At 33.2% G+C, this 288,358-nt stretch overlaps 9 protein-coding genes and 5 long non-coding RNA genes across 16 annotated transcripts; 9 read left to right on the top strand and 5 right to left on the bottom strand.

Annotated features, from left to right (window-relative positions):
- The first annotated feature begins 62,406 nt into the window (after positions 1–62,406).
- LOC117682278 (E3 ubiquitin-protein ligase TRIM45-like) lies at positions 62,407–240,780 on the top strand. 3 transcript variants are annotated; one of them, XM_066082645.1, is made up of 2 exons: positions 62,407–62,465; positions 239,155–240,780. In XM_066082645.1, exon 2 carries the CDS (start codon positions 239,157–239,159, stop codon positions 240,060–240,062), a length of 906 nt encoding a protein of 301 aa, XP_065938717.1. In that variant the 5' UTR covers positions 62,407–62,465; positions 239,155–239,156; the 3' UTR covers positions 240,063–240,780. The 3 variants fall into 3 exon arrangements, with proteins under 3 accessions (XP_065938717.1, XP_065938715.1, XP_065938716.1); XM_066082643.1 differs by lacking the exon at positions 62,407–62,465 and adding an exon at positions 224,763–224,797; XM_066082644.1 differs by lacking the exon at positions 62,407–62,465 and adding an exon at positions 238,700–238,767.
- Positions 89,452–94,459, top strand: LOC105330772 (uncharacterized). Its single transcript, XM_066082642.1, has 9 exons — positions 89,452–90,136; positions 90,261–90,441; positions 90,570–90,656; positions 90,758–90,814; positions 90,899–91,080; positions 91,165–91,368; positions 92,438–92,630; positions 92,718–92,858; positions 92,969–94,459. The coding sequence occupies exons 1-7, from the start codon at positions 89,665–89,667 to the stop codon at positions 92,476–92,478; spliced, it is 1,224 nt and encodes a 407-aa protein (XP_065938714.1). The 5' UTR covers positions 89,452–89,664; the 3' UTR covers positions 92,479–92,630; positions 92,718–92,858; positions 92,969–94,459.
- On the top strand, positions 105,612–107,063 carry LOC136275096 (uncharacterized). Its single transcript, XM_066083403.1, has 2 exons — positions 105,612–105,847; positions 106,406–107,063. Exons 1-2 carry the CDS (start codon positions 105,612–105,614, stop codon positions 107,061–107,063), a joined length of 894 nt encoding a protein of 297 aa, XP_065939475.1.
- LOC136274354 (uncharacterized) lies at positions 112,919–115,142 on the bottom strand. Its single transcript, XR_010712646.1, has 6 exons — positions 114,889–115,142; positions 114,458–114,511; positions 114,185–114,232; positions 113,770–113,823; positions 113,496–113,543; positions 112,919–113,126 (listed from the first exon to the last, which is right to left on the bottom strand). It is a non-coding gene; the product is annotated as an uncharacterized lncRNA (long non-coding RNA).
- LOC136274873 (uncharacterized) lies at positions 122,610–123,619 on the bottom strand. The gene is made up of 3 exons (XR_010713303.1): positions 123,413–123,619; positions 123,113–123,238; positions 122,610–122,708 (listed from the first exon to the last, which is right to left on the bottom strand). It is a non-coding gene; the product is annotated as an uncharacterized lncRNA (long non-coding RNA).
- Positions 132,286–133,342, top strand: LOC136274872 (uncharacterized). The gene is made up of 3 exons (XR_010713302.1): positions 132,286–132,536; positions 132,710–132,835; positions 133,244–133,342. It is a non-coding gene; the product is annotated as an uncharacterized lncRNA (long non-coding RNA).
- Positions 159,267–160,199, bottom strand: LOC136274871 (uncharacterized). The gene is made up of 2 exons (XR_010713301.1): positions 159,961–160,199; positions 159,267–159,832 (listed from the first exon to the last, which is right to left on the bottom strand). It is a non-coding gene; the product is annotated as an uncharacterized lncRNA (long non-coding RNA).
- Positions 167,907–170,123, top strand: LOC136275095 (uncharacterized; the record flags this gene model as incomplete). The annotated part of the gene is made up of 1 exon (XM_066083402.1): positions 167,907–170,123. A coding segment is annotated over one exon (933 nt), but the record flags the coding sequence as incomplete, so codon positions are not given.
- LOC136275094 (merozoite surface protein 9-like) lies at positions 186,223–186,627 on the bottom strand. The gene has a single exon (XM_066083400.1). It carries the CDS (start codon positions 186,625–186,627, stop codon positions 186,223–186,225), a length of 405 nt encoding a protein of 134 aa, XP_065939472.1.
- LOC136274870 (uncharacterized) lies at positions 206,319–209,455 on the bottom strand. Its single transcript, XR_010713300.1, has 2 exons — positions 208,856–209,455; positions 206,319–206,615 (listed from the first exon to the last, which is right to left on the bottom strand). It is a non-coding gene; the product is annotated as an uncharacterized lncRNA (long non-coding RNA).
- A 9,331-nt stretch (positions 240,781–250,111) lies between the features above and the next one.
- Positions 250,112–252,942, top strand: LOC136274869 (E3 ubiquitin-protein ligase TRIM71-like). The gene is made up of 2 exons (XM_066082640.1): positions 250,112–250,163; positions 250,588–252,942. Exon 2 carries the CDS (start codon positions 250,590–250,592, stop codon positions 252,270–252,272), a length of 1,683 nt encoding a protein of 560 aa, XP_065938712.1. The 5' UTR covers positions 250,112–250,163; positions 250,588–250,589; the 3' UTR covers positions 252,273–252,942.
- A 4,795-nt stretch (positions 252,943–257,737) lies between these two features.
- LOC136274347 (E3 ubiquitin-protein ligase TRIM45-like) lies at positions 257,738–259,845 on the top strand. Its single transcript, XM_066080901.1, has 2 exons — positions 257,738–257,869; positions 258,247–259,845. The coding sequence occupies exon 2, from the start codon at positions 258,249–258,251 to the stop codon at positions 259,527–259,529; it is 1,281 nt and encodes a 426-aa protein (XP_065936973.1). The 5' UTR covers positions 257,738–257,869; positions 258,247–258,248; the 3' UTR covers positions 259,530–259,845.
- A 14,441-nt stretch (positions 259,846–274,286) lies between these two features.
- LOC117682277 (E3 ubiquitin-protein ligase TRIM71-like) lies at positions 274,287–276,577 on the top strand. The gene is made up of 2 exons (XM_066080900.1): positions 274,287–274,359; positions 274,778–276,577. Exon 2 carries the CDS (start codon positions 274,780–274,782, stop codon positions 276,457–276,459), a length of 1,680 nt encoding a protein of 559 aa, XP_065936972.1. The 5' UTR covers positions 274,287–274,359; positions 274,778–274,779; the 3' UTR covers positions 276,460–276,577.
- A 3,518-nt stretch (positions 276,578–280,095) lies between these two features.
- On the top strand, positions 280,096–283,694 carry LOC136275093 (conserved oligomeric Golgi complex subunit 5-like). The gene is made up of 4 exons (XM_066083399.1): positions 280,096–280,265; positions 280,504–280,630; positions 280,866–280,945; positions 283,667–283,694. Exons 1-4 carry the CDS (start codon positions 280,096–280,098, stop codon positions 283,692–283,694), a joined length of 405 nt encoding a protein of 134 aa, XP_065939471.1.
- Positions 283,695–288,358: the final 4,664 nt, after the last annotated feature.

Raw genomic sequence — 288,358 nt, 5'->3', positions numbered from 1 at the left:
ATTTTTCCATTTGACTAGCATCAGATAAGAACACACAGCTCAATTAAGTGTGCTGAAAATCCCAGCTGCAGCAGATCTCCGAGTTTTGCCGATCTTTAATGAGATAAGAAACCCCTGTGCGTTATTCGTCAAAGATGACATAGTCAGCTATCGGCTACATAGTAAACAGAGCAATGGACGAGGATTTATTTACACGTACAGGATAGTGTATTTGTGTTGCAAATGATGATTTTGAAATAAAGCACTATCAGATTAAAGTGAATTTATTAAAAGCATATTTTATTGAAAAGTTTAGTGTATGAACCCTCTCCTAAAAACAAAGCAATAAGATTATAGAATGTACAAGATTACATGTACATAAGATAGTGGTAATAGGAATTGAAAAAAAGTAATTAAATTAGAATGAATCTGAAGATTCTGTGATTGATAATCATTTATTGCAGATTATCTTCCTGTCAGCCAGACAGGCAACCACTTGTTCAGATTGTCAGTATTCAGTAAAGTTTGAAATATATTGTTTGAATAATATGCATATTAATCCAATCTTGCAGATCCAACACATTGATTTGAATAAGTTGATATTAGTCTTAATATTTTTTTTTCTAAAAAAAAACTCAACTGGGAGCACGATGAGTTAGATTTTTATTATATCACATATAAACCCTTTTTTGTGTACTATTTGTAACAATTGGTGTTGCTGTAAAAAAAAAATAATCCATTGTCACTCTGAATCTAATGTCAGTATATAAGAAGTAATCAGTGTGCATAACAGCTCGTTTCTGGGCTTTTTTTTCTTAGGTTTGATCAATAGAGAATAAATTATACACAACTCAGAAGTACTACCAAAAAATGATCTTCATAAACTATTAAAAGAAAGATCAAATTTCATTTGGATAAAATTCAAGGAGTCTGAGATTAATACGATTTTAAAACCTGAATACTATGTTAAGAAACTACTGTTTCAGTATTTACTGATTATGAAAATTGGTATATATATAGTTCTTTTCATTAAATTTCAATAAACAAACATGATCAAATATCATACTAAAAAATGAAAATAAAAGATGTTTCAGCTATTAGTATTGAGATTAAGGTAGACCCCTGATTTTGTGGAACTAAAGAAATTTAGAAATATATTTGCTTACAGGTACCAGGTATTCTGGTAATACTTCTTAAATCAAAATATCCTTTATTGAGTCCAATTAACTTAATTAGGGTTTATTTACGGTTTAAGATCCAGTGAAATTCCTGGTTACGAAAAGTCTCTATACATTATCACTCACTCAGATGTTGACAAAACAAAATCCTTTCTTCAGAAACAATGATTCCATGGTTTTGATGATTTTTATCTTTTACAAATCCAACATCTGACATATTTTATCCAGCATGAAGTATATAGATCAATGAAAAGTTAACAGTACAGCTAGTCACAATTTTTACTCTTATTCATAATTGCTGAGGAAACAGAAATGGGGTTTCTAAGCTTAGAATAACTCTGTTTATGTATTGGGTTCTCAAACTTTTAATAGCAATGAGCAAAAGTTAATGACTTCAGATTTTAGATAAGAGCAATTCAGAAATCCCTATGGTTCAAAGATACAGCGAATGGGCAGTGTGTCGGCTATTACGTCGCACCGAAGGTTTCCGATCTCAGAGGCTTCAGATATGCATATTGAGGTCACGCGTCTTATCAGCTCAGTAATTCAGCAATAGCTGTGAAACTGATGGGAGTAGTAAGGAAAATTTTGCAGAAATTGTATCCCACTCACAAATCAACTTGTTGGTCAATGTTTTTGTGATTGTGTCACCTGTCCTTTAAGTAGAAGTATCGGTTCTGATATCTGATACAATTATTGCGACACCCACTTATGCTTGATGTGATGAGAGCACACCACGCAGATAGACAACTTCATGATTATATAATATATATTAATTTCTCTTTGGTCACAAGAATTATGATTTGTAGTTTTCATTATATCGTCAGGTAATTTGTAAAAAAAAATTGTTTATTAAGTTACAGTATGATGATTCTTTCAAGATCGACTTTTTTAATTTCCAGAAACATTTTCCGCGCTTGTTACCGGAAATTTCACATTTAAATATAAGAGCAAGGTGATCAGTTATTCTGACTTTGGAAACGTTTGGGGGTTTGCGTACAAATATTTTTACAGGATTATAGCAAAAGTTGTCCGTGAAAAATACACAGTCAATTCTACTTTTAGCTATATTCTGACCAGAGAACGATAAAAGAAAATTTAGTAATTATATCTTGCATTAATTTTGAACTCTCATCCTTCTTGCTAGCCGTATCGCAATTTAAATCAAACATTTTCGTCAATCGAACTATATTGAAATATCCATTTAGAAACTTTTTTAAAGAAGTCAGACCTTAGTTTTTCGGCGTTTGGTGCATATATATTAGTAAGTGTTATAATTTTGTTGTCATGTATAATATTCAATAAAAGTATACGGCCGTCATCAGATCTGTGTTGGTTAAGGATCTTAAAAGAGAATTCTTTTCTAAACAATATTGTGACCCCTCTGGAATAGGGATAGTGAAAAAAACAATGATATGACGAACCTAACCATCTAGCGTTATAGTTCGCCTCCTTGTCTGATACAAAATGTGTTTCTTGCAAAAAGGCAATGTCGCAGTTTGTGTCTTTCAGCCAATCATACAATATTAATCTTTTGTTGGAATCGTTTAACCCTCTACTGTTAAGCGATAGACATTTTATACTAGACATTGTAGACAGATAAGAAATGAACAATTATCAAGTGAAAAATGAAGATAAAAAAAAACAAAAACAAAAAAAAAGCATGTTGGACAGGATAGTCAATAAATTAGATAACATTTACCCTCAGTAGCTGTCAATCTCATTCTGACGTGTCTTGCGCTGATGCCTGGGTTGTGACCACGCGCGCGGTCTAGCTCTGCAGTTTTCAGCACATTGCTTGATAATCTTTCCAAGGACATTTCTGCCAGGCCAGGCATCAGGATTGGTATGTAGAGTTTTATCCGCGTCCAATCTGGAGCCCCAGTACCGGTCATAAACGGAGTGCGCAAAGATGACCCTGGGTTTGGATGCTGAAAGTAGCTTCTTCATTTTCAAAAGGTGGTTTACTTTTGCATCGATGATCTCCTTTATCACAGATTCGGCCTCAAGACGTCACTGTGGAGACTCGGAGACGGTCTTGCCGATCATTTTGCAATCCAGAGCTGTTTTCGCCTCCCGTATTTTTTCAGCTGCGATCAGATTTCCGGTGCGAATGACCTTGGTGAGTTGACAGGCTTGTTCCGCAGAGCTAAAGGATTGACCAAATACATTAATTTGGCAGGGATACAAATTATTTATAAAGGATGCTTTTATCACCGTTGAAAACTTCAGCATTTTTTTGCATTGCCAGAAACGTACTGTGGTCGACAGCACTGCGCGCCCGGCTCATGCCCGGAGTTTTTGCACGCGGCAAATTTTGGTTGGTTAGTGCAGTTGCGGGAGAGGTGACCAACTTCCCAGCAATTTGAACACGTTAACGTTTGCTTTTCGAAATCTTGACCACGATGGAAAATTTTGCATTTCAAACCCGCACAGTAGCTGAAACGCGGAAGAGGCCCCCTTGAGGGCGGATCGATGTTAAGATGAAACAATTGCCGTTTAAGACTTTGGTCATTTTTTATATCGGTGGGATTTCGGATTTTTTCATATTTCAAATCACTTTTTGGGGAAACATCTAGTTTCGATAGCATTTCGTATATTGCAGAATCGTCCACAGACAGGGGGACGCCACAGATGGTTACTTTGATTGCTTGATCTTTCGGACTCTCTAAGCCCGCAGAATACGGATTCGAATCATAGGGCGTAATGTGCTGGTTTTTGAAATCAAAACCTTTCAATAAGATTTTGCTTCTGATAGAGGCGTTGTTGATTAAATCCGCCACAGATATCGATCTAATTGAATACATTTTACTGCATCTTCGACACAATGAGACAGCTTGAAGCAGATCAAAGTTGGATTTACGCTCGTTATTCTCTGATGGAAGCTCAATGTTTTTTTTAGATATACTGGTTTTAACATTTGTTCCATTTTAAAAACTTTTTATAACTGTCTAATGAGAAAGAAAATCGTATGCTATATACACAGACACACAATGAAAGCCGTTCGGGTGTCAACAAGAAGAGTGAGCAGGTATTCACCAGGTAGTATAAGCCTCTTTGTTGTCAAAATCGTATTTACAAGTGTATCAAAATATATATTCACTCACTATATACACTATAAAGCCTTCCTAGACATAAAGGTTGCTCCAGTAAGAACTAACACTAGGTCCAGGACTGTAATATTCGCTTTTTAACGGCGAAAAAGTGTCATATCAACAGAGGACAGTGAAAACACGTCTGCTGCCCACCGCGCCGTGACGTAGGGCTGGTTACAAGAATTATTATAGAATTTTAAACAAAATGTCTTTTGAACTATGTAGTGATTAATATAATTTAATTATAAAAGGTATTTAATGTTTGTACAAAAACATTTTCTTAAAAGAATTCATTAACCCAACAAATTATTCGATGGAATTCAGAATTCAAATTCGAATAAAATTTGATCAAAGAACTTGTTGTTTTTTTTAAAGGGACATGGTCACAATTTTGGTCAAAAATTATTTTCCCAATTTTAATGTTTATAATGCTTCAGGAAGGCATTTTCAATATGCAACCAAAATTTAAGTGTCATTCGTTGAGTTATAAGCGAATTACAGAGATTGCAATTCTTTGCTATGTAAACAAAGCTTTTGTTTACATTTTGAACGTGGAGGTGAAAAACTCCAGTCTTAGACCAAAAAATAAAATGTGGTAAACGTTAAGATCTGTCTATTTATGCTTAAAATGAAAAAGAAGATGAAAAAAATCAGCTTAAAAAAGAACTTTTACCGGTATATTGAACAAATGTAAACAAAAACAGGACACGAGCCTTGTTTACACGTAAAAGAATTGTGAGCACTGTATCTTGTTAATAACTTCACTACTGACTCTCAAATTTCATTTAGTCAAAAAAGAAAATGTTGCCTCTTATGTACGATTGAGTTGAATGAATAGTAAAGTATCTCTATTAATGGTAAGTGAAGACCAACAAATGAGACATACATTATTCACGTTAAAACAGTAGAAATATGTTAACTCTTAAAAAAACACCAATATACATAATCTTAGCGCTTAACATTTTGGGACAACCAATTTTTTCTTCATAAAAGGCTTAAGATAAAAAATCTAACATTATATAAATAGTGCCTGTTTGGGAGGGCAACTGTTGAAATTGACACCCCGAGAATACCATTGTCAACCGACGCGAAGCGAAACGTCAGTTACCCTCCCAAACAGGCACTATTTACGAGGGTTGTTCGGAAAATATTGAGACAACTCGAATATTTTCTTTTCTAATTGACGAATTTTGGTGAAAATTGACATAGACACCGAAGAAACGCCAACAAATAATAAAACAAAGTAATATTTAAAGAATATTTAATATTTTGTTTACGACGGTAGATAAACAAATCGGTGGTCGGGGTACCCGGCGCAGCCATGAACTCGGAGATTTAACAACTTAAACATCTACTTTATAAGTGTCTGTAGAATTACAGTTAATGATAAAAGAAATCAAAATAAATATGTTCATTTTGCTATTCTTTGCGACTAACTTTTGATTAAGTTTCACTGATGTTCGAGTTGAAATACGGATATGGTACACATATATTTACCAAACTATAGAAATCTGACAACGACTTTACATTGAATTTTGACGTCAAGGCGGCGCATTTAAAACCGTCAAACCAGTGGAAATCTCATCAGAAAACCTTTTAAGGCCAATCAATTGCTTAAAAAAACTATACGATGACAAGACAAGGTATAAAGCTTCAGTTCATCATATTTTTCACCTATTGTTAACTAGAATTAGGCCAAAGGGATTAATTATCAAGTACTTTTGACACACGAACTGTTGTAAACAGTTCTCAAATATATATTTAAAATAAATGACAGAAGGAGACATTCCCATTAATAAGACTTTCGGGAAAAATAATTCGATTCATCCCCTAAAAATAACAAGGATGAGAGGAAATGTAAAAGAAAACATGATGAAATGAAAACAAAAGATGAGAAATAAAGAATAATTCTTATTTCCGTTCGTTTGTAAGGTGTTTAAAACACAGGAGCAATAAGAAGCGTTAAAATGACGTTGCAAAAAGTTTGCGGTTGCGCCGGGTCACTGGACCCAGGCACGTTGGCAGCTTACCAGGAATGATCTATTCATGCAATGGACAAGAAACTTTTCACATTGATAATCTCTATCCTGATTAACGTTATGGTGACATTTCAAGGGTTTATCTTTTTTACTAAAAGAATAAGAGAAAATGTCTCAACAATTTCCGAACAACCCTCGTAGTTTATTATACTGAATGTCTAATTTTTAAAGAAAATTTTACTGCTTTTATATAGAAATGAAGTGAATTCTACGGCAAACCGTACTCGCATAATTTACGCGCATGTAACAATTCTTTGTGTTACCCGTTGCCAAGTGTGTTGCTAACGCTAAGGGTAATAGAACGGATTATCAACTGCGTCTTAACCAATCAGATTTCGGTATTCAAGATGGAAGTATAATAAAAACAATTGTTAGGTGTAATGTGGTTTCAAACCACGGTCACTAATTTTCCTTAATCGTTTCAAATGTTTTCATAATTTTGATGATTGGAATAAAATTGACTAAAATAAACAAAACTAATCAAATAGAAATTTACAAAATGATGTTACTTTTTATTGATTTGAAATATAATTTTCCTCAATATATACTTATGTCTCAGCCCTATGTCCGAAACCCGTTTTAAACCTATTCAGAACTTTTTATTCTAAGTCCCTGCTCCAGAACTGTTAATGTATCAAATGGTCCGCCCGCAGTATTTTGGGGTCCTGCAAATGCAACATAAATCGTACCTGTTGTTTTCGCTATATTATTCTCCTTGCGATCTGCACTCTATTGCGTTTACCAACATACTATCCATGATGCGCAGGCACGCTTCCTTTTTATACCTTTCATAAAATCTGCTGATTCGTCTCAGAGTCATCAAAACGTTTGAGACAGTTCACCAAAACACTGATTATCTTATGATTAAATATATTTGATTGCCTTATTAACATAATAATTTCATATGAAAATGACTAACCTAAACTAAAATTATCCAAAATGAAGCGGTAAGTCTGCTTTATCATTCAAAATTGAAATACAGACACAAATTGTCAACTACAAAACATGACTCACGCCTCCAAAATATATGCGACCCTGCATCTATACTACTATATAAAAATAAAAGACTCGAAATTTTGGGCTTTAATACCGTGAAATCGGAAGACTACTGTCTTTTGTTTTATATATTTTAAACATCATTGGTACTTGAAGATTACCAATTTGTTTTTATTTTTTCTCAATTAAGATTCGCTAATTAATAATCAACAAAAATCCTTTTAAAAATCCGAAAATCGTCTTGATTTTCTGGAATTTACAATCTTGCACATGCGCATTACATTCATGTTAAATCAAAGGAGGCCTTTTAGTTTTTGTTTTCACAACATCACATTTGCATGCATAAACTCAGAAACGAAAAAACAAATACGTGTAATTTTTTTTAAATTTGTCTTATATATTCTGTTCATCAAAGGAAATACGGGAGATAACTCTAACTCAGTGCATTTAATATGAAGGTCCATAGAGTTTCGAATGTCGACATGGTGATTAAATTCGAAGCGAGTTAAAAACGTTGGTGGAAAAAGTGGAAAATTCTTCATTAATATGAATTCAGATGAAATGTATTTACAGCCTCAAAATGGTTTGTTATGAATAATATGACCGTTATTTTCAATGCAGCTTCATGTATTTGATCCAAAATCGTTTCGGAGCGATTCTGCAATTATTCGCTACAATAGGGTATAATGGGAGGCATTTTATCTGTGGTGAGGGCCTGTCCCGACACACAGATTATGATTGTAACTAAACAGAAAGTAGTGAAATTAATAACATTATAGTAGGCTTAAAGCTTGGTTATATTAATGTCAATAATACGGTATGTCGATGAATCTGTCTCGCCGGTAAATGTCCGATATCATATGCAATGTCAACCCGTGAACGCACGGGTCAAAGTCTAGTAGGAAATGAACACACGAACTGTTTTATTATAAAAATTTTATTGTCACTTTCAACAAAACACGATGTTTCGTTGCAAAGGGTTTCTGTCCGTCCACAACAACTATCATTCATTTATTCCATGTGTTTGAACTCTTCCTTTTCCTCAATTTTTACCGTGCTTCTCATTCTTGATATAGGTTGATACCACTCAGTTTCTTCATAACTTCCTTTAGTCTATCACTAGACTGATTCTCCGTCGGTATGCTGGATGATCTGTCTACCCAAAACTGAACGTCTGTAAGAAGATGTGTATACCTCGCTGCTTTGGGTTGAACCACTGGTATTGATCTCTTTGGCGAACACACTGGAGCTGGTTCTGTATGCTTTCGCACATCTTTCCCCTTTTCCAAAATACTACGGTCATTTGGTTTCATATTGTGCTTTTTGCTCTCGTGCACCCTTATTTCCATTTGACGCTGCTTGAAACTGCTCTTTGATCTCCCTTGAATTTTTTCTCAAGACTTGTCTTCCTCGTCACTGAAACTTTAGTCTATACGGGATACACGTTCAAGGAAATTCTCTGGGTTCTGTGCCACTCTCCATCGCTTTCAACACCATTGTCATTTTGATTGAAGGCAACGTTTTTTTAACTTTCTCATGAAACTTCTCCTCATGTCTGACTTTTTTTCTTTTCCACTCGTCTTCCGAAGACATTTTTCTCCCATGCAACTCATTAAATGTTCAGGCAAATGCTTATCCTTGGTTTTAAATTCTGCAAAAAATGTTTTCGTTATAATTCCTGTGTTTGATCATCTGTGTCCGTACACCTTTTTGTGAACGGACTTTTCCGTTTTTCCAGATTACGACAGAGAGCACGAGGCGGGTGTGACGGTCAGATGCTCACTTCTCCATGGCACCTGATCCTACCTTTATTTTTGTAAGAGGCCTGTGTTCGCTCTGCTCCTGTTTTGTAACTTTTCTTTGGACTTTTAAATTTGAAGACTGTTTGTTATCACATGTCATGGTATGGACACTGCTTCTAACACTGCAACCTTAAAACATCCAATTTCACCCCTAAATTCTAGCGAGTGAGATTTATCTCCTAAGGGAAGTGTTTTATCGTGCAAAACTGCAAATCTATTATCCTTTGTTAGCCTTTGAACAATCAAGGGCAATATAGCCTTGACAGTCACGTCTACAACCAGTGCTGTCTGATATATTTTGTTGCCAACCAAGGTTTTACAACTGCTTTTCCACAAATCAAACATTCTAAATGCTGTTGGAATACCTCGATTCGTTTCAGCCAATTCAATTTTGCACTTTTTATTCATCTCTTCAATTTTTTTCCGAGAAGCTGGGGTAACTGCAGTCCCTAATTTAACTAACGTCATGGCAGGAATATCATTTATGTTTCCTCTAACATACATTTCTGGTTCATTAGCATTTCTTTGAACGGCAATACTTCCGTGATACGAGTTGTTTTTCTTATTCTATGCGATGCCTTTTTGAAATATCCAGAGCTGCCGGTTTTTCTTTCACTAGGCTTGCCAACCATGGTACATTGTATTGTTCAGATGTGAAAAATTCTGATCATTTTTTCTGTTTGACTGACGGAGTCTGCGATCTCTTTCTATATGGCCAGAGTTACCAAAATTGTAAAACCTCTTAGGAATCACTGGCACATTGTCGGATTCATGAGACTCCTTTTCTTTTTTTAAATCAATTATTTTTTTTACTGCAAATTAACTAATATCTCATTCATTGGACCGATAGTTTCTTACAAAACCTTTGCGCTGTAGTTTAGGCTTAGTTTTAACTTCTCGAAATCCAGTGTCTTCATACTTTTTCGCTCTGCTCCAACAAATGCATCAAGCTTAATTGCGTGTCTAATAGCATCGTTGAGATCCTGTGGCCTGGGTTATTTCATCCTCAGACGTATGTCTACGCTTGCTGACTAATGGTTATCAAGCACAAACATGGAAATGTGATTTTAAATCTAAACATGACGTTAAATTATCGTATGTTGCTGGCTTCCGCGTTCCACTTTTGATCATCCTTTGTGCGGCCTTGCAGCACCTCCCTGTTTCTATGTGTTGTTATATTCCTTGGCATATTGTATGGCGCAGCTTAATACATCGGCGTTGTTTTTTAACCCTGTCTTTTCTAAGGTAAAGTTCAAACGAATCTTCTCTCTGGGCATATATCTCAGGTTTAGGACTTGCACCTTTGACCTCATTGTTTTCTTCCGTAGTATGTTCTACAACACGCCCAAACGCTCCAATGCCTGAATCCTGTGTCATGTTATCTTGACACGTCGTGCTCTTTGATTTTCTCCTCCAATAAGCTTTGTCGTCTGTCATTCATGATTTATAAATTTAACCCTAGTTGAATAATCTCTAAAGCACAAAGTTTCGACACTTAAGTAAATATAAGCAAACAAAATTCAATCTCAAAGTTAATAAAAATGCAGAAAAAATTGTTTGATTCTAATTATTTCACCGTTACCACCACACATTTTGTGACGTGTAATTTGTGAGTTCAAACTACGGATATTAATTTTCCTTAACGTTTCCTACGTTTTTGATGATGATTATTTCTAACTGATTTGAAATAACATTTTTCTCAAGTTATCCTTGTTTCAATCCGAACCCCGTTCTTCAGACATGTGTTTAATCCTAGTCCGAACTTTTTATTCGAAGTCCATGCTCCCAGACTATGTGCTATTGTTTAATGTATCAAATGGTCACACACAGGCACACTTCCTTTTTACACCTTTTATCAATTCTGCTGACTCATCTCAGAGTCATCAGAACGTATACTACAATTTAATAATAGCTTATGATTAAAGATACTTGATTACATAATAAAAAGGAGTTTTCATATTAAAGATGACTACCTTAAACAAATTAAAAAAAACCCAAATGTATTGAGTGGTTGGTCTGCTTTTTTACAGAAATACAGTTCCAAATTATAAGCCACGTTGATTTATTCCCTCTAATTTTGTTTGTATTCCTTATCAGCTTTTTATTTGCTTGTATCAATTTATTGTAATTGATTATGTAGCATCTGAAAAGGTACTGGTTGACAGAACTTGATTGTTTACATTTAAACAAGTTGTTGGGTTTTTTGAGTGTGGAACACAAGTTTTGTTGTTAGAAAGGTTATTGAAAATTGGACGAAAGCTTCTTTTATCACCATTGATTAAAATAAAAAAGTTGTAACTTTCAGAGAAAGCTGGACGGTTATGCATTTCCTGTGTATACAACAAATTTCTGTCCGAGAAATGAAAAAGACTGGAACAAGAGATCCTCTAGTCTAAGCTGTAACGAGAGTAATGGATACACGTGTTTACCAAATGAAAACTTCACACAGCTGTTAGAGTTCTGTTACAGAGATCGATGGATACTGATTGAAGAAGGTGTATAAACATTGGTGGAAAGGAATTATGCATTTATTTTTTCATAATCCTTTTTTGAAAAAGTTTATTATTACTTTATACAATTATTATCATTTTACTCCGTTTTTTTCCTATTATACTAAGTGTCATCTATTTTCATTTTTGTTTATATAAAAGATCCATTATTTCCATTATTTTCAGGTTTTTGTTTATATTTGATCAAAAACAATTCACTCGTTCATTCACACAACTGCAGTCAATTTCAAAATGGATGCCCCCATTCTTCCTATCTAAGCAGTAAAATTTTTGAATGTAAGTAATTTTTTCAATAGTTCATTAACTTTTCATAAGTTTTTACATTAAACGCACGCCACATGCGCTCAGATAAGCACTAATGTTTTTTTCATAAACACCACATGTTACAAATCAGAGACATGTCCAACTTTTATTTTAACTATTTGTAAAGAAATATTTTAAGATATCATAAACTGTAATACGTAACGATCAGATGAGTATTTCGATATGACCCTTGTGACAAAAAAGCAATGTTTTAAAAAAAAATATATTTTTAAAGATCCGAGTTGTATACATATTGAAAATGGATGTTTCATTGCCGATCCAGTGTGTAAAAGGTAGGTGTTTAATGTTATAACAATATCATATTTTTATATACAGAAAAAAATGCTGTTTTTGATTTTTATTGTTATGAATATAAAATTATGATCGTGTAACATAGATATTAAAGCAAAATATATTAAATGAAATCATCAGAAATGTAGCCAAATAAAATGTTAAATCATAACTTGACTTTATATACCGCAATATTTACCAATTGTAGCATTAAAGTGGCCATTACAATTTTAGTATGAACGAACTTGAGTGGAATATCCAAATGCTATAGACTAATCTCTATATTTTTTATAGATTTAAAGTTTATCTCAGGTAGCAATAAAAAGACTATTATAATACAATACAAGTCAAGGCATATAATTTCAAAAGATAATGTTTAAAATGATGTCCAAGCGAAGTTTTTCAATTATTATATATTTTATTATTTTTATTTTAAATATTTTTAAATCAAAGTTTCCTTCTACTCCGCTTTTGGGGGACAATTTTATTCAAGATTAAATGCCAATAAACTTAGCACATTATGGTGGCTATATTTTAAGGCAATCATACATGACATTTAAAAAATATTCCACTTAATAAAAAAACCTACTTAAAATCTATTATCATATCTATTTTTGCACCCATGGACGTGGTCTCAGGTCATCATTTTATCGTGTTAATTGATTTGAAAAATAGCAATAGGTTGTTTTATAAACACTCCATTTTACTCTATCATGTACTTGCTTAGCTGTGTAATATGAATGACTACTTGGATTTTGAACATGCAATATTTTTTGTTAAATTTTGCATTCCAAAAATGTTATTTGAACGAATTAAAAGTCTACTGTAATATTGTTTTCCTTATGACACAAATGCAAGGATTCAAAACGACGTTGTGTTTGACTTTACAGTACAACTTCCAATCCTCCAAAAGATACGAAACACACCGAGATAGACAATAAAATTGGAACTTCGTTGGGAATCCTAATGTTTTTTATCTGCATCTGCACGATGATTGTACTGATCCTTTACATTAAGAGAAGAAGTAAGATTTATTGTTTCAACAACAATTTTTTTGGGTGTTTTATAATGATATAAGAGATACTAGTATTGAAGAAAAAAATGAATGTATAATCTACCACTAAAAGATATGAAATACATTGCTTATATGTTTTACGAGTGCTACCGTTGTGGCAAGCGCAGCAGGGATTGCATATACCTTGCATCATTGTCAACTAAATATATTTTTGACAGTTATCAACTAACATCAAAGATTTTTGAGAGAGAGAGAGAGAGAGAGAGAGAGAGAGAGAGAGAGAAAACATCATATAATTTTCTAAGTTCTCTCACAAAATACATAGATTTGCTTCCCCCTAAAACCGTTCCTTACTTTTGGAGAGAATGGATCAGTCTGTAAAATGTAATAATTTGTGTTAGATTTTTTGTGTTCAATTTAGTGTTTTGTGTTTAATTTAGTCAAAGGTATTAACCATAAATACAATATAATTGTTTTGTACTGTGTTGTTATCTGACTTTCATTTCTTTTCTGGTTCATAATTTTTTTTTAAAAATTCATTTAGTTTCTAACTACAAACGTTGAATCCGTTCCCCAGATCTCTGGTGGCTTGTGTGTAATTTCCTATTTTCCATTTTAATGGATTGACAATATGCAATACCTCCATATATTTTTAAAAGTGTTTTTTCTTTATTCTTTTTTATTTAGTTCAAAATTACCTATTTAAAAAAAAATTCCCCCTCCTTATACATACTGTATATGCATGCAACATAAGCTTAAAAAGTATGGCTCTTGCTTGTATATATTATGACTTTCTATCAAAACCATTAAAAAATGATAATAATAACAAATCATCTGAGGCAGGTATCGCAATTTATAATTAAATAGCTATTACATGCAGTACAGATGTATGATCCACATCTAAATTTATCGCGGGAAATATAGCGCGGGATCACTGTGATGTTATACGTTAAAAGCTACACTCATTTGTTTACGTATCTTATCATAGTACGAAGAAATTGAAGCATGTACAATACCTCTTTGGTCTCACACAAGCTTAAGTTGTACTCAAAACGTGTCTTCAAACCTCAAGGCACCCTAAAATACGAGTTAATCGTTAACCATTTTTGGCAAAACACCATGGGAGAAAAAATTAGAGAGTATTATGGGATACTAGCCAACAAATTATTGATGAATCTGTAGATTTAGCTCGTTCTTTATCCCGCACACACAGGTTCTTATAGTTCGCTTCGCTCGCCGGAGCTCACTATGATAAAAACAGACGTTAATTTTGTAAAAAACAAAAAACAAAAAACAAAACAAAAAAAAAAAAACCCGCACGTCAAAAAATTAAAAAATTATATACAATTTTAAGTCTTTTTGTTTATGAATAAGAGTACATGATTACATACTTCTTCTTCTTATTTATTTCTTTTAGACGCCAACTTTGATCCTTAATATCTCGCTCGTGTGTTCACCTATTCTTTTGAAATTTTCTGATCACATGATGAGCGATGTTGTCGTTTCATATTTTACTTAATAAAAAATCCCAATCAGGATTTGAATTATTCCCCTTTTAGAAAACTTTAACGATAGATTTGTCAGATGGGTTTAGCTTTAACGATGACTGACAGAGTCTTAAAGATTGGCTGGCGTGGAAGCAGATACATAGAAAAGGTGTAAGACACATTTCATTTGTTATTTAAATGTAAATTAAGAAGTGGTGTACGTATTAATTTAAGGTTTGAAAAAATGGCAAAAATTTTCACCTATCTTCCTTTTAAGTCTTCTACCTAGTAATAATTTTTTGTAAGATGTGTTTTTAAAAGTTGTTGGTCTTACCGAGAGCTTTCATTCGGTATGAAGAAAAAGGGCTGGCCCCTATTATTTTGGAGTTAGAGGCTTAAAAAGTTTTTTGGCAGCAACTTGTAAAGGAATAAACGTTTCTAATGCGTTATTGAAAAAAAAGGTTTTTAAGAAATTAATTCTGATTCCATTTGTAGTATTCGTGGGGTGAGGAGGGGGGGGGGGGTATGCAGGTTTAATAAATTATGAAATGGTTTTTTGTTATACACTATCTGATACAGCGCGTAAAGATGATTCAAAATAAAATTTCCAAATGCTTGTAATGATATGCATATTTTTTTATCATAAAAATGAACCTCTTTCATTTTATTTTATTTGTTTTTGTGATCGGCTTCGGCAGATCACTGTTGTGTCCATATGAGGCATCCGGCAAATGCTTCCACGTGCGCACACATTGCGCTTGCATAAGTAGTTCTTATCAAAACTCGAAGTTTGGTTTAGTATTTATATAACATTTTACTCAGTTTTATTTCAATTCATTTACCTTAAGAGATGCAAACATACATAAAATACAGTTCGACCTGTTATTTCAAGAATGCACATTTTGTCGATGAACTGACCTCAAATCATAAGAAGATGCTCCATGAACTGACCTCGATCTATTGATGTTGCATAATAGTAGCTAGGAAGACGGCTTGATTTATAAACAAGGTTACGTTATAATACGACCTCAATAGCAAGTTATTATGACATTCAATGTATTTCAGTCGCATTAAATTATTTTAATACAACTCTTTCTTTGTATAAGTGTTAATGCTCTTTGAAGAGTCCTACTCAGTATTCTGAAGACAAAGAAGAAGAAGATACATAATTACGTTAAAAATATAAACCTAAACAAGGAGTTTACGAACTGCTTTCCCCAAATATATTTCAAAATTAAATTTGTTGACGGTTTACAATGATGAAATATGGTATACAGATTCAAAATATTCTATATTTTGAAAAAATACAGTACTTTTTTAATTATTTTACATCAAACTGATCATGTTGATTGCTTCTAGCTATCAATATATCATCATTGCGGATCATTCCTTTAAAAGGAATACTTGTTTTAAACTGTCCCCATCTCTATATTTAGATGCATTCCGAGACTCAGGTAACCGATCGATAGCAGAGTCGCTAGCTGGATATAGGCCGTCGCCAAGACAACGGTGCATTTAAATGCCCAACTGTTTCACCCACACCTCACAGTTTTATTAGCATAATCGGGACCTTCTGATTTTTATGTTAACAAAAAGCTAAAACGCCCGAGAATGACTAAACTACGTCATTAACGAGATTTTAGCGAGACCAGTTCGAGACACGAGACACGAGTTTGGATCGAAAAAGTAAGTAAAAGTTTATGTTTCTTCTTTCGACACGCTTCTTAAATTATGCAAAGTTATTTTATTTTTAATTTACCTTTAAAAATGTTTGCTTATCATATTGAAAGAACATATAGTTGCCCCACACCCCTCCCCCCTTTGGGATATGGAGCATGTAATAAATAAATGGAAATGAAAATAAAGAAACCATTGAACTGCTAAAAAGCTGAAGGATTAGAATTTTCATTTTTTTATATTTTGATTTTTTGGATGAGGATGCCATCCACACACCCACCCCCTTTAAAAGAAGGCGACGATACGTGTACGTTCCAGGAAATTATCGTAATTATGGTGAATAAAATAAATGTCAGCTTTTATCCAAATGAGTACAAGTAACAACTGTTTCTTGTATCTGAAGAAATGTCCTTATTCTTTAGCGTTGCAAGATTTTGAGAGGATTTTGGTAATTTCAGCAGATTTACAATAAATTCAGTTAGAGTAATTTCCCCTTATTGTGACGTCAAAGTTCACCTTGGTTAAGTGTCATCTGACTCTTTAAAACACCCCAGCGAAATAAAAGTACGCGAAGTATACTGTTTTATTTACTTAAAAAGCGAGATGTTCTTAAAATTACACATCTTATATGCTTCTTAAAAGTTTTAATTACTTTGATTCTTGCGAGAACGTGAGGTTGAAAACCATTGGTACTATGAATTATGGGTCAAAATTTACAGACGCCGAAAAAATCTATCGGATCAATGTGTAAACGTTTGTGACGTCACTCGATTATTTTTGATTGAGAGGGTACTGAGGTGAACTTTAGAGGTAGCACTGACTGTATGTCATATACATCGTTATTGTTTTTACTGTCTTGCTGATTCTCGTGAGAGTGTGAAGTGATAAAAATTGCCATGATTATAGGGAACTACTATGATGATTAAAACAATACATTACTGGTCCGATTTACTGACGCCAAAAAATCCGTTGAATGAATGTGCAACTAGTCCGAATTTTCTATTTACACACACCTTGCCAAAAAGTTCGCTTCGCTCCGGGCTGCGCTCGTTATTAATGTGAATTCGAAATCTGGGGGTCATTAGCCCTCTCTCGTTAAAAGTTGTTTAACATGAAACTCTCTGAACAGCAGTTTTCAATTCTATCAACAATCTAAAACGTGCTAGGGGGTACCCATGTGTCGGTAAGAACATACATACTTAGGCGTGAAATATCTTTATACATTCAAACACATGTGTCAAATATCAACGTTTCTCTCGATCCGCAGACAATCTCTCTATCTGCGCACGAGCAAATTCGCCCCCGAACTAACAATAGGGGCTAAAATCACCATACTTGCAATGCATAAATTTTTTATACCCGTGTTACCAAAATGTTAATGATTAACGGTCGTTGTAAAATGTGATTTGACAAACATGTTTTGGTATAAAATGTGAGTGCATGTGTATTATAGTCAGTTTCTACACATATTGGTAACTGACCTATGTTAAAAAATATTGTTTATTTTTCCTATAACATGTTAACAGTTTTTTGTGTTTGTGTTCTTCATGTCTTTGGCCATACAGAATTTCCTCGACACGTTTATGTAGTTTTGATACATATATCTCTTTCAAAGCTGTATTTTCTTATCTATTTACGATGAGAGTGTGTATGATTGTTTATGAATCAAGGGTCTGCATTTGTTATATAAATATAACATTATAAAATGGAGAGAGAGAGAGAGAGAGAGAAAGATTTAAAACAAAAAACAAACATAGTGTTTTTATTATTAAGGTGGCTCTATACACCACTTTTAGATGACGCCAAAAAGTAAATCATGAAGCATGTTCCGGTACTGGCTGGTTTCAACTGAGGCAAATTTTATTGGGACCGCTTTTTGGAAAAATTTGTTAAATGAATATATTTAATTTGATGATTGGAAAATTCATTATTTACAAGTAAGGTGGTATGGGACACCTTCAAGTTGCATGTTTTGTCGTATTAATTATAAAAACAATAAAATCACGTATAATTTTTTAAATAATTTCTTTCCTTTCACTGTCATCTTACAGCGGACCTGTAAATGATAAGTTCCAATCCCAGTGGGGATTTTAAATCTTTTAACTTTTTAAAATTTTCGTCAACGTCCTTTTTGGTTAAATATTGTGAAAAAAGATTTAAACTGGTGAAAGTATTTCAATTATAATGCAACTCAATCCACATTTATATCGACAGATTTTCCTTACTACCATAAGGGAATGGGAGGGTGTCATTTAATTTCTCTCAAGTTGAGATATATAAATCCTGTTAGTTTATTTTCTCCTTAATTTATTTGGATAAAGTTTGCATTAAAGCGAATATATTTACTTATATAGGAATATTATTACTTATTAGGTTAGTTACTGACTCACTACGGAAATATATTTGGTTGATCAATCTCATAGATGGCGAGGCGAAGCCGAGCCTTCTATGAGATTGATCAACCCAATATATTTCCGTAGTGAGTCAGTAACTAACCTAATAAGTGTTTTGTTTTCTCGAGGACTATCAAGCGACAAATTTATTCACAAATAGCGATGATCTACGCAAAGCCATGTACAAGATGCCTTACATCTCGTCCAATTTAACTCTTCAAAATTTTCATCTCACCTTTCAAATACTCTTTCAAAATCTTTGCTTTACCCATGTTTACTTACAATGTTTTGTTGCTATTCAATTTCAAATGTTTTCTCCCTTTCCTCTGCAGAGATTTGAGCAAATTTCGTCGCTGCCATTTTGTTCTGCTCCAGACAAAACAATGTGACGTCAATATTCTAGGGGCAACTACTCTAATTTTAAAGAATTTCAAAGGGCAACAACTCCAAATACTTTAAGAACTTACAGCATGCAGTTTATGTATTAAATACTATGAAATGTCGAAATGAGTAAGCGAAGCGTCGACCAATGACGGCCATATTGCCTAATATTATTTCTCACAGAACAAATATAGAGATATATGAGGCAATCACGTGCTATGTTTAAACCAATGAAAATGTGACATTTCAGTCCAAGGGAAAACAAAATGAAATATGTATGTATTGTTTATTTAAACAAAATATTTTGAAAATTTTCTTCAACTCAGAAATTGAAAAGTCCCAAAGTCTTATTTTAATTTTTTTATGGACACTTATTAAAATACATTTTCTTACAACATCAAGCAGCTTTTTTGATGATTTGTAAAAAGATATGAACAAGCTGTGAAAAGCTGTCAATGTGACAGCAAACCTGGGTTTTCTTTTATGTGAACTGTATCCATAATCAATGTCAACCCTGAATTGATAATCACTACCTACCATATCCAGTGAAATGGAGTATTTTTTTTTGTAAAGCTGGTATTATTGATAAATTATCATAAATCAAAACCCTAGCAATATGCCCAATTCTGATATATATATATACAATTGATCTGCAAAAGAACAATTTTCTATCTTGAAAACTGATGGAGGAGTTATCCGTACAATAAGGGTACCGTACTTGCAATATTTTTCCAAAATATGACCAAATTCAAAAGCTGGTATTTTTTCATAATTTTCAGAAATCAAAATCTTAGCAATATGCACACCTCTAATATTTGCACAATTGATCTGCAACCCCCCCCCCCCCCCCGGATTTTTCTGTTGGAAAACCCGTTTATAAGTTATGTTTATGGGAAATATTTATAAAATTTTTGAATGTTATGAAGTGTTATCATTTTATGTGTCTGAAGGAAATATCCATCGTATGACAAAAAATTCTTTTAATGTTAATATTTTTGTAAATCATTTTACAAAAATAAGAAACAACATTAAAAAGTCTTTAAATACACTTATAGCATCACTATCATCATTTTGAAATTTGATAAGTCTATGTTTTGTGCTCTTCTGTTAAAAATTGAAATAAAGTGATGGTGTATAGAGCCACTTAAATTGACTTACTTTTATGAATTCTATTTATATACTTTTTGTTCACTACTGCCACAGTACATCAGTCATATTGCTGAAAAAATGTGGAGAGACTCTACAGATAGAGAGATAATAAAAGCTATTACAATTTTTATAGTTATATATGTCATATCCCACCAATATGTTCAGATATTGCATATACACATAAAAAAGAGTAATCCGGGACGCATCCTTTTGTTTTGATGTAATGAAAGCATTTAGGTTTGTAATTATAGTGTATCTTTTTTCTTCAAATCTAAAGGGTTTTCCTGCTGCCTCCAGATGATCTAAAGATCAGGAAAAATGTTGTCAATTTGATATTGCGAATAAGCCAGTCAAGTCCTTCAAGGTACTTCTTTGTCATGTGATATGAAACTTCCAACTGGTCCTCAATACAGTACAGGCAACGCGGATCCCGTATTGGCCCGCGTTACCGTCACGGTATTTTTATCGTTCCCGCGATACACCATCGCGGTTTTTGATCGCGGTATGGATTGCGACCGTGATGACACCGCGACGGTGTGATTTACCGTTATTCCTGCTGCTGCTTGTTGTTGTTGCTTTACCATTACAGGCAATGCAGGTCGCGTAAATCCACGTCAAATATGCGACTTCAGATTTAAGCATAACAGCTGCATTGTAAATTAATTGTGGTCCATATTATTATAAAATTAATAAATTATATTTATGAAATAGAATTTCATGACATCGGAAACTACATTCGAATTACAACATAAAATGATTATTATGCTGTTTAATTTTGTGATGTGTAAATAAGAACACATATCTTTGTATTTGATGTGCTTCTTTCAGTTATTATTTCTATTAGTTGATAATCCTGTTTTTATAACAATCTTAAAATTAAATATTTTCATAAGATATGAACTCGTATCAATGCAGAGCAATTTCATCTTCTCATTTTATAAGTTTACACGCATAGCGCCGTAAACTGTCAATACATGACTTGTGTATGTTTTAAATTAAGAAATGAACAAATGTTGGGAATCAACTAAGAGATCTATTTTTCCATTCAATAATAAAATTATCATTCATATATAAAGTTGGTGCTGCGTTAAAGCACATTGAATCATAACGTGTATCAGTATGCGTTTCCTGTGTATACATATAAAGTTTAAGTCACGATAATTTTCTGTGTATACATGTAGTGATTAACAAACTCAGGGTAGAAAACGACATGCCCTTGAGGGTTTTCACACCTATTCACGACAAAAGAAAAAGTCTATATCGCGTACGGCTTCGTCTAATCGCACAACACCTTACAAGAGAGAGAGAGAGAGAGCGAGAGAGAGAGAGACGTTTAGGCGTAATTTAACGTACACTTATGTGAAATATACTAATATCCAATACTAAATATTCATAAAATTAGTATTCATAAAAGAATATGGTACACTGTGATTGAATCCATCATGCAATTTCAGATTTGAGTCCACGTGCTGCACCTGTCAATCAAATCAACCCGCTAGCTCTACCACGTGTTTGCTCCATGATAAAGTTTCGTTCTATTAGTTTTATTTTTAATAAAGAAAAAAAAAAGAAGTATGTTTAACAGTTAAGTTTTTTTTACAATGTTCGTGATGCATGATATACTGTGTTTGGAAAGTTTAATTCGTTGTGTTTTTTCTCTATCTCTCGTTTAATTTATAATGGAGGTTTTTTGCGGGAAGGAACATCTTCAACACGTTTAGCGGTTAAAGAACGCAGTAAAATAAATCAATTAATTGATATAACTATTAGTAAAATTGTTTGATATGCATGTAGAATTCTTCTTGGTCAATCGTTACACAGATTATCTACCTGCCTCATTCCTGTGTATTCTGTGCGTTCAAGCGTAGAGTGATTTCCTGTCAGTGCGACGGTTTCACACCTTTGTGTAAAACAATTGGGACTGAAGTCAAATAATGTTAACTTCGACAGTCTTAAAGCTGTTGGGGGGGGGGGGGAGGATAAGGTTACGATAACGGGATACGGGTTTACATATTTGTAGTAGCTTTATATTCAATAAGATTACATGTTCATGCCCACATAAAATGACATCAATACATTTACTGAAATGTTTAAATGTTTTTTTATCGGCATGAAATGCAAAACTTTCAAAACATGTTCTTAATTTCTTTGAAATGTGTAAGAACATAAGAACAGTTTAACAACATTTCCTTCTCAAAATTTTTTATCTAGTTATTCTGTTAAGAGAGAGGGGGGGCTCGGTCGCGAGCGAACGCTAACCTCCGTCACGGCGGGTAGCTGGTACACCATCACGACACCATGACATGGGATACCCACAATATCTTTCGATTACATAATTTTATGCAACTCTGGGTATCTCTAAGGCTCCTTACTCTCTCAGTCAGACTGACTCTATAAGAACACACGGCTTCGCACTTAAAGATTGTTGTCGCAAACGTAACGCACTTGAAAGTGGGAATCCTCGCGCAGTGACAAACGACGGGCCATACATGTGCCTAAAGTAACGCAACACTAATTCAATAAAACGTGAATTCACAAAAAATGTTCTTTACACGTAAATCACGTTAATCACTTGCTCATCATTAGTTGACACGCATGGACTTCAAAACAAACAATACAAATGTAGGCGGACCAATTAATTGTTAAGAAAACACAATCACACTGCGTACACATTTATAATTTTATTGGCAATTAAAATCATTTCATGATAATTTTTAATTTAACGACCTTCTTAAAATATGATAATGGATTCGAAAATATTTTATTTGCAATTGCTGCACAAGTATTAAATTAAATACTTTTATAATTTATTTAAAAGCTATGAAATAAAAAAAATAGTAAAAAAGACTCCAAGTATTTCGATTATAATCTCTGTCAAAATCGGGTTAAATATCGTCATTAAATATAAAGAAACATTCAATTTATTTGTCATTCGGGGAGATAACTCCCGCTTGTATACGATACTTTTTCATCGATAATTTTACCGTGGCGGGGACAGGTAGATGATGAGTTTACCGTGATGGGAACGCGGTATACCTGTCTCACCTGGCCGATCACCTCGATGTGTTTATACCGTGACGGGGCGCGGGAAACACGGGATCCGCGTTGCCTGTACTGTATGTAGATACATTTGGTTTAAGCTGATTGAAAGCCAAGCAAGGTCATCTAAATAGCCACAATGTCTTGTCCAAAAGTTGTATATGGGAAAGGTTTGATTTGTATTTGTTTTGTTACAACACTGAAGTAACCTTCGAAAGGATTGCCAGGAGTATGACTTTATTATAAACATAACGAAATGACTTAAACCCAATCTAATTAAAATGAGATGGATCGAGGATCAGATTGACTTTAACCCTCTCTAAGAATGTTTTATGCTGAAATAGGTTTTTCAAATTGTTTGTTATTATTAACTCAATCTTATTATGGTGTACATAGAATTTTGATAGTTACAAGTCATGCAGATAATCATTTGTTACATATGTATTTCTGACTTTGATCTTTGTTCAATATATTTGATATCTTTCTGTCCAGTGGAAAACTTACTGTCTCTGAAGTAGCATCAGTTGGTAACAAAGGCAGTTAGTTTCTGGTGATTCTGTTCGAAATATTTTAATTCGTTACTTTTTTCACATGTGAGTAGATTTGATTGACCCTGGTTTCCTGATTTTGTTGTATAAGTTATATTGCTTTAAAAAGAATATCACATATGACCTACCAGTACAAAAGTACACGTTTGATTTATAATATCATTTTACAAATTCGCAGTGTTTTATATGACTAAAATGCATTTTTTTGGCTTTTAAAAAACTGAAAATACATGCAACTGTTATTTGACATTGTATATCTGTTATAATAAAAAAGAATAAAATGTGAGTTGGTTTTTAAATTAGCATTACTATTAGAAAAGATTATATTTTTTCAGTATCACTTTAAAGCACATTCATAAAAAAATGCATTGAACGCATGTTTAATGAGTGCATAATTGTTGCAAAAAAGATTTTACTAACACTATGTTTATTCTTTTCTATTTTCCAGACCATGACGTTAATGAATATCCTTGAATGAAATGCACGAGTATTAGGGTGGGATCTTACCATACCCTTTTAGCCAACTCACACCATCTTTTGAAGATTTATGTACCCAACCACAGAAGAATTTGTTATAATCACATCATTCATAACATTCAAATTTATGGTACATTAAAAAGATTTGGGCTATTTAAATGTTATTGGATGAATTGTTTGAACAGTAAGGGTTTACATTATGAATACCATCATATATTTTATCGAGTGCACTTGTTTTGTACTTTTCTTATCCAACTAACATATGATTTTATATAACATATTCATATAACTTTTTTGGAAACAGATATCTTAAAAACTGTAGAAGGCGTTATCCGTAGAATAAGGGTACCCTATATGCAATATTTTGCCAAAAAATGACTAAGCTAAAAAATGGCATTTTATTTATTAATCATCAGAAATCAAAATTCTAGCAATATGCACACCTCTGATATGTGTTCAGTTAATCCGCAAAAGAACAACTCCGTATCTTGAAAACTGTAGGAGGGGTTATCCGAACAATGAGGGTACCCTTTTGGCAGCCTCCCGTTCGTCCGCCCCCCGTCCGCCATTTTCAACATTTCAATAACCGGATTTTTCTGTTGGAAAACCCGGTTAAAAATGCTATGTTGACTACAATGATAAATATATATAATTATATATATATATATATATATATATATATATATATATATATATATATATATATATATATATATATATATATATATATATATATATAGTGTTTTGTTTTGATATAATTTTACAATTAAAAAGAAATATGTATTTTTCATGCCTTATACTCATTATCATATGTATTACGTAGTATATATTACTGGTTGCTTGTTCTACAAATAGCGAATGTAAGACGATGTATACTGGCGTGCAACCAGTTCTCGCCGAGTACCCTTAATTTTTTTTCGTCAGTGTATTATTACGTCATTTTATCAACACATAAAATAATATACGAAAATGGCGCAAATGACGTAACAATGCACTGGCGAGAAATGGTACCTGGCGAGAACTGGTCACACGCCAGTAGGGATGTTATTTTTTTAAGCAAGTAAAAAAAATGTAATTATAGCTTTCCTAAAAGCTTGCATGACTTAACAAAATTATTTCATTAGAAGCATGTACTATACATGTAGTTACCTTAGCTGCATACATGTAGCTTTCGGTCTGAAAAAAACTTAAGATTGACTACTATCCGAATTTTTCCAGACCGGGGACTACAAACTTGCAGCTAAAATTCCCGTAAAAATAAATTTCAAAATTTGCTGCTGTTCTTAAAATTATTATAAAGACGTGCAAATTCAAATAGTATTGAATGATTTAACATAGGATTTACAGCGACTATTTATATTGTTTTCAATAAAATTACTTCATTATTTCATGCTTGTCAGTGAAATGTTAAACAGTTTAACATGTTATATGAAATAAAGATAACAATATTTAAAGGGGGCATGGTAACGATTTTCGTCAAATTCTATTTTTCTATTTTTATTATTTACAATGCTTTAGAAATTCATTTCTAATGATCAAATGAAATTTGAGAGTCAGTCTTTAAGTTTTAAGCAAGATACAGAGCTCACAAATCTGTGTCATGTAAATAGGGCTCGTGCCCTGTTTTTGTTTACATATGTTCAATTTACCAATTAAAATCCTTTTTCAAGCTGATTTTTCTATCTTCTCATTCATTTTAAGCATTGATAAACAGTTCCTACGTTTAACACATTCATATTAGGTTTAAATTTGAAATTTTACTTCAACATTCAAAATGTAAACAAAAGCTTTGTTTAAATGCCAGAGAATGTAAACTCCGTAACTCACTTAAAACTCAACAAATGACACTCAAATTTTTTTTTGCGTAATACGAATGCCTCACTGAAGCATTGTAATTATTCAAATCGGAAAAATGATTTTGACAAAAATCGTGATCATGCCCCTTTAAGGCCTTTTATCATTTTCAAGCAATTAAATAACTCTCAAAACAAGAAAATAAATGGAAAGTAAACTGCGTGCGGGGTACATGTATGCTCCAGAGTATTCACTTCCATGTCTCTCAAAAACTCCTGTTTTTCACTCGTCCACTATAACGTTGCATAAAGATTAGTGAATGAAACTTTTTGGCGCGAAGTCCTGTTTAATGAAGTTTCCATTGGTTAGAATGGATTTTCCCACGGGGGTGGGGGCATTTATACCAATTTAATCGTTCAAAGTTTTATATTTGTTAACAACAATATATAAGATCGAATGTTTTATGGACGATTTATAATTCTAACAGTCATTTTTTTCATCGGCTGAAGTGTAAGCGTGTTCTTTGAGTAAGACACACATCCTTAACCCTTTTTAAGGGTGGTTTGCGGCCATTTTGTACATTTGGGGATAAGAATGTAAACATTTCTTGAACTGACTTGTTTCTGTCCAAAACTAATACCAAAATGTTGCCAAACGATATAAAAGCGATAAATATGAAGTCTTGTGAGTCATTTAGTTTAACATATATGTATACAAGAACACGACAATGCCTTTTTAATCACCCAGAACAGCTGTATAACTGCTCATGTACATGCTTATTTTGAAGATTTAAAAATCTGAAATAAATTGAATCGGGTTTATCGGTGTCCTCTCTACAACCATATGTTGAGAAAAAAATGTCTAAGCTTGCTTATTTAAGTTGTAACTTTGTCTCAAACTAAGGTAACCGATTCTTAAAATGGGCCTCAAAAACCCCAAGATATATTTGCCGTGTCTATGGAGGTACATTGCGATTATTTGTTCATTGAAACATGATGTATAACAATCACTTTTTGAAACCCCTATCTCACTTTAAAAAGTAATACACTTTATTTTATACTTATAGAACTAAAAAATCCTTATAAATTCATTGGACAGGTTTAGAGATGTATTTAAATTCAAAACTTATTTAACATTTATTTTTTTCTATGAAAATATAATGTCAATGTGTCTCCATAGACACAGGGTTTTAAGAATAGATCGGATTTCTCTTGTTCTAAAAATAGATGCGATGCCGACTGAAAAAATAGGTAACCCTATTTTGATGCAAAGTAACAACCTTAATGAGTTTAATTCAAACTTTTCCTCAACATATGGTTGTAGAGAGGACACCAATGAACCCTATTTATATTTTAGGTTTTTAAATCTTCAAAGTTTGTCTGTTCCTGCGCAGGTCTTTTTAAACAAAATGACATGTAGGACTTAATAACACATTTATATCATAGTCTTGATTACTATTACCGTAAACTATGCAAGTCTTTAGTACCTTAATTGTGTATTTGAATTGTTTGTTAGATAAAATGCATGTTTATCTGCGAGAATTGGTTATTTACTTCTACGCAGCAGTGAAAATTGCAACAAAATTGTGTATTTGATATTATTTGTTAGATTTCTTGCATTTCAAAATAGTTTGCAAATATGATATACAACTTCTTTCTTTCCAAATGTGTTACAATGGTGATTACATAGTTATATTCATAGAGTAATTCATCTCCATCTACGATTAAAAAAAATAAATTTAATAGTAGTTGAACTTTAATGGTATCTGTAAAGTAGTTCTGATCATGAAATACATCCCCAACCTCTATTAAAATCATTACTTCAATAGTGGTTGCATTTCAATAGTCGCTGCAAAGTGATATTTCTTATGAAATACGTCCCCAACCACTATTGAAATAATACATTTTAATAGTGGTTTTATTTCAATAGGGGTTGCAAGGTGATTTTTCTAATGAAATACATTTCCAACCACTATTGAAATAATTTATTTCAATAGTGGTTTTATTTCAATAGTGGTTGCAACACCGTACACCCCCTTAGGACGAATGAAATCGTCCAGCAGATGGAGAAAACTCAGCATCTGAAACTGATCTTCCAGGCAGTTTAGCTCTCCCACGAGGTCGCATGCTGACTGACGTGTTTTATACTAATTGTTAGACCATAATTAGTCACCTAATTGTGTACAGACTGTAGGATAAAATGTATTATGAATATTTGTATTTTCCTTAGTCATGTGTTTTATATTGTGTATGTACAATTTTTATATTCATGATACTGTCTCTTTTTGGTTGTTTTATTTTTCATTGTGACAGGTGTAACGTACAGTTTGATAGCGGACAATACCGCTACATTTACATTGGCATTTGTAATTAAATGCTCTTTTCAATTCAACATGTTGTTTATATTGTTTTTCAAATTGGCAAAAAACAGAGCAGTGTAGACTCTGGTTGAAAAAATTAATATAGGTTATAGGATAGAAACATGGACGATGGTATAACTAATGATGTATGAAACATTCTATGTACGATCTAATGATAGTGTGTTGTGAAGTCACGGGAATAAACAGCATTGTTCGCACATTTTGCGTTTCTTGTTATTTGAACGAACCCAGAACATATCACGGACTTTTCCCTTTTTTCACAGGTCGATACTACCATATATGGATAGCATTATTAACCAAGTGACAATATTTACAAACAAATTCTCCCATCCAGTGAGTAAGTCGCAAAGCATGGCGGTCTACAACGTGTTTACGATTCAAAAACACCCGTGGTTTTTATCTGTTCTATACACAATATTTACATGTAATTGCTTGCCGGAAAATTTGTACCTCTTGATTTTTCATTTAGAAGGTAAAAAGGAAAGGTTGCACACCAATAACTTTGTTTCATGCTCATATTGAAAAAAAAAATGTTTTTTTTTTGTTGATCTAATTGTTGCATCAAAAATCAATAAGTATCAAACAACAGGCAAACATACGCATATGAGTAAAGACAGATTTTGATTTTAAAAAACTGCATATTTGTTTAATGGTGACTTTAGCTGCAGGTCTGTAGCTCCCGGTCTGAAAAAATTCGGATGGACGACCTGGGAGCAACAGTGCCTCCAATAGTAAAAAAAACTGCAATTTACGGCGCACAAAACATTTCGCTAGCTTTAGACTGATTAATTTCATTTCCGAACACATTCTGTACAAATGTTTGATTTCAAAATATTCCTCGGACATTTTACTACAGATATCGAAACTTCACTTGCCTTTAATATTTTTTTAAACACCATCACCAGCCCCGTAAACTGAAGAGGTGCAGTTTGTTTACATGTAAAAATGGCGACTTTCGATCTCTACTTCATTTTCCAAGGTCGGATAGCATGTTTAAGAAATAGTCTGAGGCAAGTAAAGTGGCGATGTCAGTAGTAAATTGCCTGAAAAGTGTATTGCTACTTACTGTTTTCCCAGAATTTGTGTGAGAATTAGGTTAATCAGTCCAAAACTAGCGCAATTTTTGTGCGCCGTAAATTGCAGTTTTTTTTTACTATGGGAGGCACTGTAGCTCCAAGGTCGTCCATCCTAATTTTTTCAGACCGGTAGCTACAGACCTGCAGCTATGGTGACTTTATCATTGTCCACTAGAAATAAATAGGTAACTGTACAACTTTAACATATGTAAAAGCAACGATAATAGAAATGTACAAATATACAAATGCAGAAGCACAGCTATGCAGCATAAAGTATTTTGTACTTTAAGCATTTTGAAAAGTGTCCCTGAAAAAAATATTAATGCGCATTCTAGTAATGTTGTCTTAAACCTGGTGTATCACATGAAAAACGGTACTCACTGCTTCTAATTCAATAGAACGTACCTCTCTTTTGAACATTGACAATGGGGTATTTAAATAGGTAGATATAAAGCCTCATACACAATGTGTTTTGAATATAAAAATAGAATTGAGGATCAGACATCATTCTCCATATTTATTTCATAAATTCTGAAAAGTCATTCAAATTGAGCATCCAAAGGACAATTCAAAATGGTATATATTTTCAATACAATTTGTATACACTGAAACTTGTAGTAGCCCACAATGCCTTGCAACTCACTCACCTGATTGGTTTGTCGATAAAAGTAAACAGATGACTAATATAGTATGCAAATTTAGGCTGACGTCACAAAATCTAGAGGTTTCGACTTGACTGATTTCGACAGATTACGATAACGAGCACACGACGGGTGTGACCGGTCAGCAAAGGAAAGGACGCGCACTCCTCCATGGCACCTGTTCTGTAATTTTCCATTGGACTTTTGAATTTAAACACTATTCGTTATCACCACATGTCATTTTTCCTTCCTGTTATTTTTCCAAACTGTATATCAAATCAATCTAAATTTATGATTTTGTTTATTCACAATAATTCAACATCAATTATTAACTAGTAATGTATATTATACCAATGTACACAATTTTGTTGCAATATCACCGCCCCCGCCCCCCCCCCCCCACCCGCCATGATGTCTATCTTTAAGCAGAAGACAAGCTGGAACTCAATGTCAATTATCAGTTACCGTTCTCTTGGTAAATATATTTCTCCTTTAATAAGTAGTTACTGATAATTGCGAAAACCATATAGGACTGCGTGATTTGCGCATAAGAACTGGTTGATACAATATATTTTATTTCGAACATGCTTTTGGCCTATGATAATAAGAGCTTATGGTGGACTTTAGGGTGTTATTTACTCAGGGTTTGAGTTCTCAATTTCGGATTGTTATAAAGTTCAATATAATGGGTAAAATTTGTTATAAACACAAAAAGTATTAATGACATGAATAATTTTTGACATAGCATTCGATATTTCATCTTTATTATGGAATCGGACTCACACAAAAATAGACGTTTAGCCAAGCAGAAAAAATCCGCACTAAATTTTGCAGATTTTGTTTTCCGCTAAAACATTTTTGGCAGTACTCTATTATTAAAAGTTAAGATTTTATATTTTAGTTTATTGAGATTTATACATTTTCTGTTGGTTTTACCTCATTTATTCATTAACATAATAGTATGACACGAATTGCAAAAATATTGAAAAATGCTTAAAAACAATAAAAGACACCATATCTCAACATTTTGATCATATAAATTTTATGCCAAAAGAATAAGGGCAATATAAGTAGTTCACTACTACAAATGTTTTTGTATTTACCTCATTCACTTTTTGGTAAAATTGGGTCAAAAATGGGTTGGGATTTAAAAACTGATTTGGAAATTCAGAGTGGAATATTTTTTAAACTGTTGCTAAAATCTTAATGCTTTGTATTCTTTTAGTGCCACTACGATTTATAAACTGTATTTCATTTTATAAAGTGTTGTATTATTTGTAATATTTTTACAATTAAGAAAATCTCAATTGGTGTTTAAAAGGACAAGAGCGTACAAGGCCTGACAAATCCCCCTTACCCAAGATTTTTAAATGGCATATGAACATATAAAAAAAAACTATATTTGAAACTGTGCATCGGTACATGTTCATGTATAATATAGAACCTCATTCTCTTACAAATACATAATATACAATAACACATGCCCTTGCTACTTATCTCCTTTGTTTTATTTAATGCTTTCTAAGCATTACAGCCTGACCTCATATCAATGCTAGCGCTATTTGAATCCGACATTATGTGTACAGATTATGAACATTACGTAATTGTTTTCATTATATAAATGATATTAGATATTTTTTTCATAATAATCCAATAAAAAAGCAAAGGAATTAAAAATAAAACGCCGTCTATAAGATTCGAACACCTTCCCCATGGAGAAGAATTGACTATGAGCCTCCGCTTATCACAGTGAGCTACGTTGACACATTAGAGTACGTGGAAATAAATTTAACTCTTTGACAATTATTTATATAGTAAAACGTGTCTGGTAAAAATAAAAAATTTGACCCTTTATGGGTCTAGACTCCATTTTCATAAATCAATAATAGAAATCAATATAACTAATTCTTTAAATAAAAGTACTTTTAGAATGGAGTCAGGACCCATTCATACCTATTTTGGCATTGATAACAGTAAATGGTCCAAGATATAGGCAAAAAGCGATGTGCAGCTTAATTTGGAAACCTATACCTGTCTTGTTATTAGAATAAAATCACAATATTGACTTCCATCGTGAAATTTATAATGAAAACAATGCATACAAGTCAACAATTATTATTCTAACTTGAATTGAAATTCTTTCGTCTTTATTGCTCCGAGTGGGTGATATACAACGCCTTGTACGCCCCTACTCTTTAATGTGATTTGTCTTGATTTTTCAAAATATACTCAATGCTCATTAACTCCAAAAGTAGGTCATTAACCTACTTTTTTGAAAGTGAAAAATAACAATAAAATCATAGATCTATAACATAAAATAGATGGTTTTTTCATTATCATCAGTGGACTTTTTTTCATTCTGAGTGAACTTCATACTTAATATAAAAATTACACATTTTCTGTATCCTCCTTTTCAACAACAAATAAATTGATCCCGATTTATATTATCAAAAATAAACCTTCAAAACAAACTACACTCATTCATCCTACATCAGCAATATATTGCCTTTTCGTTGTAGAATCATAATATTACTTTTATCATGATAAGAATATCTTAACCGTATTTGGTTATATGTTCTCAATTATTGCTTAAACTTCAATACCTGTATGAATACGCCAGCCTTATGCTCATTTAGTCTTGCCTGGCGACTTGTCGTTTGAGCATTTTTAATTCAAAGAGAGAGAGAGAGAGAGAGAGAGAGAGAGAGAGAGAGAGAGAGAGATCAAAGTTTTCATTCACGCATATAAAGAAAAACATCTTTAGCTTGAAACTTTATACAAAGGACTATATATGATAAGGGCCTAAAATGGCCCCCTAGAATGAACATCATCATTTTACTATCAATCTTTGTTTTCTTAGTACAAATATGTATGTGATGTGTTTACATAATATTCATTTTGGTTCAAGTGCCCACAATTTAGAAATATGACATTGTAAAGACAACCTTTCCCCGCCATTTTTGCATTTTTAGCGTAAAGCAGCTTGTTTTCAAGCAGTTTTTCCCTCCGAAAACATAGAGCGCATTCTTGAACAAATAAAATATTTTTATCAGAGATGTATCTAGCCAAGACAAGTGACAAAAAATTTTTCCTTGTTCAAGCATGCGCTCTGTATTTCCCATTCGGAAATAGATAAGAAAAATGTCAATTTTTGCCTGATTTTAATTGAATTACAGAAATGGCGTCACTTCTGACGTCATATACTGCCAGTGAGTGCAAATAAATCAAATAGATAGATGAAAAATATATTTTATATCAACTCTTCTAAAAAATAAGTTAACATTTTATTGTACCCGAAACACTTAAAAAATGGCGAATTATGGGGGCCAAATTTAACTCTTATCATATATAGTTCTTTGATTAGACCCTTAAAGTATGTCCGATTTCTTGCTTATTTAGCGAGTTGTTGAGTTGAGTTGAGCGTTTTTTTGCATTTTCATGACTTCCAACATTGCTTAGATTTTAGACTTTTTTGATGATGGTGTTTGCGATGTTCTATTTTGTATTTCTCTTTCGTAATTTTGATTAAGAACACTGTTATCGCCACAATTCATTACCTGAAGCAGGTAAAATGCTAAAACAGTACTTACAACAGCATCGTTTCCTAGTACTGTTAACTATGGATATATGCGAAGAAAAAAATATGGATTGCTCATTTATTATTTTTTTGGAGTAGCCATAGACCTTTTAACTAAAACTATTCTGACAAGATATAAAAAGTAATACAAGTTAGCAAAAATCCCCATGGAAAATATAAAAACAATCAACAAAATTTGCGCCTTTCCAAAAAATTCCCTTAAGTTTAATAGTTGAAATTGGAAACGTTTTAAAAAACTCCAGAAATGAGGATGGAGAAAAAATGATTGTTTAATTTTTAAGTGATATAGAATAAAAAACTTCATGCTAGAAATTTTAGCAAAGTATCTAAGATAGAAATAATTAGACACGCCCTTATTAGCAAATTTATGATTATAAAAAAATCAAATGAAGTAAGTAGAAAAAAGGTTTTTTTTGTTCTAGAAGTTTTGATATGCAGAAGTGAAGGAGGCGCAGAAGTTCAAGACATTGAAGAATTTGATTCATTTGTTCGAACGACAGAACCCGAAAAGGTTGATCCATGTAATGGTAAACATTTGACAACTCTTTCAAAATTTTGTTTATTTGATATCAACAGAGACTTGAAAAATAATATCAAGTAAAAAAAACCATTATGAACTTTTCCATTGATAAATGTTTTATCAGCTTGTTAACAATTGCACATTGTATATAACACTTCACAAGTTTCTAAGCATGTGCTCATATTTTTTTCCGTAAATTAAGGGAGTTGATAATGAGTTGATAATGACCATCTTTTTGCTATATTAATCTCCTTTAGAAGAACTCTGTATAATGATATAGGGATTATATTAAACTTTTAGGCTGAAGTATTTGGATTAATATTTATGCCCTCCTTCTTCGAAGAGAGAGCTTATTACTTTGCTTCTGATTGTCGCTCCGTCGGTCGGTCGGTCCACCTACAGTTTCCGTTTTGAAATGAATACAGGTGTATCATTATAACGTCTAGATGAATGTCAATTTTGGGTACGATCGAGCAATTTTCGACAGAGTTTTGCCCCTTGCACATAGGAAAAAAGTCCAATTATTTGCTGTTTCCGTTCATTTCTTCGCAGAGAATGCACTTATTGAAATGAAATTTGGTATGGAGGTTTATCATAATAATATCTTGGTCAAGTTTGATTTTGGTTGCGATCAAGCAATTTTGACTGAGTACTACACCTTGGACGTAGAAAGAATTCCAATTATTTGCAGTTTCCGTTCATTTTCTTCGTAGAGGATGCACATATTGAAATGAAGTTTAATATACAGGTTCATCATTTTTATGTCTAGGTCAAGTTAAATTCTGGGAACGATCGAGCAATTTTTGTCAGAGCTATGCCCCTTGGACAAAGAAAAATTCCAATTATTTGCAGTTTCCGTTCATTTTCTTTGCAGATGTTTACAAGGGAGGGGACATAAGTGTTTCACAAACGTCTCTTGTTTACTAAGTATTGGTAACTATGGCCAAAAATATAATAGTTTAAGATGATATAGCGAATAATTTGATCACCATCTAGCCTCGTTAAATCAGCGTAAAACCATAACGAATCCGTATTCTATATTCCAGCTTTTCTCGAAGTAGCCATGCTTGAAATTTATCATTAAAAAGCTCCAATGTCAAAAAGGCACATATTGACCAATTCTTAATTTAGTATCTTGCAGTTAAGAAATCAAGACAAATAAATCAAACGTCCATTAAAATAAACATTGTTATCATCCTTGTAAGCACGCCATTATGTAGTATTTGAAACATGATTAAACTATTGGTAAGGATGATTACGCTTGAAATCAATAAATGTATTTTGAATGAATTGATTTTGAAGTTTAAAGATTTGTTTCGCTGCAGAATTTCCCACTAGCAAAAGAAATAATGTAAAACGCCATGAAAAACTTTCACAATCATACGAGAATCAACAAAATGAAATGGAACATTCTATAGGTAAGAGTTTATTTCTAATCAAACTTGTTATTACGTTATAATAAAAGGTTATAAATTTTGGTAACGTAACGTTTACTATGACTAAACTTTTTTAAATGGCCCGAAAAATTGAGCAGTTAACATGGGTTTTTTTTACTTTTCAACTTAGTAATTATTTTTTAATTTTATCATTTTTATCATGAATTAAACAACATAAATTGTAATGAAAATGAACAAAAATTGAGCAACTGATTATAATATTTTGAGAAAGCCAATTTGTGTATAATCAAGTGTCATATACCACCCTATTTGTCCGTTGTGTTAGGATTTTATTAGATATAATAAAATGATAAAACAACCAGATCAAAAACATTGAAAACAATTAAGATTTTCTGGTTTACACATAATCAATACATTGCTCATATAATTTCGATAACCTTTTAAGGACTGTCGATCGTAATTTATATGCTTAATAAAATTTTTTGATACAATTAACCGGTTGTGGTTATCAGATGACAATTCTGCAAACGATTGATATCAGATCTCTGATGTGTATTTATTATTTGAATGAAAATATTTATAATTTGATATGGAATCTTCATAATCTTTAATGTATAATTTTCACTCTGTTTTTTATTTAGATGAAGTGGAAATCTTAAAAACACAAATAGGAAACTTTAAAAAAACAGCAAAAGATCGCTATTGTGCTTTGATGCTTTTATGTTTTTTCAAAGATGACCTTTGCTTTGAAAATATACCAGGAGACGACTTTTCTATAAAAAGATTTAAACGTGCTTTGAAATTGTGTGAGATGAATACAAATACAGAACATCGGACAATTGAAGTCAGTCTCGATTTGCTGAATGGGATCCTTGTAAGGAAAATAGAACAAACATATAAGTTTTTTGACGACAATGTGAAGGCTATTGCCAATTATGTAATTGGGACAGATTGTCCAAAGGATATGATCAAATACGCTGAGATTGGTTTCCTCAGAAAAAGAGTAAAGATAGATACCTGTTGTGAAAGGAAAGATGCTTTAACTATATATTTGAAAGAGAGTCATATCGAACGTCTTGGGGAAAGACTTTTTAATGATATTTTTGGAAGTCATATAATAGATGTAGTTATCAACCCTTGTTTGAAAAATGAAAAAGTTATTGAAACATTTAAGAGAAGCATAAAAGATCAACCAGAAAAGGATATGCAAACGTTACTAACAAGATTTATAAACATCAGTGGGACCAAACAACTTCCTCAGTCATCCCTTTGCTCTAAACTTCATTTTTTGACGCAGGAAGGGAAAATATCACCCCTGTTTGCTCTTATCGCATTTTGTCACACTGATTTGTCACTTTTCTGTTTGAAATACCTACAGCATACGGAAATCGATTTAAAACACAGTTTTCTGTTTTCTGCAGTGTGTTTCAGTGGATCAATGGAAATATTTAAAATGCTCTCTAAAGCCCTTGTCAGGGTGTCTTTAAAAGAGAAATGGGGCTTTCTGTATCCAATTCATACTGTGTCCTTGTTCCACAATTATGAAATATTGGGCGAGTTGGTTCAGATTGGTGTCGATGTAAATTTGAAGACTGATGATGAAAAAAATGCATGGACGCCATTAACGTTAGCAGCTCGGTTAAATTCAGAAGAAGAAAGAGATAGTTTTCAAAGTGAATCAAGTAACTTAAGGCGAGATAAAACTGTTCACCTTTTACTTGACAGTAATGCAGATATAAAATTACCAAACTCATTTAAGGAAAGTATTCTACATTTAGCTTGCGAAAACGGACTTAGTAGCATTGTCAAACTTTTGCTGGACAAAGACGCAGACATAAATTCACGCAGCAAAGACGGAAAAAGTCCTCTTCATAAAGCTTGTGAAAAGGGTCATAAAACTACTGTAGAGCTATTGCTTAACAAGGGCGCACAAGCTAATTTATTTTGCAAAAGAGAAAAAAGTCCTCTTCATGAAGCTTGTAAAAACGCACATTTAAGCATAGTGGACATTTTATTGGAAAATAACGCAGATATTAACATATTAAGCAGACAAGAAGGGAGTCCTCTCCATCAAGCTTGTAAGTACGGACATGATTCCACAGTACATCATTTATTGGACAAAGGCGCAAATATAGACTTACGTAGTGAAGACAAAAAAAGTCCTCTGTATGAGGCATGTGAAAAAGGACATGAAAGCACAGTAAAATGTCTACTGAGCAAAGGTGCAGACATTAACTTATGCGATGAGCAAGAAGTAAGTCCTCTTTCTGTAGCATGTGAGAATGGGCATAAGAGTATTGTAGACCTTCTGCTGGCAAATGGTGCAAAAATAAACTGCTGTTGCGAAGAAGGAACAAGTCCTCTGTATAATGCTTGTAAAAATGGACACAAAAGCATAGTGCAAATTTTACTACGAAAAGGCGCTAAGGTTGATTTAGTTAGTGAGTATTTGGGAAGTCCTCTTCATGTAGCTTGTGCACAAGGCCATGAAAGCATTGTAAAGATTTTACTCAAATGGCAAGCGGACATCAACTTGCTAAACAGCATAGGAGGAAAAAGCCCTCTTTATGTAGCTTGTGAAAATGAACATGAACCTATAATGGATGTTCTACTGCGAAATGGTGCAGACATAAATTTAGCTGATAAATGCGGCGAAAGTCCTTTTTATGAAGCGTGCAGAAAAGGATGTATTAGCACTATTAAACTTTTACTAAACAATCGGGCAAAGATAAATTTGTGTAGAGACGACGATGAAAGCCCGCTTCATGAAGTTTGTAAAAAAGGACATAATGCGGCGGTTGAAATTTTACTGAAACAAGGCGCAATTATTAACTCAGCTAACACATTTGGAGAAACTGCTCTCCACAAAGCTTGTAGAAAAGGTCATGCTAGCACTGTAAAAGTTTTACTACAAAATGGCGCTGAAATTAATTCGTTGACTAAATCTTCGGCTACTCCCCTTTATGAAGCTTGCAAAATCGGACATACAAACATTGCACAACTTTTACTGAGCAAAGGTGCAGATATTAGACTTTGTAACAACTACGGAGAGAGTCCTCTTCATGTAGCTTCAAGTAAAGGCCATGATTGCACTGTAGAAATGTTACTAAATAACGATGCTCATATAGACTTAGTTAGCAAGCAGTTAGAAACTCCCTTACATGAAGCGTGCAAAAATGGAAATGATAGCACAGTACGCCTTTTGATAAAAAAGGGCGCAGATATCAGTATGTGTAACAGCAACAACGAAAGTCCTCTCGATGTAGCTGCATATAATGACAACGATAGCACTGTGCGAATTTTAAAGACCTACGTTGCTGTTTGTCTCTATGAAGAAACATTTGAAAATTTTGTATAAAAACGTGAAGAATATTTCATTTCATAACGGGATTTGTAAGAGTTCTTTATGGATCACATGAAAATCAGACATTATTTATATCATAGCCTAAATATTTATATTCTGAATAACTTAAGGGGTGATAATATTAAGGTTTTAGCGAACTTTAAATGAACATTCCTTTTGCAACTTTAAGAATGATTTACTTCCTAATATTTTACTTTTCCGAAATATTTGAACATATTCACGTCTTCAACGTATAACTTAATTTTTGACATTAGAACAAAACTAAAAAATCTATGTCAATATTTATTGGAATTGAAAACAAACTTATTTTAAAAATGGCAAAAACTGACAGAAGATTCAATATTAAGTAATTGGTTAATGCATTTCAGAGGATGAAGATGAGTTATAAGTGAATCAAGCAATCGAGTTAACTTAACCAGTTGGATCTTTTTTGATTTTTTGTTTATGTGGCGCATTGTGTACTTTTTCTTAAAATGTATCAAGGTTAATACCGCTCTACACACTACCAGAGTTCAACAAAGACGGATAACGGATATATAACATACTGTAAACGTACCACCTTTGGCTGTGTATTCTTTTTAGCGCTTTTGGTGGAATGCGGCAACCGCTAAATCAAGTACATTGCCAAATGTCATGCATATATGTATAAGAATAGTCACATTCGGGTATACGCTAATTCAAATTCACGCCAATTTGTTTAAAAATTTATTTCAAAAAAATATCGTACACGCCAAATATGATACGTTTAAAGTAGTTTAATGATCAAAGAACGAAACCCTGATGAGAGGATGTGATAAAAAATCTTGAATTGTCATAAATTGCCCTATACACTATAAATGATTGCTAATAGAGATGAAAAGAATGCCTCAAATCTCGTGGCTATCAAGAATTCTCAAGCATTATGCCTTGAATGATTGGAATAAATGCATTTTGTTTGACTACTGTATTTTGAAAGTTTTGCTATTTTTTGAAAAATTGTGTTGGACATTTCCTTTAAAATAAAAGTACCATGACACGTACGAAATCTAGGCAGGTCCTTGAAGCCGTAAAAAATTGGAAAAAAACCTAATTAATAGGGGCATAAAGACTTTGATCGCATAAGGTATATAGAAAATATATATATATATATATATATATATATATATATATATATATATATATATATATATTCTATATACCTTATGCGATCAAATATATAATTAAAGTGCAAGTTGTCCGTCTAAACTAAGGGGAAAATGAAGGAGATTTGCAGAATTTCCTAATTCTCAACTAAGGAAATTAATAATCGTGTGTTTGATTAAATTGATTGTCCAACGACTCAGCAAAGCAATCTGATTGCATGGAAAAAATAACAATCACAAACCGTAAACCATCTCAAAAATCCATAAAACGAAATACAAATTCAAATCAGAGCAACACAGACCTCCAAATAGATAGAGGTAGGACCGGGTGCCTAGGAGGAGTGAGCATCCTCTGCTGACCGGTCACACCTGCCGTGTGAACTTTGTCACAATTGAGCATGTCATAGTCGAGGTAAATGTCAAAATCGTGAAAATGTCATAATAGGGAAAAAACGACAACTCGATGATTTGGTTTGTTTGTAATGGTCAAAAAACAAACCTTGAGCCAACATGGACCTCCATTAGATTGAAGGTATGATAAGGTGCCTAGAAGGAGTGAACATCCTCTGCTGACCGGCCACGTCCACCGTGTGCTCTTTGTCGTAATCGGGTGGGGGTGGGGGTGGGGGAATCGGAAAAGTCCGTAGACAGATAGGTAATTAATTATGGTCTAACAATAAGGATTTCTCTTTTTATAAGAAACATGCATATAGAACAAAACGAGCCACCGTATAGAAAGAGTATTTAAATCAGGGAATTTCACTAAAACCGACAAAATGACTCGTGTGTTAGCTAAAACTTTGAGTAAAATTAAGTATTCAAATGAGAATTATTGCGTATTGATAATGATGTATTGTTTGAGAATTTTGAACAATGGTACTCAATATTTGTCTATCATGGAACCTGCGCCCAGTTTTTAAATGGCTAATTTATGATTCCAGGGACGCGTTGAAAAGAAAAACTGAGAATTCTGATTATTAGACCGATGTTGCTTTATTATGATCACGACTATGTACTATAGTATGATGTGTGTGACGATAAGAAACATCCGTCTTGGAAAAAACATTATATCTTTCCTATATTCGGAAGTCACCCAGAATACCTCGCACAATTTTCAACGTAATCATCTTGGTACTTGCATCATATATTTCGCAATGCAAAACCCCCGTAGAATATTTTTTGCCGTGTATTGGATCCTTTTATGGTAGTTTAATAGATGAAATAATGGATTTATTTCGTACTTTTGAATGAATATCGTTCGAACCCTGAGATGTTTGTAAGTATCGAGTAACTAAGCAAAATTTGAATCGAGGATTTCTTGGGACACAGTATTAATAGAGGAAATATTTTTATAATGAGTAGAATATATAACGCCAAGTGCCTATGATCGCAAGAAGGAGAAACAATTGATGAAGTTAATGAGTTAGGATGTAGAAGTCAGTCTGAAGATGGAAAAGGAGGACAATTATTTAAAGCTATGAAGGAAATGGACTGAACTATGATTAAATTTAGAGTATTCTAAATTCGAAATTAAAAACAGTCAAACCGGTCATTGTACACAGTGACGCATCAAATTGTGCCAAGGCGAAAAGAAACACCCCACCGAAATCAACAATATGCAAACAACGAGACAGCAAAATTTACGTGTGGAAAATTCCAGCAGGCATGTTCACGAAGCTATCTTAGGACTATGGTGCGTCCTAATTACGTTTTGGGATACGTGTGGAAAATTCCAGCAGGCATGTTCACGAAGCTATCTTAGGACTATGGTGCGTCCTAATTACGTTTTGGGATACGTCGGTCTCTCGAGTCTTTTTTAACTTGAAGAATTATTATAACTTTTTCTTGACCTACGGGCATCACTAACAGTACCGATCAGACCCAACCTAACAGAAAGTAAACCCCAACTAAACCCTGGGTTTACTTTCTAGGTTTACTCTGGGTTTTCTCCGGGTTTACAGAGTAAACCCAAAGTAAACCCAGAATGGACACATAGAGTAAATCCCATCAGAAGTATAACCCTGAAAGAAGATGCTACATGTGCATTCGGAATATACAAGGGACAAGGATTACAGGCAGTTAGATGGTAAGACTAAATACAGGTCGGCTTCACACCTCAGTGCGTTCAGTTAACCCCAAAATCAATTTTCGAGTAAACCCAAAGTAAACCCAGAGTAAATCCAAAGTAAACCCAGAGTGGACCAAAATTTTCAAAAAGGAAACCCAAAGTAAACCCAGAAAGTAAACCCGGGGTTTAGTTGGGGTTTACTCTGGTGTTAGGATGTGTCTGATCGGTACTGTACCTTGTCCTAAGACCATACTAAGGTTGCAAAATCACGTTTTTTGGATATTGAGAATGATGTGAAGACTTTTCTTAAGACCGGTAGAATAAAGCTGTTTTTTCTGTAAATCCGACAAACCTCAAATTTCTAAATCAGGAGGGGGCATAATCATTTATTCTATCATGTACGTTTATTTTGACATAACTATGTGGAGATAAACCCCAATCTCCCCACTCCCCTTTGTCCGTTGATACATGTCTGCCTGAGAGCTGACAAATTAAATAATTTTTTTTTTCACAGATAGGTACATGTAAACCATAGTTTGAAGTTGTGAACTATTATTTCATTTAACGCCAGTGGCGCAATTTCTTGAAGCTCGTCTAGGTACGAAAATTGAGTACGAATTTTCATTCAAAATTTTCATACGTTTTGATCTGTATCTTTTTATTAGTTGATATTTTGTTAGAATTAAAAGTTCTTTCCAACAAAATCAAGAAAAAGGGGGCTAGCCCCTTTTTGAGGGGCCAAGGCACTCGTAAACTATATAACAGATACTTAAAAACAATCCAAATTTTGTAATGCATTATGGAAGCAAATTTTTTGATCGTAACAATATCTATCAGGTTAAATTATTGCCACGCCCATTTATGACGTAATTAGGGATTTTTAGGGGCCAAAGTACTTAAACTTTGACGTAATATATCTAGAGAAGGAGACGTACTTTGTTAAGCATTGTGAAAGAGAAAATGTCTTTATTGATGATTCTAATCGATTCCATCAATCAAAACAAAAATGGTTGTCCCCATTAAGGATCTTAAGGACTGGCCCCTAAAATATTCAATTATTTGTATCTAAAAAATGATCAACAATTTTATACCGGTGTAAGAACAAAAAATGTTTATATTTGTGATACCTTTAGATTGAATTCAAGAAAAAGGGGCTGGCCCCTTAAATTAGGGGTTAAGACACTTGTAAACTCCATTACAGATAACTTAAAAACGACAAAGATTTTGTAATGCATTATAGAAGCAAAATTGTTGATCGTAACAATATTTATCAGGTAAAATCATTGCCAAACTTATTACATGATTAGGGATTTTTGGGGCAAACGTACTTAAGGAGAAGGAGACATATTTTGTTAAGCATTGTAGAAGACAATATGTATGTATTGATGATTGTAATCGATTCCGCTAATCAAAACACCAAAGTATGTCCCCATTAAGGATATCGAGGACTGGCCCTTAAAATATTCAATCATTTGTATCTAAAAGATGAACAAGAATACCAACACTTATAATATTTTCGCTGGCATAACTTTCATGATTTATCTATCCCTATCTGTATGAATTAATGTGAAAAAATAAGAACGATTTTAGTAGGTTAGGATATCCTATCTTAACGTCTTACTAAGTAACCGTCGAGCTACATATTAAGTCATGTCCTAAGTTGATCTTAGGATGTTCCTAACTTTTTCCATAAAAGTGGAGTGGAGTGACAATACCATCAAAAATTTTATTTTAATGTACCACCCTACTTTACAGCTAATTTGTACTTTTTTTGGAAGATGTAATATAAACTTATAATTTTCACCCATTCAAAATTTAAAATAATTAAAGGTTAAAGATAAATGGATGAAATATTATTAAAAATTTACAAACCTAAATAATTGGTAAAAATTCGCTATCTATTTATCAATTTTAAATATTTTAAAAAGTTTTTTGTTTTTGTGAAATGATATTGATATGAAACAAAATTATGTTATACACAGTGTGTCGCATAATATCTGTTACCAAAACTCTTTCAATATCTTTTGATACCAAAGGTATTTTCAAAACTCATATAATGTAAATTTTCACTCAACAAATTTCACAAACATTCATAACTTTTAGACAAATTGGGCATTGTTTTTAAAATTACAACAAAAAAGAGAGAGCGTCAAAATGAGGTCCTTTTTTATCAATGACAACGTCCATGGTACATGTATGAGTAAAATTACTCTGTACCAATCCCATCTTCTTAAATCTTCTCACTATTTAAAAAAAAAACTGTTGCCTGCTGAGTTGTTTTTACACAGAGTAATCTTATTCAATAATTCATATACCAATATCTGGAGTCTGTAGTTGAAAATACAGTTTTAAAACGGAAGATACCTGATCTCTTGTCCAACTCATTTAAAAAAAAATCGATTCAACTTGAGAAATATGATGCAATTTTGTGATATCATAATTCAATGAGAAGCACATTTTTATCCTTAACTCTTTTATGGGGAAAAATTAAACTATTTTGTTTTAGCTAAGTTTTAGCAAAGCAATAATTAATTTACATGCAATTTAAAAAGGATCGGATATTCTGAGACACAATGTATAATGTCTTTGTGTGTGTATGTATAATCAAACGTTTTACTTCAAATAAATAATATGCTATTGTTTTTAATGTTTTTTCTTTATTATGAAAAAAAAAAACCACAAATAAAATATAAATGACTGTATTAGTATATTCTCACAATATAATTCTATATAAACGAATAGACAATAGTTGTAATATTAGCTCGTCGAAAAAAGCTCGTCGAAAGAAATATTGACCGGTCAATATGTTTAAGGAATGGTATCTACAGAATATTTCCTCTAATTCAACTTATTACCTCTGATTTGTCGATTCGTAAACGGTGATATACAGAGGATATTTATATTGTGTGTTTTTATATTTGTTTTATAATACAAACACTAGCCTAATAATTCGAAGTTGAAAATATTGAATAAGGATGCTTACTGGTGGTGGAATAAAAGTTTAAAGAAACACTTTTCCGGTAAATTCTTGTACATAAACACAAGCAAAGCGTTCTGTTATCGCGTCATCAGAATGAAGTCCTCGATAGCTAATGTGATGTGATAGTAATGCAATTTGCAGTTTTAAAAACTAAATAGTTGTAAGCAAATTGAAAGTTGGGGGTGGGGTAGGCTAAACTTATCAAAAATCTTGACAACCAATACGAAAGGTCTTTTGTAACGGTTTTGTATAACTTTGCAAAAAAGTGGGAGGGAGCTAAGCCCCCCCCCCCAACCGATTCCGACGCCTAATTACTACGTTTACACAGTTATGTGATTTCCTTCATATTTGTAATTTAAATATTTGACAAAATCCATTTTATATCAATTTTTGGTAGTAGATTTGTTATGTTGAAAGTACTTCCAAATCTTCGAAAATAGGTCACTGAAGTGATCGGAAGTACTTGATAAAGCATCACCCGTTTAATAAAGAAAAGGTTTACCACATGGGTAGTATACACCACATGTATGAGATAAATAATTAAATCTCCGCGACTCGAAAACAAAATTACGGCATAGTAGGCAATCAGTTAATGCAAGTCAACGGACGCGCAATATTGTCAACAATTAAACAAAAGAGACAACATGCACTACGAGGGTTGTTCAGAATTTATTTAGACAACTCAAATATTTCCCTTTTTTAAGTGACGAATTTTAGTGAAAATTGGCATAAACATGACGAAACCCCAACAAATTATTAAAGAAAGTATTATCAAAAGAATGTTTAATATTTTGTTTACGACGGTAGATAAAAAGTCGATGATCGCGGTACCCGGCGCAGGCATGAACTTGGAGATTAGAAAACTTAAACATCTACTTTCTAAGTGTCCGTAGGATTTCAGTTAACTATCAAGAAATAAAATTAAATATGTTGATTTTGCTATTTTTTGGGACTAACTTTTCCTCAAGTTTCACTAATGTTCGAAAAAAAATACGGATATGGTACAAAATATTTACCAAGCAATAAGAATCTGACAACGACTTTACATCGAATTTTGACGTCATGATGGCGCAGCGAATATACATTAAATTGGTGGAAATCTCAGAAGAAGACCTTTTAAGGCCACGCATTTGCTGAAACAAAGACTATACAACGACAGGGGATATAGAGCTTCAGTTCATTATATTATTTTACTGATTGTTTACTTTAATAAGGACAAAGGGACTAAATATCAAGTCCTTTTTACACACTAACCGATGTCAACAGTTCAAAAATATGTACAAAATGACTACAGGAGACATTCAAACTAATCTGACTTTCGGGTAAAAATAACTGGAATTTTTTCCACAAAAAAATTATGAATGAGAGAAAATGTAGATGAAAACATCTTGAAATGAAAACACGAGATGAGAAATAAAGAATAAACCTTATTTCCGTTCGTTTGTAAGGTGTTTAAAACACAGGAGCAATGAAAAGCGTTAAAATGACGTTGCGAAAAGGTTACGGTTGCGCCGGTGTAACGAATAATATTGACCCGGGTTGAAGATTGACCCGCGGGTCATTTTTCAACGTTGAAAATTGAGACCAAAATCGTGAAATTTATATCCCGGAGTCATTTTTCAGCGGTGTGAATTTTTTTTCCTAAACTTTGAAGACTTCGGCACGTTGTAAATTGATCCTGTTGCGAATTGACCCCAACTTCAGAGTCTTGATCTGAACTGGAACATACTTTACACGGTTTAAATGTACAATCATGCACATATTTGAAAGTTTCAGGTTTAAAGTTTTCATACTGTCCGATACATATGCGGAGTTGGCTGATTTATTATTGGTTGATATGTCCGATTAATTTTTTAATTCTAAGACTGAAATTATGATATCAATTCATTATTACAATACTATGTAAATAAAATTAAGAAGATAACCGTGTTCATCGGAAAGGAACGGACTAGTCGGAATATAATAGTTTTTGACATAGAATTGATTATCATTCCCTCATGTGACAGAATTTAATGTTAAAACTTGTCATATTCTCTGACAAATATTATCTAATAAATATTGACCATTATCGTTACAATTCAGTAGATTCAACACAGCTTTATTCGACAGGCACATGACGTTGTATATTTTTCTAATAATCAAAATAATTAAACCTCTATACTAGACTTCGGCACGTTGTAAATTGATCCTGTTGCGAATTGACCCCAACTTCAGAGTCTTGATCTGAACTGGAACATACTTTACACGGTTTAAATGTACAATCATGCACATATTGTCATATTCTCTGACAAATATTATCTAATAAATATTGACCATTATCGTTACAATTCAGTAGATTCAACACAGCTTTATTCGACAGGCACATGACGTTGTATATTTTTCTAATAATCAAAATAATTAAACCTCTATACTGTTTTATTACGTAAAAGGTAATATATTTATTTGTATCAAGACAGAAAAATATAACATCAGGCACCTGTGCTTAATTTGAAGGAGTCAGAATACTTCCTTGACGAAATAATATATGAATGGTTGTCATATTTTTATCCAACAAGTTGCAACAGTCTTTATTTATTTTATACGACTTAACAATTTTTTATTAACTTGCCAGATAAACTATTTTACCCTCTACAGAAAAAATAAAAACAACGTAATTTAAAAAAGTAAGCTTGCATGTACATGTACAAGAGGAGGATGGTTGATCTAAACATTGCAATGTTATATATGAAAAGGCATTCAAAAAAGTTGAATAGATTAAGATTTCTCAAGTATACAATTAATTAAGAAACACTTAATAAAGTTCGGCTTTTAAAAGACTCTGATTGGGATGTGATGATGTCGTGTGGGGCAACTGTATCATGGAGAACTCTGAATTGCTTAAACACCATTTTATATAGTGAACTTGGTTTGGAAACCTTACGATCTCGAATGGATAAATAAACTAATTATATTCTAGAAGATTTTGAATGGTTTAGCACCAAAATACATGTTAGATTTAATTCAATCATATTATCAAACTGAACATGCATATAATCTTAGGTCGAATGACCTTTTTCCTGTCTACCACTATATCCGATTACTTATTATAATAGCTTTGTTCCGTCTTCATGTAAATAATGGAATAATTTTCATTTACAAACAAAAATTTCATAAACTGTATCCATCTTTAAGTCAAAACTTCAAAACAACAAAATTTAACAATAGCTTACAAACAACTTCCGTTTGGGGAATAGGAAATAAAATATTATTTTAGGTAAACTACGGAATAAAGCTAGTAATCTAACTCAAAAAACTTACTTATTTAAGGATTTGTTAATTGATGAAAGTCGATGTTTATACTGTGGGTCTGAATCTGAAGGAAACATGAATGTCCAAAATACACTCAACAAAGAGACGAACTTCCTATAAACTATTATTTATATACATTATGGTAGTTCTGATTTTTCATATAAATAAAGTTGTAAAATTGTTTCCCATGTATATAGTTATATTAGAGCTCCCAAGCGTTTTTGATTCTCTTAAGTTACACTGCTTAAACATATTTAAGTTGTATACATATAAATATTTACTTATTACATGTGTATATAGTTCCCTTTTATTTACTGTTCGTCTCAAATTGGCTGGATCATGAAAATCTCATTCTTATTCTCATTCTTATGTTTGTATCTCAGCAAGTATAAATGAAGGTGATATTTTTTTTTTAAATGTAGGTGTGAATAAACATGTCTACCAACAATATTTCTTTCAATCATATATAGTAAATATTCAGGTAATTATTTAATATCCAAGTATCCCTTGTCTTATAAACAAAATATCAATAATATTCTGTAAACTAGTAATAATATATACTTATGATCATATGTTATTTAATAACACCACGTGTAGGCTTTGTTGTTATCCAATCCATTTGAATTATGATAAAGAACGTTTAAATTAAATTAATAATGTAGGTGCCTGTTATAGGAAGGGCAACCATCTATTCTAACGCTGTTGTATGATCTTCTACTACATACATGTATTTTTTAGATAGATATATATATATAAAAATGCAATTTACCAATTTATATTTAGGAAAACATTTAGTGTTAGGTTTACATGAAAGTTTTGAAATCAAAGTAATTAAGAAACTATTAATGCATTTTTTTTTCGTCATTCTGTACAAAAAATTGGGTTGTTAACTTGCTACCGATTCTATTAAGCAGAATTGTTTATGGATAGAGAAAATTATCATTTTGATTATACATGTATTTAGTTACATCCGAAGTTATCATAACGGAACAAAAAAAAACTAAATAAAATAACGGCTATCAAGATATATAGTAACCATCTCAACAAAACACATTGCATTAATCAACCATTACGCAAAAGATCATACACAACTACCAATAGAATGAATGTATTTTAGTACTTTGTATTTTAGTACTTTGTTAATACATTAGATTTTGCATATTTGCGCAGGTAAACAGTAAACTGTCTGATTTACCAAAGTTTATGTTTGATTTGATACGTAATAATTACAAAATACAGGCGATAGATCCCCAGGTTACAAAGCATAAATAATATAAAAATGAACGATTATCAAAACAAGCTAACATAACACAACCGTCAAATGTGAAAACTGTCAATATTTAACACCAATTTACTTCACAAAATCGGCACCAATGTATCTTGCATGTTTGAAATATTTCCTTTGGACGCGAACTGTTGCACAACTTTTGTGAGGTCGACCCGTTTATCATTCAACATGGCTGTTTTACACAAAGAACCTACTTTAACACTGTCCCGTTTTAGAAGTATGGAATACCGAACCCGAAGTTATAATCTGATCAAAACAGGCATTTCTTTTACTATTATTTTCGTAATAACTCAGATTTAAGTAAGAATTAGCCCATGATTTTTGCAATTTATATTTGCCTTTCCATAACATTTTTTTTATGCTAAATTACGTTGAAAATGATTCAGTTCTTGAGAAGTCTTTTAAAAATGTACCCCCATTTTCTACAGTTTTGAGGTTTTCTCTGTTTGAATAATGATCAGTCTTTCATATCTGCAATTTATATTTGCCTTCCCATAAGAATACTTGTGCCAAATTTGGTTGAAATTAGCCACGCGGTTTCAGAGAAGTTCAAAATGTAAAAAGTTAACGGACGGACGGACAGACGGACGACGGACAAAATGTGACCAGAATATCTCAATTGAGGCGTCATAATAGAGGGTTAGAATATGTGAATCAGATGAAGTCTGATAGGCCCTAGATTTATCCAATCATGTTGGATAAAATGGTTATATTTTAGTGTTTTCGGTTTAATTTGATCATACATGTATTTGTAAAGAGCTGTCATGCACTGTGTCATTTATTTTTTCTCCTAGTTATATTCAAAAGCATTAAATCTATAGTCAAAAATTATAGCGAGTGCAGCTCGCCGGCGCGCAGCGCCGGCTAGCGAAGCGAGCTCTAAGAACCAGTGTGCGCGGGAAAAAGAACGAGCAAAACCTACAGTTCATCAAACAAATTTTTTTATCTACGTCCCATAATGCTCTCTAATTTTTTCACCCGTGGTGCTATGCCAAAAATGGCCGACTTTTAACTCGTAATTTACGGTGTCTTAAGGTTTGAAGACGCGTTTTGAGTACCGCGTATGCTTTGGCGAATCTCAAGAGATTTGTTACATGCTCCCATACCTTCGTATTGAGTCGAGATACGTAAACAAAGACTTACAAAGTCATGGATGACGTCACAGTGCTCTCGCACTATATTTCCCGCGATAAATTTAGAGGTGGATCAAACATCTGTAATGCGTGTACTAGCTATAGCAGTATAGACTGCGATATATGCCTCATTAATATGATTTGTTCGTATATTTTTTAAATTTAGAAATTATATAAATATAATCTAGCGATAGCCATACTTTACTGTCATATCGATCCATTTTTAAGCTAATTGTGCATGCATGTACAGTAGGCAGGTAAATATATGAGTAGAGAGGAAATAAACAATAGGACATTTTGAACTAAATAAAAAGAGATAAAGAGAAAAAATAAACAGTTAAAACATTTATGTAGACATTGGATACAGTCAAACCATTAAATTCAAAAGTGGGAAATTACACACCTACAAACAGGGAGAGGTGACACCCCTCTCTCTCTCTCTCTCTCTCTCTCTCTCTCTCTCTCTCTCTCTCCGGGGAGAGGGTAGAGGGTTGCGCTGTATGTATCATAACCATTAAAATTAGTACATATGGCATACTTATTGAAGAGCAATACTCTCTCAAAAATTCTTTGACGTTCGTTGATACCTGAATAACACTAGGTTGACAATGATGCAAGGTATGTGCACAGGGGCCAAACCCATTTTAACATTATTTTCAATGTAACCATAAATATGGGCCAAGTCCGTTTTAACATTAATACAAAAACTCTGATAAAACTCCATAACTACTCTCCATACTGAACTTTTATTCTGCATCCACATAGACTTCTGACAGGGCCAGCCATTTTGACGTCTTTTAGAAAGACTCTGATTGGACCATCAGGAATCTTAACCAATGAAATTGAGTTTAACATTAGCTATCACAATGGCCGGTCTGGTCAGAAGTTGATGTGGCTGCAGAATAAAAAATCAGTTTGGAGAGTATTCAAGGAATTTATCGGAATTTAAGGATGTTAGTAACGTGCGTTTGATGTAAGATTTTAAAAGATTAAGGCGAATGTTTCTACACTTGTTGCAATACTGCTGTTGTCATAGGCAAAATCCCATCGTGTGCCCTGGACCGGTAAATGTCCTAGTAAAAATAAACTGGCGACTTCGAGAGAATAATGACGTATATCTCCGCTATTTTAAGACCCATCAACTTGAAACTTGGCATGAGTATATCTCAGACATCACTTATCTTAAAACTTTATGCATATTGCGAATGTTTTAGATATTTATTGATTTATTAGGCTGTTGAAGCGAGCTGCTAGTTTTTTTTATCTGGGTCAGAGTTCGACCCCTTTCTTTATTTATGGTTTCATTGAAAATAATGTTGAAACGGGCTTGGCCCCTGTCTTTATTCATGGTTACATTGAAAATAATGTTAAAACGGGCTTGGCCCCTGTGGGTATGTGTAATTCTTGCTGCGCTCGCCAGAACGGTAGCACCGTAAAACATATAACAATTTAAAAAAAATTAAATAGTCATTATACCTTTACGAGAATGAAATTTTATCTATATTAATGTCTCAAGGTGCCAAATACCACCTGAATAAATAGAGATAAAAAATTACTAATTTGTATGTGAGCTAAACAGTCCTTGATATATTTCATTGTAAATTTCATGGTTAATTTTATTTATACGCTTTATGAAATTTTACAACATCTGTAACTCACACTGTTTAAATGTTTATTTCTTATATGAATGAATCGCTTTTTATTCAATGTACAATTAAGAAATGTCAACTTTTTTAATAATTTGAGATTTTATGCACGGAATCAAAGATCGCATTTAAAACTTATACAAGTTCTACTAATGAAAATGACTAAGGAGAGACCCCCCCCCCCCCGAAATGTAAAAGAACTTATAGGAATGTTCAATTTAGTTATCTCTCCATTACGTATAGATCTGTCAATTTGATGGTTTTCACTGGCATAGCTGCAAATTTTCAAGTGGTTCTACGGGAAAATTTGGGTAATAGCGTTAGCTCTGCAGCAATCAATAGTAGAATGCATTCATTATGCATAAAATTGATGGGAGTTAAGCAGTAGATTAAACATTGATAAATAATAAATTTAAAAAATAACTGAAACATGCATATATATAGAAAATTATTATTACTGTATTATTGTAAATGATGAATTTAAAAAAAAAATAAACATGCATAGATATAGCAGTATGATTCATTGCGGGGGTTTGGGTCCTAGAGCGGGTCTAATATGGTCATATATTGAAATCTTAGAAAAATCTTCATCTTAACTCCTATTATATTTCTGAAGAACTAAATTGATAATTTTGATGTCCATGAAGCGCTGTAACTAAATTGTGAAATCCATAGCACCGTGGTTAGGGGTCCAGGTCCCTGGTAACTCCAATATAGCCTATTATATATTTTTATTTCGTAATTTCAGTCGTAGGGGATCAACTAAATGAATGGTTAATACGTCCATAATGTCGTCTTCGAAAATTTGGGCAGGGGTTCATGTTTTTTATTTGGAAAGGATGGGGTGACAAGAATGGCCTGAATTTTTTTTAGGTCACTTGGGTCGCTTGCATAACCTATGAATATATTCACTTGGGTAAACTATTAATATATTCACTTAGGTAAACTACTAATATATTCACTTGGGTAAACTATTAATATATTCACTTGGGTAAACTATTAATATATTCACTTAGTTAACCGATTATTATACCTGTATAGTGCTGTTTGATGTTTGTGGTATGTTAAAAATTTACAATTTTTAGCCCCATCTTGTAAACTTAAATATCCCGTTCATTGTATGCTTGTAGCATTTAACTTCATCTGTGTTGTGTGCATAATAATGAACTTAAACATTTTAAAAGATTGACAATAAAAAGTGGCAGATCTCTTTTTTTTACATAATGATTACAGCGTTTGCCCTTGAAGCTCTTGTAAAGAGATAATCCGAGATTACTCTGATCCCTTTTGTTTTAATGATTTGATGTTTGCAAACATCAAACAATAATTGAAGGATAAGAGTAGGAGGAGTCTCGGATTACGGTTAAGACTCCAAAATGAAGTTTAAGGAGGATGGATGGTAAACATATATCAGCAAAGTAACCATAAATCTACCTAATATTTTAACATACAATTTGTTTAGCTAAACTCTATCTTTTAGTAAAGAAAAATCCACATATTTATAGTTTAAAATCTAGGTATTTTTCTACATTTTTTATATAGAACTCTTCTTTTTAAGGAGACCAATACAGTTTTAAAATGACCAAAACCACCGAGCCCTTTTAAAATGCATGAGACTCTTCTGACAGGTCCATCTAAGGGCGTACTTGGATGACTGTCAAGGTTTGTGGACCTCTTGTTTTATATTTTTTTTGGACAATGTATGACATATAAATATTTTATTCTATTTTATAAATGTACTTGGTGCTTTTTAATCAACGCCTAATTCCTAGATCTGCCACTGTCAGGTGTTGCTAATCAGGTGATACAGGTAACCAAACAAGGAAGATAAATAACGCCAACAATTTCTGGAATTGCCATGTTGGGAGATGTATGTTTTTTTTACAAAAACAAATTTAATCAAGTATTATGAATGCAAGCTATAGCTTTGAATGAATTTTTCCCGATATAACAAGTGAAAAGTTTTTAACATTTAATTGTTTTTTCTCAATACTATTATAAATGTGATATGTAGGTCAGATGGTAGATAGGTAAAAATGTACTTTAGTTTTGATCTGTCGAATATAGGCCTACTTATTTGTATCATATCTAGTTCATAGATCATATCGCTAATACACACAGGTATACTTGTTCCTGCATTTAACATTAACATGGACCAAGCAATTGATTTTAATGTGAAGGTAAATTAAATCATTCTTATTGAAATCTATATTTTGTGTTCTTTCTCCAGGAATGTTTACAGTTAATGTGACCATGGACCAGAGTTGGGTCCAGGATGTGTTTCGGTGTCGTCTCTGTGACACCCCAGGCCCCTCTATGTGCTGTGAAATTTGCCACATACATCTGTGTAAAGCCTGTGTGGGGGAACATCTCTCTGGTCCATCCAAAGAACACAAAGTGGTGCTATTTGAAAAGAAGGGGTCTACTCCAAAATGCTCAGTACACCCTACAAAAACTACATTGTGAACAATGTAACATTTCGATATGTACACTCTGTGTTTCGACTGGAGAACATTTAGGACACAAGATAGTTGATTTTACTGTGAAAAGTCTAGAAACTAAAAAAGAAATTTAGCAGAAAGATTTAAAGGAGCTAGAAAAAATCCATTCATTCTAAATACAAAGAGATTGTATGTGACTTCCCAGTACAGAAAACCGAACTGAAGAAAAACAGACTGAAACTATCAACAGCTATCGACAAACATGGCGAAAACTTTCATAGAAAAATCGACACCATTATTGAGAAACTGAAATTCGATCTAAATGAAATAGACTCCAGACACCTGGCGGTCTTAAAAAAGCAGGAAAATAAAATCACATGCACCAATTCTGAAAACACACAGGCAATTGCTGAACTGAAAAAGTTACTGAACTGCGATGGTGTCAGCCTTGTCTCTGCCTACAGTTCCAGAAATGCCGAATTCAGAAGATTGCCTTCTAAATTCACAGCTTCTTTACCAAGTTTTACCCCTCAAGATATCAACAAAGAACAACTTTATCAACAGTTTGGTTCTCTGTCAGAGTTCTCTATCAATACAGAAGAACATGGTTACTCCATGGAATCTCCCGTTGCTGAGTCCTCTCCCCCGAATAGACCGTTCATTGATGTACCACGGATCATCACATATATATAGACCGAGTGTAAAAGAGTACGTGGTGTGTCCTGCCTGAACGATGAAGAGATATGGACGTGTTGTGGGGACAAAATCATGAGACTGTACAATCTGCAGGGGGAACTAGTGAAGTCAGTCCAAACGATGTCGGGTACGATCCATTCGGCATAGCTGTAACAAAGAGTGGGGATCTAGTTTATACTAATAAAGAAAATAAAACTATGGACATAGTAAAGAATAACAAGATTCAGACAGTTATCACACTACTAGGTTGGATACCTGTCAATTTCTGCAGTACCTCCTCTAGTGATCTCCTGGTTCTTATGGTGAAAGTTAATGTCAATAAAGCAAAAGTATTCAGTTTGATGACAAAGGACAACCTCTCTATTCATCTGGTCTCCTGAAATACGTCACTGAGAACAGGAACCTAGATATCTGTATGTCAGACTGGGAAGCCGGTGCAGTTGTAGTGGTCAATCAGGCCGGGAAACGTCGATTTACATATACCGGCCATCCCTCCTCTACCAATGAAACATTTAAAACAGTCGGCATCACTACAGACAGCCAGAGTCGAATTCTGACAGCAGCCAATAGCTGTATCCACGTCCTCGATCAGGACGGACAGTTCCTCCGCTACATTGACAACTGTCATTTACAGAATCCATACGGTTTATGTGTGGACACCAGAGACAACCTCTTAGCGGCCGAGTACAACACAGGTAGAGTGAAGAAAATCCATTACTACATGTAAACAATCTGCGTGACAGTATAGACCTATGAATATAAACATGTAAATGTGTGGGTAACATGTAACAAGTTTTAATTTATTTAGTTGTTATAAACTGTGTACATAGTAAAATTAAAAACTGTTTGTACATGTATAAATTTTATACAGTGTTTCTATATGATATGTAAACAAGTATTTTTATATTGCATATAAAATGACTGATCAGATACCTTTGTCTTTTTCAACAAATTGATTTTTTATCAGTTGCAGGTAAAACATTGATTGTTGATATCATCGACTTAAGAATTCTTCATAGTTAACCATTACTTATTGTACAAAATGATATAATGCTTAAAAAGCAAACAATATCTTATACATTTTTTCGATTCAAAGTTATTATTTGTTGGAACTTTGAGCTGTTTATTACCAAATTTAAACCTCCTTATAAAAGTCTTGGATCCTGGATATTTTGTTATTTGAAATGAAGTCTATAAATACGTAAACAAATTTTGAAATCCGACCTGAAAATTTTTGCCCACATTGCCTCAAACCTACCATTTGAATCTCCATTCAGTGGAGTGTAAAATGAAATAGTCATTATTAGAATTTGCAATGTGAATAAGTTACCTTTTTAAAATATTACAAATGTTTGTACTGATTTTGTACAGAAGACAGTTTTGTTACTTATAGACACTGAAATAAATTCTAACTGGTAACTTAAGGTAATTTCTGATGTATTATATGTAAAAATATAATATGGGTATTATTTATATTATCTTTAAAAATAATGGATTAAAATAAACTCTTGCATAATATCAATAAGCCATTATTTTCTGTTTTGAGAAAAGTTTGAAATAATTAATTTCAAGGGTGTTTCGCATAATCTAAATCAGGGTTGGCAGAGAAATACCGGTGCCCAGACTTAGCAGTGGTAAATACAGGTATTTCCCGTCACGGTATATACTACTGATTTCACTAAACTGGGAAATACAAACTTAAAATCTTTATTTGTTTAATGTAAAATACGTGTCTAGGAAATTAGATATTAAGAGTGAGCATAAAACCACGATTCAGCATGCTTTGCCATTTCACTGTCAGTATTATGAATCTTAAATTTACCAGATCATCAATTTCCAAGGATTCTATAGCTGCAGCTGGAGTATACGTTTCAGTCAAGCATTTTGAACCCCAAGTTTTGTGTTTTACAGATTAATAATCAATCAAAGCCTAAAGTAAACTTAAATATTGTTATATTTACTGTAGGTGTTTCAAGCAACAATCAAATAATCACATATGTTGTTTTAATAAATAATTGACCCTTGAAAAATGCGTGTGCTCCTATTTTGGGGCGATTTATACCATAAGAGGGGCTAATTGGCTTCTCAAGTGTGTTGCATATTGAGGTAGTGACACAGTTACTCTTTATTTTCACAATGTTCATGCCTCATTTTTCACACATATCAAATAACCAGAAACTGGAATTATCGATTTCATATTTAGATGCACCTAAAACTGACTTAAGTCTTTAAAACAAATAACAATGGTGTAAGAACAAACCATGTTTGGAATATGTATAAGTATTACTGGCTTGTTAAACTTGTTAAAACAAAAGACAATGATAAAAAAATTTATTCTAAACTGTAAAAATTGGACATAATACAAATATAAGTAATAAGGAACTATTCTTTGAATATTAAGTGGTGATAATTTGGGTCGCAGCGTGGTCAAATCTCTCATAAAGCCCTGCTGGATTTATTGGATTTGAACACGCCCCCGACCGAAATTATCACATCATAATACTCGAAGAATGATTCCTAATTTCTGAAACATAGAACAGGAAATGATACTGAAAAGCTTAAATTTATAGGGGTCCAAATTTCTACAGCGGTTACTTTTGTTTATGTAGAATGTGTTTATTTTAATGAAAATGACACTTATTCTTTTGGCTAAAGGGTCATTTTTATGACGTAAAATGACCCCGATCATTATTCTAAATAGGAAAACCAATTTACGGGGGTCATAATACTGCTTTACACCGTAGTTATTATTACACCGGAGTTATTATTGATCATCGGTTTTTAAACATGCATTGCTGTATACATGTACTTTGAATCTATTGGAATGTCGCCTTAGATGAATTTTATTGCATTTATAGGTCAACCGATTCACTCAGTCACATTTTCAACTTAATTTTAAAATCTACAAGGCCTATTGCTACTATTTTTGGTTTTCAAACAACTCTAAGTAAATGCACGAACGGAGTAATCTAAATCATTGTAATATTTATGACCTTATCATCCCCTGTGGCTTCCTTAGTGCGACAAAATATGCAAAGAGGCCAACATTTAAATACCTTTATCTCTACTCCCGCACATGTGGGAAACAACTAAATGCATGGTTATAAAGTCCATGAAGCCCTCCACCAAAATTGTGAAATTCATGGCCTATGGTTCAGAGATTTAGGCCAAAGAGCGGGGCCAATATAGCCATATAATGAAAATGGTTTAAATCTTAGAAATTTTTTCTTCTTAACCCCTATTACATTTGTGAAAAAGTATATGCATGGTTATTATGTCCATAAAGCCTTGCACATAAATGTGCAATTCATGTCCTTGGGGTCAGGAATTCAGGCCTTTAGGTAATTTAAATCCAACATGGCCACATAGTGAAAATGTATAGCATTTTTTTCTTCCATAATTCCACAGTCATGAATTTGGAAGGGGATGGTGAGACAAGTATCGCCATTTAGTGAACAAGTATTTTTAGGTCACTTGAGTCACTTTGGTACATGTAACCTAATATATACAATATTTACATGCATTTTCAGCTCCTTACTTTCCTTTCCGCTGCTGTGTGAAAAAGGGAAGATAAATATTAAGTGCTTAAATACCTAATCCCGTGCGATCGGATAATAAAATCCCGGCTTTATTATCTACAGAGGTAGATATAATATTTAGATGATTATTGCGGGGGATAGCTTTCACACCGGCGCATATTATAATTAATAATAATTATAATATAGCGCTTTTAAAATTGGCGAACCATTTCTCAAAGCGCTTTACAATTATTACCCCAGCAGACCTTAAAGCATTCCAGAGCCTTCTCAGTGCGGCAGCCGTTAAGGCGCTCAAACACTCACATTCCGACAATATCTTTCACTGTCTATAGCCAGGTACCCATTTTACACGTGGGTGGAGTGAGGAAATACATGTAAAGTGTCTTTCCCAAGGACACAACGTCTACTTGCCGCGGCTAGGATTCGAACCCACAACCTTTCATGAGTCCTGCACCTTAACCACTCGGCTACCGACGCCACGAGACAAGCTCAAATATGCGCAAATATTTAAATGTATATTGCTGTTGGATGTGTGTGGTCTGTAAAAAATACATTTTCACCTCATCTAAAGTCTGTCCCAAGATATGTATGCTGCACATTTGGACGATTTTACGGAGATTTATAATGGGGAATGTTTACATCTTTTCTCCATTCGGAATACACTCGGAATACATCGCGCAATATTTCAACGTTATCATCCGGGCTTGCTGCAATGCAAAATCTCCGTAGACATCACATTTTTTAGCATTGTATTGAAACCTGATAAGCTAACAGGGGCGTTTTGACTGAGAAATCTTGGAAATTTTTCATACTTTTGAATGAACATCGTTTGAATCCTGAGGTATTTATAAATATCAAACAATTAAGCCAAACGTGAATCCAAAATATCTTGGGACAGAGTATAGAAAGCTTTAATATCCCGTGTATAGTATGCTTGTAGCATTTAACTGTATATATATACAGTTAAATGCTACAAGCATACTATACACGGGATATTAAAGCTTCGATTTTTCAGATTCAAAAAGAACCGCTCTCTCAATATCTAATGTAAACAAAACAAGCACATTCCGATCCCGGATGTAGTAAATGAGAGAACCAAATGAGGAGAAAATATTTCCGAAATACTTATTGTTTAAAATTTGCGATTTTTCTCATTCCTTTCTTTATATTCTATTGTACTGAAAATCGCCATTGTGATAAAAATATGGCCGCTATGCAAATTAGTAAAATGTACACCATTTCATATGAAAAGTTTACAATTTTTGGTCCCTGAAGGTCTTGTGATTATTCTGACTCTTCTCTCTCCCCTAATTTTTGTTTTAATGATTTGATGTCTGCATACATCAACCAATAAAAGTAGGGATAACAGTCGGAGGAGTCTTGGATTACGGTTAAGATTCCAAAACGAAGCTTAAGAAGGCTGCCCGGTCAACAAAATAACCATCAAATCTACCTTAATTTTTTACCTATGATTTGTTTAGCTATACACTTTTATTAAGTAAAGAAAAATTCCATATAATTTAGGTTTGAAATTTGGATATTTTTCTATATTTTTATATAGCGCTCTTCTTCTCAAGGACATCAATGCAGTCTAAAAATAGCTGCAATCATCGATCTTGTACATGGGACTCCTTGACAAATCCATCTAAGGGTTATGGAACTCAGTTGACCATCAATGCCTGTGTACCTCTTGCTTTTTTTTATTTTGAATTCTAACTAACAGATAAATATTTTGCTTTATTTTAAAAAATTACTAGGTTGTACACCGCGCAAGCGCGGGAACTAATAAAAATACACAATGATATGATATAATTCTTAAAATAATTGACGCTGTTGTTTTTTTTTTGGGGGGGGGGGGTCATCTTTTCCATACTTTGTCCAATTTTTTTTCTTAATTGCCTTCTTAGTCTATTCTTTAAAACTAAAATAAAAACGCAACTGCATGGCTAAATAGTATGCAGCTAACCGGAAAAAAGAATGAATTTTTTTTATCTTATTTTAAACACGTGAGTGGGTATATAGTGCGTCGTATCGTTTAATTTTGATCTTAAAGTCAAAATTCGCTATTATTTTTACCACTGTCCCAAAACATAATTTCAGATCTAAAAAACTACATTTTTTAATAAAAACAACTGGGGAGAAGTCATCCCCTTACAATTTAACTTTTTCGCTTTATGCATACATCACTTATTCACATAGAATGTTCTTGATTTATGAATTAATGTATACGGTTTACTACTCTACCAATATTTCGTGCCATATAAATATACGAAATTAAATTCATTTCGATATCTTAAACAAAAGTTGTCAGATCCAAAGTATCTGTCCGATTGTGAACTCGCCCTACACTTTTTGTGTTAATTAAACAACCCACGTTCCTGGGCACCCCGTTCTGGAAGTGCTTTCAATCAAAATTTAAGCCATTATATTTATTATCTCTTTTGTATGAGTCAAAGTTACATGTATCTGCCAGTAATGTTTGATGAATAGTCCTGTAGTAAGTATTCGCCATGACGTTAGTTAGTCGACCCGCATTCTTGGTTATCCCTTTCTGAAAAGTTCTATTCCATTTTCTCACCAGAGGTCGTGCTTTGCAAGCGTTTCTTCGCACAACCAAGAAACGAATTGCCTTAGTTTTGTTTATTCAATATTTGTCAAATGAAATCTTAACTTCTATGGATACTTTAAGTAAGTTCCCAGTAAAGATATTCATTCTTTCCGTAATCATTTAATTGTAAGCATTTATTTTGATGCAAATTTCCACTGACTTGGAAATGCCAAAGCGTGTGTACCAGCCTATTCTCACCTTTGCTATTTCGTGGGCTTGTTTATCGAAAATGAAAGTAGTTGTTGAGTTAATCCTACAACTACCACTTATCAGGTAAAATTCAATTACATGTACAGCTTAAGGACATCATATGTCTTGTGTTAAAATACCAAAGGTGTAAACGGTTACTCTGGTGAAGGCATGTTTGAGTTTATTGGCACAATATCTTCATTTATAAGATTAGGCCCGTTCTGATTAGCGCCTAATTCCTAAATCCGCCACTATCAGGTGTTGTCAATCACGTGATACAGGTAAACAGACTAGGAAGAAATAAACCAACAATTTCTGGATTCGCAATGTTGGATTAGGGTTGATAGATTTATGCAAAACAGAAAGAAATTTTTGCAAGCATAAAAACTGCATGCTATGAAAGAATTTCTCTCGATGTAACAAGTGAAAAGTTCTATTTTTTATTTTCAATTTCATTTTGTAATACCTTTGCAAATGTTAAATGCAGGTCAGATGGTAGATGTTGCAAAAATAAGTAATTTTGTTTTGTTCTTACGAGTATAGGCATACCAAATGTAGTTATCTGTATCATATTTGTAGTTCATAGATCATTTAACAACTATGCCATAAACTCCTGTGTTGATGCAATATGAATACACACGTATAGACGTTTTAAAAAATGCATTGAACAATAATGTAAACCAAGCATTTTTAGTGTCAGTAAATCAAATTATTCTGAATGGAAATTTATATTTTGTGTTCTTTTTTAGGAATGTCTACAGCTATTGTGAACATGGACCAGAGTTGGGCCCAGGATGTGTTACGGTGTCGTCTTTGTAAAACCCCGGGCCCCCCTATGTTCTGTGAAATTTGTCACATACATCTGTGTAAAGTCTGTGTTGGGGAGCATCTCCTAGATTCATCGAAAGAAGACAATGTGGTGTCATTTGAAAAGAGGGGGTCTACTCCAAAATGCTCAGAACATTCTACAAAGCTATGCGAACTACATTGTGAACAATGTAACATTCCAATATGTACACTCTGTGTTTCGACTGGTGAACATTTGGGACACAAACTAGTTGATTTTACTCTGAAAAGTCTGGAAACCAAGAGAGAAATTCTACAGAAATATTTACAAGAACTAGAGAAATCGATTTATCTTAAATACATAGAGATTGCATGTAGCATTACAGTACAGAAAGCTGATCTAAATAAAAATTCCAAGAAAGTGACAACAGCTATTGGCAAACATGGGGAAGACCATCTGCATAGAGAAATTGACACCGTTATCAAGAAACTGAAATCAGATCTGAATAAAATGGACTCCAAACACCTGGCAGTCTAAACAAAGCAGGAAGAAGGAATGAAACGCACCACTTCTGAAATCACAAAGAGCATTGATGAACTGAAGACGTTACTGGACTCCAATGATGTTAGCCGTGTCTCTGCATACAAATCCAGGAATGATGAATTCAGAAGATTGCTTCTAACCTCACAGCTTCGTTACCAAGTTTTACCCCTCTAGAGATCAATAAAGAACAGCTTTTTCAACAGTTTGGTTCTCTGTCAGCATTATATATCAATACAGAAGAACATGGCTACACCATGGTATCTCCAGGTTCCGAGTCCTCTTTCCCGGACAGACCGCTCATTGATGTACCAGGGATCATCACAGATATAAAGATCGAGTGTAAAAGATTATGCTACGTGTCTTGTCTGAGTGATGAAGATATATGGACTTGTGGTGATGAAAACAACATGAGACTATACAACCTCCGCGGGGAACTAGTAAAGTCAATCAAAACCAAATCAGGGAACTATCCACGGGACATAACAGTGACGAGAAGTGGGGATCTAGTTTATACTGATATAGATGACAGAACTGTGAACATAGTGAAGAATACACAGATACAGACAGTGATTAGATTTAAAAAATGGAAACGTCTATACATTTGTACTTCTTCAACTGGTGACATTTTGGTCATAATGAACAGTGATAGTGATAAAGCAACAAAAGTTATGCGTTACTCTGGCTCCAAAGAAAAACAAAGGTATCAGAATAATGACAAAGGACAACCTCTCTATTGATCAGGTGGCTTGAAATATATCAGTGAGAACAGGAACCTAGATATATGTGTGTCAGATTATGGAGACCGTGCAGTAGTGGTGGTCAATCAGGCCGGGAAACTCCGGTTTACCTACACTGGTCCTCCCCCTTCCTACCAAGGGATCATTCTATCCACGAGTCATCACAACAAACAGACGAGGTTGGATCCTGACAGTAGACAGTACCAGCACACGAATCCACATGCTGAATCATGACGGACAGTTACATTGATAACTGCCATTTAAAAACTCCATGGGGTTTATGTGTGGACACCAGAGACAACCTCTTTGTGACAGAAAGCACAACAGAAAAATTAAAAAAAATCCATTATTACACATAACTGAACTGTGTATATATTTATAAAAAGAATATAACAGTTCCAATGTCATTGCTTTTTAAATGCATGAGCTGGTATTATATAAAAACTATTTGTACATGAACTGTTGTAGTTTTTGATTTTTAGCGTAATTGTCGTAAAAATTGCAGACTTATTTGTGGCCTAATGAGAGTATATAACGAAGATTTTGTTTTTTTTTGTTTCATTTCAGGGCATCTTTGTGTCTATGATATACAGAGAGAGAGAGAGAGAGAGAGAGAGAGAGAGAGAGAGAGAGAGAGAGAGAGCACTCTATAGTGAGTTAAACAGGGGTCCAAATTTCCCAGTCTGTATTGAACTTATCCATTTCACTTCTTTCTTTTGCACAGAATTGGAATACTTTATATACCTGTTTTAAATCATTCATAAGGGCATTTACTGTTAATTGGTTTTTCTGGCATCTACTTCTGTATATGTTTTTTTTTTATCAAGATGAGTACAATATTGAACACTTTTGACTTCACATCATCTAAGACACCAAAAATAAAAGTTTTATTATCAAGGACTATTCTAATTCCTTTAGAGTTGCAAACTCTAACAAATTCTGCTAATAAATGTTGTACCCTTGGACATTCTCATAATAAGTGATATATTGTTTCCTCAGCATCTTCACAAAAGGTACATAGATTAGTATCCACGTTACCAATTCTATACATAAAACTGTTTGTAGTTAATATATAATAGTTTATTCTGTACTGCAACCATTGAAATTTAGAGTCTGAGGTAATAATAAAAGGTAAATGAAATATTGAAACCCATTGTTTTTCTGTAAAAACAAAATGTCTACTCCATTTTTCTTTTACCACTGGTGTTACATTTGTCTGATTTAATATATCATACATTGGCTTTGAACCTTTTTTGTTAATACAAAGGTTTTAATATTAAATGGTATAAAAGGTTTGAAAACTTCATTTCTAATGAAGTTGTATTTCCTTAGATCTGAAAGTACAGCTTGTCTTACTCCCATATATGTTAAATAATTCATTTGAATATTGAATTTTCTTTTCAACATTTCAAAATCTAAAAGGTTTTCATTTTCATCAAACAAGTCAATTACACATCTTACTCCTTTAGCATACCATGATTTATAAAAAAGGACTGATTTCCTATCTTAAATTTATTATTGTTCCACAATGGCTGGCAACAATAATCCTGCCATGATTTTACATTTAAGTTATCTTGGATTTCTTTAAAAGCTATGGTAACTTCCTTCCAAAAATCATTTTTAACGATTCTTGCATTTGCATAATATAATCTGAACCTGTATTTAATAGCTTTTTCTAAATTAATAGAATTCTCCAGCAGTGTTTTTAAAAACTAACATAACTATATCCAATTTAGATTATTACAAATACAAAACGACCCCCCAAAAAAAGAAGAAGAAAAAAGCAGCTCTTTTATTAATCCGATGATTAGAAATGTTGGTTATCCATAAGAAAAAAATAACTCGACCCTAACATTAAAACTATTTGAAACAAGAAAAACAACCTGAAAGCTTAAGGAGAAAATACATACATATATAAAATATTTCGACCGTGTTACAGGTCTTCATCAGTCGGTGTTTATTGTCTATAGCAACACAACGTAGAACATATACTATGACGTCACAATGATAATACAGTCTGGCAAGTGACGTCATACAACAATATTGCACCAAAAACATATGAAATATAGGTGAGAGTCTATAGAAAGCACATTGATAGCCGTAATTAGTACATAAACAAGTAAAATATGAAAAATGTATAGATAACGGGACATAAAATAAAGGAAATGTCAATACAAACTAGTAATAACGTAGTCTAAAGACAATAATGTTCGCTTTTGTTGATACCAAAAGGCATATAAGTATTTAATTTTTTCTTCCACAAATTTTCTCTGAATTTTCTGTAAGTTTCATCTTTGTACAATTTTTCGATACCTATTACAGAATAATCCTCAACTGTATGTTCGTCCGTATAAAAATGCATTGCTACAGGGTCGTTAGTTTCTCTCCTGATCAGTGACAAATTTAAAACATGTCTTTGATATAAAGTCACCCCCGTTTCCCCAACATATACAATTTTGTTACACTTTTTACAAAACACCCCATAAACAACATTACTTGACTTGCAATCGATATGATTTTTAACTTGATACGTTTTGCCCTTAGACTCTTGAAATTGGCCAGAACAAATAATATATTTACACATAACACATTTTTTTGCACCACACGGCTCGCATAAGTGTTGTTTTTTTAAAAAAGAGGTTATTATGTTTCTTATGGACCAATATGTCTTTCAAGTTTTTGTCTCTCCTGAATGCCAATATAGGTGTGTTATGAAACGCAAGTTTTAGGCGGTCGGAATTTTTGAGAATTTTTTGACGTTTCTTTAATATTTGATGAATATTTGGTAGTCCTCTGGAATAGTTTAACACAAACGGAACACGGTTACACTTTTTGTTATTTTTTCTGTAGTTCAATAAATCCGAGCGATTGAATTTATCCACCTTCGCCAACTGATCCTCGACCTCCTTGTTGGAATATCCACATTTGTGTAAATTAGTTTTAATTTTCTCCCGTTGTTTGAATTATCCCTCATCTGTTGAGCAGATTCGGCGCGCACGGATACCTAGTCCAAATGGTATAGATTTTTTTGTAGATTCAGGATGGCTGGATTTTTTATTTAGGTACATGTGTTTGTCAGTGGGTTTACTGTACAGGTCGGTAGTAAGAAATCCTTTTTCAATAGAAATATTTACATCTAGGAACTCTATGCTAGATTTAGAAAAGCGTAGATCAAGCTGAATATTTGGGTGTATACCATTTGCCATTTTATGGAAATGTAGGAGATCGGCTTCTGTTCCTGACCAGATTCCAAATATGTCACCGATATATCTAACATAAAAAAGAGGTTGTACGTTACACTGTTCCAAAAGAATACGTTCCCAATCCCCCATATATATACATGCATAGTTTCTGCCAAGTTTGGATCCAATAGCAGTTCCTTCTGTTTGAATATATTGTTTGTTGTTAAAACTAAAATTGTTATTTTCCAGGACAGTATCCATCATCTGTAAAATGGTATTTGTGTCATTATTATATTATATATATTATATATATTATATTATATTAAGACTTCATTCATTTTTTTATCACGTTCTAAAAGTTGAAGGTTGCTTTTTATAATTTGATAAAACTCTTGATTTTTCGGGTTGTGTGTTGAGACGTATGGAATAACACATTTTTCTGATTTATCTTTTATCTGTAGTAGCTCATTTCTATCATGGCATGTGGCTTTTTTGATTCCATGTTCCAATAGTGATTTGGGGTAGTTCCTTTGTTGTAGCAGGTAGCGTAGTTCACTTAGTCTGGAATTTAGAAGATTTTTGTTCGATATTATAGTACAAATGCGCCTGGCTAAATTATAAGGTATGTTGTTCTTAATGTGTTTTGGATGGCACGAATCATAAACAAGGTATTGTTTGGTGTCCGTAGGTTTATAATATATATCAGTAATAATTTTGTCCTCTCTTTTTATGATCATAACATCAAGAAATCGGAGTTTTTGTTCGCTACAGTCCATTGTAAATTTCAAATGGTTGTGTAACGCTCGGAACGCTTGCCTTGTGTTGAGAACAAAACTATGTAAAGTTTATAATTTATTCAACCATAAATAACATGACACAAATACATGTAACAACGCCGTTCAAAAAGAAAATCAGACAAGTCTCAACCCTTGGGACGATGGCAAAATCGGCACAATTACTGACACAAAATTATATCCTATACGTAAAATCCCCCGACCAAAATAAAACTTAAAGGCTCTCGATAAAATACGAATTAATATCTCCGCTACTAGTTACAACTACTAGTATACAGCGAAAATATTCCCTAACTCTCTATAAATCGAAATAACTAGTACTGAACTATTAAATATGAATTAAACTAGCGCTATAACTAGTAATAATAATTAATCAAACCCTATTACTATAAATGTACTTCAGTCACTTAGATACTGAAACAGTACGCACCTTATATTATGCTGCAAAAATATGTGTGTACTTTCCCGACACACAACAAAAAGGAGAGAGCACCCGTTTCTCAATGTCCCGGGTATTTATAGAGTGCTAAAAGCAGACGACAAATTACAACCAATAAGATAAGTTAATCCCATCCCGTTAAAAAGATTATCCAATCACAGTTAATCCCCATCCCGTAAGAGAATCTGGGTCTCGTATCAATTAACGTAAAAATATTACAGTATAGTAAATAAGTAAAACAATTTAAAGTTAATTATTAAACACAAAAATAATAACTTACAAGTATTTTATAATCGATATAAACATGTAAATTAAATTTATCCGCCAAAAGGTACTTCGTTACAAAAATAGAATACGGAACTATGGGTAATTCCGAAAAAGATGACTAAGAAAAATGGCGGCAACGTAAACAACCAAGGCATGTGTGAGAAAAACAAAGAACTACAGGAAGTGCACCGCCTGTCGTAAACAACTACTTAAAGCTGGAGATGACTCCCGACGGGCAAAGGTACTAATAAGAAAGATTATTAATTTATATGAAAATATTTAGGCCCTAAATAACAAATGCATAATACAAAGGTCAAGTGCTACGTCACACTCGTCACCGGAATCATACCGATACACAGGCAAAACACTAAGACATCGAAAGCATTCACACAGAATAAAAATAAACGGAATCAGGGCACCATAATGTTACAGTTGTTTAAATTGTTTAAAATATTGTAAAACTTATTTAATTCATCCTTGGTTTTAGTCCAAATTATAAATCAGTCGTCCAAAAATCTTTTCCATGATTGTTGTATGAAAGTTTTAAATTCAACAATAAATTGGTCCTCCATGTTTTTATATAGCTTTTCCTCCAGAAATCCTAGTACAAGTGTAGCATAGGTTGGGGCAACTTTAGTTCCCATAGCTGTTCCAAGTTTTTGTTTATATTTTATCCCATCAAAATTCATGAAATTGTGTTCCAGAATGAATTTTAAACTTTGTAAAATGAAAGGCTTAGTGAAACGGTCATGGAGTAGGTCTAGAAATTTGATGATCCAGTGTTCAATAGCTTCTAGTCCGAGTTCATGTGGGATGTTAGAATAGAGGTTGGTCACATCAAATGATACTAAAATGGCATCTGGTTGAACGTTCTCAGGAATGGAATTTAAAAAATCAACGGTATCTCTAATATAGCTTTTAACTTTGGACACGTACGGTTTTAATGATAAATCCAATAAATTGATTTTAGTATCATTTGATGTGACCAACCTCTATTCTAACATCCCACATGAACTCGGACTAGAAGCTATTGAACACTGGATCGACAAATTTCCAGACCTACTCCATGACCGTTTCACCAAGCCTTTCATTTTACAAAGTTTAAAATTCATTCTGGAACACAATTTCATGAATTTTGATGGGATAACATATAAACAAAAACTTGGAACAGCTATAGGAACTAAAGTTGCCCCAACCTATGCTACACTTGTACTAGGATTTCTGGAGGAAAAGCTATATAAAAACATGGAGGACCAATTTATTGTTGAATTTAAAACTTTCATACAACAATCATGGAAAAGATTTTTGGACGACTGTTTTATAATTTGGACTAAAACCAAGGATGAATTAAATAAGTTTTACAATATTTTAAACAATTTAAATAACCATTTGAAATTTACAATGGACTGTAGCGAACAAAAACTCCGATTTCTTGATTTTATGATCATAAAAAGAGAGGTCAAAATTATTACTGAAATATATATTATAAACCTACGGACACCAAACAATACCTTGTTTATGATTCGTGCCATCCAAAACACATTAAGAACAACATACCTTATAATTTAGCCAGGCGCATTTGTACTATAATATCGAACAAAAATAAATAAATTCCAGACTAAGTGAACTACGCTACCTGCTACAACAAAGGAACTACCCCAAATCACTATTGGAACATGGAATCAAAAAAGCCACATGCCATGATAGAAATGAGCTACTACAGATAAAAGATAAATCAGAAAAATGTGTTATTCCATACGTCTCAACACACAACCCGAAAAATCAAGAGTTTTATCAAATTATAAAAAGCAACCTTCAACTTTTAGAACGTGATAAAAAAATGAATGAAGTCTTAAACAAATTTCAGATCATTAAAAGTAAACGACAAAGTCCGTCTCTGAAAAATATTTTAACCCGTGCCAAATTTGAAAATATCGAAGAAAAACCAGATGTCCGTAAATGCCAGAAGTCAAGATGTGCCACCTGCCCTTACTTACAAGAAGGCCACCAGTTCGAGTTCAAAAACGGCAGAAATTTTAATATACATTCCTCTATTACATGTGAAAGTTCTAATCTAATCTACGTTATAACATGTGCATGATGTGGAGAAAACTATATTGGTCAAACCGGAGATACCCTCAGACATCGAATGACCGTCCACCGACAACAAATTCGTGAAACAAAATACCGGTGCGCGGCTGTTAGCGGACATCTCAGAAACTGTGCCAAGAACATTTTTCCGAACTTTACAGTGTGTCCTATCTATAAATTTTATAAAATAACAACCGAAAAAGAGCGTGAAACAAAAGAAAAACATTTCATTTCATTATATAAACCAAAACTGAATGCATTATAATTATGAATGTTTGAATATATTTTATGATTTTCTTGTATAAATATAGAATATTTGAATATATTATGTTTTTCCCGTACTATTACAAAACGCTTATACCATGACGTCATAATGAACTCTGAAAAGCGCAACATATACTTGATGTTATATGACGTCACAATGATCATTTGAAATGTGTGTACTTATGTATCTATGGTGATTGTTCAAAACTCCTGAAGATTATAATGAAACAGGTAGAATTTTGAATCGGCTTTCTGTTATTTTTTATTATTTAATACTTGTGTGGATTAACTTTACTCATTTTGGATTATATATATATATATATATATATATATATATATATATATATATATATATATATATATATATATATATATATATATAATAATAAAAGAAAAAAAGCAACACTAACTGCAAAACATAAGCGCTTTCATTGTTAAAAATCTTCAGACGTTTTACAGTCGTTAAAACTATGACGTAATTACGTTACCTAGTGATAACGTCAACAATAATACTATGACGTCATAATGCTTATTGAAGGAAACAATCATAGAATAAAGTTATATAGCGTTATATACAGTAAAACAAAATCAGAGACGATGAAACAGTCTATATCAAACTATTTAACGAAGGTTTTAGTGACTTTATAAAATGTTTTTCTTTTTCCCTTCGTTCAATTGCATTGTCAGTATAAAGTTTATAAAACGGAAAAACTGAAAATTGTCCGTGGCCACAAATATCAAGATGTTCACTAAGTTTAATTTTTCTGTACTCGGGTTGATTGACGTGTTGTTTGTGTATACGAATACGGGTGCGTAGGGTTGTTTCAGTTTCTCCTATATAGAATTCGTTGCATCCGCTACACGTAATGTTGTATATAACATTTTTAGAGGCACAAGACATGTTTGCATTAACAATAAAGTCCTTGTCCCCGAACTTGAACGATTTCCCGACTTTAATGTATTGGCAAGTTCCACAGCGGGGATCGTTACACTTGCTGACAGAATAAGATTGACGTTGAAAAGAAGACTTGCAAAGTATCCTTCGGAGATTCCTGGGTTGTCTTTTACTGTTGATGAAGTTATATTTTTTCAGCACTTCGGACATTTTTTCATCAGTTTGTAGAATGTTGTTAAGATGACGTACGACTGGAATAATATTAATATCATTCGGATTATGCGTAGTTACGAGTGGTAATATCTTTAAATCAGAGGTGTTATTTTCAGGAGGATTAATAAGATTTTCCCTGTTCAGTGCTAATGCCTTTTTGGTACCATCGTCTATGATTCCTACTGGATAACATTGTTTTATCAGGCTTGCTTTCAATTCATGTAAACGTTCATTTCTTTTTTCGTTGTCGCTAACTATGGTACATACTCGCCTTGCTAAGTTGTAAGGAATTGCGCGTTTAGTATGGCCTGGATGGCAAGAACTGAAATGAAGGTACTGATGGGTATCTGTTGGTTTGTAATACATGTCGGTGGTTATATTTTCTCCGCATTTAGAAATGAGCACATCCAAAAATGGAATACAGATCGCACTTTCATCTAGCGTAAAGTTGATGTTTGGATCCAGATTATTTACAATGTTTAAAAAGACTGTTAAATTGGCGTCGCTCTCGTTCCAGATGATAAAACAGTCATCAAGATATCTTTTCCATCCATTTTTATATTTTGTGCGGTTTGATGGTTAAATTGCCGTCTAGCTTTTTCATACATTTTCTCTTTTAAGTATCCTAATGTGAGGGTGGCATAAGTAGGGGCCATTTTAGTCCCCATAGCCGTTCCTTTAAGCTGCAAATAATGTTTGCCGTTGAAAGAGAATGTGTTGTTTTTAAGGACTAAACTGCTTGCCTCTAGGATAAACTCTCTGCTGAAACGGCTGTTGATATTTTGTGGATATTTATTGATCCAGTATTTGAGGGCATTGATACCGAGATCTGTGGTTATGTTTGTATACAAATTTGTTACATCCATGATACCGACTTTGCATCTTGGTTAACTTTATCTGGTAAATATCTCAGGAAATCTAGATCATCTCGAACATAACTTTTTACTTCTGAGCATAAGGGTTTAAGTAATATATCCATAAGATGACTCAGTCGTTGTGTTGGAGCGTTAGGTCCTCCCACTATAGGTCTAAATTTGAGATCGTCCGGTTTGATACAAGTAATATATGCACTATTTTGCATTTTGATGGCATTAGTAATTGTTTTAGACTTATGTATCTTAGGAAATCCATAAAAGACACTTTCCCGGAAATCAAAATCCGTTAAAAAATCCGCTTCTTTGGTTGTTATATCGGAGGAAGTCTGGTGGTCTTTAAGTAATCGTTTCACTTTTTGAATGGTTTTTTTATCATTGTTCTCAGCTATTTCGCAATAAAACTCGTTGTTGTTAAGCATCTCCAGTATTTTATTTTTGTAGTACTCTGCGTCCATAACTACTACTGCTCCTCCTTTGTCCGCCTCTTTGATTACGATAGAATCATCATTGAGCAACGATTTGATAGCATTTTCTTCTGATTTTAATAAATTATGTTGTCTTTTATTTTTAGGGGTGTTATCTTCAGTTGATAGACTTTCAAGAGTATCATAAACTGTATCTAGGAGAGCATTTCTTCCCTTTTTAGGATTAAAGTTAGATTTGTTTTTGACAAGACTTGTTTCAGTTATATTTTCTTCGTCGTCGTCACTATGGAAATATTCGGCTAGTCTTAATTTTCTAGTATATTCCTTAATGTCTGTAGTTAAATCCTGAGGATTACTTTCATTTGGCGTTGGTGTAAATTTTAATCCTTTTGAAAGTAAGTTTATTTCAGCTTCGTTCAATGATCTATTTGACAGGTTAATAACTTTGGGGTCTACTATTTCCGCCCTGTCCTCTGTCCTTGTAGATATCGGTTGTTCGGATACCTTTGGCCTTGGCTTGGTTTGCCTCCTCCTAAAAAATAATGATTAGCCTTTCTGCCGATGTAGGTCGTTCCATTCCTCCTTAATAAATTCCCGGATAAATGATAAGAATTCCCATTGTTTTGGCCATTATATCTGTTGTGCGGAAATGGTATTTTTCCTACTGGTTTTCTTATCAGTGGTTGATAAAATGTGTTTCTGTTGGCATTCGAATTCCTTTCAAACGGAGATTTTCGCCCATGGTGTTGGTTATTTTTTGTATTCCTCCGGTTATTAGGATCGGCAATTTGCGGTGGAAACAAGCTAGTTTGCGCATTATTTTCCAACACTTCAGGAGCATCTTGAGATTTAGACGTGATTTCAGCATAGCTTAGTTTGCTGGGTTTTGATTGATATGTTGGTTTTGGTTTATTTGTGTTTTCATTTCTCTTGACTTGTTTCGGCGCGTTTTTTTTATGCAACTATTGCCATATTTCCTTACGTAATCTAATAACCAAATTTCTTTGTACCGCCAACGGTCCACTGACTTCTTTTCTTCTTTCTCACAGTCTAATATCCACATACTCAGAAGAATTTCTAAGACCCTGCCTGTTGCTTTTGTCTTTAAATCTACTATCATTTGCTCGTCAATGTTTGCGACCTTTTGTTCAGAAATACCTGACCTCATACGCAGTAAATCTTTTTCCCCTTTGACTCTCTCTACAGCAACATTGACTCTAATTTGTGTTTGTTCTTCAGGTTCTCTGCGAATGCTTGTAATTCTATATTTCCGCGGAAGAGTTGCATTTTCCTGATTTAGCCATTTTTCATACTGTTCAGCATCATTAGAATTGTTAATTTGTTTCCAATATAATTGTTTTCTTGAATTCAACTTTTTACACCATTCTGCCCTCATTTTCTGTTTAATTTTGGTAGCTTCTTTTTGCAAGGATAGCTCATTTACTTCTCGTTGAATGATTTCAGTTGGAGATTGATACAATATTTGTTCCTCGTCAAGGCTAGATGTCATAACGGATTTTACATGCGTTTCATCACTTGCAAAAGGGCAGGAGCTTTTGTCACATACCTTGATTAATTCCTTCATCAGTACATTTGATTCCTCCATCTTTTCCTCAATGAAATTAATCCTTTTCAAAATTTCACACAAAAAGTCATTTGTTTCCTTCTTGTTTACGTTTCTTTTTCTTTTCGTGTCGCCATCTCGGTCACTGGTAAGTATATATCCAAATCACAAAAGTATTTTCTCAGTGTCCGGTAAAAATATAATAAAAGAAAAAAAGCAACACTAACTGCAAAACATAAGCGCTTTCATTGTTAAAAATCTTCAGACGTTTTACAGTCGTTAAAACTATGACGTAATTACGTTACCTAGTGATAACGTTATATACAGTGATAGCGTTATATAAAGTTTATAAAACGGAAAAACTGAAAATTGTCCGTGGCCACAAATATCAAGATGTTCACTAAGTTTAATTTTTCTGTACTCGGGTTGATTGACGTGTTGTTTGTGTATACGAATACGGGTGCGTAGGGTTGTTCCAGTTTCTCCTATATAGAATTCGTTGCATTTATACTGACAATGCAATTGAACGAAGGGAAAAAGAAAAACATTTTATAAAGTCACTAAAACCTTCGTTAAATAGTTTGATATAGACTGTTTCATCGTCTCTGATTTTGTTTTACTGTATATAACGCTATATAACTTTATTCTATGATTGTTTCCTTCAAAAAGCATTATGACGTCATAGTATTATTGTTGACGTTATCACTAGGTAACGTAATTACGTCATAGTTTTAACGACTGTAAAACGTCTGAAGATTTTTAACAATGAAAGCGCTTATGTTTTGCAGTTAGTGTTGCTTTTTTCCTTTTATTATATTTTTACCGGACACTGAGAAAATACTTTTGTGATTTGGATATATATATATATATATATATATATATATATATATATATATATATATAGGATCTCTCATGATTTGCGATGGTTTATGATTTTTATCCAACGAGTTGTGTGTTTTCTATCCCCGAGCCTTGGCGAGGGGATAGAAAACACACAACGAGTTGGATAAAAATCATATACCATTGCAAATCATGAGAGATTCTTTTTATCACATGTTTTACCAAGTATTTTGTTAATCCAAATTTTTTCTGTAAAAATTGTGATTGTGAGCCGCACAACACATTATTTACAACACGTCAACAACGTTACGCATTGAAAACAAGTTCCTTGAAGTTTAACAAACAGACATTCATTTTCGAACATTTTTTTTATGAATTCCTGACAAATAACTAAAACAGCATTAAATGTTTCAAATTTATATCTCAACACCCCTCAACTGAATTAATTATTTACTTTTTCATTCTACGTCAATCAACCATCTAAACCTTCGTAATGATTAACTATGACGTCACGTGGCGTAAGAACACACAGTGGAATATCAAAAATTTATCCCATGAGTGATATCCACCGTATATTGGGATAAACATGTGATAAATATATATATATATATATATATATATATATATATATATATATATATATATATATATATATATATATATATATAAATATATACATACATACATATATATATATATATATATATATATATATATATATATATATATATATATATATATATATATATATATATATATATATAAAATCAAAAAAGAAAAAGAAAATGAACAGTTCCAAAGTTTGGAACTGTTCATTTTCTTTTTCTTTTTTGATTATTTATACTGTGTGATTTCACCTTTCACTCATTTTGGATTATATATATATATATATTGAAACACAATAAAATCCACAGTGGTCGGCGAGTTATAGATAAAAATTAAATAAGAAAACACAAAAAACGTTAAATATAGCTTAAGCGCTTTCATTTTAAAATCTTCTGAAGCTATATAATGGTAACATAGTAACGTGACGTCAAAAAACTTGAACGTTGAACGGCAATGTCTATTTTGACGTCATAGCTAGATTTAGCGGAAAAAATATAATTTGCAACATAGTAGATAACATACAATTCAATACATTATTATTACAAACAGTTCAATTTGGATTTAAAAATACGGATGAAATGTTTTTCTTTTTCTCTTCTTTGCACATTACTGTCACTCAACAGTTTGTAAAATGGAAATATTTTAAACTGTTTTTTGCCGCAAGTGTCCAAATGCTCACTTAACGGTATCTGTCGATATCCCGGGGTGTTTATGTGTTGTTTATTTACACGCACACGGGCCCGAAGTGGATTGCTTGTTTCCCCAATACAGTACTCGTCGCAGCCTGGACATGTTATAACATATAATACATTCTTAGTGTCACATGACATGTCCGTCTTTACGATGAATTCTTTTCCGCTGAAGTCGTACTTAGATCCCTCTGTAATATGGTCACAGGTCCCGCATCGTGGGTTTCTACACTTAGTAGCTGTGTGTTTAGTATCAAAATGGGAAGTGCAAAATAATCGTTTTAGATTTTTAGGCTGACGTCTGCTGTGAATGAAGTTCACATCTTTGTAAATTTCTTTCGTGGATTGGTCGTTGATGAGGATATTATCAAACTGATGAATTATTGGCGTAATGTTCATATTTCTTGGATTAAAAGTATGTACAAATGGAATAATATCAATGGTTTTTTCCGGATGTTTACTGGCTAATGAGACCTTCGGGATAACGTTGGTTAGTGAGGTAATGTTTGAGTTCCCTGAGGCGTATGTCTTGGGTGTTGTACAAATACGTCGAGCTTAATCATATGGAATAGCAGTTTTTGTATGATGAGGGTGACACGAATTAAAATGAAGATATTAATGTGTGTCAGTTGTTTTGAAGTATATATCAGTAAAAAGTTTTGAATTCTTCTTTATAACCAGAACGTCCAAAAATGGTAATTTGGTGTCACTACTTTCTAAAGTAAATTTGATGTTGGGATCAAGGTTGTTCACAAGTTGATGAAATATCTTTAAATTTTCGTCACTATTATTCCATAAGATAAAGCAATATATATATATATATATATATATATATATATATATATATATATATATATATATATATATATATATATATATATATATATATATATATATATATATCAATATCAAAAAAGAAGAAGAAAATGAACAGTTCCAAAGTTTCTATTCACTAGCGCTTTCTGGATTTACATCCTTCTTCAGGTGAATGTACATAAGTTTTGAAATTGTTTTCCTTAGAAACGTTTTCTATGACGTCATGATGTAACGAGAGTCTTTTCAGGGAAGGAATAAATCCATGACGTCACAATCGATATAAAACGTTAAAGTTCGGGAAAACTGAATTAGACACAATATGATCATAACGACATCAATAAATTTACAAATACAAAGACTGGCTTGAATAAAGATGATTATATATACAGATATTAAATGTTTGTTGAGTTTTGGGGAAAATATTTTAATAAAATAGTTCTCTTTCACAAGTCTCATGGCGGTTGAATCGGTTTTAAGTTTTTAAAATGGGAATACTTCATAATCTCCCTAAGCACATCTGTCAAAATGTTCACTGCATGGGGTGTTTCTGGTACTGGGATCGTTGATCTGTTGGCGATGGACGCGCATGCGGGCGGTAAGTTGTGTTCCGGTTTGGCCGATGTAATCTTCGCCACAGTGGTTACATGTAATACAGTAAAGTAGATTATTGGATTTACACGACCTATTTCCATTAACATAAAAAGTCTTGGCACATTTAAAAGAAATATAATCTCCTGTCTTTAGATAAGGACACGTGCCGCATCTGGAATCTCCGCATTTGGAAACAACATATTTTTCTGGTGTTGAATGAAATTTTGCTCTTGTTTATATTTTCTCCAGATTTGGTGGTTGTCTTTGGCTATGGAGTAGGTCAGATTTTTTAATTAGTTGTTGAAGTTCTTGATCCCGTTCAATGATAGAAAAATTCTTTTTTGCTTCTTGAAATATATTAAAATGTTTGGGATTGTAGGTTGTAACAAAAAGAATTAAAAATGGATCTTTTTCCCTTTTTCTGGTTGTTCTGAGTATATTCTGTGGTATTTTCTTTGCTTCTTCTATGGCCAAATCTATTAGTTTTTCGGGATAATTTTTAGCACTTAGATACATTTTCAATTCCATCAATCTTTGATCTTTGGATTGTTCCTCACTTACAATAGTGAAAATTCTTCTTGATAAATTGTACGGGATGTTTCTTTTGGTGTGCGTAGGGTGACAGGATTTAAAATTTAGATACTGATGAGTGTCCGTGGTTTTGTAATAAACATCCTCTGACGGAATTGAAAATGTATCTAAGTGCTCAAAATTATCCCAAAAAACTAATAGATTCGGCCATAGAAAAAGCAAAGAAATGGTAATCCAAAAGTTACGCCCTTAAAGAGGAATCGTTCAGTATCCTTTCCACAAACTGGCGGAGCCTTTCCCCTGGAACACCCCTTTTAACATCACTGAAAAGAAAGAATATCAAGTAGTTAAGCATTTATAATTTAAGGCTATTTTTTTTTAATATTTTTCCTTCACCAGATTTGGTAGTGGACCTTATATACTTCATGTAAAATTATCTGATTAGTTTATCATAAATTAAAAACATGTATCAGCTATAGTATCCTGACTTTTTTCCCCTATATATATAAGCATTAAATATTGGCCACATTCAAGCATATTTCTTAAAAGAGGGCAGCCTAGAAAATCCTGTTGATGTCATTGTATTCAATGAGGAAATAGTAAGTAATTTTGTAACAGTAAACTACAAATTGTTATGCACAATATTATTTAGGCATACAATAAAAGCACTTTAAGCACTTCTTCTCTTTTTAAAATGTTTATGCTCGTAGTTGAATATATTGATTAAAATAATTGCTGGTATTGCTCACTGAATGAGGAACACACCACTGTATTACCAACATCTTGGGCCAGGGTCAGCAAAACAAAGAAAGGAGAAGAATTAATGTATCAAAACAAAGCTACACTGGTGGTTGTCCTCTTCAGTCTTATTCGAGTTATTTATAACATGTAAAAAAATAAATTATTTAAGTAATTTCTAACCTGAAACTATTTTAAAGTTAAATATTTTAACAGGAGCAAATACATTAAAGGTACCTACACCCAGCCATTTCTCTGCATCACGTCCAGCAAAACAGGTATTAAAGGTTTCCCAGCACTTATTCGTAAGAAAATCGCCTGTCTTCGCCTGTCATCCCTAGGTTTTCACTGTCATCCACTGTACATCCCCTTTGTACAGAACCCCTGTATACCCTGTCATCTCATGTGCGCCATTGTACACAACTCCTGTGTGCCACTGTAAGTCCCTGTCACCCCCTGTACGCCCCTGTAATCCCGTGTAAGCCACTGTACTTCCCTGTGTATGTCCCTGACATCCCAATTACGGCTTTTGACTGTTTTGTTTTAAATATTATTGAATATTTTCTTTGTTCAACTATTTAAATCACATGTGTTATATTTTGAGCTAGAAGTCAGTTTGCACTCAACAGCGCCAAATCACAAGACACACTGTTATCGTAATTTTAGAAATCATATGTTTTAGTTAATAATTTATTGATACTTAAATAATCATGCTAACAACTAAAGATTTGAGGGAGAGAGAGTTTGCATTGATTTCAAATTAAAAGTTACTAATAGTTTACTCGGGAATTAAATTCCTAATAAGTAAACATGCAATCCTAATTTATTTTAATAACCAATTCTCTATAAATATTTAGATTAACTTAGAGCTGTCAAATTGATTTTTAATTCATCAATGTTGTATTCTACACCAGATCAACTGATCAAAGAACTTGAAAACACATGATTAACAACTAGTAGATTGCATCTACAGTTTTTAAAGGGGAGGATGTTGACATTTTTTTCACTGGGTCAGTGGTTATATAATAGCTACTGTAAACAGCCCTTCTTGACTATTTGCAGTGCACGGTAGCGAGGTAGGTAAAAGAGATGATAGACACACGTGAACATTGTATATACAGTACTACTCGGTTATAGCGAAGTCCTTGTGACCGATGGAATTACTTCGTTATATCCGTAATCCGTTATATCCGTATAACGAATTCGTAATAATATCTATATCGAATTCACTATATACATTTTTCTTTCACCATACTATGTTTTTTGCCAATTGAGGCTGAAAATAAAAATCCATTACTTTGATACCTTTAAAAATTGGACTGTGAATTGAAAAAATTATATGAAAATAAATTCATTCAAACTATTTTGTTAAATGGTAGTGCTAACTTTTTAAAGTGTAAATAAATTCGCTATAAAGATGATAATTTTCGTTATTATTCACCTCTACGTGACTCAAAATCAGTTCGCTATATCCGTAAATTCGTTACATCCGAATTCGTTATAACCGTAAAATTTGGCAAAGATTTATAAGAATTTATCGGAAACTCAAAAAAACTTCGCTATATCCAATAATTCGCTATAACCGTGTTCGTACTAAATGAGTTGTACTGTATACACACACTTCTTAAGATCTAAATGGTCGGTCAGTGATTATATAATACCTACTGTTCACAGTCCTTTTTAACAATTTGCAGTGCACGGTAGCGAGATTGGGAACAATGAGGTGACAGACAGACGTGTACTTGAATATACACACACGTCTTCAGGTCTGGATGCTCGATAATGCTACACAAAAATGCAATATGTTGTTAAACACCCTTTATGACTTTTTTCCAGTCAGCAAGTAAAGAAACGAGAATTTGAAAATTTCGATTTTTTAGTACTGAGAATTTTAAACATGAAAAAAGCTTTAAATTCAGAACATCATTTGGCACAGTGATATGAAATAAAACTGTATTTTGCTCTCTTATATTTTTCATTTTTCAAATCTAATCAAATTTGAAAAGAAATATATGATTTCTAATCCAAATCCCAGAACATTTTTAAGATCATGCATGTGTGTAATTTGTTCCCCTTTTACCGGTATTTCTATACATGTGTAATGATTTTACTTCCGGATTGAAATGTATCCTGTGTTTAACCAATCATTTGCCTCCATTTTTGACCAATCAGTGATAATCAGTATACCCAATAGAAATGATGCATGATTAGACCAATCAGTGAGAACTTGCAGGGTATATATACAGCCACCCTATCATTCTTAGTCAGTCTTCTGCCGGTGAACGACTCGAACGGTCTTCTGGTGAATCTCTTCGGTTAGAGTTCTACAGAACAGGGATTTGAGCTGTGTCGGAAAGCAACAGAATTGTTAGCTAGACCACTCAGTTCTTAACCTTGTTTCTGTAGCTTGTGTCTTGGTGACTTCATAGTGTCTTTGTGACTTAATAAGTGTCTTGGTGACTTTCAGCTGACCGGGTATTATATTTCTATAGTGATTTGATAGGTGGCTGTCGTTGACTGTGGTAGCAAACAGAATTGTTTGTTTAAATCCATAGTCTACAGCTAGTTGGTTATAGAGTGATTTTGTATCTTGATTCTTTGATTGTATTTCTAATCATATAGCCCAAATAGGCCCGAGGAAAATATTATACAAGTATACAATCCGGATTGATTTTAGGTAACCGGATTTGGTTTGGTTTTCTAGCATACATTGTTTATGTTCCGTAGCATCGTCTGCTGACGAGAAATCGACAACGTAAGTGTTGCTTTTAATTCTTACTTGATTCTTAGGAAGGAAACCTAAGCGAACTCACGAATTATAAACTGATTATTTTATTTGTAACTTGAAAAACCGTTACAAATTTGGTGGCAGCGGTGTTTGTATATCAAGTAAAATCTCTTGTTTTATTTCAAACGTAGTGATCGCCGTGAAATAGATATGAAGTAAATTTCAGTTTATTCGATGTTTTCATGCTAGCGTAGTTAAGAGTTTTAAAATTTGTTGAATAAAGTCCATGTAATTGTTTCACTTTTATCGACGATTGTTTATGACATTTTATTGTGGCATTATCTAAAACATAGCTATGACTAACATAGACGACATAGACAAAGAGATATCTTTTATTGAACAAAAACTTCAAGAGTTAAAAGATGAAAGTTTCAATATTCATAACGCTAGTGCTATAGATAAAGTTAACTCTGACACTCATGAGCCACAAACGAATAAAAAAACCACGAGATTCGGGATTTGTGTCGGATTCTTCAGTTTTAGACTATCACGGCGATGTAAAGCCTAAAACACGCCATACTGCAAAAGTATCGTGGCAAGATGAGTTGATGCCGGGTGCAAGGTCGCCTTATGACAAATACGACCAAGATCATTTTGCGTCAACCCCATTATCACAAAACGAACCAGAAAGTAACATTACACATCGCAGAAAATCTGGTCGGTTTAATGCAGTTGATGAAAATAAGAATACGAGAGACTTAGGAGATAAAAAGTCTCAGTCACATATCAAACCTGCAACATTTGATGGCACAGGATCCTGGTTGGATTATCGTTCACATTTTGATGCATGTGCCATGCTTAATAATTGGAATGAGCGAGAAAAGGGACTCTATTTAGCAGTTTCCTTGAGAGGTCAGGCGCAGGGTGTTTTAGGAAATTTGCCTTACGCTCAGAAACACGATTATGCACTTTTAATGATTGCCCTTGAAGAAAGATTCTCACCCTCAAATCAAAACGATCTCTATAGAACCCAATTGAGGGAGCGCAAACAGAGAGCAGCAGAAACTTTGCCAGAGCTCGGACAGTCAATTAGAAGGCTAACTAACCTAGCTTATCCTACAGCTCCAGGAGATGTTAGAGAAACTTTGGCAAAGGAGCAATTCATAGATGCTCTTATAGACTCCGATATGAGGTTACGGGTAAAACAAGCAAGGCCATTAAACCTAAATGATGCGATTCGGCATGCTGTAGAATTAGAAGCATTTGTAAAATCAGATCGTAAAATGCTAGAAGCTGAGTCTCATTTAAGACCATTGCAAACAAATAAGTCTGAAAGTGTTCCAGTGACATCTGCAGATTGTCCTTCAAATAAGCTTTTTGAAGAACTTAAGAACGAAATAGTAAACCTCCGAAAAGAAGTTAATGCAATGAAGTCAAACATATCCCAAACGTCCACAAATATCAAAAAACCCAATCCTATTGGCAACAGAAACTGTTATGTATGTGGATCAAAGTATCATTTACAGGCAGAGTGTCCACAGGGAAATGTTAACATTGCTAGATATGATAGAAGTTCTCGATCACAATCGTCTCAGAGACGGAACAATACCTATGGTAAAAGACGTCCTGTACAGAACTCATTTAAGAGCATCAGGTCTAGGTGTGCTCAAGTTGGGATTCATCAAAATGATCCCGAAGCTGGCATGTATGTAAAAGCACTCGTACATAGTGTTAACACAAATTTGTTGGTTGACACAGGGGCTACACTGTCTGTGTTATCAAGTAGAGTATATGAAACCATCAAATCAAAACCTGTATTGTTTCACACTGATCAAGTAGTTTCATCAGCAAGTGGAACAAACCTTACAGTTTTAGGGAAAACATTGATAAACATCAATATGGGCGATACAACTTACACCCAGGAAGTTATTGTTACGGACTTATCTGTTGATGGGGTCATAGGATTGGATTTCATGAAAAAATACAAATGCACTGTTGATGTACCAAATGGGTATTTCAATGTGCAGGACAAGTGCTACAAAGTTGAATTTGTTGGCAAGATAGGCTGTTTTAGAATAGCAGCCAAAGAAACAGTAGCGATACCTCCAAGAAGCGAAGTCGTTACTTGTTGTTGTGTTACGGGGTTCCCTGAGAGCTATCAGAACAAAGAAATATTGGGCTTAGTGGAACCAGCTGAAAAATTTGTTAAATCTGGAAAAGCTTTAGTAGCAAGGTCAGTTGGCTACTTGAAAAATGGTGAGATCCCCGTGAGAATGATGAACCTTTCTGAAGACAACCAGATAATCTACCCTGGTACATTTATTGCCAATTTAAGTAATGTTGAATCAGTGATTGATTCCTCTCAACCTAAAGAAAAGGTCTGTGACGATTTACCATCACATTTGCAGGACCTCTTTGCAAGGTCAACGGTGCATCTAAAAACAAAGGAAGTATATGCTTTAAAGAAATTTTTAATCAAATACGCTGAGGTATTTGCGAAATCAGACACAGATCTTGGACGCACATCAATAGTAAAACACACTATCGACACGCAAGATGCTAGACCTTTGAAGGAACCCCCTAGACGTGTTCCCTATCACTTGGAGAGTGAAATAAACAAGCAAATAGATGAAATGCTGAATAAAAACATAATAGAAAAGTCAGCAAGTCCCTGGGCTTCAGGAGTGGTTCTGGCAAAGAAAAAAGATGGATCATTGCGTTTCTGTGTGGACTACAGGCGATTAAATGCCACCACTGTCAAAGATGCCTATCCACTGCCTAGAATTGATGACTCTTTAGACAGTCTTTCAGGTTCAAAGTGGTTTTCAACCCTTGATTTGTGTTCAGGTTACTGGCAGGTTAAAATGGATGACTCTGACAAACTGAAAACTGCCTTTGCAACAAAGAGGGGTTTATTTCACTTTAACGTAATGCCATTTGGTCTTTGCAACGCCCCAGCAACCTTTGAAAGGCTGATGGAGACAGTATTGAGCGGTTTGCAATGGCAGATATGTTTAGTTTACCTTGATGACATTATTGTTATTGGGAAAACATTTGAAAACATGTTAGACAACCTCAAACAAGTATTTGATAGGTTATTGTCATCAAATTTAAAACTAAAGGCGAAGAAATGTCATCTGTTTCACAAAACTGTACAGTTCCTTGGTCATGTAGTTTCTGAAAACGGGATCAGTACAGACCCATCTAAGATTTCAGCGGTAGAAGATTGGTCAATCCCCGTAAACCTTACTGAGGTAAAAAGTTTTTTAGGGCTGTGTAGCTATTACAGACGTTTCATACCAAACTTTGCTACAATAGCAAAACCCCTGAATAGACTGACGGAAAAGGGAACAAAATTTGTGTGGACCAAACCATGTCAAGATTCGTTTGATTCATTACGACGAGCACTCATCTCAGCACCAGTTCTTGCGCATACTGATTTTTCAAAACCATTTATACTGGACACAGATGCGAGTGATGTGGCAATTGGAGCAGTTCTTTCCCAGGTACACAATGGTATGGAGAGGGTAATTGCATACGCTAGTCGAACATTGTCAAAAGCAGAACGCAAGTACTGCGTCACAAGGAAGGAACTTTTAGCTGTCGTCTACTTTACCAAATATTACAAACACTATCTGTATGGTAAAGAATTTCTAGTGAGAACAGATCACAGCTCTCTAAAATGGCTATTGAACTGCAAAAATCCGGAGGGTCAACTTGCCAGATGGTTTGAAAGTCTGAGTAATTTTCAAATTATCATTGAACATAGAGCGGGTACCAAGCATAAAAATGCAGACGCACTTAGCAGAATACCCTGTAGAAAAACGTGTTGCGCTGAAGAAAAGAGTATGGTGAGTTCTATTTCATGCCCACCATCTAAAGATGGTGTTGATGGTGATGATTCGTTGAAGGACAAACAAGCAGTTGACACTGATATAGCTCAGGTGTCAAAGTGGGTTGCTTCGGGCATAAAACCAAACTCTGAAGAGCTATCTAGCTATAGTCAATTTGTTAAAGGCATTTGCGCACATTGGGATGCTCTTGAGATTAGAGATGATGTTTTGTTTAGAAAGAAAACTTGCAAAAATGGGAAAGTTTTGTATCAGGCTGTGTTGCCATACAGTGAGCGCCGAACTGTGCTTAGTCAATTTCATGACGAACGAACTTCTGCTCATTTAGGTTTTAGAAAAACTTTAGAAAAGGTGAAATTAAAATTTTACTGGCCTGGATTGCAGAAAGACGTGAAACAGTACATTGCTGGTTGTGAGAAATGCCAACGACGCAAGGCACCAACAACGAATAAGAAGGCGCCAATGCAAGTTGTCACTTGCGGTACCCCCTTAGAACGTATCGCTACAGATATATTGGGTGAACTTCCAATGTCAAACAAAGGTAACCGATATATACTAGTTGTATCGGATTACTTTACAAAATGGACGGAAAGTTTTCCAATGGCGAATATGGAGGCAGCAACTGTTGCTCAAATAATTGTGGAAGAAGTCATTACAAGATATGGGACACCCAGTGTGATCCATTCTGATCAGGGCGTTCAATTCGAAAGCCAATTGTTTTCAGAAATGTGCAGATTATTTAACATCAAGAAAACTCATACAACCCCTTACCACCCTCAATCGGATGGTATGGTTGAGAGATTTAATAAAACTCTTGCCAATATGTTATCTGCATATGTTGATGAACATCACAGTGACTGGGACGATCACCTTCCATACGTAATAATGGCCTACAGATCAGCTGTCCACGAAACTACATGCACGACACCAAACATGATGATGTTAGGTCGAGAAGTTGCTACACCTCTTGATATTGTTTATGAGATGCCATCATCCATGAAAAGAATTCCTCAAAACAGATGGGTTTGGGAACTGCAGGAAAAACTAGAAGAGGCCCATACCATCGTGAGAAAATTGATGAACGACAATATACAAAGGCAGAAATGGTACCACGACAGGAAACTCAATTGGCAATCATTTAATAAAGGCGATAAAGTTTATGTGTATTTTCCAAGGCGAAAAGCAGGAACATTGCCTAAGTTCTTTTCTTACTGGCAGGGTCCCTTTGAGGTGATTGAAAAATGTTCAAACGTAACATACAAAGTCAATTGTGGTGCCAGAGGAACACATCAGGTCATACATACTGATCGAATCCGACCAGTTGTGAAACAAATTTTGAGAGGTGAGCAAGATAAAGAAGTTACCTCTAATAAGCAGGAAGCAGCCGTTTCCAATCAGATTGACGACAAGAAACGTGACAGTGACATGACAACAAATAAAAGACGTACGAAACGACCAGCCTATCTTGATGACTACTGTTCATTTTAGTTCTATTTTTTGTAGATCATGCCTAAAGTTAAGCTAACTCTCAGGGAAGAGTCTACAATGAAATGACCATTGTACTTCTGTTCAGACAGATTTCCCCAGGCACACCAAAGTGACTAAAACAGTTTTGACTATTAATAAAGATCACGAATGTTTAGTAGGAGGCACAATCACTGTTATCATATCAGTATTTAATAAATGTTTTCAATGACACTTATGTTTTATTTTGGAATGCGAGGACGCATATTTTTTTCGAAGGCGTGGGTAATGTAATGATTTTACTTCCGGATTGAAATGTATCCTGTGTTTAACCAATCATTTGCCTCCATTTTTGACCAATCAGTGATAATCAGTATACCCAATAGAAATGATGCATGATTAGACCAATCAGTGAGAACTTGCAGGGTATATATACAGCCACCCTATCATTCTTAGTCAGTCTTCTGCCGGTGAACGACTCGAACGGTCTTCTGGTGAATCTCTTCGGTTAGAGTTCTACAGAACAGGGATTTGAGCTGTGTCGGAAAGCAACAGAATTGTTAGCTAGACCACTCAGTTCTTAACCTTGTTTCTGTAGCTTGTGTCTTGGTGACTTCATAGTGTCTTTGTGACTTAATAAGTGTCTTGGTGACTTTCAGCTGACCGGGTATTATATTTCTATAGTGATTTGATAGGTGGCTGTCGTTGACTGTGGTAGCAAACAGAATTGTTTGTTTAAATCCATAGTCTACAGCTAGTTGGTTATAGAGTGATTTTGTATCTTGATTCTTTGATTGTATTTCTAATCATATAGCCCAAATAGGCCCGAGGAAAATATTATACAAGTATACAATCCGGATTGATTTTAGGTAACCGGATTTGGTTTGGTTTTCTAGCATACATTGTTTATGTTCCGTAGCATCGTCTGCTGACGAGAAATCGACAACGTAAGTGTTGCTTTTAATTCTTACTTGATTCTTAGGAAGGAAACCTAAGCGAACTCACGAATTATAAACTGATTATTTTATTTGTAACTTGAAAAACCGTTACACATGCATTAAATCCTTCATTAACTGTATCATTGCTCTAAATGCATGAGGAGAATTCTATTCAATAATGCATATACAGCCTACTCCGGATATATTGAAATTCAGGGGACCATGCAAATTATTTCAATATATCTGTATTTCAATATAAGCGAAATTGACTGGTGTGAAGCCGCCATTTTTGAAAGTACAATCCCGATGTAAGCATAGAAAACCAAACCCAAACAAATTATTTCGTCATCATTTATCTATTAAAGTGAACAGATAACATAAAATATTAGTCCTTCAAAGTTTGATTAAAATTATATCCTTAACTTTTGTAAGTTTCAATTTGTTACTATCTTAAGGTATCCGATACATAATTCGATCGGCTAACTTCGGCTTATGTCGTACAAGATCGTAAAACTAAACATAACATGTAAATCTTCTCAAATTTACAAAAACACATTATATAAATTATATTCAATAAATATTAAAAGAAATGAATTGAATATTAAATAAACAAAATTTAAAAAAATAAAGGTAACGCGTACGAGAATTCTCGAGATTGTCAACTTCCGTAATGGCGCCTGTAAACAGAAGACGGAACAAACTCGGGCAGTTCAAAAGTCAGCTGAGAATCAAGGCAAGGGATAGCGAAAAAGCGAGCAACAATGTGATCGAGGAACACAATTATACATCTGCACATATGTGTTTAGGTTTTAACGGGTGTAATGTGTGTTGTCCCGGGCTAAATAAGTTGAATGCGGCGAGGAAAATCAGTACGAATGATCTGATATTGAAAGGTCGACGTATTGTAGAATTTAGGGTTCTCATTGAAGGTCTTTCGAACTGTGCGAAATGTTTGTGTGGTCCTTTATATCTATCTCTACAAACTGTGAAAGCAGAAATGAAAGTGGGGCTTGCGGGATATTTATATGTACAGTGTACATACTGCGGTAATGTGAACAGAGTACCTTATGGGAAAAAACAGAAGAAGGTGACAGGCCAGCGAGGAATGCCCAGCTTCTGTGTAAATACAAAGCTCGGTGCAGGTAGTTATTGTTACTCATTCCTATAAAGAATAATCAAGTCTCTTTTGAATTTTTCCTTTGCAACTGTATATAACACTATCTTATGCAAGCATGTATTATCTGATAAATTTATGTTTTTTTAAAGCAATGATTGATTCAGTTGGTGGTCCACAGAGAATGAACAATTTTCTTGCAACACTCAATCTACCAACAGTTAATAATAAAAATCTGAAAGTTATGGAACGCAGAGCTGGTGAGATGATTGAGAAATTTGCAGATGAGAATATGGCAAATGAAAGTCAAAAAGCATTCAGAGATGAAATGAGGTGTGTGTATTTGTAAACATGTTGTTATTACCAAAGAAACATACTTTAAAAAAGTGTTTTGTGTTCCTAAAATTATTTTTCTTTCATTTTTTTTTATTGTAATCTATAACATGTTTGTCAAATTTCAGAGAAGTTGCAGCACAGGAGATGGATTCAAATGCAGATTCTTTTGATAAAGAACTTGGTGTGGCAATAATTGAAGATGAATTTAAAGGGTAAATATTTGAAGTTTAAGCATATAATGCTTGATTATAAAAGTTAATATTCTCTAAAAATCAAATTTAATTTTCAAAACTGATATCTTGTTTGTTTGTAGAGATCCATCACTAATTGAAAAATGTAATTCAGGAGCATTTGATCTACTGACTGAGAGGTAAATAAATCAATGAACTGTTTAAACTGATTTTCTATAATCAAGAAATAGATGAACCTATATGAGTTGTAAACATGCTTTCAGTAATAGCTCATCCCCTCAACCTCCTGCCAAAACCATGCCAGTAGAGAAACATGTTGGTGTTTTAAACAGACCGGCATCCACCAAAATAAAAAAGAAAATTATATTCCCCTCAAAGGCCCGATCAGGAATGACTGTAGCAGCTGATCATGCCTGGCAAAAGAGAGGTTATGACAGCTTAACAGGTATTTTTTTCAAACTATTCCAACATTTTTATGATGCTAATGTAGATCTAGTCTGTAACAATAACATGTATGTATTTGCAATAGGACACACCTTCCTGATAAGTAAAAGGAACAAAGTATTAAAGACAGTCATCAAGCATCGCTCCTGTGCAACCTGTAAATGGTGGAAAAGAAATAGGCCAGGTCAGAGAATAAGGTCTCATAGATGTGTTTGGAACCACAACGGAAGTGCTAGAATGATGGAGAGTGAGGCTGGACTGCTTGCATTGAAAGAAATGTCAAGTCAAGGTACGCCAGTTGAGATTATTGAAGGGGATGGGGATAACACTCTGATTGCCCGTCTAAAGAGTCAGTGTGGTCTGTCAGTTGTGAAAAGACTGGACAAAAATCATTGTGTCAAAAATATTATAAAAACTTTGTACGATCTTCGAAATTCTAAAGTAGTGAAAATATCCAATCAGATAATACAGCATTTGTCAAAGTGCATTAAATACATATTTTCAAAGAATCAAGGTGATAAAGAAGGAATGCGAGAAAATTTGGTAGCTTTGGTTCCACATCAGTTTGGTGATCACAGCAAATGTCACGGGAGATTTTGTGGGTATAAACGCAAACCTAACGAAACTTATGTTCATAGGAGTTTGCCATATAAGGTACCATTGCAGGATCCATTATTACGCCAGAGCCTCGATGACATTTTTGCTCCAATCATTGCCAAAAGTGCCTCATATATAGAATTAGGGTCAAGCCAGGCATGTGAGCATGCCAATAGAGAAACATGTCTGAGAGTTCCAAAACATCTCCATTATGGGGAAAGTGAGAGCTTAGACTTCAGAGTTAAAGCGACTGCAGCGTTTATTAATGAGGGTAGAAAGTATTTGTCAGAGGTAAAATGAATGTTCAATTCTTTCTGCTCTGTTTGTTGATATTTCCTGTGGTACAAGTTGGAATTTTGGCAGGTCTGTTCTGTTCTGCTGTTGATATTTCTTTTGGCATTAGTTGAAATTTTGACATTGTTTAATTTGCTTTGTTTTGCCTTTCTGTGTTCACTTGTTCAGACCCTGCAGATTTAGTATGTTGAGGCATTGATATTATAGACTCTCTTTATTACATCAACATGTTTACAATGATATACAGTGAATATTAATTCTCAAGTAATAAATTTTTGATTTGACATTGTGATGATGTTACAATTGTTTGCATTATTGTTAAAATGACACTATGACTCAAAGACAGAAAACTCAGAATATGTTGGAAAATAAAATAATTATATTTAATTCTTTAGAGATCCTAAATGTTTAAAATTTAATTCCATGAAATGTTGTGAACTCATGCATTTTCTTATTGTAACTTTCAGACATTTGTCAGCAATGGCCTATCTCCTGGACACTTCTGTGATTCGTATGCAGAAAAGATGGATGCTGACAGAATGAAGAGAAAGGATCGGGCCAGATTACCAGAGAGCAAAAGAAGAAGACTATTTTTGAAGGAAGAGAGGTCTACCTCGAAGGGAGGAAATGAAGCAATTGAAGGATTGTCTTATCAATCTGGTTTGTCATTTGACAGTTACAGACATTTTTTCACAATTATTTCAGTATGGACAAGTTTGTATATTATTTATACCATATCTGTTTTAGAAATTGGACTTTCTGTGAAAGAAGAGGATATAGAAAAAATTCCAGATCCTGTGCCAAAGCCCAGCTTTTCCTCCTCTTCAAATTTGAAAAACTGCTCAGCACCCAGTGTTGTTATTTTAGATCTGGAAACCACTGGCCTGAGTAAATATTTTTTTCTCAAATATTTAAAAAAAAAGAAAAGAAAAAAAAGCAAAGCTATACAACCAAATACAAATAGACTATTATCAGTATTTGCATCTATATATTTTCAGTTCAGCATGGCATTATGCCCCACATCACTCAGATAGCTGCTGTGAACAGCAATACCAAGGAGCAGTTCTCAAGATATGTGGCTCCAGACCTGCCTATTACACCAATGGCTGAAAAAGTCACCAACATTACCTGGAGTGGTGGAGTTCTTTGTTACCGTGGTGAGCCCGTTGATTTTGTGAGAATAAAGACTGCACTTGTGGATTTCTTGGAGTGGTTGGAGAAATTTTCCACCGTAGTGATTGTAGCACACAATGGCCGAACATTTGATTTTCGAGTATTATGCAACGCATTTCGTAGCTGTGGTTTGCAAGATAGATTTTGCTCTAAAGTCTCAGCATTTTGTGATTCACTTACTCTCTTCAGACAGAAATTCCCAAAACTTGAAAAGTATAAGCAAGAATTTCTAGCACAGCATTTCTGTGGTCATACTTACAATGCACATAATGCTCTTGATGATGTCATCATGCTAGATGAAATCATGCAAGCTGCACTTCTCTCTGTTTCAGACTTTAAAAAACATTCTTATAATACAGAATGCCAATTTCTTCAGGAAGAATTCAATTCTTGTAAGTCTAAAAACATCACTTCCCTTCGCCCTCTTATCGGAGAAAAAATCATGAAATCCTGCACAACAGAAAATATTGCTGGATCTGGACTAAATTTGGGACACCTAAGACTTATATTCAAGAGAAGTGGTGAAGATGGACTAATAGATGTGTTTTCTATGAAAAATAGTTTAGGGAAACCAAGAGTTACATCAGACAAAAAAGTGTTAGGAGAATGTATTCCAAAACTGTGTGCATATTTTAGCAAATGAATTTTATTAATCGGTGTTTTTAATCCAAGTTTGAAATTTGTGTGTCTGTTTACAAGTACATGAACTGTGGAGACAAATATTTCTATTATTTATCAGCAAGAAAAAAAAAATAAGTGAAATACATTCATTGTATTGACAATATCTTGACCAAACTTTCGAAAAAACTTTTTTTGTCAAAAAGTTGCCCATGGGTTATCTCTCTTTGTGAGTTGTCGTCCATGATGACCTATTTATTCTTAACTACTATAGCAGCCTTGTTGATTAAACACAAAAAATATTATAGCTTCCAGATATGTAACAGAAATAAAAATTATTCAAAACGACCAAAAATGTTATTTTTTCGTATGTCCTAAATTATGGCTTTTTTGCATAATTTTACTTGCTGAAATTTTAAATGTGGGAAAAAAATTGTATTTTTGAAGTATTTACATGTATTTGATAAAATACACAAGATAATTAATTTTAGTTCTTATGTTTTTTATTATTTTTTGTTATAAAATTAATTAAAAGTAGCCGATTTTGAATTTTCGAAAAAGTTCAGAGTTATCTCCCCTTATGAGTTATCACCCTTGTTGACCTACTTTTTGTATACCCCACAGGGTGGTCATCAATATCCAATAAAAAATTCATATGCTTTCCAGGCATCAAATTTTATTGAATTATGGATCGGATACCTTAAACCTCATCATAATCTCCGATCGCATTAAAACTTTTACGTTTTAGAGAAAAATCACCAGACTCAAACGCTTAAAATACTACTGAACGCTGCTTGTATATCATCGTAAGTGTACTCGCGATAATCTCAAACCTCTTGGCTATTCGAATTTAGGATTTGTCCTTTTATCAATAGCCATAACTAGTTCGTATTTTGTGTCCGAAGATAAGGTTTTCTTTTCCGTGAGCTTTCCATATTACATCTAGCCTCAATACACCCGTATACTTAAAAACAAACAATTCAACAGTGAATGAATTTTACTTTTTAAAAGAGGAATAAAAACACACATGATGAGAACTTAACAATTCACACTTGTGTATATCAACCGGTCAGTCTGGCATAATTACTGTCACCAACCGTGAGGACAGCCGTCAGGGAGTACTTCAACATGTTCAATATAACCGTTATAAAAACAACTAATTATCACCTATGTACGAAAGCCGAGAAGGATCATTCGAGATTCGAGATTCAAAATACGAGATTCGAAATACGAGATTCGAGATTCGAAATTCGAGATTCAATATCTAAATTAACCAATCAAATCATGGATCTGAAACCTGTATCCTAGCAACATCAAACTGTTCTAAATAAAGATCATTCGTACATGCTCTTTCCTACAAATAAATGTCTTTTTAGCTCTTAATAAATGCTATGTTCACTTCTCCCTACCTAACTAAATAATTATGTGTATTTACTTTTACACAGAATATCTAAGTAGACTAGTAATAATGCAGTGTGCTTCGCGGATCAAAGTGATTTTGTTTGCCCTGGTGCATTTCCACCTGATGCGTTTGAACCCTAGGGTATTTTACCACCAGTAATAGTTTAAAACCCGGGTTTATTCACCCCTTTTGTGTAAAAATGCGGTTATGGTAGAGAACTTCATAAGCGTAGCTAATTTTTTCTGTAGGGGGTCCTAGGCCAATTTTAAAAAATTTTACTATGTAAATTTAATAAGCTCCAATTTTCCCGAGGAGGGGGTCAAGATCCCCTGACCCCCTCCTTTCTAGATCCCCGCATGAAGATTAGTACATGTATCTAAATAATCTAAATATAAATAACCTGTCCCGTTTCACTCATAAATATAAGCATTACTTATCGTTTTAATGTATGCATACAGTGATACACTAGTACTATGATTATAAACAAATCATTGAGATATTATCACATTATACGGAATTATTAATAAATACAATTTTTTTTCCTTTTCCTCAGTAAACAACTTATTATGAGTCTTACTTTTGGAATTGTTTTCAATATAGAAGGATACCTACTCTTAAAGGTAGGGATGATAGGGTGCCAATTTGTTCACATTACCGATTTCTTGTGCAGAGAACAGTAATATTTTTAAAAATTTGATTGTGCATGAATATTTCAAAATTAATTGTTGTACATGTATTTTGTTATAATTCATTCATTGATATATCAATAAGAAAGATTAAAAGCATATGTTTCACAGCCAAGTTAAGTTTCTCTGTAGTTTCCTACCCCCCCCCCCCCCCCCCCCCCCCCGCACCAAAATTGACAATAATAACATATGAGTCATACAAATGTTTACTTTTTTTGTAAGTAAATCTCTAAGGATGTAAATAAGCACTGCAAACAAAGATATGTGTATTTAATATACTACTACATTACACTTAGCCAGATCAAATGTAATCAGGATGAAGCTACAAGGGGTGAGTGGTGCAAATTTACCAATTTGTCGCCATACATACAGAACACCAAATAAAGAAACTGTGAGTGGTGTGTGGAATGCATAAAAGATGGCGGCAAATTATCTCAAATAATCAGTGCAAAAACCAACAAATAGACTGTTATTTGTTACATATCCTGCAAAAACATTGATAAAAAATGTTATCGTCCCATAACATAGCCGATTATGTTAATGTGTACATATGGTCAACGTACATGTTATTCTAATATACAAGAAGGCGGACGTATCAGGCGGGGATCCAGAAAATTAAATTTCAAAAATGATCGGTTGAATTACATTTATTTTAAATGCTTTGAAAATTGTTTTAAACTATCGCACGGGTCAAAATGCGTGATAGAAGCTATGTACAGTGTAATTTGAAACTTTCATTTTATATCAATATGTAGTATTACCTATTATAACAAATGAGAGTAAAGCACAACTGCCACAAGCAATACATGTCCTTTACCGGCACCACCTCCCTCCCCATAAAAAAATGAAACAATTGTCGTTTTATTTGCTAAAATGTGTGTGGTTCAAGATTTTTCTAAAGGACATACCCGATTAGAATTGAAAAAGAGTCGTACGTTTAAAACTAATTTTTTTTAGATTCATTTGGTTATATTTTGGTCCATTTGGGTAAATAGATGCACCAGCGCAGCTCTTATTTATATATAATCAGGCCATAAATTCAAAATATTTTCAAAAATTAATAGCTTTAAATCCAGTGGATGAAAAAAAGGAAAGCAAGTCGAACTCGATGAGTGCTAATACCTGTGTTGAATGAATGGTACAGTAGGATATGCGCAAAAAAGTCCCGTCTACTCTTTCCTACCCTATATTTATTGGAATATTAAATCCGATTATAAGAGTCAAATTAAAAATCAAGTACGGATATGTACCTGTTTATCAAAAGTAAAACTACTCATAATTTATCTACAGTGCATCGTTATGGAGCTACACAAAAAGTTTTATATTAATTTGCCGAGCCAAATAAAAAAACCCTGGAAAACGAAGAGAAAACAAAGTGGGGACAGAATAATTGGCAAACTAATTAGGACTTTATAGCCCCCCCCCCCCCCTCTTGAAATGTATATACTGAAAACAGATTATTGGAGTACAACATCCGCACACAATTTAAAGAAAATTTCATGGTTTTTTTTTATCATTTTCGCTAGCTAATGTAAGACATCACAAATACCCCCAAACCCCCTCACGGAAAAGGAAATGCTAGGTGATGAGAGAGAGAGAGAGAGAGAGAGAGAGAGAGAGAGAGAGAGAGTCGATGTAAATCACAGGTGCGCTAACACCTTGCTTGTTGGTCTGCCCTATCCTAGCTACCTCCTCTCTTTTCTCCTTTTAGAGGCTTAATTATTGTCTATATATGCTTGTAACAAATCAAATCAATTTCAAATTCTAAATCAAAACTGAATTTGACACTACAAAACTCTCTCTGTGTCTGTCTGTCTGTCTGTCTGTCTCTCTCTCTCTCATCACCTAGCATTTCCTTTTCCGTGAGGGGGTTTGGGGTATTTGTGATGTCTTACATTAGCTAGCGAAAATGATAAAAAAAAAAACCCTCTCTCTCTCTCTCTCTCTCTCTCTCTCTCTCTCTCTCTCTCTCTCTCTCTCTCTCTCTCTCTCTCTCTCATATATCGACAATGGCATTGCCATACCCTACAATACACTATTCTTATCTGGATTTTTGTCTTTGAGGTTGTAAATCATTATATCTTCTATGGTTTAAAACTTTATCATAACCTATATTTTGACATGTCGATTATTTAATTGAGTTTCGTTTCATAGCTAAAACATTTAGATTAAACAGATCTTTCTTCGCGAGCCGATTTTTACACAGTTGGGGCGAATACACTTCGGGTTAAAATTGTTCGGGGGGAAATACATACAGGGCAAACAAAACCACTTAGATTCGCAAAGCCAACAGTGTTATTTCTAATTTAATTGTTTATACTGTGTGGGGTTAATTCATCAATGTTAATTTAACCATGTTATAACAACTATATAAGAGCTATTAAGACATTTATTTGTAGGAAAGAGCATGTACGAATGATCTTTATTTAGAACAGTTTGATGTTGCTAGGATACAGGTTTCAGATCCATGATTTGATTGGTTAATTTAGATATTGAATCTCGAATTTCGAATCTCGAATCTCGTATTTCGAATCTCGTATTTTGAATCTCGAATCTCGAATGATCCTTCTCGGCTTTCGTACCTATGGGAACCGATCAGTGGCTTCAATATAAGCGATATTTCAAAATAGCCGATTTCATTATATCCGTTAAATCAATGCAAAGAATATGAGAGGCAAACACTGGGGATTAATTTTTATTTCAAAATAAGCAGAATTTCAAAATAAGCGATTTCAATATAAGTGGAGTAAGCTGTACATGTAAATATCTAAACTTGAAATGCACACAGAAGTTAAAAGTGTCAATTGACTGGTCTTATCCCCCTCTGAAAAAATGAACTCTCTCTCTCTCTCTCTCTCGCTCTCTCGTGATTTATCAGGAAAAACAAACAATGGCTAACAACAAATATTTGCGATTACATGAGCTTCATAAGACTATTTCATTCTATGCATCATTACAGGACAAAACAGTCAAAATATAGGTGATCATTTCGATCGGTATGTGGTTATCTGCAAGTGCTGATCATGTTGTCTCTTTAGCTCAGGCACAGTATATTACAGATTTCCCCCACTCCTCAACTCTTTTTTTTTTTACAAATTACAAAACACGTCATTATTTTAAATACATGTAATAAAATAAGCAGTTTATGGGTATACAAGTATATCTTTATTTGTGTCAATGTTGGGTCAGGACTATTCTCGTTTGTAATAATATTGCTCTCTATGAAATGCAAAAAGAAACAAGCACATTCTAAAACATGAATGCTAAATATAATTTAAAAAAAAAAAGCCGAATATTTATTCACTTTAGCGAGCAGTTAAAAACCGTACAGGGGATGTCAGGGGCATGCACAGGGAAGTACAGTCACTGTTGCTTACAGCGGATGACAAGGGCGTACAGAGGGTAACAGAGGCTTACAGTGGCACACAAGGGATGTGTACAGGGGCTGACAGGGGATCTCAGGGTATACAGGCGCTCTGTACAGGGGCTGACAGGGGTGAACAGGGGATGACAGTGAAAACACAGGGGGTGACAGTGGAAGATAGGGGATTTTCACAGGGACAGCGGTTTTCAGAGCCAGTAGTGTAAGTCAGCGTTCTATGAAAAGCTACTCCTTCAATCATCACCAAAAAATATATATCTAGTGGTACTTCACTGTTGAAAAGGTAAGGGATGTTAAGAACAAACCTATTCGGATATAGATGTAATAACCTGGTTTGGAACTGTGCATTTAAGGCAGCATACACACGTAGACCTTGTGTTGATTTATCACGTTTATGTCTTTCTGGTGAAGCACAACAAGCTGGATATAAGAAAGGTCTAATTGTAATTGAAGTAGACACCAGGAATCAAATGGTCCGGTCTTGTAATATAGCGATTTATTATTTAAAAATTGCCCATCAAAAACGGTGATTTGAAACAAGTGTTTTGTTTTCTTTAAAATTAGAATAAAGCTCTGTTTCAGAAGTTGAAGTTATGTTACATACAGTATCCTGTTGATCATAAAAGACAAATGTACAAGGACGTTGGATGTAGTAGTACATATGTAACTTCATTTTATGCATAGGATGTTCAAAGCAAGCAATGACTCCAAATTCCAATATGTTCAATTCCTTCAATAATTCTTATTTTTACATGTATATTCAGTAGTATATTCTCACTATATACATGTAACTCTATACAGGTGAATAATCAATAATTATAATATTAGCTCGTTCGAGAAATATTGACCGGTCAATATTTTTTTTAAATATTGACCGGTTAGGAATAATACCTAGAGAATATTCCCTCTATTTCAATTAATCGCTTCTGATTTGTTGATTCGTAAACGATAGATCATTAGTCGTCCAATGCCTGCATTGACTCTAGATTATCAGTTGTCCTATGCCTGTATTGGCTATGTAGATCAGAAGTCGTTCATTGCCTGCATTGACTCGAAAGATCATCAGTCGTCCAATGGCTGCATTGACTTCAATGGTGTGCGATTTTATTAATATGCTATGAGATTCTAATATTATGAGTTCCCCCTTTTCCATAAACCAGTTAAGGTGCCTCACTACACCTTGAAATAGTTTCTCAAATCAGCAGAAAATTACTTTATTATGATAGAAAGCATGATGGATAAGAAGTATGTATATAAAATAGGCGAAAAAATGTGCGATTTTAGATAAAACATGGTTACATATTTTCTATTTCATTCAGTAAAAATAAACAAATTAAAGCTCCAGGTGGATTCGAACTCATGACATGCGATTTACAAGCCTGATACTTTAACCACTGAGCTATGATGATATACATCTGAATCGATTGATACAACCAGTTTAACAAAACATTTCAATCGCCATCTTGTGACGTTGTACGTATCTTAAAAAGTGTAAGTTTCAGTGTAGTGAAGTACCTTAAATTTTTGGGACAGAAGCTATTTGGTATATCAACTAAAATAATGTTTAAAAGAGTAAGGTTGATTTTACAATTGTTTTCTTCAAGGTCAACTTAATTGCTATAGAGCTAAAAGTGTAGCAAGTTTTCCGTCAACATATTTTTTAGTTTAACAAATCATTTCTAAGACGTAATTCTTTAGAAAAAATACCATAAATTTAGGTTCCAGTGCATAAAAATAGTTAAAATTACCAAAATTGAGACCTACATCTAATTTAACAATTTTGTATTCTATTCTAATATGGCAGGCTAACAGAGCTTTTAATTTACACAAAATAATAATGTAATGTGGCTTTAACAAATGTTTTAACTTTACTGGCGTGCGAACTGTTCCCAATGATTACTATTTCTTGCCAGTACATTGTGAGAACTGGTGGCACGCCAGTATATTATTAATTATTTAAAAAAAAGAAAGACTTTTTGCAAAATTTATCGTTAAGTTTTTGCAAGGCAGTGCACATTTCAGAGAGCTAAATACCAAAAAAAAAAAAAACCACACACATAAACGTGTAAAAATATTTTTTTTCTTTTGTTATCAATATAATTCTTATTTATTATTTAAAATCTGTTTAATTTCCATGACTGATCCCATGAACAGGTGGAATAACACATCATCACAGAATGGCTTATTATATGTAATCATCTTCTCATCATTATACATATCAATCGTATCCGAATATAAATGCTTTTATTGAACCATAAAAATTACTACAACCTATAACAAAAGTTAAAGTATCGATCATATAACATTTTACTGGTAATAAACAAGTGCAAAATATGAACCGCGACTAGATGTAAAAAAAAACCCACCAACAACAACAACAAACAAACTATTTCTATAAAAAAACTGCACATTTTGAGTTTGAGAAAAAATTAAAGTTGCCGGCCTTATCAAGTATTAATTAAGGCAGTTAAATTAAGCAACAAGAACAACAAAACCTTTTATTTGCTATTTAATATTTACATGTTTTATTCTTTCGTTTTCTTATTTCCACTCTTAAATATTATTTTGAATTTTGCGTGAAGAAAGGGGAAGAATCGTGCGTGAAGGTTTTTTATCGTTATCGTTCGGGTATAGTGAAAGTGCGGTACGTTAGTGATCGTGCGTGTATCGTGCGGAATAGTTCGAGTATCGTGCGTGATCGTGCGTGTATCAGGATCGTGCGTGTATTTTGTCAACAATAACGTTGTTACCACTGTATGAGATTACAATGCTATGCTATTAGATTTGAATGATTTGCTATGCTATGGTGTATGTTGTAAAAGATATGCTTAAAATGAACGTAGTCGTCCAATGCCTGCTTGAATTTATAGATCATCACTCGTCCAGTGCTTGTATTAACTCACGACCATCAGTCGTCTAATGCTTCCATTGACTCTACAGATCATCAGTCGTCTTATACCCGCATATACTCTATAAACAATCAGTCATCTAATAGAGTCAATAAAGGCATTGGACAACTGATGATCTATAGAGTCAATGCGGGCATTGAACAGTTGATTATCTATAGAATCAATGCGGGCATTATACAATTGATTGTTTATAGAGTCTATGCAGGCATAATACGACTGATAATCTGTAGAGTCAATGCAAGCATTGGACGACTGATGGTCGAAAATCAATGCATGCATTGGACGACTGATGATCTATAGAGTGAATGCACTCTATAGATCATTAGTCTCTAATGCCTGCATTGACTCCATAGATTATATGTCATCTAATGCCTGCATTGGCTATATAGATCATTTGTCGTTGTAACGTTAACACGATTAGATACAACAAATTGTTATTATTATTGTCCTTGTTTATTTTTCACTTATCTATTTTACAATTTTCTGCATGGACATTAATTGACACCTGCACGGAGAAACGCTTTTGCCCCCCGGCTCTTAGAGGGATATGGTAGCTGACATTACTTTCTACGCAGGAGTAATGGACAGATGTGCCAGCTGGAGCAATGGATGAATGAACCAATACCTGATGACAACCAAGGACATTTTTAACCACGCTATGGAGATCATAAATGATCATTTGGTGCTATATACATCATTGGGTTTGACACTTTTGAGGAACACTATGACGGGACCATTAGGGTGATGATTGAGTACTCTGTCAGCTTGGGACGTTAGCCTCTGATTATAAATAGTCGGGCTTGGTCAGAAGAAATCAGTCCTCAACCCCCATCAGTGAGGAAGGTTTCCATGTGCAGAGACTCCCTGCTAACCCCATGATTAGCAACGTTTGGACAGTGACTTTATTCTTTTTGTTTGGTAATTAAATGAATATGTCCAAGTACAAATTGTCTAGTTCGCGCTAAACCCTTTGTAGTATGACTTGTCTATTAGTTTGTTGTGATTTTGCCGCCATTCTGAATAAACGTGTTCTGCGTGAACCTGGTGTATTTTATTGACTTTGCCATCTAAACATGGTGTCAGAAGTGAAAACAAATTTACAATGCCGAAGTTTAATCCACCAGAAAACTTTTCGTTCACTAGGCCGACCGAATGGCCAGAATGGAAACAGAGATTCACTCGATTCCAGATAGCAACGAAGCTCACGGGGGAGGACGAGGAAACCCAGATAAGTTCCTTAATTTACGCCATGGGACCACAAGCAGAAGGGATGTTCAAATCATTTGCATTCTCTAATGGTGATGAGAGGAAATATAAGAAAGTTATGGAGAAATTTGATAAGTATTTTGTACCAAAGAAGAATGTGATACACGAGCGCGCCAAATTTCATATCCGGTGCCAGAGGCCGGGGGAATCTGTGGAGGAATTTGTCCGAAATTTGCATAAGTTGGCGGCACATTGTGAGTTCCTAGACAAGGATGACCAGATACGTAACCGATTAGTAGTAGGCATTCTCGACAATGACCTAAGCGAAAAACTTCAGCTAGAGTCAGAGCTTACACTAGTGAAAGCAGTGGATATGGCTCGGAATTCTGAACTCGTGAAGAACCAAATCAAAGACTTGCAATCCAAGAACTTGGATGCCGTAAAAGTGAGACAATATGGACTTGGTGGTAAGCAACACGGTCATAGAAAACTGCCACAGGCAAAACCTAAGGACACTACATATGATGAGTGTGGGAGTTGTAAACTGAGACACCGCTCCGGAAACTGTCCAGCAGTAGGTGGGATATGTCTAAAGTGTGGACTTGATGAAGTTCAAGATGATGAAGATGAAGTTGAAACAGATGATTCATTTTACATGGGTTCGATCGATTTGAGCAACTCGGATAATACTGATGCTTGGACTGTGAAACTGAAAGTGTGTCGTAAGCTCATAACATTCAAGATTGACACAGGCGCCGATACATCAGTGATTACTGAAGCAACATACAACTCCCTACCAGTGAAACCAAAACTTCAGGAACCGAAAAATAAACTGTACAGCCCAGGAGGAACAGTGCAGTGCAAAGGAATGTTCGTGGCTAGAACTTTGCATAAAAACCACGAGTATCATTTTCGGGTGTATGTTCTCAAGAATTCCAATAGCGGTTCTAATTTGTTAAGTCGAAGCGTGGCACACAGCATGGGACTTGTGATGAAAGTAGAGGAAATTCGGGACATATTCGGCACACATGGATGCGTGAAAGGCCCACCAGTCAAGATAACACTGAAACCCGAAGCAGTTCCCTACTGCGTAACAACAGCACGGAGAATTTCATTTCCATTGATGCCAAAGGTCGAATCAGAGCTCAAGCGCATGGAAGACGCAGGGATCATAACCAAAGTGACTGAGCCTACAGACTGGTGTGCACCAATTGTAACAGCATTCAAGAAAAAATGGAGATGTACGCTTGTGTGTAGACCTGAAGAAACTCAATCAAGCTGTCAAACGTGAACATTATATGCTGCCTAATTTAGATGACATTGCTCCAAAGTTAAGTAAGGCGACAGTTTTCAAAACTCGATGCAAGTAGCGGTTTTCATCAGTACCACTAGATAGAGAGAGTTGTCATTTGACCACATTTATCACACCTTTTGGAAGGTACTGTTTTCAGCGAGTACCTTTTGGAATCACCTCGGCTCCTGAGATATTCCAGCGGAGGATGTCTGAAATCCTCGCAGACATTGATGGAGCGGACGCCATAATGGATGACATTATTGTGTACGGTCATTCCACCGAGGAACACGACCAGCGTCTAGACCGGGTGTTAGACAGGATCCAGGAAGTTGGGTTAAAACTCAACGAAAGCAAGTGTGAGTTCAGAAAGCCGAGCATTGAATATTTTGGACACTGGATAAGTTCAAATGGGATCAGCCCTTGCCAAGAACGTGTAAAGGCAATCCGCGATATGCCCCCCCCCCCCGTCAAACATAACAGAACTGAGAAGATTCATGGGTATGGTTAATTACTTAGGTCGTTTCATACCTAACTTATCAACAATTATGCACCCTCTTTCAGACCTTCTGAAAGGTGATGTCAGCTGGATATGGAGCCATCCGCAGGAAGAAGCCTTCAAGAAAGTGAAAGCTATGTTGACAGAGACTCCTGCATTAGCTTTTTATGATGCCAGAAAACCTGTAGTAATAAGCGCTGACGCCAGCAGTTATGGGATTGGAGCTGCCTTATTTCAGCAGTTTGGAGAGGAGGTGAAACCGATCGCTTTCGCCTCAAGGACCCTCACTGCAGCGGAGACCAGATACGCACAGATAGAGAAGGAGTGTCTGACATCTGTCTGGGCGTGTGAGAAGTTCGAGATATACGTCATTGGACTTGAGTTCTTTAAGCTCTTAACAGACCACAAGCCATAAGTACCTCTTATCAACACAAGTCCACTAGACCGAACAACAGTGCGTTGCCAAAGATTGTTGATGCGCCTGCGCAGGTTTAACCCCATTGCGCAGCATGTTCCAGGAAAACAACTCGTGGTTCCTGACACTCTTTCTAGAAGTCCATTACCAGTAAACACCACTGATGCTGTGGAAAAAGTTAATTTATACGTCAACAGTGTGGTCCAAAGTCTCCCAATATCCGATAGACGCCTAGAGCGTGTTCGAGTAGCAACAGCAGAAGACCCAGAATTGTCCGAGGTTCTCCGAAAAACTCAGTATGGCTCGCCTGATTACGAAAAAACATCAAATTAGAAATTCGACCATACTTTTCTGCAAGATCTGAACTACCCGTTTGGAACGGTATCTTGATGTACAGAGATCGCATAGTTATTCCTGACTCTCTAAGACCAGAAGTTGTGAGCGGCATTCACTCGGGACACCTGGGATTGAACAAATGCCGTGAACGTGCAAAAGGATCAGTATGGTGGCCAGGTATTTCTAACGATTTAGAACGAGTCGTAAAATCATGTGATTTCTGTCAAGTTCACCGCCCTAAACAAAGCCGTGAACCGTTGAGGTGATGCCAGATCGACCCTGACAAAAGTGGCAGCTCATTTATGTGAGCTGAAGGGACGACACTTCTTAGTAGTCGTAGATTATTTTTCTAGGTATATCGAAATAACTTACCTAGACACATTGGCTAGCGCAACAATTATCGGGAAAATAAAAAGCATACTGGCAAGATGGGGGATCCCTGAGGAACTTGTGACGGATAACGGAACTCAATTTACATCAGAATCCTTTAAGAAACTTGCCTCTGATTATGGATTTAGGCATTCCACAACGAGTCCTCATTACCCTCAAGCCAATGGAGAGGCAGAGAGTGCAGTTAAGACTGCAAAGAAGATTTTACAACAAGATGACCTTTTTGTTGCATTAATGGCCTATCGGTCCACTCCCATTTCGGCAATAGGAGTGACACCGGCAGAGCTAATCATGGGACGCAGGATGCGAACCATTGTTCCCGCCATCCCTTCTACATTAGAACCGAAATGGCCTGACTTGGACCAAGTGAGGAGACGAGACGAGCATGGGAAAGAGTATGCAAAACAGTATTATGACATTAAAATTGGAGCTAGGAAACTCCATCCCTTGGGACCATGCGATCATGTGCGCATAAAAACTGACAAGGAAAAACTGTGGGGTGACAGCAGAACTGTCACAAGTGCGAATCATGAAACAAGATCCTACATGGTTGAGACTGACCATGGTCTCCTTCGGAGGAATCGTAGGCACCTGCAACATACTGGATATCCTAATGTCAACGAGCCGCAATCAAGGGGTGAACCTTCCACACCAGTCGAGTCGTCCGAGGTAGACCAACCAGCCTTAACACCTGAACAAGGAGAGTCACCATCTCCGGCAAAAACAGTTACGCGATCCGGGCGTGTTGTGCATCGTCCAAGGCGATTCGAGGACTGTGTGATGTAAAAGTAGACTATTTGTGATTAGTTCGACAGTACGAGCTTTTTCTTATATCATGTATTGTATCACAAGTAGTGCATGCAAATAGTTTTGTATTTGTGTTGTAAAGCTTATTTTTTTTTAATCTAGTCAAAATGCTCTAGTCCCGTAATTTACTCGCATTTCTAAAGTTTAGGGAGTGGGAGATGTTTGGTAATTAAATGAATATGTCCAAGTACAAATTGTCTAGTTCGGGCTTAACCCTTTGTAGTATGACTTGTCCATTAGTTTGTTGTGATTTTGCCGCTGTTCTGAATAAACGTGTTCTGCGTGAACCTGGTGTATTTTATTGACTTTGCCATCTAAACACTTTTATTACACACTTTGATTCCAAGGACACTTGTTTATTATTGAACTGTCTTCCTTATAACTGTGTAATTATCTCAGATTGTCACCAAAGAAAAACACAAACTCTGGAGTACTGACCATATTATTTATTAGTGGCGCTTTTGGCCGCGGTGATAATTGCGGGGGCTACCGACGGGCTGCCCCCAGGTATGAAATAACAAATAGCAGATAAATGACGGCCCAAATATGGAAAATCCCGCACTGGGTAAACGCAAATGAGTGAACGTCATAGATAGCAATTAAGATAATTATGCAAACTATGCAAAAATTATGAAATAATTTAAAGATAATAAAGTCAATATAAAGGTGAATATGTCCAAGTTGAATGTTGTGCAAACAAATAATTAAGGGCACTCTAACATTTGCGTTGGGGTGCGACGATATACGCTCAACAGGGAGCAACTACATCACCGCAACGAGGTTGATGGTGACAGGAATGATCCAATCCATCGCTACAAAATAAAATTAAAACCAACAGCATTAAACGCTCTAAATATTGGGAAAGGTTGGGCGGGCTTTTGAATTGAATTTTTTTTGAAATTGTGAGAGCTAAATTTTTTCGACCTTACCATGCGAAGGAAATTTCTAGAAAGAAAGATGCGAGTGATTTTACCTAAAAAACCAAATTGTATGAATTTACTATTCCCGGATTAAGTGAATTGACCATATTTTCCCGGAATTAAATAAAAAAGTATTCGACAATTTGATATAAACTCGCATATCTGAGAAATAGCTCATATATGGGGTATTATCTCAGATTGTCACCAAAAAAACCCACAAACTATGGAGTACTGACCATATTATTTATTAGTGGCGCTTTTGGCCGTGGTGATAATTGCGGGGGCTACCGACGGGCTGCCCCCATATATGAAATAACAAATAGCAGATGACAGCTCAAATATGGCAAATCACGCACTGGGTAAACGCAAATGAGTGAACGTCATAGATAGCAATTAAGGTAATTATGTAATCTTTGCACAAATTATGAAATAATTAAAAGTAATAAAGTCAATAGAAAGGTAAATATGTCCAAGTTGAATATTGTGCAAACAAATAATTAAGGGCACTCTTCCATTTGCGTTGGGGTGCGACGATATACGCCACTTGCAAGGGCCACACAAACGACCGAGGGATGTCTGAGCCAAGCCATCGGTGTTATGACCCTGCAACCGCAACCTGCAACCGAATTCCAATTTAACAGACCCAAGCTATTTGCTCCACAATGAATATTGATGATGTTGGGGTCATTTTGAAGTGTCCTTAGATGTCTAAGCTTTGGCAATAACTGGTTAAGTACCATTTCTCCGTATCCTAGCCACCAAATATTTGTATTAGGCAAGTTGAGGTTGCACCCCCTATTCGATTCCTGGCTGCTTAACCGGCCCTTTTAACAATACATGATCGAACGATCCAAATTTTGCGCGGACCTAGAAAAACTTGGTATGTGTTAGCGCATGCAAATACAAGCAGAACTTAACAATTAGTCTTAACGAATGTAAGAATTGACAGCATTTGACTTCCAACGACCTGCCATTTGAATTATGTATTCTGTCCCTTGTCTTGCTAAAAAGGTTGCACCACCTATGCGAAACGAGTGAGATTGAAAATGTGTTTCACCTATGTTGCAAATCTTTAGATATCTCTTAAGAATAGCGCTAAATTGGTACCGAGTAATTGTAGTGCCCGAAAAATGACAAAATAATGGCCCAGCAAAATTTGTACGTACTTTGTACAGGACATGTTGGTCCTGTTGATGCCTTAATAACCACAGAGGTCCCAAACCCCAATTGATCAGTATTAGAATGTCTGATGCGTAATACAATTTGCTCATTACTCGACGAGACGTCCCCGATATGTAGAATCCTATCTGATGTATAACCTTTAGAAAGAGCAAATTTTCCAACTCTTAACAGTGCATGAAATGCAAGGGTAAAATCAGCCTTAAAGAGAACGGCTGCATATGTACTATTGCATATAATCTGTAGCTTTGGTACAATGATACTTAAAATACCAAATGTAATTGGAAGTCTAGAGTCAGTCCATGGAATTGATCTTTTCATGCCTTGCGCCAATTTTTGAACAAGAAATGATTTTGTAGGGTCTGCTTTGTAATAAATTTTACAGTAATAACTAATTGCAGAAATATACGATTTAGCCGTGGCATGTTTAAAACCCTGCAGTGAAAGATGAGCAATAAACATGTTTAAGTGTATGTCTAATTGTGGCCATGATGAGGGTAAGCCTTGTGATTTACGAAACTGTTCAATGCATGGATACCTGTCTGGAATAATAATATCTGTAATGGTCTCGGAATAGGTTGAGGGGCCTTGTCCGCGTTGGGTGCTATCCTCTTGAAAAATTCCAACTGTTTGCGGGATATTGCATCAGCAATTTTATCATCAATCCCTAGGATATGTTGTGCTTTAAACTGTATATTGTGTTGTAGTGTAACCAGTATTAATGGCCTTAGATATGACATGACCCTATCAGACCTTGATGATTGCTTATTTAATATGTGAACCAATGGCATGTTATCTACAAAAGTATGATTTTTTTTCTTCTGCAATGCCTCACCCCATATGTGCAAAGCCAGAACAATTGGTACTAGTTCTAGAAAAGTGATATCACTTAAAATCTGAGTATTAGCCCAGGAGTTTGGCCATTGTAAGAAAACCCACTGACCATGAAAATAACATCCACAACCTAGACCAGCTGATCCTGCACTATCAGTAAACAATTGAAGGGTGTCAGTGGTACTTCACTGCCTTTCTGGGTAGTAAACAAACAATTTATTCTGATATGGTGGAAGGGTTTGTTAAAGTTAATCATGGCATTGTAAAAACGCCTATCAAATGCCTACTCCTTGGTATGGCTTTGCTAAAAAAAATAGTTTTTTACAATTGCCTGAAGATCTGACAATAGTACTTTTTCTTTTGACACCCAATACAACAACAAATTAGCAAGTACCCTAGCCTTATTCTGAGGAATTCTAATCTGCATGTTAACTGTATCAATTTCAAGGCCAAGAAAGATCATCAAACAGGTTGTTGGTTGTACTGTTTTATGCTCATTCAGCGGGACCCCACACCATTGCATATTTCCTGAAATGTGCTCATAAGAAAATTACATTGGTTTGTGTTTGTCTTGCCTATAACAATGAAGTCGTCCAAATAATGATGCACAGTTTGCAAACTTGTTTGGTCCCTAACAAGCCATTCTAAAAAAGTAGCAAACATCTCAAATATCCTGCAGGAAATTGCATAGCGAAATGACAAACATTTGTCAAAATAGTAATTTCCATTGATATAGAGCCCGAGCAAATCAAAATCACCTGGGTAAACCCTGATCTGGCGGAATGCACTCTTTATGTCACACTTTGAAATCATTGCCTCTTTACCTACTAAGCAAATTGTTTAAAAAAACCTATCTAAAGAGGTGTATGTAACTGTTGTATGAATGGAAACTATGTTGTGGTTTATACTAATAGATGGCGGGTAAGAAAGATGCATGATCATGCGCCAACCACCATCAGCTTTCGAAACGACGCCTACGGGCGAAATATGCAAATTTTGCATGGGAGGGGTATGAAATGGACCTGTCATGCGCCCTTCAATAACTTCTTTATCAATTTTTTCCTGCAAAACTGTGGGTTGTTCGTGTGCAGATGTCAATTTTTTGTGTAAACTGGAAGCCTTGGCCCCGAATATTTTAACTTAAAACCCTTAGTTAAACCCTCACTGAGTGCTATAGCAGCCAACCTATCAGGATACCTACTTAAATGATTACTGATTGAATTGACCCTTATTGGGGAACATTTTTTGTTTTGAAGTCTGGGTTGTCTCGCAGCAAAGGACTGAAAAGAGTTTTGGTTGACGTTTGGGGCTGGCATATGTGTCCGAAATGGCCGCTGCGCATTGGCTATGTATTGATTTTCTGAGGGCTGAGTATCACTACAATGTATGACAGGGTGCCAGTTGTTGCATTTTAAGCAAGGATGCAAATATGGACATTGAATTCGCTGACAAACAGCCCTGTAATTGTAGTCATAGCATTTGAAGTATGTTGAAACCTGTTGTTTACTTTGCTGTGTGGCTACTGAGTTTGGGTTCATGTAGACAAGCCAAAGCTCACTATCAATAGTTCCCCAATTGTTTGAAGGATTAAGGGCCATTTTCAAACAATACTGTTCGTCATAGGTAACCCATCCATTTGCTTTGTCTGCACCCAAGCAAATGTCTTGCATGTTTTTAAGCATTTGCTGTTTTTTATTTGGATGTGCTTCTAAGTAAATGCTTGCAAAAATTAGAAAAGCATCAGTCCAATTATCTGCAGAGGGAATTTTGTGGGTTTGCTTGGGATGCCCTACAAGCCGGCCTTGTGCATCTACTGATAAGGTAGATGACTGTGTTTTCGTGGGGTCACGCACTAACAGGGACCCTAGATTGACAGATTCCCCATTAACTATTTTCTGCTTTGTAGCTTTGTCAACATGATAGCCTAGTGACATTTGAGTAGTGTTTTCCAAAACAGATTGGGTAGGTTGGGACAAACTACTACTGTTAATCTGAGCATCTGCACTAATGTAACTTTGTGTACCTTGTTACTCTTGCGTGTTGGTAGCTGGTTCCTGGGTCCGAATCTCCGGAATCAATATCGGATCCGCAGGAGGCTGACCAACTTGTGTCCCGTCCAATGCATGAGGGTCATCCACTGAGCTTTTCCGCAGCCGCAGCTGGGCCTTTGGTTCGTTTCAGCCTTGGTTTCCGTGACGTCACTCTAACCACTGGATTTCGCTTTGTTTTTGGCATTTTCTCATATAAGGTTATAAAAATATTGTTTCAATGAAAACAGAATACATTAAGATTTTCAGTTTATTATAAGAAAATTAAAGTTTATACCGTGTAAAAATGTTTATTGTTGAACTTCAGAATTTCATCCAATAAAAAATCGGATACATTAAATACACATCATCAGATAATGCATTCTTAAAATTGCTTAGATATCTTATGTAACATATATATAATAGTTATTTCTACTTTTGAATTGAAATTTTTTAGAATTTGTGAGAGCAAAATTTTTTCGACCTTACCATGCGAAGAAAAATTGAAGAAAGATGCGGATGATTTTACTTAAGAAACCAACTTGTATGAGTGGATAAAGTGGATTGACCATATTTTCCCGGAATTAAATATAAAAGTATGCGACGACTTGATATAAACTCGCATATCTGAGACATAGCTCATATATGCGGTATTAGTTCTGAATTGTTAACGATAAGAAATAATATTATCTTTATTATTTGTTTCACAACCTTATTAAAATTGATTGAACTAATGCTCTGTTTCCTTTTGTACTGTGTAACAGTCGTCTAATGCCTGCATGGACTCTAGAACATCAGTCATCCAATATCTGCATTGGATCTATAGATAATCAGTCTGATGCCACCATTCTGTCTACATGAGGTCCGTCAATTCAGACAATAACAAATTGAAAGTAACATTGAGATATTTATTATTCTCTTTAGAACCATCTACAAAGCATATTTTGTAACTGCTTACAAACAGAAATTGACAATATCAGATGAAAATATTGGATACGAGAAGGACTTTATACATTATTTGATCATTATCATTTCAGATGTCATTACAAAGTCAAAGATTGTTGTATCGCAGCTGCAGGGATCTGAAAATGAAAGTGAACCAGACATAAATATAACATTCAAAAAGCATAGACAAAAGATAATTCTTAGTTAAAAAGATTCTATTATTTTCTTTCATCTTTTTCAATGATGAAAAACCGTCATTTTTTGCACACTTTTTGAACTTATATACGGTTAAAAACAAATTTTCTTAATACTATGTTGACAGTGTCAACTACACAGAGTTTCTGGATTTTTATTTGTTTATTTTCATTAAAATCTATTATTTTAAAGTATTTGATCCCTCTATGAATATTGCAAAATACAAAGACATTTAATAAAATGAATTCAAAAACTTAGAAATCAGTTATCCTTCATAACAATGACAATTGCATTAACGAACAAAAACTTACCCAAACCGTGTAACAAGTCTAACATTCAGAGCTCTGTAACTTAGGTATCTGAGAATGGAAACATTTAAGAAATTAAATCTATAAGAAATTAAATATAAGGGAAAATGGTAACAAACCGATTAAACTTATTCCAACCAAAAGTTCTGTACAACTTTATAATTTTCATTGATATGGTATAATTTATAGCAACAAATAAAATAGTCTTGAAAATTTTGAAACAATCATATATTATTTGAATGATAATTTGATTCAAAAACGAAGAAAAAACACTTGCCTATCACTGCTGGCATTATTACTTATACAATTGTTGTATTGAAGCTGCAGGGAACTGAAAATGAAAGTGAACAAGACTTGAATATAACATTGACAAAGCATAGACAAAAGATTATTCTTAGTTGAAAAAGATTCTATTATTTTCTTTATGTAACTTTTTTTCTTTTACGTGATGAAAAACCGTTCTTTTTTGCACACTATTTGATCTTAAATGCGGATAAATAACAATTTTTCTTCATATTATGTTGAGGGTATCAATACCACAGTGTTTCTGGGTTTTTTTGTATTTATTTGCATCAAACTCTATTATTTCAAAGTACTTGATCAATCTATTGATATTGTTAAATACATATAAACTTAATTAAACGATTTCAAAAAGTTAGAAATTAACAATTGCATTAACAAATGAAACTTACCCAAACCGTGTAACAAGTCTAGCATCCAGAACTGTGTACCTTAGGTATCTGAGGATGGAAACATTTACAAAATTAAAACTATAAGAACTTTGATATAAGGGAAAATGGTAACAAACTGATTAAACTTATTCCAAGCAAAAGTTCATTACCACTTTATAATGTTCATCAATATGGTATAATACATATCAACAAATGAAAAAGTCTTGAAAATCAAAAAACAATCATACTTTATTTGAATGACAATTTGATTCACAAACAAAGATCTACACTTGCCTATCACTGCTGGTATTATTAATAATTAAATTGTTGTATTGCAGCTGTAGGGAACTGAAAGTGAAAGTGAACAAAACCTTAATATAACATTGACAAAGCATAGACAAAAGATTATTGTAAGTTGAAAAATATTCTATTATTTTCTTTAATATAATTTTTTTCTTTTAAGTGATGAAAAACCGTTTTTTGCACACTATTTGAATTTAAAGAAGTTTAAATAACAGATGTTCCTAATATTATGTTGAAGGTGTCCACAACACATTGTTTCTTGATTTTTATTTGTTTATTTGCATTAAACTCTATTATTTCTAAGTACTTGATCCCTTTATGAATTATGCAAAAACATAGAAACTGAAAAAAATAAAATCATAAAATTAGACAGCAGTCATCCTTCATACCAATGGCAATTGCATTAACGAACAAAAACTTACCCAAACCCTGTAACAAGTCTAGCAACCAGAACTGTGTACCTTAGGTATCTGAGGATGGAAACATTTACAAAATTAAAACTATAAGAACTTTGATATAAGGGAAAATGGTAACAAACTGATTAAACTTATTCCAAGCAAAAGTTCATTACCACTTTATAATGTTCATCAATATGGTATAATACATATCAACAAATGAAAAAGTCTTGAAAATCAAAAAACAATCATACTTTATTTGAATGACAATTTGATTCACAAACAAAGATCTACACTTGCCTATCACTGCTGGTATAATTAATAATAAAATTGTTGTATTGCAGCTGTAGGGAACTGAAAATGAAAGTGAACAAAACTTTAATATAACAGTGACAAAGCATAGACAAAAGAAATTTTGTAAGTTGAAAAATATTCTATTATTTTCTTTAATATAATGTTTTTCTTTTAAGTGATGAAAAACCGTTTTTTGCACACTATTTGAATTTATAGAAGTTTAAATAACAGATGCTCCTAATATTATGTTGAGGGTGTCCACGACACATTGTTTCTTGATTTTTATTTGTTCATTTTCATTAAACTCTATTATTTCTAAGTACTTGATCGCTTTATGAATATTACAAATTATATAGAAACTGAATAAAATAAAATCATAAAATTAGAAATCAGTCATCCGTCATAACAATGACAATTGCATTAACAAATAAAACTTACCCAAATCGTGTAACAAGTCTAGCAACCAGAACTGTGTACCTTAGGTATCTAAAAATGGAAACATTTACAAAATTAAAACTATAAGAACTTTGATATAAGGGAAAATGGTAACAAACTGATTAAACTTATTCCAAGCAAAAGTTCATTACCACTTTATAATTTTCATCGATAGGGTATTATACATATCAACAAATGAAAAAGTCTTGAAAATCAAAAAACAATCATACCTTATTTGAATGACAATTTGATTCACAAACAAAGATCTACACTTGCCTATCACTGCTGGTATTATTAATAATTAAATTGTTGTATGGCAGCTGCAGGGAACTGAAAATTAAAGAGAACCAGACTTAAATATGACATTGACAAAGCATAGACAAAAGATTATTCTAAGTTGAAAAAAGATTCTAATATTTTCGTTATGTACTTTTTTCTTTTAAGTGGTGAAAAACCATTCATTTTTTGCACACTATTTAACTTATATGCGGTTAAAAAACAAATGTTCTTAATATTATGTTGAGGGTGTCAACAACACAGTGTTTCCGGATTTTTATTTGTTCATTTTCATTAAACTCTATTATTTCAAAGTACGTGGTCCCTTTATAAATTTTCCAAAATACATGGAAACTTAATAAAATGAAATCATTAAATTAAAAATCAGTCATCCGTCATAACAATGACAATTGCATTAACAAATAAAACTTACCCAAATCGTGTATTAAGTCTAGCATTCAGAGCTCTGTAACTTAGGTATCTGAGAATGGAAACATTTAAGAAATTAAATCTATAAGAAATTTGATATATGGAAAATGGTAACAAACTGATTAAACTTATTCCAGCAAAAAGTTCTTAACACTTTATAATTGTCATCGTTATGGTATTATACATATCAACAAATGAAATAATCTTGAAAAATTAGAAACATTCAACCTTTATTTTAATGACAATTTGATTCACAAACAAGGATTAACACTTGCCTATCACTGCTGGTATTATTAATAATTAAATTGTTGTAAGGCAGCTGCTGGGCTCTAAAAATGAAAGTGAACCAGACTTAAAACATAACATTGACAAAGCAATGACAAAGCATTATTGTCGGTTGAAATGGTTTCCTTTAATTTCTTTATGTAACTTTCTTCTTTTAAGTGAAAAAACCCGGGTATTTTGCACACTACTTAAACTTAAATACGGTAAATAACAAATGTTCTTAATATTATGTTGAGGATGTCCACAACACATTTGTTTCTGGATTTTTATTTGTTCATTTTCATTAAACTCTATTATTTCAAAGTACTTGATCGCTTTATGAATATTACAAATTATATAGAAACTGAATAAAATAAAATCATAAAATTAGAAATCAGTTATCCTTCATAACAATGACAATTGCATTAACAAACGAAAATGTACCTCAAACTCGTGACAAATCTAGGATCCAGAGCTGTGTAATTTAGGTATCTGAAAATGGAAACATTTAAAACAAATAAAACTATAAGAAATTCGATGTAAGGGAAAATGGTAACAAACCGATTAAACTTATTCCAACCAAACGTTCTTTACCTTTTTATAATGTTCATCGATATGATATAATACATATCAACAAATGAAATAGTATTGAAAATCAAGAAACAATCCTACTTTATTTGAATGACAATTTGATTCACAAACAAAGATAAACACTTGCCTATCACTGCTGGTATTATTAATAATTAAACTGTTGTATGGCAGCTGGAGGAAACTGAAAATGAAAGTGAACCAGAATGAAGTATAATATTAACAAAGCATAGACAAAGGATTATTCTAAGTTGAAAAATATCCTTTTTTTTTCTTTATATATTAACTTTTTTTCTTTTACGTGATGAAAAACCGTTTTTTCACACTATTTGAATTTATATAAGTTTAAATAACAGATGTTCCTAATATTATTTTGAAGGTGTCCACAACACAGTGTTTGTAGATTTTTATTTGTTTATTTGCATTAAACTCTATTGACAATTTGATTCACAAACAAAGATAAACACTTGCCTATCACTGCTGGTATTATTAATAATTAAATTGTTGTATGGCAGCTGCAGGGAACTGAAAATGAAAGTGAACCAGAATGAAGTATAATATTAACAAAGCATAGACAAAGGATTATTCTAAGTTGAAAAATATTCTTTTTTTTTTCTTTATATATTAACTTTTTTTCTTTTACGTGATGAAAAACCGTTTTTTCACACTATTTGAATTTATATAAGTTTAAATAACAGATGTTCCTAATATTATGTTGAAGGTGTCCACAACACAGTGTTTGTAGATTTTTATTTGTTTATTTGCATTAAACTCTATTGACAATTTGATTCACAAACAAAGATAAACACTTGCCTATCACTGCTGGTATTATTAATAATTAAATTGTTGTATGGCAGCTGCAGGGAACTGAAAATGAAAGTGAAGCAAACTTAAATATAACATTGACAAAGCAAAGACAAAAGATTATTCTAAGTTGAAAAAAGATTCTATTATTTTCGTTACGTAACTTTCTTCGTTTAAGCGGTGAAAAACCATTCATTTTTTGCACACTTTTTTAACTTAAATGCGGTTAAAAAACAAATGTTCTTAATATTATGTTGAGGGTGTCCACAACACAGTGTTTCTGGACTTTTATTTGTTCATTTTCATTAAAATTTATTATTTTCAAAGTACTTGATTCCTTTATGAATTTTCCAAAATACATAGAAACTTAATAAAATGAAATCATTTAATTTAAAATCAGTCATCCATCATAACAATGACAATTGCATTAACAAATAAAACTTACCCAAACCGTGTATTAAGTCTAGCATTCAGAGCTCTGTAACTTAGGTATCTGAGAATGGAAACATTTAAGAAATTAAATCTATAAGAAATTTGATATAATGGAAAATGGTAACAAACTGATTAAACTTATTCCAACAAAAAGTGTTTTACTACTTTATAATTTTCATCGATATGATATTATACATATCAACAAATGAAAAAGTCTTGAAAATCAAGAAACAATCAACCTTTATTTTAATGACAATTTGATTCACAAACAAGGATTAACACTTGCCTATCACTGCTGGTATTATTAATAATTAAATTGTTGTATTGCAGCTGCAGGGAACTGAAAATGAAAGTGAACCAGAATGAAGTATAATATCAACAAAGCATAGACAAAGGATTATTGTAAGTTGAAAAATATTCTTTTTTTTTCTTTATATAACTTTTTTTTTTTACGTGATGAAAAACCGTTCTTGCACACTATTTGAATTTATATAAGTTTAAATAACAGATGTCCCTAATATTATGCTGAAGGTGTCCACAACACAGTGTTTGTAGATTTTTATTTGTTTATTTGCATTAAACTCTATTATTTCTAAGTACTTGATCCCTTTATGAATTAAAAAAACCCATAGAAACTTAAGAAAATAAAATCATAAAATTAGAAAGCAGTTATCCTTCATACCAATGGCAATTGCATTAACGAACAAAAACTTACCCAAACCGTGTAACAAGTCTAGCAACTAGAGCTGTGTAACTTAGGTATCTGAGAATGGAAACAAATAAGAAATTAAAATTATAAGAAATTCGATGTAAGGGAAAATGGAAACAAACCGATTTAATTTATTCCAACCAAACGTTCTTTACCACTTTATAATGTTCATCGATATGGTATAATACATATCAACAAATAAAATAGTATTGAAAATCAAGAAACAATCCTACTTTATTTGAATGACAATTTGATTCACAAACAAAGATAAACACTTGCCCATCACTGCTGGTATTATTAATAATTAAATTGTTGTATTGCAGCTGCAGGGAACTGAAAATGAAAGTGAAGCAAACTTAAATATAACATTGACAAAGCAAAGACAAAAGATTATTCTAAGTTGAAAAAAGATTCTATTATTTTCGTTACGTAACTTTCTTCGTTTAAGTGGTGAAAAACCATTCATTTTTTGCACACTTTTTTAACTTAAATGCGGTTAAAAAACAAATGTTCTTAATATTATGTTGAGGATGTCCACAACACAGTGTTTCTGGACTTTTATTTGTTCATTTTCATTAAAATTTATTATTTTCAAAGTACTTGATTCCTTTATGAATTTTCCAAAATACATAGAAACTTAATAAAATGAAATCATTTAATTTAAAATCAGTCATCCATCATAACAATGACAATTGCATTAACAAATAAAACTTACCCAAACCGTGTATTAAGTCTAGCATTCAGAGCTCTGTAACTTAGGTATCTGAGAATGGAAACATTTAAGAAATTAAATCTATAAGAAATTTGATATAATGGAAAATGGTAACAAACTGATTAAACTTATTCCAACAAAAAGTGTTTTACTACTTTATAATTTTCATCGATATGATATTATACATATCAACAAATGAAAAAGTCTTGAAAATCAAGAAACAATCAACCTTTATTTTAATGACAATTTGATTCACAAACAAGGATTAACACTTGCCTATCACTGCTGGTATTATTAATAATTAAATTGTTGTATTGCAGCTGCAGGGAACTGAAAATGAAAGTGAACCAGAATGAAGTATAATATTAACAAAGCATAGACAAAGGATTATTGTAAGTTGAAAAATATTCTTTTTTTTTCTTTATATAACTTTTTTTTTTTACGTGATGAAAAACCGTTCTTGCACACTATTTGAATTTATATAAGTTTAAATAACAGATGTCCCTAATATTATGCTGAAGGTGTCCACAACACAGTGTTTGTAGATTTTTATTTGTTTATTTGCATTAAACTCTATTATTTCTAAGTACTTGATCCCTTTATGAATTAAAAAAACCCATAGAAACTTAAGAAAATAAAATCATAAAATTAGAAAGCAGTTATCCTTCATACCAATGGCAATTGCATTAACGAACAAAAACTTACCCAAACCGTGTAACAAGTCTAGCAACTAGAGCTGTGTAACTTAGGTATCTGAGAATGGAAACAAATAAGAAATTAAAATTATAAGAAATTCGATGTAAGGGAAAATGGAAACAAACCGATTTAATTATTCCAACCAAACGTTCTTTACCACTTTATAATGTTCATCGATATGGTATAATACATATCAACAAATGAAATAGTATTGAAAATCAAGAAACAATCCTACTTTATTTGAATGACAATTTGATTCACAAACAAAGATAAACACTTGCCCATCACTGCTGGTATTATTAATAATTAAATTGTTGTATTGCAGCTGCAGGGAACTGAAAATTAAAGTGAACCAGACTTAAATATAACATTGACAAAGCAAAGACAAAGGATGATTCTAAGTTGAAAAAAGATTCTATTATTTTCGTTACGTAACTTTCTTCTTTTAAGTGGTGAAAAACCATTCATATTTTGCACACTATTTAACTTAAATGCGGTTAAAAAACAAATGTTCTTAATATTATGTTGAGGATGTCCACAACACAGTGTTTCCGGATTTTTTTTAATTCATTTTGATTTAAATTTATTATTTTCAAAGTACTTGATCCCTTTATGAATTTTCCAAAATACATAGAAACTTAATAAAATGAAATCATTAAATTAAAAATCAGTCATCCGTCATAACAATGACAATTGCATTAACAAATAAAACTTACCCAAATCGTGTATTAAGTCTAGCATTCAAAGCTCTGTAACTTAGGTATCTGAGAATGGAAACATTTAAGAAATTAAATCTATAAGAAATTTGATATAATGGAAAATGGTAACAAACTGATTAAACTTATTCCAACAAAAAGTTCTTTACCACTTTATAATTTTCATCGATATGATATTATACATATCAACAAATGAAATAATTTTGAAAAGTTAGAAACATTCAACCTTTATTTTAATGACAATTTGATTCACAAACACGGATTAACACTTGCCTATCACTGCTGGTATTATTAATAATTAAATTGTTGTAAGACAGCTGCTGGGCTCTAAAAATGAAAGTGAACCAGACTTAAATATAACATTGACAAAGCATTGACGAAGCATTATTGTCGGTTGAAATGGGTTCCTTTAATTTCTTTATGTAACTTTCTTCTTTTAAGTGAAAAAACCCGGGTATTTTGCACACTACTTAAACTTAAATACGGTAAATAACAAATGTTCTTAATATTATGTTGAGGATGTCCACAACACATTTGTTTCTGGATTTTTATTTGTTCATTTTCATTAAACTCTATTACTTCAAAGTACTTGATCGCTTTATGAATATTGCAAAATACAAAGAAACTTAATGATATGAACTAAAAAAGTTAGAAATCAGTTATCCTTCATAACAATGACAATTGCATCAACAAACGAAAACGTACCTCAACCTCGTGACAAATCTAGGATCCAGGGCTGTGTAACTTAGGTATCTGAGAATGGAAACATTTAAAACAAATAAAACTATAAGAAATTCGATGTAAGGGAAAATGGTAACAAACCGATTAAACTTATTCCAACCAAACGTTCTTTACCACTTTATAATGTTCATCGATATGGTATAATAAATATCAACAAATGAAATCGTATTGAAAATCAAGAAACAATCCTACTTTATTTGAATGACAATTTGATTCACAAACAAAGATAAACACTTGCCCATCACTGCTGGTATTATTAATAATTAAATTGTTGTATTGCAGGTGCAGGGAACTGAAAATGAAAGTGAACCAGACTTAAATATAACATTGACAAAGCAAAGACAAAAGATTATTCTAAGTTGAAAAAAGATTCTATTATTTTCGTTACGTAACTTTCTTCTTTTAAGGTGGATCTCTACACCAAATAAGTGTAGGAGATTTTTGTTGCATGCATTTGTTACAAATACTAGGCACAGTATTCAACAATAATATACCTCAAAATACAATACACTATTTTCTTGAGAATTTTTAAAATATCAGTCTGGTTCCAGATAACCCCTTATTTATCAAATTTTTAGACATTTCTGTTTTAAAATTCTTATGAAAGTGAAATGTTATTAAGTTTAGAAATGAAAAACAAAAAAATCATGAATGAAGTTTGTATGATTTTTATTGGAATCCACATAAATATGAAACTAAAATATAAAAAAATTATGTTAAGGCAAACTGCTGGACAAAATCCCACAAAAACCTGAAAATATAAACAATATTCGTTGGTGAATGGGATAAAGAAAAGAAATTGAATGAAATTGAAAAATTAAAGGAAATACTTAATTATTGCAAAAATCTTGGTATGAAAGATCCTGTTTAAGAGTTGTCTTTCTTTATTTTACATGGTCTCAAATATCTTGGGATCAATTTAAATCACGAAGAAAAATTAAAAAAGGAACAAGTCTATGCTAAATATGTAGATATAAGATAAGTAGTGCTTATGATAATGTTTGAAGCTGAAAAATTATATTATTGATGAATGCATTATATATATTTAACTCTTCAGAACAAAATATTAGTAGTTAATTATATTATAAATTGCCTTTTACTTTTTTATATACAATAGCAATTATAAACAACAACCATACGCATATTAATACATACATTAGATGTCCATAGTGATACACATGCATGTGTGGAAATGAAAAACATGCTCCTTTTCAGAATCCTGTCTTTCCCTCATTTTGCTTGCAAATCCGGGCTTCCACTGCTATTGCTACCTAGCTGTATCTATTTAAATCAAAATACATTAGTTTAATGTCAAAGTTTCAGTGAAAGTCTTTTACTGCAATTTTTTTTTTTAATTTGGGAAGTTAGGATCAATTCAAGAGATCGCACTACTGTACTTTCGTTTTATATTCATCATACATATATAGTTTAAATGAAAATTTGACATCTGCTTACCTATATCGATAATCCGCCACATATGTATGATCGTCTGTTGCAGATGACATGACAAAAATGTATTGCCAATAGCAGCAGAGCAGGGAAACGGTATATTATTTAGAGTCCACGTTTTCCGTACAAAACAGCTGATAATCAATGTTAGTTAAAAGCTTTAAACAGGAAGAAAATTGACATATTTTCTAAGCGTTTTGGTGATTTCAGTCCTATCTCGTCTCCTTAGTAAGAAGAGTTCAATTAAACGGTGTATAGCTATTTTGTACCACGGCATAATGTTATCAATCCGGAACACAGTGGCGTTTCGAACGGAAGTCAGACATGTTTGTGACGATGTAGCCTTCCACCTTAAGTAGTGAAAAACCATTCATATTTTGCACACTATTTAACTTAAATGCAGTTAAAAATAATGTTCTTAATATTATGTTGAGGGTGTCCACAACACAGTGTTTCTGGTTTTTTATTTGTTCATTTTCATTAAAATTTATTATTTTCAAAGTACTTAATCCCTTTATGAATTTTCCAAAATACATAGAAACTTAATAAAATGAAATCATTAAATTAAAAATCAGTCATCCGTCATAACAATGACAATTGCATTAACAAATAAAACTTACCCAAATCGTGTATTAAGTCTAGCATTCAGAGCTCTGTAACTTCGGTATCTGAGAATGGAAACATTTAAGAAATTAAATCTATAAGAAATTTGATATAATGGAAAATGGTAACAAACTGATTAAACTTATTCCAACAAAAAGTTCTTTACCACTTTATAATTTTCATCGATATGATATTATACATATCAACAAATGAAATAGTCTTGAAAATTTAGAAACATTCAACCTTTATTTTAATGACAATTTGATTCACAAACACGGATTAACACTTGCCTATCACTGCTGGTATTATTAATAATTAAATTGTTGTAAGGCAGCTGCTGGGCTCTAAAAATGAAAGTGAACCAGACTTAAATATAACATTGACAAAGCATTGACGAAGCATTATTGTCGGTTGAAATGGGTTCCTTTAATTTCTTTATGTAACTTTCTTCTTTTAAGTGATAAAAAACCGGGTTTTTTGCACACTACTTGAACTTAAATACGGTAAATAACAAATGTTCTTAATATTATGTTGAGATTGTCCACAACACATTGTTCCTGGATTTTTATTTGTTCATTTTCATTAAACTCTATTATTTCAAAGTACTTGATCGCTTTATGAATATTGCAAAATACAAAGAAACTTAATGATATGAACTAAAAAAGTTAGAAATCAGTCATCCTTCATAACAATGACAATTGCATCAACAAACGAAAACGTACCTCAACCTCGTGACAAATCTAGGATCCAGGGCTGTGTAACTTAGGTATCTGAGAATGGAAACATTTAAAACAAATAAAACTATAAGAAATTCGATGTAAGGGAGAATGGTAACAAACCGATTAAACTTATTCCAACCAAACGTTCTTTACCACTTTATAATGTTCATCGATATGGTATAATACATATCAACAAATGCAATAGTATTGAAAATCAAGAAACAATCCTACTTTATTTGAATGACATTTTGATTCAAAAACAAAGATAAACACTTGCCCATCACTGTTGGTATTATTAATAATTAAATTGTTGTATGGCAGCTGCAAGGAACTGAAAATGAAAGTGAACCAGACTTAAATATAACATTGACAAAGCAAAGACAAAAGATTATTCTAAGTTGAAAAAAGATTCTATTATTTTCGTTACGTAACTTTCTTCTTTTAAGTAGTGAAAAACCATTCATTTTTTGCACACTATTTAACTTAAATGCAGTTAAAAATAATGTTCTTAATATTATGTTGAGGGTGTCCACAACACAGTGTTTCTGGTTTTTTATTTGTTCATTTTCATTAAAATTTATTATTTTCAAAGTACTTAATCCCTTTATGAATTTTCCAAAATACATAGAAACTTAATAAAATGAAATCATTTAATTTAAAATCAGTCATCCATCATAACAATGACAATTGCATTAACAAATAAAACTTACCCAAACCATGTATTAAGTCTAGCATTCAGAGCTCTGTCACTTAGGTATCTGAGAATGGAAACATTTAAGAAATTAAATCTATAAGAAATTTGATATAATGGAAAATGGTAACAAACTGATTAAACTTATTCCAACAAAAAGTGTTTTACTACTTTATAATTTTCATCGATATGATATTATACATATCAACAAATGAAAAAGTCTTGAAAATCAAGAAACAATCAACCTTTATTTTAATGACAATTTGATTCACAAACACGGATTAACACTTGCCTATCACTGCTGGTATTATTAATAATTAAATTGTTGTATGGCAGCTGCAGGGAACTGAAAATGAAAGTGAACCAGAATGAAGTATAATATTAACAAAGCATAGACAAAGGATTATTGTAAGTTGAAAAATATTCTTTTTTTTTTCTTTATATAACTTCTTTTTTTTTTACGTGATGAAAAACCGTTCTTGCACACTATTTGAATTTATATAAGTTTAAATAACAGATGTCCCTAATATTATGCTGAAGGTGTCCACAACACAGTGTTTGTAGATTTTTATTTGTTTATTTGCATTAAACTCTATTATTTCTAAGTACTTGATCCCTTTATGAATTAAAAAAAACCCATAGAAACTTAAGAAAATAAAATCATAAAATTAGAAAGCCGTTTTCCTTCATACCAATGGCAATTGCATTAACGAACAAAAACTTACCCAAACCGTGTTACAAGTCTAGCAACTAGAGCTGTGTAACTTAGGTATCTGAGAATGGAAACATTTAAGAAATTAAATCTATAAGAAATTTGATATAATGGAAAATGGTAACAAACTGATTAAACTTATTCCAACAAAAAGTTCTTTACCACTTTATAATTTTCATCAATATGATATTATACATATCATCAAATGAAATAATCTTGAAAATTTAGAAACATTCAACCTTTATTTTAATGACAATTTGATTCACAAACACGGATTAACACTTGCCTATCACTGCTGGTATTATTAATAATTAGATTGTTGTAAGACAGCTGCTGGGCTCTAAAAATGAAAGTGAACCAGACTTAAATATAACATTGACAAAGCATTGACGAAGCATTATTGTCGGTTGAAATGGGTTCCTTTAATTTCTTTATGTAACTTTCTTCTTTTAAGTGATAAAAAACCGGGTTTTTTGCACACTACTTGAACTTAAATACGGTAAATAACAAATGTTCTTAATATTATGTTGAGATTGTCCACAACACATTGTTTCTGGATTTTTATTTGTTCATTTTCATTAAACTCTATTATTTCAAAGTACTTGATCGCTTTATGAATATTGCAAAATACATAGAAACTTAATGATATGAACTAAAAAAGTTAGAAATCAGTCATCCTTCATAACAATGACAATTGCATCAACAAACGAAAACGTACCTCAACCTCGTGACAAATCTAGGATCCAGGGCTGTGTAACTTAGGTATCTGAGAATGGAAACATTTAAAACAAATAAAACTATAAGAAATTCGATGTAAGGGAGAATGGTAACAAACCGATTAAACTTATTCCAACCAAACGTTCTTTACCACTTTATAATGTTCATCGATATGGTATAATACATATCAACAAATGCAATAGTATTGAAAATCAAGAAACAATCCTACTTTATTTGAATGACATTTTGATTCAAAAACAAAGATAAACACTTGCCCATCACTGTTGGTATTATTAATAATTAAATTGTTGTATGGCAGCTGCAAGGAACTGAAAATGAAAGTGAACCAGACTGAAATATAACATTGACAAAGCAAAGACAAAAGATTATTCTAAGTTGAAAAAAGATTCTATTATTTTCGTTACGTAACTTTCTTCTTTTAAGTGGTGAAAAACCATTCATTTTTTGCACACTATTTAACTTAAATGCAGTTAAAAATAATGTTCTTAATATTATGTTGAGGGTGTCCACAACACAGTGTTTCTGGTTTTTTATTTGTTCATTTTCATTAAAATTTATTATTTTCAAAGTACTTAATCCCTTTATGAATTTTCCAAAATACATAGAAACTTAATAAAATGAAATCATTAAATTAAAAATCAGTCATCCGTCATAACAATGACAATTGCATTAACAAATAAAACTTACCCAAATCGTGTATTAAGTCTAGCATTCAGAGCTCTGTAACTTCGGTATCTGAGAATGGAAACATTTAAGAAATTAAATCTATAAGAAATTTGATATAATGGAAAATGGTAACAAACTGATTAAACTTATTCCAACAAAAAGTTCTTTACCACTTTATAATTTTCATCGATATGATATTATACATATCAACAAATGAAATAGTCTTGAAAATTTAGAAACATTCAACCTTTATTTTAATGACAATTTGATTCACAAACACGGATTAACACTTGCCTATCACTGCTGGTATTATTAATAATTAAATTGTTGTAAGGCAGCTGCTGGGCTCTAAAAATGAAAGTGAACCAGACTTAAATATAACATTGACAAAGCATTATTGTCGGTTGAAATGGGTTCCTTTAATTTCTTTATGTAACTTTCTTCTTTTAAGTGATAAAAAACCGGGTTTTTTGCACACTACTTGAACTTAAATACGGTAAATAACAAATGTTCTTAATATTATGTTGAGATTGTCCACAGCACATTGTTTCTGGATTTTTATTTGTTCATTTTCATTAAACTCTATTATTTCAAAGTACTTGATCGCTTTATGAATATTGCAAAATACAAAGAAACTTAATGATATGAACTAAAAAAGTTAGAAATCAGTCATCCTTCATAACAATGACAAATGCATCAACAAACGAAAACGTACCTCAACCTCGTGACAAATCTAGGATCCAGGGCTGTGTAACTTAGGTATCTGAGAATGGAAACATTTAAAACAAATAAAACTATAAGAAATTCGATGTAAGGGAGAATGGTAACAAACCGATTAAACTTATTCCAACCAAACGTTCTTTACCACTTTATAATGTTCATCGATATGGTATAATACATATCAACAAATGCAATAGTATTGAAAATCAAGAAACAATCCTACTTTATTTGAATGACATTTTGATTCAAAAACAAAGATAAACACTTGCCCATCACTGTTGGTATTATTAATAATTAAATTGTTGTATGGCAGCTGCAAGGAACTGAAAATGAAAGTGAACCAGACTTAAATATAACATTGACAAAGCAAAGACAAAAGATTATTCTAAGTTGAAAAAAGATTCTATTATTTTCGTTACGTAACTTTCTTCTTTTAAGTAGTGAAAAACCATTCATTTTTTGCACACTATTTAACTTAAATGCAGTTAAAAATAATGTTATTAATATTATGTTGAGGGTGTCCACAACACAGTGTTTCTGGTTTTTTATTTGTTCATTTTCATTAAAATTTATTATTTTCAAAGTACTTAATCCCTTTATGAATTTTCCAAAATACATAGAAACTTAATAAAATGAAATCATTAAATTAAAAATCAGTCATCCGTCATAACAATGACAATTGCATTAACAAATAAAACTTACCCAAATCGTGTATTAAGTCTAGCATTCAGAGCTCTGTAACTTCGGTATCTGAGAATGGAAACATTTAAGAAATTAAATCTATAAGAAATTTGATATAATGGAAAATGGTAACAAACTGATTAAACTTATTCCAACAAAAAGTTCTTTACCACTTTATAATTTTCATCAATATGATATTATACATATCATCAAATGAAATAATCTTGAAAATTTAGAAACATTCAACCTTTATTTTAATGACAATTTGATTCACAAACACGGATTAACACTTGCCTATCACTGCTGGTATTATTAATAATTAAATTGTTGTAAGACAGCTGCTGGGCTCTAAAAATGAAAGTGAACCAGACTTAAATATAATATTGACAAAGCATTGACGAAGCATTATTGTCGGTTGAAATGGGTTCCTTTAATTTCTTTATGTAACTTTCTTCTTTTAAGTGATAAAAACCGGGTTTTTTGCACACTACTTGAACTTAAATACGGTAAATAACAAATGTTCTTAATATTATGTTGAGATTGTCCACAACACATTGTTTCTGGATTTTTATTTGTTCATTTTCATTAAACTCTATTATTTCAAAGTACTTGATCGCTTTATGAATATTGCAAAATACAAAGAAACTTAATGATATGAACTAAAAAAGTTAGAAATCAGTTATCCTTCATAACAATGACAATTGCATCAACAAACGAAAACGTACCTCAACCTCGTGACAAATCTAGGATCCAGGGCTGTGTAACTTAGGTATCTGAGAATGGAAACATTTAAAACAAATAAAACTATAAGAAATTCGATGTAAGGGAAAATGGTAACAAACCGATTAAACTTATTCCAACCAAACGTTCTTTACCACTTTATAATTTTCATCGATATGGTATAATACATATCAACAAATGCAATAGTATTGAAAATCAAGAAACAATCCTACTTTATTTGAATGACATTTTGATTCAAAAACAAAGATAAACACTTGCCTATCACTGTTGGTATTATTAATAATTAAATTGTTGTATTGCAGCTGCAGGGAACTGAAAATGAAAGTGAACCAGAATGAAGTATAATATTAACAAAGCATAGACAAAGGATTATTCTAAGTTGAAAAAAGATTCTATTATTTTCGTTATGTACTATCTTCTTTTAAGTGGTGAAAAACCATTCATTTTTTGCACAGTATTTAACTTAAATGCGGTTAAAAAACAAATGTTCTTATTATTATCCTACGACTAGGGATCATAAATTGAATCTACTCTACCATAAGACATCTTCCACACAGTTCTGAACCTTTCTGGTCTTATGGAATTTTTTTAGAATAAGATTTTTACCAATATCATTACTAAGAACATTTGTAAGAACCAAGAAAAAACTACTAAATTCTTTTTACCTTGGACGCAGAAAATATCGCATGATTCGATTGACAACAGTATCTCCAAGAAACAAAATCATGCATGCTAGTGATTTCCTCTTTAAATGATGTCAAATTAAAGATAGGTATCTTGAATTAGATCTCCCGTAGCTTAAGACTAAATATCAATTTTGTTTTTGAATTTCCAATACAATTACTTTAATGCTGTGAGTACGGAAAAAATATCAAACCAAATATGACATCTCAGAATATCAAATACAAAATAGACACCATCAATTCATCAACTAGGTATTGACCTGAAAGAAACACCCATTTTAGGAAATAATGAGAACAACGAAAAAGTACAAATACACAGACATAAACAGACTTACAGCATCCCGTCAAACAATATAGCCGACATTGTTTTGGAACTTTAACACCCTCCAGATTAAACAAATGCCGTCATAATCGTCGAACAAAAGATCATATGACTACAACTCATGTGACAAAAAAATATGGCTTCTCGCGCATGCGTAAAATAACTTCCGAATGGAACTACACAATTTTTTGTTATGTTCATAATATTGATTTGTTTATTCTTCAATTTAAAGTTCTTAAAAATCTTTTTTTTTTCTTTTTTGAGGACGTAGTTTAAAAATCAAATATCCAAGAAATGTTGAAGTTCTTACATAATTACTTTAAAGCTGTAATTACGGAAAAAATATGTATCAAACCAAATATGACGTCTCAGAGGAAAGGATCAAACATCCTATAAACACCGTCAATTCAATAACAAGATATTGGCCATGAAGAAACACTCATTTTACGAAATAATGAGAACAACAAGAATGTACTAAAACACAAATATAAACAGACTTACGGTATCCCGTTGAACAATGTCGCCGACATTGTTTGAGAACTCTATTGCCGCCCAGAATAAACGAACGCCTTCCTATTTGTCGATCAAAAGATACAATGACTAAAACTCAGCTGACAACGTCTACTTTTTTAAGCATGATTCATCAAGCGTTAAGGATGTTGTTTACTCAGGGTTTGAGTTCTCAAATCCGGATTGTGAAAAGGTTCAATTTCATGAGTAAAACTTGTTTTAAATACAAAAAGTATTTATGAAATGAATTATTATTGACATAACAATAGATAGTTTTACTAAATTATGGAATTAGGCTCTGACAAAGTTTGTGTTTTAGCGAAACAGAGAAAATTCGGACTAAATTTTTCAGATTTTGTTTTCCACTGAAACATCTTTGGTAGTACTATAATATCTAAAGTTAAGAATTTATTTGTTAGTCAACATAATTTTGCATATTTTCTGTTGGTTTTACTTTGCTTTTTCGTTTAGATAAGCGCATGGCACACACTACAAAAATATTGAAAAATGCTTAAAAATGATTAAAGACACCATATCTCAAAATTTTGATCATTGACCTCATATAAATTTCATGCCAGCAGAGAAAGGTCAATATACTTAGTTTAATACTATAAATGTTTTAGCATTATCATCATTCAGTTTTTTGTTATATTGAATCAAAAATGGGTAGTAATTTGAAAACTGATAGAGGAAATTCGGACTAGAATATCTATAAAAATTGTGAATGAAAACTGTATTTCATTTGTTAAAGAGTTAAGCAATTTGTATTATTTTCACAATTAAGAAAATCTCAATCATAGTGTAAAATTTTTATGGATTTTTCTTAAATTTTCAAAAAATATTCAATGGCCATTAACTCAAAAATTAGGTCATTGACCTACTTTTTTGAAAGTGAAGAATGACACTACCATGTTAGGTCTATAACACACAATAGTTGGTTTTTCATTATCGTCAGGGGAATTTTTTTTCATTCTGAGTAAACGTCATCCTTAAGGTTAAGGTGGAAGGCTACATCGTCACAAACATGTCTGACTTCCGTTCGAAACGCCACTGTGTTCCGGATTGATAACATTATGCCGTGGTACAAAAAAGCTATACACCGTTTAATTGAACTCTTCTAACTAAGGAGACGAGATAGGACTGAAATCACCAAAACGCTTAGAAAATATGTCAATTTTCTTCCTGTTTAAAGCTTTTAACTAACATTGATTATCAGCTGTTTTGTACGGAAAACGTGGACTCTAAATAATATACCGTTTCCCTGCTCTGCTGCTATTGGCAATACATTTTTGTCATGTCATCTGCAACAGACGATCATACATATGTGGCGGATTATCGATATAGGTAAGCAGATGTCAAATTTTCATTTAAACTATATATGTATGATGAATATAAAACGAAAGTACAGTAGTGCGATCTCTTGAATTGATCCTAACTTCCCAAATTAAAAAAAAAATTGCAGTAAAAGACTTTCACTGAAACTTTGACATTAAGCTAATGTATTTTGATTTAAATAGATACAGCTAGGTAGCAATAGCAGTGGAAGCCCGGATTTGCAAGCAAAATGATGGAAAGACAGGATTCTGAAAAGGAGCATGTTTTTCATTTCCACACATGCATGTGTATCACTATGGACATCTAATGTATGTATTAATATGCGTATGGTTGTTGTTTATAATTGCTATTGTATATAAAAAAGTAAAAGGCAATTTATAATATAATTAACATCTAATATTTTGTTCTGAAGAGTTAAATATATAATATATAATGCATTCATCAATAATATAATTTTTCAGCTTCAAACATTATCATAAGCACTACTTATCTTATATCTACATATTTAGCATAGACTTGTTCCTTTTTTAATTTTTCTTCGTGATTTAAATTGATCCCAAGATATTTGAGACCATGTAAAATAAAGAAAGACAACTCTTAAACAGGATCTTTCATACCAAGATTTTTGCAATAATTAAGTATTTCCTTTAATTTTTCAATTTCATTCAATTTCTTTTCTTTATCCCATTCACCAACAAATATTGTTAAATTTTCAGGTTTTTGTGGGATTTTGTCCAGCAGTTTGCCTTAACAGAATTTTTTTATATTTTAGTTTCATATTTATGTGGATTCCAATAAAAATCATACAAACTTCATTCATGATTTTTTTGTTTTTCATTTCTAAACTTAATAACATTTCACTTTCATAAGAATTTTAAAACAGAAATGTTTAAAAATTTGATAAATAAGGGGTTATCTGGAACCAGACTGATATTTTAAAAATTCTCAAGAAAATAGTGTATTGTATTTTGAGGTATATTATTGTTGAATACTGTGCCTAGTATTGGTAACAAATGCATGCAACAAAAATCTCCTACACTTATTTGGTGTAGAGATCCACCTTAAGGACAAAAGCATTGACAATATATGGGGTGTAAGCTTTCGGCTTACAAATACAAAAGGAAAACAGCATACTTCGTTATGATGTAGGGATACCATGTATTAAATGAAGTGAGATCTATGAGATTTTGATGTATTTTGATGCACAAAGGTATAATGACTTTTGTCCGACAACCATCTGCATTCCAATTCTGTTCACAAAATTATTAAAATATTGAACACGTTTTAATGAAATGTTTACCGGTCAAGCCTTGAGCGTTAAGGTTGAGGACAAATGCATTGTTTTGTTTCTAATTCCTTGAGATGTTTTATTTTTTTAGGTTATGTTTTTGGTTTGTAAGTTTTGTTCATTTTTGTTGGTTGGGTAGGTTTTGAGGAACATTATGAACTATTCGTTGATATATGCAAAAATAAAGGGAAATTGTGTAAACCAAATGAGTCACATTTTTGTTAGGGTATGTTACGATTGCAATATAACGAAAGAGAGAGTAAAAACTATCGGCCTTCAATTTTGAGAACAATATCGATATTGCTTGAGAGGAGGAAAAAATAAATCACTTGATTGGAACACTGAAATGATTATAATGTAAGGATACCAATTTCTTTATCTCTGTTGATATTAAATCAAAAAACAAATCGAGTTTAAAAATTGCGTAGATCAGTGAATTACACAATTATACATACTCTTTCGAAATACTGTTCTTTCGTCACATAGTAGTTCAGGTTACACATTTTCTGTTTACATCAGCGCTACACAATAACTATTGAAATGTTTAAAACGAACCACTGGTCGATTATATTATTCAATTCAAGACAATTGACATTCTGGCAATTTGTTATGGTTGACGGGGTAAATTTCTACATAAGAAACCGTTTTCATTTCAAAGTCAGATATTATTGAAGGCAGCACAAAACTTTACCAACCTTTTTAAAAAGCAAAACAGTTTTTTGAGGTCAAGATCTTGTTAAGAAAAGATGCCTACAGGTTTACGAAATTCAAGACTAGATTTTTTTTCACTGATGCATTATAATAATTGGTTTGTTTAGCAATGTGAATCGGCCCTATACACAATGTCAACACGATGAGTAAAAGTCTCATAAGTATTGTTATTTTCAAATAAAATATGTTTCTTTTCACACAGAAAATATGTTTAGATTGCCTACAGTATCTCCAACAAACGTAACCATGCATGCTTTAGACATCCTATTTCATTGATGTCAAGTAAGTAATAAATATCTTAAATTTCTTCTCCCGTAGTTTAAAAATCAAATATCCAAAACATGTTGAATTCCTTACATAATTACTTTAAAGCTGTAATAATGGAAAAAAAATATATCAAACCAAATATGACGTCACAAAGGAAAGGATCAAACATCCAATAAACACCGTCAATTCAATAACTAGATATTGGTCATAAAGAAACTCTCATTTTACGAAATAATGAGAACAACAAGAATGTACTCATACACAAATATAAACAGACTAACGGTATCCCGTTGAACAATGCCGCCGACATTGTTTAAGAACTATATTGCCGTCCAGAATAAACGAACGCCTTCCTTTTTGTCGATTAAAAGATACAATGACTAAACCTCAGCTGAAAATATCTACCTTTTTTTAGAGTGATTTGTGAAGCGTTAAGGTTAAGGACAAACAAATGAGTCACATTTTTGTTAGGGTATGTTACGATTGCAATATAACGAAAGAGAGAATAAAAACTATTGGCCTTCAATTTTGAGAACAATATCGATATTGCTTGGGAGGAGGAAACAATAAATCACTTGATTGGAACACTGAAATGATTATGATGTAAGGATACCAGTTTCTTTATCTCTGTTGATATTTAAATTAAAAAACAAATCGAGTGTAAAAATTGCGTAGATCAGTGAATTACACAATTATACATACTCTTTCGAAATATTGTTCTTTCGTCACATAGTAGTTCAGGTTACACATTTTCTGTTTACATCAGAGCTACACAATAACTATTGAAATGTTCAAAACGAACCACAGATTGATTATATTATTCAATTCAAGACAATTGACATTCTGGCAATTTGTTATGGTTGACGGGGTAAATTTCTACATAAGAAACCGTTTTCGTTTCAAAGTCAGATATTATTGAAGACAGCACAAAACTTTAGCAACCTTTTTAAAAAGCAAAACAGTTTTTTGAGGTCAAGATCTTGTTAAGAAAAGATGCCTACAGGTTTACGAAATTCAAGACTAGATTTTTTTTTCCACTGATGCTTTATAATAATTGGTTTGTTTAGCAATGTGAATCGGCCCTATACACAATGTCAACACGATGAGGAAAAAGTCTCATAAGTACAGCTTACTGCACTTATATTAAAATCGCTTTATTTGAAATTCCGCTTATTTTGAAATAGAAATAAATCCCCAGTTTTGCCTATCATTTTCTTTGCATTAATTTAACGGATATAATGAAATCGGCTATTTTGAAATAGTGCTTATATTAAAGCCACTGATCGGTCCACATAGGGGATAAATAGTTGTTTTTATAACGGTTATATTGAAGTACTCCCTGTCGGCTGTCGTCACGGTTGATGACAGTAATTATGCCAGACTGACCGGTTGATATACAAAGGTGTGAATTGATAAGTTCTCATCATGTGTGTTTTTATACTTCTTTTAAATAGTAAAATTTATTCACTGTTGATTTTTTTGCTACGTATACGGAGGTATTGAGGCTAGACGTAATATGGAAACTCCACGGAGAAGAAAAAACTCATCTTCGGGCACTACATATCAGCTAGTTATGGCTATTGATAAAAGGAAAAAGCCTAAATTCAAAATAGCTAAGGATTTTGAGATTATCGCAAGTACACTTACGATGATATACAAGCAGTGTTCAGCAGTATTTGAAGTGTTTGAATCTGGTGATTTTCTCTAAAACGTAAAAGAATGCGACTGGAGATTATGATGAGGTTAAAGATAATAACAAAATGAAACTAAGAAAACTTACGGATATAATTTTAATCAAACTTTCAAGAACTAATATTCCATGTAATCTGTTCACTGTAATTAATAAATGATGACAAAATAGTTTGTTCGGGTTTGGTTTTCTATGCTTACATCAGGATTAAACTTACAAAATTGACGGCTTAACGTCTGTCAATTTCGCTTATATTAAAATACGGATATATTGAAGTAATTTGCATTGTCCCCTGAATTTCAATATATCCTGAGTAGGCTGTATTGTTTATTATTTTCAAATTAAACATGTTTCTTTTCACTTAGAAAATATGTCTACATTGCCTACAGTATCCCCAACAAACGTAATCATGCATGCTTTAGACATCCTATTTTATTGATGTCAAGTGAGTTATAAATATCTTAAATTTCTTCTCCCGTAGTTTAAAAATCAAATATCCAAAACATGTTGAATTCCTTACATAATTACTTTAAAGCTGTTATTATGGAAAAAAATATATCAAACCAAATATGACGTCACAAAGGAAAGGATCAAGCATCCAATAAACACCGTCAATTCAATACCTAGATATTGGTCATAAAGAAACACTCATTTTTCGAAATAATGAGAACAACAAGAATGTACTAAAACACAAATATAAACAGACTAACGGTATCCCGTTATCCCGGTATCCCGTTGAACAATGTCGCCGACATTGTTTGAGAACTATATTGCCGTCCAGAATAAACGAACGCCTTTTTTTCAAGATTTTAGGCTTATTTAAGAAAAAAGATACAATCAATGTGATAAATAAATATGCAAGATGTCTAATAAAGGGTATGTCTCATATTTTTTCAGATTGTGACCTTTGCACTAATACTTGGACCCCAAATAGAAATTCAAAGTTTTATATAGGAATAAAGTTTAGAATTTGACCTTCAAACTTATAATAGCAGGTCTTAGAAGAGGTTAAAAATCAAATAAGAAATGTATGTGTTAATTTTTTTTACATTGTAAACAAAGGTTAAATATACATGTATAAATCAGTTTATGAAATATTCACTCTCTCACTTCTCACATACTCACATTTTCATCCCATATTGTGATATAAAATAAAGAATAGGTTAGTTGCTTGTGATAGTTATTCCTAAGCAGTAAAACTGCAATCCATGGTGAAAAAAACCAAACAAACCAAAGAAAAAAACCTCAACAAAATACCAAAAAAACCCCGAAAAACATAAAAAATATTAAATTGATGCATTATTGTACACATGTTAGTTCTAAACTCCCAGATGATTAATAAAATCATTCCAAGGAGACCATGCTTTTTCAAATTCATCAATTTCTGATTGCTGAATATAAATATACTTTTCAGTCTTGTATCTTTGATTTAAATAGTGTAAAAGCCCTAAACAATTTGGCGTCTTACTTTGTTTTAAACATAAAAATATATATTGTTTTGTGTAAAGGATTACAAAGTTTAGAATTCTGTTCTCCCAAACAAGGGGTAAACACCAAATTATACATTACCAAAATCAAAACTAACATTTTTGTTGCATTTCTCATATATAAGTATACTTAGTGCATTCCATAGAGGCTTGATTGTCTTGCAAGTTGCAAAAACATGTTTTATAGTTTCTGGCATATCATTACAGAAAGTACAGCAGTCAGAGGTAGTAATTCTGATTTTCTTAAGATAATATTTAACAGGACATGATTAATTTTTCATTTGATCTAATCTTGGAAAACAAGGATGTTTTATATTTCGACAAAAAACCACATAGAGGATGAATAACAAGTGCACATGGAGTGGATGAATCAGCGACTGTAGTATACCAGTCTTTTCCCTTTCAGTTTCTTCCACTTATGGTTAAATCTATTCTAATTGTTGGAAAAGGGGTGGGACTTGTTTTGTATATTGACTCTCATTTTTTTATCTGATTGTATTAAAAGTTTTTTCCTACGATATATCTTAATTTTAATTTTAATATCGTATTAGTGAAAGTCTTGGAAAGTGTGATACTGCACTTATAATATTTTCTTACTTAAGTAATAAGGAATCATTCTTTGAGTATTATGAGGTGATAGTTTTGGTCGGGGCGTGATCAAATCTAATAAAGCCCGAAGGGCTTTATGATAGTTTGATCACGCCCCAACCGTAATTATCACCTTATTATATTTAAAGAATGATTCCTTATTACTTATAAGCCATCATATGATTAAATATTTAAACTTAAATAAGCAAACCCCGTAAGCGCCTGATTTTGAAGTTATGGATTATATAGTACAAAATCGATACGTAAAGTTATCACATGCAAAGACACTGGAAAATGTAAATATTATGGTATGTTTACTTTCCAGGTGTTTTATTCTTCAAAAAATGGTTTTATATTCGAGTATGCTGAAGTTGCAATTTACAGGGTGGCAGTTCGAAGATCGATATTAAGTAGATACAACGACTTAAAATGTATGCTTGAATTTATTTTATTTTACCTCATATGTTTTATGCTTATAATATTTTTCTTGAAAGCTGTCATGATAAATGTAATCGTTAAGTATATTTCTTTTATGTTGAACTTTATTCTTATTTTACCAGATCTGATGTTTTTATAAATTCGTGAAACAGAGATGATTTAATTTTGATATTTATATTAGCTTTATTGGTATCTAAATGAAGATTGATATACTTGTAAAATTGGGGGTTTTGCGTTTTTAAAACGCACAATTCAAAATGATTATTGTAATCATAGACACATGTATCATTTCCCTAGATTCTAATCTAATGTTGTTTATCATAATATGTAACTTTAATCAACATACCGTGGCATTCATTCATCTATTTTAAATGATATGTTATATCCAAGTCTCCAGTGGTACACTAGTATCATTAAAAGGTTTTTATTCTCTTCTCTGTTTTGTATAGATTTAACTTCATCTTATTTTCATTAGATTTGTAAGAACGCTTTATACTTCTTTAAAATCTCTAAAAATCTTTTTCATAAATATTATTTCATTAATATGTTATTATGTTTTTCATTGCAATTCCTGCGTGTTGATTAATTTCATACTTACATATTTTCGAACAGAATTTGCCAAAAGAATAATGGTTTTATCTCACGGATAAGTTTTGATGATTCTTATAAACCACAAAAAAGCTACTGTCTCAAATTATCATTATCACTATACACTTGGGTTTTCCTAATTAAATTGGATTTTCCACATCTACAAACGTAATAAATATAATTCAGTTATTTCAAACTGTTAGAAATTCAAACTTTTATATGATTTTAATGACGTCATCTTGACGTAAAGAAACAAACAAGGAGTGTTTATATTTCAAAAGAAAAAGACACTGAGGAGATATGTGAAGTACACGTGAAGTGGTTGAACCAAGGCCCGCAGTATACTTACTAATATATTCCCCAGCAGTTTCTCCTTTTCTCTTTCCTCTTACTAGTATAGTAAAATCTAATGTGAATACCGAGGGACTTGTTGTTGTTCTTTTACCACGCTCATCTTTATACTTGGTTGCATTACACAGTTTTCTATGATATCTTTAATTTACAGGTTGACAGTTCAGATATCTATCAAAACCTTTGTACAAATAGTATAATTTGTTATGTTAGTTATTTTTTTAAATTGGTTTCATTATTTCTTTTTACTTACAACATTCTCTATCTTTTAGGGTGCCATGATATACATATCTTATTATATTTCTCTTGCGTTAATTTATTTTACTTTAATTTTAAAATCATTGAGATAAGTAAAATTTAATAATTACACAGGTTTTGGTTGAGTCGAACAACTATGATGTCTCCAATGCATAAAACTGTAGCAGAAATTTTAGAAAATATAAGATTTATTTTTGGTTTTTTTTAGAGCTTTATTGGTATATTTTTTCAAAACAAATTAAACTAACGTGCGTTTTTTAAAACACCGGACGGGAAAAATAATTTTATCGATGCATAAAATTACAGTACCTGATTCCTAATTGCATCTGTTATTTCTTAAAATAATCATACATAATCCCAAAATATATCAAACTTGCACTATTGCCCTCTAATTCATTTATATTGCTCTAATATGATTTGAAGTTATCATATCGTCCACGATGAGTGGTTCAATGCTTGCTTTCAGATGCCTTATCACTTATTATTGAACTATATGAATATAAACTCGTTTGCCCTCCGATGATTTAGGCACATGAACAATTTTCAAGGGAGTTATTCAATTTCATACAAAAATAAATAAATTGTCTTTAGTTATCAATGCTGTCTTTTGGTATTGGTTTGGATTTCTCTGATTTCTATTAGATTTTCAGAAATGCTTTTAACTTATATACAATTAAATATTTATATTTATATTCAATATTTAGATACTCTTTTAAGTTTTCCTGGGTTTCCTTCGTGTTGATTTCTTTCTTGATTAATATATATTTTTGCACAGTAATTGCAAAAAGCAATATACTCAGTCTGGCTTTAACACTGATTGATTTTATTATGTTTTATGTTAAAAACCCCTTTTTAACCGATCAAGGCAACATTGTTTGTTTTCATTTCCTTGTCAATAACACTTCGTAATAGTTAAAATATTGTCATTTATCTAAAAATGACACAAGAATATAGAACAATATTATATACATCAAAAGTGGCTGGACGACCCACAAAGAGTTGACTAGAAAAACAACTTACAGAGTATAAAACAAAAAGGGTCTCCCTAATACAAAAATGCTAAAACTAGTACACATGCTAAAATCATTTAAAAACGAAATACAATGAAAATAAAAGTGGTGCAGAAAAAAGGCAATCAACCTGACAGGTTAGGGAGAATTGGAGGTTTCTTAACCGATCATTTTTTTTTCGTACAGCCTCTCCTAGTGTAACAAAAGATTGTAAAGATAGCCTGGGACTGCACGGCACTCTGGTTGGCTATGCAGTAAATTTGCATAATGGTAAATACCAATTCAAGAAAATGGTACTGTCTCAATTCTTCATTATCACTACACTTGGTTTTCCCTAATTAAAGATTGGTTTTCCACATTAAAAGACGCGATGAGTATAATTGATTTTTTTTCAAACTGTTAGATATTCAAACTATTTAATGAATGACGCCATCTTGACGTAAAGAGACAAGTAAGGAATCATTTTAACAATCCACTGAAGAGCCGATCAGGCGAAAGCGCTTTGGATTAAATTCAAAAGAAATAGAGTATTGTGTTATCGTCTCCCAAAACTATATATATATATATATATATATATATATATATATATATATATATATATATATATATATATATATATATATATATATATATATATATACAATTGCTGGTAGTGAGTTTGGTCAATGAAATATTGCTTTGGATAACGGATATTAAATGCGCTAAGGAAGTTTCATCATTTCAAGGGCCCATTAAGGCCAATTATGGGCGAAATATAGGGATGACTGTTTGCACTTTTACAATTCAGCACTTAAGTGCGGATGCTACTACTATTTTTGCTGCATCAAGTTTCGTTTTGTTTCAAGACCAGTTATAAATGTAGTAATCCATTATATGAACAAGACGGCGTGTGTTGTAAGAAATCAAACACTGTACAACATCTGCTGTATTCTAAATAAAGGAGGAAAGATTCCTATGTGTAAGATGGGAAAAAATTGAATTTATTTTCTATTTCAGTCGAACATTAATTAGTACACTATAAATAAATAAATGGGAAAAAACCCATAAATAAGCGAACTAAACAGCTGCCGTTTTTTCAAGCATAATAACTTCTCGTGGTAAAACAATTAAATTGCCTTTCGTGCAAAGTTTGCTTCAGAATCGGAGGATTAGTTTTGAAATTGCAATATAGAACTTCTTGGCGTCTTTAGATCAAGCATAAAAAATACTTCATTATAATGTTTTACCATGTGTTATGCTTGTCTCTTGATTCCAAGCCGCCGTGCATATACTTTGTTTCATTTTCACAGATACCATAATTATTTTATTCAGTTGAACCATATACAGGTCATTCATAGACATTCTACAGTACATTTCCTTATGCATTTTAAAAGCCCATGAAAAAAATTTGATGTTATACTTTACAGGAGGTAACTTAAAGGTTGCTTTTGTAGGTCATGGTCAATGGAAACGAAAATAAAGGGTTTTCACAAACGCCAGACATAGTTATTGTCCTGATTCGAACAACATACCTTTGGTCTTAAATGATATTACATGTCTAAACTTGCGCTTTAATTTTCCGAAATAGGTTTCTTTCTTTTCCTTTCGGTTTGTTAAATGTGAACTCAAAAATGCCCTTTTGTACAAGATGTCTACAGATTTTACTAACCTTAGAATTAGACATGCACAATCGATTTATATCAGGTTTTGTAAATAAAGTAGTTTTCTTGAAGGTGAAACTGAAATAGAAAATTTTATGTTTTAACATCAGTAAATATGAAAGCAGTGGGGAAATCCGAAAGATTTTAGTCAAAGCCTGCTAAGTGTGAATTTCCTCTAATATCATATTATTTTCCAATGTTTATTGTTACACTGCATTTATAATAATGACATACTGGTAAGTCTGTGATCTTCATCTACCAAGATGACATTGAGTTCATACACTGGGCCGGGGCAATTAGATGCCTGTACACTAAATAGACGTTAGAGAAAAATCCTGTCTTAACGAAAAGTCCATGTGAACTACTTTTGACATGTTTTCATATATTTGCATTCTTTTAGATGAAATAAAACCTCTGGATTCCAAATGTGATACATATCTAGCACTTTTGTTAAGTATGCATTATTCAAAAAGCGTACATACGACAAAGATTTAACTGAATGTTATATTTATGGAACATTTATTTGCAGTCTGGAAAACTTTCAGCTGCATAGCCTGCAAATGCAAACTGTTTTCAAAAAATATCTCTTATCAAGATTTGAATCAACTAGTATATACAGTTGACCTTGAAACTTCATAGGGGGAAATCCCGAAGGCTTTAAATATTTACCGGCTTTCAGATCTAACGACCTTAAGCGTTAAATTATCTAGAACAGGGAAGAACTCTTGTCAGAAAACAGGAAGAACTATCAAATCTGGGGCCGTGGATTTTTAATCAGCCTTAGAGAGCTGATGCTAATATCCGAGTTTTTTTTAGATCCTTCAGTTTCAGTTATAACTCATTGCACCATGTGCGATGCATTGCACATCTCTCCTAAAAAATGCATATTTGTACACATTGCAATTAAACCAAACAAATCATAACTGATCATAATCTTGTATTGTAATCCAGGATGCAGCCATCATTAGAGGGTTGTTTACATTGTCGGTATTCATTTCATTAAAAGTTTGTAAACAACTTAAACATGTAAACAAACTCAAGTAGATTAGCCTACGTAAATACTTAATCGATAGCTTAATGTAAACATCTTTTTTAAAGATCGTGTACACGTCATCAAGTTATTTTCCAATAAGATTGTTTTTTAATTCTAACCATGGGGTTTGCGTTGTATTGGTTCTGATGTTCCTGCAACAAACATATACTTCCAAATATGGTGTTGTTTATGTAGATGAACTATTACCTTTCATTATCTATTTATATCTAGTCGTTTGTCTTGCATTCTTCAGGTCCATATGCAGAAACAGATATGGGGTTTTTATTTATTTCTTTAAAACGTTTCTATTAATTATAATTGAATATTCATATTTAGAATATCAATGCTTCTGTATAAAAAGGGTTTCAAAGAGAAGGTAAGGTTTTTCCGATTATTTAAATGCCCTTGGCCTATGAAGAGATGCACTGTCATTGTTGATTGAAATTTTCTTGGAAATTAAACTACAACATCTGGAAGCCTGAATTTTGCATTAATATTTTGTAAACTTTTCTTTCCAAAATCCCAGTTGCCTCTGTAGCTGCGAACATCCGCCATCTGACAGAAATCGGTCGGCGACGAACAAATAAACGATTTCTGGGAATGTTTTGTTTTCCAGAAGATAAATTATCACCTTGTGATAATAACCATTTGATAATTATCATGGATGGAAAAACCAAGATTTAAATTTATGTTAAAGATGTATTTTTCTAAAAGACGTTGAATGGTAAATTCTTTTCTGTAAACGAAATCCTTTATTTCCTAAAATGAAACCAGGTAGAAAAATACAACGAAGACCGCCTGATGCTTAGTTTTTACTTGTGCGGCTAGTTATAATGAACATTTATGCTAATTAATAGTGTACTATAAACAAAACAAAAAAAACACCAAGACGACTGCATGTTCAGAAGCATTGATTTTTATTTTAAGGCTGATGTTTATAAACCAACCCTTGTTTTCCCTTCACTAAATGATTACTTTCAAGAACATACGACAAATGCAATAACATTATTTGACATATTTGAATGCTAGGGAAACGTTTTGAAATACTTTCATATGCCATTTGCAAAATTTCGTTTGAATGTTATGCAAGTGTTTGGCATGCTATATACGAGTCTGCTATACTACTTGGTTTAATAAACAACACCTTGGAGAAAACTAAATGGATATGCAAATCGGAACATTATTTATTCCGTGTCCATGGTAAAACAAAATGGAATTTCCATGGGGTTTTTTTCATTTGAAAATGTCACTAAAATCTTATTACTGGTACCATAAAACCTGCGCTTTGAATGAAGGACCAGACTAAGGCATGTTTTATTAAAGGGCAGTTAAACTTGCAAATAGTTTTGATTTAAAAATCTGTTTCAAATTCCTGTAAGTGTGTCCCGCTTACCATTACAATTTGTTTTAAATTGAGGTATCGATTCTTATCCAAAAAAGGTTTAAAAACCAACTTATAGACGTGGTTGTATTCTTATATTACAAATTTAAATCACATGGTTTTATTTGGTTTTTATAAGCACGTCATCGATCAGATGAACAATAACAGTCACTTCAGGAAAAATTTACTATATTCGTTTCTTTAGCAATTGGAATCATGTTTTCTGAAGTTTCAATACTCCTATTTCAAATTTTCCTAAATGGCGAGCGTCATAATTAGGTCGTAATATTGGCGTGCCAAATATTGTTTGCTTTAAGAATTTCGCAATAGACATTATCGGAATAGGGCTTGAGTAAAATGCATGTGATCAAGTTTTACATTTCTCAATTCATCAAAAAAAGGTCGTACGATGGAAGTTCCAAACAGAAATAGGTCACATTGTGGCGGGATTTAACGGTAAAATAATGAATAGAAACATCGTACGGTTCAATAACGGATATTGCGGTAGTAGGATGGCATTATATTTTAGCACAACCTTTCGGGGTTAAAACCTAAGTCGAAAAGATAGCAGTTGATATAGTTACATTCTTGAGATGTAGACATGATCGACTTTTCCAGTTAAAAAAAACTTGTGATTTACAAATTTAGCAGAAATTTTCAATACTGAAAGCAAAAATCGTTCAATCATTGGCATTTGCTTTGAATTTTCTGAGGGGAAAATCTTGAAATAACATATTTTAGAATTCGTTGACCATTCTGTTACAGTACATTTGAATTTTTATACGAACATACGAATGGTTATGATGTAATCGTTTGTAATTGTCCTATCAAATTTGAACTAGAATTAAAACAAAGTTCATAGAACAACAATACCGTAGAAGGTTGTTGGATCTGTTTATAATTTTTTTTTATTATATATCAAATATTATATTTGATGGGCTTTCAAAACACACACTATTAGTTGGAAGAATTATCTGACGAAGAAGGAAATAAATGCTGGATCAGTGCTGTAATTATATATGTTATAAACATCTCCATGGCACATTGATCACAGAGTTTAGTGGTTATGAACTTCATAAATATTGAAAATTTATTTTACTGATACAAAAAAAATTACAGTATGGGCATTGCCTTGCGGTTCAATAATATTACATGATTGAAATAATTCGCCCTTGTTTATTTTGCAAGTCATTTTATGTAAAAGAAATCAGGTTTTTAAACGAATTTTTTTTTATGAATACGCCCATTCAAAAAAGTCTTTAAAACTTTGGTTTTCTGTTTATATAACGAGCTTTATAAACATATATGTCTGTCATCTTATTCCCGTAAATGGAATTTTCCTTCTTTCAATTAAAAAATTAAATGCCGATCAAAATTGTAAAATTTCCACTTGATATTCCATACAAATATCCATAAAAGGATTTTCACTTCCTACATATCTTTTAAATATTGTTCACAATGTTTTGTAACAATTCTTAAGAAAAATAACGATAACTTGTTTTTTCGGTCCTTTACAATCACAAAGAATTGCATAAAATTTATTCAGACCAAGAAAATATTTGGGGGTATTTCTCTCTCGTATTTTCTTGATGTGTTCATAATTTGAGGGGGGAAGACGGTAGTATTATTCAAGAGAGAACTTGTGGAATATGTTTTTTGAACTAAATAGATTAGACCCCTCTCTCTCTCTCTCTCTCTCTCTCTCTCTCTCTCTCTCTCTCAGAAGAAATTATTCGTGAATTACTGCACTCCTAATCGATCATCAAGGTCCATGTTTTATCACGAAACCATACCATGAATAAAGTTTACGAAATTCTGGAGTTGCGAAAGATGAAAACGTGATCGCTACTTCATGCAATACTGAAGTGCAATTTCTTGATGTCAAAAACGAGAACGAGGTGAACAGGTAATCGAAGAGGATTACCGCGTACCTGTATCGTCTATATCTGACAATACGCCGCATGTTTAAATATCTCATTGCCCAATGCAGCACCCAAGACTTTACAATAAGAAATGCACACGCCTTAGATACGATACAAGGGGATTTTTTTTCCTTCAATTTTCTGTAGTGTTTGGGTGTAGTTTTGAATGGCATATTTTCACCCACGTGCAATTATACATGCAATCCAATGCCGACAGTTTTGCATATTTTTATTGAATTAACATCTGGGATAGTAAGTAAGAGGAAGTTTCATCCCTGAAAATGGTGTGATTTTACTCGGTTTAATGATATCATTAAATCGCACTGTGTTGACTATAAAAATGTCCGAAAAAATAACACCTAAAAATAGCTTCGAAATCTTTGCTTTATCTTTGTCCTTGTATATATCCCTTTTGTCTTTTAACGTGGCTTCAATCAGGTTTGCATATTACAAAAAGTAAAAAGAAACGAATTTTACCTGTAAATTTAGCGCCTTACTTGCATGACTTGGTTATATTGTAACTGTTGGGTGCAAAGGGGGAGGGGGGGGGGGGGGGGAGAGGGGGTAGCGAAGAAGTTTAAATTGAACATATTGCATAACAATATACAGTGGGGTTGAACAATATCAATGACGAATTTTACTTTTACACCATATACCATGTACGTTTAGATAAGAATAAGGAGATACTTTTAATCAGATTCATTAATAAACATAACAGGATCGACACCGGAATGCTTCACACGCTTAATACGATGGACATTTAGAATTTATTATCGTTTGATCCCATAATGAGGATATTACATTACATTACATTATTACATTACGCCAAATTATAAAATTTCCAACATCATTCAGGATTTTTAACATTTTGGGGAAGTAAATTTGACAACTTATATCTGTCTGTGCAAAATCTGATCTTTCATATGAAGTATTTTTCCTTCCTGCAAGATATAAAAACATACTATCTTAAATATGCTTTAAATTTCTTGATAATACACTTCAAGACTTTTATGTGTTTTAAAATTTTATAGGCTACATATATATTTAAGAGAGTTCTTGACAATTTCATTATTTGTTTTATTTGTCGATTCTAATTCCTTAGTGTACATGTATGTCATCAATCGCTTTTGTGTAACTTGGTTAAATGTTAGCGCTAAGCAAATCAATTTGTTGTATTGTTGTACACAGCGTAAATCGAATAGATCACATTACACAGGACTGGTTCATGAAATGTATTAATATACAACATTTCTCGGAGAGGGATGGGGTTGATAGCTGAATCAAAAAACAAAATACTTGTAAGATAGCACGTATAACATTCCTTATGCATATCTTTCCATTGATAAATGCGCAATTACAAATATTGTTGTAACAATTCCTTTCTAGATATAAATACTCAGACAATCCTTCATTTAGCTTCCTTAATTAATAATCGAAATAAACAGCTAGCCTGTAATAAAGATGTCGCCGTTTTTATTCAACGTATTTATTTTATCCTGTTGTTCACTTTGATAAATAATGATGAATTTTCGATTGTGCCCAGGTTAAATTTCTCTTATATCTTGCATAGATCTAATAGTAATAGGAACGAACATTATCTCTCTCTCTCTCTCTCTGTTGATTTATTTTAAATTTATTCTTATAACAGGTTACCTACATGTACATCGTAGCTGCAGATCTACAGCTAAATTATTATTCAACAAAACAAGGATTTTGTTGTTTGGTAAAAAAAAATCATCAGTATAAGCTACTTATTTAGATATTTAATATACAAAAAATAACATGCATCCCGGAAATATTGTTTGGTTTTCATTTCTATATAAAGGGCCATGGAAAATTTTCCTCACGGATAGTGGCATCTATAAATAATGAGAATAAATTTTTGAAATTAAAAATATCAGTAAGAGTTTATTGATTTATCGGTTATCATAACACACAGCACTCTGTATACGAAATCAAATATTTACAAAATATAATAATTCTTGAACACAGTTTTGATTTTAATACTGATGTGAAAGTTGTAAACAATTATCTTATAAGATAATATACTTTCAAATTTTCCTTCAAATCCAATTCTGTCTTTGTTATTTACATGCAGCGAGCATCATTATCTTGTCTTAAATCAAATCAGAAATCAGACATTAATAAATCTGCAGATCATTGGATTTCAGTGGAGAGGCTTCCATTATGAAAGCTTCACAATAACCATAGGCACACCCCTACCATCCCCCCCCCCCTCCAACCCATTTCACGTTTGTTTTTGCTTTCTAAAAATCTGAGGCTGATACTCACTTTCTAACATGAAAACAGTGGTTTGCATATTATTTCTTAAGACAATGAAACCTCTCCGATTCTTTGAGCTATTTTCAAAAATCCCATTTTTCGACTGACACATAAAAAGAAATCTCTCTCTCTCTCTCTCTCTCTCTCTCTCTCTCTCTCTCTCTCTCTCTCTCTCTCTCTCTCTCTCTCTCTCTCTCTGTATCATATCAGTCGAAATACGCTTTTTTAAACAAGCAAATTAAAAAAGGACTTATAAGTTGAATTATCGAAGAAGTATTATGCACATACTTAATAAAAACATGATAAGAAATAAGACTTAGTGTGAGTTCGGCTCGGATATTTTTTTTATTTTCAATAGATTAAGATCGGGGGTATCCATGCCCAAGAGCTTGTGACAATAACTTGTTCTATGTTCTGATGAAAACTTTTAATCAAACAATGTATTTCTGCATTGCGGTTAATCATAAAGTTGGAATATACATCGGATGGGTGTGGATAAATGCAAAGGATGGGCGTGGATACTAATGAAAAGTATCGATTCCGTCTAATGCAATGGAACTGTTATAAAAATGAGACAAAGATTTCAGAGTACATGTAACGAGTCGTGATAGAGTTAATACAAGTACACACCATCACACAGGGGAGGGAAAAGGAGGCCATTTTTTAAAGGGAGGCGTGGTTCCGAGCATAATTATAATTCCTTTGTAGGAAAGCGGCCGGGTCCCTTCACCCCCACTCTCTCTCTCTCTCTCTCTCTCTCTCTCTCTCTCTCTTTCTCTGACCCCTTACCCCCTCCTCCCCCACCCCATTTGAATCTGCTCCTTTTACCAAGCATCGATGTATACATACCATCTCTTCTATTCTAAAGAAAAATTATTGGACGTTGTCTCCATGGATTCCTAAATATTTCATAAATGCTACTGCATTCTTCATGCCGGGGGGGGGGGGGGGGGCTATAATCATGTATAGCAGTGCAATGAAGTAAGTTACTTGATTTAGGACATCATGCAAGCAGTGGAAATTTTCAGATCTCCGGTATATCTACATGTACACATATATATATAAACATATGCCGGTTGCTATTTAAAACCCCGTCAATATAGTTCTTATCATAGCTGGTCAGAAATTAGAACATGGTATAACAATGAAAACTAAAATTATGCATATATAGCTTACGGTGGGTATTTAAATTGGTTACCTACTCTAATATTACAATATGTTTAAAAGGTTCTGGACTTTCTCAAAGCAGTTGGGTTTCCCATTTCATGTAGCATAAAATTAAATATTACGATAGCAGTGAAAGAAAAAATGGGTCTCGTTTCGGCATTCCCTTTTAAGGATCTGCACGTCTGGGAATGTTGTATGATTTATTTCAAGATTCTTCCTTGTTATTAACAAGTACATCTTATCATAATTTAAGAAATCTTTTTTCTTAATATTATTTTTTTTTTTGCATAAAAACATGAAATCATTCCAGAGCTAATGTACTGTACGCTTTTTAACTGTTTATTGAGAGAGAGAGAGGAGAGAGAGAGAGAGAGAGAGAGAGAGAGAGAGAGAGAGGAGAAGTTAAAAAATTGTTTAAAAAATTGTTACTTTAGATGATTTCAAACGAAGGGTAATGTCCTATCGAACGCCCTCCTATTTACAGATCGTTCACCCTCCAAGACAACGTCCTGTGTAGGGCTTACTTTTATATGTATGAATCGTATTAAACTTTTTATCTCAAACACATATGGCAAATGGTATTTTTCAAAAGGTTTTTAACCACCGAGCAAAAGTTTCTTAGGACATGTATAAGTGACGGTAATAGGTCCCTTTGCTGAATTTTTCATGGAGACGAAAATACGAGTTTATTCTAATTTGACAGTATAACCTATATAACAGTACTTAGTCGGGGTTGTACATGTACTTCGGAATTCGCCTTCGGGGCTTCATGCGTTTCTTTTCACATTCATCATTATTCACTTTTAGCAAAAATATTCATGGCTAATGGCGGAAATCAACATGGTTAATTTTGATTTCTGTTCCATCAGGGAAAGATAAGGGTTTATTTCTACATAACAGAAGCTATATTATTTATGCCCATTGAAATATGAATAAAAAGATCTCGAGATCTAACCAAAAATATGAATGATAGCTAATTTCCTTACTCCGCGTTTTGTAGGAGACGAAATGAATTCATCATTTATCATCTACTTCCTAATCTAATTAACATGTAATCATCTATAAGACTGCTGCATTCTTATATCTTTAATCCACTGTACGTCCCTGTAAGGTTGTGGTTTATTGTACGTTAAACATCAGACTGCGGAGCTCCATGTGACATTAATATGAAAATGGCGAAACAAAACCAGTTCGTGACATTTCCTGAATTTTTCGGCGAAAGGTTCCATCTCCGTTATGCTGCATTGTCATTGTGGATCAATGTAAACCTTTTATATCTTACTTTGATCTACGTACTATAAAAAATATATAAATCATTCTTAAATATGTGTACAGTCTTATCAAAGATGTTTCGTCCTACAATATAATCTGACTGTGCAATGATGCCAACAAGGCATTGCACGAAATTGAGAGCTTAAAAAAGATAAAAAAAAAAAAAGAAAAAAAAAAAAAAGGAGGAAATGTTGCAGTTTTCTGCGTTGTTTGAATCGAATATTTAATAATGCTGGAACCTCTTTTTATGATACACTGTTCAACAATTGTTCTCCAAATAGATTTGAAGAATTCAAATACTGTACATACATAAGTTAACATTATACGGATATATTATATTTAAACATGTTAGTTAAAGTAAATATTCCACTCTGTCATCGTTTACCTTTATCATAGATCAACACAGACGTACTCTGATCACCTCACCCAATGTACAACCGTTCATATTGCGTTTGTTATTTTCAGAGAACTTAATTCGTCTTTACGACAATTAGTATGCAATTAAACAAAAATGGTTAGAATGAATATGCATATAAGCTTTTGAAAACACCTGCTTGCTGAAAATTTCATGGCTATATTTGGTGTTATAGACAAATAAATGCACAACGTCTATATTTTCAAACGGTAAATTTCGATGTTTAATGTGTCCGGATTTTACATGTTACAGAGCCATTTATTCATTTCATTAAAAATGTATATCCCGTTTCCTGAAATCAAAAATAAATTTAGAATATATTTGGTTTAGTGCTTTATCATAGCACAGCGATAGCTGGTAACACAAATTATATTAAATTCATGTATAATGATGAATTACCCGATGTGAATTAATTTATACATACATGTATCAATAATGTGTCTGTAGCAGCAGATCAAAATTTTATTACTAGATAATATTATATTGTATCATTATCTGTTGGAATAACTCTATTCTATTGGTATATTTAGACCACAGGCACCTGACATTATATATATATTTTTCTCGTAATTAAAAATGTATATACTCTACATAATAATAGGTAGATGGTACATTTTTTAACATTACCATTTTTCTGTCTATCATCGTATGATAAAGTTCAACACAGTGAATAATTGGTTTTTAGAAAAATTTCGGAATTCTTAAAACAGTGTTGTATTCGTGTTTTTGTGGTTTGGCGGTTTCCATTTCCATCACACGGTACATTTACAACACCGCAAATTAAACATTCTAAATTTATCTTCTATTTTAAGAATGCTATTACCTCTACGTATTTTTTAGTTTTTCCTTTGCACTTTTCTATGTTAAGAGCATGTCTACGAGAAAACCATGCAAAAGGTGGTGGGAGCAAGGTTCTCTGATCAACTTCGTATTTTGTGTGTAACAGTGTGCATCTATATGAATTAATTTGCCATAAAAAAAATTTTGATGTGGTCAGTCTAAACTTGGTTCTGCAGCACTGTTACTAAAAATAGCATTTTGACCCTTTTAAGAATTTTTTTTTGTATAATTCACCAAATTATTGTTAAGAATTCTGAGTTTAGTTTAAATATGAATTCAAAAAGTCATTTAGAGTTAACACTAACAAGGTACACTTGTGTAATTCATTTTGTGAGAATTCCCATATATTCTTTCTGTTAAGTGCAGATAGGTCACGAATCTGGCATGTTTCCAACTTTTTGTAAAATTGTGAAAATATACATTTTTTAAATGCTTAAAAGTCAGAAAATTCACTAAATCTGTTTCTAGTTATAAAAGGACATTTATCTTTACAATATATCAAAAATCTGTCTTTGGACTCTCAATAATATTGCAAATATATTGTCTTAAAGTTGGACATTTTTCTACTTTTAAAATTCTCCAGAATCTGTAGTTTGGCATTAGCTATACATTGTAACATGTATATTATGGGAAAAAACCAGACATATTCGCGAGCGAAACAATATTTTACTGAACTGAAGGATTGCTTCAACACGTTTCAGGTTTTTTTTTAAATCAATGTCATTAAAACACGAGAAATCATGGGAAAATGGGAATTTGAATATACTTGTAAGCTGAAGTGGACTTATTTGCCAGTGCTACACATTAAGACAAGCAGAGTGCCCATTAGATACACAAATGAATAATACAGAGGCAAAACTACAAAATTCAAAGTACTGAAATACTTAAAGCCGGGCTCTTTTGGTGTATAATTTTACATATTGTTTACCACAGGTTGACAATCCCCCCCCCCCCCTCTCTTTCTCTCTCTCTGCGTGTATTATGTATTGATCTTTTCATTTTTTATACTTGAACTAGTGATTTTTTAATTCAGGAAGTAGGACCAAATTTCAAAGCCCCCCCCCCCCCCCAAAAAAAACCAAACAACCCCCCCCCCCCAAAAAAAAAAACAAAACAAGCAAACAAACAAAAACAAAAGGATCACCTCCATGAAAAAAAATGATTAAACATATCTTTGTTGAATTTAACAGAATATTTTTAAAAATGTGGAAGTGGTTTTCGCAGGTTGAGATCCCCGGGGGAAAGGGTAACCTAACACCTCATTTTCTCCTTTACAGCTATATTTTAATTTTAAGAAAAGGTACAGTCGTTTTACCGGTAACGAATAGTATGCGGTTTCGTCGTGCATGCGACTATTATTATCGGAATTCCAAATGTTTTTATTTTTGTTTAAATCACATTTCTTTGTCCTTCTAAAATGTAGAATCAAACTTCCGAAAATATAAAGGATGAATTACGGAGATAGTAATTTCAACACCCCCTCCATTTTCCTAGTTTCGAATTCGTTTTCCAGTATCGAATCAAGTGCTCTCTATTACTTCTGATCGAATATTTGAGGCGAATTAATTTCAAAAATGTACTAGAGGTACATGTTAATAGACTTATAAATGAAGAAAGAAAAATAATTGTGGGAATATGTCATTTAAACAAATAATATGATCGTTATTCTTATCATACCGTTATCCCGTCAAATTGAAACTGGACTTAATTAAACAGTTTTCATTTGCGTTACTTTATGAAATTGAATTTTCATGAAAACACTCTATAATAGTAATTGATGATAAGTAATTGTCATTTGCCTTTGTTTTGCCCGTATATCTATCAATATCATAGGCGTCGGAACCGGGGGGCTGGGGGGGGGGGGGGGGCTAGGGGGGGCCTTAGCTATACAAAGTTATACCTAACCATTAGAAACATAGCATGATAGAGAGTTCAGCCCCCCACTTTTTCTCGCAGGAAAGATTATTGTTCCTTAATTTACCTTGAAAGATTGAGAAGTTGGATTCAGAAGCATACTAGCCCAGCCCCCCCCCCCCCCCCCCCCCCCCACCCCGGATGAGGAATTTCATGATTTTGGAGAAAAAAAATTTGGGTAAGTATTACGGATTAGGATTTCCATGATTTTGGGAATTACTTTTTTCTCAATATTTCTGAGGATTAGTCTAGCCCCTCCACTTTCAATTTGCTTCCGACGCCAGTGAATATATCCAGCGAAATAATGCCTCTATTGCAGTGAACCGAAACTAGGAAAACTACACGTGGTTCTATTTGAGGTCGTAATTTCATTCAATGCTCCATTATTATTTAATATGATGCATTATCTTATTAAATGGATTATAATTACTAATTATCCACCAAATAGGGGTCAATAACAAACTTATTTTCATAGTTAGGTTTATTTGTTTTCACAATTTCGTTTTTTCTGCCTTGCATTTCCGGCAGCTCATACCTGGGTCACCTTTTTAATTTGTAAACAATTCGGTAAATAATTGTGCAAATGTCAAACAACTTCACACACTGATAGAATATTTATTTCTGTATTATAATTTCCTAGCTAGGATTTTTTAAAAGCTTACCTTCGTCTTTTAGCAATATTTTTTCTAAAAATCATTCGATACTGGCAAATATTCGTTACCGGTAAAACGACTGTACAAACTTTAATTTTTTCCAAGAGGAGATCAGGTAGGGAGTAGACCTCTCTATTAATTTCAGATGTACTTACTGTGTTACATTCTCAAGAACTTAAAAAACCCTGGCCCCCTCCCCGTCATTTAAAGATTCCATGAAGTCTAACCTTAACATCTAAAGGGTAGTTTTTAGATGGCCAGTGGAATGTACAGTTGTACACGTATAGAAATGTGATGTCTATTGCAACAGACTCCGATGATAACGATGAAAAATTGCACGATGCATTCCTAGTGAATTCCGAATTATTTCAACATTAGATAGAATAATCTTAGCGTGACCAGGCTACGCTCAGGTCAAACCGGGTCCGTAGGACATCTGTCATTTTCAACATACCCCATTATAAATTAAATCTTTGTAAGAAATCAGTTCTCGTTTTTGTGGATTTTTTCGAGTAAAATATGATAATTTGTGAATGAGATTATCTTTGAAAATTTCCCCTTCATCTATTTTAATTGTACTTCTATCACAAGTTTGTATATTTTGATTAAAATTTCGTCCAAATGTGCTGCTTAATTATATCGGGACAGAAAAAAGCAGTTTATATGTGATATAGTGAATAACACTAACAAGATGGGGCAATTTTTGTGCAATTAAAATCATTCAATATCATAACATATATTAACAACACTTACAGCATTTCTCAATACTTACACATGTAGCCTGAACCTGAACTTGTATAGCTTTGTCAACATTCTGACTAGTTTACCTTCTCTACAGAAGAGCGCAACAGGGGAGACAATTCTAACAGTAGTAATGAAATACAAATGTAATGAATAAGAATTCTATGAGAAACAATGATATCCACTAATTTTTTTTAATTAAAAGCAAAATAGGGTGGGTTTTTTCATGTTTAATTACAAATATTGACTTCAGTGGATTAAAATCGCTTGTAAAATAAAATTTCAAAAACCAACAAATTTTTATTTTATTTGAAAATGGGATGTTTTTGTTAATTTATTACTTTTTAGTCCTTGAGAGTCCAAAGATGGATTTTATATATTTGTAACAATACATCAAACAGTTTCTTATTAACACAAAATTTCAAAAAATAATGTGCCATTTTTTGATAAATTCTTTCTGAAAAATTGACAAAAATGTATAATTATCATTTCTTGGCATCCTGCCAACATTTACACCCTTGGGACTTCATGGTGTAAATAGATGTATGAAAAAAAATATGCAACGATTAAAGGTTTGAACTTCCTCTTTAAGAATATAGTCTTATTTTTTTCAAACATTGTTTATACATTTTGTAATTATTTACTGAATTTGACAATTTTTCTCTTAACTTTTCTGGATTTTAGAGGCTAATTAACCATAATGCAATACTGGCCGTTACTATAAATAGAAACATCAAGTGCAAAAACAAACATCATATATCTGACTCTAGATGGGTATCCTTTAAATCTATGATAAAATTCTGTTCATTCTTGAGACTTGCTTCCGCAGCTTTTTTTCATATTTGCATGGTTTTCTCGTAGACATGCTCTTAAAAGACGGTGCAAAATATAATCGAAAAACACTTAATTGTTTCTCAGAAATGAAGTGATTCCTTTATATTTTGAGGCAAACTTATTCAAATTCGGTGTGGTATATGCGGGGCATTAGCCACAGAATATTAATCGAACATTAGCAGGAAATAGATTTATACATGTATATCAATTCTTAATTAAAAATGACTTTTCGATCTATAGATGAAAGATTCTATAAAGTTAGTTCTTGAAATAAAAAAACTTGAACATTTTTTTTCCGTAGATAAAAATGGATTAATCCGGATTTGTTTATTCCTAGAGGATAAAATCTCGCGATGAAAAATTATAGATACAATTCATATAATATTTCAAACTATTTAAGAAGAGTTTCTAAGATATTAAATATATTTTCCTGATATAAACGTTTTACCTGTAATTGTACTTTGATGTCGTCAGGTATATATTTAGTTATTTTAGTTTTAGTAAGTTCTTCTTTGTTGCATGATTTAACCGTGTGTGCTGTTGGGAAATCCAACGCACGTGGATCGTTGTGTTTATGATGAAGCAAATAAAAATGTTCTTTGTTGCTTTTTCTTATATTTAGCTTTGATGTTTGTAACAAGAACTATTCATCAATAATTATGTAAGTACGGGGTGTCACGAGCTATGTGAGGGTTTGGAAAGGGGCCCATAGGCGCGGATCAAAAGGGGGTTCAGTGCCACCCTCTGGAAAACTAAATAAATATTTAAATCAGATAGCAAAGATATCGAAAATAGACCTTGGATTCTCTCGATCCCAGAAAAAAATTATCTAGGTTTGGACACCCCCTACTCCGCACGCGTGAAGTCGAAACCCCGGGGGGGAAATTATCACTATTCAAAACAGCTTCTCGAAATCTATCAATATTTTGGCAAATGATTCAATAAAACCGAATGCAGTTGTATAACGCCTCGTTGATGTCTTGAGTCATTACGGAGTTCCCCCAGTCATCTGTGGGTTCTGCCAAAAGTTAAGGCATTTCCTCTCTACATTCAGCATTCATTCTCTCGGTATTTGAAGTGAATTTCCGTCGTAGCGAAAATAAAGATGGTGATTCAATGAATCTCTGAAAAGACACTATCAAGAAATTATAACTTCCTGCCTGTCACAAGATTTCGTGAATTGAACACCAAATTTCATTGTTATCTACATTTTGCAAAATGCCCGGAAAATTGCCTTCAAAGATAACAATCCTATTTCTTCCGAACTAGGACACAATGCTAAAGAATGCTCAGCTAAAATAATTTTCTTATTTCGTGAAAAGTCCTGTCCTTTTGTAATATGGCAAGCACTTAACGACAATTGATAGTGGACACATTAATCTTGAAAATCTTCTCAAATTAACAATTAGGAAGTCCGTTAACAAAACTGGGATTTTTAGGGGGAAAAGTGATAAAAAAAATGGAAGTTTATTCACAAAATCCCAACATGAATCCTGTTTCCTGGCATCTGGCTTCCATACCGCATTGTGGTCTCTCCTCCAGATAGGAGGGTGGTACATAATGATCGTGGTTTATGACGATGATTTCACCGAGATGTCACCGTGTAAGATGTAACTGACACCCAAGATTTATGAAACAAATACTTCATTATCTATTTTCAAAAGTCATATTGACTGACAAGATTCGTGAATATGATAATTTAAAGTTACTTCAACGTTTATCAGCAAAATGTAATTACACACCCTTTACCCATACAATGTAACTTCACATTTTCCTTCATCTACTAGTTTTCAGTAACTTCCTTTGTTACTTGATACCGTTTCCTAATCTCGCAAACTACTTGAGCGTTAGGTAAAAATGCAACTTTATAAGGACACATATTGCATGTACTCGTGCAAATAAAAGTCCTGTATTTTATATGGGAAATAGATTCTGTGTCATATCTTACACAAACACATACACTGTGAAATACATTTATTCACTTTAAGAAAACACCATAATATTTTTTTGATTTTTCGATTTATTTCTCAAACAGATAAAAACAACACAGTGGAATGTGGATCTTCCTCTACTGTTCACAATAAATATACAGGATTTCTACAGCGATTAGTTCTTTATACTGGCATAGGGCAAGTCCAGCTGGCACCTTTGCATACAAAATTTTCAAAGATGTTCAGACCCATCATACAAAACTCAAAATATCTTACACATGGTAAAAAAATCTCATGCATGTAAAAAAACACATTTTTTTCCTACAGAACTTCCCGCTAATACTGCGAGATCATACATATATATATCAAACATGTATTCCTTTAGATGAAAATACTGGAAAAAATTGTTGTTTTGTTGTTTTTTTTTTTTTTTACAAATAATCACAACCATGGATTAAAGTTTGTAGTTTGAGTTTCCTGCCAGAGTTAGACTCGTATTTATCCTCGTAGGGACGAAGTTATCACAGATTGTGCCGGGAGTCATCTCGGGACGTCTTGGGCCGACCCAGTTGTGAGCATGACAATTGGAAAGTCATTTCAACTCTGAAAAAATACAGAGTAAACTCAACATTAGGATCAGTTCCATTAGAATTTAAAAGAAGGCAAAGTAAAGTAAGTAAATTTTCTGAAGAAAATAAATTTAATTTTAGATTCAGGGACTGTTATCTTACCATATCTTCCTCACTATCTGAAGAGTCATCGATAGCAACATTTTCCAGTGGCCCCCGTATTTCTGCAATTGATGCACAATGTCGTGATAATTTCGTCCATCGGCTAACATGATTGCTGTGAGTCCACTGTACGTTCTGGAATGAATGTTGATGGTGCCGTATTGCAGCAAAAAATCCAACAACAAAGTGTTCCCAGTTTCTGCAGCATAATGGATGACACTCTTGCCACTTTTTCCATCCTGGAAAAAGAGAAAAAAAGAACATTGTTAATTAAATTTTCTTGTTCAAGCCACTCATTTTTCGAAATAATGAGAACAACAAGAATGTACTAAAACACAAATATAAACAGACTAACGGTATCCCGTTATCCCGGTATCCCGTTGAACAATGTCGCCGACATTGTTTGAGAACTATATTGCCGTCCAGAATAAACGAACGCCTTTTTTTTCAAGATTTTAGGTTTATTTAAGAAAAAAGATACAATCAATGTGATAAATAAATATGCAAGATGTCTAATAAAGGGTATGTCTCATATTTTTTCAGATTGTGACCTTTGCACTAATACTTGGACCCCAAACAGAAATTCAAAGTTTTATATAGGAATAAAGTTTAGAATTTGACCTTCAAACTTATAATAGCAGGTCTTAGAACAGGTTAAAAAATCAAATAAGAAATGTATGTGTTAATTTTTTTTACATTGTAAACAAAGGTTAAATATACATGTATAAATCAGTTTATGAAATATTCACTCTCTCACTTCTCACATACTCACATTTTCATCCCATATTGTGATATAAAATAAAGAATAGGTTAGTTGCTTGTGATAGTTATTCCTAAGCAGTAAAACTGCAATCCATGGTGAAAAAAACCAAACAAACCAAAGAAAAAAACCTCAACAAAATACCCCCCAAAAAACGAAAAACATAAAAAATATTAAATTGATGCATTATTGTACACATGTTAGTTCTAAACTCCCAGATGATTAATAAAATCATTCCAAGGAGACCATGCTTTTTCAAATTCATCAATTTCTGATTGCTGAATATAAATATACTTTTCAGTCTTGTATCTTTGATTTAAATAGTGTAAAAGCCCTAAACAATTTGGCGTCTTACTTTGTTTTAAACATAAAAATATATATTGTTTTGTGTAAAGGATTACAAAGTTTAGAATTCTGTTCTCCCAAACAAGGGGTAAACACCAAATTATACATTACCAACATCAAAACTAACATTTTTGTTGCATTTCTCATATATAAGTATACTTAGTGCATTCCATAGAGGCTTGATTGTCTTGCAAGTTGCAAAAACATGTTTTATAGTTTCTGGCATATCATTACAGAAAGTACAGCAGTCAGAGGTAGTAATTCTGATTTTCTTAAGATAATATTTAACAGGAAGAATTCTATGGAGATATATATGTTGTAACCAATTAATAGTTGAATCATTGGTAGTTCTTAAACATATTTTAAACACATATTGTACACAGAGATCATTTGCAATTGGCAAAATATCACATAGCTCAGCATTCCATTTGTTGATAGCTGTAGGTACACAATCATTTAAGGTTAAACTTATGTATATATGCTTTGTTACTTTTTCTTTAAAAAAAATAGACTCATTATAAAATGGCATAAATGTAGTGCAGCCTCTCTTCAAAGTAGACTTATCAATGTAGTATATTTATATGATCTAAGGGAAGTAACTCTGCGTATGAATGTATGAGTGTGATGTGAGTAAGAGTTATGGTTCTTTGTGGGTATTGTTTGAGAGTATCATCCGGGGATTGAGCACGGGAAAAAAGCCATGCTGATGATATGTGCGTGCGTGAGATCATGATGTGGATTTGTATACATGTGTCATGAATAAACCTATTCGTGAATTGATTTAATTCGTTATATTCTTCACTGGCGACGAGGAGAATTTATACAATGGCTACGCTTATTGAACTGAATGGTTTTCAGAAGTTCGACCCAAACGCAGAACCGTCACAGTTAAATCAGTCTTAGAAACGGTGGCATAGAAGTTTCGAACTTTTTGCGGTTGGAAAGGGGGTGAGTAACCCTGAACAAAGAAAACCTTTACTGTTACATTGTGCAGGACCAGAAGTTCAGGATATTTATTATACGCTGAATGAAGTCCGTGCAGAGCAAGAAGATAGTGTGTATACCGTGGCTGTCAAAACGTTAAATAAACATTTTGAAAACAAAGTGAATGTTCCATATGAACGGTACGTATTTCGTAAGATAACACAAAGTGATAGAGAAACTGTAGAACAGTTTATAACGAAACTTAGACAGCAAGCAGTATATTGTGATTTTGCAAATCAGGATGAGCAAATTCGGGATCAGGTGATTGAAAAGTGCAGGTCTCATAAAATCAGAGCTAAGTTGTTAGAGAAAGGAAAAGGCTTAACACTGAAACAGTTGAGGACAATAGCTGCGACATTTGAAATGACAGAGGCACAGGCAAGACATATGGATACTGAATTAGTGGCATCAATAAATAAAATTCATGGACGTGGGCCTAAAACAGATAAACCAAAACGTACTGGTAGATTCGAGAACAGAAAGTATGGAAATAAGTGTTTTCGTTGTGGACGAGAAGGACACTTAACCAGAGATCTTTCATGTCCGGCAAAAGATAAGGAATGCAGGAAATGTGGGAATGTGGGACACTTCATGAGCTGCTGCTTAACGAAGCCAAAACAAGGAAAACGTATGGCACAGAAACCTCAAAGAGGAGGACAGATTCATACAGTATAGTCGGAATCGGATTCAGATGTGTTTGCATTTATTCTGAAGACATCGGACAAGTCGTCAGACAAAGTTACGGTCAGTCTTGGAGGACATCCTGTGGAATTCGTTATTGATAGTGATGCATCAGCCAATATTATAGACAAAGAACTGTGGGAAGCTCTCAAGAAGAAACGCCTAAAATGTTATTCTGAAAAGTGTGAGAAGAAACTCTATGCATATAGTTCTACAGAACCACTAAAATTGTTAGGAAAATTTCGAACACATACCTTGATCGAGGAAACAGGCAATGGTAGTGAAGAAGAATTCTATGTGTTGAATGGAAAAGGACCAGCACTGCTAGGCAAAGATACCGCTATGAATCTAGGAGCTCTTAAACTTGGTGTCAACAGTGTACAATCATTTGACATTGTTCGTGAATACCCAGAGTGTTTCCAAGGAATAGGAAAGCTGAAAAACTTTAAGTTAAAGCTGCATATTGATCAGGGCGTAAAACCTGTTGCGCAAGCTATGTACAGGATTCCATACAGTTTGAGAGAGAAAGTTGGAGAGCAACATGTTGACCTTGAATCTCAGGATATGATTGAGAAAGTGAATTTTCCTACACCTTGGGTCAGTCCAGTCATTATTGTACCGAAATCCAATGGTAACATCAGATTGTGTGTCGACATGAGACAAGCCAATGCTGCTATTATTCGTGAAAGACACCCTATTCCGACTGTGGACGAAATACTCTACAATGTGAATGGTAGTGAAGTATTTAGCAAGTTGGACCTTAGAAGTGGATACCATCAGATTGAGTTGGAGGAATCTTCAAGGGTGATCACTACATTTGTAACATACAAAGGCCTGTATAGATATAAAAGACTGGTGTTTGGTATTTCATCAGCACCAGAAAAATATCAGCAAGTGATTTCACAAGTATTTCATGATTGTGAGGGAGTACAAAATATTTCAGATGATATTGTGATCTTTGGGCGTGACAAAGCAGAACATGATAAAAGACTTTGTAAAGCATTGCAGAGAATTAAAGAAAAAGGACTTACGCTGAACCAAGCAAAGTGTGAATTTAGCATGAACAAAATAACATTCATGGGTCATGTGATGTCTAAGAATGGTATTGGGCCAACAAGTGACAGGATCAAGTCATTACTGGATGCAAAAGAGCCAACAAGTGGATCTGAAGTGAAAAGTTTCCTTGGACTTGTAAACTTTAGTGCACGATATATACCAAACCTAGCGACTGTGTCAGAACCGCTGAGGAGATTGACAAAAGAAGAATGTGAACTTCGTATGGGGACGTTAACAGAAGAAGAGTTTTGATACGTTGAAACGTTGTTTGTCAAATGTGGAAACTTTAGGACACTACAGGTTAGATGCAGAAAAAAACACAGTTAGTGACAGATGCTAGCAATGTAGGCCTTGGAGCAGTCTTACTTCAAGTGCACAAAGGTGAAACGAGAGTCATCTGTTATGCACGCCGTACATTGTCTATGGCAGAACGCAATTATTCGACAACAGAGAAAGAAGCTCTGGCAGTTGTTTGGGTATGTGAGAAGTTCCATATTTACTTGTATGGTGTAGAGTTTGAATTGATTACAGATCACAAGCCATTAGAAGTTCTCTATGGAAGAAAATCTCGACCAAATGCACGAATTGAACGCTGGTTGTTGAAACTTATGGCGTACAATATCAAAGTGCGTTACATACCTGGACATCAGAATATTGCAGATGCATTGTCACGTTTGGTGGAAAACAAACCTGTGGAAAACAGTAACTCTGTGGAGACGGAACAATATGTGAAATTTATAGCGAGGGAAGCTAAGCCTCATGCATTGTCTACTCGAGAAGTAGAAGTTTCAAAGAGGGACGAAGAACTTGTCAGAATTCTTAGATTCATTAAAGAAGGGGAATGGGAAAAATCTTGTGTTGAATATTTTCCATTCAGAGATGAATTTTGTTCTATTGGATACCTTGTGTTACGTGGATCTAGGATTGTGGTTCCGAGAAGTTTGAGAAAACAGTGTGTTCAGTTAGCACACCAGGGGCACTTGGGTATTGTTGGAACAAAACAACAACTTAGGACGAAAGTTTGGTGGCCTGGTATGGACAAAGAAGTGGAAAAGTACGTGAAATCATGTCATGGATGTCAGATTACTAGTGCATATCCAAAACCGGAGCCAATCAGTCCAACACCTTTACCGACGGGACCGTGGCAATAATTGGCAATTGACTTACTGGGACCATTAACATCAGGACAATATGTGTTAGTTGTAGTTGATTACTTCAGCCGTTATTATGAAATTGAAATTACCAAAGACATTACAAGTGATAAAATCATTGATGCTCTAGAGGGAATGTTTTGTAGACACGGAATTCCATATCAAATTACATCTGATAATGGACCACAATTCAAGTCTAAGTTATTTGATGATTATTTGACAGATAACTGCATCAAACACAGAGCAGTTACACCATTACATCCGGCTGCAAACGGGGAAGTTGAACGTCAAAACCGGTCATTGATGAAAAGGATTAGAATTGCACAAGCAGAATCTAAGGATTGGAAGAAAGAAATCCGGAAATACTTGTTTGCATATCGAACAACTCTACACAGTACAACTGGGGTGTCACCTGCAGAATTGATGTTCCGCCGTAAACTGAGAACAAAATTACCGCAAGTAGAGAATCTACAAGAAAATGTGTTTGATGAAGAAATGCGAGATAAGGATGTGTATTCAAAGTACAGAAACAAGCTATATGTTGATGAGAAATGTGGTGCAGTGGATTTTGACTTAGAGCCTGGAGATTCAGTCCTTTTGAAGAAAGCAGTCAAAGACAAAATGGACACTCCGTACCATGCAGAGCCATATACTTTGGTACAGAAAACTGGAAACAGCTGTGTTGTTAAATCACCAGAAGGATCGAGTCACATTGAAGAGGAATAGCGAGTTTGTGAAAAAGTATCAAGAACCGGGAACTTCCGAAAGTGATGTGTCCGATATTCCAGAGACTTACATTGAACCGATCATTGTATCCGCTGATACAGGTGATGAAGGACAGCCTTCTGTGAGGGAAACTATCGCAAGAAAACCAACAGAGCCAGTCTTGAGAAGGTCAACCCGTTTAAAGACAGTTCCGCAACATTTTAAGGACTTTAAAATGTGAGCCGTGTCAGTGTGTTTCCGTGTGAAATTATTTGTATCATGGACTGTGAACTGTGACTGTCTTTGTAAAGAACAAGATAGGGTATCGTACAAGATCTGCCCCCTAAACCTTGAAAAATCAAAACAATAAACTAAGAGTTGATACGTCTAATAATGCATGTACAATACCTAAACTTTCATCATAGTGAAAATTTGAAAGTTCTTGTCCCATTTGATTCAATTTGAATCGCTACTCTATTTTCTTGAATGAGATTTTGTCTGAAAAACCTGTTTTACGTCACAAAATACTGAAAATTCGATTTGAGCGGAAGCAAGAACCGCGATCATACTTTGGGTACAAGAAAATTCAAATATCATTGACTGATGATAAAAATATGAACGTGGTTCTCTCCTCCACTCATGTATTTATTTTGAAAATAATAACAAAAAAATCGATCGGGGAAATATTGATCGAGATTATTCCGGAATTGTCGGAAATCCTTTTGTAGCGAATTCCCGAGTGTGTTGTTTATTCCTTAAACATAAAATCAATACAACGAATAAGAAATAAGTTCGCTTATATAACAGAATCATTTTAACTGTAGATAAATTGTATAATTAAAGCAGTAAGCGTTTTGATAGGTTTTTCTTTTACGCTGCCTAGCTTACTTCCGGTGTTATTTTGGCGGTCGAAACAAGTTGTCGGCTGCAACATACATTACATTTTGTGACGATGAAGCTTTGCGCTATCACTGCAATATGCCGGTAAGTACTTAATTCAGTTATCATTGGAATTTCAAAATTATATAGATCTGAAGTTACACAGTTAATATGCTAAAAAAGTAATACATGTAAAAGATTGACTCATATTATGTTTCTGCAATTTATACATGCACATAAGATGCATAATATACCCTGTTTACCTGAAAGTTAAAAAAACCCTTAGTAAACTCGTAAATGTTTATGGAAAAGGTATAAAAGTTTTAAGTTTTAGGAGAATGTCCTGTCATACTACTTGTTTGTGTAATAAATAATACTTCATGAATAGTGTATACATACTAAATATATTCAACAATGTACATACATAAACAAATGCAATATTGTGAAAATAAAAATGTACCGGTAATACAGTGTATACTGGTAGTTCATTTTTTTGTTATATTTGATGATTAGTTGATTGATTTTTAAACAACTTAACCTCTTTTTCAGATATGCCAAAGTCATACAAATGTGCTGTTTGTGGTAGGACACATTTGAAGCAGAGGCGACCTATCAAAACAAAAGAGCTGAAAAGATATGTGACTAAATCAATCAACAGAGAAATTCATATTGATGATGTGATTTGTAATAAGTGTAGAGCTCAGTACAGTAAAACTGTGATTAAATCAGAAAAGACACGAAAAGAAGCGTCCCTCATTGAAGGTGTTATATCAGAGGAGGAGGACTCAAATTTTTTAGTCAATATTGAAACTTCAACTGCAGAACATTTGCAAAGTCCCAAGAATATAACATTAAAAGTTCAATCGACTACATCCTCTCATAAGTACTGTGTAATTTGCAAAGAATATCTCAGCAAAGGAAGAAAATAATCTGTTGTACCTCTAAATGCCAGAACACAATCATTTATCGAAAAAGGAATATTCATAAACAGCAAAGCACGTTGTTGTGTTAATCGTTTGATTAAAAAATTATTTACAAAGGAATCACTGAAGCTTCTAAAATCCAAATATATAGAAACTTCATTCAACAGAACTGATATTGTAACTTTATTGGAAAATGTAAGAAAAACTTTGGCCCTCTCCAGTTGCTTAAACTTTGAGAATGTGCATCTATTATCAGACAGTGTATGTTACAGTTTAACTGGAATTACAAAAGAAAACTTTGAAGACATTGTATCCCATTTATCAACTTTGAGAAACAGCAGTGTTCGGACAATCAACACCTGTGTTGCCATTTTACTGACAAAGCTCAGAACTGGTTTGCCAAACCATCTATTGGGTGTTATATTTTCTCTCTCCAAAGATCAGATTCAGAGATGTACATGTATTCACAGTGGAAGGAATTGTTTGATGAAAGATTTTGTACCCCTACACATTGGATTTCAACATATATCACATGAAGATTTTGTTTCCAGGCATACTACACCTCTTTCCAAACAATTATTCTCAAGTCATGATGATGATGCTGCAATTATTGTCTTGGATGGCACCTATGTGTACATCCAGAAGAGCTCAAACTATACCTTCCAAAGGATGTCATATAGCTTGCATAAACATAGACCCTTAGTTAAACCTATGGTCATTGTCGGAACTGATGGTTATATTTTGTCCATTTTGGGACCTTACTATGCGAAAAACATTGATGCCTTAATCACTAAACATATTCTGAAAACTAATACTGATGGAATGAAATCCTGGCTGAATGATAATGATATTTTCATAGTAGACCGAGGATTTAGGGATGTGTCTGGATATCTCATTGAGGAGGGATATGAAGTAAAAATGCCACAATATCTTCAGAAAGGCAACAGTCAGCACAGCACAGAAGAGGCTAATACAAGTAGACTTGTGACAAAAGTGAGATGGGTAGTTGAAAGTGTCAATGCAAGGATTAAACAATGGAAATTCTTTGATAAAGTAGTTTCCAACCATTACATACCATACATTGGCGATTTTCTACGTATCGTTTGCGCAATATTTAACTGCTACCGTCCACACTTGGCAGACATGGATTCTACCTCTAAAGAATTAGCAAAGAAAATGTTGGAGAGAAGTCTTAAGGGAAATGATGTTCAGAAAATGGTTGAAGAGGAAGGACTGCTAAGAAAAAGATCTGTTTTCAATAAAGTTAATATGAACACCAGTGATACTGCAGTTCCCTTGCCTGAATTTCCCATGTTGTCTATGGAAAAGCTGAGAGAAATTACATTTGGAATATATCAGTTAAAAGAGGAAAAAAACTATGTCTTGGATATATAATTTTACAGAAGACCAGTTTGAAGTGTTTGTGTGCAATTCAGTTGAAAACCTACTGAGAGTAAAACTGAGATCAAGACATTCTAACAGTGTCTGCCATACAGCGTTCATCCATTTTACTTTAGATGGCGAAATTAGTGGCTGGTACTGCACATGCAAAGTAGGGGCACGTGTTGTGGGATGCTGTGCCCATGTAGCCAGTGTCCTCTGGTATCTTGGATACTTTCGCTTTCTAGGAACTCAACTTCATCTTTTGAAGTTTCACGGTAGTATGACTGATGCCAGCCTCCTTCCAGAAACGGACAGTGAAAGTGAGAGTGAGGAAATCCCCGAAGAGTGAAGTTGAAGACATGTTGCATGGTTATAGTATTTGCATTTATGTATGTATCTTACTGTATACCTGAACATGATAATCTTATTGTGATAGTTACTGATTTCAACTGTTAACTGTGCTGAAAAGAATTCTTTGTCAAAAATTAGAACACAAGTATATTATCGGCTTGACTTTTGTGTATGCATATTGAATACCAGTTAAATGTGCGCAACATCCTACATCTATTTCTTATTTAATGTAGTGTTATATATCTCTAAATCTCCATCTACAATTGTATACATTCATATACATGTAAAATGTTACTATCTAGTAAAAAAAAAAAAAGATAACATTTTTGGGCAAATCATGTTGTTAATCTCCTTTGTGGGCGGTATGATTGGCCAGAAATGTTCATCTCTTTTTTTTTTACAAGTATACTAGATGTAACTTCACACAATGTTTTTCTTCTGTGCTAAATGTTCTGAAATCTACATTTAGATATTTTTAAATTGTAGCTATATTTTTTAAAAACATTTTGTTTGGAAGTTCCCTTTTTTAATATTCTGATATCAAATTATTTACAATAAGGATTGAGGTTATATTCCATATTTTAAGGACAAAAAGATATTCATGTGTATTATAATTAGGCTTAATTTTTTAAGAAATATGTAATTTATATGAAGTGTTGGTGGGGTTTATGGGTTAAGATTGTTTTCATCATTTTAAATCCAGAGCATAACGGGATTGTGCAGAACAGGATGCGATCCTCTGGCGCAGGTGAAACACACTCGTAACATCGCAAGCCACTGGCGTAGTTGAAACATACTCGTAAACTTGGCCTGCTGCAAAATACGAGCTTGCTGTTAAAATAATTACAATATTTCATAATTCTAAAGAGAGTTGGGTTTATCATTATAGCAGGTCATACATTTCTATCTGTCAAAAGCATGAAATGCCATACTTAATTTGTTAAATATAGAGTTGTAATGCAGTGTATATCGTAATTTACCTGTAATTGTATATAATGTATAAAAACATGATTTCTTAGAATTAATCTATTACAACTTTACTGAAAATTAACACATGTTGTAGAGATGCTGTAAAATTCAATTTATTTGTCACAGTATTGTAGCATGTGAAGCAGATACTGTTGAAATGAAATGTAATTGTCATATCAAGAATTTTTTATACAAGACATCACTTGACATTATTAGTTAATTTTTAGTCTGAATAGAGACGCATGATTTTTTGGAAAAGAACATGATTTTACTTCTAAAAAACATTCAATATTTTGACAAGTTGTAATTTCTTTTGTGTTATCGAGGTAATATTTTTGTAGCCAACTCATACAGTTGATTTGATCTTTTATGGGTTGCATGATTGGCCCTATACATGTATGTTCATTTCTCGTTTACAGTGCACATATGTACACGTAATCGTTATATGTATTTGCTAATGTACATGAATGTACCATCAATTTTGTTGATAGAACGATACATTCTGTTGATTATTTAATTTATGTGTAGCCTGTTGTGAAGAATTCGTTGATGTGTATACAACATGTGTACATGTACAATCACAATGTTGTTGGTCACAATAACACGATTTACTTTAATATGAAAAGTACATGTTATGTGTGCTTGCTAAAGTTATAATATGTGAAGTATAATGGGTGATACTAATTTTTACATGTATTTCATCCATGTTTGTAAGCACTTTAGTGAGATATGTACAATTCTTTGTTACATGTACAAGTAAAGGTACAAATCATTGGATTTAAATTATAATAAATGATATTATTTTGTACATTATATTATCTCTCTGTGAACACTTAAATATTTTGGAACATGTAGCTAGGAAACATGGACATTTCAATACACACACACACATAAATATATTATAAGAAAAAAAATTGCTGCAATGTTAAGTACTAGTTAGTTTTAAACTTGTACATGCTGTTTGTATTTGGACTAAAATATATAATATACTGGTTATTGAGAAAATGCATTGAATAAATTAATTTCTGAATTTAAATTACATTTATCTTTTGGTGTGTTGATGTAATTGATAGTTTAAAAGTTTTGAAAAGAAGGATGATTAATAAGTAATTTATGGTAACTACCATATTAGTAAAAGGACAAGGAGTTTTCTTGATTTATTTAGTAACAGAACCTCACTCATATCTATTGAATTTCATGGTTCTTCATGTATATGTATAGCAAATGGTTACCCAGAAAATCCTCTAAGGTGTCGATAACTGAGGTCAATACTATCTTAAGACACCACCATCACCCCCCCCCCCCCCCCAAAAAAAAATTCCTCATTTGCAGATCTCTCTATTTTTTATGGTTGCTATGGAATGTTTTATTAATAAAATGGAAACAAATTAATGAACAATGATGTAAAGAAAAATATTTGATACATTATTTATTGAAAAGGTTTTTTTAAAAGTTTTTTAACATTGATTACTTTTTCAAATGAAATCGAGGTTGAAATTGAAGTTATTTAATTGGTTACTAAGGAAATTCATGGTTGCCATGGAAACGCTGGTTAACAATTTTATGCATTTAATGCATTAATTCATGTTGGTTATTCAATTAAATGAACTAATGCTCATCAAAATGATAGTAACTTAAATGTTTGTAATCGAACAAAGAGGTTATTTTTAAATTTAGACCGAAACTATGGTGACGTTTGTTTCGTTGCTAGGCAACTATACAGAAGGGTAACCAGTAAAAAAAATCCTACCATGTTGAGTACTGAGGTCAATACTATGCATGTTAATAAAATAAACATATTTGCTGAGGGGGCCAAAAATGGCCCTTACCCTATCTTGTTCTTTGTAAATTTTGTAAACTCTTTATAATGGACTGTGAACTGTGACTCATTACTAAATGTAAAAAATTGTTAATGTTTTTCAGAAATATTGGACAGTAATTTTATTAAGAATGAGAAATCTGATTATTAATATGTTTTTCAGTATAATAGTTAAATCTTGAAAAGGGGGGTATTGTAGTATATTTATATGATCTAAGGGAAGTAACTCTTTGAGTATGAATGTATGATTATGATTTGAGTAAGAGTTATGGTTCTTTGTGGGTATTGTTTGAGAGTATCATCCGGGGATTGAGCACGGGAAAATAGCCATGCTGATGAAATGTGCGTGCGTGAGAGCATGATGTGGATTTGTATACATGTGTTATGAATAAACCTATTCGTGAATTGATTTAATTCGTTATATTCTTCAATCAATATACAAATATGTCAAGTATTTTGATATTGCACATATAACACTATTATATAACATTGGAGGTATATATGAAAAATGGAGTCTTTCAGTAAAATCTATTCTTGACAATATCTTTCCATTTTCATTCTAAAAATCTCCAATGATTTTAACCCCTTTCATATGGAGGGTAATCGTGTTCAAAAATCCAGACATGTAAACTTGTAAATCCGAATCGTCTAACCTATAAAACTCGGGCATAAACACGTGTAAGATTTGACTCAGTTCCTTCGCATGATGCACATTTTGCAACTTTATTGTTTACATTAGTTAATTAAACCTTCAACTTTGCACACTTTCAATCCGTAGTTTCTGCATTTTTAACTTCAGGCTCGGCAATAGCACATCTGACATGATACAAATTGACAAATGTAAAGTCTACAAGTTTGTCGAATTTTGACATGACTTTATATGGCAACTGCCTTGCTGCGATAAAAGGCATGCCGTAACCGCCGGACCGGAATGAACGAAAAATAAACATAATATTCAGCTAAAATGTTGCAATAAGCTATTAATGAACGACACCTTTTCTATCGAAAACACCGGTATTATTTTTAGAAAAAAATTGAGGTATGATTAAAACTGGACCAAACAGGAAGAGGTTCATGTAGAAATAAAATCGTTGCCGATGTGATGAATGCGCTAATTTCCGTAATATGATTCTCATGGTATTATAAAAGGAAATGCCTAATATCTTATATCTCTAAAAAAAAATTTGACATGTAATTCAAACTGGAATATAAGTAAATGCGTACTCTTTTCTAGAAATGAGACGGATCAAGAAATTTCCTAAGGGGGTAAATATATTTTGAGCGGCATGGGGTTCGAAAACCACCGTGAGGTTCCATGTAACTCCATTTCTTCTGAATTCTAAGTATTTTGAGAGTGAATTTTTAACCGGGTTTCCGATTATTGAAATTGTAAAAATTGCAGACGGGCGAGTGGCTGTCAAAAAGGTACCCTTATTGTACCGATAACTCCTCGAACAGTTTTCAAGATAGGAAGTTGTTTTTTTGCAGATCATTTATACCAGAAGTATGCAAATTGCTAGGATTTTGATTTCTGATAATTTATTAAAAAAAATATCAGCTGTTGAACTTAGTCATTTTTGGGCAAAAACATTGCATATAGAGTACCCCATTTTTACTCTTGTTATTTTTTTGAATTAGTTAGAATAAACGACCTGCAAGGCTTTGGTAATTTTTCGCGGAAAAATTTATGTTACTTTACATGTATTTATACTTTTTGTTGTTGTGTAAGTGAAAGATAAATAATAACACAATCTTCAATAATAATAAAAAAAAAAACTAGCGCATATTTTTTGTGCGCCGTAAATTGAAGTTTTACTTTGGGAGGCACTGTAGCTCAAAGATCGCCCATCTGTATTTGTAGACAGGGAGCTACAGACCTGCAGCTAGTTCACAAGTGGCTGTAAAGCTGTATTATACTAGCTCTCCAGAAAATGTTTATCAGCCAACTTCACAAAGTGAGTCTGTATTGAACCGACATTCAAGACGTCATACTCAATCCCGTAATAATTGCTTAAAATAATTTCTAAAAAATGTCAATTTTTACCTGCATGATAGGCTTTTTTCCCTAGATATTGCCGACAATGCAAAGAAACATTCCTTAAAAATAATTTATACACATTTTAATTTCACGACAGTTAACCTTATCTTTGGAATTTTTATTCATTTTTTTAAGAGGGTGTCGCTTCTTATATCTCATATTACCGGGTAATCACAATCTCAAAACCAATGTCTTTAAATAGTTTGTTTTTCTTATCGATAACTTTGCAACTGAGCTGACCGACCCCTTGTTATTTTTCGCGTGGGGGGGGGGGGTCTTGTCACAACTTTGTGGTAGCGATAAGGATGCATTTGGAGATATTTTCTTAATTCAGCCGAGGCCTATACTTTAACAATTTGTTGCATGTAATCTAATAACAGTGGCGTCGGAAGCAAATTGAAGGGGGGGGGGGGGCTAATCTAATCATGAAAAATATTGACAAGAATTCCCATAATCATGAAAATTCTAATCCGTGGGGGAGGGTATACCAATAACTCCAATCTTACCTGCCCAATCCCCCCCCCCAAATCATGAAATTCCTAATCCGTGGTGGTGGTGGTGGGGGGGGGGGGGTGCTAGTATACCTACTATGACTCTAATTTTCAATATCACTATTAATATTTCATTCTCTTTAAGGTCTTGTAAGGAACAATTTTGTTTGTTGCGAGGAAAAAGTAGGGGGGGCTGAATCCTCCCTGTTGCTATGTTCCTAATGGTTATGGTTATGTCTAACTTGGCAAAAAAGTGGGGGGGGGGGCTAAGTCCCCCCTAGCCCTCCCCCTCCCGGTTCAGACGCCTATGAATAAAAATGCGTATATATCTTTATATACACGTGTATTCAAACAAAGTCATTAAAAGTAGTAATTTTTTTCAGTTCTAAGAGGATATCTGAAGCCGATCGAATTCTTTACTCGCATCTTTTATACATTCTCTTGATAAAATGTACACCAATCTCATAATTTAATTTTCCGAAAAATAATACTCTATGAAATGTTGTTATCCAGAGATAATATGATTATAGGCTTACCTAATATTTTTTTATTTATTTATTCCGTCCCTATTCCGGCGATTACGGCATGCCTTTACCTGCAGCTAGCCTTTTTCTATCAGTGACATCACTGTTTCCATATAAGGTCATGTCAAAATTCGACAAACTTGTAGACTTTACATTTGTCAATTTGTATCATGTCAGATGTGCTATTGCCGAGTCTGAGGTACTACGGATTGAAAGTGTGCAAAGTTGAAGGTTTAATTAACAAATGTAAACATGTGCATCATGCAAAGGAACTGAGTCAAATCCTACACTTGTTTATGCCCGAGTTTTATAGGTTACACGATCAGAATTACACATTTTCATGCTCAGGCTCACACATCAACACGATTGCATATTCGGATTTACAAGTTTACATGTCTGGATTTTTGAACACGATTACCCTCCATACTTTCATGTACCAATCTCTGATAAATAAATATTTACATGCAATTTTTATATTAGCGTTGTACCACACAGGAATATTGAAAACATTCTTTGTATTTAATGAGCTTTTAATCATTTTCTGAGTATAGCAGAGCCAAGAATTAAAAACATCTTGCCAAAAAATATTGTTTCTTTGAACAACCATGCATGATAGAAAATCATCACCAAAATCAAATAAGTTTTTTTGCAAAGTCAATACCATTTATTGATATAAAAAAAAGTATATCCATGGTTTGTAGCCTTGAGTTAATTTCTTAATCCATGAACATTTAAGAGACCACCCTTTAGGTAATCGAGAGTAACAATTTCTCTCTTAACTCTATCACACTTTGAAATCCAAATGAATTCGAACAGGCTCTTACTTAGAGATAGAATGACATCTTGTATTGGATTTGGAAGTGAAAAAAACAGGTGGTTAAGTTTTGGAATAATCAAGCTTTTTACAACTGTGATGCGACCAATGGGAGTTAAAATTCTCCTCCTCCATTGTTGAATTAGAAAAAAAAACTGTTGGCAGTTGTTTGTTGTAATTTAGTGATGTCATTTTATGTAAGTCAACAGAAAATTCTATTCCAAGTAAATTAAAAGAAGTGGAGCCCCAATCGAGTTTCCAACGTGAATGGTGAAAAACTTCATTAGAAATTTTTTTAGAACCTATCCATACATTTTTTGTTTTAGAGCTGTTTATCGTCAAACCTGAAATGTGTGAAAAGAATTCTAAAGTATCAAGAGCTGCGAAAAGTGACATTGGTGAACCATCTAAGATGAGTGAAGTATCATCTGCATACTGAGAAATCTTATGTTCATTTCCATTAACAATTATACCTCTAATATCAAAGTTTTGTTTTATGAGAATAGCTAAAATTTCTGCACACATCAAAAATAAGTAAGGAGCTACTGGGTCCCCCTGTCTACACCCTCTTTGGATTTTGAACTGTTCTGACAGGACGCCACATTGTAAACAGAAGCTTTAAAATCTTTGTTGAGAATTTTTATCCAATTTATAATATTATTTCCAAATCCAAAGTATTCTAGAGCTTTGTATATAAAGGACCATGAAACAGAATCGAAGGCTTTCTCAAAGTCAATAAGAACTAAAAGACCTGGTTTGTATTCATTTTCAGTGAATTACATTAAATCTAGTGTAGACTTTATTCGATAACTAATACATCCTGATATAAGCTTATAGAGAACATTCAGAAGAGTGATGGGTCTCCAGTTTTTCAAATACTGTCTTGGTTTGTCACCTTTTGGTAAACATGATATAATTCCCAATCTCTGGGAAATAGGAAGCTCCTTTTTTCAGAAAAATAAGGTTAATTGCATTTAGGATGAAAAGTTTTAGATCCTTCCAAAGGAATTTAAAGAATTCAACCGTAAAACCATCACTACCTGGTGATTTGTTATTTTTCATATTTTTTAGAACCTCGAGAACTTCTTTTTCAGAGATTTTAGCTTCTAACGAGCTATATATATCTGGTTCTAACTTAGGAATTTCTACTTTAATAATTTCTTCAAGGTTAATATTTATTAAATCTGAATCAGCACATGTATATAGTTTTTCATAGAATTCTTTGTCGTGATTCAATATGTTCGATTGCTTGTGTATAATTTCCCCTTCTTCAAGTTCTACCTTTATGATAGTTTTGTTCAGAAAATTCCGAGACTCCGAATTTTTGTTGGTTTTTTTTCCCTGCTCGATCCATCTTGCTCGAGATCTTATGAAATGGCCTTGAAGTTTATGTTTTCTTAAATTTTCAAGATTTGATTTGTTTTGTTCTATTAGTTCAAAATTAATGTGTTCTTGAGATTCCAAGGATGTTATTTTTCTTAACTAGGGAGGTTTTTAATCTTCTCTCTTTCCTTTTACTTATGAGATGAGTATGAAATAGAAAGACCCCTTATTTCCATAAGAAGCACCTCTAGGAATATACTGTCGTCTATATCCTTACTGTAAAATGTATGAATATCAGCATTGTATGCATACTGGCTCTTTACTCTATCTATAGTTTCCTTAATCTTATCAATGAAAACCATGTCAGTCAGTAAAGTATAATTAAATTTCCAAAGCCCCCTGCCTCTTTTAAAAGGGTTAAACTTTAGTTCTAAAATAAAAATAAAATGATCAGATCTTTAGCCTGATTTAATATCAAAATTTTCTACTGTATTAGACAGACTATTTGAAATCAAAATATAACCAAGGCGACTTTGCTTTAAAGGTGTTTTTTTTTTCTCCATTTATATATTTTTTTTTACCTGGGTTTAAGATCCACTATCTGCAAATCATCCATAATTTCTAAAAGTTTTTCTCTAGCCTTTAGATTGTTTATATACTTATAGTTGTAGGTATCTATATCTGGATTGAGAACAAGATTGAAATCTCCACATAAAATAAAATGCTCATTATCCAATTCTAAAAATATATTTCTAATATTTTCATAAAAACCTGGCTGGTCAGAGTTTGGACCATATATATTAACAAGAGTAACCCTAGTTTCTTCTAGGGTAAGATCAACAGCAAGGAGATTACCTTCCCCATCTTTTTTAATATTGTGGATAAGAAACTCAAAATTATTATTGAACATTATGCATACCCCACGCGCATTAGACTTATGAGAGTTAAAAATACACTGATATCCCCACTGTAATAGGTTCACTTTCCGTTATAAAATGTGTGTCCTGTAAACATAAAATTGAATAACCTTTTTTTCTATAAAATTTAGAAACATCCATACGCTTTGATATTGTAGATAAACCCTGGCAGTTACTCGTTGCAATTCTTAAGGTATCACCTAATATTAACAAGACAAGCAACTCTCTACCTGATTGAATAACATATACACAGTAATCTCTCGCACCTAGCTTTAATTTCCTTTCACACACTGGCATCTCACATACACACAGGTAAACAGTAAATGTCACTTCCGGTAAAGCCGATCCCAATCTACTTTCAGTTTGTCAAACCGATCCCGAGGTAAATGATTTTACAATGACTCCGCTATTACCGTTTTTTCAACTTATCACTTACTGTGTCCATGATGTGAAATTCGTACCGGTGTCCCTCTTCGTCAAGCGCAAAAACGCCTTCCTATTTGTCGATCAAAAGATACAATGACTAAAACTCAGCTGATAACATCTACTTTTTTTAGAGTGATTTGTCAAGCGCTAAGGTTAAGGACAAAACACTGACAATATATGGAGTGTAAGCTATCGGCTTACAAATACAAAAGGAAAACAGCATACTTCGTTATGATGTAGGGATACCATGTATTAAATGAAGTGAGATCTATGAGATTTTGATGTATTTTGATGCACAAAGGTATAATGACTTTTGTTCGACAACCATCTGCATTCCAATTTTGTTTACAAAATTGATTAAAATATTGAACACGTTTTATTTAAATGCTTACCGGTCAAGCCTTGAGCGTTAGTGTTGAGGACAAATACATTGTTTTGTTTCTAATTTCTTGAGATGTTTTATTTTTTTTAATTAGTTTATGTTTTTGGTCTGTAAGTTTTGTTCATTTTTGTTGGTTTGGTAGGTTTTGAGGAACAGTATGAACTCTTCGTTGATATATGCAAAAATAAAGGGAAATTGTGTGAACCAAATGAGTCACATTTGCACGATTGCAATGTAACGAAAGAGAGAGTAATAACTACCAGCCTTCAATTTTGAGAACAATATCGATATTGCTTGAGAGGAGGGAAAAATAAATCACTTGATTGAAACACTATAATGATTATGATGATTAAGATTTTATCAATCCTGTTGATATAAAACAGTCAAACATAATAGTAAACGACACCAAAAAAATCCCAACACTGAAATACATGTGTAAAATGAATCAGTCGTTTAACCGATTCCGAGATACACACCTCAAAATTCTACTTTCGATTTATTTACGATGAAAGCTGGTTTTTTGCACCCCCCTCCAGACACAGACACGCATTATGCCACCTGCAAAGGCTGTGTGTTCTAATCTCGCCGGAGCCAAGATTTGTTCTTTCTCTCTATTTCCTTCTCTCCAATTTTTGTTGTTGGACTTTCTAACTAAAATATAACATAAAGGGGTTGTTGGACTGAAGTACAAATTGAAAAACACTCTTCCATTAAGATTTAGATAAAAATAGTCTTTTATAATTGAGGTCTTCCGTTTTCAGAAGAAGATCTTACTGTTTTTTACGGGTTCTCATTCTTCTATATTATTGAGGTCTTCCATTTCCAACGGAAGACCTTCTTGTTTTCGTTCTATTTCTTTTTCTTCGCTATTTTTCTTTTTTTCCAACAAATTTTGTGCACGCGATTTCTCAAAAACGACTCAAACGACTTCCATTAAACTTTCAGATAAGATAGATACTGACCTAAACTTTATACGTATTTTTTTATGACGTCATTTCCGTTTTTTGAGATATTGACTTTTTAGCGATTTTCGGCTTGTCCCGGGAACTTCTCCTTAACGATCGAAGAAATTGAGTTCAAACTTGAAGGGATTGTAGTCGAAAGATTGTAGATGTGTCTTTAGGCATTCATTTTAGTCTGACTCAGAAGGCGCTGAAGCTCGCCTTTACCCGCAAATTGAGATTAAAAAAACGTCGTTATTTTTTTTCTTGTTTTCTTTGTTTATCTCTTTTCTAAAAAATATTTTGTTAAGACATGTTATGTAAAATGTGTTTAATATTAAATGACTTTTCATTTGATTTCAAGAAAAAGGGGCTGGTCCCTCGAATTAGGTAACCAAAGGACTCTAAAGTCTTTCATCTGTAGCCCTTTACTGAGGGGTATTTTGTGAAAGGTTATAGAAGCAAATATATTTATTTTACAATTATGTATCCAAGCAATGTAATGATTTTATCATGTGTTACGACATAAGGGATTTTTAGGGGCCAAAAGTCCAAAATTTGGATCTCCCATATCTCAGAAAGGAAAAATATTTTTAAATGCAGTATAGATGAAAAGATCCTCAAAATAATATACTTAACAAGATGAAACCTTCAAAATTTGGTTCAATGGCCCCAATAAGGGATAATGGACCGGTCCATAAAACGTTTTTCTTAGATATCTCAAGAATGGTGACGACTTTCTAATCCCTTGTCTTTAGAATTAAATAACCTTTCATTTGATAGCAAGAAGAAGGGGCTGGTCTCTCAAACTAGAGACCAAGAGGGGTCTAAATGTTTTCAAACAAAGCTCTTACAACTGAAACAAAAAAGTATCTGACCCTTAAAATGTAGATCCTGTTCTTTACTTCTAAATCATGTTTAGCTGTTAAATAGCAATTTACATCTTAAATTCTATAACAAGACGAGGACCTCCTCGTTGCTCGCAACGTGATGGTGTCTAGTTATTGTTTTTTCTGACTTTTTTCGAACGCTATTTCTCGTGAACTATCCGACCGATTTCCATGAAATTTACAGGAAGTATTGAGCATCAAACGTACTTGATATTATAAAATTTCCGGCTGTAATGTCACTTCCGGTTCGAGATTTTGAGGATTAAGTGAATTTGTAAGGACCATTTTGTCCACGTTACTTCTCAAAAACTAATTGCGATAGAATCGTGAAACTTTCAGGGATAGTAGATGAATGTATGTAGATGATCCTATTTAATTGATATTTTGAAAAATGCGCAAGGCGGCGAAGCTCGCCCGAGCTAAAAAATAGGCACCAATTTTTTTCACGAAATTTTCACACATTTTCGGCCCTAGCTTTTAATGTGTAAATATTTTGTAACGACACGTAATGCAAAAGCTGTTCAGATTTACTATAGGAATTTTGTTTGGTTCAAGAAAAAGGGGTTGGCCCCTCAAATTAGGAGCCAATATGGTTCTAAAGTATTTTTGCAATAACTCTTTACTGAAAAATAATTTGTTATCAATTATAGAACCCAAAATTATCAGTGTATATCTGTTTATCTATACAGTACCATACCTAAGTCATATGTTACGTAATTAGGGGTTTCAAGGGGCCAGAAGTCCAAAACTTTGATCTTTAATATCTAGAAAAGGAGAAATATTTTGAAAAGCATTGTAGAACAAAAAATGCTTAGAATAATGTTCTGAAGGATATGCTACCTTAATAATTTTTGTTGATGGCCCCAGTAAGGATTTTAAGGATCGGTCCCTAAAACACATTTGTTCAGATATCTTTAGAACGGTCAACAATTTCTGGACACTTGTTGAACAAAATGTGTTTATATTTACAAGACCTTTTATTTGATATCAAGAAATAAGGGCTGGCCTTTCAAATAAGGGGCCAAGAGGGCTCTAAAGTCTTTTTATAATAACTCTTAACTGAAAAATAATTTGTTATCAATTTAAGAAGCAAAAATGTTTATTGTACAGTTGTTCATCTATACGGTACCATACCTAAGTCATATGATACGTAATTAGGGGTTTCAAGAGGCGAGATTTCCAAAACTTTGATCATTAATATCCAGAAAAGAAGAAATATTTTAAAAAGCATTGTAGAAGAAAAGTTGCTCAAAATAATGTTTTTAACGATATGGAATCTAACATATTTTTGTTGGTGGCCCCGATAAGGAGTTGAAGGTTCGGCCCCTAAAACAGAGTTGTTCTTGATTCTTGTTATTGATTACTTGTTGAACAAAATATGATTATTTTTTTCGAGACCTTTCATTTCATATCAAGAAAAAAAGGCTGGTCCCTCAAATTAGGGTCCAAAAGGGCTCCAAAGTCTTTTCATTATAACTTATTTGTTAGCGATAATTTGATATTTATCATAAAGCAAAAAACTACGAGTTTATTATTTTATAATTTAAAACCAAAATCCGTTTTAAAATCGGACAATGCATTGGTTGATGACGTCATTTCCGTTTTTGAGATATTGGCATTTTAAGGATTTTTAGGGGGTTGGTTTGTCCAAGAGTGTTCTCATAAAGTACAAAAGATATCGATTTCAAAATTTCAGGGATGATAGACAAAAGATTGTTTCTCTGAACAAAAGCATTCATATTTTCCTAACACAAGAAACGCTGGGGATCGATAGGGCTCGAAAATTGAGATAAAAAAGCATTCTAGTTTTGCCTGCTTTTCTTAGTTTATCTCTTTTCTCGTACTTGATACCAGGTATTTGTTTTTTATTTGGTAAATAAACGGGGTATTTGTGCGTATAACTGACATAAAGGGTACCAGTTTACATTACGGAAATTGGTAGAACATTTTAGTTATTTTCTAATCAAACACATTATGGATAAAAGAACTTCTTCTAAGCAATGCATTTGAATCGCATTTAAAATCTAGCTGGATTCCGAGCTGTGTATGTGAACAATTACGTATCCGATCCCTTGCCCGCGGCCGAGGAAATAGGTCGTGGCTGGACTAGCGAGCGGTATGCCGTTATCTAATACACAAGATTTGCGTCTTGCTGTAATGCACACATGGATTTATTTATGTAGCTGCAAACTAAAAAATTTCGATTTTAATAGTAAATAAAAAAAAGAGTATACCTTTACATACTGCCATAGACAGTGTACCAAATACATTCGGAAAGTGTTTAAAAAGTTTAATTCTTTTCTGGGGAAACACGTTATGGGTAAAAGAACTGCTTCTATTCAATGCATTTGAGTCGCATTTAAAATCTAGCTGGATTCCGAGCTGCATGTATGTAAACAATTATACGTATCCGATCCCTTGCGAGGAAATCGGTCGCGGCTAGACTAGCGAGCGGTCTACTGTTATCCAATACACAAAATTTGCGCCTTGCTGTAATGCACACATTGGTTTATCTATATAGCTGCAAACACAAAGAATTCCGATTTTTATGATATTAAAAGAGTAAATGAAAAAAAATGATACAATTACCTACGAAGTAATGCTGTTTTTGCCTCGTAATTAAAAAAATATATAGATAGTATGACTGTCAATGAAAAAAGGCGTTTATTGTGATCTTGTCTATGTCATAAAATAGTGTTATTGTTAAGGTCTTCCGCTGAAAATTTTCCAGATTTCTTCTCATTTTTTTTTCTTCTAAACGCCAATTTTGACTTTAATATCTCGCTCGTTTGTTCACCGATTGTCTTGAAATTTTCAGGTCTGATAACATGCCGTGCGATGTTGTCGTTGCATATTTTGATTGATGAAAATCCCCATCCGGTTTTGATTTAGTCCCCTTTAAGTAAAATTTTACGACCTCTTTTGTCCACAAGGTTTAGTTTTAACAATGACTGAGTCTTAAAGATGGTCTGGTTTGGAAGCTGATACATTGAATTTGTGCGAGATATATTTTAATAATCATTTAAATGCAAATAAAAGGAGTGGTATAGATGTTGAAACAAAGGTTAGAAAAAATGCCAAAAAAATCGTGTTAGTTTGCTACCTGATAATAATTTGTTATAAGATGTATTTTAAAAGTTCTTGGTCTTATCCAGAGCTTTCATTCGGTATACAGAAAAAAGGGCTGGCCCCTATAATTAGGAAGTTAGAGGCGTCAAAAGTTTTTTGTCAAAAACTTGTAAAGTAATAAATATTTCTAATGCGTTTTGAAGCAAAGTTGTAAAGAAACTATTTCCAAATCCTTTCGTAGTATTCAATTTAATGTTTTCGTAATTTATAGTCAGTATTTGCAGAAACAATTGTTGTCAGTTCGGTCCTTTTTGTGGGGTGCGCAAGTTTAGGAGATAATGAAAGGGCTTCTTGTAATGCACTAACTGATACATGCAGCGAGTAAAGATGATTCCACATAAAATTCCCAAATGTTTTTATTCATATGTACATTTTCATTTCATAAAGATGAACCTCTTTGACCTTATTTTGTTGTTTGTTTCATAACTGTCCCCGTTTCTATATCAGAGGCATGACAAATGTATGCTGGCAATTTAAACGAACACAGGATTGCTTCCGATAGAACATTTCTTTTAAAGCAAAACAAAATACTGATTTACGATGAAGATAATCACAGGATGAATGATCATCTTTAAGTTCTCCTTAAAGATAGATTAAAGGTGTTTAAAGGTAGCTTAAAGACGATCTTTAAGCCACCTTTAAGCTATATGTGCTTAATCAAAACGTGTCTCCAATATCTTTTCTAATAATGCAACATGTCTGACTATCAAAAATTATATTTGGTAAAACATTCTTCAGTCTATTTGACATAATTCTTGCAATGATTTTGTAATCAACATTCAAGAGACTAATAGGTCTCCAGTTTTTTAACAATCTTTTATCACCTTTCTTTTTGTATAGTAATGTAATTACACCCATTTTCATAGAATGTGACAATGTTTCTTTTTTTACTATTTCTAAAAAAAAGTTTGTACAATACATTTTTCAACTGTGGTAAAAACTTTTTATAAAATTCAACAGTCAATCCATCAGGACCAGGGCTTTTATTGCTGGCCATTTTTTAAAGCTTGCTCTATTTCTTTAACATCTATATTTTTATCACATATTTCAACATCACTTTCATTTAGGTTTTTATCGACTAATGACAACAACTGATTTTTACTTTCACATTCTATAGTTACACATGAATACAAATTGGAATAAACATTGTATTGCATATCTATAATAGAATCAATATTTTTCTTAACTTCACCGTTTTCATCTAACAATACCTTTACTGTGTTTGACTCTTGTCTGCTTTTCTCTAAATTCAAAAAATATGTCGTACACTTATCTGATGCATTCGCCCATTTGGCTTTAGACCTAAGTATGGCACCTGTACATTTTTCATTTTCATATTCACAGAGATCAGTTTTAAGTTTTTCATATTTTTCAATGTCTATACAATTACCATCAGCAATACTTTGTGATAATCTTTGCAAATTGTTTTGAATTCTGTAATACTCCTTATTTCTTCCTTTGGCTCTATTTTTACTATATATTTGTGACAGTTTTTTTAATTTTATACTTCAAATTATCCCCCCAAACTAAAATTGAGTGTTCAAATAATATACATTTCTTTTCTTTTCAATAAGTTCTTGTACTTTGTTAACATACATTTTATCGTACAATAACAAATTGATATGGATCCAAACACCTGGACCTCTTTCACAGACTTCTGTGTTAAAATTATTACAATCATAGAGTGATCACTCATTGTTGTTTCCACATAAAATATGTTTCTCACATAAACACAGAGAATTTTTGCAACCAAAATAAAATAAATTCTACTTTGTACAAGCATCCCTTCTCTAATAACTTTCCTTAAAAAAAACTTTTTTCTTTCATTTCTTTGTCTCCATATATCAACCACATCATGCTCAGTCATAATATCTGTCAATGCTTTGTAACTCTGGACATACTTATGTACTGTTTTACCAAATCTATCTATCTCAACAAGAGTATTATTAAAGTCTCCCATAATGATTAGCTCTGTAGAACGTGTCATAACATTTGTAATATTTTTTAAAAACATTACCCTTTCTGTAAGATCATTAGGCGCATATACATTTATAATATCATACTTGTTGTCATTTTCCGTGTATTTGACATGCAAAAATCTACCATCAAATCCATTTACCATTTCAATATTTGATTTAATATCATTTCTAATTTAAAATGCTACTCCTTTGGATGAAACATTTACACTATTATGATAAATAACTCCATTCCACAAATGTTTATAATTATCAATAAAATCATCTTTCCAGTGAGTTTCTTGCAACGCTACAATATCACATTTTCTTTCGTCAAATAAACTAAACACCATTTTCATTTTATCAATGTTCACCAGACCGTTTCTAACCATTTCTAAAATGAAAAATGTAATTATTCGCTCCATTTTATTTGTTCTTTTTTGACTTGGTTTTGCTTTTATCTTTCGTTTTCTTTGTCTTCTTTTTTCCGGTTATCATCACTTCTGTATCGGGTTCTGATACCGAACTTTCTTTATCTCTGTCACTTGTATGCATTTCACTATCAATGATTTCTGAATTTTTATTTTCCGTTACTTTTTCTTCGGTCGGAATTTCATTTTGAGTTTGGTTTTCTTTTTCTTTCGTTTTCTCCAGATCTAATTGCACTGGGGTATGTGTTCCTAAAACATCTACTGGTGTTTCCGTTTCCCCTTCCACTGCCTCTTCGTCCTTGTGTACTTCGTCATCGTTCTCTATATTCACCTCTTCAGAGTTCTCTTCCCATTCATAATTTTCATCGTCACCTGATTCGTTTTCATCCTGTTCACTCATGTGACACGAACAATTGTGTTCCAATTCACCGCTATCATCACATCTTACAGACTTGCATGTTCTTGCATAGTGATCCTGGCCCTTGCATTTAAAACTGACGAATTTTGGACACGCTCTAAAAAGATGATCACTTGCGTAACACAAAGAACACACTTTTAACTGGCCATTATGATTACATCTGTAATAATCTTTCTGGAATTTCATAGTATAGGGCAGTGAGGTCATGTTTTCAGGTAGTTTAATTTTTGCGTACCGAGTACCGTCTGTTATTGTTGTACCAGGATAGAATCTCCTATCGATTGGGGACCAAAGTTCAACACCCGTAGATCGTAAAGACATTTCAATTTCTGCATATTCGATATAAGCAGGCAGGTGCATGAAACTCACGACGATCGAACTAGGTACCACCTCATGACATTCGAATGTTTGTTGACCTATTTTTATCCTCTCTAAGAGGTACTGTAAGGGGGCTCTCCCTTCTAATGTTATTTCATAAAAATTGCCCGATTTCGGGACACATGCGAGCAAACTACCAACACCACAGTTATCATGAACAGATTTGATAATTTCTTCATGCTTCACTGAGAAATTATCTTTAACATTCACAAATAAAGTGTTTTCTTTACAATATTTTATGTTCACAAACAAATTCTGTGATCCGCCAAGATGGCGACCACTGGACGTGGCTGCCATCCTCGCTTGAAACTTATTTACACTTTGTAATAATTCACTATCATATATACAGTACAAGTAAAATAAACAGGTATAAACATAAAGTTTGTCTATAGAAGACACAGTTCGGTGGTTCACTTCTAATAGTAAACACGCTCGGTTGTATTCGATCAGCCAAAATATACGTGCTCACCTTGCCATTAGCAAACCGGAAGTTCCCATCACCACACTTCCTCTGCGCCACGACAACTTATATATTTTATGTGGTTTTTATATCCTATTTATCAGTAAATATTAAATTAATGTATTCAATGTGTATTTTTTACTTGCAAAAATTTTGACTTCCATTCAAATTGTAACAATCAATTATATCTTAATTATAAATTACATGCATGCATATATTTAAAATGTAATACGGATCTTGGTCTTCAGGGGAAAAAATATTATACCTAAACAGAAACCGTTGGGCTTACTAGTAGGCATACTAAGTAAATAAATTTTAACCGAGTAGATAAACGTTCATCTAATTCATTGCAAATTGCAAATGATGAATACATATACTTGTACATACAATTGACGTATGATGTACCAGGCCGGGTATGTGACCTTTTTACTCTTACACATAATTATGTTTAAACAATTAACCCCTATTTATGATCACCAATACAGTAATTAATTCGCCTCTAGATTTTACTCTTACATACATGTATCTTTAATTTGTAGACGTAACATTTTTAAAACCCAGGGTTAGAAAATAATCTTTGAAAATGAATTACAAATGTAAATAAACTTTTATTCCCTAGACTTATCGAATACACGTACATACTAAGATTTCAACGCCTTTAGAAACCCTGACTTGCACCTGGGTTCACCTGTTAAGTATATCTTATATATTCTGTGTTAGTTCCAGGGGTTTTCTTAAGTTTGACAAACAATAGACTCTAACTAGAGCAGAGCTCGTGGCAAAGCCACGAGTAGGTCTTCCGTTGTTGCTGCGAGTTGAAAATATATGTGATATGGTGTCAAACGATTATAATTACTAAACTTTTAGTTCTGCTTTTTTTTATAAAAACGTGTTGTGATTGAAAGCCTGCATATAAAACGTGTTTTGAAAAAGAAAATAAGAAAATGTTTTAGGGAAACTATTTGTCGCACACAGTTTATGTAATCGTAACAAACATTATTTAAAAAATGAGATATTTAATGGCGAGTTAAATTTTCAGAGGGTAGCAAGCATTTTAATAAACAGTATGTACTCATGTGTCATGTCAGGAATGGTGGGTTTTTTTTTAAAACCGAACCCGTTTACAAACACGTAACCTTTTCTCTAAGATAACTTCTTTATTTAAATATTTGTAAATTTTTGAAGACAATGTGCAATTTAGAATTGTTGCGTGCTGACAAATTTTACAGACCCTGAAACGTACTACTACAACAAAAAAAAGCGTGCGACTTACGTGCGAAAAACGTTTTGTATTAGGCCTAACCGTTTAGCGTTTCGTGTGAATCGTGAAGCGTTTCGTGTAAACCGTTTAGCATTTCGGACAAAGCGTGCAGAATTTCGGACAATGCGTTTAAATCGTTTCGAGCAAAGCGTGCGAGAACCATGTGAAACGTTTATCAGATTTCATTCGGAACTCTCTGACAATTTGTTTCAAAATGGAGCCCGTGTTTTACATTACATGTACTTTAAACTGTTTGTGATTGGCAAAACTCTCTTGTAGGTATTTTCATGAAAAAAAAAATCTAGAAGAAATGATATACTTATCTTTTAACAAAATTGAATTTATTTTTAACAAACAAAAGAAAGGTATATGTATTAAAAGACGACTAGTTACAGAGTACATGTATATATAACGTTTTTATACGATGTTTCAGTACTGGTACAGTTTTACCGGTAACGAATATTTGCCAGTATCGAATAATTTTTAGAAAAATTATTGGTGGAAGACAAAGTTGAGGTTTTAAAAAAATTCTAGCTAGGTGATTATAACACAGAAATAAATATTATAGCAGTGTGTGAAGTTGTTTGCCATTTGCACGATTATTTACCGAATTGTTTACAAATTCAAAATGTGCCCCAGATATGAGCTGCCGGATGTTCAAAGCAGAAAAAACGAAAGTGTGAAAACAATTAAGCCTAACTATGAAAATAAGTTTGTTATTGATCCCTATTTAGTGAATAATTAGTAAATATAATTCATTTAAAAAGATAATACATCATATCAAATAATAATGGAGCTTTGAATGAAATTACGACTTCAAATACGAGGGTTGTTCGGAAATTATTGAGACAAATCGGTTATTTTCTTTTCTGAGTGACGAATTTTGGTGAAAATTGGCATAGACACTGAAGAAACACCAACAAATAATAAAACAAAGTAATATTAAAAGAATATTAAATATTTTGTTTACGACAGTAGATAAACAAGTCGGTAGTCGGGGTACCCGGCGCAGCCATGAACTCGGAGATTTAACAACTTAAACATCTACTTTATAAGTGTCCGTAGAATTACAGTTAATGATAAAAGAAATCAAATTAAAAATGTTCATTTTGCTATTCTTTGCGACTAACTGTTGATAAAGTTTCACTGATGTTCGAGTTGAAATACGGATATGGTACACATATATTTACCAAACAATAAAAATCTGACAACGACTTTACATTGAATTTTGACGTCAAGGCGGCGCAACAAAAACCATTAAACTGGTGGAAATCTCAGAAAAAAACCTTTAAAAGCCACGCAATTGCGTAAAAAAAACTATACGATGACAAGACTTCAGTTAATCATATTTTTTTCACTGAATGTTTAACTAGAATTAGGCCAAAGGGATTAATTAACAACTTTTGACACACTTACTGTTGTCAACAGTTCTAAAATATGTAAAACATGACTGCAGGAGACATTCACAGTAATTAGACTTTCAGGTAAAAATAACTCGATTTTTTCTCTAAAAAAAAACAAGAATGAGAGAAAATGTAAATTATGACATCTTGAAATTAAAAAAAAAAGATGAGAAATAAAGAATAACTCTTATTTCAGTTCGTTTGTAAGGTGTTTAAAACACGGGAGCAATAAGAAGCGTTAAAATGACGTTGCGAAAAGTTTGCAGTTGCGCCGGGTTACAGGACGAAGGCACGTTGGTCAGCCTACTAGGAATGATCTATTCATGCCATGAACAAGAAACTTTTCACATTGATAAACTCTATCCTGATTTACGTTTTGGTAAAATTTCAAGAATTTATCTTTTTTACTAAAAGAATAAGAGAAAATGTCTCAATAATTTCCGAACAACCCTCGTAGAACCACATGTAGTTTTCCTAGTTACGGTTCATTGCGACAGAAGTATTATTTGGCTGCAAAAATTGATAGATATACGAGAAAAACAAAGGAAAATGGCAACTACTTATCATCAATTACTATTATAAAGTGTTTTTATATGAAAATTCAATATTATAAAGTGACGGAAATGAAAACTGTTCAAGTCCAGTTTCAATTTGACCGGAAAACGGTATGATAAAAATAACGATCATATGATTTGTTTAAATGACATATTCCCACAATCGTTTTTCCTTGTTCATTTATAAGTCCATTAACATGTACCTCTAGTATATTTTTGAAATTAATTCGCCTCAAAATATTCGGTCAGAAGTGATAAAGGGCGCTTAATTCGATACTGGGAAACGAATTCGAAACTAGGAAACTGGAGGGGGTGTTGAAATTACTGTCTCCGTAATTCATCCTTTATATTTTCGGAAGTTTGATACAGTTTAGAAGGACAAAGAAACGCGATTTAAACAAAAAATAAAAACATTTGGAATTTTGATAATAATAATTGCATGCACGAGAAACCGCATACTGATTCGTTACCGGTAAAATGACTGTACAATATTAAAATTGGCTATACATAAAAAATATTAAATACAGTTAGCAAAACATGATTTCTGTTGGAACAAGCCTTAATCAACTTTAACTTACACGAGCATGTTTTGGTAAGTATGTATCTTTTTTAATTTATTTACATCGATAACTCTTATTGAGACCTAACCTCGGACATCGGGTGAGACCTGCACCTGGCTGAACCTGTCAATCAAACTCTGTGTATTTGTTTTCATTGGATGGTCAAGCGTCTCTTTTTTTGTCAATAGCCAATGGAAAAATTAATGACTTCAAGGTAATTGGAATCAGTATCTGATGAAGCACACAATTTAAATGATAGAAAATTTATTAATTATTTGAACCAAATTAAATGTAAACATAGAATGAAAACATACTGATCATTTCTATGAATTGCGGGAAGTAAGTTCTTTGGAATCCCGATTATAGATATTTTTACAAGTAATTATTTTAATTACTTAAACCAATGTTAACGGAAAACAAGACGTAATTAACGCACAGGGATTTGCCTACAATGTACACAGTCATGCAATTAATTATTAAGGGAATCTTTACGAATGGAACTTAATTCAAATAGATCATGATAATCTATATACACTGTACGCCGTTATACATGTAAGGAGCGCCGGTAATATATACGAAGATTGAGTCAAAAATTTAAATCATTTTTATTTCTTGTTCTTTTCAATACAATGTTAAATTACTTTGAAAGAAATCCGAAATAGTAATTACAACTTTCTTTTTTGTTTAATCATTTGAATTTTTTCTGAGGTACATGGATATGTACAGAACATATTTATTTACGCGAATGATACGACATAGGAAAAAAATTATCGGATGTTTGTATAACATTGTTTTCTAACGAATGTGACTAATTTAATTTTAAATATTTTTCAACATTATCAATGTAAATAATATCAGATTTATTTCCTGTTTGTATTTTTACATCATATTCTCTGAAACCAATAAAAATACTAATGTTAGAAGAAAAATCAAATCCCGCCGAATACTGAAAAACTGATTTCAGTTTGTAATCATACGGATTTTTATTTTTGGTATTGACTATTGAGTTACGGTAACATTTTTTTCTGGATGATTTTTTTATTTATATTTTATGTAGTAAAAGCACCATTCCAACTGTTACTCAATTACATAACAATTGATGACCCGGGGCTATATATGTTCTGAGCTGTGTGCGCTGAAGCGACACAAGATTCTCGGTCGCACGTGGCGATTGAATTAACACAGACTGACCGAATAAACAAACGGTTGGGAAAGTGAAACAAAATGTTACACATAAGAAGAAGCCACCAAAAATGATTTTCGACAGATCTTGATATCGTTTCGCTCAAAAAAAAACAAAACAGCGCGAGCTCCTGTCAGCGGGGCGGGAGGAGAGGGGCGGGGGGGGGGGGGGTGGGGGCAGCAATGAGTTCGCTTCCATAATGAAACGAACATGTAGAAAAACTACAGAAGTGATTAAAATGTGACCGACAGAATCTAATCTAAAGTTGTTTAAAACTCCTGTGAATATTCTTTTAAATAATCATCGAATGCCTCAACTCAGGACATTCTTTTATCGTGCTAGCACCTACCGCAAACATGTAACATGGAACTTTGATTATAATTTGATTTGATTTTTAAACTACCTTGTACGCTATCGTATACACCAATGCTTAATCAACTGTACAAGTAAAATAAATTTATCTTTTCATCTTAAACCAAAATAATAGTTGAAAACATAATGAAATATAGTTGTGTCCGTGCAAAATGCCAAAATATGAAACATGAACGCGTGATAAGGTACAAGATCACGAACCAACCGCGGATCACTTGTCCAATCGTGCCGGATCTCCTCAGCCATGGGCGGTGGATGATCATCATTTAAATGTTTAATATTTAGGGGGGGGGGGTTGTTGATTTAAAACATTATTTGTACAGTTTATAAAATATTTTATATAAACAAACCAACCATTAATTTATGTCTGACGATGTTTCCGATTTGGAGTAATATCGTTCATTAATATTCATTTACACTCAAATTTAATTAAATAAATACAAAATGGACAAACTTTTATAACATAAAATTAAAACAGTTCTTATATTTACGACTATATTAACTCAAACACGTTCATATGCATGGAAGAGTGCGTCTCGGTGTGCGAATCTTGTGTATAAATAACCGCTATGTAGTGCAGCCGTGGCTGAGATCATCGGCCGTGGGCGAACGATAGATTACGTAAAGGTACAACGCACAGACCCACACAGCTCAGAACCCAGTAAGCCTTGAAAATTGCAGTATAATGACCTTACTCTATCATATAGAAGTTATTTTTTTTAAACTTAAAACCCACAATTTATCTATATCTATTATTGCTTTAGATTGAGAATGACATTGCTTTTATTATTTAACTGAACGATTTCTTAATTGACACTCAATCGTTTAATCCATAAAAAACATGTGTAATCAAAACGAAAACAATTCTTGGGTTTGCGGATAAATAAACTCATATATGAGAGACGCAACTCTCGTGTATTAGATAACCCCTGACCGCTAGGTAGTCCAGCCGCGACCATGGTGACCGATTTTCTCGGCCGCGGGCGAGGGAGAGCTTACGTAATGGTACACACCAGCTCTGATTCAAGGTAGATTTTAAATGTATGGAGTTAATAACTAAAATGTAATGCATAGATTTTTTTTAATTCCATATTTTGTGGTTTACTAGAAAAGAAAAACAATGATTTGTTTTCCAAATCCCGTTTTTAAGGGTTGAGCATTATAAGAACTTAACAACAATGACTTAAACTCCTAAAAAAAGCAGGTATATTCTAAAAAAAAATTCTTATGAATTAATGCCGTTTGTATAATCCAGCATACTTTCTGTGGTGACTTTATGCCAGTTGTACGCGCAAAGACTTTCGTTAACTTGTCAAATGAAAACAGGTACATGTTAACATGTAAAGCTTTTTACACTCATACTACACAAATCACATACAAAATAACATTGTAACGACCTTTATGAGATCCCAACAAACAACTTTTCCAGCGACAGCCATATCAGAATCCTAACCGTTTTTGAGTTATTAAGCAAAATTTTTTTAGGGGCCATTGGCCCTTAATTTAAGGTGCCAGCCCTTTCTTATTGGTGTCAAATGAAAGCCCTCTATATTTTGCACAACTTTTATTCTACATGTCTTAACAAAATATTTTTCGTTTAAAAGATATAAAGGAAAATATGTCTAAATTTTCGCACTTTTTTGAATCCTGTTTTTTGACCCCCTACCTTTTCCTAAATAAAAAACGTAATCTAAAAACAAAAACAGATGTGCACAACTACAATGTCTCTGTTATTCAAATTCGTTGGATTCTCATTCCCTGCTATCATAGTCTCGGAGCCTTTGTCTGGAAACAAAAGGCCCTAAAAATTTTTAAAAGGGGAATAACTCTTTAACGAAAAGAAAATTCTAAATTTTATGAATTGCTAAAGATAGTGTTTCGTAAAGTACATTTGCCCTGATAATTTGAGCAAAAACCGTTCAGAAATAAGCAAGATATGAAGCCGCAAAGTTCGCGTCTAGGAAGAAAAAAAAAAGAAAAAAGAAAACTAGAGCAAAGCTCGTTGCAAAGCAACGAGTGGGTCTTCCGTTAATGTCGGAAGTAAAGCTGGTAGTTCCTGTAAGAAGCAGAGCTCTTAAACCAATAACAAGAGTAACTAAAATAAAAAGATGAAAAAAATCGAATTATTCCTGGTACGACTTAACAAAACCCGAATGATTTTAGGTACGATTTAACAAGAACCTTTTTGTTTTCAAGAACGACTTAACAAAAAAATCCGAGTTTTAGTACGACTTAACAATTATTTTTAGTACGAGTTAATTTTACTATAAACAGTATGCTATTTTTTAAACCAAGGACGCGGAAACAAAATTTCCGGAAAAAATCAAGTTTTAAACCCCGATATCTCTGTAATGCATCGTCTGATTTTAAAACGGATTTCAGTTTTGAATTAAGCTTAATAAAAGCTGCTTTGTTGCTTTATAATAAATATCAAATTATTGGTTAGAAAAAAGTTATCATAAAAAGACTTAGTAGCCCTTGTACCCCCTAATTTGTGGGGCCAGCCCCTTTTTCTTGATATCCAATAAAATGTCTCGTTAATATAAACATATTTTGTTCTACAAGAGTTCATGAATTGTTAACCGTTCGCGAGATATATGTACAAATGTGTTTTAGGGGCCGACCCTTTAACCCCTTACCGGGGCCACTAACAACAAAATTTTTGGTTTAATATTGTTCAGAACATTATTTTGAACAACTTTTGTTCTACATTGCTGTTTAAAATATTTCTCCTTTTTCAGATATTAATGATCATAGTTTTGAGTTCTGGCCCCTTGAAACCCCTAATTACGTAACATATGACTTAGGTATAGTACTGTATAGTTGAACAGCTGTACAATGAACATTTTTGCTACTATAATTAATAACAAAATATTGTTCAGGAAAGAGTTATTGTAAAAAGACATTAGAGCCCTTTTGGCCCCTAATTTGAGAGGCCAGCCCCTTTTTCTTGATATCAAATTTAAGGTCTTGCAAATTTAAATATATTTTGTTCAACAAGTGTTCATGAAAAGTTAACCGTTCTTGAGATATCTGTACGAATGTGTTTTAGGGGCCGACCCTTTAACTCCTAAATGGGGTCATAAACAAAAACATTTAAGGTAGCATATTGACAAGAACACCATTTTAAGCAACTTTTGTTCTACATTGCCTTTAAAAATATTTCTCCTTGTTCAGATATTATTGATCAAAGTTTTGAAATTCTGGCCCCTTGAAACCCCTAATTACGTAACATATGACTTAATTATGATACTGTATAGATAAACAGCTGTACAATGAACATTTTTGCTTATATAATTAATAACAAATTATTGTTCAGTAAACAGTTATTGTAAAAAGACTTTAGAGCCATCTTGGCCCCTAATTTGAGGGGCCAGCCCCTTTTTCTTGATATGAAAGGAAAGCTCGTGAAAATTGAAACAACTTTTGCATTACATGTTTTAACAAATTATGTGCACATCGAAAGGTATTACAGAAAATGTGCAAAAATTTCGTGGAAAAATTTGGTGCTAGTTTTCAGGCTCAGGCGAGCTTCGAGGCCTTGAGCAATTTTCATAATTGGAAGCATGGGGGTACATCTATAGACATTCATCTACAACCCCTAAAAATTTTAAGCTTCTATCTTGATTAGTTTCGGAGGAGATGCGTGGACAAAATGACCCTTAAAAATTTACAAAATTGTCTATATCTGAAACCGGAAGTGACGTCATCATGCAAAAATTTAATAATATTTAGCGACTATGATGTTCTATCACTCCTAAAAATTTCGTGCAAATCGGTTGGGTAGTTTTTGAGAAATAACGCTTCAAAAAAGTCAGAAAAAGAAAAAAAAGAATAACTAGAGCAAAGCTCGTTGCAAAGCAACGAGTGGGTCTTCCAGTGGTGTCGAGAGTAAAGATAGAAGCTCCTGTAAGAAGCAGAGTTCTAAAACCAACAAAAAGAAAATAAAAAAAATATTTAAAAAAAAAATCGAATAATTCTTAGTACGACTTAACAATGTCTGAATGATTTCAAGAACGAATTAACAAAAACCTTTACTATTTCTAGAACGACTTAATAAAAGAAGTCCCGAATGTTATCAAGTACAAATTAACAATTTCCGAATTATTTTAGGTACAAGTTAATTTAACGTTTAACATAACCAAGAACGTTGAATCGAAATTTCTGGAAAACTCAATTTTTAAATCCCAATATTTTTGTAATGCATCGTCCGATTTTAAAACAGATTTCAGTTTTAAATTAAGCTTAATAAAAGCTCCTTTGTTGCTTTATGATTTTTATCAAATTGTTGGTCAGAAAAGAGTATAAAAAGACTTAATAACCCTTTTGGCCCCTAATTTGAGGGGTCAGCCCCCTTTTTTTATATCAATTAAAAGGTCTCGCTAATTTAAACATATTTTGTTCAACAAATGTTCACAAATGGTTAACCGTTATCGAGATATGTAAACAACTGTATTTTAGGGGCCGACCCTTTAACTCTTTACCGGGGCCACTAATGACAAAATTTATGGTATCATATTGTTTAGAACATTATTTTGAACAACTTTTGTTCTACATTGCTTTTAAAAATATTTCTCCTTTTTCAGATATTAATGATCAAAGTTTTGAACTTCTGGCCCCTTGAAACCCCTAATTACGTAATATATTACTAAGGTATGATACTGTATAGATAAACAATTGTACAATGAACATTTTTGCTTCTATAATTAATAACAAATTATTGTTCAGTAAAGAGTTCTTGTAAGAAGATTTAAGACCCCTCTTGACCCCTAATTGGAGGGGCCAGCCCCCTTTTCTTGATATCAAATGAAAGGTCTTGCAAATATAAACATATTTTGTTCAACAAGTGTTCACGAAATGTTAACCGTTCTTAGGATATCTTTACAAATGTGTTTTAGGGGCCGGCCCTTTATCTCCTAAATGGGGTCATGAACAAAAAAGATTGAGGTGGCATATTGTTCAGAACATTTTTTCAAGCAACTTTTGTTCTACAGTGCTTTTTAAAATATTTCTCCTTTTTCATATATTAATAATCGAAATTTTGAAATTCTGGCCCCTTGAAACCCCTTATTACGTAACACATGACTTAGGTATGGTACTGTGTAGATAAACAGCCGAACAATGAACATTTTTGCTTCTATAATCATTAACAAATTATTATTCAGTAAAGAGTTATTGTAAGAAGACTTTACAGCCCTCTTGGCCCCTAATTTGAGGGGCCAGCCCCTATTTCTTGATATTAAACGAAAGCCCGTGTAATTTGAAACAACTTTTGCATTACATGTTTTGACAAAATATTTATACATCAAAAGATATCACAGAAAATGTGCAAAAATTTCGTGAAAAAATTTGGTGTCAATTTTCAGGTTCAGGCGAGCTTTGAGGCCTTTAGCAATTTTCATCATTGGAAGCATGAGGGTACATCTACATACATTCATCTACAATCCCTGAGTATTTCAAGCTTCTATCTTGATTAGTTTCGGAGAAGATGCGTGGACAAAATGACCCTAAAAAATTTACAAAATCGTCAATATCTGAAACCGGAAGAGACGTCATCATTTTAAAATTTTATAATATGTAGCGCCGATCATGCTTTATCCATCCTGAAAATTTTGTGCGAATCGGTTGGATAGTTTTTGAGAAATAGCGCTCCAAAAAAGTCAGAAAAAGAAAAAAAAGAATAATAAAGAAAAAGAAACCGTAGAATAACAAGAGGGTCTTCCGTTGGAAACGGAAGACCCTAATAAGAACTAGAGCAAAGCTCGTTGCAAAGCAACGAGTGGGTCTTCCGATAATGTCGAAGGTAAAGCTAAAACTTGCTCTAAGAAGCAGAGTTCTTAAACCAATAAACATAAGTAAATAAAACAAAAAGAAAAAAATCGAATTATTTTTTGTACAAGTTCACAAAATGATTCTAGGTACGAATTAGCAATAACATATCAATTTCAAGCACGACTTAGCAAATACAAATCCGAATGTGTTTAAGTACGATTAAACAATTATCGAAATAGTTTAGGTACGAGTTAATTAAACTATGAACATAACACTATTTTCTTTACCAAGAATGTGAAATCAAAATTTCCAGAAAAGTCAATTTTCAAACACCTATATCTTTGTAATGCATCGGCCGATTTTAAAACGGATTTCAGTTTTACATTAAACTTAATAAGCTTTTATTTTTGCTTTTATGATTTATAACAAATTATCGCTTTAAAAAAGGTTACTATAAAAAGACTATAGCCCTCCTGGCCCCTAATTTGAGGGGTCAGTCCTTTCTCTTGATAACAAATTAAAGATCTCGCAAAAATAAACATATTTTGTTCAACAAGTGTTCACGAATTGTTAACCGTTATAGAGATATCGGAACAACTGTGTTTTAGGGGCCGACCCTTCAACTCCTTACTGGGGCCACCAACGAAAATTTTTTAGGTATCACATTGTTAACAACATTATTTTCAGCAACTTTTGTGATACAATGTTTTTCAAAATATTTCTCCTTTTCAAGATAATATTGATCAAAGTTTTGGACTTCTGGCCCCTTGAAACCCCTAATTATGTAATATATGACTTGAGTATGGTCCAGTATAGATGAACAGCTGTAAAATGAACATTTTTGCTTCTATAATTGATAACAAATTATTTTTCAGTATAGAGTTATTATATAGAGACTTTAGAGCGCTCTTGGCCCCTAATTTGTGGGGCCAGTCCCTTTTTCTTTATATTAAATAAAAGATCTTATAAATATAAACATATTTTGTTTAAAGTGTTCAGAAATTGTTGACCGATTTGGAGATATCTGAACAGCAGTGTTTTAGGGGCCGACCCTTAAACTCCTTACTGGGGCCACAAACCATAAATTTTAAGGTACCATGTTCTAAAGAACATTATTTTAAGGAACTTTTGTTCAACATTGCCTTTCAAAATATTTCTCCTTTTCAAGATATTAATGATCAAAGTTTTGGTCTTCTGGCCCCTTGAAACCCCTAATTACGTAACAAATGTTTAAAATAAGGTACTGTGTAGATAAACAGCTGTACAATGAACATTTTTGCTTCTATAATTAATGACAAAGTATTGCTCAGTAAAGAGTTAAAATTAAAAGACTTTAGAGCCCTTCTGGCCCCTAATTAAAGGGGCCAGCCCCTTTTATTAAAACAAAACAAAAGCTCGTGTAAATCTTAACAACTTTTGCTTTACATGTTTTAACAAATTATCTACAGGTTAAAAGATATTTTGCAAAACGTGTTAAAATTTTGCCAAACATTTTGTTGCCAATTTTTGACCTCGGGCGAGGTTCAGCGCCGTGCGCATTTTCCACAATGTCAAATACAGAGGATCATCTACAGACATTCATCTACATATTCCTGAAAGTTTCACTTTTCTATACCCTTTAGTTTCAGAGGAGTTACGTGGACAAAATGGTCCTTAAAAATTCACAAAATCTTCAAAATCTCAAACCGGAAGTGACGTCATCAGCTCAAAATTTTATATTCGCAAGCACGTTGTATGTTCTATCAGTCCTGTAAATTTGGTGAAAATCGACCAAATAGTTTTAGAGTTATAGCTCTCGAAAAATGTCAGAGGAAAAATATAGAATAATAATAAAAAGAAACCGTAGAATAACAAGAGGGTCTTCCGTTGGAAACGGAAGACCCTAATAAAGAAAAAGAAACCGTAGAATAACAAGAGGGTCTTCCGTTGGAAACGGAAGACCCTAAAAAAATAATAACTAGAGCAAAGCTCGTTGCAAAGCAACGAGTGGGTTTTCCGCTAATGTCGAAAGCAACGCTAGAAGTACGTCTAAGAAGCAGAGTTCTTAATCTAGTAACAAAGAAACCTAAGTACAAAAAGAAAAAAAATCGAATGATTCTTGGTACAACTTAACATGATCCGAATGTTTTTAAGTACGACTTAACCAAAAACCCTTAACCATTTCAAGAACGACTTAACAAAAAAAACAATGTGTTTAAGTACGACTTAACAAATTTGACTTAATTTTAGGTACAAGTTTTACTTTACCTCGAACTAACATCTTTTTTCTTTACCCAGAATGCAAAATTAAAATTTATGTAAAAAAATCAATTTTGTTTAAAACATAATTCTGAGCATTCTTCCTCTTCACTGCTTTTCAAAAGGTTGACCTTTCGTACTGTGTGCTCGTTGCGTCATTAATTGTCAGAAACTTATCGATGTAAAGTTTACTTTACTGTACTTCTGTGAATATTTTCTATGTAAAATTACTATGAACTAGACAACATTGAAATGGTGAACATTTCAAAGGGCCCCGCTTATGTTATTTCAGCGAATTCTGCTTTGACCTTGACCTATAACTTGATATTTTTCCAGCTGGCATAGAACTTTTAATTCAATTTCATTCCCCCTAACATACATACATTTTTGTTCGAGCTGACCAAGATTAAGCATATTTGGAAAATAATCTACTATCTAAAACTAATTTTAAAAAGATCTGCTATGACCTTCACATTGACAGACTTGGTTCAAGGTCACTGCACGCCATTAACCAATAAACTCTGTAAAGGTAAAATATTAGCCAAATAGGGGCTAAAAGGAGAGTATATCTATGCTCTTAAAATATGGATTTTTGTGTGATCTGATATGACCTTGACTCTTCATCTACAAATATCATTCGAGGTCATTGCATATATTTTGAACAAAGGCATCATGTGGGTGAAGTATGAGGCTGAATGTAGCAAAGGGAGAGAAGATATACTCCGGACAAGGATTTTTAAAAATATAATTCTGCTATGACCTTCAGTTTCTTTTCACTGAAAATAGGTTCAAGGTCACTACACACCATTTCACCCTTTACTCAAAAGCTCTGCTTATGTGAAGTCTGAGACTAATAGGGGTTAGTAGAAATTATATATGCTCTCAAAAAAGGATTTTTGCATGATCCGATATGATCTTCACCCGTTACCTAGAAATTTCATGCAAGGTCACTGCACATCGTTTAACCATAGAGACACTCTGTGAGTATTAGCCAGATTGGACCAAAGGGAAAAAAGATATGCCCCAGACAAGGATTTTATATATATAATTCTGCTATGACCTTAACCTTATACCTAAAAACATGGTTCAAGGTCACTGCACATCCTTCAACCAAAGGAACCCTGTGGATGAGTGATGAGCCAGATTGGGCCAAGGGGAGAGAAGCTATGCTCCTGTCAAGCCATCTCGGATGGACAGACGGACAAATTGATCACTAGAAGGTGCCCGCATAAACATGCCTTTTTATCTAATTTAAAATAGTATCCATGCTATCTGCCCATGGTGAATAGTCATCAAAACCATTCATCAGCAGAATTTGATTTCCCTCCTTTTTAAGGTGGTATGGGACATCTGTCGATATTAATGTGGATTAAAGTACTATATAATTGAAAACTTTTCACCGGTTTAGAATTTTCAAATTTTACAATATTTAACCAAAAAATAGCTTTTAAAAATGTTTGAAAAGGTAAAAATTGTAAAAACCCCAGCGGGATTCGAACTCATGACTTACAGGTTCCTAGTAAACCCTCTAACCCACTGTGCTAAGGAGTTAGGTGACCATTTTTGAAAAGAAACTACATGTACTTATATAATTACACTTTATTTTATTGTTTATTTCGATAAACAATACGTTACAACATGGAAGTGTCTCATATCACCTTAAACTCGGAACACCTCTGACCTAATAAGATCGCCGCATTAAATACAAAGTTTGATTTAACTCTAATTTGTTTATCATCAAGAAATTCTGCATCGCTGACAAATAAAGTTTTCTTCTGTATAATGAAATACCAATTAACTGACTATTCGGACAATAGCAAGTTTATTGTCCCATTCCACAGCAACTATTTCCCTTGGCTTTGCCTCATTAAATAGTTGCTGTCTTGGGGGACAATAAACTTGCTATTGTCCTCATACCCAGTAAATACTAAATAGGCATATAATATCCCATCCACCTACATTTCATGTTATATGGGTCATTATCAAAATATGCAGCCTTTTGCGTCAGTGTCAATTTAAAGGGGGAAAAATAATGTTCTGGGGAATATATACAGTACCATTGGATTTTAGAAACTTAAACCCATATTGTTGAACAAATAAATCGACAATTTTCCTGCTTAAAGTATAAAAAAATATTATTTGTTATGAGATTTCAGTGAATTTATGTTGTCATTAAATTTTTCCAACGTCTTTAACCTACAATTTCTTCAATAATATTGATGTTTTATTCCAAAAATCGCCGTTAATTTTCAAAACAACATTCATATTTTAATTTCTGCTATGCTCCTTAACAAGTTCTCTTTTAAAAACAATGAATTTGATGAGATATATGCTTGTACAAAAAGTTTTTGTCATTGGTGTTACAAGGCAAATTATATAAAAATATCTTAAAATACATCAAGTAAATAATATTGTACTACAGTTGGAATCCCCTAGATCATAGTGACATCATTCCCTGCTACTAAAAAGATAAATGTATTAGTGATGACATCATTGTGATAGAAAATATGGCAGAAAATGTTAGTATGCTCCGAAAAATACAATGTAAACTGTGTCAGTGGGATAACGTGCTATTTAAGGTTTTCTATTTTGAAAGAACAAAAAAGTTTTTCACATAAATGATGAATGTTTATCACATTATAACATAGGCTATGTAGCTTAGTGTAGTATCTGTTCAGTCTTGGGTCATACTGCTACATTTACTATGGATACATCAGTGGTATAACGGTCAGTGGTGTAACCAAAAATTGTTGTTACACCACTGAAAAAACTGTTACACCACATGACATTATTTAATTATTTTACTTTTTCTTCCATTTCATTTATATTTTGAGCATTTTGAACAATTGTTATTTATCAATTTTACAAGTTAGACACTGTCACAATAAAGAAAGCTTGACTATTTAATTGCAATTGTGTTTTCTTAATCTGGAAAATGAGACCTGTTACACCATTGACATTATTTGAAACACCATTGACATTTTGTATGCTCTAATTATGTTTTACCCATTTAAATACTTGATTAAAAGATAAAAGTAAAAACAAATTTATTCTAATAAAGAAATGAAATTATCCACATCATATTTTTATTAAAAAATCGAATTTTTTAATGACTTATAGTGTACAATAATATATGTTATTCCACTGACATTTCACATTCCCTATTATGTTATACTAAAATCTTTCAAATACTTACAGGTAACAAATGCTAGCTGAGCTTCAAAAACATATATAGACAAAGAGGAAGTGTATTTGCATTGTATGCATAGATTTTGGAGAAAATTGGAGAAATTTCAATTTTATTATCCAAAGTGTATAATTGATATGAGCTGGTATAGTATTGAAGATGTTGTTTGTGAGATTGATGAGCCGAAGAAAGTTCGAACTCGGTACAAGGTGGATAAAAGTGTGTGGATGCCAATAGTAAAAAATATAACATCATAGAATGAGTGTATTCATGTAAAAAAACATCTACATGCCATTTTTGTGTCAGTGGTGTAACACTGATTATAAGTGGTGTAACAGTGTGTCTATCTTCAGATTATGAAAGAAAGAGGCACGAAAACTTTTATTTAGGATCAAATTTTTCATGTTTGAAATGCAATCAAAAATAGAAATTAGTTTATTTTACAAAATTTAACACACTTATCTCTTATTTATTATCGCTAGGTCAGTGGTGTAACTTTAAGTCAGTGGTAAAACATAATAATCAGTGGTGTAACGTGTACATTTTTCTCCAAATAAAATTAACTGACAATGATTCATGTATATTTGAAAACACCAGTGCATTTACAATAATGTCTTTTTTATGCTCCATTAAAAGAAAAATCCAGTTGTGTTCTTTTTAATGCTCAAATTAAAAATTTGTTGAGTAACATCAAGACTTTGTCCCAAATGTTATGTTGGTCACTATGTAAATGTGTCAAATATTTTCGTCATCTAATTCTAATAACTTTAAATGAAGTTTGTTGACATAAACTTTATGTCCATCATTTTAAAAGAATTATTTTATTTTATTTAAGAATTTTTTCCTATACTATATGCCTGTTACACCACTGACAAAATTTTCACAGTTCATTTAATTTTAGTCTAATTATCCACCAAATGGTAGATTCCAATGTTTGCAAATTTTTAGATGTTATACTTTATTGTTTGTTAAATGTGTTTTTTGCAATCAAAGTAATTTTTTCACCAATAATTTTCTCATGTTTTACATATTTTAAAAGTCTGCATATTTTGATAATGACCCATATAACCTCCCGTTTGTAACCTTCAATTTCACTGTAAAGTCAACATATCTGTCATAGCCGCAAGTTTCACAATTTATTTCTGCTTCTCATGTACTTCAAATTAGGGGCCTTAATATTGCTACCAATTCCAACAAGAAACATCCCTCTAACTATTGATAATCATTAAAATTCATTTCATGAATCTATGCAACAATGATAAACCTTCAAGTACAGTCACTCTCAATTTTACAAAAATATTGACGGTACTTTATCCGAAACTGTTCCTTGTACCTTTAACTTGGTACACTAACATTTTTATGAAAAGACGGTTTGTCTTAGAATAAGAAAGCTAATGCAATTCTGAGAAAAAGAATACCACATATTGCTAATTATATTGAGGTTTAATAAAAATATGGCCATTTAAGTGAACCCACCATTTCCAATTTCCTTTAGTAAACACAGATTTACAGGGTTCTCCATAGTAAAACATCTTTACCTGACCTTTTAGAGGTCAACTTTTGTTCAACCACCTTTAAAAAGAAACCTTATTCAATACAACATATGCCTACATGATATAATCATGATAAAAGCTTCACATCACTTAGAAATACCCTTACATGTATACCCCCCACCCCCCAATCTTTTGATTTTCATAAAAAGTCATGGTTTGAAATGTTTTACCTAATTTTATGAAACGTGTGGCAATTTCCTTGAGTAATTTCTCACACATATTTGAAAACAATCATCAATGATTCTAAAATTTGATCTTTATTTGTTTATTGTATGATTTGTACCATTTTAATTAACAAATAGACAGCTGTCCTGCTTGTGATTTCTTGTTTTCATGAAAAAAGTAAGCTAACAATCATATTTAGTGAATATCTAATCTATTCTGATTTCTAGTCTCCTTCTAACCATGCTAAAACAGTAAGTTACAACCTACAAGTTAGACATCTGCCTTAAATTAGAATTAAATTCAAACACACCCAGGTAGCTGGAGACAGAGTTGATTTCAATGAAAAATGTTCAAATTTGACATGTTTTTCTACTTTTTTATGCATATATACCTTAGAAAGGTAGAAATAGGTTGTTTCTTGTTCATTTCAAAAGTAATTATCATAGCAGATGTTATTTCAAAGTCAAATGTACATTTACATATCCTACATGTAATCTTAATGCAGACAATTAAATAGAGGGGGGGGGGGGGTATCAATTATGTAAACACATCTAAATATCTTTTTGAAATAAAAAATAAAGGAAACATAATTGTATACTTTTATTGAAAAACAAATTTTCACAGCAATTATGAATTTCTTTAAACAGCCTTAATTTTGTTTTCATAATTTCTTATCAAACACAAACCACAACATGGCATGATGCTTTCTTCAAGTTCCATTATTGTTCATGCATTATCGGATTTAATTTGAATTACCGGTAAATAGTCTGTAGAACACAAGGAATATGCATGTGGATAGAGGTGACAGGTTAATCTCAGGAGCTGACCCACAAGAATCAACAGGTACCGGTAAAAGCCATGTGGTAACAAGAGTCTGATTTGAGCTGAAATAAAAAAAAATAATTAGCTGTGTTTACATACATGTACTACTAAACATATGCATAGTATTTCTGTAAAAAATACACTGACCATGCAGTGTAATAAGTATGACATCTTCCAATACATGACATAACATTTAGGCAGTACAAGATCAAAAATTTGCATATCAAGTCATAATATAATATTAAAAAATTTTCATAGGTATAAACACTTATCAAATTGAGAAAGAGAGAGAGTTTGAGAGAGAGAGAGAGTTTATTACCGTACTTCTAGTGCAACAGTCAATATTTCAATTCATAAATTACAAACGAATATTACCCACCGAACAGCGTCAAAGTACATGTACTGGTATTAGCTTCTGGTATACCATTTTTTATCAATTCTACTGTGTTTTTTTTTTTTTGCAAATAAATTTAGCGAGGGTTTTTGTTTATTTTCTTATAAATTACATGTTTTAAAAACAATACTACGTGTAATAAGCATAAAACATGTATGAGTAAACTTAATGAAGAATGTTTAATAGATTATTTTTCACAGAATGTGGTACATTACATGTATGTCAATCTTTATAAAACTAGCGTATATTTCGTGCGCCATAAATTGCAAGTTTTTTGTAAATATCATTTACTTGCATGATAGGTATATATGGTCTAACCAAAATTTTCTTCATAAAGCTACAGCTGTATGTACCACATATATGTTTTGTCACAAGTATACATTTTTAAAAAAAATACCAAAATTCCAACAGTTTAAATAAACTCAACTCATTCTCTGATAAGTTCATTGTGTTTTGTGTGTGCATATCTTATTTGTCTGCTGCAACAGCAGCCAATCAGCGGTAAGCTGAATTCACAAAAAGAAAGTTTGTGTTTTAGGAGCGGGTAAATTGTTTATGCGACACTGTCAAGAAAACCACACCAAATAATAACAAGAAACATAAATATTCACTTAAATGTATTCTGTTGTAAAGTAAAGGTTTTTAACACTTATTGCATCTTGCAAAACATGTGATGACCTTAATCATCTGTCATATATCTGATATACATGTATATGTAAAAGATGGGAGAAATAACGAAGAAACAAAGTGGGATTCGAACCTGGCCCTCTGAATCTCTGGTCAAGTGCTCTACCAACTGAGCTACATGTATCTGGCACCGGTATTCAAACCAGTCTGACCGTCACATTCCTCCCCCTTAAATGATCTTCACCCTCGAAGATCATCCCTGGCAGGATCGAGTTAACCTGTTAGTTCCAGGGGTTGGTCACAACACCAATATTGTAACAGGATGGGAGAAATAATGAAGGACCAAACCAGGATTTGAACCTGGGCCCCCTGAATCTCTAGTCAGGTGCTCTATCAACTGAGCTATCTGGCACTGGTATTCAAACCGGTCTGATCGTCACATATATAAAGAATTATTTTAAACAATGTTGTTCAATAAAAAATAACACTCGCAACCTTCATTTTTTGTCTGTAATTAATCAATATTGGCGTGCGATCAGTTCTCGCCGAGTACCATTTCTCACCAGTGCATTGTCATTTTATCAACACATAAACTTATATACGAAAATATGATGTAACAGTGCACCAGCGAGAAATGGTCCTAGGCGAGAACTGCTCGCACGCCAGTACTGCCAGTAGTCAGATTAAAAAAAGAGAATAAAAAATTACATTTAAAACATTAACAAGGACAATTTAAGTACACATCATAACTGCTAAACAAGAAAAATTGTGTGAACTGGTAGAATGGTAGGCATAGTTCTAACTTGTAACCTACATGTACAAGTACATGTACCGGGTACCCGTTGGTCTGCTAAACCTCTTTAATGATACAATGATTGGCATCATAAAGATATTAAAGTCATGTTTTAACTCTGAAGTCTGAAGTATACAATTTTATTTACTTGAAGTTATGTCTACAGGGTATTCATGACTACATTTGGAGTCTTCTGCACAAGAATATATGATATGTTTCTAATTATAGACCCTGCTTTGAATTTTGAGTTGAAAATTCACAATCTGTTATTTTTTTAAATAGATAAATTCAGTTACCCTTTCCAGTCCCCCATGAACCTCGAGCGAGTCTAAACATCCATGAAACATGTTAGAATTACACGTTAGTAAACAAACACCCACACCATAACAAAAACATCTAACAGTGTGCACGTACTTACATGTACATCTATACTATATACTAAATTTTAACCAGTTAACAAGAAACTTTAAAAGAAGTAAAAGCCTCACCTTCTTCAGTAACATCCACATAAATCACACACTTTAATGTCCATCTTTTCTCCTTTATTACTCGTAGCTTATCAACGGCTGATCGTCGACAGAAGTGTGGCTGTCAGAATTTCCTCGTAAACGATTCACACGAGAAAAATATCCTCCTTAAACAAATATGTAGTATTGTTCCCTGTGCATGTTCATATGTTTCACAGTAAATTGAAAATGCATGTGTACACCGAAAGAATACACAACTTCTCTTCTGCATTACGGCTCTCTCTTTTCTACAACAGCTCTACAATGCCGTTCGTTACTGTTTACATTCGGCGCGCGCGCGGGGGTTACAAACAGGGGCGCCCCGACAAATAGTTGCACATAGAACGTTTAAATAATGTGTGTTCATTGAATTCATAAATGATATAGATGAAAAAAAAAATGAAATTGAATCACAACAATTTATCTAAGACGCAACACAACGTAATGCAGTAAATGCCTGGGCCTTAATGTGGCATTTGTTCGCTTGTGTGTCTATGTAGACATATTAACTCGTTCATGTACGATTCTCACATATTTGTTTTATGAAATTTGAAAAAAAAATATAGCACAGAACTTGTTTAATTTGATGCCAAATGACATTATTTAATATATTAACAATAACTGAATTAATTTTTTTTTCATAAAATGATAACGATTTTTGCTATCAGAAAAATACGTTTATGAGCTGCTGACCCCTAATTATAGGGGCCAGCCCTTTTTTCTTAATTTTAAATGAAAGCTCTCGTTATTCTAAACAACTTTTGTTCTATATGTATTAACAAAATATTTTTAGTTTAAAGGTTATAATACAAAAAGCAACAAAATTTCAGCCCCGAAAAAATCTTAAACTTTGGCGACAAATAGCTCAAAAACTAACAAAGAAATTACCAAAATTTTCATGCCAGCAAAACTATAAAATGTTACCGACAATTTCGTCAAATTTCATGCATCTATCATCTGTAGTTCCCGAGATCAACTCTGGACAAAAGACCCCTCAATTTTCAATTAAAGGGCAATAACTCATAACCGGAAGTGAATTTTAAAAATTTGAAAAAAACGTCTAGAGATATTAATATCATCTACATACCCTGAAAGTTTCATAGCAATCAGACAAAAAATGTTCGAGAAATCTCGTGCACAAAATTTGCGGGAAAAAAAAAATAATAATAAGAAACAGTAGAATAACAGAAGGGTTTTCCGTTGAAAAACGGAAAACCCTAATAAAAAGAAACCGAAGAATAACAAGAGGGTCTTCCGTTGGAAACGGAAGACCCTAAATAATCTTTCCCGCACAATAATAGAAAGGTCTTCCGTTGGAAACGGAAGACCTTAATTAGATATACACAAACGTGCACATGGGCACACGACACAACTGTTGTGTATATCTTGTATATTATGTGTTAGTTCCAGGGGTTTTCTTAAGTTGGACATATTTATTTTTATTGGAGATATTCATTCCATCGATTAATTTAAAATAGAAAACAAACATACTTAAATATAATTTCATGCACAAATTTAGATACAGAGACCCTACCTCTACAATAATTTTGAATAATGTTGAAAAAAAAAATGAAATCTGTGTCAATCGGAGCAGTGTTGATGATAACGATCTGTGTTTAATGGAGCGACAATTAAAACCGCCTGGAACACCCCCCCCCCCTCCTTGGAAATTATATCATCACTCGGATCACCCCCTCCCATCCCTATAAAAGAGTTTTAGCTGCATTTAATATATGTTTTTATTGTTCATTTTGATCCAACTTGACTTAAAGGGAACTTAAAGATGGTTTAAAGACAACTTAAAGGGAGCCTAAATGACACTTATAGATGCTTAAAGGTGGCTTAAAGATGGCTTAAAGGTGACTTAAAGAAGTTTGGACATTAAGGACCTATCAGCTCAGCTTAAAGGTGACTTAAGGGTGGCTTAAAGATTGTATATCCTTTAGGCCACCTTTACACCACCTTTAAGCCACCTTTAAGGACTTGCTTAAAGATTGTTTTTCGCCCTGTGAATATTATCATCGTGGACATGACTTTATAAAGTGAACTTAATATTTGTATGCGATAATATTTGAATCCAAAGCCGCTTATTTAAAGTTACGGTTATTAGGGATATTAATTATGACTTGCCCCGCGTTTCGCGTTTTTTATTTGCAAAACATATACAAACGAAAATACCAAACAACCTTCAGCAGAAATAAATTATTTATTACATACACAATTCTAAAGTGGTAATTAAATAAATTTTATAAATGCTTTATAATTGTACTCGGTATCTTCCATGAAAAAAGTGGCATGGAAAAAATGTTTTCAATGTTCATCAAATACGCAGTAGCCTAAGCAATCGAAAATAATTAACACACTGTATATTGATAGATAGACACATTTACAAATATTCAGACCAGCAATGTGGTGTTTTTTGTTTTTACAATTTCCATAAAATGTAGACTCAATGACTGAATTCTTTACCGTTTTCCTTTTGGGTTATTTTGAATCGCGTGTGCATGCTGTGTGTACATACATGTATAGATAAATAGCCATATGTATATGGTGACGGTCGGATTGATACTGGTTCTGCTTGTTCTACAAATAGCGAATGTAAGACGAAGTATTGGGGTGTTGTTTTGTAAACAAATATAAGTATTGCTTTCTTAAAAGCTTGCATTACTCAACAAAGTATTTCATTGGAAGCATTTTTAGTTACCTTAGCTGCATATATGTAGCTCTCGGTCTGGATCACGGAAAAATTGACTACCATCCGAAATTTTTCATACAAGGGCTACAGACTTGCAGCTAATATTACCTTTAAAAATACATTTTAGAATTTGTCGCTGTTCATAAATTCATTATAAAGACGCGCAAGATTCAAGTTGTAATATTGCGTTTGATATGGGATTTATGACGTCTATTTATATTGTTTTCATTAAAATTATTTCATTATTTCAAGCTTGTGGGTGGAATGAAAACAGTTTCACATGTTATATGACATAAAGATTAACAATATTCAAGGTTTCCCTCATTTTCAAGCAATGATAATAAGGATCTCAAAATAAGAAAATAGACGCAAAATAAACTGCATTCACGGTATATGGTCACATTGTATGATGTATCTCAAAAGTTCCTTTTTTGGACTCGTCTACTGTAACTAAGAAAAATTAATGATTGAGACATTCTGTAAATAAAATTTCCATTGGTCAGGATTGATTCTTTCGTGAGGGTCTAGGTAGGTATAAAAAGCAATTTAATTGTTCAAAGTAGCATGATTGTATATTTAGTAGGCGGGCATCCTTACACCCTATACATTTAAGACAAATGAAATCGTCCAGGAGATAGAGAAAACACCCCCCCCCCCCTGGAATTTTAGTTCTTCCAGTTAAGTTTCTAGAATGCATGTTATAATAGATTAATGATTTTGTTTGTTAAAAATAATACAAAATCAATTATAAATTAACATTGAATGTACACTATAGTACGCTAGAACACAATCTTGTTGCGATGACAACTTACCCCCACCCCCACCCCCACCGGTCATGATACCTATTTCTAATTCAGGATTACACACGTGCTTGCATGTGGCAGAAGACAAGCTGGAACTTATCTGTTAAATGAACTATAAGTTACTGATATAAACTCTTTGAAAATGTATTTCTCCTTAGTAAGTATATACATGTAATTGTGAAAACCATGCATAGAGGAATGCATGCATGATCTGCGCATAATAACTACTTGATACAATATTTCTTTTTTCCAACATGCTTTAAGTCTATGATAATAGCTTGACTTCATATCGGAAATATGCTTGACTTCATATCGGAAAATTCATACACGTTGAATCGGGGGGAGATGGGGGGGGGGGGGGGCAGGGGACATACCCCCTCCACACTTTTTCTCGCAGCAACTACTAGTAATTTTTTTAAATTTACATATAAAAAATTGAATTATCATGGAGTTGCCTCATTCGCCCCCACTATTTTGGGAGTCTGTAAACAGAAAAATGGTATGAAAATCATAAAATTAGGAGTGAAATTGATGTTTTAGAAGCCCCCCCCCCCCCCCCGGATTAGATTGTGAAGATTTTGGAAAATTCAAAATTCTTCTTTTTTTTTTTGGTTGTCAAAATTTGTTGGATGAGTTTGCCCCCCTCCCCCCGCCCCCCCCCCCCCCTCTTTCAAAAACGATGCTACGTGCCTGGAAATTACTCATTTTCTTTATTCCCCTTTTTGATAAACAAAACAAATCAACATACAAAACTGATCCAGATAAATATAATTACATGTATCAAAATTAACCTAAAAAACAAACTACACATTCATCCTCCACCCACAATATTGCCTTTTCGATATTTGTAATCGTTGTAGACCCGTGTAACAATCTATTAAGTAGGTGCTTGCACGACAAAGAACCTTTACTGATCTACGTTTTCATTAACGCATATAAAGAAAATATATATTTTGATTTATTCTTGAATTTCTTTTGATGTAAAAAAAAAAAGAAGAAATTGGTTCTCAGTCTCTCTTTATGCCTGTGTGTTAGCGGTTAATCTAAGTCCATTTTGTATATCCTTTTGTAATTTACAAAAATGCGATGTAAATCTTTTTTTCGATGCAATATTTCGGATAAAGCAATGACGAGTTGTTTTTTGAAATTTTATTTGACTATGAAATTGTAAAATGCTTACATTGAAAAGTGTGCCTGATTTCTTTCTTTTTTTAAGGTAAAACTTTATTGATTAAAAAATGATTCTTTGTGACAAAACAAATTGACATAATCAATAGGAGTTTGACAATCTCTAACTGCAGGTCTGTAGCTCTTAGTCTGAAAAATAATCGCATGGACGACCTAGGACCCAGATCGTCCATCCGAATTTCTTGAATATTGCCATTTCTTTCGTACGCGGACGCAATACTCAACGAGACTAAATGATTCGTATATCTTAATTTTTAACTGCTTTGAAAGGTAATATTGGCATTCCGATAATTTTGAAAATGAAGAATTAAATAAAAATGGTTAAAATTACAGTAAAATTACCGGCATCGGTCTTCTCCATGTGCAGATCTAGAGGGGAAAGGGACGGGTCCCAGACCCCCCCCCCCCCCGGCAAAATTTCTTTCAATTACGTGTACATTATTAACTTACCAAAAATATGCCTCGGACATCCCTTGGCAAACTCAAATAACCGTCAGACCCTCAACCCCCAACCCGGAAACATTTCCAGGATCTCCGCATATATACTAAAAGATTCATTGGCGTTCGATAAAAATGCGTGTAAAATGTTTGCTAATGGTCTTTTTACATTCATACCGGGCATAACCACAGTCCCACTCTGTGAATAAAATGCGAATCAAACTATAGACAACGTGTTAAGATCTATATTTGCTTATAAACATGTAGTATAACATTTGACGCATCTACGATGGAAGACCTAATTGTTGCCTGCAACGAGCTCGTCTCTAGTTTCGATACCTTTTCAAATGGTAAATGTAGGTCAGATGGTAGAAAAATAATTACTTTCGTTTTGTTCGGTCTGGTAAAGGCCGTTTTATCTATATCATATATATCGTTCATGGACCATTTAACAATTACGTCATAAACTACTGTGTTGTCGCTAATACACACAAGTACACTTTTTAATGCATTGAATATTAACATCAACCGTCATTTGTCAGTAAATCAAATTATTCTGAATGGAAATTTATATTTATTGTTCTTCTCTAGGAATGTCTACAGGTAATGTGACCATGGACCAGAGTTGGGCTCAAGACATTTTACGGTGTCATCTCTGTGACACCCCGGGCCCCCCTATGTACTGTGACATTTGTCACATACATCTGTGTAAAGCTTGTGTGGGGGGACATCTCTCTGATTTATCCAAAGAACACAATGTGGTGCCGGTTGAAAAGAGGGGATCTACTCCAAAATGCTCAGAACATTCTACAAAACTATGTGAACTACATTGTGAACAATGTAACATTCCAATATGTAAACTCTGTGTTTCGACCGGGTAACATTTAGGACACAAACAAGTTGAAAGGTCTAGAAACCAGGAAAGAAATTTTGCAGAAATATGTACAAGAACTTGAGAAATCCATTTATCCCAAATACATAGAGATTGTTTCTAACATCTCAGGACAGAAAACCGAACTGAAGATAAACACACAGAAACTGACAACAGCAATAGACAAACATGGGGAAAACCTTCATAGAGGAATAGACACCATTATTGAGAAAATGAAATCCGATCTTAATGAAATAGACTTCAAACACCTGTCTGTCCTAAATAAGCGGGAAGATGAAATCACATGCACCATTTCTGAAATCACACACACGATTGCTGATCTAAAGAAGTTACTGGACTCCAATGATGTCAGCCTTGTCTCTGCCTACAAATCTAGAAATGCCGAATTCAGAAGTCTGCCTCCTAAACTCACAGTGTCCTTACCACGTTTTACCCCTCAAAATATCAACAAAGAACAACTTTATCAACAATTTGGTTCACTGTCAGCGTCAGCTATCAAAATAGAAGAACATGGCTACACCATGGAATCTCCCGGTGCTGAGACCGCTACACCAGAGAGACAGCTCATTGATGTACCTCGGATCATCACACAGATAAACACTGAGTGTAAAGATTTATACAGTGTTTCTTGTCTGTCAGATGAAGAGATATGGGCGTGTGGTGAAGACAATATCCTGAGACTGTACAACGTCTGGGGGGATCAAGTGAAGTCAGTCCAAACCAAGTCAGGGAACAATCCACGGAGCATAGCAGTGTTAAGGAGTGGGGATCTCGTTTATAGTGAAGACTACACGGATACAATCAGTGATCAGACTTCAAAAATGTTTGTAGTTCCTTATCAGGTGACCTTCTGGTTTTCATGCGCTCTGATGATAGAAATCAAACAAAAGTTGTTCGTTTCTCTGGCTCCACAGAGAAACAAATTATTCAGTTCAATGACAAAGGACAAGCTCTTTATTCCACTGGTGACATGAAATACTTAATTGAGAACAGGAATCTGGATATCTGTGTGTCAGATTGGGAAGCGGGTGCAGTAGTTGTGGTCAATCAGGCCGGGAAACTCCGGTTTCCTACACTGGCCCTCCCTCTACTACGAAGAGATCATTTGATCCACGCGGCATCACAAGACAGCCAGGGTCGGATCCTGACTGTAGACAATAGCTGGTATATCCATGTTCTAGATAAGGACGGGCAGTTCCTCCGCTACTTAAAGAGATGTAATTTACAGGCTCCATACGGTTTATGTGTGGACACCAAAGACAACCTCTTTGTGGCTGAGAGCAGTACAAGTGAAATAAAGAAAATCCAATATTACATGTAAATATACTTATATAAAGATATGAACAGTGTGGATATTAATTAATCTAATAATTGTAAAAACCGTTTATATTGTTTGTGACATGTTGACTGTGTTTAGATGTGATTTTCACTGTTAAATGTTGAATTGAACAGTTTCGGTTTAATAAAACCTAAAAACCCATTCCTGATTATTTCAATCGCGTACATTGATTGTTTTATTTTAATGATGCTAGTCTTTAGAACAAAAAATGGATTAAGTTGAAAAATACAGATAATATCCAACATCTTTGTAATTTCAAAAATTTCAAAAGAATATACAAAAGTTTTAGAATTCAAGCTATAATAGAACATGGCATATGAATCCATGATTGATATCCGCAGTATACTATACAGTTATTCAATTTGTATTTGCTATAAGCTAATTGATTGGGTAAGTTTAGGGTTTTTTTAATTCTAGATAGTAACCCGCGCGGAAATTAACACCTTACACATTATTGATACAATGCTAAAATGTTAAGCCATGTTTTTTTTTCATTTTCGTATTAACTGTGTCCGAATCTTTTCTTATAATTAGTTGTGAAGTGAAGTTATAATCAAAATCGAAAATATACCTTTGGTTCCCTGTGGTAGTATTTTGTTTACTGACTTCCAGTTTTATGTACGCATCCCATACGATTATCAGCTGGTCACGTGGTACGGTATATACGCTGAGAAAATCGGTAGGATCTGAGAGTCTGTGTTTGACGGCTGAAGCATTAACACGTTGAAGCCAGAACAGATACAAAAGTTGGTAAGGTAGCAAGGGACAGTTTCGGATAAAGTACCCGTCAATATTTTTGTAAAATTGAGAGTGGCTGTACTTGAATGATTTCTAATGATTATCATTAGTTAGAGGGGTGTCTCTTGTTGAAATTGATATGCAATATGTAGGCCACATATGTTAGGTACATGAGAATCATAAGTAAAATGCAAAACCTGCGGCTATGACTGTTGTGTTGATTTTACACAGTGGAATTGCAAGTTACAGACGGGAGGTAAAATAACACGAAAAGTAGGGACATTGTAAACTATACATCGGTAAGTTTCTGACATGTGATAGTGCAACATGTGCACACGGTAAGGAAGGTCAACCCTCTGCAGGGAATTAGCTGGGGGAGGTCTAAAAAGCTGAAAAATCCTGAAAATTTAGCAAAATATGAAAGGGTCAATATCTCATAAAAACCAGTATGTAGAGAATTTTACAGGTTTTGACTAGTAATGTTCTTCAGAAATTGGTAATTGGCCTTATAAAGGGTGAATCAAAGGTATTTGTGCTGAATGGTAACTGAGGAAATTCTAGTTACAGAGTTCCGAAGAGATGCATCCCTTGGCTACAATGAATTGTATAAAAAAAAACTGTCCCGTGCCACCTAAGATTAACCTGTCTATGGTCTTACGTGCCTGTAACAGGCTTTCGAGACAATATGTGTATATTCGAATAATTAAATAATTATACAGAGTAATTGGCTTGTTGACTGTGGTTAGTACGCTACATTCCCGGAACGGTGCGTGCGCTCCTGTCTCCAGGCAGCGCATACGCAATTGTCGTTTAAAGTGCGTGCGCAACAGAGAACCGAATACTTGTACATATTTCAAATTAAAATCTGTGATTGAGGACATAGATTTTCATTTCACTCTTTAATTTGCTCAGGTAGAGCAGCCGAATCCCATATCGAACTCAGAAACGTTACAGTGGTTTCCTAAACTTTTCTTTAAAATTGAAATATATAACAAAGATGTCAGGGCAACGTTTTTGGCTCAAAGTATAAAATAATATTTTTTCATAGGATTTTCATTGAATAGTTGATTATTTTGATGTCATGCTGAACAATTAAGGAATATACAAAACATTTTAGAGAAAAATGCATTGTTATAGCATTAAATGATTTATTTTTGACGTCTTGGTGTCAACAACTGCCGTCAGGTGAAGTTTGAATGTGTCTTTTGTTACCTCAAAAAAGTTAAAAACAGTATAGAATATGGTATATAATGTTACCAATGATATATTTATTTTCTAATTTTACATCGTTGAACACACAGAATCAATAGTTACCATAGCAACAAGACCACAAGCTCAATAAAATTATCTCAGTATGAATACAACAAAATTCAAATGGAAAGAAACCATGGCAAGAAGTCTTATCAATTTTTCAAGAAAATCAATGAATAAACAATTCAGCTTTGATATACAATAGAAATATTAAATATATAAAACAAAAATGGTTCTCATGGCAACAGTAACTTACACACAGTGATGAGTAATTTATTTATTTTTTTATAACATATTTATAAGGTTTTAAAAATACATGAAGAAGAGGTAGACGAAAGACGAAAACACATTTGAAAAATGCCAACCATCTGAGTTTAGATAAGTGCTTAGAGCCAGCGAATAAAGTAGACGCATATTATTTGAACGATACATGCAATTATAAACATACATTACATGATACATAAACCTATCCATAAGCAAGTGATGATAAGTGTGAGAGGCCTGAAAACAAGTTTTTCGACACAGATGTACATTACAAATGCAACAACCAAAAAATGTGTCACTTCTTCTGCCATTCTTTTTGCACTCTTTGCATTTTCCATGTGGTCTTCTCAACTTTGTGCTGATGTGTCGGTTGATGTTAGCAACACTAATGCCTGCATGTCCCCTTCCACATGAAGGTGTCCGCTTTCTGCTGGAGAAATCACCTATAAGTGTTTCCGCGATAGACAAGTTGCAGTCAACTATAGACAAATGTTTTGTTATTTTTTTTGTTTCTGGGGTTTTAAACTAAACAAAGAATATGTTGATCAGAGAAATTTCAAAAATATAGTTGACCAGATACTTCCAAAACTTTTTGGATGGTCGACCAACTGGACACTTGGATCTGTATTGCTGTGACCTGTCAACGCCATAGTAGGGTTTTTGGTAGTGTTCAACTGCAGGCGATCTCTAAATGATGATAACACCACCACCCCGGATCCTTCTTTGAGCTGGGCCATCTCCGAGAAGGTCAGATGTTGTAGATGCAATGTGAACCTGAAATTAAATTTATATGAAAAATAAAATAAACCTGTCTTTTGAAATCATTTAAAACATGTTTACTATCTCAATTTATTTTTTTAACGTAAAACAGATAAGCACTGAACCTAGACTTTTACACATACAACATCTATTATTTACCACATAAAAACTACGCACATGTTTAGCATCGTTCCATACAGTGGCAACAAGGTTATTATGTTATGGAAACCCTTTCCTGTTCGCCATTATAGTCCCACAACCATATACAACAAAGGATGCAAGGGTTTGGAGAAGAGGAATAGAAGTGAAATATCTGAAATTAAAAGAAACAAACAATATTACTAACTTAATTTCGAAATTTTAATAAAATAAGATCAAGAAAAAGTCATTTAATAATGGACACATTCTGAAATTTTATAAAGTTGTTAGAAATATGACTGCATGCATGAGACATATAGTTATGTTCCTTTTATAAATTCAGTCATTTCAAAATGAGACATCAAACTTAATTTGATATTCAGAGGCAATCTTGATATTTCTTCCTCAAAACATTACCTTGAAATTTTACCCATTCCAATTTCAGTCTCAAGCAACTATGGCAGGATAGAATTTAAAAACATATCTAAAACATAGTATTATTTGAATACTCCCCTAAAAATGGAATAATATGAACACAGTCAAGATTGTACACAAATGTGGCATATTCCCTGCAAATAAATGAAGTAGCATTCCAGCATTTTATGCATCTCTAGAAAAAGTCCCCCCCTCTCCCTCCAAAATTGAAAATTAAATAAAACACACAACTGATACATGTAAAACCCATTCTGTGTCACATCAAATGTTTGCTGCATAAACCTGAAATTCTGCCTTCATTCATAAAAAGTCATTTCACTTGCATATAAACAGACAGACATTCTTAACAATAATTTATTTACCTATTGAAGAACACATGATGACCTTTCCACTTCAAAAGCTTGCATAAATGTTTGACGACTCGTTCCCCTAGTGATGGTCCATCCATTGAGTCATGTTTACCACGATACACTCTGTAATCTTTGGTGTAGCCATGTGGTTCACTTCTCATCCATCTCTACATAGAAACAACGTTTTCGTGTCATAACATTTGTGGTATTTAATGTTTCAATATTTTTCAATTACACATATAAAGTGTCAGTAAACTTTCTATTCAAAAAAAAAAAGTACAATTATCTAAAAAAATAATGATGTATTCAGTTTCATTTCTGTATATATTCATATCATCAAATCTTTATTAATCATTGATTCAATAAATAATAATAAATAGGTCAAAATGACTATAGAGTGCTAGCCTTCTTTGACTGCATCATTATTCACTCAGGGAATCAAAGGTTTTTAAAAAAGATATTACAAAAGTTATAAATATTGAAATGCCGGTAGACCGGTGTACCGCGCTTTATTGGTTTTCCTGGCGTATACTGCTGGGCATAATGATGTTCCTTGTACCTGAAGAAAATATGAGAACTGAATCATAATATGGGCAAATATATACCTACTGGATAAAGTTATGTAGTAGGAAAGGAAGAATGAACATATAAATACAATGCAAATATATGGCTGGGCCGGAAATCGACCCCTTCAATGTCCGTAAGCTATAATTGAATTTTACCTCATAAGTAATTATTGTAATATAAATTAAAAACCTACTCTTATTTTTGATAAACCAGCCCAAAATAGCAAAAACGAGAGTAAGGTGGTGCTCTAAATCAGTGGGAATTTGCATGAAATTTATCATCTTCACAACGTCAAGGTTTTGTGATTACGGAACTCCACACAAACACAAAACCTTGACGTTGTGAAGATGGAAATTTATCTATAAAGTAAAACACACTTATAACAAAGTGCCGAGAAGGGTGATTTTACTTTGTTATAAGCGAAATTTGTTATATCCCTCAAGTTTACAACATATTATATCGTTATAGGGAATGAAAATCACTTTGCTGTAAGCGTCAATTCATTATAAGCGTGTTCGCTATAACTGTGTTTTACTATAGTTGCAATGAAAAAAAGTTGAATAATTACGTAAAGAGCGAATATAATTATTGGGAAGTTATTCAGGGTATACATAGAAATTGAAATTTGACTTATGTTGAAAAAATAAAAATAAGCCAATTCGTTTCCTGAACGCGCGATTTTAATTTTGATGGATAGAACATTCCAGGAACGGGTAACCAATAACGCGGGTAGTCTCATTAACGTCATAGTGGGAATTGTAGGACGATTTCATCATATCTCGCTGGCAGTTACCTTAGATCAGACATCTTTGGTTAATACAAAAAAGTTAATTAATAAAATGTGCCAAATTGACGCCAGTTTAGTTTTGATGGTATGGTGGCATATTTCTGCCCCCTAAATGCAAGATAAATTATAGCGACATGCATGAAAATTATGTTTACAAGCAAGTTACAAATTCTTTTAGAGAAATATGATAGAAAGAATTTTAGAGAATGGGGTGCGGAAAAAATTAACATCATGGCAAAAAGTGTAGGGCGAGTTCCATATAATCATCTTGCAAATATGACAACGTTGGTTTAAGATATGCAAATAAATATGCGTACACGCGCGGTACGTTTCAAATAAATAGTTTACATCTTTATACCACGACAGATTGTTATGAAACCTTATACATTAATTTGTGAACCATGCACATATTGTATTCACGTCAATATGAATAACTGACTATGCATAAAACGGGGAAGTTGAAACGGGGGATCGAAATAAGTTGACAATCTTTAAACTGAAATTCTTAATTTAGCCATCGATAAAAAATTTGCAGTAAAATTTGACCTACGAATTAAATTAAGAAAAGATATACGACAAACCATACACCCACTTTCTGGTTTGAATTAAAATTTAGAAAAAAAAACTTCTTCCAGTCAGCTGCAACAAAAGGAATGTACATAACCAATCTCAGTTTAGATGTTAATCGGTGCCCGCTCCTCTAAATATTCGGCCATGCAGTTGCTTTTTTATTTCAATTTTAAAGAATGGATTAAGAAAAGCAATAAAGAACAATCTGGACACAATACATTAAAAATGAACAAAATTTGTTCAGCGTATTTAATATTATGTTAAGGACGACGGACCTAATTCGCTTAGCGCAGATATATCGCGCATTTAAATGAATGATTGTTACGAACATCGAAATCTCAATATTACGTCACAATCACTAAAACTCAATGAAAAATCGCTTATGACACAATATATATATATATAGCTGTTCAACGTAATCAATACCCACTTCTACATTGCATGTAGTAAGCGACCCTGCAATAATTTAACGCTTTTAAACAATATTTAACATGCACACGTTTAACATTAACTCACGATATTTATAGGCATCTACATAGGTATGAGAGCGCTTACAAAAAAGTGTGACGGACGGACACACGGACCCACGGACGGACGCCCGGCATTTCTATGTCCCCGCTCCGCGTTGCGGCGGGGGACAAAAACACTTACAATAACGCTTTCCCAATATTGAAAAAGAAAAGTAATGTAATTTTTTGACTGAGTTTGATATATCTTTATATCTTTATCATCTAGTGCTTTTTAAACTTTAACTATCCTGGTCATTAGCTTATCTCGTATTTATCGATAGTATGTATGCAGGTGTGAGACTAATGTGAGTTTCCGACAATTTGAACGGATTGGCACAGGGTTAAAAGATATTGAGCGGAAAACGATATTTGTAAGTCAACAGAATATGTACTTTGCCCCAAGACCCTTTAATGTGTAATTCAAAATCAATAGGGGACTTCTACCGATAAAAGAAACTAAACTGTATCAAGTATGAGAGATAAAGGCTTCCGAACATGTTTAATGTACAATAAATTCTTATTTCCTCACGACCTTGTGAGCTGAATAGATATTATCTTATCATTCATTGATAAATTGTACCTATGGGTACAATTCTTAAGTTAAATGTGTCAAACAAGTGATTCACAAGATATCGAGTTTTACAAGTTCATATATATACTTAAACAATTTTCTGCTGTTTATTATAAATTTTCTTATTTTCCTCCAAAATAGGATGCCTTATGCTAGTTTATTCGTTTCGTATGATAATTGTAAATTGCATGAGATTCACTTTAATAATTGTAGAGGAATAAGAATTTGATGTTTCAAACGTAATGTGATCGCATAATGTGCTTCAATAACGCTATGTGATTAATTATTAGTCAAGACATGGGCTTAAGCTGACACATTGATTATATTTATTTATTAGTTCATTTTCATTATGTTTTAGCTATATATAATTGGTATTATATGTAACACGAAATCTCCCCAAGAGGGAAATTACACATTAAATAAAGACGCAAATAAGATAACCACAGAACTTCAAATTGTGTAAAAAATGAAACTGATTTTTAAAAAATAAATCTTGAATTAACAAATGCATTAGCACAAGCACATGATGGTCCAGATGTTGGACGGGAAACATTTGGTCCTATATACTAACCGGTGTAAAGCAGAATAATGACCCCCGTAGAATAATGGCTGGGGATTATTTCATCGATTTATCAAATAAAATATCGCTGTGTCGAGGAACCTTTAGTCGAAATATTGAGGGCTTGATGGTCGTGGTCATTTTTAAACTATTAAAATCTCCTAAAAAGAAGAGTATTGTATAAAGATATAGCAAACTGATAAATTTTAAAGCAAAAATTTTGGATTTTGTCTTTGCTATATGTTAGCATATCGACAAAAATATCTAATATTAAAGTTTAAGGCAGATCTTATGGTTAATTTGTTGCCTACCAGCCTCCTTAAGAGCAGGTAATGTAACACACTAACGAATATATCTCAGTCCGTCCCTACACGGTGATCACAAATGCACGTGCACTGTTTTTACTTTAAAGTTTACATAAACTTGCAATTAAAATTTCATATACCTAAAGAATAAAATCTTTTATGTGAACTAAATGTTAATGTTAAGGCAAATTGCTACCATATTTGGTTTAAAGCATATCTCTAGGATAGATAAGAGGAATAAGAATAGTGAAATTGTTGGCTTACTGAGCGGTAAAACTGTATGCATGTTGTGTGCATTGATAAATAATAAAGGCATGCATGTCCCTTTTAAATAGTGTATAGATTATCCGAGATTACTCTGATTCCCTCTCCCCCTTTTTAAATGATTTGATGTTTGCATGTTTGCAAACATCAAACAATAAAGGTGAGAGTAACAATTGGAGAGGTCTCGGATTAGGTTTAAGACCCAAAAATGAAGCTTAAGATACATGGGACTCCCTGACAGGTCAATCTAAGGAATATGGTCCTCATGTAACGGTCAAGGCATGTACATTGACCTCTTGATTTTATTTATTTTGGACTTTATATATAAATTATAAATATTTGGTTTTGTTCTATACACCTGTATGTTCTAGACCCATTCTGATCGACGCCTATTTCCTAAATCCGCCACTGTCAGGTGTTGCTAATCACGTAATACAGGTCAACAGTCCAGGAAGATAAAAAAATAACCCAACATTTTTTGGACTCGCCATGTTGGATTAGGGTTGGTATATTTATGTTATATTACTTAAACAGAAACAAATATAGGCAAGCATAAAAACTGCACGCTATGAATGAAATTTATCCCAATATAACAAGTAAAATGTTTTATTGTTTCTTTTCGATTTCTTTTTTTCAATGCTATCATAAATATATATAAATATGGTAAATATAGGTCAGATGGTGAATGGGTCAAAATATGAGTAATTTTGTTTTGATCGGTCGAATTTTGGGCTAAGGCCTATTATTTTGTATTATACATGTATCTAGTTCACAGATCATTTAACAATTACTTCATAAACTACTGTTTTGTCGCTATTAACACACACGAGTACACTCTTTAATGCATTGAACGATAACATGAATCAAGCATTGATTTGAATGTGTTAGTAAATCAAATAATTCTGAATGCAATTTATATTTTGTGTTCTTTTTTAGGAATGTCTACAGATATTGTGACCATGGACCAGAGTTGGGCCCAAGATGTGTTACGATGTCATCTCTGTGACACCCCAGTCCCTCCAATGTACTGTGACATTTGTCAAATACATCTGTGTAAAGCTTGTGTGGGGGAACATCTCTCTGATCTATCCAAAGAACACAAAGTGGTGCCTTTTGAAAAGAGGGGGTCTACTCCAAAATGCTCAGAACATTCTACAAAGCTATGCGAACTACATTGTGAACAATGTAACATTCCAATATGTACACTCTGTGTTTCGACTGGTGAACATTTAGGACACAAACTAGTTGATTTTACTCTAAATAGTCTAGAAACCAAGAAAGAAATTTTAAAGAAAGATTTAAAAGAACTAGAGAAATTTATTTATCCAAAATACACTGAAATTGCATCCATCATTCCAATTCAGAAAGCTGATCTGAATAAAGATTCCAAGAAATTGACAACAGCTATTGACAAACACGGGGAAGACCTACATAGAGAAATTGACGCCATTATCCAGAAGCTAAAATCAGATCTGAATGAAATAGACTCCAAACACCTGGCAGCCTTAACAAAGCAGGAAGAAGAAATCAAACGCACCACTTCTGAAATCACACAGACCATTGCTGAACTGAAGACGTTACTGGACTCCAAAGATGTCAGCCGTGTCTCTGCCTACAAATCCAGGAATGATGAATTCAGAAGATTGCCTCCTAAACTCACGGTGTCCTTACCAAGTTTTACCCCACAGAAGATCAACAAAGAACAGCTTTATCAACAGTTTGGTTCTTTATCAGTGTCATCCATCAAAACAGAAGAACATGGCTACACAATGAATTCTCCATGTGCTGAGTCCTCTCCCCCGGACAGTCCGCTCATTGATGTACCACAAATCATCACAGATATAAAGACCGAGTGTAAAGGATTATGCTGCGTGTCTTGTCTGAGTGATGAAGATATATGGACTTGTAGTAATGAAAACATCATGAGACTTTACAACATCCGGGGGGAACTAGTAAAGTCAATCAAAACCAAGTCAGGGAACAATCCACGGGACATAACAGTGACAAGGAGTGGGGATCTAGTTTATACTGATTACTATGATAGAACGGTGAACATAGTGAAAAATACACAGATACAGACAGTGATTAGATTTCGAAAATGGAAACCCCAATATATTTGTACTTCCTCCACCGGTGACTTTCTGGTCATCATGAATAGTGATGATGAACCAGCAAAAGTGGTGCGATATTCTGGATCCATAGAAAAACAAAGCATTCAGTATGATGACAAAGGACAGCCTCTCTATTTATATGGTGTCTTGAAATACATTTGTGAGAACAGTAACCTAGATATCTGTGTTTCAGACTATACGGCCCGTGCAGTAGTGGTTGTCAACCAGGCCGGGAAACTCCGGTTTACTTACACTGGTCCTCCCTCTACTATCAAGGGATCATTCTATCCATACGGCATCACAACAGACAGCCAGGGTCGGATCCTGACAGCAGACCGTAACAACCAGTGTATCCACATCCTGGATCAGGACGGACAGTTCCTCCGCTACATTGACAACTGTCATTTACAGCGTCCATGCGATTTATGCGTGGACACCAAAGACGACCTCGTTGTGATTGAAGGCAGCACAGGTAGATTTAAGAAAATCCAATATTACATGTAAATGAACTGTGCGTATACTTAATATGTAAACTTAAGATAATAATAGTCCTGATATCATTGCTTTTTAAATGTATGTACTGGTAGTATATAAAAACTATGTGTACATAAACTGTGTAGATATAACAAAGATTATGGGTATGTGTTTCGTGTAAACAATTTTAGTCTGTTATATGTAAACAAAATATGTTTATTTTATGTGACATGTGACATGTTGACCATGTCTAAATGTTATTCATATAGTTCAATGATGTATAAAATGAACAGATTGTGTTTAATAAAACTTTTGGTGATACATTCAGATTTTAATTTATTCAAGTTTCTCCTTCACAAATGAGCATTAAGTATTTTTGCTTGAATAATGCTTGTAAGTCTGCAACAAAAAAAAAGATAAAGCTGAAAAATGTAGAGACAAACTTTTGATCAATAATTAATGCTTATAATTTATATGATAGTTCTGTGAGAAATAGGTTAATCTGTGGAGATCATTAAATATAAAGATGAAAAATACAGAGAGAAAGCTTACTCTTAACGATAATCTGATAAAGAAATTCCCAGGAAGTTTTAGATCCTCCACTTTCACTTTAAATTCAAATGAATTATGTTCCGTTTGTTGATTTCCGTTTGTTTATTTTTTATAGAGCGTAAAATATGTTTTGTAACAAATCAAATCAAAGTGAGTTTGGATTAATTTCTCAGTTAAGCAAATAAAGACACGAAAAACTAACGTAGCTTTTTTTTATTCAGTTATCACAAAGACACCCCTAAAAAATACAGTCCCGAATTGCAACCTGTGGTTTCAGTAGTGTATATATTAACTTATGATATACATTTTACATCGATTAGAAATATACAAAATCAGATTTAAAAATAATCAAAGCTATCTATAATTTAATAAATTACAAAACGGGGGAAGAAAGTAGCCTTTTATGGTACCGTAGATTAGGCTTCAAAAGAAATGTTGTTAATATAGATTTATCCATAAGAAAATATAAACTCGATCCTAACACTTACTTAGCAGTTTTCTGAGATACAGAATAAATTAATAGGAAAACACATTATTATAAAATTCATAGTATATGCTTGCAGTTATTGTAGAAATATTGAATCGTTCACATTTTTTTTATCACCGTTATAACAAAATCAATTACAGTGTGTTTAAATATTTATTAAAGCGAATTAACTATTAACTGCTTGCCCAAATATATAATACAGTTAAGGGTGTTGTTTACTCAGGGTTTGAGTTTTCAAATTCGGATTGTTGTAAAGTTCAATGTCATGAGTAAAATTTGTTCTAAACACATAAAGTATCCGTGAAATGAATTATTATTGACATAACATTCGATATTTCTACTATATTATGGAATTATGCCAAAATAAAAATAGACTTTTAGCCAAACAGAGGAAATTCGGACTAAATTTTGCAGATTTTGTTTTCCGCTTAAATATTTTTGGAAGTACTCTAATATTAAAAGTTAAGATTTTATATTTAAGTCTATATAATTTTGCATATTTTTTCTGTTAGCTATACCTCATTTATTCATTATAATAACCGTATGGCCCGAATTTAAAAAATATTGAAATATGCTTAAAAACGAGAAAAGACACCATATCTCAAAATTTTGATCATTGACCTCATATAAATTATATGCCAACAGAATAAGATCAATATAATTAGTTTAATACTTTAAATGTTTTTGTATTATCATCATTCAATTTTTTGTAAAATTGGATCAAAAATGGGTAGGAATTTGAAAAGTGATAGAGGAAATTCGGACTGGATTATTTATAAAAATTTTAAACGAAAACTTAATGCTTTGTATGTATTTAGTGTCACTGCTATTCATAAATTGTATTTCATTTTCAAAAGTGTTGAGCAATTCGTATTATTTTCATAATTAAGAAAATCTCAATCATAGTGTAAAATTTTAAGGGATTTTCCTTTAATTTTCCAAAAATATACAATGGCCATTGACACAAAAAGTAAGTCATTGACCTACTTTTTTGAAAATGAAAATTATCACTACAATAAAAGGTCTATAAAACACAATTGTTGGTTTTTCATTATCATCAGTGGAATTTTTTTTCGTTCTGAGTAAACGTCAACCTTAAACATATAAAAATAAATATTTTTTAAGAATCGGATTCCATAAAAACTTCATTAAAAAAAAATATGACACTTAAACTTGTAGCTTAGTTCATGGCTATCGACAAGGTAGTAAAAGACCTTGCGATACCTGAAGGACAATCTGACATGTGATTTGTTGATGGGAACACACTTCTCGTTTTACCCACAATTAATGAATGCTTATGAACAATTACTCTAATGATAAAATTAGATCATAAGCCATATACTTTACGTAAACGGTATTTAAATAGCATATGTTTTCACAAGATACACGACTCTGTTTGGGAATATTTGAAAACAAAAGTTAAGTATTTTACATTTTTTTAAGCGGAACATTGTCGGTACGAAACGGACAGTCTTAGAATTGCCTATGGACCGTCGACCAAACTGTAAACTTTTCGTTCATAATTATGAACACTAGATGTGATCTATTTTATGTTTGACTGAAGCGAGTTTCTAAAGACATGGCCGGATACGTACCCACAGGGTTTAAATATATTAAGCAGATGTCAGACTAAACACCCTTTACTGTGTGAGATTAATACCACTGATTAAAGATACAAACGTATCAATAAAGTTACGTCCCGGAAATAAAGGATTCTGAACATTTTAATAGTACAATATGCTCATTTGTTCGAGATTATTAATTGTTGTAATATGCTTTAGAAATGTGTGTCGTTATCCATTATGGATTTCCAATTCTTTTTTCTAAAAAATAATATAATAAGATAAAAAATAAGTTATCTATATTTACTTATATAATATACAAGCTATAAGCAAGTTACAGAGCTAACAATTCTTTGCTATGTAAACAAAGCTTATGTTTACATTTTGAGTGTTGAAGTGAAAATTCCAGTTTTAGACCTAAAATGGATGTGTTAAGCGTTAGGAAATGTTTATTTATGCTTAAAATGAATAAGAAGATAGATAAATTAGCTTGAAAAAGATCCTTTACTGGTATTTTGCATCTATGTAAACAAAAACATAACACAAGCCTTGTTTACATAAAAATGAATTGTGAGCCCTGTATCTTGCTTATGACTCTACGACTAACTTTCAAATTTCATTTGATAATTAGAAAAGCATTGCTTAAGCATTGTAAACAATAAAAACAGAAAACTTAAATTTGACCAAAATCGTGACCATGCCCCTTGAAACAACGATCGCGAAACAGTCATGAAATAATTTCAATGCCCAATGACCCCTCAAAACAAAGTCTGCTCATAACAGGTTACATGTTTAGAAGTCCATTTGAAAAAAATATCCATTCTGATCGTACAGTTGAGTAACATGAATGTGCCCGCTTTAGACAATATTGCATTGATGTGGTTTGTAAAAAAGTGAAATAAACACATTAATATAGGCACAATATTAATAAGTATTACGGTAAAAACAGTGGTATCTATAAAAAGCTAAACAGATAAATCAGTGACATGCTATTTCTACGGTCAATATATGTAACACCTGCTGACTAACTTCCACGCAGATGCTCTACCCTGGGGTCGTACAGTTGATAGTTTAACACGATTAGAATGGTAGTCTCGGTAGACATAAATATAAAACTTACCTTGAAATTGCGTTAAAATGTACATTATTTTTATCTTGAGTCGCATATTCCTAAATACATCATTTTGAGCATCTTTTCTTCTTTATTGCTTTTAAAAATGTTTCTTCTTTTAAAGATATTAATCACGAGAATTTTGAACTTCAATCCCGTCTAAACCTCTTATTACGTAACATACGATATATGTTTTATACTCTTCCATTACTTCTATACGATAGAGGTAAACATTTATACATCAGTGTCAGGATTCCATTTATCACAGGTAAATATCTAGATATGTTTCACGATTCTATATATGACAGGTGAATGTTTAGATATCATTGTCATGACAAACATACATGTATTTTAAAATTCACGATCTAAGAAAATAAATTTTTTCTTGTTGAATCCTTTTTTTGATCCCAGCATATAACCGATAGCGTGTCGTTCTGTGGAGCTGTTTGTCAGACACGCCAGCCTGATCCGGCCCCTGGGGAGGGAAGATGAGACTGGCTGCTGACTTCGCAGAGACGGAGTTAGCCATCTTTCCCTTCTGTACAAATGTGTCTGATCTGGGCAACGATTATAAGCTACTCAGGGCATTTAGGTATAATTACAAATGAATTACTCGGGAAGTTTTTAAACCACCAAATTTTTTTCAAAGATAATTGATATCAGTTCTTGTTTTTCATAAACTTTGACATACACCGACTGGTGTTTCAGAAGCTAGCTTAAAAATGTATTTTTATTATCTCCTTTTTCACAAATTAAATAAATCACATTCATCATGGTCTTAAATGTTCATAAAAATTATTTTGATCATTCATTTCCTTCTTAAGACCACCACTGTTCCAGAATGGTGAGCATATCAGTAAAAGCCAGGCCATTGGTGACATCATTCCACACAGTACCATTCTTCACTTCTTGTTCGCGAGAGCTCCACAGGAAATGAAGTCTCCCCACCAGGTATCACTGATTTAATGTATAAATAGAAAGCATAGGGGCTATACTGATATCATTAATTATTTGTCAGTTTTTATGGTTAAACATTGAATAATTACACATGATATGATCAAGCACATTTTAATTTCAGTATTGTATTGATGCCTTGATTCAGATTCTGCATTGATTTTAAGTTTTATCATTAAACAGAAATTTGTCATAATGCCATTCAAACCTCATGATGGACTTTTGTTTTCAATCTGCTGATTGGTCAATAAGTAGATACCAAGTAGGACCAACCCTCAGAAAAAAACAGACTTACCCTGATAAAGTAAGCACAACTCTCTAAGCACTAATTAAGGTTTTCCGCTCTCAGCAGAAAACCTTACTATTATTCTGAAATTTTTTTCAAATTTCTTATTATTTTTTTTTTCTTCTAGACGCCAACTTTGATCCTTAATATCTCGCTCGTTTGTTCACTGATTGTTTTGAAAGTTTCAGGACTGATAACATGCCGCGTGATGTTGTCGTTGCATATTTTAGTTGAGGAAAATCCCTATCCGGTTTTGAGTTATTCCCCTTTAAGTAAAATTTAACGACTTCTTTTGTCCAGGGGGTTTAGCTTTAACGATGACTGGCAGAGTATCAAAGATGGGCTGGTTTGGAAGCTAATACATTGAATTTGTGCGAGATATATTTTATTTATTATTTAAATGCAAATAAAAGGGAAGGTATAGATGTTGAAACAAAGGTAAGAAAAAAAAAATCAAAAAAATTCGCGTATTTTCCGTGTTCGTTTTCTACCTGATAAAAATTTGTTATAACATATATTTTAAAAGTTCTTGGTCTTACCCAGACCTTTCATTCGGTATACCGAAAAAGGAGCTGGCCCTTATAATTAGGGAGTTTGAGGCGTCCAAAGTTTCTTATCAATAACTTAAAAAGGAATAAACATTTCTAATGCATTATTTAAGCAAAGTTGTAAAGAAATTAATTTTGAATCCTTCTATAGTATTTAATTTAATGTTTTCGTAATTTATAGTCAGTATTTGCAGAAACAATTGTTGTCAGTTCGGTCCATTTGTGTGGGGGTGCGCACGTTTATGAGGTTATGAAAGGGCTTCTTGTAATGCACTAACTGATACATGTAGCGCGCAAAAATAATTCCACATAAAATTCCCAAATGTTTTATACATATGTACATTTTCATTTCATATAGATAAACCTCTTTGACCTTATTTTTGTTGTTTGTTTCATAACTGTGCCCCTGTCTATATTTAGATGCATTACGAGACTCAGGTAACCGATCGATAGGACGCTAGCTGTATTCAGGCCGTCGCCTAGACGACAGTGCATGTGCTTGTAGAGCTGGACGTACACGATTAACGCCCCACTGTGTTACTGTAACAGAGACATTTTGAATTGTTTCAGTACTGGGAGATGTGTTAATAAAATGGTTCCAATGCATGATAATTAAACTCAACTTTTCTACAATACGTATACACGGCCGTCATATAAAGCACAATGTGTATTACTGTCATGACAAATGTACGCTGGCAATTTAAACGAACGCGGGATTGCTCCCGATAGAACATACTGATTTGCGATGGATATAATATAATTATCATCGTGGAGATGATTTTAAAAAGTGAACTTAATATTCGTATACGATAATATTTGAATCCAAAGCCGCTAGTTTTAAGTTACGGTTATTAGGGATATTAATTATGACTTGCCCCGCGTTTCAGGTTTTTTACTTGCAAAACGTCTACAAACGAAAATACCAAACAACCTTCAGCAGCAACTTATAAATTATTTATTCCATACACAATTCTAAAGAGGTAATTAAATAAATTTTATAAATGCTTTATACTTGTATTCGCTATCTTCCATGGAAATAAGTGGCATGGAAAAAATGTTGTTCAATGTTCATCAAATACGCTGTAGCCTTAGCAATCGAAAATAATTAACAAACTGTATATTGATAGATTGACATATCAACAAACATTCAGACCCGCAATGTGTTTTCTTACCAGATCTATAAAACGTAGACTCAATGACTGAATTCTTTACCGTTTTCCGTCTGGGTTATTTTGAATCACGTGTGTACGTTATGTGTAGCCATATAGATGAACACTTTAAGTGTTTAATTTTTAAAAGAAATTGTGTACATGCAGAGCAATGCAATGCTAGGACAATAAAATTCCAGCAATGTATATGGTGAGGCCGGTCAGACTGATACTGGTTCTGCTTGTTCTACAAATAGCGAATATAAGACGAAGTATTTGGGTGTTATTTTTTATACAAATCTTAAAAGCTTGCATTACTCAACAAAGTATTTTATTGGAATTATTCTTAGTTACCTTAGCTGCATATGTGTACCGCTCGGTCTGTATCCCGGAAAAATTGACTACCATCCGAAATTTTTCATACAAGGTCTACAGACTTGCAGCTACATGTAACATTACCTTTAAAAATACATTTTAGAATTTGCCGCTGTTTATAAATTCATTAAAAAGACGCGCAGAATCAAGTGGTAATATGTCGTTTGATATGGGATTTATGACGTCTATTTATATTGTTTTCCTTAAAATTATTTCATTATTTCAAGCTTGTGGGTGGAATGAAATCAGTTTCACATGTTATATGACATAAAGATGTCCTCTCCCCACTTTTTCTCGAAGCAACTATTTTTATAAAATTTACATTAAAAAAAATGAATTATCATGGAGTTGCCCCCCCCCATTTTGGTAGCATGTAAAAAAAATGCTATGAAAATCATGAAATTATGAGTGAAATTTTGAAAAATTCAAAAAAAAAATCTGTTTTTTTTTCTTGTCAAGATTTGTTGGATGAGTTTGCCCCCCCCCCCACTTTCAAAAACGATGCTACGCGCTTGTAAATTACTCATTTCTTTATTCCCCTCTTTAATAAACAAAACAAACTAACAAACATAACCGATCCAGATAAATATAATTACATGTATCAAAAATAAACTTAAAAAACAAACTACACATTCATCCTTCACCCACAATATTGCCACAACGATATTTCTCATCGTTGTAGACCCGTGTAACAATCTGTTAAGTAGGTGCTTGCACGAAAAAGAACCCCTTGCTGATCTACATTTTCATTAACGCATACAAAGAAAAAATATATTTTGATTTATTTTTGAATTTCTTTTGATGTTAAAAAAAAAAAAGAGAAGAAATTGGTTCTCAGTCTCTCTTTATGCCTGTTTGTTAGCGGTTAATCCAAGTTCATTTTGAATATCCTTTTGTAATTTAAAAAATGCGATGTAAATTTTTTTCATGCAATATTTCGGATAAAGCAATGAAGAGTTGTTTCTTGAAATTTTATTAAACCATAAAATTGTAAAATGCTAACATTGAAAATTGTGCCCGATTTCTTTCTTTTTTTTTAAGGTAAAACTTTATTGATTTAAAAAATGATTTTTTGAGACAAACAAATTGACATAATCAATAAGAGTTTGACAATCTCTAACTGCAGGTCTGTAGCTTTTAGTCAGAAAAAGAATCGGATGGACGACCTAGGACACAGATTGTCCATCCGAATTTCTTGAAAATTGCCATTATTTTCGTACGCGGACGCAATACTCACCGAGACTAAATGGTTCATATCTTAAGTTTTAAGTTTTAACTGCTTTGAAAGGTAATATTGGTTTTCTGATAATTATGAACATGAATAATTAAATAAAAATGGTTAAAAGTACAGTAAAATTTCCGGCATCGGTCTTCTCCGTGCGCGGATCTAGAAGGGGAAGGGTTCCAGACCCCCCCCCCCCCCAGCGAAATTTCTTTCAATTACGTGTACATTATAAACTTACCAAATATGCCTCGGACATCCCTTGGCAAACTCAAATAACCGTCTGACTTTTCAACCCCCACCCCGGAAAAATTTTCTGATCCGCGCATGTTCCACCTCCCCGAAATACAAAATTATTCTTCAAAACCCCTTGTAAAATTTCCAGGATCTCCGCATGCTAGTAAAAATGCTAGTAAAACGTTTGCCAATGGTCTTTTTACCTTCGTACCGGGCATAACCACAGTCCCACTCTTTGAATAAAATGCGGCGAATCAAACTAGGGACAACGTGTTAAGATCTGTATTTGCTCATAAACATGTAGTATCATCGTGCAAAATACACTGTTCAATTATAATTTTTTTTTTTACTTTACTTGTAAAATTCAACACCTGTTTCGTAATTTTTTCTCACAGTTTATTTCTTACATAGTTACTTTTTTTATTTAGTGATTGACACTTTTCAGACTTTATATGTGATTTCAAAAAGACAGAGTGTCATGTCTCAAGGACTGTTAACCTCTTAAAACAACATTGTGCAATTATCAGATTTTCATTTCTTGGACATCAAAGACTCATTGAGTTTATTCAATTATTTTATATCTGTGAACCTTTCACTCAGCTTACTTATATCATTACCTGTCAATTGCAATTTATACTCATTGTTAAGATTCTTATAAATAGTTATGTACAATTGTCAATGCGCAGTCTGGAATACGGCGGCCAGCCCCGGCCACGTCCTACTCTCCCAGAGTCTTGAGTCCGGAGGCCACTTCTGGCCATATCCGACTTGTTTGTAACATGTCTGTCTGTTAAATTGTTGCCATCGTTGAGTCTCGTCCAATAATGTGGAATCCTGCATCAATTGCCTGTTTATTTTTCTGAAACTGTATACTGGTGGACCTTCGGGAATATGGCAAACCTACCCTTCGTTTTAGCTTACGGCCCACAGCGCGCCCCAACCATTTACCTTATACACTTTACGCCAACATTCCCTCACCCGGTTCGTACTGCACACGACCGATGCAGATCCAGACGAATTCTCTATCACCGTAAAATCTACGCGGTCACAGAAATATAATACTTTGTTTCTCAGTGTTTACACATCTAATATTGTACTATGGTCAGCTATCAATTTTTTGTAATACGTCACAAGTATGACGCAGCTACGACGGAAAACCTAATCGTTGCTTGCAACGAGCTCGTCTCTAGTTTTCAAATACTTATTTTAATCTTTGAGAAAATACAAAAGATCTAGAAATCTAGAAAGATATTTATAGAATTTGATCAGAAAATATTGCAGAGAAATTTTATCAACATATATGAATCCAAACAGTCAATACTTTCAGTACTTTAGTTACATATTTAAATACACGACATTGTATAAAATACTTACATTTTCAGTACTAAATTAGTATTACATTATTGATTTTTTCAAACAAAACTTTCAGAAATTCTTAAATTGGTTAAATGCACAACAATTGATCTGCTCTGTTTTCAGTGGTGCGTTGATGGGATATGTGAACCAGATGAAGTCCCGACAGGCTCGAGAGTTTGCGGAGATTTATCCAATCATGTTGGATGTGTTACAGAAGGGTCTTCAGACCTTTAATTAATGAAATAAAAAAATAACAATAGGCTATGGTTTAGTGTTTACTGTTAGATCTTACTAGTATCAAGTATGTGAAGAGCTGCCACTGGGTCATTTATTTGTTTTCCTAATAATATTGTAAAGCATTTAAATTCAAATTTTTACAAATTGAAAATTTTTAAACGGTCGTCAAATTTTCATCAGGGTGAAACTTCATCTATATTAATGTTTCAAGGTGCCCAATACCAGCTGAATAAACCGAGATGTAAATTTACACGCATGGCATTGAACAAAGAGGAGACGTTACTGTATATCAATGAAAAATACGGTGGGAAATCTACGTGTGTGGTCTGTACAGTCTTTGAAATATTTCATTGAGTTGTCAATGACCAATCTTCATATCCTTCCTATAACAGTATACTACAAATGTACCCACTCTCACTAAGGTGACATTTTGCAATTGTTCTTCGTCGTGCAGTGTGCGTCGTCCGTTGACAATTTTACATTTTTAACCTCTTCTTAAAAACTACAAGGCCAATTGTTAGCATTTTTGGTTTGAAACATCTCTTCGTAAGAGAAATAAAAATTGTGAAATTAATGGCTACCATCCCTGGGACGCCACGGGATGGGGCCAAATATACCCCAAAACTACCCCCCCCCCCCCCCAAATCAAATTTTTTTTTCTCTACTCCAACAAACGTGAGGAGAAAACTGAATGCATGGTTATGATGTCCATGAAACCCTTTACCGAAATTGTGAAATCAATGACCTAGGGGGGTCAGGGGTTTAGGCCAATGGGTAAGTTCAATAGTAAGTGACGTAATGAAAATGTATAAAAGATTGTAAATTTTCTTCCGTAATTTCACTGTCGTGGGAAATCAACTTAACGCATGGTTATAATGTCCAATGACCATAATGTCCTTTTTCGAAAATTTGGGCTGGGGTTCATGTATTTTATGAATTGTAAGGGGGTAACCTATTTATACACATGGATACATATTGCTATTGGATGTCTGTGGTTTGTTAAAAATTTTACATTTAAACCCCATCCCGTAAATTTAGAGCAATATGAGCTGCATTTTCATGCTATTTTTGTTGTTGTTGCGAAAATGTTATCTTCTAAAATTATTGTCGTCCTGTACAAAAATTGATTCCTCTATATATTCCTTAGAATATTCTTAGACTGACAAAAATTAATGAGTTTATCAAATCTTAAATACCATAAAAATTTAAGTTACATGCAAACTTAACAAGTTTTTGCAGCAAAATAAAATAATAAATATACAGCTTTTATTGATTTCATATCCCATGCAGTGTATGCGTAAAGCATTTAACTGCTTGTTGTGTGGATTAATTAATAATGAACATACGTATGAAAGGCCTGCATGTCTCTTTTTTAAAAAAAGTTTACAATTCTTTGGTCCCTTGAGCTAGTGTATAGATAAATCCTCGATTACTTTGACTCCTTCCCCCTCCCTTGCAAACATCAAACAATAAAATTTAGGGAAGCGCAACAGTCGAAAGGGTTTCGTTAGGGTTTACCCAGGTTTTAAAATGAAACCTAAAATACATAGGACTCCCTAGCATGTCCATCTAAGGGCTATGGTACTCAAGTGACAGTCAAGGCATGTAGAGCACTTGTTTTTATTTATTTGGAACTGGATATAAGATATACATATTTTGTTCTGTTTTTTTAAATGTACAATTTCTTTCTGATCGGCGCCTAATTCCTAAATCCGCCACTGTCAGGTGTTGATAATCACGTGATACAGGTAAACAGACAGGGAAGAAAAATAAACACCAACAATTTCTAGACTCGCCATGTTGGATTTTAGGGTTGGTATATTTATGTTATTTTACGAAAACAAACAAATTCATGCGAGCATAAAACGGCAAGCTATGAATGAATTTCTCCCGATATAGGAAGTGAAGGATTTTAACGTTTCTTTTCGATTTCCTTTTTTCAATACTATTATGAATGATAAATGTAGGTCACATGGTAGATGTGTCAAAATATAAGTAATTTTGTTTTGATCGGTCGAATACATGTATCTAGTTCACAGATCATTTAACAATTACTTCATAAACTACTGTGTTGTCGCTATTAACACACACGGGTACACTTTCTAATGCATTGAACAATAACATGAATCAAGCATTGCTTTTAATATGTAAGTAAATCAAATTATTCTAAATGAAATTTATATTTCGTGTTCTTTTCAGGAATGTCTACAGCTAATGTGACCATGGACCAGAGTTGGGCCCAGGATGTGTTACGGTGTCATCTCTGTGAGACTCCAGTCCCCCCTTTGCATTGTGACATTTGTCACATTTATCTGTGTAAAGCCTGTGTGGGGGAACATCTCTTAGATCTATCCAAAGAACATAAAGTGGTGCCATTGGAAAAGAGGGGATCCGCTCCAAAATGCTCAAAACATTCTACAAAGCTATGCGAACTACATTGTGAACAATGTAACATTCCAATATGTACACACTGTGTCTCGACTGGTGAACATTTAGGACACAAACAAGTTGATTTTACTCTGAAAAGTCTAGAAACCAAGAAAGAAAGTTTAATGGAAGATTTAAAAGAACTAGAGAAATTCATTTATCCAAAATACACAGAAATTGCATCAATTATTCCAATTCAGAAAGCTGACCTAAATGAAAATTCCAAGAAATTGACAACAGCTATTGAAAAACATGGGGAAGACTTACTTACAGAAATTGACGCCATTATCCAGAAACTGAAATCAGATCTGAATGAAATTTACTCCAAACAAATAGCAGCCTTAACAAAGCAGGAAGAAGAAATCAAACGCACCACTTCTGAAATCACAGAGAGCATTGCTGAACTGAAAAAGATACTGGACTCCAATAATGTCACTCTTGTCTCTGCCTACAAGTCCAGGAATGACGAATTCAGAAGATTGCCTCCTAAACTCACATTTTCATTACCAAGTTTTACCCCTCATAGGATCAACAAAGAACAGCTTTATCAACAGTTTGGTTCTTTGTCAGCGTTATCCATCAAACAGAAGAACATGGCTACTCAATGGATTCTCAAGGTGCTGAGTCCTCTCCCCCGGACAGACCGCTCATTGGTGTACCACGGGTCATCACAGAGATAAAGACCGAGTGTAAAGGATTATGCTGCGTGTCTTGTCTGAGTAATGAAGATATATATGGACTTCTGGTGAAGACAACATCATGAGACTTTACAACCTATGGGGAGAACTGGTGAAGTCGATGAAAATCAAGTCAGGAAAGGCTCCACGGGACATAGTAGTGACAATGAGTGGGGATCTAGTTTATACTGCTATAGGCAATAACACTGTAAACATAGTGAAGAATACACAGACACAGACAGTGATCAGACTTCAGAAATGGAAACCTCTAAATATTTGTACCTCCTCCACTGGTGACCTCCTGGTCATCATGAATTGTAAAAACGATATACCAACAAAGGTTGTGCGATATTTTGGCACCACAGAACAACAAAGAATTCAGTACGACGACAACGGACAACCTTTCTATTCATCTGGTGCCATTAAATACATCAGTGAGAACAGGAACCTAGATATCTGTGTGTCAGACTATGGAGCCCGTGCAGTAGTGGTGGTCAATCAGGCCGGGAAACTCCGATTTACTTACACTGGTCCTCCCTCTACTACCAAGGGATCATTTAGTCCAGTCGGCATCACAACAGACAGCCAGGGTCGGATCCTGACAGCAGACCGTACATATACCAACAGCCGTATCCACATCCTGGATCAGGACGGACAGTTCCTCCGCTACATTGACAACTGTCATTTACAGGCTCCATGCGATTTATGCGTGGACACCAAAGACGACCTCGTTGTGATTGAAGGCAGCACAGGTAGATTTAAGAAAATCCAATATTACATGTAAATGAACTGTGTATATACTTAATATCCAAAACCTAAGATGATAATAGTCTTGATATCACTGCTTTTAAATGTATGATCATGAACTATAGGTATATAAAAATTATGTGTACATAAACTGTGTTGATATATCAAAAATTATGAGTATATGTTTCGTGTAAACAAAAGTTAGTCTGTTATATGTAAACAAAATATGTTTATTTCAAATGAGCATTAAGTATTTTTGCTTGAATAATGCTAGTAAATCTGCAACAACAAAAACGATAAAGCTGAAAAATGTAAGATAATTATATGAGAAATAGATAAAATCTGTGGAGATCATTAAGTATAAAGTTGACAAAATCAGAGAGAAAGCTTACTCTTAACGATGATCTGATAAAGAAATTCCCACGAAGTTTAAGATCCCCCACTTTGACTTTAAATTTAAATGAATTTTGTTCCGTTTGTTGAAAAACAATTTATTATTTACAAAGCGTACAATATGTTTTGTAGCAAATCAAATCAAGGTGCGTATGGATAAATTTCTCAATTAAGCAAATAAAGACACACAAAACTAACCTAGTTATCTTTAATTCAGTTTATCACAAAGACACCCCTAAAAAATACACCCCCAAATTGCAACCTGTGGTTTCATTAGTGTATCTAACTTAGATGTGTCTTTTTTTGCTGCAGTTACAGGGCATCTTAATGCGTATGATATACATTTCACATCGATTAAAAACATACAAAATCAGTCTTGAAAACTATCAAAGCTATCTCTAATTTAGTTAATTACAAAACGCCCCCCCCCTTCCAAAAAAAGGGGAAAGCAGACTTTTTATGATACCGTTGATTAGGCTTCAAGAGAAATGTTATTGATATAGTTTTTATTCATAGAAAATATAAACTCGATCCTAACACTATACTTATTTGATAATAGGATAGCAACTTAGAAGTTTACTGAGATACAGAATAAATTAAAAGGAAAACACATGATTATAAAATTCATAGTATATGCTTGCAGTTATTGTAGAAATATTGAATCGTTCACCTTTTTTTTTATCACCGTTATAATAAAATCAATTACAAAACAGTGTGTTTAAATATTTATTACAGCGAATTAACTATTCACTGCTTGCCCACAAATATAATACAGTTAAACATCTAAAAATAAATAATTTTTAAGACTCTGATTCCATAAAAAAAAACTTCATTGAAAAAAAATATAACACTTATACTTGTAGCTTAGTTCATGGCTATCGACAAGGTTGTTAAAGACCTTGTGATACCTGAAGGACAATCTGACATATGATTTGTTGAAGGGGACACAGTTCTAGTTTTACCCACAATGAATGCTTACTAACGAATATTCTAATGTTATAATTAGATCATTAGGCCTAATACTTTACGTAAACGGTATTTAAATAGCATATGTTTTCTCAAGATACACGACTCTGTTTGGGAAGATTTGAAAACAAAAGTTAAGTATTTTACATTTTTTTTAAGCGGAACATCGTCAGTAAGAAACGGCCAGTCTTACATTTGCCTACGGACCGTCGGCCAACGTGTAAACTTTTTTTTCATTATTATGAACAATAGATGTGATCTATCTTATGTGTGACTGAAGCGAGTTTCTAATGATATGACCGGATACGTACTCACAGGGTTTAAATATATTAAACGGATGTCAGACTAAACACCCTTTGCTGTGTGAGATTAATACCACTGATTAAAGATACAACGGTTCAATTAAGTTTACGTCCCGGAAATAAAGGATTCTGAACATTTTAATAGTACAGTATGCTCATTTGTTCGAGATTAATAATTATTGTAATATGCTTTAGAAATGTGTTTTGTTATCCATTATGGATTTCTAATTCTTTTTTCTAAAAAAATAAGACAATAAGATCAAAAACAAGATATCTATAATTACTTGTATAATATACAAGTTATGAGCAAGTTACAGAGCTAACAATTCTTTGCTATGTAAACAAAGCTTATGTTTACATTTTGAGTGTTGAAGTGAGAATTCCAGTTTTAGACCTAAAATGGATGTGTTAAGCGTTAAGGAATGTTTATTTATGCTTAAAATGAATAAGAAGATAGATAAATTAACTTGAAAAAGATCTTTTACTGGTATTTTGTAAATTATCTATGTAAACCAAAACAGGGTACGAGCCTTGTTTACATGACAATGAATTGTGAGCCCTGTATCTTGCTTATAACTCTACGACTAACTTTCAAATTTCATTTGATAATTAGAAATGCATTGCTTAAAGTAAATCCACCCTCCTGCGACGTCATACATTTTACATAAACCATAAAGTCATTAAAATTCTTGTAAGTAGATTTGTAATTTCTATGTTATGATAGGTGCACATCAAAAACTCAAATCATTGTTTACTTGGAGATATTTAATAAGCGTTTTTCATCCTTATATTCGACATAATTTAATAATGACAAAGGGAAATAACTCTTTTGTACTTTTCTCAAAGTGTTATATCTAAATACTATAGTTTTTCTAATGTAAACAATTTTTTTTTATTTTTTTTAATTAATTTTAGTTTTCTGGCAAACAAAGCAATAAAATTTAAATAGACAAACAAGTATCCATCCACTTATATTTAATTTTTAAACAAAAAAAGTGTGATTTTCAGATGATAATTTCAGCCTTTGGTGTTTATTACCTTACATCTTAAATAATATGGATACATATATATTTTATTTATTTTTTGATGAAATTCAAGTCCAATTAGGTAAAAAAAAATTAAGTTTTTAACTTTGAACCCATGATTTTATAGGTACGGAGTTACCTTAAGCATTGCAAAAAACCAAAAAAAACAAAACAAAACAGAAAACTTAAATTTGACCAAAATCTTGACCATGTCCCTTTAAACAACGATCGCGAGCAAACAGTCATGAAATAATTTCAATGCCCACATGTCGCAATTCCGAAGTACAGTCAGTTCGAGCTCTCAAAACAAAGTCTGCTCATAACAGGTTACATGATTAGAAGTCCATTTGAAATAATTATCCATTCAGATCGTACGGTTTGGTAACATCATTGTGCCCGCTTTAGACAATATTGCATTTATGTGGTTTGTAAAAAAGTGAAATAAACACATTGATATAGGCACAATAATGATAATTATAACGGTAAAAAACAGTGATATCTATAAAAAGGTAAACAGATAAATCAGTGACATGCTATTTCCACGGTCAATATATTTAACACCTACTGACTAACTGCCACACAGGTGCTCTACCCTCGGGTCGTACAGTCTTCAGTTTAACATGATTAGATGGTAGTCTCGGTAGACAAATATTAAACTTACCTTGAAATTGCGTTAAAATGTACATTATTTTTATTTTGAGGCGCATATTCTGAAATACATCATTTTGAGCATCTTTTCTTCTTTATTGCTTTTAAAAATGTTTCTCCTTTTAAAGATATTAATCACGAGAATTTTAAACTTTAATCCCGTCTTAACCTCTTGTTACGTAACATACGAGACATGTTTTTAATGTTCCATTACTTCTATACGATAGAGGTAAAAACTTAGACATCAGTGTCAGGATTCCATTTATGACAGGTAAATATCTAGATATCGGTATCACGATTCTATATATGACAGGTGAATGTTTAAATATCAGTGTCATGACAAACCTACACGTATTTTAAAATTCACGATCTAAGGAACTTACTTTTTCCTTGTTGAATCCTTTTTTGATTCCAGCATCTAACCGATAGCGTGTCGTTCTGTGGAGCTGTTTGTCAGACACGCCAGCCTGATCCGGCCCTTAGGGAGGGAGGGAAGATGAGACTGGCTGCTGACTTCGCACAGATGGAGTTAGCCATCTCTCCCTTCTGTAGAAAAGTGTCTGATCTCGGCAACCATTATAAGCTTCTCAGGGCATTTAGGTATGAATACTTTTACATTGCTCTGGTAGTTTTTGAATGTGTAGTCTTAGAATGTAAATGGAGTCAAATTACTATTTTGGGGGGATTTTTTAAACCACCAAATTTTTATCAAAGTTAATTGATCTCAGTTCTTGTTTTTCATAAACTTTGATATACACCGACTGTTGTTTCAGAAGCTTATTAAGATGTATTATCAGTATTTGCTTTTTCACAAACTGAAAAAAATCACACTCATGGTCTTATCTATTCAATAAATTGTTTGATCATTCCCTTTTCCTTCTCCAGACCACTGCTGTTCCAGAACGCTGAGCATATCAGTAAAGGTTGCACAACACTATTAATTTTTACTATGTATTCTTACCAAAATTACGCAACTTTAGATACGGGTAGCAAGTTTAAAACAAACTTCTGGGTAAATTCCTTTTTACAACTTTTAAAACAATTGTTCCTAACCAATTTAGTAGCAAAAAATACACAGCCATCCACAAAGGCATGAGAGTTTGTTTACATCAAAGTTACACATGTGCTTGAAAATCATGTCCGAGCCCTTTCACACCCCTGCCTAAACAACTGGCATCAAAAATTCAAGTGACCTCGTATTTTTACAAAGGTGGGAAAATCAGGCATTTTACATGTTGTTTTTTATCTCATAAAAACGTACAGTCCCTGGCGCCGGCGGAAAACTCCTAAAAACGAAGGGGAATTCGGGAATTATTTTCACTCAGCCATGTTTTGACGTGAACCTTCGAAAAAATAGTGTTGTGATACCTGCAAGTAATCTATTATTTTACACTCGCAAAAATAAAATCTGAAAACACAAAAACATTTATTGTGGAACACATGTGGAAAGTTTTACTGAATTCTGTAGCTATATCAAAAAGTTATGAGCGATTATTAAAACCATGGTGCTCGCGGTGGCCTCTGATTTATGAAAATATGTTAAAAGTTATACTGTATGTAATTTCACGGCGTGTTAATTTTGAATGATTTTCTTGGTTCTAATTTGTGCAAATATGCATGTCTATTCACAAGACAATGCAAACTTGTTTATATCATGACGACCCGAGAATATATACATGTACAAGTTTAGCCGAACCCTGCCTTTGGGGGGAGGGGTTGAAAAACTGCCGTTATATTATTCAATTTTAAAGAATTGGAGTGCATTTTCATATAAATTAGCATTGTCAGGTTCTAATAAAACTAATGCGGGTGTTGAATCATAGCTAAATTCATATTTTACTTTAATATTGGCGTTTTATGGGCTTAATTTTATAGATTCTGTATACCATACAAGCGTCTAAATAACTCATTTAACACAAAATTCGTATTACATAAAAGCTTTTTTGGTTTACGACGATAAAACCAACTTTCTGGATAAGCTGCTGTATAATTTTGGGGCAGTTTGGACGGTCCGATACACTATAATCGGGTCGCTGTTTGATGTTCTACGAAATTTCAGAGGAAATCTGGGCTAATTTTGTATGCGCCATTGACAGCAAAATAAGAGAGGTGCCGGCCACAAAGGCTCATTGTTGGTGATTTCTAATCTACACACATCGATAGAACGCCAAAAAACTCTACTTTATGACTTAAAACACATCATAACAATTTTCCTTCAGGTTGCACAACACTATTAATTTTTACTATGTATTCTTACCAAAATTACGCAACTTTAGATACGGGTAGCAAGTTTAAAACAAACTTCTGGGTAAATTCCTCTTTACAACTTTTAAAACAATTGTTCCTAACCAATTTAGTAGCAAAAAATACACAGCCATCCACAAAGGCACGAGAGTTTGTTTACATCAAAGTTACACATGTGCTTGAAAATCATGTCCGAGCCCTTTCACACCCCTGCCTAAACAACTGGCATCAAAAATTCAAGTGACCTCGTATTTTTACAAAGGTGGGAAAATCAGGCATTTTACATGTTGTTTTTTATCTCATAAAAACGTACAGTCCCTGGCGCCGGCGGAAAACTCCTAAAAACGAAGGGGAATTCGGGAATTATTTTCACTCAGCCATGTTTTGACGTGAACCTTCGAAAAAATAGTGTTGTGATACCTGCATAAAAGCCAGGCCATTGGTGACATCATTCCACACAGTATCATTCTTCACTTCTTGTTTGCGAGAGCTCCACAGGAAATGAAGTCTCCCCACCAGGTATCACTGATTTGATGTATAAACAGAAAGCATAGGGGCTATATTGATATCATTAATTATTCATCTATTTTTATGGTTACACATTGAATAATTTCATATGATATGAATAAGCACATTGTACTTTTAGTATTGTATTGATGCCTTGATTTGGATTTTGCATTGATTTTAAGTTTTATAATTAAACAGAAATTTGACATTATGCCATTCAAACATTACGATGGGCTTTTGTTTTCAGTCAGCTGATTGGTCAATCAGTAGATACTCCCAGTGGTTAGAGGACCACCCCTCAGAAAAAGACAGACTCACCCTGATCAAGTAAGTACAACTCTCTAGGTCTAGAAAAAAGTTTGTTGCCTGGGTTCTAAATATGATGACAATTCTCAACTCGTCTGAAGTATCCCTTTAATTTACACAACATAAGAGAGAGAGAGAGAGAGAGAGAGAGAGAGAGAGAGAGAGAGAGAGAGAGAGAGAGAGAGAGAGAGAGAGAGAGAGAGAGAGAGTTTATTTTAACTCTTTTTTCAAAAACATTCAAGAGAGAGAGAGAGAGAGAGAGAGAGAGAGAGACAGAGAGAGTTTATTTTAACTTTTTTTTCAAAAATTTCACTTTAAGCACTATTTTACAAATACTTAGTTTAATCTGTTAGAAAATGCAAAAGATATAGAAAGCTAGAAAGATATTTATGGAATTTTATTCAGAACACATTACAAAGAAATTTTATCAACATTAATTAATACAAACAGTCAATACTTTCAGTACTTTGATTACATATTTAAATACATGTAGGCCTACATGATATTGTATAAAATATTTACATTTCCAGTACTAAGTTAGTATGAAATTATAGAATTCTTTCAAACAATACTTTCAGAACTTTGATTAAATGCGCAACAATCGATCTGCTCTGTTTTCAGGGGTGCGTTGGAGGGATATGTGAATCAGATGAAGTCTCGACAGGCCCGAGAGTTTGCTGAGATTTATCCAATCATGTTGGATCTATTACAGAAAGGACTGCAGACCTGCTCATGACATATTTATTGCTAGAGCTAGTGTTCAACATTGGTTCTACTATGTATATTATAATCATTTTTATTTAATGAATGAAATAAAAAAAATAACAACTGGCTATGGTTTAGTGTTTACTGTTAGATTTTATCAAGTATGTGAAGAGCTGCCAGTGGGCCATTTATTTGTTTTCCTAATAATATTGAAAAGCATTTAAAGTCACATTTTTTACAAATTGAAAATTTTTAAACGGTCGTCACATTTTCATCAAAGTGAAATTTCATCTATATTAATGTCTCAAGGTGCCCCATACCAGCTGAATAAATCGAGATGTAAATTTACACGCATGTCATTGAACAAAGAGGAGACGCTACTGTATTATCAATGAAAAATACGGTGGGAAATCTAAGTTTGTGGCCTGTACAGTTTTTGAAATATTTCATTGTATAAACTCTTGACCCATCTTCATATCCTTTCTATAACAGTATACTACACATGTACTCACTCTCACTACTAAGGTGACCTTTTGCAATTGGTCTTCGTCCTGCGTCGTGCTGTGTGCATTGGTGTGCGTCGTCCGTTGACAATTTTATACTCTGTCCCGGGTTTTTGCTTCCACCATGACTATACATTTTTAACTTCTTGAAACTACAAGGCCAATTATTACCATTTTTGGCGTGAAACATCTCTTGGTAAGAGAAGTGAAAATTGTGATATTAATAACTATCATTCGAAGGGCGCCACGGGATGGGGTAAAATATGCCCCCCCCCCCCGCAATTTTTTTTTCAAAAACTTCTACTCTACTCCAATACATGTGAGCAGAAAACTAAATGCATGGTTATGATGTCCATGAAGCCCTTTACCGAAATTGTGAAGTCAATGGCCTCGAGGTCAGGGGTTTAGTTCAATAATAGCCAGCGAGCGAGGCAAGCTCTAAGAACTAGTGTGCGCGGGAAGCAGTGCACTGTGACGTCATCCATGACTTAGTTCGTCTTTGTTTACATTTCTCGACTCAATACGAAGGCATGGAAGCATGTAACAAATCTTTTGAGTCTCGCCAAAGCATATGCGGTACTCAAAACGTGTCTTCAAACTTTAAGTCACCGTAAAGTACGAGTTAAAAGTCGGCCATTTTTGGCACAGCACCACGGGTGAAAACATTAGATAGCATTATGGGACGTAGACAAAAAAAAATTGTTTGATGAACTGTATTCCCGCGCACACTGGTTCTTAGAGCTCGCTTCGCTCGCCGGCATGTATTTTATGAATTCAAGGTGGGGTGGGGGTGAAACATATGGTCATTAATTATTGTGTCGCTTGGGTAACCTAATAATGTACATGTACTCACTTGGGGAACATATTTATTCACATGTATATTGCTATTGGATGTCTGTGGTCTGTTAAATTTAGAGCAATATGAGCTGCATTTTCATGCTGATTTTTTGTTACAAAATTACAAAATAACATGTTTTTTTTTTAATTTTCTGTCAGCCATATTTTCGTGGGGCAAGCCTCTAAGAAGCCTTAATTTAAGCAATATTGAATTATTGTCGTCCTGTACAAAAATTGATCTGCTATATATTTCTTAAAAGAGAAATCTTTATTCTCAGACTGACAAAAATTAAGGAATTTTTCAAATCTTAATTATCATAAAAGTTTAAGTTATATGCAAAATTATCAAACTAGCAGCAACCTAAAATACTAAAATACAGCTTTTATTGCTTTAACATCCCATGCAGTGTATGCTTAAAACATTTAACTGCTTGTTGTGTGGATTAATTAATAATGAACATATGTATGAAAGGCCTGCAGGTCTCTTTTTCAAAAAAAAAGTTTATAATTCTTTGGCCCCATGAGCTGGTGTATAGATAATCCTCGATTACTTTGACTCTTCCCCCTCCCTTACAAACATCAAACAATAAAATTAGGGGAAGCGCAACAGTCGGAGGGGTCTGGTTAGGGTTTACCCAGGTTTTAAAATGAAACTTAAAATACATAGGACTCCCTTGCATGTCCATCTAAGGGCTATGGTACTCAGTTGACCGTCAAGGCCTGTAGACCACTTGCTTTTATTTATTTGGAACCGGGTATTAGATATACATATTTTTTTTTAAATGTACAATTTCTTTCTGATCGGCGACTAATTCCTAAATCCGCCACTGTTCTCAGGTGTTGTTAATCACGTGTTACAGGGAAACAGACCAGGAAGAAAAATAACCACAACAATTTTTAGACTCGCCATGTTGGATTAGGGTTGGTATATTTGTTATATTACGAAAACAGAAACTATTTAGGCAAGCATGAAAATGTAAGCCACACTGTATGAATGAATTTCTCCCGATATAACAAGTGAAAGGTTTTAACGTTTATTTTCGATTTCCTTTTTACAATACTATAATTATGAATGGTAAAGGTAGGTCACATGGTAGATGTGTCAAAATATAAGTAGTTTTGTTTTGATCGGCCGAATTTAGGCCTATATTTTTGTATCATATATGTATCTAGTTCACAGATCAACTAACAATTACTTCATAAACTACTGTGTTGTCACCATCAATACACACCTGCAGGTACACTTTTTAATGCATTGAACAATAACACGAATTAAGCATTGATTTTAATGTGTAAGTTAATCAAATTATTCTAAATGAAATTTATATTTTGTGTTCTTTTTCAGGAATGTCTACAGTTAATGTGACCATGGACGAGAGTTGGGCCCAAGATGTGTTACGGTGTCAACTCTGTGAGACCCCAGTCCCCCCTTTGCATTGTGACATTTGTCACATTCATCTGTGTAAAGCCTGTGTCGGGGAACATCTCTTAGATCTATCCAAAGAACACAAAGTGGTGCCATTTGAAAAAAGGGGATCCGCTCCAAAATGCTCAAAACATTCTACAAAACTATGCGAACTACATTGTGAACAATGTAACATTCCAATATGTACACTCTGTGTTTCGACTGGTGAACATTTAGGACACAAACTAGTTGATTTTACTCTGAAAAGTCTAGAAACCAAGAAAGAAATTTTAAAGGAAGATTTAAAAGAACTAGAGAAATTCATTTATCCAAAATACACTGAAATTGCATTCATCATTCCAATTCAGAAAGCTGAGTTGAATGAAAATTCCAAGAAGTTGACAACAGCTATTGGCAAACTTGGGGAAGACCTACATAGAGAAATTGACGCCATTATCCAGCAACTGAAATCAGATCTGAATGAAATGGACTCCAAACACCTGGCATCCTTAACAAAGCAGGAAGAAGAAATCAAACGGACCACTTCTGAAATCACAAAGAGCATTGCTGAACTGAAAAGGTTACTAGACTCCAATAATGTCACCCTTGTCTCTGACTACAAGTCCAGGAATGCCGAATTCAGAAGGTTGCCTCCTAAACTCACAGTGTCCTTTCCAAGCTTTACCCCTCAGAAGATCAACAAAGAACAGCTTTATCAACAGTTTGGTTCTCTATCAGCGTCATCTATCAAAACAGAAGAACATGGCTACACCATGGAATCTCCCGGTGCTGTGTCCTCTCCCCCGGACAGACCGCTCATTGGTGTACCACGAATCATTACAGATATAAAGACCGAGTGTAAAGGATTACGCTGCGTGTCTTGTCTGAATGATGAAGATATATGGACTCGTGATGATCACAACATAATGAGACTCTACAACCTCCAGGGGGAACTAGTAAAGTCAATCAAAGCCAAATCAAGAAACAGTCCACGGGACATAGCAGTGACGAGGAGTGGGGATCTAGTTTATACGGATGAAAGGGATAAAAGTGTGAATATAGTGAAGAATTCACAGATACAGACATTGATCAGACTTCAAAAATGGATGCCTCTCTACATTTGCACTTCCTCCATAGGTGACCTTCTGGTCATCATGGGCAGTGTAGGTTATGGACCAATAAAGATTACGCGTTATTCTGGCACCACAGAAAAACAAACCATTCAGTATGATGACAAAGGACAACCTCTATACTCAAGTGGTTTCTTGAAATACATAAGTGAGAACAGGAACCTAGATATCTGTGTGTCAGATTATGGAGCCCATGCAGTAGTGGTGGTCAATCAGGCCGGGAAACTCCGGTTTACCTACACTGGTCCTCCTTCTACTACCGAGGGATCGTTTTATCCGTGCGGCATCACAACAGACAGCCAGGGTCGGATCCTGACAGCAGACATTAACAACCACCGTATCCACATCCTGGATCAGGACGGACAGTTCCTCCGCTACATTGACAACTGTCAATTACAGGATCCATGGGGTGTATGTGTGGATACCGAAGACAACCTCTTTGTGGCTGATGGTACAGATAAAGTGAAGAAAATTCAATATTGCATGAATGTGTAAATGAACTGTGTGTATATATACATGTATACATGTATCAAGACTATAGTCTGTCCCAAGTTATTGCTTCCATCAATTTTTGATGATTTTTAATAAAGACACACATACCTGTGAAAGAAATACAATTGACATCAATGAAAGGGAATATATCCAAGATATCTTCATTTAACAATTATCCCTTTTCACTCATAAAATTTCACAGGAACGAAAACAATTTTATTACGACGATTTATAATGGGAAATGTTTACATCTTTTCTCCATTTGGAATAAATCGCGCAATTTTTTAACATTATTATCCGGGCTTATTAATGGCTGATTCAATGCAAAATCTCCGTAGGCTTTCAATTTTGGGATGTATATTGCAACCTCAAGCGGTATAAGGGGCGTTTCAAAACATATAATCTGGTCATTTTTAATATTAGTTGATGAACGTAGTTTGAGCACAATGGTATTTACTTTTATTGAAATATCAAGGAAAAAGTGGTGGAAGCAAAAACTCGGGACAGAGTATAGATAATATATCGCGCAAGCGCAGGAATTTACACTTTCCTCATTAATATGATATGAACCCATATTTCTTTTTGTTCATTGTTTTATATAATGTGTCCGATTTTTTTTTATTGCCTTCTTAACCCTTTAAAAAAAAAGTAAAATCAATCTGCATGGCTGGGTGTTTAGTTAGAACCGAATAGGTGCGAAAAATCTAAACTGAAATTGACGTTTTTACATGTACGTAGCCTTATTTCTTATTGTTGCAGGATTGACATTTTTTTTAATTTCATTTTAATATTTCAAACCAGTGAGTAGGCATTTAGTGCGCCGTATCTCTAAATTTTGTTCTGTTGGTCAAATTACATTATAATTTTTATCACTGTCCCAAAGAAGAATTTTAGAAAAATAGTGTTTTAAAAAAAATGGGTTGTGGGGGTCACCCCGAGCCCCTACTTTTCAACTCCCCGTTTTATTCATAACACAATTTGTTCATTGTTTACAGAATAATGTCCAAGGTTAATACCTGTCGTGGTATAAAATGTATGAATTTAAAAATGCGTTAGTTTAGACATATTGTTTTGCATATTTTAAACCAAAGTTGTCAAATCCAAAGTATCTACCCGATGATTAACTCGCCCAACACTTCCCCTATGACGTTTATTATGGTCTGTCCGAAGATATTTTTGCCGCATATTTTCTTAATTTATTCGATATTTATAAATACCTCTTGATTCAGACGATGTTCATTCAATAGCATGAAAAGATCCAAAGATTTCCCTTTTGAAACGCCCCCTCTAGCTTGACAGGTTTCAATACACTTTAAATAGAAAGTCTACGGGGATTTGGAAAGTTCTAATACATTTTTTCACCAGAAATCGTGCTCGTGCTTCACAAGCGTTTTATCCATCAAAAATAAAATTGCACATTCAAGAAACGAATTTGCTCATTTTATTTGTTTGACATTTGTCAAATCTTAACTTCTATGTATACTCTAAATAAGTAACCAGTAAATATATTCGTTCTTTACGTAATCATTCAACATTATTTCATTGCAGTCTACATTTTCATTCAAACTACATGTACCCCTGACTTTGATCTGCCAAAGTGTGTCTACCACCTTACTCTCATTCTCGCTATTTCGGTCTGGTTTATCGAAAATGAAAGTAGGTTTTGATTAATTTATCAATAATTAACTATCAGTTAAAATTCAGTTATAGCTTACAGACATCCTCTAATACGTGTTGAAATACCAGAGATATAAGCAATTACTCTGGTGTAGTCATTTTGTAGTTTATTTGCAGAAAGCCTTAATTTATAAGAATAGATATGAACAGTCATAATATTAATAAATTGAATGTATAAACTTATTATGCAAAAATATGTTACATAAACTTATTATACAAAAATATGTGTACCTAAACTGTGTATATAATGTATTAATAATTGTTGATATTTATGTTTCATGTAAAGAGTTTAGTCTATGTCCAGATGTGTACAAAACTATATTTATTTCATATGACATTTTGACTGTGTTTAGATGTTATTTATACTGTTGAGTGATGCATAAATTGAACAGATTGTGCTTGATAAAACTTCTGATCAGCCATCCATAGTTTTTTTTGACGTTCATGTATTTTCTCAATAAATAAACATCACTTGTTTATTGTTCGAATGATGTACGTAATTCTATAACAACAAAATAGATAAAGCTGAAACATTTGGAAAAGTTATCTAGATAAATGATTAATGTTTAGTTTTGTTTAAATTGCAGTTCTATGAGAGATCGGTAAACCTTTGAACATCACTAATAATAGCTTTTCAAAAAGCTTGCCTGACTAAACAAAATTATTCAATGGAAGCAAGCATGTATCAATTAGGCTATATCTTATTAGAGATGAGTGTTAATTTTCGCTGCTGATCATAAATTCAAATTCAACGGAATGTGCAGATTTTAAGATGTTTGAGTCTTTTCTTCGATCCAGTGCATAAACATGCACATCACTTGAAAGTAAATTATTTCATTAATTCAAACTATTTTAAGAATGTACATATATTAAATAATTGAATGTAAGCTTGAAAGCGGAAGATAAAACTGTCAATTAAAAAAAAAAATTGTATTTGTTATATTAAAATGCAAATCAACTGAAAGTATTTCTAACCATGGGTAATAGGAAAGGATATTCAAGCGCATAGCATTGTTTTTGAAAGTGTGTGGGGGCAGCGTCATCAAAAACATCTTGACAAGCAATCCGAAAAATGGGTGAATTCTCAAAATCATGAAAGGAAGTCGTAATTGTAACTTCAATTTAATTCCATTTGAATTCCCCATTTTCAGTTTCATTTATTATGTGCTCCGACCAATCTGAATAAAATCAGCCGCTCTGGTACGTACGCCACCGCTCTCGAAAGCGGTTGCTTACAGAATGGCTGATTTTAACCAAATTGTGCTCCGACAAAAGTAGAGGAGGGGGCCAAATCCGTTATATTTCCATTTGTTATAAATAAAGTTAGGAAAAGTGTCTGATGCAAAATAAGTTGGAGGAGGCAGCCCCTCCCGATAATGCGTGTCTGTGTTGTGTACACACGGTGTCCTCTGGATTATTTAATTTGGCTCGTCCACTAATCGGCGCGCAAAAACTAAGAATTTGACATATTATGGCGCGACGGCCTGCTTTACCATTCACGCAAGGGCTGAGATCTCGATCCGATGGTTTGAATGAACACATTTATTTGCCTAGTACATTCATGGGGAGGGGGTCAAATGAATTACTACATATATTATACTTTGGATTTTTTTTGGGGGGAAAAAAACTTTCGAGTTAATACACACACTTGACTTGTTAAATATACATTAGAAAGACACACAAGCTATGTACGCTTTTCAATATGAATGAAATCGCCCAATTGATCGAAAACCGGGTCACAATCTGCTTCGGCGATTTAGTTCCTCGTGTAAATATTCCAGCTGTATAAATATATATTTGTTTTAATCCAAACTAATGATTCTTTGGTAATGATAGTGACCCAACACCAACGTTTACTTACATTGTACCGTAATAGACAATATGTAACAACTTGTTGCGGTAAACCCCCCCCCCCATTTCCACCTTTCAAATATGGCTATAATCTATTTTTAAATCAGGATTACACATGTGCATGGCGAACAACCCTTTTACTTGAAAACTCTTGCTCACTATTGCTTATTACATCCTATATAACATTCTCATCAATTGTGAATGTAAATAAATTTAACTTGCATCGGTTAATATTTTTATGAAAAATCTTGATATTGCTTTCTCCCACTGTCTGCACTGTTTCGGAGAAGGCAACTTTCAAACCTTAGATATGCCTGACGTCATGACGTCAGGCAAATATATTAAAAGTTGACAAAATCAGAGAAAAAGCTAACTCTTGACGGTAACCTGATAAAGAGATTCCAGTGAATTACTAGATCCCAAATGAATGAATCTGTTGAAAACAATTAATTTTTTTTTACAAAGTATAAAAAAATGTTTTGTAGCAAATCAGAATCAAGTGGTTTTTGGATAAATTTCTAAATTAAGCAAAAGAAATACACAAAACATTAACCTACAATTATCTAATTCATTTCATTAAAAAAAAACTAAAAAAGGGGAAAAATGTACAGTAAAACGCGTTTATAACGAACACGGACATAACGAATTTACGGATATAACAAAGTGTTTTGGTGCCCTGGCAAAGTTGTCAACAAATCTTTGATAAATACTACGGATATAACGAATTTTATTCACCTTGTGTTTCAAGCTAAGAAACCTTTAAGTCTGATAGTAGTTTTGATCGTATAATTTTATAAAGCTATAAACTCAATTCTAACAGCACAAGCTTAAGTCTCAATGTTTTAATGCGTGATTCAAAAATCATTACAGAGAGCACTACAGACCTCCTTGTGACATCTGTAGCAATAGGACTACTTTAAAACATTATTATACTTTGTAAATTAATTATAACCGTTTTTATTTAATTGATGAAAAAATATTACAGACTATGTCTAAGTGTTAACTATCTAATTGGACCATATGTGTGAAGAGCTGCCATGCACTGGGCCGTTTATATTTTTTCCCTATGATATTCAAAGCATTTAATTTATGGTCAAATTGTTTACAATTTGAAATTTTTTTATTGGTCGTCAAACGCTCGAATCTAAAACACAGCTAGATTAGCTCTACTGTATAGAAACAGTCAGGTTGAGATACCCATAGGAGACGATTTGGACTGGTTTTTTTAGCTAACATACTGATGTGCATTTACAATAATTTCGTTATTTTTTCCTTAATTTTTACGATCAATTTATTAGTTAGTTAAAAGAAAGATGTAAACATTCAAGCAATAAAATGCTTTCGTTGGTGATTCATATGGGATATGAAGGTGGCAACATTGCAGAAAAAATACATAATACGCGCCCCTGCAATGATTATGACTTATTAGGTTTGTTACTGAATGATTAAAGAAATATATCGGATTATACAGGTGGCGAGGCGAAGTATATTGCTGTTTGATACGTGTGGTCTATCAAAAAATTTAAATGCATTGTATACTTGTAGCATTTAAATTCATTTTGTGTGCATTAATAATGAACTTAAGTATTAAAATGGAACTGTTGTATTGATAATAGGAGATTACTCTGACTCTTTCCCACTCTTCCTTCCCCTTTGTTTTAATTACTAGCAAAAGTTAAATGTTTGCAAACATCAAACTATGAAAGTGGGGGGTAAATGTCAGAGGTATTCGGGTTATAGGGTGGAGATTCCAAAATGAAGCTTTACATACATGAGACTCATTGACGGCACATGTACTACGTAAGAAAATGACTAAGGCTTTAAATGCTATGATACTTGTACTCAGGTGACCATCAAGGTCTGTGGGCATTTTGTTTTTTGTGTCGTACTCTATATAAGATAAAAATATTTTATTCTGGGTTTTTTTCCAAAATGTACAAGTTCTTTCTGATCGGGACCTAATTTCTAAATTCGTCACTGTCAGGTGCTGCTAGTCACGTGATACAGGTAAACATGCAGACCAGGAAGAAAAATAGCCCCAACAATTTCTAGACTCGCCCTGTTGGATTAGGGTTGGTATATTTATGTTATTTTACGAAAACAGAAACACATTTAATCAAGCTTCAAAATGCGAGCTATGATTTAATTTCCCTCAATATAAAAAGTAAAAGGTTCTTTTTTTTTATCGTTTAATTTTCTTGTTTTACCAATACTATTGTACATTGTAAATGTAGGTCAGATGGAAGATAGGTGAAAATGTACTTTTGTTTTGATCGGTCGAGCGTAGGCCTAGCTATTTGTATTATATCAAGTTCATAGATTGTGGCCCTAATACACGCAGGTTCACTTATGATGCATTGAACATTCGCATAAATCAAACATTTGATTTTAATATGTTAGTAAATTAAGTTATTCTAAATTAATTTTAAAATTTGGTTTTTTTTTTCAGGAATGTCTACACTTAATATGACCATGGACGAGACTTGGGCGCAAGATGTGTTACGGTGTCATCTTTGTGACATCCCAGGCTCCCCTGTGTACTGTGACATTTGTCACATACATCTGTGTAAAGCCTGTGTCGGGGAACATATTTTTGATACATCCAAAGAACACAAAGTGGTGCCATTTGAAAAAAGGGGATCTACTCCAAAATGCTCAGAACATTCTGCAAAGCTTTGCGAACTACATTGTGAACAATGTAACATTCCAATATGTACACTCTGTGTTTCGACTGGTGAACATTTAGGACACAAACTAGTTGATTTTACTGTGAAAAGTCTAGAAACCAAGAAAGAAATATTAAAGAAAGATTTGAAAGAACTAGAGAAATTCATTTATCCAAAATACACTGAAATTGCATCCATTATTCCAATTCAGAAAGCTGATCTGACTGAAAACTCCAAGAAATTAACAACAGCTATTGACGAACACGGGGAAGACCTACATAGAGAAATTGACGCCATTATCCAGAAACTGAAATCAGATCTGAATGAATTGGACTCCAAACACCTGACAGCCTTAACAAAGCAGGAAGAAGAAATCAAACGCACCACTTCTGAAATCACAAAGAGCATTGCTGAGCTGAAGACGTTACTGGACTCCAATGATGTCAGCCTTGTCTCTGCCTACAAATCCAGGAATGATGAATTCAGAAGATTGCCTCCTAAACTCATAGTGTCCTTACCAAGTTTTACCCCTCATAGAATCAACAAAGAACAGCTTTATCAACAGTTTGGTTCTCTATCAGCATTATCTATCAAAACAGAAGAACATGGCTACATGGATTCTCCAGGTGCTGGGTCCTCTCCTCCGGACATACCGCTCATTGATGAACCACGGATCATCACAGAGATAAAAACCGATCGTAAAAAAATACTCTGCGTGTCTTGTCTGAGTGATGAAGATTTATGGACTTCTGGTGATGACAATATCATGAGACTTTTCAACCTTCGGGGAGAACTAGTGAAGTCCATCCAAACCAAGTCAGGGAACACTCCACGGGACATAGCGGTGACAAGGAGTGGGGATCTAGTTTTTACTGATTTCGAAGATGGAACTGTGAACATAGTGAAGAATACCCAGATACAGACAGTGGTCAGACTTCAGAAATGGCGGCCTCTATATATTTGTACCTCTTCCACTGGTGACCTTCTGGTCATCATGAGCAGTGATGGTGATGAACCAATAAAAGTTGTGCGTTTCTCTGGCTCCACAGAAAAACAACGTATTTAGTACGATGACAAAGGACAACCTCTCTATTCATCAGGTGGCTTGAAATACATAAGTGAGAACAGGAACCTTGATATCTGTGTGTCAGATTATGTAGCCCATGCAGTAGTTGTGGTCAATCAGGCCGGGAAACTCCGCTTTACCTACACTGGTCCTCCCTCTTCTAACGAGGGATCATTCTCTCCATACGGCATCACAACAGACAGCCATGGTCGGATCCTGACAGCAGACCGTACATATACCAACAACTACCGTATCCACATCCTAGATCAGGACGGACAGTTTCTCAACTACATTGACAACTGCGATTTAGGCTATCCATGGGGTTTATGTGTGGACACCAAAGACAACCTATTTGTGACTGGAGGAAGCACATATAGATTGAAGAAAATCCAATATTACATGTAAATAAACTGTGCATATGCTTAATATATAAACTTAAGATAATAATAGTCATGATATCATTGCTTTTTAAATGTATGAACTGGTATTATATAAAAACTATGTGTACATAAAATGTATAGATATGTCAAAGATTATGGATATATGTTTCGTGTAAACAATTTTAGTCTATTTTATGTAAACAAAGTATGTTTATTTCATGTGACATGTTGACCATGTTTAACTGCTATTTATACTGTTCAATGATGTATAAAATGAACATTTTGTGTTTAATAAAACTTGTGATGATACATTAGGAATTTTTTTTTATTTAAGTTCCTCCTTCACAAATGCTTTGCTTGAATAATGCTAGTGTAACAACAAAAACGATTTAGCTGAAAAATGTATGATAGTTCTAAGAGAAATAGGTTATTCTGTGGAGATCATTAAATATAAAGTTGACAAAATCAGAGAGAAAGCTTACTTTTAACGATAATCTGATAAAGAAATTCCCATGAAGTTTTAGATCCTCCACTTTCAATTTAAATTCAAATGAATTTTGTTCCGTTTGTTGAAAAATAATTTATTATTTAGAGAGCGTAAAATATGTTTTGTGGTAAATCAAATCAAAAAATCAATCAAAGAGACAAAAAACTAACCTAGCTTTATTTAATTCAGTTTATCACAAAGACACGCCCTCCCCAATACACCCCAAAATTGTAACCTGCGGCCTCATTAGTGTATAAAACTATATATGATTTGTCTTCTTTTATTGCAGCTACATGGCATCTTAATGCTTATGATCTACATTTCTCAACGATTAGAAATATACAAAATCAGTCTTAAAAACTATCAAAGCTATCTCTAATTTATCTATTACAAAACGACCCCCCCCCCAAAAAAAAAAAGGGAAAGCAGTCTTTTTATGGTACCGTAGATTAGGCTTCAAGAGAAATGTTATTGATATAGTTTTTATCCATTAGAAAATATAAACTCGATCCTAACACTATACTTATTTGATAATAGGATAGCAACTTAGAAGTTTACTGAGATACAGAATAAATTAATAGGAAAAAACAAAATTATAAAATTCATAGTATATGCTTCCAGTTATTGTAGAAATATTGAATCGTTCACATTTTTTTAATCACCGCTATAACAAAATCAATTACAAAACAGTGCGTTTAAACACTTATTAAAGCGAATTAACTATACACTGCTTGCCCAAATATAATACAGTTAAACATCGAAAGATAAATAATTTTTAAGAATCGGATTTCATAAAAAAAACTTCATTGAAAAAATATAACACTTAAATTTGTAGCTAAGTTCATGGCTATCGACAAGGTTGTAAAAGATGATGCCTGAAGGACAATCTGACATGTGATTTGTTGAAGGAGACACACTTCTAGTTTTACCTACAGTTAATGAATGCTTACGAACGATTACTCTAATGTTAAAATTAGATCATTAGGTCTAATACTTAACGTAAACGGTATATAAATAGCATATGTTTTCACAAGATACACGACTCTGGGAGGGAAGATTTGAAAACAAAAGTTAAGTATTTTACATTTTTTTAAGCGGAACATCGTCGGTAAGAAACGGCCAGTCTTACAATTGCCTACGGACCGTCGGCCAACCTGTAAACTTTTATTTTCATTGTTATATTATGAACAATAGATGTGATCTATCTTATGTTTGACTGAAGCGAGTTTCTAATGATATGACCGGATACGTACCCATAGGATTCAAATTGTTAAGCGGATGTCAGACTAAACACCCTTTGCCACTGTCGTGTATCCGCGCCGGTAGTGACATGTTTGGATAACGTGAAAATGGCGTATCTATTGCAAAAACAATGAGTGTTGTGTTCTTTTTTCTATCGACAATGAGGTAAATATCAATTAAAACATCGTAATAGTCGTTCATATTTTTTTTTCGCTTTTGCAGTTTAAAAAAGTGAGTGGTTTTTTTGTTCATCGAAAATAAAAACGACTTATTTGTAGGAATATCAATCGTTAACGTGTCATTTTAATGCTAAAACCAAGATCTTTTTCGAGATAACATAGATAATATAACACATACCAGAAATCTGAAGCAGCCAAAATTAATTTGAAAGATTACTCTAACCAAATGAAATCATTTCAATATATTTTTAATAGACTAATATGTATAAAAATAGCAGTAACTTTATGCACCTGCTGAAAAAAAGTACGGTTTGGATTAACGAATTATTCCGGTTTGGATGCTAAAATATAAATTGTGCAAATGGTACGGTTTGAACAATTTTAAGATAAAGCATTTTTGATATTTTAGACAAAAATGGAACAGTTTGCCTTTTATCGGTGTGCAACTGTGTGTCTGCTAAGTCATATTTACTCTGTTGTTAAAAATAGTTGGTCAAAAAGTGATGACGAGACCTGAGTAAACGTCGCCATTTTACATGTACTTTTACATGTTAATCATAATTCTCACCAGAAAACCAAAACGATAAATATGTATCTTTGTATATTACTGATGAAGAGGTTTTGTTGATTTTTTCAATTAACAAACTAAAATAACAAAATTTATTACACAATATACCGGTATTTTACATTGCTCTGATTTCATCCAGTGAATATTGCAATTCTGTTCATAATTTGGTACATGTAAAATAACACAATGAACATGTAAGTTAAAATCCATAACCAATATTTAGTTCTTTTGTACTGCAATGACAAAATTATGGAAGTTAATGCTTACGAAGAGGACATATGCACCTAAGTACATGCATGCGCAGAAAGTGAACGTATAATATAATTTACAACATCATAATTGAGCTCATTAAAAAGTAAAATGCTTTCTTTGGTGACTCATGCGGGAAATAAAGGTGGCGATACTGCAGAAAAATACACAACCCGCGTTAGGATTAAACATGAAAGTATAATAATAAAAATTTCATATTCAAAAATTTGCCAAAGCGCGGTTTTATGGCTGTTGCAAATCTAAAAAGTTGTTTGGAAACGTTTCAATTATTAATTTAAAAAATAAGACAAGTGTATATGATGTTTTGTTTATAAGATACTCTTTATTACATACATAGTAATAAATACATGTTTTTAGCATATGTGATAAATATGACATCACACAACTCGTATCGGCCTCCGTGGCTGATACAAGTTATCAGCCCTAGGGCTGATACGGATTCGTATCACACCCCATGAAGAACTCGTCTGCCTTTTTCGTGCTGGCATTTGTGCATTTTTACAGACTAAAAACAAACAATTGTCACAGTCGACATTTTTAAGTGCAATTGAAAACTTCAAATGCTTCCAAATGTTTTGCAGCACATCACTTTTAAAGCCTGAGGAAATTCCACTTCTGTAGCTCTGTTTGTTAAGACAATTAGATCACATATTTTTATATAATATACAGATGTATGTACATACTACTATCACATGATATTTGAAATCAATTTGTTCAAGTTCATTTATAAAATAAAATTATTACTTAGTATGTAATAAATGTAATAATAGATACCCCTTTTCCATATCACAGCCTGTATCAGCCCTTGACCAATATACCTCGGGCTGATATTGGAGTTGGTATAATTCTGTCTTTTGACTGATCTCTTGATTTTTTCCCCGATCGTTTAAAGCCGAAAACATTAGACTCATAACATGATCAAAACTGTTGTAAACACATGTTCATATTTGTGTCGTAAAGACTTTGGTAAGGCTCAGCTGAATCTTTCTAAATTAATTTCGATTGAATGATTATACTACAGACTAAACATATCTATTAAAAAAAAATCTGCATGCATTTTTTTATAATTAATTTATTTGGAGCTTGTTTAAAATTGAAATTCAAATGACGGTATATAAAGTTTTGTTGACTTATTGAAAAGTCTTTCAACGTGTATGTTTATTTCTTTAAACAATGTGACTTCAAATGTCTATCACATGACGATCTCCATAATATTGAAAGCATGCTTTGCAGTGAGGGCATGTATATCGCACAGTAGCGATGCTATATCCCCTTCACGAGGGGATAATTAACAGAACTGTTTAAACTTATATATTAACCACATCCAAACCGTATCAGATGCGTATCCAAACCGATCCTATTTGGAAAAACAAGGTCATCCAAACCTGTTCCGTTGTTCAAAATTAATCGACATCAACTGCTTATTTACATAATTTTCACATAAACTTCGTAGAAAATTAAAGATTTATATGCTTTTAAATAAATATGGCGATCTCTTTAATGTTAAAGTAAACAATGTTAGCGTTAAATAACAAGAAAAATTATCAAGAAACAAACGGTGCCGCCATTTTCACTTTATCCAAACACGTCACTACCGGCGCGGATACACGACAGTGTTTGCTGTGTGAGATTAATACCACTGATAAAAGATACAAAGGTATCAATAAGTTTACGTCCAGGAAATAAAGGATTCTGAACATTTTAATAGTATACAGTATGCTCATTTGTTCGAGATTAATAATTGTTGTAATATGCATTAGAAATACGTTTTGTTATCCATTATGGATTTCTAATTCTTTTTTCTAAATAATAAGATAAAAAATAAGTATACTATACAAGTTATAAGCAAGTTAAAGAGCTAACGATTCTTTGCTATGTAAACAAAGCTTATGTTTACATTTTGAGTGTTGAAGTGAAAATTTCAGTTTTAGACCTAAAATGGATGTGTTAAGCGTTAGGGAATGTTTATTTATGCTTAAAATGAATAAGAAGATAAATAAATTAACTTGAAAAAAATCTTTTAATTGTATTTTGCATCTATGTTAACAAAAACAGGGCACGAGCCTTGTTAACATGAAAATGAATTGTGAGCCCTGTTTCTTGCTTATAACTCTACGACTAACCTTTAAATTTCATTTGATAATTAGAACTGCATTGCTTAAGCATTGTAAACAATAAAAACAGAAAACTTGAATTTGACCAAAATCGTGACCATGCCCCTTTAAACAACGATCGCAAGCAAACAGCCATGAAATAATTTCAATGGACACATGTCGCAATTTCGAAGTACAGTCAGTTCGAACCCAATGACATCTCAAAACAAAGTCTGCTCATAACAGGTTACATGTTTAGAAGTCCATTTGAAAAAAGTATCCATTCGGATTGTACAGTTTAGTAACATGAATGTGCCCGCTTTAGACACTATTGCATTGATGTGGTTTGTAAAAAAAAGTGAAATAAACATATTGATGTAGGCAAAATAATGATAATTATTACGGTAAAAAACAGTGGTATCTATCAAAAGCTAAACAGATCAATCAGTGACATGATAAACACCTACGGACCAACTTCCACGGAGGTGCTCTACCCTCGGGTCCTACAGTCTTCAGTTTAACATGATTAGATGGTAGTCTCGGTAGACAAATATTAAACTTACCTTGACATTGCGTTAAACTGTACATTATTTTTATTTTGAGTCGCATATTCCTAAATACATCATTTTGAGCACCCTTTCTTCTTTTTTGCTTTTAAAAATGTTTCTCCTTTTAAAGATATTAATCACGAGAATTTTGAACTTCAATCACGTCTAAACCTCTTATTACGTAACACACGAGAAATGTTTTACTGTTCCATTACTTCTATACGATAGAGGTAAACATTTAGGCATCAGTGTCAGGATTCCATTTATAACAGGTAAATAGCTAGACATCAGTATCACGATTCTATATACATTGTATGACAGGTGAATGTTTAGATATCAGTGTCATGACAAACCTACAAGTATTTTAAAATTCACGATCTAAGGAAATTACTTTTTCCTTGTTGAATCTTTTTTTGATTCCAGCATTTAACCGATAGCGTGCTGTTCTGTGGAGCTGTTTGTCAGACACGCCAGCCTGATCCGGTGTTGTATAGCAGTCCCCCCCCCATAGTAGCTTTTCCCCCCGGAAAACCTACTATATAGTAGCTTTTCCCCCATAGTAGGTTTTCTCCCTCACGTTTATGGTTCAGATTTTATAAAAAAAAATATTTATGGATATTCCAATAAGGATTAAAATCAATGTTTCTACACTCCCAGGTTGCATACATGTATATCTGCGTTCATCTGTACAGGTTAAGTTTCGTTTTGCCGATTTATTATTTTTATAGACAATGCTGAAAGTTGAACATGTGTGTAATGGAATTACACATAGAACTTAATTTAGGTAATTTATTGAAAAAAGTTTTACAAGTTATACACTTATATGCATAATTCTGTGTCCTGAAATTGTATTTAACAAGAATGTTTTAAGAATTTCTTGATAAATCTATCAGATTGTTTGTCTGTTTGTGAAAATTTCATCCAGGCTAAACCTCTGTTTTAGAGAAATTTTGTTTCCGATGTTTCAGAGCCCGATTTTCAAAATCCTATTATTATAATCATAGTGCATATTCTTTATGGTCCAATGTCTCATAAACTAGAGATGCCTATATCACCATATTTTTATAGTGGCAGTGGTGTACCACTTGAAGATGACTCTGAAGATTTCAGCCCTCAGGGTAGGGGCCCTTGATGTTTCAGGGCCCGATGTTTAAAACCCCATTAAAATGATTGAATAGTGTTCTACAATGTATAAGTGGGGACCCGAATCTCAAATTCTAGAGATGACCAATTAACCAAATTTTCAAAAAAAAAAATATGGTACTGTTGATGTGAAAATTCACATGATCAGTTCAGTTTATTGCACTTAACACCATATAATGGTACAAGAGGTACATAATAAGATTTACATATATACAATGTAGTTGTAAAGTTCAAGAAAGTAAGTGGGGTGAACGAACAGTATGATTAATTTTTGAAATAAAGAAACACAATTTTCTTAATGTGATATAATCGACTGAAGACATGATTTCATAGAACTTTTTAGTGTTAGGAGAAGAACAGTAATATGTATCTAAAAACTGACTTCGTAATTTACTTAATGCCTTGCATTCTAAGTCGATTCCTGAATATCGTTATGCCATTTTTGTAAAAATTGATCTCTTAACCTTTGGTAAATAGGTCTCTTAATCCAACTGGAGTTATAATGGTACGATTCATGATCACACCGTAAATTTGAAAGCCCACATTTATCTAAAACATTTTTAAAGAGCATAACCATGGATTTAATATTTGTCCCTTATCAAAAAGAATACGTACATACATATATATGATTTTGCTTAACTTGTTTTCACTGCTATTGATTACGTTGGCTCAGAATGAAATCATTCTAGTAAAAATGATTATATACAGAGGAAATCGTCCAGTTTTACCATATACCATGTAACTAGGTGTACAACTTTTCAGATTAAGTATATGTTTCAAATATTTTAAATGGACACGTTCAATAATCTCAATATTTTCATAGACACAAACTTCGCATGCATACAATAAAACTGGTACAACAATTTAATCAAATAAATCTAATTGACAATCAATAGGTAAATTAAAAGTTCTTATCTTCCTTATAACTCCGTACATGGATTTCTGTGCTTGCTCACATAGCCGTTTTTTTTGCTTTGAAAAATGAACCTGTTCTTGAGAAAATTACACCGAGATAATTAAATTCCTTAACTATTTCAATAGGTAAACCATAAATGAAAAGACATACTTGGGTTGACGGCCTTTAGAAAATACAACAATTTTTGTTTTACAAATATGAACAGTAAGTTTCCACGTATCACAGTATCTATAGAATTCATTAAGGGCAAACTGTAAATCGTTTGCAGACTAAAATAACAATATCGTCTGCATAAAACAGGACAAACATTTTAAAATATAAAAACAGTTCCTTTTCAATTCCCTCAGTAATTGTAGACAGTCCAGTTACGTTTTTATCTAACAAATGATCTTCTTGATCATTTACATACAAGGAAAACAAGAATGGAGATAAACTTTCTCCTTGTCGTACACCGACATTACAAGTAAAAAGATCAGATGAAAAACCATTAATACATATTTTTGATTTTATACATTTGTACATGTTTTTTATGTATGTAAAACATTTACCATTTATTCCACTTTTAAGAAGTTTGTACAAGAGCCCATACCTCCATACTGTATCAAAAGCTTGTTTGAAATCTACAAATCCACAGAAAAATTTCTTTTTACAGTTGATCAGTGTGTGTGTTAAAAACTGCAGAACTAGAATATTGTCAAGTATGGAAAACCCTTTCCTAAATCCCGCCTGACTTTCTTTAATAAGTGAAATATCATCTGCAAAATGTTCAATTCACAGTGATAGTGGTATACCACTAGTAAATGACACCGAAAATATAAGCCCCCATGATGGTAGGAGCCTTTGTTGTTTTCGAGACCGATGTTTGAAATCCAATTATAAAAATATGTATTTTTTAGGGCCCCATATCTCAAAAACTATAGATGACCACATGAACATATTTTTACGGTCATTTAAAATTAAGTAAAAACATCATTTAAAAATACACAATCACTCATATATTTCTTTATCAAAATGATTGAAAATTACGTTTAATTCTGCTTTTTTTTTTAATTTACGAACAAAATTTTTTAAAAAAGGTACGCGGGTAAAATTCATTATTCTTCAAAACATTTACTCAATTCATAAGATGACTAATGATATAATAAATAGTTAGATAAATAAATCTATGAACTTTTATTCATAAAAAGAGAAACCGCAAATCAAAAATAAATAACCAACCTAAGCGCATATACGGCTTTTTTTACTTGTTAGTTGATATATTTAAAAAAGTCAGCTCATCACAATATATGTTTTTTTCGGGGTTTTTTTTTTGGGGGGGGGGGGGGTGGTGTTTTTTTATAAAGTTAGTTCAGGCTCCATTACACATTTTCCAAAGTAACCAGCAAAGATACCGACATTGTTCTGGTTGTGAAGACATTTCATTGTTTTTTAAAATGTTTACATCATAATATTTCGCGTTTCGTAGAAATGTGCTTAAAAATATGAATATGCGTAACTTTAAAACGAAACGGTAAACACTAACTTCACACATGCTTTAATACATAATTAAAATACCCCTTACCCATGATTTAGAACCCCTTCAATCAAAGTAAAACTAAAACATTTCAGTTTCTCATCATATCATTGACTCCTGTCTCCCGTTTGATATTTAGAAGAAGAAATACATAATTGTTTTTAAGATCGTCAATTCTAACGGTATCAATTTAAAATTAATAACCTTTTGGACGAAGGTAGTAATACATTTCCACTTTTTATTCCCTTCCTCTACAAAATTAAGTAATGATTGGTCAGTTAGTTCCTGTAAAAGTTGTTCCAAAAAGGGGTGAGAACAGAGATGATGACACATGCATGTTATGAGGACGCATGCCTTAGTTCATATTTGGGGTTGAAAAACCATGTATTTTATTCTATGTATTAATAAATGCCATAATTATCCTTTTTTGTGAGAAATCAATATCATATCAGTAATTGCAAATTATTGTCACGAATGGTCCGCAATAAACATGGCCGGAAAGTAAAAATGGGGGAAAACCACTATATAGTAGGTTTTCCGTGGGGGTAATCTGGCTATAAAAGGAGGGAAAGCCCACTATATAATCAGCTTCCCGTGGGGGAAAACTGCTATATAGCCATTTTTCCCAGGGGAAGAACTGCTATATAGCCATTTTTCCGGGGGGGGGGTGGCTAGGGGAAAAAGGCACTATATAACACCGGTTCCTGGGGAGGGAGGGAAGATGAGACTGGTTGCTGACTTTGCACAGATGGAGTAAGCAATCTCTCCCTTCTGTACAAATGTGTCTGATCTGGGCAACGATTATAAGCTACTCAGGGCATTTAAGTATAAATACAAATAAATTACTCGGGAAGTTTTTTAAACCACCAAATTTTTTCAAAGATAATTGATATCAGTTCTTGTTTTTCATAAACTTTGACATATACCGACTGGTGTTTCAGAAGCTTAAAAATGTATTTTTATTATCTCCTTTTTCACAAATTAAAAAAAATCACATTCATTATGGTCTGTTCATAAAAATTGTTTTGATCATTCCTTTTTCCTTCTCAAGACCACCACTGTTCCAGAATGGTGAGCATATCAGTAAAATCCAGGTCATTGGTGACATCATTCCACATAGTACTATTCTTCACTTCTTGTTCGCTAGAGCTCCACAGGAAATGAAGTCTCCCCACCAGGTATCACTGATTTGAGGTATAAACAGAAAGCATAGGGGTTATATATAAATAAGCACATTTTAATTTCAGTATTGTATTGATGTCTTGATTTAGATTCTGCATTGATTTTAAGTTTTATCATTAAACAGAAATTTGTCATAATGCCATTCAAACATTATGGTGGACTTTTGTTTATATTGACTTTTTTCAAAATTTTCACTGTAAGGTCAAGATCTAGTAAATGAAAGGTGCCTACTGGTTTATGAATTTCAAGATATTGACTCTTTTAATGATGCTTCATAACAATATCTTTGTTTGAAAGGGTGTACTGGGGCTTAATTTTATGGTAAACACAATGGAAAATCATGTTTCAAACAATCATTTTCTTAGCTGCAGATCAGTAGCTCTCTGGTTGAAAAAATTCGGATAGACAAACCAGAGAGCTACAGTTCCAAGCGTTGTAAAAACCTCCGATTTACGCCGCCGTTTTTGTGTCGCTCGCTTCGGGAATTATATCCGACTTTAAAAGCATTCAACCGCCTAAAAAATTGGATTTATTAATTAAACATATAGTTTACCCTAACTCTGCTAACTTTGTTTTCCTTTCAATGGTTCACAACGGCCATCCTTCGCCTTGGAATGTCATCGTTTTAAAAAACTCGCCTTATGACAACCATGTTTACCTAGTAGCGAGATCTCGGGTGCGTCGATTTACCCAAATGGACCCAAATGAACTCAAATGGACCCAAATTCAAGCGGAAAACAGTTATAATAAAATCCTCCTAATTTAGGGAAATTTGGAAAAATAAAAGCCGAAGGTCCATAACAATAATTAAAATTATTTTTAAAAGTTTTTATTTTTATATAATATATATATTTATATTATTTGAATATACATGTAATTACATACATTATATACTTTTACAAATCGAGATAAAATGCTCATCTTTATTTTTCAAAAACAATTTTTAAAGATATACTGAAATAATTTTAATTATTGTTTTGGACCTTCGGCTTTTATTTTTCCAAATTTCCCTAAATTATGAGGATTTTATTATAATTGTTTTCCGCTTGAATCGCCATTTGGGTCGTCATTTGGGTCTTTATTTTTCTTAATAACGGCTAACAACCCCATGAAATGACTAAAACAAGTGATAATATTAGTAATAAGGATTTTATTATAATTGTTTTCCACTTTAATCGCTATTTGGGTCCATTTGGGTTCATTTGGGTCCATTTGGGTAAATCGACGCACCCGAGATCTCGCTACTAGGTAAACATGGTTGTCATAGGGCGAGTTTTTTAAAACGATGACATTCCAAGGCGAAGGATGGCCGTTGTGAACCATTGAAAGGAACACAAAGTTAGCAGAGTAAGGGTAAACTATATGTTTAATTAATAAATCCAATTTTTTAGGCGGTTTAATGCTTTTAAAGTCGGATATAATTCCCGAAGAGAGTGACACAAAAATGGCGGCGTAAATCGGAGGTTTTTACAACGCTTGGAACTGTAGCTCTCTGGTTTGTCTATCCGAATTTTTTCAACCAGAGAGCTACAGATCTGCAGCTATCATTTTCTATGAAATATGGAGGAAAAAAGTAACAAATATTTTGTCCATTTTTGACTAATGAGATATATCTAGAATGCCTACAGTCTCTCCAAAAAAGGCATACATGTAATACAAGCTCTTGACCTCCTCTTTAAAATGATGCCAAATAGAACATAGGTACCCGGATTACTTTTCCTGTGATTAAATATAGAATGTCAAAATATTGTTCTATTTTATACCTAATTCCTTTAAAGCCGTAAAATACGGGAAAAAATTCATCAAATCAATTATGACGTCATAATGGTTCTAGCACCAAAAAGACCGGAATCATTTACTAGATCTTGACTTTAAGCACTATTTTTTCAAATACTTATTTTAATCTTTGAGAAAATACAAAGGATCTAGAAATCTAGAAAGAAATTTATAGAATTTTATCAGAAAATATAGGAAAGAAATTTTATCAACATTTATAAATTCAAACAGTCAATACTTTCAGTCCTTTAATTACATATTTAAATACATGACATTGTATAAAATACTTACATTTTCATTACTCAATTAGTATTATATAATTGAATTTTTTCAAACAAAACTTTCAGAAATTGTTTAATTGGTTAAATGCGCAACAATCGATCTGCTCTGTTTTCAGGGGTGCGTTGGAGGGATATGTGAACCAGATAAAGTCCCGACAGGCCCGACAGTTTGCAGAGATTTATCCAATCATGTTGGATCTAGTACAGAAGGGACTTCAGACCTGCTCATGACATATTTATTTCATTGGTTCTACTTTGTATATTATAATCATTTTTATATAATTAATGAAATAAAAAAATAACACCAGGCTATGATTTAGTGTTTACTGTTAGATTTCATCAAGTATGTGAAGAGCTGCCACTGGACCATTTAATTGTTTTCCTAATAATGTTGAAATGCATTTAAATTCACATTTTTGACAAATTGAAATTTTTTAACGGTCATCACATTTTCATCAGAGCGTTTCATCTATATTAATATCTCAAGGTGCCCCATACCAGGTGAATAAATCGAGATGTAAATTTACACGCATGCCATTTAACAGAGTTACTGTTTATCAATGAAAAATACGGTGGGAAATCTACGTTTGTGGCCAGTACAGTCTTTGAAATATTTCATTGTATAAACTCTTGACCAATCTTCATATCCTTCCTATAACAGTGTACTACACATGTACTCACTCTCACTAAGGTGACCTTTTGCAATTAGTCTTCGTCCTGCGTCGTGCTGTGTGAGTCGTCCGTTGACAATTTTACATTTTTAACTTCTTCTTGAAAACTACAAGGCCAATTGTTACCATTTTTGGCATGAAACATCTCTTTGTAAGAGAAATGAAAATTGTGAAATTAATGGCTACCATCCCCTGGGGCGCCTTGGGATGGGGCCAAATATGGCGACCCCCCCCCCCCCCCCCGAAAAAAAAAACTTTAAAAAAAACTTCTACTCTACTCAAACAAATGTGAGGAGAAAACTGAATGCATGGTTATGATGTCCATGAAGCCCTTTACCGAAATTGTGAAATCAATGGCCTCGGGGTCAGGGGTTTAGGCTAATGGGTAAGTTCAATAATAACTGACATAATGAAAATGTATAAAAGATTGTTAGTTTTCTTCCGTAATTTCACTCGTGGGTAATCAACTTAACGCATGGTTATAATGTCCATAATGTCCCTTTTCGAAAATTTGGGCTGGGGTTTATGTATTTTATGAATTCTGGGGGTGGGGTGGGGGTGGGGGTGGTGACATATGGTCATTAATTATTGGGTCGCTTGGGTAACCTAAACATGTACATGTACACACTTGGGTAACCTTTTTATACACATGTTTATATATTGCTATTGGATGTCTGTGGTTTATTAAAATTTTTACATTTAACCCTCATCTCGTAAATTTAGAGCAATATGAGCTGCATATTCGTGCTAATTTTTGTTGTTGCGAAAATGTTATCTTCTGAAATTACAAAATAACATCATGTTTTTTTAAATTTCTTTTAGCCATATTTTTGTGGGAAAAGCCTCTAAGAAGCTTAATTTAAGCAATATTGAATTATTGTCGTCCTGTACAAAAATTGATTTTAATTTCAGACTGACAAAAATTAATGAGTTTATCAAATCTTAAATACATGTACCATAGAAATTTAAGTTACATGCAAACTTATCAAACTAGCAGGTTTTTGCAGCAAAATAAAATACTAAAAATACAGCTTTTATTGCTTTAACATCCCATGCAGTGTATGCTTAAAGCATTCAACTGCTTATTGTGTGGATTAATTGATAATGAACATAAGTCTGAAAGGCCTACGTGTCTTTTTAAAAAAAAAAAAAGGTTCACAATTCTTTGGCCCCATGAGCTGGTGTATAGATAATCCTCGATTACTTTGACTCTTCCCCCCTCCATTGCAAACATCAAACAATAAAATTAAGGAAAGCGCAACAGTCGAAAGGGTCTCGTTAGGGTTTACCCAGGTTTTTAAATGAAACTTAAAATACATAGGACTCCCTGGCATGTCCATCCAAGGGCTATGGTACTCAGGTGACCGTCAAGGCCTGTAGACCACTTGTCTAATTTTTTTGGAACCGGGTATAAGATATACATGTTTTGTTCTGGTTTTTTTAAAATGTACAATTCCTTTCTGATCGGCGCATAATTCCTAAATCCGCCACTGTCAGGTGTTGCTAATCACGTGAGACAGGTAAACAGACCAGGAAGAAAAATAACCCCAACAATTTCTAGACTCGCCATGTTGGGTTAGGGTTAGTATATTTATGTTATTTTACGAAAACAGAAACTATTTAGACAAGCATGAAAATGCAAGCCGCACTGTATGAATGAATTTCTCCCGATATAACAAGTGATAGGTTTCGACGTTTATTTTCAATTTCCTTTTTACAATACTGTTATGAATGGTAAATGTAGATCAGATGGTATATGTGTCAAAATATGAAAAATTTTGTTTTGATCGCTCGAATTATTTTTGGTATCATGCATGTACTATCTAGTTCACAGATCATTTAACAATTACTTCATAAACTACTGTGTTGTCGCCATTAATACACACCTGCAGGTACACTTTCTAATGCATTGAACAATAACATGAATTAAGCATTGATTTTAATATGTAAGTAAATTTAATTATTCTAAATGAAATTTATATTTTGTGTTCTTTTTCAGGAATGTCTACAGTTAATGTGACCATGGACGAGAATTGGGCCCAAGATGTGTTACGGTGTAAACTCTGTGAGACCCCAGTCCCCCCTTTGCATTGTGACATTTGTCACATTCATCTGTGTAAAGCCTGTGTGGGGGAACATCTGTTAGATCTATCCAAAGAACACAAAGTGGTGCCATTTGAAAAGAGGGGATCCGCTCCAAAATGCTCAAAACATTCTACAAAACTATGCGAATTACATTGTGAACAATGTAACATTCCAATATGTACACTATGTGTTTCGACTGGTGAACATTTAGGACACAAACAAGTTGATTTTACTCTAAAAAGTCTAGAAACCAAGAAAGAAATTTTAAAGGAAGATTTAAAAGAACTAGAGAAATTCATTTATCCAAAATACACTGAAATTGCATCCATCATTCCAATTCAGAAAGCTGACCTAAATGAAAATTCCAAGAAATTGACAACAGCTTTTGACAAACATGGGGAAGACTTACATTCAGAAATTGACGCCATTATCCAGAAACTGAAATCAGATCTGAATGAAATGGACTCCACACACCTGGCAGCCTTAACAAAGCAGGAAGAAGAAATCAAACGCACCACTTCTGAAATCACAAAGAGCATTGCTGAACTGAAGACGTTACTGGACTCCAATGATGTCACTCTTGTCTCTGCTTACAAGTCCAGGAATGACGAATTTAGAAGATTGCCTTCTAAAGTCACAGTGTCCTTACCAAGTTTTACCCCTCAGAAGATCAACAAGGAACAGCTTTATCAACAGTTTGGTTCTCTGTCAGCGTTATCTATCAAAACAGAAGAACATGGCTACACAATGGATTTTCCTGGTGCTGAGTCCTCCACCCCGGACAGACCGCTCATTGATGTACCACGAATCATTACAGATATAGAGACCGAGTGTAATATATTCCACTGCGTGTCTTGTCTGAATAATGAAGATATATGGACTCGTGGTGATGACAACATAATGAGACTTTACAACCTCCAGGGGGAACTAGTAAAGTCAATCAAAACCAAATCAGGGAACAATCCACGGGACATAACAGTGACGAGGAGTGGGGATCTAGTTTATACCGATGAATGTGATAGAACTGTGAACATAGTGAAGAATACACAGATAAAGACAGTGATTAGATTTCAAAAATTGAAACCTCTATATATTTGTACTTCCTCCACCGGTGACTTTCTGGTCATTTTAAATAGTGATGGTGATGAACCAACAAAAGTGGTGCGATATTCTGGATCCACAGAAAAACAAAGCATTCAGTATGATGACAAAGGACAACCTCTCTATTTACATGGTTGCTTGAAATACATTAGTGAGAACAGTAACCTAGATATCTCTGTGTCAGACTATACAGCCCGTGCAGTAGTGGTGGTCAATCAGGCCGGGAAATTCCGGTTTACCTACACTGGTCCTCCCTCTACTACCAAAGGATCATTCTATCCATACGGCATCATAACAGACAGCCAGTGTCGGATCCTGACAGCAGACTGTCAAAACCACCGTATCCACATCCTAGATCAGGACGGACAGTTCCTCCGTTACATTGACAACTGTCATTTACAGTATCCATGGGGTTTATGTGTGGACACCAGAGACAACCTTTTTGTGACTGAAAGCAGAACAGGTAAATTAAGGAAAATCCAATATTCCTTGTAAGTGAACTGTGTATATACTTAATATATAAACTTAAGATAATAATAGTCCTGGTATCATTGCTTTTTAAATGTATGATCTGGTATTATATAACAACTATGTGTCTAAAAGTGTGTAGATATATCCATAAGATTATGGATATATGTTTCCTGTAAACAATTGTCTGTTATATGTAAACAAAATATGTTTATTTCATGTGACATGTTGACCATGTTAAAATGTTATTTATATTGTTCAATGCTGTATATAATGAACAGATTGTGTCTAATAAAACTTTTGATGATATATTCGGATGTTTTTTTGTTTTCAAGCTTCTCCTTCACAAATGAGCATCATGTATTTTTGCTTGAATTATGTTAGTAAGTCTGCTTCATCAAAAACGATAAAGCTGAAAAATGTAGAGATAAAGTTTGGATAAATAATTAGTGCTTATAATTTAAACGATAGTTCTATGAGAAATAAATTAATCTGTGGATATCTTTAAATATAAAGTTGACAAATTCAGAGAGAAAGCTTCCCAGGAAGTTTTAGATCCTCCACTTTCACTTTAAATTCAAATGAATTCTGTTCCGTTTGTTGAATAACAATTTATTATTTACAGAGAGTAAAATATGTTTTGTAGCAAAGTAAATCAAGGTGCGTTTGGATAAATTTCTCAATTAAGCAATTAAAGACTCAAAAAACTAACCTAGTTATATTTAATTCAGTTTATCACAAAGACACCCCTAAAAAATACAACCCAAATTGCAACATGTGGTTTCATTAGTGTATATAATTTAGATTTGTCTTCTTTTGCAGTTATTGTAGAAATATTGAATCGTTCACATTTTTTTTATCAATTACAAAACAGTGTGTTTAAATATTTATTAAAGCGAATTAACTATTCACTTCTTGCCCAAATATATATTACAGTTAAATATCTAAAGATAAATGAATAAAGTTTCCATAAAAAACTTCATTGAAAAAATATAACACTTAAACTTGTAGCTTATTTCATGGTTATCGACAAGGGTGTAAAAGACCTTGTGATACTTGAAGGACAATCTGACATGTGATTTGTTGAAGGGGACACAGTCTTCTAGTTTTACCCACAATTTATGAATTCTTACGAACGATTACTCTAATGTTAAAATTAGATCATTAGGCCTAATTCTTTACGTAAACGGTATTTAAATACCATATGTTTTCTCAAGATACACGACTCTGTTTGGGAATATTTGAAAACTAAAGTTAAGTATTTTACATTTTTTAAGCGGAACATCATTGGTAAGAAACGGCCAGTCTTACATTTGCCTACGGACCGTCGGCCAACCTGCAAACTTTTTTTTCATTATTATGAACAATAGATGTGATCTATCCTATGTTTGACTGAAGCGAGTTTCTAATGATGTGGCCGGATACGTACCCACAAGGTTTAAATATAATACCACTGATGAAAGATACAACAATATCAATTAAGTTTACGTCCCGGAAAAAAGGATTCTGAACATTATAATAGTACAATATGCTCATTTGTTTGAGATTTATAACTGTTGTAATATTCTTTAGAAATATGTTTTGTTATCCATTATGGATTTCTAATTTAAAAAAGAAATAAGATAGTAAGATAAAAAAGAAAGATATCTACGTTTACTTGTATAATATAATTAAGTATGAATAATACAGATTTGCATGAGCTTCACATTTGATAATTAAAGAGGATAATTAAGTGAGTTTGTGCATTCATATGTTAAGTGATTGCGTTCTCTGCTTCTTCACTCACGACATGAGCTTTATCTGTCTTAGAAATGAAATATTTGTTGGAATTATTTATTAATGGTTTTTATAGGGATAGCTATCGATTGCAGAATTAATGATCGGTTAATCGCAATTCGTTCCGACCGATTAACAGGTTTCTCATATCAACTTGCGCAGATTTTTGACATTACATTTTCCAGTGTCTTTGCCTGTGATAACACTACGTATCGATTTTGTACTATATAACCCATAATACAAATAACGCCAAAATGAGGCGCTAGCGGGGTTTGCTTGTTTTTATTGAAGTATTTAATCGTACGATGGCTAAAAATTATATAAATATAAGTAATAAGGAATCATTCTTTGAATATTATTAGGTGATAATTTCGGTCGGGGCGTGATCAGATCTATCATTTATTGGATTTGATCACGCCCGACCAAAATTATCACCTCATAATACTCAAAGAATGAGTCCATATTCCTTATTTAATAACTGTTAAAAAATAACGATAAAGAACTTTACTAATTTCCTTGTTTATTTGTTAATCACAATATACTAGAAGTTCAAAATTGTAAATAATGACATTTTTTAAAAAAATCTTAAAGGGGCTAGGTCACGATTTTGGTCAAATCTTATTTTTCCGATTTTAATGTTTACAATGCTATAGTAATATGCATTTTTAATAGGCAACAAAAACTTGAGTGTCATTCGTTGAGTTATGAGCGAGTTACAGAGCTAACAATTCTTTGCTAAATAAACAAAGCTTATGTTTACCTTTTGAGTGTGGAAGTGAAAATTGTGTTAAGCGCTAGGGATTGTTTTTTATGCTTAAAATGAATAAGAAAATAGACAAATTAGCTTGCAAAAGATCTTTTACTGGTATTTTGCATCTATGTAAACAAATATAGGACACGAGCATTGTTTACATGACAATGAATTGTGAGCCCTGTATCTTGCTTATGACTCTACGACTAACTTTCAAATTTCATTTGATAATTAGAAAAGCATTGCTTAAGCATTGTAAACAATAAAAACAGAAAACTTAAATTTGACCAAAATCGTGACCATGCCCCTTGAAACAACGATCGCGAAACAGTCATGAAATAATTTCAATGCCCAATGACCCCTCAAAACAAAGTCTGCTCATAACAGGTTACATGTTTAGAAGTCCATTTGAAAAAAATATCCATTCTGATCGTACAGTTGAGTAACATGAATGCGCCCGCTTTAGACAATATTGCATTGATGTGGTTTGTAAAAAAGTGAAATAAACACATTAATATAGGCACAATATTAATAAGTATTACGGTAAAAACAGTGGTATCTATAAAAAGCTAAACAGATAAATCAGTGACATGTTATTTCTACATTCAATATATTTAACACCTACGGACCAACTTCCACGCAGGTGTTCTACCCTGGGGTCGTACAGTCTTCAGTTTAACATAATTAGATGGTAGTCTCGGTAGACAAATATCAAACTTACCTTGAAATTGCGTTTAAATGTACATTATTATTTTGAGTCGCATATTCCCAAATACATCATTTTAAACATTTCTTCTTCTTTATTGCTTTTAAAAATGTTTCTCCTTTTAAAGATATTAATCACGAGAATTTTGAACTTCAATCCCGTCTAAACCTCTTATTACGTAAAATGCGAGAAATGGTTTATACTTTTCCATTGCCTCTATACGATAGAGGTAAAAATTTAGACATCAGTGTCAGGATTCCATTTATGACAGGTAAATATCTAGATATCAGTATCACGATTCTATATATGACAGGAGAATGTTTAGATATCAGTGTCATGACAAACCTACATGTATTTTAAAATTCACGATCTGAGGAAATTACTTTTTCCTTGTTGAATCCCTTTTTGATTCCAGCATCTAACCTATAGCATGTCGTTCTATGGAGCTGTTTGTCAGACACGCCAGCCTGATCCGGCTTCTGGGGAGGGAGGGAAGATGAGACTGGCTGCTGACTTCGCACAGATGGAGTTAGCCATCTCTCCCTTCTGTACAAATGTGTCTGATCTGGGCAACGATTATAAGCTACTCAGGGCATTTAGGTATAAATACAAATGAATTACTCGGGAAGTTTTTAAACCATCAAATTTTTTTCAAAGATAATTGATATCAGTTCTTGTTTTTCATAAACTTTGACATACACCGACTGGTTTTTCAGAAGCTTAAAGATTTAAAGATGTATTTTTATTATCTCCTTTTTCACAAATTAAAACAATCACATTTATCATGGTCTTATCTGTTCATGAAAATTGTTTTGATCATTCACTTTTCCTTCTCCAGACCACCACTGTTCCAGAATGGTGAGCGTATCAGTAAAAGCCAGGTCGTTGGTGACATCATTCCACATAGTACTATTCTTCACTTCTTGTTCGCGAGAGCTCCACAGAAAATGAAGTCTCCCCACCAGGTATCACTGATTTGATGTATAAACAGAAATCATAGGGGCTATATTGATATCATGAATTATTCATCAGTTTTTAAGGGTAAACATTGAATAATTACATAAGATATGAACAAGCACATTTTAATTTCAGTATTGTATTGATGCCTTGATTCAGATTCTGCATTGATTTTAAGTTTTATCATTAAACAGAAATTTGTCATAATGTTATTCAAACATTACGATGGACTTTTGTTTTCAGTCAGCTGATTGGTCCATCAGTAGATACTCCCAGTGGTTAGAGGACCACCCCTCAGAAAAAGACAGACTCACCTTGATCAAGTACGCACAACTCTCTTGGTCTAGAAAAGTTTGTTTTGTTCTAAATATGATGATCATTTCTCAATTCATCTTAAGTATCCCTTTAATTTACACAACAGACGAGAGAGAGAGAGAGAGAGAGAGAGAGAGAGAGAGAGAGAGAGAGAGAGAGAGAGAGAGAGAGCTTTGTATTGCCTTTATTTTCAAAATTTGCACTCGAATGCCTTTTTACAAATACTTTATTTAATCTGTGAGAAAATACAACAGATAAAGATATTTATAGAATTTGATCAGAACACATTGCAGAGAAAATTTATCAACATTTATGAATACAGTTAATACTTTTAGTACTTTGATGACATATTTACATATATTTAAAAAATACTTACATTGATAAAATAGTATTAAATTGTTGAATTCTTTTAAACAATTCTTTCAGAGCTTTCAAAATGATTAATGCACAACGATTAATCCCCTCTGTTTTCATCTATTACAGAGGGGACTGCAGACCTGCTCATAACATATTTATTGCTAGAGCTAGTGTACAACATTGGTTCTACTTTGTGTATTATAATCGGTTTTATTTAATGAATGAAATAAAAAAAAAAACAAATGATTTATAATGCTTACTGTTTAATCTTATCAAATAAGTGCTAAGCTGCCACTAGGTCATTCAATTTAATTTTTGCTAATAATGGTAAAAAAGCATTATGATCAAATACCATAAATATGGTCGCATTAAATTTTTCATTAGAATGAGATTTTAATCTAAGGTCAGACGACACGTTCCTTGAAACATTATGATTATTTATCAACTGTTCAATGGCCTGATAATATATCAAATAAAATTATTATCATTTGTTATCATTTTTAAAATGATTGAAATTTAATATATATATATATATATATATATATATATATATATATATATATATATATATATATATATATATATATATATATATATATATATATATATATATATATATATATATATATATATATATTTATTTATATATATATATAATGTATATGCCAAATTTTTTTATATCAGCAATTCAAGTGTCAGCAATTTTCAATAAGGTTATTTAGGAAATTGCATACTCTAGTATCTTGCACAAATGCCTGGTAAGGTACTCTAATTTTGTGCAAGAAAGCTTCTCAAAGTAGTAGTAAATCAATAACAAATTCCTGGAAACAGTTATATAAAATCGAGGAACGCGTCGTCTGACCTTAATCTACAAATAAGACAATTCAACTTTTTAATTGTACGTCCTATGCACTGAAAAAAGAATCGCATTTAAAATCATATGTTATGAAAATGACTTAGGAGACCACTCACAACCTTAAAATGAGAATAGTCAATTAAAGAAAATGTTCATTTTTTAAAACTATCCATCAGATGATCTGAAGAGTGTCTATTTGATGAAGTTCTAGTATGTCAAGAATTTCATTGGCATAGCTGCAAAACTAGCTCTAGTGGAAAATTCGGGTTACATCTCTTCATTAGCTATCATTAAGATGCCAACGTGACAGAGTTCGGAAACAGTGCTAGTGGTAGTTTTTATTCAAAGGTTAGTCTTCAGATGAACATTGTTATAGAATTCATCCCAAACAACCAAATCCACTGAAAGAAGAATCTTTTTATTTACATAAACTAGTATTGTTAATTTTGTATAGATCTATGAACAAGAAGTATTAATATTATTTATCATTGATTTTATATATAGACTATTGAAATGTCTTTCGATGGTGAATTTTACTTTATTTTTAGGTCAGCTGAGTCACTTGGTCACATTTAAACGTCTTAAAAAACTACATGACCAATTGATACCATTTTTGTTTAAAAGCAGCTCTTGGATACGAAAAGAGATATACATATCATCTTTGTGGCCCCCTGAGCGGGGCCAACTATGCAAAAAAGGACAAAATGCCAAAAATATTCTTATGTACTCCCACACATCTTGGAAAAACTAAATGAATATGGTTATTATGTCCATGAAGCCTCTACCAAAATTGTGAAATTCGTTGCCATTGGGTCAGGGTTTAATGCCCTAGGGCCGGGCCAATATGGTCATCTATGAAACCGTATCTGAGAATCTTAGAATATTTTCTTTTCTATCCCTATATACATGTATACATGTATTTGAGAAAAATTAAATGTATGGTTATGATGTCCATGAAGCCCAGCAGGTTAATTGTTAAATTTCTGGCCCAAGGCCAGGGGTTCAGGCCCTTTGGGTAAATCCAATATGGCCACATAGCAAAAATGTATATTACACTGAATAATTTCTTACGTAATTTTACAGTCGTGGGAGATCAATTAAATCCATGGTTATTATGTCCATAATGTCCTCTTCGAAAATTAGAGGCAGAGGTGTTTGGTTTTTTTTTGGGTGGGGGGGGGTGGACAATCGGCAATCCTCGGCTGATTCCGCTACGCTCCATACAAACCTCGGATGTGATTGGTGTAGGAATATGCATCGAATCGATGCATTTCTCCGCCGGAAACTGCCTTTTTACTCAGTTGTTTTACGAGTAAAGATGGCTGCATCCAGTATACAATGTGATTTTGATGAAGCGCTGGAGTTTGCAAAAGAATTTTTAACTATCAACTTCGAACTGAAGGAAAAACAGATACAGACATTAAAATCATTATACGAGGGGCATGATACAATGGCAGTTTTACCGACTGGGTTAGGTAAAAGCATTATATTTCAGCTCCTTCCCTTCCTGTTTCAGAGGAAACTCGGTCAACAGCAACCCATGATTAGTTTGATAGTCACGCCTTTGAATTCTATCATGCAGGATCAAGTTCGATCGCTAACAATACTTGGTATAAATGCCTGTTATCTTAATATTGAAGGAACAGGTGTTAAAACCTTCGATGCGGTCAAAAGGTAGGTGTTGATTTGTACCAGAGACTGGTTGTACAATGAACCAAAGTTATCAAGTTTACATTGTAATACATTAGCCTAATAAATTTCTATATCGATAGTTATTATTATACCTGAGACGATCTACAGAAAAACCTTCATGCATAGAAAATATTTATTCATAGTTTTATAAGTTATCTCAAATATATGCAGGTCCAGAACAATCACAAGATTTAGCTGCATAGCTTGATTTACCTACATAGCTTTATTTACCTACCTAAAGTAGGTTTTTTTAGCTACTCAATCATACTTTTGTTTTAATTGGGCATAAGTACTAAAAGTCGCACTCGGGTGGTCCAAAATGGAATTAATGATTTTATCATATACATGTTCTACATATATATACATATATTATTATAAATATGTATTAACCACAGGCAGTTGTTTCATACAGGAGGTCTATCAACTATACAAAATAACATTTATAATAACATGTTATTGTGTATAGTTAATAGACCTCCTGTTTGAAACAAGCGCCTGAGGTAGTGACATACAGTACTTGAACAGCAAGTGTGTACTACTGTATAGTGTATGTGATCTATGTGACAGTTCTGTGACTTTTATACAAACACATACTACTGGGCTATGCTGGAAGTAAACTAATTTGACTTTTAGCAGTTGTCAAGTTTATACTGAACAATTTAATAATAATTATAAATGTTATAATTTCTTCAAAACTTCAAATGTTTAAATAACCTTTATTTGCAATTTGTCTATTGCATGTATGATTGATTTCGTGTAATTAATTCTGGATGGGCAATTTTTTCTATTTTTGGGTCGGGTAAAACTTAGTGTATTATGTAACTTCCGCCCAGCATCTCTGTGCACATGGTTTGACGAGAACAATAAACGAATCGTAACACTTAGTGACTTGGTCAGGAGAACAAGTTCTTACTGTAGCTGGTCATCAAATCGAGTCAAGTCTCAGATACTGATTTTGATTATTTACTGACATTGATTAGTGAATATATAAAATTAATGTATGGTTGTTATGTAGTTACTAATAAACGTTGTATAGTTTACAGTTCTTATGTTGAAGAACCAACATTGAAGAAAAATCTTCATCAGTATCAAAGATTTGATTCGATTCGATGACCAAGCCTGCAACAATAATCAATATCTATTAGGGAGGGAATCGAACCCTCGTACATAGTCATCGAACTGAACTACTTGCAAAGATCTCTCTCTCTCTCTCTCTCTCTCTCTCTTAATTAGATTACATAATCACCAATAAAGCTGATATGGTGTATTCGAGCACATTTCCTGTTACCCCCCAGGAAAAGGAGTGGGTTCAATTCCCACTATCAACAGAAAGTAGGTGATACATGTACAATCTAATGGTTAACTTTTATCAAACAAAACACTTGTTCTTATAGCTATCTGTGTCATTTTCTCTAAGTAGCACTTTGAATGTTTTAGAAGCAATTAATTCTATCGTTATGTATACAGCTCTGAATATGTGGGGCCACTAGGCTATCTGCCCGCTTTGCACCAGCTTGTTCCATTATGCCTAGGGAGGGAATCGAACCCTCGTACATAGTCATTGAACTGTACCACTTACAAACAAAGATCTCTCTCTCTCTTTCTCTCTGAATTAGATTTCGTAATCATCAATAAAGCTGATATGATGTATTTGAGCACATTTTATGTTATCAACCAGGAAAAGGAGTGGGTTTAATTCCTACTATCAACAGAAAAAAAGAATACATGTACAATCTAATGGTTAACTTTTATCAAGCACAACACTTCTTCTATTTGTGTCATTTTCTCTAAGAAGCACTTTAAATGTTTTTGAATCAATTTATTCTATCATGATTATAATTACAGCTCTGACTATGCAGGACCACTTAAGGCTATCTGCCCGCTTTGCACCAGCTTTCTGTTCCATAATGCCTAGGGAGGGAATCGAACCCTCGTGCATAGTCATGGAACTGTACTACTTAAAAACAAAAAATAAACGGTTTAAAGGTTATTTAGCTGATAATCCTTCAGCATATGGAGAAAACCATCCCAGTAGTGTACCTGAAGGGGTGGATACTGAACTTATAGCTAAATGCATTAAATTTCATCCTGTTTCTACTTTTAGGTAACTGTACTCAAGATATAAATCAAGATAAAAGAGAGGATTAAAAGATAAAAATACCAAAGCAAAGTGATTAAGAATATAGATCTTTAAATGATAAATTCATAACAATGGCTTTCCTACATGGGTGTAAGTTCAAAATACTATGATTATCCACTAAACTAATGGTCATTACTTCTTTGTATCAATGTAACTTTAGATAAATTAGGATATAAATACTGATCTATTAAGATTAAGGGGGTTTACTTAGTGGTTAACGATACTGATTTTTCAATGATAAAATGAAAATTATGGGTTTTCTGATGGGGGTTTAATTTCAAAATAAAGGGATTTTTCCTAATGGTAAAGGTGTTTATTACTTTGTATTGATGTGATATAGGATAAATTAGGGAACAAATATTAATCCCAAAAGATTTAGGGAGTTTCTTAAGTGATTTAACTATACCGATTTTCAACAATAAATTGAAAATTATGGATTGTCTCAGGGGGGTATAATTTCTAAATGAAAGAATTTTTCCTGAAACTAATGCTGATTATTTCTTCGTATTTATGTAGTAAAGGAGAAATGAGGGTGTAAGTCTTAATCCCAAAAGTTTTTGGGAGTCTACTAAGCGTTTAACTATATCCATTTTGGAACGTTAAACTGAAGAATATGGGTTCTTTCCTGGGGATGTAATTTCTTAATTAAATGATTTTTCATTTAACTATTGCTGTTTAATTCTTGGTATTATTGTAATAAAGGATAAATGAGGGTTTAGGTAACAATTCTGAGACATTTATGGGGTCTCTTAAGCATTTCAGTATACCCATTTGTTAATGCTAAAATAGAAAAAATTGGTTCTTTCTTGGAGTTGTTTTTTCATAATAAAATGATTTTGCCTTCAACTATTGCTGTTTATTTTTTTGTATTCATTTAATGAAGAATAAATACGGGTGTAGGTTTTCATAACAAAAGATTTAGAGAGTTTCCTAAATGATTAATTACTACACTGATTTTTTAACGATAAAATGAAAATTATGGGTTTTCTCTGAAGGTGTTATTTCTCAATAAAAGGATTTTTCCTGAAACTAAAGCTGATTATTTCTTTGTATTAAGGCACTAAAGGAGAATTGAGGGTGTAAGTCATAATCTCAAAAGTTTTAAGAGGTCTACTAAGCGTTAAACTATATCCATTTTTTAACGTTAAAATGAAGAATATGGGTTCCTTCATGGGAATGTAATTTCTTAATAAAAGATTTTTCATTCGACTTATGCTGTTTATTTCTTTGTATTCATGTAATTAAGGTTATATAAGGGCGTAAGTATTCATACCAAAAGATTTAGGGAGTCTCTTAAGCGTTTAATTATATCAGTTTGTTAACGTTAAAACGAAGAATATGGGCTCCTTCACGGGGGTGTAATTTCTAAATAAAAAGATTTTGCTTTAAATTAATGCAGTTTATTTCTTTGATTCGATGACCAAACCAGCTACAATAATCAATTTCTATTCAACAGGTCCAGTACTATCTCTTGATTTGGCTATATAACTTAAATAACCTAACTACTATAGCTTTTTATATATGTAGTTTTATCTAGCAATTATCAATAGCTTAAAAAGTTTTATATCTAATTCAAGTTATCAGCTAAATCAAGATATTATTCTCAATATTCTGGACCTGTTCAATTCATAATTCAATTCATAATTAAAATATTACCTAGTAAGAAATCCTCCACTCTGTTTTGGTAGTTCTCATTTTTTGCCTTTTGTTTTGTAAATGAGTGTAGCCTTCTTGCAGAAGACGCACAAAACGAACAGGAACTTAATGGAATCAGTTTTAGCGGAGTCTCCATAATAACAAAAAATGTGACTTCGGTAAAAGTAAAAGTGAAACCGAAACTAGGTTAAAAGTACTTCCTTTCCCAACATTCAAAGCGTGCTATGGATGCCATCGCATGACGTCCGAGGTTAATGTCGAGTGCGCGAGACATCCGAGTAGTTCCGAGTGGGGGGTGGAGGGTGACAAGTATGGCCATTTAGTGAACATTTAACATTTATTTTTTAAGGTCACTTAGGTAACATATTAGTATATATTGCTGTTGGATATGTGTGGTCTAATAAAATATTTTACATTTTGAACCACATCTTCTAAACTTTAATTTCCTGTGTGTTGTATGCTTTAACGAAAAATAAGTATTATAAAATACATTTAAAGGCCTACAGGTCTCTTTTTACAAAATGTATATAAGTAATGTATTTTATCTCATACGTGTGGTGTATATTACCCGTGTGATAAACCTTTGCTATATTATACGGGTGATGCTATATCAAATACTTCCGGTCGGAACTACTTTTGACACAGCCCCTCGCTTCAACGCTTCAGTGACCTATTTTCGAAAATTTGCTAGTACTTTCAACATAACTATATCTACTACAA

This window comes from Magallana gigas, chromosome 4 (genome assembly GCF_963853765.1).
Source record: "Magallana gigas chromosome 4, xbMagGiga1.1, whole genome shotgun sequence".
In the NCBI taxonomy this organism is placed as follows: Eukaryota; Metazoa; Mollusca; class Bivalvia; order Ostreida; family Ostreidae; genus Magallana; species Magallana gigas.
Note: the sequence above shows the minus strand (reverse complement) of the source record. Positions and strands in the feature narration are given on the sequence as shown.

Excerpts from the sequence above, each read along its gene's own strand:
- LOC117682278 (XM_066082645.1), top strand. The coding sequence starts at position 239,157 with ATGTCTACAGCTAATGTGACCATGGACCAGAGTTGGGCCCAGGATGTG.
- LOC105330772 (XM_066082642.1), top strand. The coding sequence starts at position 89,665 with ATGGCGCCTGTAAACAGAAGACGGAACAAACTCGGGCAGTTCAAAAGT. Across the intron at positions 90,137-90,260 it reads AAATACAAAGCTCGGTGCAG|CAATGATTGATTCAGTTGGT; the intron begins GTAGTTATTGTT and ends GTTTTTTTAAAG. Across the intron at positions 90,815-90,898 it reads TTTGATCTACTGACTGAGAG|TAATAGCTCATCCCCTCAAC; the intron begins GTAAATAAATCA and ends ACATGCTTTCAG.
- LOC136275093 (XM_066083399.1), top strand. The coding sequence starts at position 280,096 with ATGTCGTTCTATGGAGCTGTTTGTCAGACACGCCAGCCTGATCCGGCT. Across the intron at positions 280,631-280,865 it reads AAATGAAGTCTCCCCACCAG|TCAGCTGATTGGTCCATCAG; the intron begins GTATCACTGATT and ends TTTTGTTTTCAG. Across the intron at positions 280,946-283,666 it reads GACAGACTCACCTTGATCAA|AGGAAACTCGGTCAACAGCA; the intron begins GTACGCACAACT and ends TTCCTGTTTCAG.
- LOC136274347 (XM_066080901.1), top strand. The coding sequence starts at position 258,249 with ATGTCTACACTTAATATGACCATGGACGAGACTTGGGCGCAAGATGTG.
- LOC117682277 (XM_066080900.1), top strand. The coding sequence starts at position 274,780 with ATGTCTACAGTTAATGTGACCATGGACGAGAATTGGGCCCAAGATGTG.
- LOC136274869 (XM_066082640.1), top strand. The coding sequence starts at position 250,590 with ATGTCTACAGTTAATGTGACCATGGACGAGAGTTGGGCCCAAGATGTG.
- LOC136275094 (XM_066083400.1), bottom strand. The coding sequence starts at position 186,627 with ATGAGTGAACAGGATGAAAACGAATCAGGTGACGATGAAAATTATGAA.
- LOC136275096 (XM_066083403.1), top strand. The coding sequence starts at position 105,612 with ATGCGCCTGCGCAGGTTTAACCCCATTGCGCAGCATGTTCCAGGAAAA. Across the intron at positions 105,848-106,405 it reads GAGGTTCTCCGAAAAACTCA|GCATTCCACAACGAGTCCTC; the intron begins GTATGGCTCGCC and ends TTATGGATTTAG.